General features: G+C 39.8%; 6 protein-coding genes across 13 annotated transcripts; 5 read left to right on the plus strand and 1 right to left on the minus strand.

Moving 5' to 3' along the window:
* The first annotated feature begins 1,871 nt into the window (after positions 1 to 1,871).
* On the plus strand, positions 1,872 to 43,319 carry klhl13 (kelch-like family member 13). 4 transcript variants are annotated; one of them, XM_051937450.1, is made up of 9 exons: positions 1,872 to 2,001; positions 3,589 to 3,660; positions 20,482 to 20,553; positions 25,951 to 26,092; positions 27,663 to 27,795; positions 28,926 to 29,122; positions 29,901 to 30,696; positions 34,890 to 35,003; positions 42,232 to 43,319. In XM_051937450.1, the coding sequence occupies exons 2-9, from the start codon at positions 3,608 to 3,610 to the stop codon at positions 42,717 to 42,719; spliced, it is 1,995 nt and encodes a 664-aa protein (XP_051793410.1). In that variant the 5' UTR covers positions 1,872 to 2,001; positions 3,589 to 3,607; the 3' UTR covers positions 42,720 to 43,319. The 4 variants fall into 4 exon arrangements, with proteins under 4 accessions (XP_051793410.1, XP_022066562.1, XP_022066560.1 ...); XM_022210870.2 differs by lacking the exon at positions 20,482 to 20,553; XM_022210868.2 differs by lacking the exons at positions 1,872 to 2,001; positions 3,589 to 3,660 and adding an exon at positions 9,242 to 9,619.
* A 24,615-nt stretch (positions 43,320 to 67,934) lies between these two features.
* Positions 67,935 to 73,074, plus strand: si:ch1073-224n8.1 (zinc finger protein 16). Its single transcript, XM_022210871.2, has 2 exons — positions 67,935 to 69,315; positions 69,443 to 73,074. Exons 1-2 carry the CDS (start codon positions 68,784 to 68,786, stop codon positions 70,372 to 70,374), a joined length of 1,464 nt encoding a protein of 487 aa, XP_022066563.2. The 5' UTR covers positions 67,935 to 68,783; the 3' UTR covers positions 70,375 to 73,074.
* A 10,948-nt stretch (positions 73,075 to 84,022) lies between these two features.
* On the plus strand, positions 84,023 to 126,086 carry ltbp3 (latent transforming growth factor beta binding protein 3). Its single transcript, XM_051937727.1, has 28 exons — positions 84,023 to 84,636; positions 100,739 to 101,017; positions 101,102 to 101,265; positions 101,354 to 101,459; positions 104,270 to 104,356; positions 104,559 to 104,675; positions 104,813 to 104,968; positions 107,565 to 107,703; positions 107,882 to 107,946; positions 108,218 to 108,295; positions 109,271 to 109,402; positions 111,745 to 111,876; positions 111,960 to 112,088; positions 112,263 to 112,382; positions 114,113 to 114,235; positions 114,382 to 114,504; positions 115,568 to 115,687; positions 116,145 to 116,273; positions 116,575 to 116,745; positions 117,802 to 117,882; positions 118,072 to 118,200; positions 118,293 to 118,430; positions 118,518 to 118,658; positions 122,604 to 122,732; positions 124,284 to 124,445; positions 124,531 to 124,620; positions 124,748 to 124,876; positions 125,036 to 126,086. The coding sequence occupies exons 1-28, from the start codon at positions 84,399 to 84,401 to the stop codon at positions 125,185 to 125,187; spliced, it is 3,759 nt and encodes a 1,252-aa protein (XP_051793687.1). The 5' UTR covers positions 84,023 to 84,398; the 3' UTR covers positions 125,188 to 126,086.
* A 10,528-nt stretch (positions 126,087 to 136,614) lies between these two features.
* LOC110962835 (spectrin beta chain, non-erythrocytic 1) lies at positions 136,615 to 192,680 on the plus strand. The gene is given in 48 exon segments (XM_051937216.1): positions 136,615 to 137,304; positions 150,109 to 150,296; positions 169,550 to 169,701; positions 169,949 to 170,122; positions 170,474 to 170,565; positions 170,749 to 170,829; positions 171,922 to 172,037; positions 172,378 to 172,397; positions 172,399 to 172,493; positions 172,715 to 172,823; positions 172,825 to 172,842; positions 172,844 to 172,909; positions 173,011 to 173,095; positions 173,098 to 173,126; positions 173,366 to 173,411; positions 173,414 to 173,523; positions 173,617 to 173,632; positions 173,635 to 173,745; positions 173,748 to 173,816; positions 173,819 to 173,916; positions 176,258 to 176,409; positions 176,524 to 176,920; positions 177,024 to 177,287; positions 177,372 to 177,583; positions 177,840 to 177,977; positions 178,082 to 178,301; positions 178,425 to 178,961; positions 179,844 to 180,046; positions 180,154 to 180,244; positions 180,356 to 180,502; positions 180,680 to 180,943; positions 181,288 to 181,512; positions 181,627 to 181,716; positions 181,944 to 182,222; positions 182,317 to 182,447; positions 182,571 to 182,775; positions 182,885 to 183,259; positions 183,354 to 183,598; positions 183,698 to 183,836; positions 183,989 to 184,073; positions 184,556 to 184,752; positions 184,898 to 185,025; positions 185,118 to 185,193; positions 186,147 to 186,224; positions 187,339 to 187,517; positions 187,768 to 187,941; positions 188,106 to 188,148; positions 189,050 to 192,680. Coding segments are annotated over 47 exon segments (7,131 nt in total). The 5' UTR covers positions 136,615 to 137,304; positions 150,109 to 150,139; the 3' UTR covers positions 189,263 to 192,680.
* Positions 192,681 to 194,533: 1,853 nt separating this feature from the next.
* Positions 194,534 to 207,852, plus strand: dpf2 (double PHD fingers 2). 4 transcript variants are annotated; one of them, XM_022210873.2, is made up of 12 exons: positions 194,534 to 194,675; positions 196,992 to 197,152; positions 197,643 to 197,750; positions 198,615 to 198,793; positions 198,935 to 199,027; positions 199,111 to 199,189; positions 200,206 to 200,247; positions 202,099 to 202,236; positions 202,641 to 202,772; positions 202,895 to 203,007; positions 203,129 to 203,210; positions 204,905 to 207,852. In XM_022210873.2, exons 1-12 carry the CDS (start codon positions 194,644 to 194,646, stop codon positions 204,985 to 204,987), a joined length of 1,242 nt encoding a protein of 413 aa, XP_022066565.1. In that variant the 5' UTR covers positions 194,534 to 194,643; the 3' UTR covers positions 204,988 to 207,852. The 4 variants fall into 4 exon arrangements, with proteins under 4 accessions (XP_022066565.1, XP_022066567.1, XP_022066569.1 ...); XM_022210875.2 differs by having other exon boundaries at positions 203,135 to 203,210; XM_022210876.2 differs by lacking the exon at positions 194,534 to 194,675 and adding an exon at positions 194,690 to 194,865.
* A 22,474-nt stretch (positions 207,853 to 230,326) lies between these two features.
* LOC110963783 (sodium/potassium/calcium exchanger 3-like) lies at positions 230,327 to 265,430 on the minus strand. Of its 2 annotated transcripts, none has more exons than XM_051937453.1 (17): positions 265,309 to 265,430; positions 254,846 to 254,956; positions 244,043 to 244,119; positions 243,765 to 243,839; positions 243,572 to 243,656; positions 243,129 to 243,232; positions 242,646 to 242,720; positions 242,531 to 242,556; positions 239,742 to 239,795; positions 239,491 to 239,633; positions 239,229 to 239,392; positions 238,918 to 239,155; positions 237,648 to 237,814; positions 236,617 to 236,731; positions 236,389 to 236,501; positions 236,176 to 236,241; positions 230,327 to 234,662 (listed from the first exon to the last, which is right to left on the minus strand). In XM_051937453.1, exons 4-17 carry the CDS (start codon positions 243,828 to 243,830, stop codon positions 234,552 to 234,554), a joined length of 1,527 nt encoding a protein of 508 aa, XP_051793413.1. In that variant the 5' UTR covers positions 243,831 to 243,839; positions 244,043 to 244,119; positions 254,846 to 254,956; positions 265,309 to 265,430; the 3' UTR covers positions 230,327 to 234,551. The 2 variants fall into 2 exon arrangements, with proteins under 2 accessions (XP_051793413.1, XP_022067961.1); XM_022212269.2 differs by lacking the exon at positions 265,309 to 265,430 and adding an exon at positions 264,700 to 265,284.
* Between the last annotated feature and the right edge of the window lie 2,933 nt (positions 265,431 to 268,363).

Below are 268,363 nucleotides of genomic sequence, written 5' to 3' on the forward strand. Positions count from 1 at the left end.
TTCTGAAGAAGAATAACGACACAGAAACCACCCTTCAAGGATTGGTTCCTCCTGTCTGAATTTGTGTTTTTAAGACTGCCATCAGTACACTGGAGTTTCAACGTGGAAAAGCTCAGCCATGGACTGCTTATTTTACTCATGATGTGTCTTCCAGCATATAATAAAAACAACATATGGAAATGCTGACAAGGTTAAAAAGAAAGATTTTCACTATAGAGGGATTGAAATTTGCTTTTATCCATCATTTTATACCTCAGAATCCTGCAGAATACTTCAATGATTAAAAGTGCTCTTTAAAAACATGTGTAATACAAAGCTTTACTCTGCTTCTTTCTACTCATTGTACCTTGTAATTCTAGTGACATTCAAAATGATGAGCAAAATAATTTTTCAAAGCGAGACTAATACACAAAAAACTGAATATGGAATGTGTGGAAATTTGTAAGCTTTAGTGTAAAGTGCATTTAAATGGCAATACACATCCAATGGAGTGCAGCTCATGGAATTAGGATAAGTTGATAAAATATGCACATAAGATAGCAGCTGCAGGTCCCCCTCATTCATGCACACATGACGTAGGCGGGCACAATGAATACAGCCCACAGTTCAGCAAAATTGCCACAGATTTGAAGTCTGGCTCTTTTTTTCTAAATATTCAATCAAAGCACTCTTTGTTCCACATCAAAGCATCAGCTGATTAATAATGGGCTTGCAATTTACTGATGATTGAAGAGCACAAAACAGTGGAGGTGGTAGAGGAGTGATTATTGCGAGTGGTGCAGTGCATTTTAATGAATGCACACATTATTTTTTGAGGGGTTATATTGTAATTGTAGACAATATTTGAACTAATGCTTTCAAGTATGAGTTTAATAATGATTGCAAAATAATTATTGTCCTGCATGGCTGTTGACTAACAGATTGTTCTGCATCATAATATTGCTTTTTGAGAGGTACGGTTTGGTAAGGAACAATTTACAATTTTCATCTTCTTTTTCATAATTTCCATTAAAAGGCAGATGTACAAAAATACTAGTAAAAGCATCTAAAGTCTTCATTGGATACATAATATTAATAACATTATTTATGTGCTTTAAAGCAGTCTTATTTTTTGCAAACTTTTCCAATATGTCCAATGTTGGCTTGCAAGTGTATAATCAATAAAGTATACATATGGATTCATAAACAAACAAATTCATTTTATCACTCTACTTTCAGCTGTGAAAGTTTATTAAAAGTTTTCTTGGGGAAAGCAAGACAAATAAATACAGTGTGTGTGTGTGTGTGTGTGTGTGTGTGTGCTGTGGGGTGTGACATGGGAGATCATAAAATGACCTGCTTAATAATGTACATTGTAATGGTCATGCCAATAAAGAAGTTTTGAACCTAAACTTGAGAGTTTTTATTATTGCAGTGTAGTCTGTTGAAGCTCCAGCCACATCCGCTGCACTGCTGTGGTTACTGTAAAACAGAAAACTTCCATATTTGATAAGAATAGCCTCTCATTACCTAATTTAGAAATTTCCTCTTCAGTCACCCTAACACTTGAACCAAACGCAAATAAACAAAAAAAATCAGACTTCAACATCTATCAAAATTAACACATGGTCTTATGTTTTTGCATCAGTGATGATGTGTGTGTCTTTGTTACAGCAGTTTTTAAAATGAGAGATATGCCCTCTAAATTTATAGTTGTAAGGGACAAATTCCAAATAATAAATGGTTTTAGAGCAAAGCTATGTGAACATTTCAGGCTTCAAGTGCTCCACATGAAGAGGACTCTTCTTAAAACCACTTTATTTAGTAACGGAAGTTTTGAGCCAATGAGAGAAGATTGCCATACTCCTCTACCAATGGGAAGTTAAGATGCTCCCACTCTCCTAGTAAGCGACAAGTACATTGGATGAAAGGAGGCGAGGAAGGCAGCTCCGATGGTGTAAGTGGATTTTAGGGCTTGGAAAGAAAACAAGGACGCTAGTTAACGTTATCTCGGTGTTGAAGGTATGGAATCTGTTATTTAAAAGTTACAGAATATATTTAAGATGAGTACAGTGATTGGAATAATATCTATAACATATCAAGCTCAACAAATACCAGGTTGACAGTTAGTCACAGGCATCTGTTGGTGGTGGCAAATCAACCAACCAACCAGACCAACTAATAACTAAACCAACTAACTCGTGCTAAGAGCCCGGTCGTGTACACCGTCGGTAGTTAAGCTAACGTAGCTAGCAGATGATAGTTTAGAGCAACCAACTTGACTGTCATTTAGTCAACTGTTATGATGTGGGGTTATTTTAAGCTAGCCAATGTTAACGTTAAGGTTAGCTTAGCGAGTTAGCATTAGCCTGCTCCCACTAGAGATGTAACGACTGTGTGGAGTCAACATGGCCAGAAAATTAGCAGCTCCGGTTTGACAGCGTTGCCTCTTGTGAGAAAACACTTGTTTAGTCCGACGAGTGAACGCGAGTGTTTTAGGAGACGATAGCCTGTAGCTTTGGCTAGCAAGTAAGCCAGCTGCCTCGCCGTGGACTTAGTTTCTCCGTGCATTTAACGATATCACAACTTTAGCTTGAATTAAAAGAACTAACCTCACCGACTTGGTGTGTGTCTGAGAGCTCGGCGCGTAGCAGTTTGCAGAGGCAAGCGTTCATCTCCATCGCATTTTTTGTCACTAAAATATGCCACAACAACGGGAAACAAACAGCAACTATTTAGGAAACTTTGCTATATCGAAATCGACGTGTGTATCAGTCCGCAGCTGTTTGAGAGACTCGCGATCAGTGATTGTGCGCCCATTATTTTTAACATAATGTTAACTGAGTTCCAAAATGTAAAGAAACGTGTTCTGTCAAGTAACACACACTGCCGATATTTTTAGCTTCAATTAGCCCAGTTCTGTGTAAAGCAACAAGTTAGAAATATGATGCCACTGTAGCATTTCACCAGGGGATTGGGGTCAAGAAACGCCCATTCACCTTGCTGTCAACTGCTGTAGGACATATTACATCCAGTATGAATATGCATGCACACATATTCGCTTCACTATAATTTACCCAACTCTCATTAGGAAAATCTTGAATCTTTAGCTGTTATTAAAGTGTCAAACACACAGTGGTGTAAACCTGAAATTAATGTTTTATATTTCTTGCCATCTAGTTTATTCAGACAGTATTGAAACACTTTAAAAACATAAATAACGTTAGGGATTTTTATATTGTGTTGAATATCAGTCGCAAAAAAATATACATTTAAAAACTACATTTTTTTTCTTGCTGTGCTTCTTGAACAACAGTCTCTTGTGATCTCTAGTACAAAAATAGTTTTGTTTTCTAGGCATGTTTTGCATGATAGAGTACTATGGGAAAAAATCATGTTTACAACAGCTGAGTTACTATCATCATAAGCCAAGGTTATATCTAAAAGTATGCAGTTTTTAAAACCTAAAAAGTTATTTTAAAAGTGCACATACAGCACTGATGTTACATGTTTTTAGCTGTCTTATTTTCCAGAGTGAGATTGAATGTTTTTTGGCTGTTTGGAGGAAATACTTCAGATGTTGATGCTTTTTTCCCTTTTTTTATTGAGGTGTGGTTTTGGTGAGGGTATGGAGCACCCTGTACACAGAGGGGAGACGATGCCCATCGGACTGCATGACAGGTAATACAGAATGCCTCCTTATTTTGTTAGCCACTCTACATATGTATTTTCATTCACTTTAATTGAATCCACTTCACTTTATGACTTACATAGCTTATTAAACATTCAGGAGCAGTTAATAGACAGTATTATCTGTCCTTTAAACCTTCAAGATTTTCTTTTCACTGCTCTCCATATGAAAAATTGCAAAATTACTTACCTAAACTGTATATGGTGCCTGTTATCAGTCCTAGCTAGGACATGGCCTCCACCTGGAGTCAGAGGTGTTAATCAGGTAATCCCTGATTACTTTGTAAGAAAGAAAAGCAGAGGGGCTATGGTTTACATGGACGAGGATTGAGAACTACTGCTAAGACTCTTACCAAAGTGTCCTTCATTGACCTGAAAGATATTGCAGTGTTTCTGCCATAGTTATTCACCTGTGACAGCCTTCCATGCCCAAATGGCCTTTGCATATTGTTGAGTATTTTATCACTATTTTCCAGCAGTCATTCTGATGCTTAAACCGTTTTGTCACAACTCTTGGTACACAAAGACTGACGTAGTTTTACTCAACTGGATGGTGTTGGTAAACAAGCATATATTTTATATTTATACCCCCTGTTTGTACCACTTAAGAGTCAAATGACTGAACTTGATGTAATGTGACCTAATCTGAGAGCAATGCTTTGCGTAGCTGGGGTGCAATAGGCATTTTGTTCTCGATTTCTGACAGGATATCAGCAAAGTTGGAGAGCAGAATAACTGTTTCAAGATTAATGCCACAGAATTCAGTTCTTTAGTCATCTTTTTTTTTCTTGTTTTTGTCCTCACCTCAGGTTCTTGTCTGATCAGACAACACAATGTCTTTTGACCTGAATATAAAGCAGTTAAACAGATATGTGGAAAAAACGTTGTTTTATTTTTTGCTGATTTGCAGCTATCTTTGGACAATATGCAGCTTATTACTTCCAGTTTGAGAAATAGGCACAGATGGGACAACAGAGGGTACAAAGTTTTTCTTGACTTGACTGCAGAGGAATATTAGTTTCACTGTGAACATTCTGCAGTAAAGCTGAGAGTAACGCAACAGACACACAAATCTGGTTCAATTATACAACCTTAGTTCTCTAATTAGGTGTGTTTATGTGCATGTCTCACATTGGGAACATCTTGTATGTGATCGCAGAGATCTATTAGACACAAACACATAAATGTCAGGATAAGGTATACTTTGGGCTTACACTAAATAATTGTTCATTAAATTAAGATGTGTAAGTTGTTGTCAGGTTCTTTTGACAATAATGGATGACAGATGGTGGAGGATGTAAAAGTCTTGCTCGTATCATGCCAATGTTGCAATCGCATGTGACAACTTTGAAATTCAAATGTCCCAAATTCAATTTATAAAGCAAATACTGGCGAAGTTAAACCGTAGGTCTGAAAAACAAAATATTCAAGGAGCCCGACAGCTACTTTCTCAGCTATTAGATTCATTCATTGTTTGATAAAATAGTGCCCATCACAGCATCCCAAAGCAAAACAAACAGAAAAAGCAAACAATTACATTACAAAGCTGCCACAGGATTTTTTATTTTATTTTATTTTTTTAAGTTTCTATCAAAACAGTTCGAAATTAAGTTTTAGACAATTGAATAATTGACTAATGTTTCAGTTCTGTTAAACAGCAGTGCCTTTTTTTTTTGCCATTTTGCGGTTTGGATTAATAGACTACAGTGTTGCTAAGGAAGTAGGTGACATAGTTACCTTAAAAAAACTTTTCGATAATTACTGAATAAGCAACAGTATAGTTTCTGGGACATTCGTGGGCATGGTTTCTCGACCTCTCAACGTATCACAAAGATCCTAGTTCTATTTTTGCACTTCTCTGTCTGTTCTGAATGTCATATTAAACTGTAGACGATGCAGTGAACCTGAAAATTAATATGTGGCCACGCAATGATCTGCTCAAAAATGTTGTGGACCAGGTCTGGGAAAGATTACCTTGTACTTGTAAACAGAATTGGCACTATGTGGAGGTGGCTGAGACACGATGCCAACTGTATGGGCAGTTGTGAAATACAACTGTAAAGCTCTATAATTAATGTAGGTGGAGGCAGAGTGCAGACTGTCTCTCCACAGAATAAACTATCAATAACAAATACTAGAATAGCCCATTGGCTAGGCTGAACACACAAAAGGAGCATAAAACAACATTCTGCTGGGTTTATTGCTTTTGCATAATTAAATAATTGAGTTGTACACCACAGATATACCTTGTTATTCACGAGGCTAGAGGTCTCTTATTCATCTAAAATAAAAATATCTCCACTGGACAGGTGTGGGATTACTGTCGTGGTACTACTAGTATTATTTGAAACGTTTGTCTTTATGGGGGTTTGTGATTTTGGGAGGAGGGTGATACAGTAGAACTCAGGATAACAGGTGGAGCATTGAGCCTTCAGGCTTTGACAGAAGTGACAGAATGACTGCTGCCCTTGCAGCAGACTCAAGGTCACTCTGCCTGTTACAGTAGAAGCGGAGGGGGAAGGCGTGATGACAGAGTTGTTCTGATGGAAGAAGACAGGAAAAGGGTCATGAGCAAGATGGAGATGATTGTACTTCCCCTAAGGCCTTAAAAGCTGTAAAAACAACTGCTTAAGGTACTGATGTAGCTTAATAAAGGTATCAGCGAGGATAGTGTTTTCATTTTAGGTTTTTCATGACAGCAGAGGGAAAAAAAAATGTTTGGTTTACGTTTGTGCTTACGTAGTCAACGGTGCTGCAGCCATCATAGTTACATTTGGGTTGGGTTTGGGGACTTAGGACATGTGATATGTACAAGTATCCCCTAAATGTCCAGCACTGTGTACACATATGCAGTGTGTTTGACACAAAATAGATTAACTGGACAAATGTGCAGCTTTTCTGAGAAGGACAGTGTTACAAATTCTGTCAGCTGAAGGAACTTTTTTTCTAACTTTGAACACTTCTTTTAATGTCTTTTTATGTAAAAGCCTAGTGGTGCCATCCTGCCCCTCGCATTTGCAACAGTCTGGTTTTGATTTGACCGAGGGGATACATGTAATGATAATAATATTAGTAATATTCAGTGGCGGCTGGTGGTGAAATTTGTTGGGTGGGCTAACAAATGCATAATACTGATTAAATGGTTAACACAGCTGCAAAAGCAGCATCACCTATGATACACACAGTTACATCAATTACAGGTACACTATGCTTTCTTAGTGCTCTACATCAACACTCTCACTCACTCACTCACTCACTCACTCACACACACACACACCACTACAAAACGTGTTCTAACTGCAACAACTGCCCACAGATAGCCTGCTGCAACTGTCTTATTACAACTGTTTGGCGAAATGTCGTGCAAAACACGCATTCAGTACAACAGATGACCTCAGCAAAAACAAAGTGTCACAGTCCTTTAACGGGTCAACATGGGCCTACCTGATTTGAAAAGAAACTCACATCGATGGCCGATGTGATCCCAGTCTCTTAACTTCCAGCTTTTCCTCCAAAGACATTGAGGAAAATGGACATGAAAGCAAATAAACTCCCTCGTTCATGCTAACGCCTGTCATAGCTTAACTTTTTCTCCCTCCTTCCTAACTCTGGTAGAATAGCAGCACCGCTGTGTCAACTCACTGCTATTGGTCAAAAGTCAGTGGCCTGTGGGCTGACTGAAGTTAGCCCACATGATCAGTAAATCACGGGGGCGGGACATGACACCTGTCAATCACTTACAAGAACGAAATGAATGAAAGCGGACTGTATCTGCTGGGGCTGTAAAAAATAAGCCCATTTAGAGATATTCTATGATTTTCTTTTGACTGATTGGTGCTGTTGCTACCTTTGGTTTCACCTAAACTTAAAACAATCTATTGTAAGTTATTTGAAAAATAATTTTCTCATCTTTTTTGTGTTGGCCTGGGAGGGCTTAGCCCTGTTAGCCCATTTAGCCGTCCCTGGTAATATTGTATTTTACTAATAATGGTTAATTAATATAAATGAAGAGGACTTTTACTTTGAGCTACTGCTGCAGTTCTTTCTCAAAGCTTCACTTTCATCTCGGAACCCTTGTAAATTTTAAAGAATTAAATATAACATCAGAAGTTGCTGTTCTTTAGTCTCAGATACAATAATTCAACATGTCTTAGTACTTTTCTGGATATTTTGGGAGGCATTTTGCACTTTTATTTGACTGCTGCTGGGAATATAGGAGAGAGAAGAACGGAGTTGGGAAATGAGATGCAGCGAATGATCCAGCAAGCAGGGAATTAAACTAAGAAGTCGCTGCTCAGGGGATTTTACACTCGTGATATTTGCCTAACCACAAGTCTAACTGATTTATTAGAAGTGAGGCAAGACCATAAAGGCATGGAAACCTCTGTCTCCTATGTTTTGATACTTTGCTTTCCAAAGGACAAAGTGATAGCAAACTTTTCCCACATGTTTTGTGTTCCTGGCAATATTATTTATATTTATCCGTCCTGATCCATATAAACTGCTGTTCGGTGATCCAATCCAGTTACCTTTTAAAAGAAACACTGCAGCGACTACAGAAAAGAGATGATATAAGATGTTACGTGATGCATATATACCTTATTTCTTCTGTTTATTTTCAGCTGCATTTATGATGGGATCTGTGGTGGATGTGTCTGTCTGTACTGTAAATGCTTTTCACTGCTTATGTTAACAATATAGATATACCACACAGGGTTTGAACTCTCAGTGCTTCTATGATGACAGTGCAGGGCATACAACACTCAAGTTCAGGAACACTGTAGCTTCAGTGTGCTCAGAGCATCCAGCCAGCACAATTATCTGATGTGTCATAGCCAAACTCATCATGGCCAAAGCATAGCCATGGTTACGGCCACGATCACAGTGACATCTCTGTTATCCCATGGCTACACTTATAATTACAGCTACAGTCTGACTCCATCAGCCTCAGCAGTGGTCTGAGAGAGAGCTGGGTTAACAAGCTCCTCTAGTTATCTTTCTTGCTGCAGTGGTACAAACTTGTATCCAAGGAGCCACAGCTGCACAACCAGCGGCAGTCTGCTACTTAACACACATTTCTGTGCATCTCAGCCCTTTCTCTATAAATCAGAGTTGGTGTAAAAGCTATTGCAAGGTAGCGCAAAAGTATTGCAAGAGAAAGCAAAACTTCATGTGGGAGAATGTGTAAGTGGTTCAGAAAGACAATCCCCACCATGCCTAATCAGGATCTCAGTCAAAAAAGGGTTTTAATGAGATAACGCTGTGCATTTCTGGGTGACTGAAAGGCTTTTGCTGTGAAGCAAGAGCAGATGGAGCAAATCCAATGCTTAATAAAAGTTGGACAAATTTAGATTTGGACATGTTTTTGCTGGATTATTAATCAATTAGTCATTAATCTGTGACATACTGTTTTAATTGAAGTGAATACACTTGATAATTTTCTTTTATCTTCGCTCCACGTCTTTGTACAGCAAGCTCAGAGCTGTAATCACAGCTCCTCTAACAAGGTGGCACTGTTGCTTAGCTACTGGTCTATTGACGGCTCCTGAAAGGGTGATGGGAAGGCAGGGCTTCTTCCCCCTCCTACCACGAGACAACTGTGAATGCAGCAGGGCAAGTAGTTGTGGTGGATGCAATCTATTGGCTTCTCAGTGCTGCCGCTAAAGTCACAACCCTGACTGTAGCCTGCACTGCCTTTACCAGTGTATTTCTGTAGCTGCCGCTGCCGCTGCTGCTCTCCCTCCCCCTTAAATGGTGTGGGCAGAGTGGGATGGAAGACTGCATTGGGAACCTTTTCATGGAAATGGTCTTTGCTGTTGGTATTGCTGTAGCACCATTCTGGTGACAACAACATGCCGTTGAAATGGAAAAGCGGTTCTCCTGTCAGCTGGAAATTCCCAGTGCCAGTTCTTAAGACATCCAGGTCCTCACCCCTTTCGCCTGCCTACATGTGAGTAAGAGCTACATGGCATTCACAATATTCAGTTGTAGTAATGTATGTGGAGATGAATTTATTTGCTTTTCAGTTTCTGTCATTTTGTTTGATAATTTATTGTTAAACCATAATTTTTTTTTGTTGCAGCCCTAATTAGGCAGAATGCGACTGAGCCTTGTAGTGTGTCAAGAGATTTGCCTTGTCCAGCATGAATTTTATGGTTCGTTGGCAGAACGCCTTGCTCTCGGGCAAAAGGACTTATTTTGCCGCTAGTCTGTACATGGCAAGCACCACATCCCCGACTCTTGCCCTCTCCCTGTGGCTATGTTTATTTGGGAACAGGGACTCAGCAGCTTGGGAGGAGCCTGCCTTTGTCAGGATGTCTGGCGTGCCCTGGTTTAGAAGCTATTGTCATCTGCTACTGTTCAGGAAGGGGGAAGGGTAGAACGGTAGTGCTTCACACAGCCTCTCGCCATCCTCTCTCTTTACCCCTTTTCCACAGCTCTGCCTTAATGGACAAGTGTCTTGTTTGACTTCTGAGTGTTAACATGGCTTTGGCTTACAGAGAGTGAGAACCAAAATTTGGGGTCAGGAAAGAAAAGGCACCCCACAGTTTAAAGGCAGCCTAGGCTAACTGATAGCCTACGGGGTTATTTCACAGGCTAACCGTGCTTACTTGGAGGGTTTTTTTTTTAAAATAAAATTGGATTTATGCTCTCTCCAGTTATCATTTAGCTTTACTAAAGAGATTGTGAGCTTAAATGTAGTAGTTTTCTACAAATGTATATTTTAAATATTACTGCATTACAGTAAGAGGAATTTATACTGAAATGCCATGTTTTGCCGTTTTCCTTTAATGTCCTCTATGACATCTAAAACATGAACTGTAGTTTATACTGTACCACAAACATCTTGCGTATCCTAAACCCTTGGGAAGACTCAATGGGGTCACTTTGCCGGCACTTTACAAAATTCCACTATGAGTCCTTTGCCATTGATACTATTGACTGGGTAGTTATGAATTTTATCTTTATTTTACCAGGGGTAGTTTAACTGCAACATCCTGCCTAACAGACAGTTTTTCACAGTCACATATGTAAGCCCAGTGGCCAATCAATTGTTGGCCACTAAGTATCTTCACTGGAGCAGCTGGATGCGAAAAGGCCGTGCTCAAAGGTACTTCAGTGGCTGTAGCAACTGAGTGTCAAGTGCACTTCCTGACAGTTTTTAAATCAAAAAGACGGCCTTCCAATTGTTCTAATTTTTTGATAACATTGGCATAGAATGTGTAATATGAATTGGTGTTGTAAAGTATTGAAAATATGGTATATTTCATGATTAAGTATAATAAGTTATCGATGAACTAAAATCTCTATGTAAAACTTCATCTTGTCCATGAACATTTAATATATTCCAGACTGCAAATATGTTAACTGTTGGTTTGGGTTATTATTGTGTAATGAAGCTTCTCTAAAATAAAGCACCATACACACATATTTATCTCTTAATAGTTGATTTTAGTTAACTTCTGTACGCTTTGTATATTTTACTTAACTCTCCTCTACCTGCCCAGCAAGTATTTAATGGTCTTTTGTTTTCATAGAAATTGGCATAGTGGTGGTTTATTTCGTAAGTCCTTCAAAGAAAACATACTGTCTCAGTGCATTGAAAGCGACATATGTAATTTATATTGTCAGCATTCTGTGGACACATTGTAATGTTGTTTTCATTGCATGCTATTATACAAATACGGTATTTTCACATTAGCTTGTCAGTATGTCATTGGGGTGACTGTGACAGCTCTTTCAATGAAGTCTCAAGGACAAGAGTACGTCAAGTGTTTTTCAGTGGCTGTGGACGGCGGCTTTGAGTCTTAACAGGAGAGAGCGTGCACACACCAGCAAGTGAAGTACATTCAAGCCTTGAGACTCCACCTTACTCTGCCCAGTGTGGCTCTCCCCCACCACAACACTTACTATTTTGAAACGTGTATATAGTAAACTGTGTTTTTAGGCAGGCTGATATTGGGCCCCCAATTATAGGTTCCTCTGTGGGCAGGGAGAAGTCACTCTTTATAGGTCCTCTGTCTCTTTGGCTTTGGAGACATTTTTAACTTTGCATGCTGGTAAAGTCATTTTCGTATATGTATTCTAAGCGGCCGAATGATGGAGGACACAGGAGAGTGACTTTTTAAGAGTATGTGACGTACAGCATGTATAAGGATTAAAAATTCTCCGTTTTGAAACCACCCTAATCTATAAATGGACTGGTGAACTGCCTGTGGTGCTCATTTCATGCCAGTAAGGAATGGTTAAGGTTCACTGCCACTTTGGCCGTATGGAATAATCTCCAGCACAGAAGTCATCGGGTTTATCTTTCATTTTCAAAAAAGATCCTTGAAATGAACGTCAATCCCTCATAGTGGTTCAGTACTGAGCACCTAATATATGTGACTGCTGTCTTTAGTAATCTCTTCTTGGAGGCGTCCTGGTGAGCCAGCAGCCTAAACAGCGGCCGTGCGTGTTTGGTTCCTGTCAGGGACCTTTAGCACACGTCATCCCCCGTTTCTCTCCCCCCATGTTCCTGTCACTCTTTGTCAACAATCTAATTAAGGTGAAAAGCTGGAAAATCAACCCTTCAAAGAAAATCTAAAAATGAAATTACATCTTGCACATTTTGACCTTTTCTATTTTGTTTGTGTATATTATAGTCTAAAAGTGACTTGCGGTGCTGCCCTGGGTTCTACTGATTTCAGTGTTTTTTTTGTTTGAAAGACAAACTACAAACTGCACTTACCATACTGCCTGTAAAAAGGCTTTTTAAAGGTGAGGTGACTTTACCCAAGGAGAAGTTGTCCTTAGAAATAATTTTTGTTCTAGCAAATATTGGAGCTGTTTTTAAAGGAAGCGTGACCAGATTGAATTCCATACAGACATAACAGGTAAAAAGAAGGCTTTGAAAGTCTGTTTAGCAGATTTTTGTGAATGAAGAGGATTCACATGTCTCATGTAGCTGTCAAATCCTTCTGCTGCTGAAACCCCCCCATGGCACTGCTATGAGAGGATTTTTGCAGTCTAACGTAAATAAGCCCATTAGTTTAAATATGTTTCTTTAGAACATGCTTCCTCTCCAACCAAGAGCAATTTTTACAGTTAATTGATCTATTCAGAAATAATCAGAACATAGCTGATTCGACAGCTGACATCAAACTGAATAAGAGCTGGCTTTTTGCGGCAGAAGATTTTCATTCGCTTTGACTTTGAACATCAGCTTCCACTGACAAAAGGCATTTTTCATGGTTAAAAATACATAAAACAGCAGAATTATTCTCAAGGGTCTCACCAGATATTTCGCACCATGATTTATGTGTTAATTGGACTCCGTCAGGGATGATCTGCCAGCAGAGGAGTTAAAATGCTGCACGTAGCCAGTGTACTGTATGATCATACTCATAAGTACGACTAGAAAAGGAGGTTCACACGTTAATGTATATATAACAGCATGGTGAGATAAATTCAGCATCATTTGTTCCTGCTCCATTGAGTGAAACAGGATGCTCGTCGTCATGTTACATTCATTTAACCTCGGAAAACACATTGAACACCGTGCCTCATTTTCAGTGATGCCAACATGCATACAATAAATATAGAACTACAGTCAAACAACATGACACGTAAATGTTTAAAATGTTCTCTGAATGCCTGACTTGAAAGTCGGTGATCATAGTACTAATTTTTCACAAACCATTTTAGTTGAGCTTGTTTAATTATTTGCTTGAAAAACACAGAATCGTGAATGCCTCCTTCCTGTGAATAACATCTGCTCCTGTTTTCAGATGAGGCCAGTGTTGCGGAATGATTTTGATGTTCATATGTGTCCATCTACCTACACACACACACACACGCACACTGCTGCCTAACGTGCTCTCTGCCGCTGGATAAATTATAAACTTCATAAAATTGTCTTGGAGCTTTTAATTCACCTGCCCTTTAGAATGGACATTTAGTTCCCGCTGACTTGTGGCCATTTTGTACAAAAAGCAACAGCCACCCAGGGATCGTTTATTTTCATCGAAAGGCCAGAGGGGAGGCACAAGCAGTCTGGCTGGCAGAACATCAAGTGAGTTCAGTCAGGTGAAACTGTCAAATCTGTGCTCATCTCACATACGCGCACACACTTGCCTACTCAGAAATGCATTGTGAAGAAGTTGGGTGTAGTTTCACCCAGCAGTTGGCCCAGTCGGTCTAGATCTTGTTTGATTATAATAAAATAAAAAACCCGATGCATAACAGACACCAGATTGAACTCCCTTATCGATGCATCACATCACATTCAATGTACTCATCGGTAAGAAAAAGCTCCTGACAGCAGCTGAAATAAGTCGGAACACCTGTTGAGTCATGAGCACATTTGGCCAAAAACGTGTTATTACAAGTTTAAAGGTTAGAGTGTAAAATAAATCTGAAGCCACTCACCCACAGAGATTTCCAAAATGCATCAGCAGAAAATTCTTAATCTTGACCCTGTCAGTGAGCCAGGTCAGAGCTGCTTGGTGCCAGTTCCATCTTTTTATGCTTTGTTGCTGCGCTATTGTGTCGATGTACGAGGTGTTCTCCATTCATCCCCTCCAAATCTCCTTCACTGGTAGCTACAGTAGTTGCACGCTCAGAGGCTGCAGTTGACTTCGTGTAATGGAAGGTGTGCCACATCAGGAGAGTAAAAGGTATTAAAAATAAAAGTAAACTGCATTATTGTTGTTGACTTTATACGATTGTGCCTGCAATTAATCATGCTTGCCTTTTTAGATGGTGACAAATTGAGCTCCTTTTGTATGCAAAGCCATGCTCCTTCAATCATTTGATTACAGGCAATATTATGCTGACACTTCTCATTCCCTGTTGCTTTGATACATCTCTTGCCTTTTTGTTCAGAGTCTGGCTTAAGTCCTCGGGCACATGACCGCTGCTTAGCCTACATCTGTCCAAAAATTCTACAAACCTGCAGTGGCAACACGGAACAGCCGGTTTTATTCAATGTTTCTAAATCAGAATTAATGCAATCTCTTTTACTCTTTCGACTTCCATATATTGGTCCTGCTGTAGCTGGCTGTTACAGCATCCTTCTTGTTGATTTAGCATTTATTCCATATTGACAGATTGTCTGCTCCACCGGCATGCAAACCTGTTATGTTTCGACTCAGCCGCTTCCTGTGTAGCTTGAAACTGTGTTTTTGAGACTTAATTTTAGCTACCAGTACTTTTTAATGCGAAGGGCTTGACCTTAAAGTGCTCTTTGATTATAAAGTGTAATTACAGGCTCATTTTATTATGCAGAGACAGCTAAGATTATTAGCAGTGATTGGGGCAATTATCTGGAGGTCATGGATAGTTTGTCCCAAACAGAATGAGCCACAAATGCTTACTTGAAACATCATGCATGTAACGGCTAATATTTTCCTTTTGCAGTCATTAGTTTTTCAGTTTCTGTTTAATTAAGACCTGCATGTTCAGTGATATTTAATTTTATAATAAGAAACCCATGTGTGATTGCCAGCATTTAAAAGAACAACTGTTGAGTCTGTGAGCAGTACATTGTAGCGATTTATTCAGTTAGTCAAGCCACAGTGGTAATTAGAGAAGTGCCAGTTTTCACCAGAAATCCGCAAAGAAAATTGATCAGACACATAGGCTACAGACGTTTGAAATAGTCTGTTAAGTACTATAACTGAACAAGGAAGAAATTGGAGCACTCTACTCAATAGATTGTTGCTCATTTTTTTTGAATTTTGGTGCACTACAAATGGCTCTATTCATTATGGCGATGAACACATTCACATTTTATGTTGCACTCTAGACCCAATGTCATGTTTTGGAAGTGTCAAGGTTTGTGTGACAGAATAGAGAGCATGTAACAGAGAAGAAATCCATTCAGCAAGAAACAGCTGTTGTTCTGTGTGGTAGAGGTAGGGCAACAAAAGCTGAACTTAGATCTCTGATATGTTGAGAGAAAGTTTCCTTTTAATTGTTCTTTTTTCATAAATGAGTTGAAGGAAAATGTAGAGGTTGCAGCAGAAAAGAAAGAGAAGCTGGAAAAAATATGTACAGTCTCGATGGTAAACTTTGTATAGAATGCAGTCAAGCCATAGAGGGTTACATTGCCAGGTTAATGCCATAACCTGATAGCTTTGGTATTTGATATGCGTTCATTATGGGAGACTTTGACCAATCACAGGTCTTTTTTTTTTTTTTTTTTTAAACAAAGGGCATTGTTCTAATTGGCTATTCTGCAACTCTAGATGTGCGTGCATGAGATGATGAAGCCTGGTTCAATGTCAAAACATGCTGCAGGCACTCTTGTTGTTCCAGTTTCTATTGCAGCATTGGCAACAACTGCCAACAGTGCAATGCAACCAAAAAAAATGACCAGATATTCATCGAAAAAAGAATCTTATAACAAGTGAACCAAGATATGTGTCAATATTGGTGAAGCATATTCAGCGCTGTAATTAGTAAGAACTGTGTGTTGAGCTTGTCAGTCGTCTTCTGGACTGTTAACTTTTGTATGTCTTGTAGGGACCAGTTAGGTTGTGTTGGTAGATTTACCATGCAAGCTGGTGATGAGCGGCTGCGTAATGTTGCTAATTGTTTAGCGGGCTGCCAACTGTATCCAGAGGCTATGGCTATTTGAATTTCATGTTTATGTCCATGTTTATGATCAACTTTGTGCTGCATCTGTATGAAGTGCAAGAGGAGAATTTGTTTTTTCAAATTCTGGTGGATGTTTGTGTTCTGTTTTTGTTTTTTTATCTTTAACCTTTTCCAGATTTCTGCCTGCCTTATCTTAAAATGACCTCCACAAATAACCTCTGCTGTGTTAGAAATCTCTATGCTGCTGTCACAGTGTTGTTGTTGATACAATACTTTTTTGAAGTCTGCAGTCCTGGTCTGTGGTATTCAAGCATTGCATTTCATTATATTGAATGGTATTTCCAAAATGTCCCATCTTTTATGACTAAAAATCAATTTAGTGCTCCTGAAAGTGGAATGTATTGTGGTGTTGTTGTACTGGATTGAATTACATTATATAGCGCTTGAGCACAACTGCATCATAAGATATGTTTTTTTTCCTCCCAGGACTAGAAGATGGTCATGTAGCTTTATTACATTGCTGTGCTGAGTGAGGAGACTCTCCAGTACAGGTGTCTGTCATTGCTCTGCTTACCCAGACAAATAGGGATTTCCCTCCTGACTCCGCTCACATCATTTCAGATGTCCTTGTATTGTTTCCATCCATACATCTTGTCACCTTTTCTTGTCCATTTCTATTTTTCTGTGAGAGGTTTGGATTGAGCTGCTGGAGTGTATGTTCTGAGCAGCACCGAGACTGTAGGAGTCTTGTGATCCTTTTGTTGGGGTATACACAGACAAGCACACACCAAATGTTGTGGATTCCCAAAGTATTTGGACTTTTTGTCGCATTTTATTGTGCTGTAGATTGAGTTTTAATAGATGAAATTGCTGTTTTGCCTGTCAGTCAACACTTAGTAACCTGTAATGACAAAGTGAAAACGTGCTCCCAGAATCTTTTTCCAAATCTATTAAAAATCAAAAACTAAAGTCTCTCATTTTCAAAAGTATTACGACCCTTAATTCAGTGCTTCTGGAAGTCCCTCTGGCAGCAATTAGAGCTTCTAGTCGGCTTGAGTAAGTCTGTACAAGCTTTGCAAACATGGATTGGTGCAATTTATTACATTTTTCCTGGCAGCTCCTCTCAAGTGCTGTCAGATTGGATGGGAATCATCTCTGGACTGCCATCTTCTAGGCTATCCACAGATGTCCTATGAGGTTTAACGTGGAGGACCGTCAGAGGCTTATCCTAGAGTCACTCCACTGTCGTCTTTACTCTATACTTTATTCCATAATACTGAACAAGGGTCCTTCATCTGTACTCAGGCACTGGTTTCCTTCAAGGACCTCTCTATGTAACTGCGTTCGTCCTTCCCTCAGGGTTGACTTGTTTCCCAGTCCCTGTAGCTAAGAAGCAGCCCCTAACATCATGCTTCACCATAGGGATATTTGTTGTTCTGCCCAGAGAGACCAGAGAGTCTTTCCTTGTGCTGTCAGTCCTTCAAGTGCCATTTGACAAACTCCAAGTGAACTGTCACGTGCCTTTTACTGGAGTGACTTCCATCTAGCCGTTTTGCCTTAAAATCCTGATTGATAAAGAGCTGCTGAGATGGTTGTTCTTCCAGCAGGCATCTGTGCAGAGGCTTCCTAGTCACTGTTAGTGACCATTTGGTGAGATGACTCGAGTCCTGGTGGTTCCAAACTTCTTCCATTTCAGCATTAGTAAGGCCACTCTGTTCTTAGGAGCACTCAAAGCTTCAGAAATCGTTTTATATCCTTGCCCTGATATATGCCTTGTCACAGTTTCATCATGGGGGCTAAAGAGAGAGCACCTTGGACTTCATGCTTTTAGTTTTTGTGCCCTGACATGCTGTGTGATTTGTGGAACCTTTAATATACACAGGCATGTGCCTCTCGACACTACAGTATGTCCAACCAATTCAATTTGCCACAACTGAACTCCAGCCAAATGCTAGACACATTTCAAGGACAATTAAGGGATGTAGCTGGTCACAGTTGGAACGACTACTGACTGTCTTTTTGTAAATGTAAGATTTCAGATTTGATTTTTAATACATGTCCTTAAAAATCTTAATACATGTTTTAAATTTCATTGTGTGTCATTGAATGCAGACTGATGGGGGGGAAATGTCAAAAAAGGGTACTCATTTAAAATTAAAGTGCGTCTGAACACCTTATGAATCCTTAAAATGTTGAGTATGCTCTTTCCTTTCCACTCTGCCAATTCCACTACAGTCTTTTTTCTTTTTTTTTGCTTTCAGGCAATTCCTGTGTTCTTGTTTTAACAGTACTTCACATTAGTCCACTGTAACTGTAAGCATCTAGGAAAATGTAATAAAACATTTGAATGGCTGTGCAATGCATTTTTGACCAACATTTGTCAAAAATGTGCTGCCATCAGTTTTTTGTCAGCACTGCATACATTCTGTTTGGGGTTTCCAGGAGCTTGTGCTTCCTGTCTCCAGTGAGGTCATTTTCAAGCTTGGTGCAGAAATTCACACAATAAAGACTAAGATTCTAAAATTTCATGTAAAAGATGCTTTTATCCAAAGACGTCCATCTGAGAGTCGATACAACACAAGCAAGGATCTAGTCAGGAGAAAACAACCTGGATAAGTGCCAAAAAACAAGTTCATATGTGAGACTTACCTGATGGCACTTTAGTTCAATACGCTTCCAGCTGACCAAGATGATAAAACTTACCGCTGAGGAACCATAGCTCAGTTTCACGGAACTGTAAATGTATCGCTGGAAATGGAGATCCACTCAGAAAACACGAGGCAGATGCAAAACTGAACTGGAAAACAATGTGAACCCACCCCTTAACATCTAAATGCCACTCTGCAAGTTTTAAGGCATTATGGTCCAAAAACTATGGCAGATGTTGAAAACCAAAAATAGATCAGATTAATAAAAGTTTCTATCGATGCACGGTAAAGCATGACGAGACAGTAAAGCCATACTCATTAATCTTTTAAGACCCTTCCACTGTTATCCCAGGCAAAAAAAACCCAAAAAAACAAGTTGACTTGAGCTTCCTGAAGTGTCACTGGTGGAAGAATGTTTTTAAGCTTTCTGCTGACATCTAGGGACTGGATAGACTGCCACCCTTGTTTCTTCATTGCTTCTTTTTCACCCCTTTTAACTTTCTGCTCTGCTTCTAAATATTTATTTTTTCATTTCTTTATTCTGCTTCTGCCTGAAGCATATTTTGGTGAAAACGAGAGTAACATTGCTGGTCGTGACACTGAAATAGAATCTATACCACTGTGTAAAACAAAATCTTTCTGTTCTGCCATAACCATACATACCAAGATGATTCTTCTCTAACTGGATTGGTACTATGAATTAGCCGCATATTAATCATGATTTTTGCCCCACACAAATGAATTAACATCAACTGTGATATTGACATTTAACACATGTTCTCCACTCATAGCAAACTCCTTTCCTACAAAACAGCCCACACAGATATCATCACTTTGTTCCTCCTTGGATAATTATTATATTACATCCTTTTTCACTCTATTCTAAGTCCGGTTTGGTTACACGCCTGTTTGGATTTACCATAGTCGTGCAGCCCTACTCCCAGATTGTAATTATCAAACAGGAAATCTAAAATATAAGGCAGACGATCAAGTATAGGTCTTCTTTTTCTAAATTACCACTTGAGACCCAGCCTGTGGTCTGCCTCTTGTATTGGAACAGTTTAATGAAAAACAGATGAAACAGGAGCTTTCTTTTGATTATTTTAACTTCTCCAAATTTGAGGCCTCTGACATAAAAGCATACCTTCTAGGAGGTATTCTGTATGTGTTATAATGTGTAATTTGATATTAGGGTTTGTATTTTTCCTTCCTCATTTCATATCAAAAGCTTTTGACAATTTACTGCTTAATTTTGTGCTGCAGTGGGACATTTGCATATCATTAAACTCATTATTATGCAAACACAATACCATATATGCCAATGTATCAGGTAACACTGAATCTCAGTTAAAACTAAATTAAAAAGTACATACGAAACACCAAAAAATGCACATGTAATTGGCATTTGTAGTACTATGTGTTTGACAGGTTAATAGTTTGTGAGATGCACAAATGGTTCCAAACTTTTCACTGCTCACATCTGGAACGAGAGATTCAGCCTCTGTACTCTGGTGCCTTCGGGAAGAGCAGAACTTGAATGTGGGATGCTGCAGCTGTTGTCTTCTTTGTCTCGTTCCGGCAGCCACCAACACTCCTTTGTGGTTTGGACAGCCCACTCTCTCCTCGCTGCCTGTCCGACTTACCACCTGACGGGGTAAATGTACCAGTACATTGCCTGTGTTCTGTGTCAGTGTGATTGTGACTACCGTTTCAGCCATCAGCGTTTAGTGGTAATGGTGTTCACAAATTCCTGCTAGACGTGGTCCATTATCATCTCCTTGTAAAACGTACCTTATTAACGATCCCATCCTCTCATCGTCTTTTTTTTAATATAATGGTGCTGTGTTTAAGTGCTGCTCATCAAGATTTGTGTGTAATAAAGCACGTGTGGCCAGATCATACAGCTGTAGTTTTCCTTACCTCTCGTGGTCGTAGAAATCTCCATGTTTTTTGTGCTTACTTTGTCTTTGCTGTTTATGTATTTGGTCTTTCTACCTGTTCCTCAGTTCAGCATGTGAAAGGAATGACAATTAGATGTAGCCTGACGTCCTCTTAATGTTCATCCATCATATAACCCAAATGTCTTTGGCCTAATCATTAAAGTCTCGGAAGAAGACTTTGGTCGACTGTCGGTCGGCAGAAGTCTTCGTGGTTTGTTCAGGTGCATAGATGTGAAGCGATGTGAGGTGACACAAAACGTTTGATCAGTCAGCTCGTGTTGCCCTTTGAGTTCTTCCCAAAGTAAAGTTTGTTTGAGAGGAAAAGAAGCGTTTTCATCCTACCCTTCCTGACCGTGTAGCTCTTGTTTTAGTAAGTATAAAATGTCAAATTGTATAACTTTCTTTCTTGAAATCGGTGACTTTTTAAAAACTAGTTTATGCAGCAAAAGTAGGAGTGACATTTTTATAGTTTGAGTCAAAATACTTTTTCACCTCCAAGTGACTTTCGGTACTAGTGCCTCACATCGTTGCAAATAAAGAATAGAATGCCATTCCAGCGCGGTGCTTTTTTTCCTGTTGAAATTTTGTTTTCTTAGCATGAAGAGCAACTCCCAGCATTCTCAGTTAGTTCGTAAAGTTAACCAATTAATATGCTACAAATACGTCTCCTTAGATAGTTATTAAAGGATGGCTGTTTACAGTTTCATACTAATGTGAACATCAGGGAAATCACCAGTAGGAGTTTTACTTCCCTCCACTGTTCATTAACAAAGCAGACTAAAGAGAGTTTCTGCGGTTATACATACTTAATTTGCTCACAGACCACAGCGGCCTGTATATAAATATGGAAACGCAAAGTAATGTGTTAATTTACATATCTATATGAGTAGGTCTTTTTGAAGTGACCGGGTTATTGCTAATTCTTTTTAGTTGTTGTTCTCAGTCACATGGAGGAATGATGAATATCAGTATTTAGATGTAACATAGCATAAATCCTTTAAATAATGAACCCCACACAGTATGTTGATCCAGTCTTTACTGCATCGTGATTCTGAGCCCTTTTGGCCAAATATCTGTCTAGATGTGCCCTGATGTGTTGACACTAATTTTACTTCATGTCTGCTGAATCCATTTTTAAATTGCATTCCAAGAAAAATGGTCTTGCACACTCTCTTTCTCAGTATGACGGATGTTTAAGACATATGATCCCGACATTTGTCAAAATAATTTTACGAAATGCAGGATTTTGTTTTCTAATCACGTCTGAAAGTAATAAATGCACAGATCAGTGTTCCTAATTACTGCTATATTCGACCTGCATCAAAAGGTTTGATGGGATGTATGTCTGTTATGTAAAGACTGCTCTGCCTACCAATTAAATGTCTAACATTATACAAGATCATTCTTAAAATAGAGCTGCATTGAAAGGTTAGAAGTACGTGTAATGTAGGCAGAGAGGAGTGCTGTATTCCCTGAGTTACTTGTCCATGTTCATGGCATGTTTTGCTGGTCGACATATTTTCCATTTTCAAAATGAGTAAGAACCAAACATTAGTGGCTCACATAAAGTCTGGGCATGTATTTCCTCCTGCCCTTGAAAAGAATATTAAATGTACATGTCCTCACCTTTGTTCTATTTTCATCTCATTGTTATTGGTGGAGAAGAATACAGAGATAGAGCGGTTTTCAGTTCAAGTGAAAAAAAGTTCAGAATATCAGATCGTATGCGTCAGCCTGCCACATTAACAAAGAAGGTAATTTCAGATATAAAGAAGAACGGTGTGGCATTGACAGTAGTCTTCCTGACCTTTAGTGATTCTAGAAACTATATTTGGCACAAAACTGTTAAATAACATCCTTTTAAAGTAGAGGGAGCATTTACTTACAAATGATAAAACCTCTCTGCAAACCACAAGAAGTGTTCAGCCAGACAAGGACTTCGAATTACTTCGTTATATAAATAGTCCACCCAAAAACCATTAGTCTTCTCCATCTGACAAGCGCTGCCTGCTCATGTGCCTGTTTGAAGACACAAATTTGCTGCTATGCTGAACCAGCATCTTTGTAAAGGAATATTTTATCAAAATCAGGCCAATCCTCATCAGAAAATGAACACGTTTTATGCTTCTGATGCCACATTTATTGACTATTGTGTCGTCTCTATATATAGCACTGAAAATAGTTGTAATATCTGAACCTTTTCATTTAACGTGAGGAATGCAGATCTTTTGTTGGACATTCTGTTTGTGCGTCTCTCAATAGAAACAGAGCAGGTGAAGACATTTTTGTTCTTAAATGAATAACACTTGTAACACAAGGCCAGATGTAGTTTTTTCAATCTCACTTTTAAAGGAGGCCTGTCCAATTCAAAGTAATCCGCATGGTTTGCTTATGTTCATGAACTGTAAGACAGTTATGCCGTGTGATGGTAAACGACAAATGCCCAGCTGACTTCGTTGAGCCGTAGATTATTCTAATTTTTTACCCAAATGAGCTTCATTCGCTAATGTCAGTTTTGTCTGCACAAAATGTTCCCATATCCCGAGAGTATTCCCCTTGGGGCTCTGAGTCACACTTGCCATCGTTCCACGTTCATCCTCTGTGGAGCTATAAGGATTTCACACCATGTTACATCACATGTATTCAGGCCGTAATTGTATAAGATTTTTTATCCTTGTGTACATTTTTGGCTCTCCCCATGTGCAGGAATCCCATAAGAAACTACCCAGATAATTAGAAATGTTACAATATCATGTTTCCAAAGCGCAGAGTTTTTCCTTAGTAGAAAGCCGCTAAAGACTTTCCACACAGAGTTCTGTTGCACTGTAGAAAGCCTGGATTATAAATCAGTTACACATTCTGAAAAAAAACTTTAATTTACTTCAATCATCATTAGCAGTGTTTTGTCTCCTAAGTTTGTTTGTTTCTCCCTAAGCTCTGAAAGCTGAGAAATAATGACACTACATATAATGTGGTCTTAGTCACAGCATTTCTGCATTTCCAAAAAACTAACGATATTTTCATTGCTGTCTAGCCCATTTCAGAGTAGTTTATTTTCATCTCATGTCCTCATTTAACTCTGCGAGATGATGCATCACATAGCTGAGCAGTTCATTGAAGGGGAGAGCTTCCACACTCATCAGTATCCTGCTCGAGTCAGAAGACTTAAGTGTCCCTACGTGTATAGAAGCTGCATTATGGTGTGTTTATCAATAAGCCTCCACAATAATTTCACTTTTGATGCGCTACAAGAATATCCTTCAAGCATCAACTTGAAGCCAGCCTTTTCACTTTCACTTTCCTGCTTACTTTTGAAACTACTTTGTGGATACTTTTCTGTGATGTACATTTTATGTCTTCCATCTTTAAGCCTTGCTGGTGGCCCATAGGGGCCACAATGTTCATTATAACCTGCACTACAGAAGTGTAGGATGGAGGAAACAACATGAAAAATGCCGAGCTGGTCATGGATGTGGTGCAAGAGAGAAAGCCATTCTCAAGGGCTTATCCATTTGCAAATGATCCATGCAAATTTTATGGCAACGTCTATTGCATTAAGATGTATCTTTTTGACAGTTTAGCCCGAGGGAGGCACAAATTGAAAGCCGGTGTAGAATGGCAAAAAGTGAAATGGTCCATCATCCAAGGAACATGAATGTGTTCAGTACATCTTTTGCTAGAGAACCGCTCTTTTGATTTTGGATATTTTTGTAAATGTAGTAAGTAAGTATATTTATATAGTGGTTTTGTCCAATATGCATCTTACTTACACACTAAAGGCAGTGAGTTGCCATGTTTAAAGAGCACCCCGTTTCTTTTTCGGTGGAGGTTGCAGCGTTCCTCAGTCAGATTTGCAACATTTATTTATCACTTTCAACAAGGCCCAAGTCTGAACTGCATTCAGTCATATTCATGGATAATCACACGGTATTATGACATACTGACGTAGGATGTTGTCATGCATAGTAGGTGACACAACCTCATGTGTTGTACGTGATTTGATGTACTGTCCAGTCGTGCATATGTGGCAAATACTGCATGCAAACAATATGCATGTCTGGCTGAAGCCATGAAGAATATTGATGTGAAAGTAGCCAATGTCTGAATGACATAATGATGTGACTTTACCAGACTGATGAAGACATCAGTGTTGCATATCTGCCTGAAAGAGGCTTTAGCACACCTTGAGGTGCGTTAGGAAACCACTGTAACACAGTGGAAGTGGCCGATTGTGGCACCAGAGTACATTCTGTCAGTACAATGTACAACAGATTTCATTGCAATCTTTGGCTATGAACAAGTTTCAGGTGGTCACAAATGTCAATGGGAATGCCATCTTCGGAAGACCATGAATACATTTTTATCAGATTTCAAGACAGCCTGGACAATAATTTCACATCTTAGTCTGGGCCAAACTGTAAATGGACAGACTGACTAATCATTCCTGGCTTCTGCTGGACGTGTGGCAGACATGTTTTTTTTTTTTTTAAGTATATACAGTTAAGTTGACTCATAGATGCTCTAAATATGACACCATGCCAAGTCTTTCACAACATGTTTTTGGTTTAGAAATAAGCCAGTTATGTTTAGAATTTGTTTGCACACACGTCTTTGCTGGCACGACATTAGTGATGGTTGTGTAGTGTGACTGAGAGTTAGCCTTGGATGTTTCACAACATTGTTCACTGATGATATGAAGAAAAGAAATTCTTGTATGGTATCCAATACCATAGAGTATTGCTTAGATTTTATTAATCTTTTTTTTAAACAAGCAAGAACAATGTTGTCATGAAATCCATAAGCAGCTAGTCGTCTTTAAAACCAATGAGCCTTAGTCTTACTAGCCTTATTAGAATGGGAGTTATGGAGGTAGGAAGGTAGAAACATACCTCATTCACTTTGCTTTCCACAGTCTTCCTTGTTGCTTTAGCTTCATGGACTTACAACTTTTAGGTGACAGTTTGACTACCAATTAGGCTTCCTCCACCCAATATGTCCTTAAGTTGTGTCACTTTGAAAACTTATCTGTCCTACTTTCCGTAAGCTAAAATTAGACGGAAACATGTGTTTTTCCTACCTTTGAAGTAAAATCTTTCCTTTTTCCCTAATAGATCCCTCGTGGAGGACGACGACGCTCACATGAAAGTTGCTCTGGGCTATGGTGATATGGGCATCTCTGCTCATCTTCAGGCATCAAAGACTGGAAACACTCGATTTTTCACAAGCAACACACACAGCTCAGTGGTTCTTCAGGTGAGAGTTCAGACACACAGCCAAAGTCTTCTTTGAGTGTTTAGTCAAATATTATCATTGCATGATAATATTTACACATTTCCAAAGATTTCTTTAGAAATCCTGTTGGGCTATAGAGATCTAGCCATAATAGTTTGTTTCTTGCAGGCTTCAAAGACAGTGATTCTTGTTTCTTAGTATCTTAGTCAAGCTAATCTATGCCTACTGCCGCACTACACACTAGAATATTTGTCTGCATTGAATTTTATTTTTGTCCTTTTTTTTTTGTAATTAAGAAAACCGTCCACTCCCCCAAATTTTAATTGCATCACAAAGCCCATGGCTTGAAGTACTGGTACAATTTAATATCTTAGGTAATATTTCAGCATTTATTCCAAAGCATTTGGGATTTTGTTCCTGTGTAATTCAATATAAAGAGTCAACACAACCTTATATTATGATAAACTGCTGATCAAAAATGTAGCAAAAGCTTTAAAAGAATGAAATAGGTTTTCATCTGTTCTTCTCAAAAATATCAACTTGCACAGATTTTCTGGCAGAGGGGAAGGGGCATAAATCTTGTGATTGGTGGCTGCTTTAGCATCCCTCCAGTGATTGGTGCAAAGTGAAGATGACCCTAAAGTTGTGGTAGCGGGTGCTGGCACTGAGCTGTTTGCTGCAACAGCAACAACTGCCCTTCCTAACCAGCTCTCATTGAAAATGAATGGCTGTTGGCTGCCTGTGCTGCTCATTAATCTTTCTTTGTCACAGCACTGTAAGAGAATGATAATGATTTTTCTAGCCTATCTGATCTTAGACCCTGATAGTAGAATCTGTTAGTCTCAATTTGGTCGAGGCAACCCACCTAAACCCCACTCACCCACTGATTATTGCAGGAGTTTGAGTGTTAGCATGTTTGGGTAGCTCTACATGTTGAATGTTTTCTGTTTAGTACTAGTGAGGTTAGATGTGACAAGTAGTGAAATCAAGGATGCATAACCAAGTGCAATATCATCATTTCCATGAAGAGACTAAAAATATATATATATATATAATTAATATGTATAGCTGTAGTCTGATGTACTGTTGCTAATGCCTTTTAGCTGCTGCTCCCCACAATGCTGGTATGCCTAAAGACAGACGATCTAGCTGTAGCTCCAAACATATAATACTGAATCAGTTACGTGCAAGAGTGTCAAGAAAACAAGCAGACCATGATCAGACAGACAGCTCACGCAGACCAGAGGGCTGTCACATATCATTTCAGGTCTGTGAGCTCTTGTCTGACAGGCCGTTGCTGACGGTGTTTTGTTTTATCCGTACTGGAACACTGAAGTTCAACTTTGGGATTGGATGGGAAATACAGTTTTGTACCGAGCTCAAATGCACCCGCTAAGACAAATGAGTTTTTGTGTCTGTGACCTTATTAGACAAGAGTTTCAGTAATCACATACTCTCCTTAGTCGGGCCTTGATTGAGCTGAGCTTTTCTTCTGTGGAGTAAAACCGTAGCATGGTGCAGGTCCCCTAAGTAACGCTCCTCTCTCTAATCTGTTCTCCTGTTTATTTATCTTTTTTTTTTTTTTTTTTAGGGATTCGACCAGCTGAGGATAGAGGGTTTGCTATGTGACGTAACACTGGTGGCTGGAGATGGCGATGAAGCTTTCCCTGTACATCGTGCAATGATGGCCTCCTCCTCCGACTATTTCAAAGCCATGTTCACAGGTGGGTCTGCAAAGCCTGACTGTGACCACGCCATCTGTTCATCTGGGGATTAGTCACTGACACTAACGCACTTTTTCTGTGTGATATGTGGTGTTTACTGCTATGAGACATGCATCTGATTACCTTGTATCTTCTTCCTTTACTGTATTTTTTTACTAATGGATATGCATTTCCACACAGCCATGCCGCTGTAGTTTTGCATCCTGATAAATTCCTCAAACTGACCTTGTGCCCACATCCCTGAAGTATTGTGTGTGTGTATTCATGTTACAAAAGCAACTTCGCCAAGTCATTATTATGCATTAATGTTCATGGCCATTTAATGAATATAAATGAATTTAAATGTGACTTACTGGTCTGTTTTATTGCCTTGGCACTGTGTATACAGAGGCAAAGAACCTTGAGTACTTTTAAATATGTGCAGAATACCTAGGGTGTTTTCAGGAATAATATACTCATTCACTATTAGATACAGCAAAGATCCGAGGATGCAAACGGGTAATTAAACCTAAAAGACAATTACGTATCAGCATTTATGTGACCTTTTTTGAAGTAAAGTACAGATACTGTCAGTAAGTGACTGAAGCTTTGATTAGTAAATTAGCATCATATTCATTTCCATTACCTTGTACAAAATGTATAGTAACAGTGAATTTTCAATTTGAAACAACTGACAGGGTTACTTTGGGTCTCGCATTATGACTGTAGAGGAAGTAACTTTGCTACTTTGGCATTTAAATGATACCACTAAGATGAAGAAGGTGCTGCAATGACAACAGAAGGAGGAGTGTGTTTAAGTAGAAGTAAGGAGAAACTGTGCCTAGAGTGAGGGACAGCTCATTAGTGATAAGACGGCTGTGGGAATAAATGCTGAGCAGGTTTCTCCCTTAGACCTTCAGTTCTTTCTCTGAACAGAAGTCCTTTGACACTGAAACATTTCATTGACATTTGCATCAAAATGATGTATAGGCATTTTTATTTTTAGCTTCAGTGATTTTTTTTTCCTCCACTTTTATGCAAGGCCTTTACAAATCTAAATCGCAGACCTGTCAGTCATATGCAGTTGTGTACTAACTGAACCGCGTGTTACCATCAGTTATTTTCTCATCCCCTTCTCTCCCCTGATGCAGGTGGAATGAAAGAACAGGATTTAATGTGCATCAAGCTACACGGAGTAAACCGAATAGGCCTGAAGAAGATCATTGACTTTATCTACACGGCAAAGTTGTCGCTCAACATGGAGAATCTGCAAGACACACTTGAGGCAGCCAGCTTCTTGCAAATTCTTCCTGTGCTGGACTTTTGCAAAGTCTTTCTTATATCTGGGGTAAGGAAGCAGACGCACAAGCCACATCTGCATATTACTGTAAAGTGCACAGCTGCTCTTTAGTCTTCTATGGTTGTTTTTGGTTGATCTTCGAACAGAAGCCGTGTTGAACACATCTATGGTCACTGCATGAAATAGCTGCATACCAGAATGTAAAAACACTTTTCAAAGAAATTCTGTGGTTTAATTTCAGTAATTATTTCCCAAATATTTTGGATTTACACTGCTGTGGAATTCCTTTTTGAGATAGATTATGTTTAAACTGTCTGTTGTTAAATGGTGAGTCAAAAATAAAAAGCATTAATTTCATTTCTAAATAAGTCTTCCATTAACTCTGGGTATGAAGACCTGAATATCTATCAGTGACTGACAGAAAGCTGTATGGAAAAAGTATATAAAATAGGCAGACAACAATGCTTATCAGCTCTGGTGTTTTCAGAAGGTATGTGCTTGTTCTTCCTTTTTAGACAGCAAAAGTGTATTTTATTGAGTAAATTCTGGAGCTTGTATTGATTGGAAAATTAAAAGCCAATGTTATTACATTTCCAGTGATAGAAAATAGAGAAAGGCAGCAAATTCTCCTGTGTACAATTTCATGTTCTGTTATCAGTGCAGACTGTATGTTAATTTGCCTCTGACTGCTACATCCTTCAGTGCTGAAGCAACAGTACTTTGTAAATGGATATCATTCTGCCTGTCATCCAGTCACCCGTGTCTTCTGATATCTCATCGGTCTTACCTGCAGCTTTCCAAGATTTTCACTTGTTTTTCTTTGCAGGTTTCTCTTGACAACTGTGTGGAGGTGGGGCGCATTGCAAACACATACAACCTCACAGAGGTGGACAAATACGTCAACAACTTTATCCTGAAGAACTTCCCCTCATTGCTGGGCACAGGAGAGTTTGTCAAGTTGCCGTTTGAACGTTTGGCTTTTGTACTGTCCAGTAACAGCTTGAAACACTGCACTGAGTTAGACCTGTTCAAGGCTGCTTGCCGCTGGCTCCGCTATGAAGACGGTCGTATGGACTATGCCCCAAAGCTCATGAAGAACATCCGTTTTCCACTCATGAACCCACAGGAGCTCATCAATCATGTGCAGACAGTGGACTTTATGCGCACAGATAACACCTGTGTCAACCTTCTCTTGGAAGCTAGCAACTACCAAATGATGCCCTACATGCAGCCAGTTATGCAGTCAGAACGGACAGCCATCCGCTCAGACAGTGCCCACCTGGTCACTCTGGGTGGTGTTCTGCGCCAGCAGCTAGTTGTAAGTAAGGAGCTGCGTCTCTTTGATGAGAAGGCTCATGAATGGAAGGCGCTGGCACCCATGGATGCACCTCGCTACCAACACGGCATCGCAGTCATTGGCAACTTTCTCTATGTTGTGGGTGGCCAAAGCAACTATGACACCAAAGGCAAGACGGCGGTGGACACCGTGTTCCGGTACGACCCTCGCTACAACAAATGGATCCAGGTGGCATGCCTTAACGAGAAACGTACCTTCTTCCACCTCAGTGCACTCAAGGGACACCTCTACGCTGTCGGTGGAAGGAATGCTGCTGGGGAGCTTGGTGAGTTTGTTTCTCTGCGTTTGTTTTGCGTTTCCTTTTGAACAACAACTGAAGTCTTTAATTAATATTGTATGAGAATTTACACTTAAGCATCAAGGAGCAGTCGGAGAAAGAATGTGCAGTTTAGTAAGGCTGCAAGCATACTGACGCCAGTAATCAAGGGTTGTGCCTACACATTATCATCTGCTGTTTCAACATGTCGCGTGCATAATCTCTGTGTAATTTAATGAAATTCAGAGGGTGGGCACATTAACACAAACATCCTTCCAATTTTATGTAATCCATTATAGAAGCATTTCAGCACATGCAGAATCTATTTCAGTTGTCTCTGTCTCAGAGAAGTCCCATTTGGGGATTTATTTGTTTGTTTTGGGGGTTTATTATATTAAGTGTAGTATAAATATTTTTTCAACCTTAGAGGAGTGCAGTGCGATGCAACAAAGCCACAATCTAAACCCTTTTCCTGTTGGATTGCACTGATGCACTCAGAATAATACAATTAATTAGCAAATAATTCAAACTAAAATCATCCTATCAGTAGTTGTACTGAAACTGAGCTGGAACATGAACAGTACTAAAAGTTGCATGCAGTTTTTCAGTGGAATTTTCAGTAACCGTAAACAGTATGATGTCACCTTGAATTAGTGATCTGATGCTCTTCATAGCTGACACATTACTTTTGAACTTTTAGATTGATTCATAATAAACCCCTCTGGAAGAAGCACTCCTGTGAACACATATTTATACATTTCTATCTATTCATTGTAGTTTGGTTGTTGATGCTGAGTAACCAATCTGGAATCTGTGCACCCATAACTGTAGACCACAGAGAGGTGCCACCCAGTACTTAAATTCAGCTCTGTGACTGCAGCGGACAGAGAGAGGCCACTGTGCGAGCAGTCTTCTCTTCTGGGTTATAATTAGACCAAAGAACACAGCCCTAGTTCACCGCCTGTCTGCACAACTGCCGTTTTCTGCTTTATGTGCCACTGCCTTTTCACTGCATGTGCTTCGGTCCTGATGCTTGTTTTTCTGGATGTGCCCTGCCCTTGTATTATGTTTGTTTACTCTGGGTAGGTCACATGGGTGGGGTTTTATTGTTTTGTCTGAAGTGCTTAGAATTTTAAAGTAAAACTTAACAGCATCAAGATGGGTACAGAGAGAAGGAAGCTTTCAATCTTGACTACATCTCAGGCTTTATTCCCTGGTCGTCTTTGTTTTGTACTGATTTTAACCGTTTGAAATAATACAGTAAAGATGTGTTTTGGAACAAACTGACGTGTTTGAAAGACATTAAGGTTAACTGTGGTTTATCAAAGTGATGTTTTTAGGCTTAGGGGTTAAGTACTGTGTATATATTACCAGTTTGTTTGTCAACTAATTCTATTTTTACCAAATTTAAACCGTCGTATGATCTTTGGACAGTAGCAGCACAGTGTTTAATGTAGCTGGAAAGCTGCACTTAAGAGTGTATACATTTGCTTTAATTGGTCTCTTAGGTATAAAAAGTTCTTACTACCTGCTCTGCAGAAACAAAATGTGCAGATCAGCAAAGATCTTTAGATTTGTGGGGCTTTTTCTTTCTTGCAACCCTTTCCAACAAAGCAATATTTTTAGCTAAAATGAAAAAATAAACTGAATTCAGCGTTGTAGAATGTTTTTCTCCTTTTCTATCCTTTTCATCATCTCAGATTTTTTGGGACCAAACATTATCTTTCAATCCCATTACAAGGTCCAGGCCCCCACTGCTGCTCTGGGTCACAGAAATATGCTACATGGTCTCTATTACTAGATATCACCAGCTGCCGGCTTGACCCTTGGAGTGTTCTATTAATTCCTGATGAACAACCTGCAATGAAAGGAAAATTCATGCTAATTAGAAATGTGACCTTTTCAGCTGATCAGGACAAAATCTGATGGTAATGAAGCTTTTATTCAGTTTAAACTGGTGGAGCTGTAAATGAAATTACTGAGTGCTCGGCCTCTGGTCTCTATAATAAGTAAATCTGTTATTTATTTAATAAGGACATTTTAATGATGATCCATTCCATTTTCAGTCAGATTTTGCTTTGTGTTTTCAGTCTGCTCACTTCATCTGTTTGTCCTCTAATGTGTTTGTGCTGCTTTCAATGAGCAGTTGCAAAATTCTGCCACTTTGATGACAGTTGGCCCAGAGGTGTCTCACACCCTGTTTGTGCTACTGTGCATCCTGCTGCATTTTGGAACAAACACGTTTTTTTTTTCCCATTGTTTTAGTCATCGATTTAATCACAGCCTTTAAAAGTGCACAGTTTAATTATTTAGATTCAGCAGATACCTCTTATTGTCTTTGAGCCCCATTAATCAGGTCACTTCTTCCACTGGCTGCAGAGTGTGAAAACCAGATATTTTGTGCATTATCTCAATTGCTGCTCATGACACGTAACAAAATAAAGTGCCTTTTAATTAATTAGATGTGGGCGATCTTGCCAAAAGATCATATGACAAATTTAGAAACACAATCCAAGATATGAATCACAATTCTCCAAGCAGATTCTGATGAACTCATGTGACTGCATAATTAGTTTAGCATATGGTTGCCTGGATACAAAGTCTGTCGCTTCAACTTTCAAATCGTTGCATCCTGTTTTCACTCTAATTTTTAAAGAGCAACTTGAAGTACTGATTCATATCTCTGCTGCTTGAGATATGAGTTCAGAGTGTTGGTCTCCTCCTAACTGCTCCTCGTCTGCTACCAGTCTTCTGTTAACATATTAAGTTTCACCTTTACGATGCATAATTCATCCAATAAACATGATACGAACTATGTCAGAACCAATCAGAATTTTGCTTAATTCATGTGGAGAAGGGAAATTTGGACAGTGCTTTTGTTATTTATGTTAGTAGCCTGTCCCATCCTATGTTTCCCTGCCTGCAGGCTGACCAGGTTACTGTTGTGTTGATCCTCAATGTCTTGTAGCTGCCTCTCCAGTGAGTCTCTCATCCAACTCCACCATCTTCAACTGCAGCCCATGACGGGAGGCAGCTATCTCGTCATGGGCAGACTTTAGGGCATCTTTGTTCTGCTCTTCAGCCTCAGTGAGCTTCCTGTAGCAGCACATGAACCAGTCCGCTCTAGCTGGAGTGGTCCTTTAGTTCTCAGTCAGTCTGCTGGAGAGCCGTCCACAGCATGACTCACTGTAGAGGCAGCTGAACGACATCAAGAACCGTCACAACAATAACCTGGCAAGTCAGGAGATGGGGAAATATGGGACGGGGCAGACCAGGGCCAGCTGGTTAGCATTAGTTGAATTTCTAAAGTGAAGTATGAACATGTAGCATCTTCAGTGATGCAATCAATACAATCATATACCAAAATAAGATTGTACACACAATATGAGATTGTCAGAGTCTTCCCATACCTTTTCTCCTGTTATGTTTAGATAGCCAGAAGATAACTTATCCTTAACCCACAATCCCTATTTTATAGGCCTACATAGCAGACATATCTCTAAGGTGTTGGGTCTGCACTGGAGAATGGTCTGACTGCACCAGTTATCATCCTGCTATCAGGGGACAAAACAGTCTAATTTGTCTGTATTTCATCAAATCATTAAAAATCGTCATAGGTAGTGCTAAGCCCAGGTTGCAGCAGCGGTGTCCCTTGTCAGACAGCAACATATAGTTACCATAATGGAAGGAGAATGCAGTGTGAAATGCACAAAAACGTCAGGCTCATACCAACCATCTACACCACAACTTATATTTGGTTGTGGTGTATGAAGCTTACACCTTTAAAATGAAGGGCCCTTGATGCATCGCTGCAGCTAGTTGTCGATGTCCAGTCACAACCTTTTTCCACGCACGCAATGAGCCCACAAGCTGGCGGATCCTATTGCCATGTATTTTCTTACCAAGAGCATCACTCATGAACGCCAGTGTCTGCTTTCTCTTGGATTTTGCAACCCCATCCTCGGGCAGCTTACGATAAAGGATCTACCAATCTCCCCATTTCCTGTAAAGTCAGTACATTCAGCGCTGGTAGGGTTGTGGGGATGTGTACGCTGTATTTAAATCCGTGTTTTAGCTCCCACGCTGAGACCCTCCAAGGCCTCATTTGCTGCTGTTTGTCCTCCTTAGTTGTGTCTTGACCTACTTTCTACTAATACAGTCTCTCTCTCTCTCTCTCTTTTTTGTTCATCTTTTCCTTCAAGCTACTGTGGAGTGCTACAACCCAAGGACAAATGAATGGACGTATGTTGCCAAAATGAATGAGCCACATTATGGCCACGCTGGGACGGTGTACGGTGGTTATATGTATATTTCAGGTAAGTGGCGAGAGCTGAAGTTGCTCAAATAAAAAGATATTGAATGTTGTATGAATATGTAACATGTTTAAAAGTTGATTTCTTGCCTTAAAGATGACAATTGGGCTGAATTTTATTCTTAACATGCAATAGAGCACAATAGTAATGCATAGTTTTAATTATTTACATTCTTTAATTTACATTTAGCATTTGATGTACATACAGTACATTCTATTCTAGTTTTTTAAATAATCAATGAGTCAGAATTTCTAACAGTCTGCCAATGCTATTTTTTTTCATTTTTTAAACCCTGCCACATTACATAAAAAGAATAGCTTTCACACTTGCTGGCTTTTTCAAGTCATTCCTCGCACACTTGATTCATCAATGCTGAGCACGATTTAAAAGTCGGTGCGGGTCCAGTGATCAGGACAGACAGTGGACAGTGACAGCCAGGACTTGGTCTCTGCATGTCACCACGGCGCTTGTTCACTTCATACGATTGAAAACAAATCCTGTGGTATGGAGATGAGCCCTAGTTTCTCGGTGTGACTAATCCAGAGCGATGCTACAAAGGAGGGGAAGGTTGGTGGTGGTGATGGAGGGGAATTGGGAAGGATGGAGCAAAGTAAAGGACTGAAGCCTGTGTAGGAGGTGTAACACAGAAGAGACTGTGTTAATCCCTCCTGGCCATGGGCACCATCATCCTCCTTGCAACACAGGAGCACAAACAGTGTTGTTCAAAAAAAAATTTAAAAATGAGATTATGGAAGTTTTCCAGCAGTGCTTTTTTTTTCCCCAGTGTATTTTTTGGAGAAACAGAGGTGTCGCCTGTACTCTGAATATTACTACTGATCGTCAGTTATTTGACTAAGTTACCTCTAAGAACATCCACGGCATCAACAACACCCTCCATATATTGGCACCCCTGGTTAAGATGTGTTCTTTAGCGTCTAATAAATTCTTTTTTTTTTCTAAATAATGTTAGCCTAGCCGCGCTAGACAACCCACGGCAACGAATTTAATTCTCTGCCAGGGTGGGTCTAGTTACCCTCCATAAGGCTCGAGGCTGGATTCTCCTAAAACTGGCCGGACCAATCACCATGAAGTGTAGAGTCAGAAGGCGGGCGTAACGAAGTGACGACAGAGGCACGACGATTCTGACAGAAACAACCGGCGCACAATAAACGGTTATCTTTTGACTCGGCTTTGGCCACGGCCCTTAAAGATTTGAAGCTAAAATTCAACTTGAAAGATAAACAAAGGACGGCACTTAAGTGTTTCATTGAGAAGAAAGACGTATTTGGACTTATGCCGACGGGATATGGCAAATCCTTAATATACCAGTTGGCTCCGCGGCTCCACTGGTTGGGAAGCTAATGGGACTTAGCCACAATCCACCGGTGCTCTCGGAACTACGTCAGCCTATTCGTTGCATTGATTGGTTGTATGCCTACCCAATTGCTGCAGAGGGATTTGATAGACAACCTTTTAGCCCGCCTGCCTCCCTGTCGAGCTTCCCTAGACCCTTGTGCCGTCAGAAACATGGGTATAGCGTGGCTAGGCTAAAATAATGTAGGACCACAATGAAAAAAAGGAAAATCCAACCTTTAATTCAAGTGCGTTTATTCAGTGAGGAAAAAAATCACACATTAAGAAATAATTCTTTCACATCAAATCATGTGTGCCACAATTATTAGCACCCCTGATGTTGTACAACCCCCTTTTGCCAACAAAACAGCACCTAATATACTCCTATAATACATTTTTCTGCAATTTTTAGTGTGAGAGTATGCTTCTGCAATAAAAATTGAATTTATTTTAAGACTTTCAACACATCTTAACCAAGAGTGCCAATAATTATGGAGGGCGCTGTATGTGTCTGCCTAAGACATACACCAGTGTACTCTGTTTTGTAGAAATCCCAGTTCAAATCAGATCAACTTTTGATCAATTTTAGAAATTTAGCTAGTGGAGTTACATGAAGTGAAAATCTGTCACTACGCACCGCCAAAGGAATAAACACCAGCTGTTTGAGTAGTGAAGGAATTACAAGTAACAAAAATAGAAATCTCACCAAAGCGTGTGTCAAAAAGCTGTTCTACAATAGTATATCGGTTTCAGAGATCTCTTGTCTTAGGGAATTTATACACATTGACAACATTAACATCTTTGCTCTAGTCACATATTGTACTTAGAGCACCACCTGGGAGACTCAGGCAAATGGAAATAAAATACAGAAAAGCTCTTTAGCAGAAATATTAAGCTTCTTTGCAGTGTAAGGTGATGACCAGCTTACACACCATTTTATTAGATACACTCCCTGAGTTTGATTAGTGTGCACGCAGGCAGTGAATCTAATTCCATAATCCACAGATCTGCAAACCATTATTATGTTATGTAGCTCTGTACACAGCACATTACTGCACCTACCACATTAGTTCCAGTTGTCTTCAGTGTATTCTTCATAATTTCAGATCATCAGATGTTTTCAGAAATGTTTTTGCAGCTACCACTAAAGGTTTTTCCATTAGATTTTCTTTATTTATTTTTTTTACATACAAATGTAGCATTGCAGGGAGGATAGTGAAGTTGGTAGTGCATATAGCCCCTTTAATTTGATTTCATGTTAATTAAATCTGACATGCTGGAGCGATGCCAGAAACGAAGAACTACCTTCACACATGATTACTATCATTGTTTATATAAACATATTTTAATTAGCTTAAGAGCTGAGGCATATTTTGGACCACACAGACCACAAGCCTAATATTATAGTGGAGCGAAGACGAAAGCCACATTTTCAGTTTTTTAAGCTGAAATGATGAATAACGCAAGAGTCACGGAATGAGCTAATCTGCTGGTAACCAGCTGTGTCAATCCTTTTGCTTCTGGCTGTACTCTGCAGTACATGGTGTTTATTGCTCACTTCTTTTGATATTCTAATGGATTCTTTTTTTATTGGTTTCATGTTTCAGTGATGCACGCAACAGCGGGTCAATAGCCTGATAAATTTTGCCGTTGTAACAGCTAGTTGAGCTGTGACACGATGTCACGCTTGGCACCTGCAGCAGCTAAAAATATGTGTGATGGAAAAATGAACATTTGTGCTACAGGATAAAGCTGGTCAAGCAGTTTTGTGAATACAGCTGGAGGTTGCAACACAAGGGGGAAAAAAAACATGCAGGTCATATGAAACCTTGCTTTTAAGTGCTTTTCATGCAAATGGTACAGGTAAATGAGCAGTTCCCATTTTGCTGCACTAAGGACCCACTACAGCGCCCACAGTCTCTGGGGTTACTGTCTAGCTGTGCAAGGTGACCCATGCTGAAGTGCAATTCTGTGTCTATCTGTCATGGCACATCAGATCACTTTCCCCGGCTGTGCTGCTGTGCTGTCTGAAGGTATTCTGTCAGCTGGATGAACCTGACAAATGCACTCAGCCTACAGACCATCACAGCTCAAGTGGGGTGGCAGAGTTCAGACATGAGTACTAAACCGACGCAGAGCCTCGCTGCCTCTGGTCCACAGTCTTATCCAAGAGGTTAACTCCTTGATTCCACCGGGGGCGACTGCGTTGCGTTCGACCACCAAAGTTTACCGCAGCCCCTCTAAACAATGCTTCCACCAGAAGCGCCGCGGAATGTTTCAGAAATGGTTCTAACGGTAGCCACATCAAACTGCACAGAGCATATCCAGCCAGGCTCAAAGTCACACGCATTTTCGAAATTTCCAAAATAAAGCAGCATTCATGAGCAAATATCACGAGTGCATCAGTGTCATGACCCGCACACAAGGTCAGAAGTCAACTGCTCAGAGGATTTTACCGTGGACCACCATTTTCACCATCATTGACCTTTGTCTGTGGGCACAACAATGTAAGAAATAACAACAATAAACACAATTGAAAGAGACACATGAAGACACTATTTCACTACTTGGCTAAGTAGAATTTATAAAAAAATATCAAGGTAAAATGAGTGAATCAGCAAATTAAAATAATCAGGCAGACAAAACACTATGACTTCTGAAATGGACACCTACACCTGATGGACTGTACCGGTTAGATGTTTGGTACTAGACTGGATCAGATCAGCATTCTGACCAAACCTGACCTAAATTTAACCAGCAACTAGCATCCCACCCACTGCTGCCCTGTTGTTCATTTAATCTATAATCAGCCAGGTTAGGTCCTGTGGTCTTAAAGCTCAAACTGATTTCACTGAGTTCAGTGTTGTATTTTGATTCACCAAGATCATCTGCATGAAGGATTGTGTGCGAACATCAATCAACCACAACATTCAAACCACCCGCTTTATATTATGTAACTGCCCTTCTGACCACCACAGTGACTATTTTTACCCATGTCTTCATTGAGCCATGGATACAGGACCTGTCGGAGTTTCCTCTGGTATCTGACACTAGAACACTGGCAGTATATCCTTTAGGTCCTGTGGGTTCCAGGGTTGGGCCTCCGTTGATTGGGCTTGTTCCAGTGCATGCCGCGGATGCTCATTTTCAGCTTTCAGGGTACCTTGTCTTGGTGGGGAGGCCGCTGGTGTTGGAGTGCTGCTGTTTGGTCTAGAACTTAGATTAGGTCAGGGATATGCATCAAAATGATATCCACATGAAAGTCACGACCCAAGTTATCCCAGCAGAACATTAGATTGTGACGAGATGATGAATGTTATTCACCCGTCAGGGGTTTTCAAGTTATGGCTGATTGGACCACATCTATGATTGTTCTCATTATTTGTGTTTAAAATGATTTGTAGTAATTATATGGCATTTTGCAGTTGAAGAATCGAGTGCACTGCATATTCTCTACTGCAGTTTTTTGTTACCTATCAGCCGTTTCTAGCAGTATATGTCTGTAATAATCAGCTAATACATGGGCTACATTTCAGTCTGGCTGATTTAGTTGAGCTGAGAACTACCTGTCAGCTGTCAATGCGAGGTATTTGTGTGTTTTGGACTTGCTATATCATATAAAATGTGTCTTTCACACTTCCAGACTTATGCAAATCATCCCTCACACGCTTGATTTATCTATGCTGAGCATGCATTTGAGATCTGTGAGAGTTCAGTGCTCAGGGCTGATGGTGGGCACCGAGACTGGGCATCAAAAGAGGCCTGATCTATAATGCCTGCTGGTATCCTCCCTGCTTGATCAGTTTGGAAATGTTGCACAAAGTGACATAATTCCAGCTCTTGCAACTAATGTGGGTGTTGGTTAAGACTGTCTGAAATCACATCTTATTTACGATTAGTGCGCTGCAGTACATCTCCTCTGCCATTTTATTTGAGTGTGTAATTTATGCTCTGTGTGGCATCCCTGAAAATTTTCTGCGTTATGAAAAAGGTCGTTTTTGCTAAGATTCTCAAAATAATGTGTTGAATTTTATACATGTGATTTTATCGCGTGAACTCCACCATAATGGTAGATAAATGTCTGAAATCTGAACTGGCTGCTCACCTCATAGTAAATAGCTGTTTATTATACAGAGAGCAGTGAATGAGTCAGTGAGGAGTGATTTGAATCTTATATTCCTGCAGGAACTGAAGGCCAGACTGAGATATCAGGAGGCTGTAAAATGAACTTGACAGTCTGACTTCAAGAGGATGGTTATCCTCATCTGAGAAATGCAGGTTGCTGAATCTATCTTACATGACTAGGACCCATAAATGGAAACCACTTCATTTTTTAACCTACTGGAAGAAGTGAGAGGAGTGTGAAAACTGGCGCTCAAGTATTTTCAGTTGCTTTCATCATCCATACAGAGCTCCCTGTATGTTAATGTCGATCCATACGTTCCCAGCCAGCCTGAGGTAGAACTGATCAATATGTAGCTGTAGCTTGGTTGTGTCTTTAGCAATGTGCATCCTTGAGGGATTTAACATCAGAGACCAGCATTGATTGCTAGTAGTTATTATTTATACAAGAGCTGAAGTCCTAATGATTACGGGGTATTTTTGGAATCTGCTGATCCCCTCTGTTTAGTGTCACCTCGGTGTCTATTCTCCATCATCTCTGGGTCCCACGTGTGCCGGCACTGATTCAACCAGGTCACTGATTCTACAAGGGGACTCTGCAGTTATTTTATATTCACACGGCTGCACAGGGAAGAGATTTGAGGATGTAAAATATGGGCACATGTGGTGAGCAATACAAACAATAACACCGTCTGTCCCTGTGCTGTCTGCGGAAGGGCAAAGGCTTTTAGCCCGTCGTTCTGAGATGAGATCAATTTGGCAAAAACCCTGTCCTCTCTTATTGTCTCACTAATGGCACTGATTAGACATTGAGATACTGGGATACTGATCAGACATTAGTGTATCAGGGAAAGGCCAAAGCCCTTGAACAGAGTCAAAATAGCAGCAGAGCCCCTTGAGAGGAATTACAAGGACCCCACTTTGACTCCAGCAGCACTGTTCTCTTGTTAGGATTTAAATAGCAGACTTGCTCTGTGGACTACTTGGATAAAGAAAATGGATAACCAGGCTATCTTTGAATTTGATCAGCTAAGGAGGTACAGCATCACAGATCTGAGTCATGGCAGCTGAATAGAAAGCTTAGGCCTCAACAATAAACCAAGCACACGATCACTGGGCAGCAGCAAAAGAGGGATTCTGCCTCTATTCGGCATGCGCTGCAAATCTTCCCTGCATTTGCTCCTAGTCACTCTGCCTGGGGGGGAGGGGTGGACTGGCTTCCACCCAAATGCATGCTGGGATTGTGTTCCTCTTTATTTTAAGCCTTCCCTGTAGACATGTCCTGTTTTTTTTTTTCCTCCCCACTTTGCCTCAGCTTTTTTGTGTCCCGGCGTCTAACAGCCTGTTTGTGCGTACGTGCACGGGCGCTTTGTAATTGTGTTCCGCTTTGTACCGAGTGCTCATCATCAGCATCATTTCACACTGTGGAAAAGAGGCAACAACAACAACGGATATCAGTCTAGATTGTAAAATTAGTGTTCAACTCGTGTATTTGTTGTTGAGTTTCGGAAGCAAGTATCAGGGAGTGTCGAATTTAAAAAATGTGAAGCTCGTGTGTTAATCGGTTCTAAATAACGTGGCTGGAGCAGATGTCGATGTTGTGGCTGGATCTCCACATGGCCTAGATGGAAACGTTATTTGACATGGCTGAATGAGTCACCGATCTGTTTGATTGACACGTCCACAAAGTGTTTTCCTCCCCCAAATGATCGCTGCTGAGGCTAATTTGCGTGCTCTTTTCTTTTTCTTGCTGCAGGGGGAATCACGCACGACACTTTTCAGAAGGAGCTGATGTGTTTTGACCCAGATGCGGATAAATGGACTCAGAAAGCGCCCATGACGACGGTGCGAGGCCTCCACTGCATGTGCACGGTGGGCGACCGTCTCTACGTGATTGGGGGCAATCACTTCAGGGGCACCAGCGACTACGACGACGTGCTCAGCTGCGAATACTACTCCCCCGCCCTCGACCTATGGACACCTATTGCCGCCATGTTGCGAGGTCAGAGCGACGTCGGCGTGGCGGTGTTTGAGAATAAGATCTATGTGGTGGGCGGCTACTCGTGGAACAATCGCTGCATGGTGGAAATAGTACAGAAGTACGACCCCGAGAAAGACGAATGGCACAAAGTTTTTGACTTGCCCGAGTCGCTGGGCGGGATCCGAGCCTGCACACTCACAGTTTTCCCCCCTGAGGATATCTCGGGCTCGCCCTCCAGAGAGTCGCCCCTATCAGCACCTTGATGAGTAAAGGGGGGGAGCCCTGTTTCGCTCACACCCCCGTGACCCCACACCCCCACAACACTCCTCAACAAACACACCTTATAGACATTGTTTGCACTTCCTCCTCGGACAACATCTGTACCGCATCCCTGAGTTACCCCCACGTCCACGTCCCCTAAAGCTGTGCAGAAACCCCTCCCTGAGTGATTTAAACCTACATACCGACACGGTTTGGCAACCTAATTACATGTTAATGTTGCATACTCGGTATATTTTGGCAGGAAATACCTTGACTTGAAAAGTGACTTTGCAAATCAACTTTTCTACCTGATGTCTATAAAGTTTTCTTATGTCTCGTTTCTTTTGGTGTTCTACCTTGAAATGTTGACGACCACACTGACTCTCTCTTCTAGTCTATGCCAGGTTAGATGCAGGTGACCCCAGAGAGCAGCAGCGTAGGGACGGACGAGCTCCACGAACACAGATGGTTTTTAACTCAGGGGTTGGCCCAGGCCCCATCTACGTCTCTTGCAGTTTCAGTTCTTTCCTGCGATTGGTATGAAACTGTTAACAAAATGGTGTTTTCTAAATTTAATAAACATGATTTTGAAAGTAATGAAATGTCGTCATTACTGAGTGCAGCGGATGATCCTGGAAGTTGACTTAGAGCATATCTCATGAAGGTTCTTGTGTGTTTTACAATATTAACTCTCAACTGTAATCAATTTCTGGATGTTTTTTTTGTTGTTGTTGCTTTCAAACATTTTTACTCACTGTGGGCTAATCTTTCTCTCTACCAGAAAGTCCTGCACCTCTATATAAACATCACAACTGTAGAAGAAGAGATGACTCAAACATGTGCTCCAGGAAGTATGACACAGTTATGCCAAGAATCTGGAAAAAAAAAAAGAAAAGAAATCCAGCTGAATTTCTTTGATTTTTATATTTTGCCAAAAGTTGAATTACCCTGTGCACGTGCAATTTCCCAAGTACCCACGGGTGTTACCAGCACTAGAAAAAAAAGATGCCTCAACATACTATAGATATTTTTTACTTACATTTTCAGTTTGTTTCCATTCTCATCTCTCTGCTCTGTGTGAATTGAAAAAAATCCAGAATCTTTGTCACATAATTTGTTCACAGCAGTGTCACTAATAGCTTCACAGTTGTGCCGGGAAGAACTGAATTTATAGTTTTTTACAGAATTTGGTTCAAGCAAACTGTTAATTTTTGTTCAGTTTTAAATGACACTTGTCAAATAAGGTGATTTTAAGTTTAGATTTTGGTTCAGTTCAACAACCATTGGACTGTTAAAAATCTGTTTTCTTCTGTTTTTACAATTTTTAGCTCTGATAAATGGTAAGTTTTACTTCTTTTATTGTAAACATAACATGCTGGCAGGTTTTGAGTTCACAGGCTTCAATTGTATGCATCTTTTGAGAGATTACACAAAGCTGTTTTTGTGTTGTGTGACTGGTAGCAGACTGGTTTGGATTTACCGTCTATACAGTCCTTGAGGTAATTGGATTCCAGTCATTGTTGATTTCAGTGAAGCCTCCAGGCTGGTACAAGCTGCATGGTCACTAATCAACAGTTGGTTTCTTTTATCTCTTTGTTTAGCATATCTGGACATAAAACACACGGTCTCGGATGATCACAGCAGTGTAGAAGTCTAATCCACATTGTGTTTAACGTCAGCCTCATCAGCGGCCAGCGGTTTGGTCCGTGTCCTGATGCACTAAAATGGAAACACTCTGCTGACCAGTGTTAACTGGAAACTGGCAGCTCCACCACTGTCGCCTCTCCTGCTGGCATCCACACAGACGCTAATGTCGCCCACAATCTGCCCACCTGCTCCTGGACGATTAAAGCCTTAATAGCAGCATATGGTGTCCGAGACGTCGGCTTCACGCTGTTACCGGGAACAAAAGGTTTGTGTAATCATCAGGTGAGTTTGGTCCAGAGCTTTAAATCCTCATTATATCCCATTAATGAGAAGCTGCAGTGCTGCTTCTGATTTCAAATTTGAACGCCTGCTCCTATGTTGTTCATAGCAACAAGATCTCGTTTTAATTGCATTCATGGTCTGGACGTTTTGTCTTTGGCTCCTTTTCATTGATTCACTTTAAACTTTTGAAGCTCTTCTGCATCCACGTGATCCTTTCTCTTGGTCTTTCATTAAATTCAGCACGTCACCCAGTGTTTGCTTTACAGGTCAGTCTTGGTCTTGTTTTTATGGTTGCTTTTCCAGCTCTGTCACATTGTCTCCAGAAGTGCTATTTTAATATCTTTTATGTGACATTTCAAAAGCTCCATTTTGCACGACAGCTTGTTGTCAAGTCTTTTTTTTTTTTTTTTTTTTGATGGAACAGTTTGCATCATTCTTCTGATTTTAGAAACGGGCTGTTTGTAATCCTTTAATGGAAAGTCGGTGAATAAACACAAGAGCGGCGATGTGACAAACTCGGCAGACATGAGCGGAGACGGTACAAGGGTTGAAATTTGGTGTCACCGTTGCTTGGACATTTCACTGAAAATAAATCATACAGTCTACCCTCTGTGTCCCCGCAGTCAGAAGACATTAGTGAGAGCTGGAACAGAAGGCGGAGAGATGCTGCAGATAGTAGAAAAACTATAGAGCAGCTGCAGTTGGGCTAATCTGTATTTCTATAGACTGGGTAAAGGCTGATTATTTTGCCCTAACATCTCTTACAGGCTGATAACTAATCCACCAGTAATTTGGTTTGGGATAAGAAAACACATTTGCCTAATATTGTAGATATAACAGTATACCTTCAGATTATGTAAATTGGCCGGCTGTCAGACTATTGGCATTTATCTCTTTGATATGTCGGCATGCATTCGACCATTGGAGGCAGATTTGCAAACTAATGTAGTGTCTGATGAGAATGTAAAATTTTTAAGCCCCGCTCCAAGTATGACTGTGTGCCACTGTTAGCTCCCAGATATGCTAACTGCTACTGGATTCATTGCGATGAAAGTTTGTGTAGACATTCAGGGTCATTCAGAGGGTGAATTTTACCCACAGTTTGAGTTTTTGTGGGCTTTTCTATACACAGTACATTAAAAATACATCATTTTCATTCTTATAAACTACTATACACTGCAGACATGGGAGTACAATGAAATACCTTTATTGTGATGCATTGAGGGTGAAAAAAAGAAAAACTGCAATTAGCTAAAATTGGCCACCGCTCTGGTTTGCTTTAACCAGCCCTTAACCTTTGCTGTGAACGACTTTAATTTGATTTCAGTGGCTAATGTGTTCCAGAGCTGACAGCTGATCGTCCAAACTTAGATGCATCACGTGGAGCTCAGCATGCTCTTTTTCTGTCTTCTCCAAAGAAGTTCTGGAGCTAAAATAAAGATGCTTTTAAAGGCTAATTTGAGAAAGCAAAAACAAAGGAAGTCCTCAAAGCTAAGTAGATAAAATCTTTTCCGAATGTGACACTAATGCCACCCGACAGGCTTTTTCTCCATTACTGTCGGAGCTTGATTGTGTGAGGATGAGAGGTGTCTGATTGCTGATTTTTGAGCCTATACTGTCATACAATCTGAAAAGCGAAGGAAAATTATAGAGTGCATATGTGTGTTTAGATTTTCAGCCCTCCAAGCGTCATCCAAAGTGCTTCAAATAACGAGCTGCCTGATTAAGTATGTTATGCCCTATTAATTTAAAACAGTTCTTTTTTCTTTTGCTTTTTAACCCTCATGTTGTCCTGCGGGTCAAATTGATCCATTTTAAAGTTTTAAAATGTGGAAAATATATATATATATTTTCACAGTGAAAACTTCCACATTTTCAACATTTTGGGGAATTTTTTGAACATTTTTTGATGGGAAAAAAAGAAATATTAAAAAAATGTTTCTTTAAGATTATTTGGTTGAGTTTTTGGTTGAAATCCAGTGAATTTCGCCGGATTTTGGTTTATTTTTTTACCGAATGATCTTAAAGAAAATATTAGGACTTTTACTGTTCTATATGGAATCATTTTAGATATTTTTAGGATTTTTTTTTTGGAAGATTTTTATTCATTTTTTGAAAATATTTACAATTTTTTTATTTTATTTCTTGCTAAATTTGGGGATTTTTTTAAATAATTTAACTCTTAAGGGAAACTTTCAAGGAATTTTCTTCCTGAAGATTTTGCAAATTTTCATAAATTTGGGGATTTTTTTTTTCAGACAAGGAAACAGCATTTTTTGGTGCCGTAAATGAGGACAACAGCAGGGTTAAGGGAAGTTTGGTGACATTCATAATCTCCAGAGGATGAGCTGTTAAGAACTTAAATCCACTCATCAGGTCAAAATTCGTTGTCTAAGCCAGACTTAATTTCGACATTTATATTATTCATATGCAGGCATGACTGCAGTAGTACACCGTGAGTATTCATACACCTTTTTTAGACATGAGATATAAAGCTTTGCTGTTGCAGTCTAGTAAAGGACAGTATTCTGACATACATCACTTTTCCACTTGTCCACCATGGTTTCATTCAGAGAAACCCACCCTGATATTTGTCATTCCTGTGAGATTTGACAGTACATCCAGCGATGTATAACCCAGTCCGATTCTGTTTCCACATCATGGGCAATCAATAGTTTTCAATGAAGTTACTGGGGCTCTTGCTGTTCACATGTGTAAATACAGACAACTCTCTTCCTGATCCTGCTGCTGTTTAATGCTGAAGGTATTTAACAAACTCAGAAGAAAAACTCCGACAAACAGCTGGAAGTGCCAAATTCAACTTCACACACTTGAAGAGAAAAAAACTTTGCTTCCATAAATTATTGGTCAGTACCATTCATCTGGGCTAATCTGAGATTTCCAATGAGATTTCACTGCAGCTATTCTTTTTTTTTTATTATTTCTACGGACATTTCACTTCATAGCCTAATAGATGTGAAATTGTAGAACAAAGTGAATGAGAAAGATGTTTTGGGATTTTGGCAGCAAACCGTGTCTTTTTGTGCTCTCTGTGATGTTTTTTTTAATCAATATTGGTGCTAAAATGGAAGAAAAGCCTCCTAAAATCACTTCACACAACCAGAAGTAATGTGTGTGTGCTTGTCTGTTAATGCGGCCGCGTGCAAATCAGACTTGTTTTGTGTTGAAACAGAAATTAACACCAAGTAAGACTACTGTTGCAAAGAGATTACATTAACGGAAAGGAGTTCATGCCTGAAAGGGGCTATGTACAAGAAGCTTTTTTTAAAATGTAATTCTCAACTGATTAAAAAAATATAACTAGCTCTATGAGTTTGTGCATTGCCCTTGAATGGGTTTCACTATTGCTTATATGGGGTGGCTAGATTGTCATGTGAGGGGACTGTGGCACCCTGGGCCACCCTCAGCTCTGCTCCTGCATACGGTCAACTTATGGCGCTTTTCCACTAGCACCTACTAGGTTTGTGAGGTTCTCCATTAGGACTAGTATGGTACCAAGTACTATTTTAGTACCTACTCGGCCGGGATTCCAAGTGAGCTGAGTTGAGCCAATAATGTGACGTCTACAGAGTGCAGGCCACTGATTGGATGGGGAGTGGGCAAGGAGTGACACGAGAGCGACTTCTTCACGAAAACCAAAGCTGCCATTTATTTAGAAAAAAAAACTGGCAACAGTGACGGTGTGCATTGCTCTTCACAGAACTTGGCAAAATTTGAATATGACCGAGCGGCAGGTATGCCATCACCTTGATGTCCTCCATTGTTGTGTTGCGTTTGTGTCACACACAAATGACGTTGAGGGACTTCCGGGCCACCGTGCTGTGAGGACTCCACCTACGATGAGGTGGTACTCAGTTGTAAAGGAAAACCACCTAATGCGATTTAAGTCGAGTAGGTGCTAGTGGAAACGCGCCTTTAGAATCACCAGTTGACCCAGTATGGATGTCTTTGGACAGTGAAATGAAGCTGGAGCACCTGGAGAAGAGCATTAAAACACTTTCTTGCTGTGTCACAATCTATAGTTACTAATACCCCGATGGAAGATTTTACTCACGTGGCCCATCACTCTGCATCAGTTTGAGTGTTGTTGCAGACAGAGCGCAGTCTGCTGCCCTTCACAACAGCACTCTGCTGTTTCCGGACATAGTTTAAAGCATTAATTGATTTTTAAATGTATTTACGAGAACACATTCACTTTCGTGCCTTTAAGAGAAATCTTAATGCAGAGCACTTTAGGGACAGATTAAGAAATAACTCAGCTAAATCAACCTCAGCGTATCCACAGTCTCTGCTGCGACGCAGCACATGATGTTCCAGATCCACTGAGTAACTCCCGCCACATGCTTGCATTGTTTCCTGGTGTTTATGCAAGCCAGTGTCAATATTACATGACGCAGAGCTTTGTGTATCCTGAAGACTGAGGGCTTGGATATTAATGAACAATGTGTCCTCGATGCTAAAGCAAAGAGAAATGGAGCAAGAAATTACAAGCGCTCACCCCTCCTCCTCCTCCTCCTCCTCCTCCTCCTCCTCCTCCTCTTGCTCTTCCTCCCCTCTGCCTCACTACCTGTGTTTCTCAGAGGATTTCATCACCACTGGAGGCATGTTCATTTGATTCGAGAAGCAGATATAAAAGCGTGGAGCGTGTGGATTACGGCCTGACTCTTGACATATGAACACAGCACACATTTGTGGCTCGGTGTGTCTCCAGACGACTCCTCCTCTCATCTCATCCCAGCCAGAAAATGACCTAGATTCTCCAGGCTGCTGGATGTGTTTACATACACAGAACACTGATGACATTGTCAGTCAGAAAGCATCGCTCTCAGTAGCGAGGAGCTTGGCTGCTTCAACTGTAACTAAAGCTCCAATCCACCTCCCATCATGATGAAATAGTCTGCAGAGCCACAGATCCCTGCCGTCCTCTGACTGCATGCATGATGGTGTTAATGGCTATTGATCCTTCTGGCTGGCAGACAGCCAACACATCCTGATGTTGCTCCTGCTAGATGTATTTATTTTTGCACTGAATCACAAGCCGCCCTCCGATGTTGGACTCCACAAAGTTTTTCAGTCTCGAATAAAGGTTTACATCTCACTCTGCTCCCTCGTCATGAATATTCAGAAAAGGTCAAGTCCTTGCTCGCCTCCTGAGCTCTCGATCCCCCGTGACTGTGTCCTGAATAATCTGTCCCTGATTCATCTCTTGTTCCAGAGCTTGTTCCTGCCCCAGCTGTGTTTTTTTTTAAGTACAGCAGAGGTGGGAGGGGTAGGTCTAATTGCGATTTGTTTTGTCCAACATCTGGCCGTGGATCAGTCCTAGATTTTAGTTTATGCCTCAGTTGTGTCTCATGTCTAAAAGCGTTTTGTGTACAAATTGAACTCGTTCATCCTCGTCCTGTAAAGCACACAAAGCTTCACCTTTTTTCCTCTTATTGAATCCGTAATCCTGCTTCTGGCCTAAATAAAGAATCACACATGCTCTTAGCTTACTTGCACATGCATCTTGTACTTACAAATTCCCAATTCAAACCTGTCAAACTCCTACAGTGATGAAGCAGGATCTGCGTTAAGTTTTACGGACTGATCAGTTTGCACAATTCTCCACTTTTTCCATGCAAATTCCCTCCCACAGCTCAAAGTGGATTGGAGATTTGATAGACAGGAAGCCTGTCCAAGGTGTCTCTTCACCTTCAATCCAATGCATGCTGGGATATGCTCCAATAGCCTCTTGACAATGAAAAGGAAGAAAGGTAAAGAATATAAATCAGAGGGTAAGTACTGGCAGAGCGATGCAGTTTGCACACTGAGGACTTGAAACTGACATTTTCCCTTTAGGCTACAAAGAACATGTTGTTTTCTAAAGTCAGTTTATTTTTTTTTCATGTAGCTTAATATCACAAAATTGCAAATTCACCTCCAGTAAAGTGCTTTAAAAGCCACTGTGAGCCTGCACAGAAGAGAGGGGAAGTGGAACGGTTCAGCGCTCTGGGAAAACCAGCTGACCTGACGGGGTTAAACACAGCTTCAGCTTCACGTCCCTCCAGGGTTCCTGCAGCACTGCAGATTCAGCTGACAGCACCCGAGCTGAAACTCTTCTACAAACTCAGGTAAAACCTATTATCGAGCAAACATTCAAAGTACACATGCTGTGAGCAAAAATATGGAAACACTTCATTTTTTAGTTTCCCAGGATGAGATTATTTAGGGGGGAGAAAAGGGGGAAGCTGCTTCTGTATTTTGTCTTTGTGTTAAGATTTTATAAAACATATGATGAGGCAGTGTGTAAAAGCATAGAGACAGCAGATTTGAAAGGTTCTTATCTAAAATACTATAAATTATTGAGCATTATAATAAATTTACAGGGCATGTCCTCGAATAAAGAGACACCAAATCATACGATTACTGTCATAAAAATGTAATAATATTTGTATCCTGATGATGAAATGTTCCCTGTGTGCCTTTGAAATACGTCTGCAATCGAACACAAGAGCTCCATTTATTTTATTTTTTTCCCTTTTTGTTCGTGTAGCGAGGGATGCTAGAAAAATCAAACGCTTCTATTGTGAGGCTGTAATTCTTCACAGAGACCTGTAATTTGTTCAGCAACATTTTCGGTGATTGCACAAAGAATACCTGCTGTGTCTTTCTATTGGAAAACAAATAGAAGCGTACAAAGAGGGAGGAGGGGGGGACAACAAAAAAACAAACAAAAACCGAGAGATCAGAGAGTAGTGGTGGAAAAATCACTCAGGAGTTATAGAATATATTAAAGTAAATGTCTTCCCATTAAAATCCTGCTCATGTGTTTGGAACAAAATGTACTGTAAGTATTTATCTTTATCAACCTATTTTTTTTTCTTCTTCTGTAAGGGGTCACAGGGCAAAAAGATGAAACCAGCAGCATCCAGTGTGTTGATTTAAGTCGTTTTTTTCCTGCAAAATAATAACTTGCAAAAGAAGTGCTCAGTTTATCTGTGAAATAAATGGAGTTCAGTGAAAAAGAACATCAGTGGGTTGTGAAATGTGTTGGAATATGAGCGCAAAGCAGCTAAAGTGCGTCAAATTTGTTCTTGGCAAACTGGCCTTGGTTCTTAAAAAACAAACTTTTCCAACACTTCCCTCACCTTTGCATCCCGCGTCGCAGAGACTTTCCTCTCAAGCATCCGGATCCATCAGAGGCTGCACGCTGAAGAGGGTTTGTGTTTGTTGCTCAGTGATGAAAAGGAAAATGTCATGATTGTTGGCCTGTGAAGCCGTGTGGAGGGTGAAGGAGCAGGTGAGCGTGTGTGACAGGGCTGATGCCAAAGTGATTGATAACTCTCCTCTCCTCTCTGAGCTGAGTTTCAACCTCCTCAGCTCTGTCCTGTGTGATGCCAGGTTGCCATGGCTACCCCGGCTCTTCATAGAAGAAAATAAGGGGGGGGGTAAAAATATATTAGAGGAGGGAAAAAAAGGAAAGATTTCTCCTCCTTCTCTATGAAACGCTCTCGTGGAGCTATCCTGGGGAGTTGAGAGGGGAGCGCTGACCTGCCTGTCGAGCAGTGAAATATTTTTGGGGGAAGCAGTGACGGAAAGCAGACATTTAGCTTCAAACTCTTCTCCCGAAACTCCCCTGCGATGTGGGAATGTGGCTGAGCTGATTACCACTGGAAACTCATTTTCATCCCTATTAGAACAACTAATTTCCATTTCCTCTGCATTATCTCAGAGTGCATGCCAGAGGTGCCTTTAATTCCAACAGTGCTCTCTGCAATAATGACCTCTAGTGGCTCCTGTGGAAACAAATGCAAGCGACTGAACCTGTTTTCCCAAAGACGGCTGGATGATGAAAGATGTCACACTCGCGTTTTGTCGTCGGCGATGATGCCAAAAGACAAATCTAACATGCTCCATTTACATAAACCCTGATCATCCTGCCGCAGACATCAGACTTACACTTAGAGACAGAAGTTAATCTTTTTATTTACAGAGTTGTGGTGTGAGCCAAGGCAGACAGACACAGGAGTAAACAGGATGAGATGCCTGCAGGGGAGGAGAGGAGGGGGATCGGTTTCTACAACCACCCACCGAGACCCAGAGTTTCCTCTGATGAAGGCCACCTCTTGACCCAGAGTCCCCCTCATAAAAACCGTTTTTAACACTCAACTAAACTGCACCGAGCTCATTTAGCGACGAGCTTTTGATTTGCCTCCTTTTCATGCTTTGTGTGTCTCCAAAATGCTTAAAAGAAGTGGAAACCTTTCTACATTTAAATAAAGCCTGTATGTGCTCTGGCACCGGGTACAGAGAACAGTCTAGTTCCAATAATGGGTGCTGATGGATGTCTGACCTACTTTGAACATTTATGCCCTGTAAAAGCTGACCCCAGCGGGCACAGAAAGCAGCCATTAGTGCCCCTGCTGGTGGATTACCAATAATAAAAAAAAATAGCGTTCATTTTCCCAGCGCCAAATGCAAATTAAATTTTCATGAATAATTAATTGCGTGAAAATGAATGACTGTTTTCAAAGGGTACCAGTATAACGTTATGGAGTGAATATAATATTACAACCTGCGATTACTTTAACAGCAGAAAGGCCTCTTTAAAGTGGCAGTTACATGCTGCTGCCATGAAAATACAATCAGTCAAAAGGTCAAAAACTGAAATAATCAGGTCTTATTCTATGCAACATCATGCACAACAGACGGAGTGGATAAAATGCTGAGAAATTACATGATTTTACAAAAGCTGCTACAAATAAATGGGTCCGATTAGGCTGCTGGTTTCCAGCCTCTTTTATTCGGCACACAGTGAATCCATTATATTAATAAACGCTGGGCTCGAGTTCCTCTTTGTTATTTCAGTGTTCTACATTAGCTGACATGATATTCACACTGACAGACTTCTGCGTAATGGTGAGTGAGGATGATGCAAACAGCTCTGGTGAGGATGGACCACAACATTGAGGCTGCAGGCCGTAAAACCCAAACACCCCACTGAAGGATGCTCCGCAGAGCCGAGGGAAGCCGCACAACCAGGTGATAAATCACCTTTTATTGCCCATTTGATCCATGAAATGCAGATTAGAGCAACCTTAACTATCTAAATGCTTCTCTCACCTGTAATTTCGCAGCACTTCTGACTGGTGCACCTGCAGCGTTGGAGTGCAGGTGCCTCTGAATATAGTTTTTTGCCCCGTGTTGCTTTGAAACCTCGCTCATTAAAGTGCTTCGAATTGGCACTGAGCTTAATATGAGCCAGCTCTGCAGACATGATTATTATTGCGATTACATTAATGTCCGTTTCTGGCTTTAAGTGAAGACACCAGGAGTCTTCTCTGTGGTTTGAATGTGGCCAGCAGAGGGCAATAAGTTGACTTTTCTCAGCCTAAAGGCAGATACAAAAATACAGTTTGTTACCGGTGAAATTGACTACTTCTGAGTTAATAACAGACACATGCTTTAATATATATGACAGCTTTAACTGCAATTTTAAATTAAATAAATACACTAACTGTTGTGCTGATAATGGAAAATGCTGTAATATTTATAATAAGTGGCAAAAACTTTTTTTTATTTGGTATTTTCATGTAAATTTTCAAAATTTTAAAGGTTATAGTAGCCTAGCCGCGCTAGACAACCCACGGCAATGAATTTAATTCTCTGCCAGGGTGGGTCTAGTTACCCTCCATAAGGCTCGAGGCTGGATGCTCCTAAAACTGGCCGGACCAATCACCATGAAGTGTAGAGTCAGAAGGCGGGCGTAACTAAGTGACGACAGAGGCGTGACGATTCTGACAGAAACAACCAGCGCACAATAAACAGTTATCTTTCGACTCGGCTTTGGCCACAGCCCTTAAAGATTTGAAGCTAAAATTCAACTTGAAAGATAAACAAAGGACGGCACTGAAGTGTTTCATTGAGAAGAAAGACGTATTTGGAGTTATGCCGATGGGATATGGCAAATCCTTAATATACCAGTTGGCTCCGTGGCCCCCTGGTTGGAAGCTAATGGGACTTAGCCACAATCCGCCGGTGCTCTCGGAACTACGTCAGCCTATTCGTTGCGGTGATTGGTTGTATACCTACCCAATGCTGCAGAGGGATTTGATAGACAACCTTTTAGCCCGCCTCCCTCCCTGTCGAGCTTCCCTAGACCCTTGTGCGTCAGAAACATGGATCTAGGATGGCTAGGCTAAGGTTATAGCCTTTTTACTGTAAATATGGGATGAAGCATGTTTTTAGCCTAATATAAATACATTTCTTTACCGTAAATGCAGAAAATATTTTACCATAATTTTACAGTAGCATTCTGGCAAACCACAGCTGACAGAACAACAGTTTTTTTTTTACAGTGTAGATCATTAATACTGGCGTTCTATTTTTCTTTTTTTAATTGATATCCTTTCTGTTAATCAAGGTTAATTTATTAATTCTGAACCAAGATATCAGGCTCTTTCTCAGGGTCACAATAAATCTGAAGATTTGTGAGATGATGAATGGAAGAAGACGGAATAAAAAAAAGTCCTGCTTCATGCATTTTCTGAACAATCTATTTGTTTTGCTTTTTTAACCATCATGTTGTTCTACGGGTCAAAATGGTCCGTTTAAAGTTAAAAATGTGGGAAAAAATATGTATTTTCACAGTGAAAGTTCTGATGTCCACATTTTCAACATTTTTGGGAAATCTTTTGAACATTTTTTGGTGGAAAATAAGAATTGTTAAAAATGTTTCTTAAGAACATTCACATAAAAATCAACCAAATCCAGCGAATTTTGCTGGATTTTGGTTGATTTTTTTTGTCAATGTTCTTAAAGAAAATATTAGACGTTTTACTGATATTACATATTGAATCACTTTAGATATTTTTTAAGGTTTTTTTTGAAGATTTTTACTTTTTTTGAAAAGATAAGCTGAAAAGGTGCTTTTTTTTATAAACACATACTTGTTCACTTCATGTACAAATAATGAAATAAATACATGCTGAAGACACTGATAAAAGTCTTGGATTACTTTGAAATGTCACGTCTGCTGCAGGGCCAGAGTGGACATTTTTCATGTTGGAGGAGAGCCTAAATCCTGTGAGTCATCTATCAGGCTTCTGTCCTCTTTAATCATCATTAGCCGTGTTAACTAATGCTCTCCTGCGGGTAAAACTCCCAAAACTTCGGGCAAACACAATTAAACACTGTGTTCACAAACACTTCCCAGAACTGCACAAATAGTGACTGCTGCGTTTGTTAGTCCACAACATTTACAGTAAAACAGACGAGGCAGAATAGAGGACGACTCCAAAGGTATTTCTGTCTATAGAGCTGATTCGACGGCTCTATACGTGACCTCGTCCACCAGAAAAGTAAAAATGAAGTCACACAGAATTGGCTGTATGAGATAGCCATGACTCGCCTCGAATGAAGAAGTATCCTGTCAACGCATTCCCCCCTCACGCTGACCTGGTTTTGCAAAATTCACCTGCGGTTACAACAAAAACATTCCAGCATCAACAGTGTGGGATCCAGCAATTCATCAGGGCTCTTATCTGCTTTGTCTTTGGGCTTCGGGTGCTGAAAAGTGAGAAGCAGTTCAACGGAGCGAAGAACAAACTGGAAATAATGGCACATTCTGAACCTGCATCAGTTTTACTTCCAGATAATCTTCTGCTTTATTCATACCAACATCAAAATATGTGTGGACAGACCTCCCTCTGCCCTGCGAGGTGTTGTGCCAGCTTTAGGAATGAAAAAAGAAAAGTTGGATTTTTCCACTGCTGATCTCAGGAGAGTCATCTGAAGAATGAAATAATGCAGATAAAAATCAGCATCAGCAGATGATGAATCTGTGTCCTGTGTGCCAGATGCCCAGATATGAAGTGCCATCATTCATTTATTTATTCAGTCATTGGGTCACATTTTTTAGATCACCGATAAATTAATCTCCAAACACTTTAAATCAAGTGATATATCTTACAAAGAAAAGCACAAGCACATGGAACCAAACCAGCTGTTGGGGTATAAAGCAGCTGAATTTTACTGCACAACAATGAATAGTGAAAATCAAATAACACTGAATTTCTAGATTGGGCAACCTCGACGTCTTGATTTATTTTTCACAGATTCTAAACACTTGTGTGCTCAATATTTAAAAAAAAAATCTCAAGTTGCTTTTAATTTAAGAAACGCTTCTGCGTCTCATCTATGGAGGACTAAAACATGTTATTTTCACATTTAGGGCTGTATAAGTTGCGAGATGCCCACATATTTCTTCTGCTGGTGCACATCACGTCACTCACAAGTTTTTACATGACACAAAGAAGGGCAACAAGCCGCACAAGGATGGGCGATAGAATCCACAGGACTTCTCCACACCAGGGAGGCTGTGGGTGCAAGTCCTTTGCTTGGTGTCTTTCAGTCGGCCGTGTGCTGGCTGGTTTTGTGGCTCCAAGGCCTTATTTGTTAGGGGTTTGGCGGCAGAACTGTTTGTTAAGCTCAGGAACAGATGACGGTTTGGGTTAAAATATAACCAAGTCATGTTTAAACACTAAGCTCTGGGTGTTTTCTACATTACTAAGCGTGACAAATCCAGCTCTAACTAGGAATGCTCCTGTAAATATGTCACCATTCACAAGTTTTACAACCTTGTTTGTTGAAGATAATACGATTGTGATCAGTTACATTTTTTTTTGTTTGTGAGACTGAAAGTGAAAGTCAAGTAAAAAAATGTAAGGTGCTCAGTTTGATTGGATAAATTCTGACACTAATATGCCATTTTTTTGCCACTAAGGATAAGACACCCACCATGAATGAAATCAACCACCTTTCATCCTATCAGGTGATGTTCTGTCTGTCGTGATCCAAAGCAAACAACAACAGAAAAACTTCACCAATTCTGTCTGACTTTCAATCAATCAATCAATCAGAGTTTATTTGTATAGCACTTTTCATACAAAAAGTAGCACAAAGTGCTTAACAAAGTTAAAAACAAACAATAAAAAACAATAAAAAGACAATGGCCCACATCCTCCCAAACCCTGCCCCACAACATACTTCCTAAGAACACACAGACATACACACACAGACAGTCAGACAGCCACGCACACACACTTTTGTAAAAGAAATAATAGTGTCTATTGGCTGACTTTGTGAGCACAGCAAGCTCCTGACCAGAAAAACCTCAAATATCTTCACGAAATTTCAAAAATTAAGAATTCACACACATAATTCCATCTGGTTTCCGTATTAACTCATTTCAATGCTGCAAATTTAATGGGGTTTAAATGTAATTCTTCATTTGTGGTTAAAGCTTTAGTCGCTTTTGGATTCATATTATTATGGACGTTCTGTACTTCCAGCAGATTATGAGCCTGTTAAAGAGGAATTGACAGCTTTTGCAGAGTCTCCTCGAAATTTTCTTTCCCATCATGTAACTTTTATGTCTTATATTGACGTTAAGGATTTCTAGGCTTTTCATTCTTATCATCAAAGAGCTCAGAAGCTTTTTAACTCTAAGGGCAGCTGCTGATGTGATGCACACACATTCCTCTTTTAGCTGTGTGACTGGACGATGACTGTGCTCATAGGGAGCCTTTTTAACATTTCACAGTTTAGATTTCGACAGCATTCCAACGCATTCAGAGTTTCTACACTAGTTTAAATTAAAAGGGACACCCTGCATATTTTGGAATGACACACACACATTTATATGTGTTGTTCACTGGAAAAATGTCCCTCTCAAAACAAGAAAAAAAACTTATTTCAAGGAACTTTTACCTTGAAATAAGTGAAAAAAAATCTGCCAGTAGAACAAGTGAAAATGCCTTGTAAGATTCCTTGAAATAAAGTATGATATTTAGAATCTTGAGATCTTAAAATTAGCTGGGAAAACTTATTTTAAGCTATATTATACCAGGATTGTCAAGCTTAGGTGTCTTAAAATAAGTCAAATATGCTAAAAAAAGAAGCAGTTTTTCACTCAAAAATAGATTTTCGCTTTCATGTAAACTCCTAATTTGAGATGTATTAACCCTCCTGTTGTCTTCATTTACGGGCAACAAAAATATTGTTTCCTTGTTTGAAAAAAATAAAAAAAAAAATCAGCAAAAAATTAAATTCCCAAATTTCTTGCAAAAACTTCAGGAAGAAAATTTCAGTAATTCTTTAAAGCTTCCCTTAAAATTTTATTTAAATTTGGCAAGAAAATTCTTGTAATATTTTCAAAAAAAAATAAAAATCTTCCAAAAAATTCCTAAATTATCTAAAGCGATTACATATAGAACAGTAAAACTTGTAATATTTCTTTAAGAACATTCAGGAAAAAATAAACCAAACTTCTAAGATTCTCTTAAGAACGTTCCATAAAATCAACCAAAATCCAGTGAAATTCGCTGGATTTGGTTGATTTTTATGTGAATGTTCTTAAGAAACATTTAAACATTTTTTTTCACCAGAAAATGTTCAAAGTTTTCCCAAAAATGTTGAAAATGTGGACATCAGAAGTTACACTGTGAATTTTTTCACCCTACATTGTCAAAATTTAAAACGGGTTAATTTGACCACAGGACAACACGAGGATTAAACTTATTTTGAGTTTTTTTTTAAAACTCAAAACAAGATATTTCAAGATTGTTTTGACTTAACAAGACATTTAAAAATCCCCTCTTGCTGAGATGTCACTTGTTCAGTGATTTATCTTAAATCAAATGGGACGAGACATTCTGACTAAAATAAGGCAAAGAGACTTGGTAAGATTTTGAGGTTTTGCAGTGTTCTGTCTGCTGCTGTACAACCCAGCGTGACTCACTGCTTTGCAACATTCTGCATTTTCTCAACTACAATCATGTTTGATCTGTTAAAACGGACTGCAATTTTTGTTTTTTGCCTTTTATCTATACTGGCTCAATCGGTAAATTTCCCTCCCAGTTTGAAGAGGGACTGTGGCTGTGTCGTAAAAGGCAACATCTTGAGGCCATTTCAGCACTGAAACGAGCAGTGTGTTGTGTCTCCAAATTACAGATGTTAGATGGCTTCCACACGCTCTGTTCGATGTAAGTTGTGCAGCGCAGTTGGAAAAGAAAGACGAGGAGCAGTGGAACAACTCGCTGAGCAGACGGGCAGAAGGAATTATAACATGGCTGCGAGACATGCAGATGGAGGCTTGAACAGATAAATGGGAGGATTAAAATATTGGACTTTCTTCTTCTTTCATCATGGCACAGCCGGAGTCTCACCAGCCAACGTTGCATGACTGAAGCCTCAGCTGGAATGAGAGGAGCCTCACAAAATCCATATCCGCTGAAAGGCTATTGTATGACAGCTGGAAAACAGCACGAACGCTGGTGCTCGCCCAGCGCACTGACACGACTTCCACTGGAAGATGGATGGAAAACACACCCAGAAAGTGCACAAAAGAAACACATGCTGAAGCATGGTGCAGAAAACTCTGCAATATTTAATTCAGTTTAAAAGCCAATTTAAAAACAACTTACACAGTAGCATCAGTCGAACAACGGTGGTTCGGAAACTTGTCAAAGTAGCAAAATCCAAGTCACAAACAAACGCTGTTCATAAATACAGTACGCAATACAGCAAATCCCAAAGAATCATTCACACTTTCAATTAAATACAAACATACAGTATGTTTTGATGTGAACAACTGCCATCAAAAACCTGAATACATTCTATATTTCATGGACTACGCTGGCATTTGAACTTTGTGCTCATCTTCTCACCTCGGTTTTGTGTCTATCAGGAGTTTCTTGTAATTTTGTTGTGTTTACTTCTATTAAAACTTCATGATTTGAAATAAATCTCTAATTTTAGTCTCTATGAGCAGCTGTCCACTATGTTAAGCAGCTGTAAGCAGAGAAAACCAGCTGGGATGTTACCTCAAGCTCTGAAAATGCATTTTTCAGAGTTGTCCATCACACAGCTAATTTCCCGACATGCAAGAATGACCAAACTCACTTTATCTTTCTTGCAACGTTCTTGTTCGTCTTCTGGATAATTTTCAAAAACAGTGCTGGTGAATGCTATAAATAATTTTGTGCTGCAGATTTTCAAATCACGGATGTGGGAACTTCCTTTAACACCAGGGGGGTTTTCAGAATGACCCCCTGGACTTCACAGTTAATATGTATAAAGAGATGATGAACCCTGTTTCCTCCGGTTTTAAGATAACCTCTCGGTGCAGAAAAACCTCACATGCTTTAATGCAGTCACAGTTAATTAACTGCAATAGCGCTAAAGAGTCCACTGGGACGGAGTCTTATCTGGCTGAGCGTCCAGCCTCGCAGTCTTTTCTGCTCACTGTGTCTCGGGCGTGTTGTGCATAGAGATGCTGGCCTCCTGTTTCGCTGCCTCTTGTGCCTCCACAGCAGGACGGCCAGCAAGAGAAGCAGCAGGAAGCCAGAGCTCCTCCGATGAGGCCTGCTTTCAGAGCCAGGCTGTTATCTGCGGGCCTGTACATGCAGGACGTAGGACTGTCTCAGCATTCACTGCAATCACACAAACTTCTACTATGTTGTCGATGTCGCCCAGAGCGCCGCTTCTCTTTTCCTTCCAAACGTCTTCCTGTTTGCCCCCACTGTCACGGCATACCCTGTGACGTATGAGAAAGGTCACACCAGCGAAGAACAACCTCTGTTCCGTTCCAAGACACTGATCTGAGGGTGGGCGCCTCTGGAGGAGCATTATTTAAAGTGAAACCTGGACACAAGCAGCCGGTGGCAGCTGCCATCTCTGGACAGGGGGTCTGGTTCTCAGAGCAGGGTTTGTAGTCGCACCGCTGGAAGCTCCCTCATCTGGACGCCCATGTTGGGTAAAATGGTGGTGACCGTCTCGTCCTGTCATAGTCACTATAATCCTCCAGGAAAGCACGTGGGCTTCGGACGAAACCTCACTTGGTCTGAAAGATCTTGTGGGATGAATCCTGGACTTCGGATGTCGTAGGCAGCGGACAGAATCCTCTGATGAAAACCAGGCACATGAGCACAAAGGGAAAAGGAAGTCCTCATGGCAGCCATCAATCTGGATATCATAAAAAATAAATTTCCATCAGTGGACAAGAATCTTGCACAGAAATGAACAGAATCAGCCCCTTGGGTTTCCAGCTATGTGTGTACTGAGTGAGCCAGTTTCTTTTTGTCTTGTATGAAAGCTCCTCAATGAGGACATTCTGTTATTTCTCCCCTGATTCTCCGTCTTTTAGGGATTATGTGACTGGAGAAAGCAGAGCTGATTCGAATTAAACAAATAATTTAAATGTGGACCTAGTTTCACTTGGAGGTGAAAAACTCTCCTTCAGTCACAGACATAAACTTATTTTAAACAGCCGAACACTCTGGAGTAAACAAAACAAAATGTGGACACTTCAGTAAGCTGAAATGTATCTTTCGATATTGTGTTAGGCAGTGATTTATAGCCTTGTATAAATAACTGCTTAGACTAATCCTCATTTTTTTAAGATTTGGAGGCACTTAACTCCAATTCAGCATTCCAGGCGGTATTGCTCAACAGGTCCAAGAGCTTACACACCCATGAAACAGCACAGTCTTGTCAGCTGGCTCTAGTTACCGGAAAGCTGCATGTGCAATTTCAACAAGAATCCAGAAAAACATACCTAAAATCTGTGGTGAACCCACATGGAGGAATAACAGAGAGCCATTCATAACTTTCCTGAGATAAGATTCCATTTAAATGCATTGGAATCAGAGCAGGAGCTCCTCCTGAATACTAATTCTTTGACTTCTTTGTTTACAGCTATTCACTCGCTTAAAGACTGAAAACTGCAGAATTTTAGAAGATATGAACTTACCTGTTGCTTGCAAAGTTCGTAGTCTTAATCAAAATGTGTCCTTCTTGTCTCTCTCCACTTGCTCCCTCTTGCTGTCTCCTCCTTTATATCACTCCCTTCTGCCCAACAATCACCTCCTTCTTTCTGCCCTCCCACAATCCCCCCTTCTCCCTTCTCCCCGACCCTCCTGCACCAGCTCCACTCCCTCCTTGCTAAACGGTTTAGTGTCTGTGAATGAGTGACGGTGCTATTAGTGGTATTTCTACAGTCTGCTATTAGTTACATCACTGCTATTTGAATCTGATGAAGTGAACCACAATAATTCTTGTTGCATTCTTCTGCAGATTATTCAGAGCGTGTCTGACTTGCTAATAAGCACTTGTTTCCCTTTTAAGGGGTCATGGAAATTAAGTAAATTTGGGAGTTCTCTACATCAGGGCTTTGATTCACCGAAATTTGTCATCCATGACGGTCCCAGACAGCTTCTCCCATTCTCATCTACCGTAACCTCTTACCTAAATACAGTCTATGACTGAAGTCGAAACTCTAAAGCTGTTGTGCAGCTGTTCATCAGAAAGAGAGAAATGGGCCTGGCTAGACTTCTTCCGGTAAACGTTTCAAATGTGTAAAATACAAGCTAAACTAAAATTCACATAAGTAGCAAAAGGACGTGGTGGTAGTTAAATGGAAGCACCACTGATATCACAACAAGAAACTGTTACAGGGAAAGAAGAGAACGGGACGAGATGTTCTGTTGAAGTGACACGTGGAAAAGCAACTTTGTGTGACAGCTGAGGCTTTAAATCCAGCTGTTCACTCACATCTCCGCTCTGCTTTTTAACTTAGCGTGCAGAAAATGGTGACCACAGATAGCTGGTGTTGTCCTGTATCTGAAGAATACTGACAAAGCCAGTTCAGTTATGTAGAAATAAGAGAAATTAAAGTTGAAGTGAGATAAATAAATGTTGAAGTAAAATAGTGTAGGGAAAGGTAGAATAGCAGAACTAGTAATGTTGAAACTGCTAAATAACCATGCAAGATTAAGAAGACAGGGCCCGTATCCTCTTAACGGTGAAACGTGTAAATTAGATGCTGTGTGAAAGCTGTTTTTTAAAGACATAGTGTAGGATGACAGTGCAGGATAACTGGCAAAGTGAAATAAGATAACACAAAAAGAGACGAAGAGATGAAACAAAAGAGAAGATATGGGCCTAAAAGACAGATAACGTTTGAGAAAAGTGACAGAATGAAGGGCTAAAGCAAATAGTGTGCATTGAATATGCATTGTGAAGTAAGTTGTTAAATGACATATTGTTGTTAAAGGAGCTTGGCCAAAGTAAGGTGTTTTGATGAAGCCGGAGAAACTTGTAAATGAGTCGACTTTGAAATATAAGATTAAGCACTACCTCTGACTGAGCAATGACGGCTCTATCTGAACTAACTTCCAGATGAAAAATCAATTTCCATGGCCTTATGGTGTTTTTTTTTACGTGCTTTATGTGACAAGAGTCTCCCAAACACTGGTTCAGAGTTCTAAGGATCAAATCTAAGGAACCAGTCCTCTTGATTATCCCTTCTCAGAATCAGCTTTGTGTTCTAACGTAAACTCCATTCTTTTCAGTTTTATTGTGTTAAGCAGAGTCATAGGTAAGCTTGTGTGCTGAAGCTTTAGCCAGTGGGGATGGTGGATGAGACAGAGGTGGGGACTAAAACAAAAAAACAGTGTAGCGTTATAGTTAAACCAGTCTAATTTTTGCATGATAATAAATACAGGGTTATTCGAATGAATCGATTTCATTACGCTATTTTAAAAAGGAAAAGCAATAGAAGACTCCGCCAAGTCACAATTATTCTACTCACAATCAGCTTTTATTTGATGTTTAGGTAAATAAATGACATCGAATAACAACAGCGATCAACTCAGTGGATCGTGATATGTTGATACGCGTCTGGGAGGAATTCTCTTATGTATTGATGTTGCCCGTGCTGCAGGTGGTGGCCACATTAAACATTGTAAGACAAGGAAATAAGGTCGATTGTGAGTTAGAATACTTGGAACTTGGCCGGAGTTTTCTATTGCTTTTCCTTAAAATATTGCATAATGAAATTGGTTCATTCTTTTTGAATAACCCTGTATTTTATTATCATGCAAAAAATTAAACTGATCGGCCACAACATGAAATCCAACTCCACAATATTATGCAGATCCTCTTTATGCCCAACATGTGATCAGTGAGCTGTAAACATGGGACCTCTGGGGCTGTTCTGATGGTTTCTGGCTCTGAAACATTTGAGATCTCGGTGGGAAGCGGTGAGTTTGGGAGGACTGGTCATCACTTTGGTTCTTGATTGTGTTCCTCAAGTCCTTCCTGAGCAATTTCTGCTGTTTTAAAGGAGCATGAGGCCCTGCTGGGGAAAGAAGGTTGACACTGAAAAAGGCTGTTGCCACGTGGGAGTGTGCTCGGCCTGCAAAAGTGTTGAGGTGGTGGTACGTGTCAGTGTGACATCTACATGAATGCCAGGATCCAGGGTTGAACAGAACATGATGATTACAGTTGTGCACCTCACCTGCCAGTGGCTTTAATCTTGTGCTGATTAATATGCTTCTGATAAATATTAGATCATTTTTTAAGGTTTAATCAATAATGGAAGAGACATTAACGAATTGTTGCAAAAGAATGAAAAATACAGCATGTTGTTCCTTATTACATTAAATGAGCAGGAACCGAATATGTTATCAAAAATAGTAAGGGAATATCTAATTTACCGAATATTTCCTGAAGTAAAATGATCAGATGCTTTTATTTTTTATTCAGTATGCTTGCCAGTTTCTTTCTCTCCCCTGTACATAATCTCTCTGTGGATGACGCGAATGTGTTTGGATGTAAGCACATACAGGAGAGAGTGTGGGTGTCTAACTGCGATGGAGATGCATATATTTGCATCCAGGCGTGTGTGGGGTTAATGCAATGTTATATACTTTCTAATGCAGGTTTGTGTTATGTATTATAGCTGAATCTAATACGTTTAAACAAACGTCTGTTTTTGTCTTATTTCATAATAATCCCGATTCATGTTTCAGCTCTTGCAGGCGGGATTTTATCTATTCACAAAAATGCCCATGAAAGTACCAAAATGCAAAACTTTGTTATTTAGGAGGATCAAACATGGTTTCGTGGGGCAATATGAGCAATTCACAACAGAAGTGAAGTCAGCTGCCTATCGAAGTATTTCTTTGGAAGGTGACACAAATCAAGCAAGATGGTAACGTTAGGTGGGTTGTGAAAATCCACAGCGTACTGTCCCTGGTTGCCACAGACACATCAGTTTTTTCCCCAGCTACTGAGGCTGGCTGGCCTGTTTCCCTCATCAGAAATAACTCCATAAGGAATAAATTACTTTTATTTATGGTATGGAAATAGCCCAGATTAACACTGCAAGGTCTTATTACAGGAGAACCACAGGATTCAGAAGAATCAACATGTTTGACGTGTGCTGTAAGCTATAACCGTACCACTTTACTGGCTGTTGGCTGAATTATTCTGGCCTATTTTTTTCACATGTTTCATGTAAATGATCGTAATGATTTTTTGTTGGCCTACAGAGGAAAACAGCAATCACTTGAGGTGCCAGGGTTGGCTCACTGTCTCCGTGAATGGGCCAAAGACGATCCTTTTAATCTTTAAAAATTCTAATAACTTTAGTAAAAATAACAAAAAAACAACCCGAATTTCTCTTTTGGCTCTTGAACCATCATCCACCATCCATGACCTGGAGAATCTACACAGACGTCTTTAAAACATTAATTTAAAGCATACTTTTAAATGGAAGCAATGGTGAGGCAATTTCAAATGCAACGTAATGAAATCATCAGACAGCCCTCATTAGGTCAGTGACGACTCACCTCATCTTTGTAAACCAACAACAGCAACACACAATAAAACTCTTCTTTGGATAAGCACGCTCAAGTGCTCAGTGTTTTCATGTTTCTTAGGAAAATGATTCATGCAGAGGTTCTTATCTGACCTCAGTGTTTAGGCGTCGACAGAACATCTATAAAGGCTGCAAATAATTAGAAGCAGCACAGGATAAATGAAGAATGAGGCAGTTATTATTACGTAGCTGGGTTAGCTATAACTGAGGGGACATTAATTAGTTTCATGATGGATTGCATTGACACTTGAGCGTCTGCACACTATTCCAAGATCATGAGATGTTTGGCCCAACTTGAGCAACCCACAGAGTTTTGCATTTAATAGTGCAGCCTGCAGCAGATTGAGGATGTGACTTGAAACTGTGGTCTTCTTCACAAAGTCTGCGTGACCAAAGGTGAATGACCTGCAGGCCACTTTACACCGTAAACCTGGAAGCCTTGCTGTAAACTGCTTTTCTCCTCAAATGGCTGCTGCACTGCTGTGATTTTATGGAGCAGTTTTCAACCCTCAGACTTGACCTTCAGGTTCTCAATTTCTTTAGAACCCTTCAGAAACAAACCACCAGGCGAGCTCAAACCTTGTGCTCACATTAAGGTAGATGTGATAGTTTTGGATTAGACGTGAAATAATTTTAGCATACCACAAAACAAAAAATAATCCTGACAAAAGTTTGTAACATTCATTTGACCCATTATGCACATTTTCTTTTAATTTTTAAGGTTTCCTTTTGTTTGAGGCTGTTGAAATGTTTTATACGTTGTCCTTGATGGGTTTTTTGCGGTTTTTATCAATCATTGTTTTTCATTTTTATGGCTCTATTACACGAGTGTATATTTAGTTGTGTTTATTGTGTATTTGTTGTAAAGCACTGTGCAATTTTGGTTTTGATAAATACTCACAAAAAAACTCAAGGAGGTGTAAAAGGAATAAAACAAAAACAAAACAACCCCAAAAAGATACAAAGTGGCCACAAAGAAACAGAATTGCTCAAAAGAGATGCAAAATAACCAATTTCAGACCCAATATCCCAAATAGGACAATCATCAATCATGATAAAGAAAAGCAAGATGTCCACAAGAGACACCAGATTGTTGTTATTGTTGCTGCTGTCAGCCGCAAAAAGATACAAAATGACCACCAAGACACAGAATGACTACAAAGAGAATCATCCACAATAATAGTTATCATTACTGTGTAATTTATATCTCGGTTTTTATCATAATATGTAATATCAATTAACATGAAACCCAGCAATAGCTGTCTGCGTTTATTGTTGAAATAATTAATGATATATTTTATTCCTAATCCATTATAACCTCTTGCAGAACACCTTTGATCCGACTGATAAAAAAGTAATTTAAAACCATTAAAAAGGGGAAAAGAGTAAGAATTATTCTTTTCTTACTCTGAGTGGTAACTGCATATTTTACAGCCTGTATCCAAACGTCCTTTTGCTCTAAAACACTGAATGACTGTTGGTAGGATTCAATGTCAGAAAAACACTGATATATATGATACTAATAATTTAAATTCATTTCTTTATTTCAGCCCATTGTGTCTACCAGAGAACAAATATTAAAATTGTACACAAAGAAAAGAAGAGACTGAGGGTTGTCCCTCTGGCCATCAGACTGTACAACTCATCATGAGTGGTCAGAGGGGGTCTCAGTCACTCCTTGTAGTTTAAGTGCAGCTGCCTTCAAGTCAACACTCAGGGGAAAAACATCCTTTGTAAATGCTGCGTTGCCGACGTCATTGGTGTGCGACAGGCCTCTGCGTATAGTAAAGTGCAGTTCTGCAGTCGGATGCTGGAGATGGTGAGTCGCTGCTGAGGGCCGAGCTATCGAAGTCTTTGAACAATAACTTACTGACTTGATTGCCGCTGTTAAAGTCTTTCAGCTCGTTTTCCCCCCTGAGCGACAGAGTGTGTTAGAAAACGTCTCCGACCGACGGCCATTGTTAGCTTAAAAGATATCGAGCTAATGTTGACGAGCGGGTTCAGGCCCAGCCAGGAGTTCACTACATTGTTTTTGTCTGCGACGCCACTTAGGCAGCTGAAAGAGCAGATGTAATTAGTGACACTCGCTGCTCACACACTACAGCACCAAGACCCTCACATTCAAACCCATTTCTTTAGAATTGTTGGCAGTTTTCCGCAGCACACCAGTCGTCAGCTTAGCGTATAAACGTTAGCTAACTGGTTTACAGCTAGCTAACTGCATTTAAATAATGACTTCCAGGAGGACAGGCTATGCTGGTAGCATGGATTCCTCTCCGTCAAATAGTGGCAGCGGTTCAGTCCACACTGGAAACCGTAAACAAAGTATAATAAACATTCCCGACAGGACCGGTGCAGAGTCCTGTTCGATCGCAAAGCAGACAAGGGAGGATACGGAGCCTCGCAAGGAAGCATGACCGTCACGTCTCTGAAATCACGGCTCGCTCCGACCATCCAGACTGCCATGTCCGCTGCAGTGGACACGCTGCTCGGCGAAGTGGTGCTTGTTCTCAATGAGACCCAGCAGGAGCTTTTGCACAAGGAGCAGGAGAATGAAAGACTCAAAGTGCGTCTGGAGGTGTCAGAGAGGGAGCTGAAGACTCTGCAGGAGTGTCTGTGTAGCGCTCAGAAGCTCATAGATCAGCTGCAGATCTCATACACTGGACCTCAGAGTATCAGCCAGTCAGTTTTTGCCCCTTCACTGTCCTCAATGGCTTCGATGACCTCAGGCTTGGAGCGAGACCACCAGAACGCCAGAAATGTGAACGGAGCAGGTGTAGACTTAGGTCTTGGTGGTTCTGTGGAGGATTCGCTTCACGGGTTTGAACCAAGAGACGACTACAAAATGTGCCAGCTTTCAATCCAGCCAGATGGTTCTGTGACGAACCACGCTATGGACTTTGCATCCAACACGTCTCATATGTGCTCTGATTCCAGCAGACCAGGTAAATATCCATTGTGTGTATAGTCTGTGTTTCTTTTTGTAAAAGCTTACAATTCACTGAATAGATTGACATGCTGTACTGTATGCTTCTATGTTAACTATCTCTTATATGTTTCATTTGTCTTTAGATGACAGGCAGTCTCAAGGACCAGGTGGAGTGTCCAGATTTGAGATCAAAGAGGAGCAGGGACCAGCATCAGGCTCCGGGCAGCAAAACAGGAAGGATTCTGGGTTGCGTAATGACAACAGAGGTGATGATGGAGACCTAGGCTTCAGTCAAGTTGGAGGGGAGGGAGGCTCCCAACGTTCCTTTACTCACCCACTGCGTCATCAAAGACCCAATGCTTTGCAGCAGAGTGGACTCGATGGACAGAAATCGCTGGCAAGGACTCCTGGAGCTGGGAGAGGAGACAGTGTTTCACCAGGCAGAGCAGAGGACTCGGCAGGACCTTCGGCCTCTGACACAGCAGTGGAGCCCTCTGGAGATCGTCCTCACCACTGCTTGGAGTGCGGAAAGACCTTCCGTCTGATCTCCAGCCTGAAGAAGCACATCCGCATCCACACTGGAGAGAAGCCGTACCCGTGCGGAGTCTGTGGCCGTCGCTTCCGCGAGTCCGGTGCGCTTAAAACTCACCTGCGTATACACACAGGCGAGAAGCCGTACTCTTGCTCCGAGTGTGGAAACTGCTTCCGCCACTTGGACGGTTTGCGCAAACACCGGCGCACGCACACTGGAGAGAAACCCTACGTGTGTGCCATCTGTGGGAAGCGACTGAGCCGCCTGCAGCACCTCAAACACCACCAGCTCATCCACACCGGAGAGAGACCGTGCTGCTGCCCCTTCTGCAACCGCAGCTTCAAAGAGCCCGCGGCGCTGCGGAAGCACATCCGTACGCACCGGGAGGAGGGCGGCCACATGGGGATCGGCGCCAGTGATGACACGGACCCAGACGCCATGGATGACATTAATAACCTCCATCCTGCAGCTCCGTCTCCTCAGATGAGGTTCGGGGAGTGGGGGGCTGAGGAGGATGACAGCTCAGTTGTGGACTGCGTGTAGAGGATGATTAAGGAAGTGTTGACTGCTGGTGTTTTTTTTTTACCACAAAACATACTCGGGGTGAAAAACATGGAACCAGGTGTTTGTGTAGTTTGTCAACATGATGGGTGATTGTCCCATGCTGTTAGAATGAAGAACCAGGCTACATATAACACTAGCCATGGAGCTTTAGTTTTTATCTGGCATTGTCATCTTTTACACTCTTAGCTGTAAAAAGACTTTTTTTTTTTTTAAATATCCACTGTACATTCTTCAGCAACGGGTATTTCCTAGCTGAGAAGTTCAAGCAGCAGCAGTAGTGTAGAGTTTCTTCTTGGCATGCTTAGGTGCTGGTTTGCCACCTTTCTGGTAATAATTTAGGAAACTATTGGCGGAAGTAGTTAGAAAATTTCTCGAACATACCGTCAAACATCAGCTGTGTCACAGCTTGTTTACACTTTGATTTTAGTCAGGACAAAACTGTTATGATTTTGGTCGTGAATTTTAAAAAGCTGACAGGGAACAGAAATAGCGGCTCATGCTTCATGTAGGTGACAAATTTTATACAATGTGTAAATGGGTGTATTTGACCAAATCGATGTTGATAAGGTGATCATATTTAGGTATAAACTAGGGATGAATGATATATAATATTTGGTGATATTTTTCAGCTAATTTTGGCTGATAGATGCACATATTTTTTCCAACTAATGTCAGAGAACATCAGCACCCTCCTGTAGGGGAACCTATTATTATGCTTATTATGATAGCCTACTGGCATGTGCAGACATAGAATTTAAATGTTTTTCCCTTTGTTCACCAGACAAAGTAAGAACATTACTTTAGCTTACACATAAAACTTGCCATGCGTTTATTATGTAACCTTTTAAAACAAACTGTACATTTTTAGCTGGACAGATGTGATCTGTCGGTGAGTGTTCACCGTGGGCCTGAGCTGATATTTCATTTTAGAGCCTTTATTGGCTGGTATCATCATGCATCCCTAATGTATGCCGTTGGTGCTCTGACTGACACAAAAATTTCCAACCACATCTGTGAAACTGAACAAGACTATATTGTAGGCATTCTCCTTTTTCTCTCATACATTTTTAGACCTACCCTGGTGAAAATATAGTTTTTCAGCTCATTTACACGCCTGTGCGGTGCATGTAATAAGAAATCAAAGCCATGTGTGAGAATTTCAACCTTAACCCTGCAGTGTACAGATAACAACCTTCAAAACACAGATTCAAACTTCTGATCTTTAGAAGTTTAATCAGTGAGCAGAGAGGGGCTTTAGAAAAATGCATCACTTTCTCTTTACTTTCATGCATCTTTTAAGATGAGGAAACTAAAATGTGTGAGCTCTGGTGATTTCAGAGATGACTTCTGTCTCCTATCATGGCATCAATATTTTAATCTTCCACATCTGCTCACTATGCTTCACTATGTATTCATGCAGACTGAGCATTACAGCGGTCAGTTCGTCTTGGTCTCATCCTGAGCCAGTATGGAGGTGATGCAGCGCTGATAATTAACCGGTTTCTCTCAGTGATCGGGTCCTCTGTGGGTGTGTGCATCACCTTTGAAGCATTTGAAGGATATTTTAAAATCTAATGTGTTATAGTTTTAGTTACATTTACACTGTAGTTTTTTTTTTTTAAATCTCCATGAAGCATGAGCCCGTCCCTTTCTGCTCTGCATTATCTCCTCTTTCCACTCTGCGGAGCCCTCATCAGTCTGTGTGACTGATGACCGTAACGTTATCGAGCTGCAGCTATCTGAGTCGAGGATATCCTGGTGTTAAGATATCAGTACGTGCATTTCTTTGTTTAACCAAAACATGGAGGCTTATTTGAAAACACAGTCAGCTGCCATCATCAGCATGTGCCCAGATCAAGAGCTTAAACAATTGTTTTGTTGTTTCTCCAAGTCTGATTAACATCTCTCTTGGACCATATCTTGGCATTCCGTTTTTTTTCCCCAAGCTGCTACTGTATGTCTAGAAAGCCTTTCCCTTTCTGGACTTGTATTATTGTTACCAGCCAGTTACTAGCATACAGACTCTGGTGCTTGCATGTGCATATCTGTCCCTCCTCTGGCAGCAGTGCCGGGGGATGTTTCTGTATATAAGAATGTAGTTTTAGTTATTTGGCTCAATAAGGGTTGACATTTGTGGAAAAGTTCCTGTGCAACAATGACTTTTTAAAAGAAAAACGTGCTTGGAAAACATCAGTATGCTAACGTACAGTGTAAATATACGTAACGTAATTACAACTCTTGCTGATGCTCTGACGTGCGACGCCGCTGATGCATCAGGTTTAACAGCCGAGCATTACTCCTGAGCTTAGCTGTCTGTGTCATTTGACATGTAATACTACTATAATGGTCTCCATGTAACTATGCTCTGTACATTTATAAGTGTGAGTCATTTTAAAAGACACAAAAGGTGGTAGATATCTGTCGCTGTGCATATCCACGATAATTCATTTCGTCAGGTTAGTCTTTGCCCCGGATAATCATATTTATTGTTTTTTGTACTTCAAACATGGGGGGCCTTTGCATGTGGGTTTAAACAGAAACGGCATTAGTCCTTAAGACGTCAGTGTTTAATGTGGGATGAATTACTTTTTATGCTTCCGTGTTCAAAATATATGCGGCCGCGTCACACTCACCTGTTACCCACTGTAAATGTTACTATATTAAAGGGCCACGTTTATACTTCTTTTCCTTCTGTCTTTATTTGATATAGAAAATTAATCTAAATCTAAGAAGGTTTACTCATTTTTGCTCAGTGTGGGCTCATTTTTCTCTGCAATACAAAGCCCTGCGCCTCTGTGGAAACAGCACAACCATTATTAGAAGTAGAGAGAACTGAAGAATGTTTTCTGTGCAGTTATGAAGATATAAATCATCAAAACTGACACATTTCAGTTCAGTTTCTTTGACTTTCAACATATACAACCTTTTTTTAAATGCCAGATGTTACCAGTGCTGGAAAAGAGAGTGATTCTTCATACTCTAGATATTCACAGTTTACATTTTCAGTTTATTTTAAGGCTTATTTCCTGTGCTATGTGTAAACACAGCCTGCAGTTCAGCTGAAAGGTCCATGAAGTTTCATGACATGACTGCAGTTTGCTGCTGAGTCACTAATGGCTTCATGGTTGCACCACGGACTGCAATTTATTTTGTGTTTTTACAGTAACTGGTTAAAAAAAAAAGTGGAATTTTAAATGATGGTTTAAAAGAATGTGATTTTTGATGAAATATCTAGGGCGGGCCCGAATAGCGGTTTCTGTGCTCCAGATGTTCGGCCCCGATTAATGACGAATATTCGAATATTCGAATCTCAAAATAAATATTCGAATACCACCATCATGACTGAATATTCGGATATTCTGATATTTGGGTCCAGCCCTAGAAATATCCCAATTTTAAGCTTAGATTTGAATCGTTTCCCCAACAACTTGACATGTCACACATGACTAGTTCTATCGGAAAGTTGAAAATCCAGCCATTTGCTCTGTTTTTCTAGTTTCTGGCTCTGATAAATTGTGTAATTTTGGTGATTTTCAACCTTCCTGAAGGGTTGTGAGTTGGCAGTGGAGGTATGTTTGCTTTAAGCTACATGATTAACACTGACTGCATAGACATTTAAACTAAAATAAGCCTGCATTAAAGTACTCTATCAACTTCTGCAGTGTGCTAATTCACTCAAAGCTGAAGCTGTCATCCTGTCTGTTTCGTTTTATTGTGTCATGGCAGGAAAAACCGCATTATCCCTGGAGGAGAGTTTCCACACCGACTGAAACGCTGCCAGACAGATTGTGTAGGTGTTGTGGTCACACCCAAACTCGCATCCTAAATCACAGCTTGCTCTTCTCTCCATGCTGAGTAATGATGATCGCGTTCACGCACACAAACTGCTGTTTAAGGTGGTCTTTGGTATCATTACAGGAGCTTAATGTAACTGAAAAACAGGCAAATGTGTGATGGCATTTCATCCATAATACCACAAACATCTGTGTCATGTGTTGCTTAAAATGCTCTAGTTTCCTTTTAATTGCTAAAAGTATCTAAGCTTTAAAGTTATCTTCTAAGATGCTAAAGGCACTGCAGAATAAAAGACATTCTGCTCATATTCTTTTAAGAAAGATTAGACTGAAATTTCTTAAGAAAAGTAAAATTAAATTTCAACATTATGCCTCAGTTTATCATATACACATTACAACTTCTAGATCACAGTGGATCTACAAAGGCACAAAACATTTAGCCACAGGTGTGTGGAACTGAATGATGTATTTTACTTCATGATAAAAACGACAAAATATTACAAAAATGAGTCAAACGAATCAAAACAAAAAAAGTGACAAAAAAGCGACAAAAAAATGGACAGATGACAAAAATGACACAAAAAATTACATAAACGACACAAGGCAAAAAATGACAAAAGCGAGAAACGAAACGGCAAAAAATAAACACAAGCGAGACAAAAAAACACAAAACGGCATAAAACGATACTCTAAACAATGAATAAAGCTATACACAAAATGACAAAAATACGACAAAAAACAAGCAAGACAAAAAGGCAACACAAAACGACAAACGCATGAGACAAACGACGAAAGTCAGACAAAAAAGAAGACAAAATATTACAAAATGACAAAAACAATGAACAATCTAGTTTTTTTACTTTATGATGAAACAACTTGTCAAGGTCTCAAAATTAGTTGAAATTTATAGTTTTACAAATTTACAAATATGCGGTTAACGTCTTCTCTGTCTCTGCCTTCTGTCTTCTCACTTTACGAAGTTGCGGCCTGCGGGCCAGATTGGACCCTCTGGCCAATTATGCCCACAGGCCGCATGTTTGACACCCCTGTAGTAAAGCATCTCTTCAGTGCTCCAGCAGTGATAACTAGTCATCCCTCCCACAGCATATTTTCACGAAACCATAAAGATGTGTGTAGGATCGTCAAAACAATGTTTGATATGTTGTGTAAACATAATGATCCGTTCACAGCGAGCCAGATACACCTGTAAAGTCACATCTACAGACAGTGGTACCACTGATAGCTATGATTAATACACTGTAGCATGTGTTCCTGTTTTCTCAAGTAATTACTTATGTGACATCCTCATTAAAAATAAATGCTTAATGCAGTGTGTTACCTTAGTGATAAAATGCTCACAATTTGGTCATAAACAGAATTCCCAATTGGGGATCAATAAAGTATTTCTATTCTATTCTAAAGTAATGGACACGGTTGAATTATAACCTGCTCCTGTACTGGATGAAAAGTTCCAAGATCACCAAAGTTATCAGGGTTCTTCCTCAGGAAGATGTGGCCAAGTGTAACAAATTTAATTTCAATCCCACTTTACTTTTTGAGAAATTTTTCTTGAGGTGACGAATGTTCACCTTGTGGTGGCAGTAGAGGATCAGTGAAGTCATGAGGAGTCACCCTTCTGGAGACCATGAATGTACAAAAAATACCGTGAGGTACTCATCTACTATTACCGTACTTTCTTACTATAGAAAGAACTTGACATGCAGATGATCTTTTATCAAATGCAAAATCATCTCAGTATTGATTGTGGGCTTGAGCAAGGAAAGAGAATCCTCAGTGGTCCATCTCATCTTCTGTGCTGTGAGTACGAGCTGCCATTATCGATTTAAAAACTCCTTTTCTCCTGTATCAGTTGGACTATTGAGCCGTATCATGAAAAAAACATATTACAGAGGTTATACTGCAGGATGAAAACCTCAAAGTAATTGGTGCCTGAGGCTGAGCAGTTTTATGCCGGTGTGTAACTCTATCCATCTATCCATCCATCTATCTATCTATCTATCTATCTATCTATCTATCTATCTATCTATCTATCTATCTATCTATCTATCTATCTATCTATCTATCTATCTATCTATCTATCTATCTATCTATCTATCTATCTATCTATCTATCTATCTATCTATCTATCTATCCTTCCATCCTTGTGGAGTTGTCTTTACTGCCAGTCCTCATTTGACCTCTCTGTTGTGCAGAGCCTTTTAATCCAACGTGCCCTTTTCCCCTTTGGATTGCTTTGCTCTGACCGCTGGCCCAGTGGTCCATCAGAGGCTGCCATACATCCATAAAGCTGTAATCACTTCACTTGAATTTGGCTCTCAGCCTCTGCTTTTGGGAAAAGCTGCATAAAAGTCCCCATGGAGTTACATTAGGAGGGTTTTGAGGAATCCAATTGAAGAATATGCTTTTTCCATGGTTTAAGGTTTACTTTTTTTCTAATATTTTTCATTCCCTCTGTACTTGAATTCACTGCTGCGTGTTATTAACTTTGTTTCTTCCTTCCAATCTAGTCTGTGTTTGTCCTCTCTGCTGGTATTTCTGGATGTGTGGTTACTGGCATCACCAACCTGTCCAGCGCTTATTGTTCTCTTGTTTATTGTCTCTGTTTTCCTTTTTTTGTCTCGTTTTTACCCTCACTGCAACTAAAGGAAGTTCTTTCTCTCTGTTGTCACCAGTGTGCCCAATCAAAAGAGTTGGATTTGTAGGGTTTCTTTGTGTAATTTTGTAGGATCTTAGCCCTTTTATTTAAACTAATCAGGTAAATCCTTAACTGTAACGTAGTTTCACTATTGGAAAGCAGTCTGGGTTGCTGCCTGTTGTTGTTGACTTCTATGCTAATGATTCCAAAAATGAAGTAGTTTTTTTTGGAACAGCTTTTTTACCGTTTCTACCAATTTTACAGATTTTCCCTGTTCTAGTGAATTGCAGATAATAACTACTAAAACTGAAGGAAAACTGAATTAATTTACATGTTAAATGTTAAACAAAACAGGCCAAAAATGTACAAAATATTCACATTAAAAACCTGTATTTTTATAAATGGTAATGCGTTCTTCACCCTAAAATTACACTTTTACGAGCTGTATTTGATTTAGCAAAAATATAATTACTTTACAGATATTTTTGACATTTGAAAGAGAAATTATGTTTATTAAGGATTTTAAAAATAATTATCGTAACTATTATTTTACAGATTGCTGCTGTTTTTTTCAAATCTTAGATAAGAACAAGTAAAATCACCAAAAAAAACGGTATTAATTTAAATGTTAACTGTTAAAAAAGATAACCAAAACAGGCCAAAAATGTACAAAATATCCACATTTAAAACCAGTATTTTTACACACGTGGACAAAATTGTTGGTACCCCTCAGTTAAAGAAGGAAAAACCCACAATTCTCACTGAAATCACTTGAAACTCACAAAAGTAACAATAAATAAAAATTTATTGAAAATTAAATAATCAAAAACAGCCATCACTTTTGAATTGTTGATTAACATAATTATTTAAAAAAACAAACTAATGAAACAGGCCTGGACAAAAATGATGGTACCTCTATAAAAGACTGGAAACTATTTGACCAGAGTGACATGATTAACTCAGGTGTGTCATTTAATTGACATCACAGGTGTTTCCAAACTCATAATCAGTCAGTCTGCCTATTTAAAGGGAGACAAGTAGTCACCCTGCTGTTTGGTGAAAAGGTGTGTACCACACTGAACATGGACAACAGAAAGCGAAGGAGAGAATTGTCCCAGGACATCCGAAAAAAAATGATAGACAAACATCTTAAAGGTAAAGGCTATAAGACCATCTCTAAACAGCTTGAAGTTCCTGTGACAACAGTGGCTCATATTATTCAGAAGTTCAAGACCCACGGGACAGTAGCCAACCTCCCTGGACGTGGCCGCAAGAGGAAAATTGATGACAAATTGAAGAGACGGATCGTTGGAATTGTATCCAAAGAGCCCAGAGCAACCTCCAAAGAAATTAAAGGTGAACTCCAAGGCCAAGGTACATCAGTGTCAGATCGCACCATTCGTCGTTGTTTGAGCCAAAGTGGACTTCATGGGAGACGACCAAGGAGGACACCACTGCTGAAAAAAACTCATAAAAAAGCCAGACTGGAATTTGCAAAAATGCATGTTGACAAGCCACAAAGCTTCTGGGAGAATGTCCTTTGGACAGATGAGACCAAACTGGAGCTTTTTGGTAAGGCACATCAACTCTATGTTCATAGACTCAAAAACCAAGCATACGAAGAAAAGAACACTGTCCCTACGGTGAAACATGGAGGAGGCTCAGTAATGTTTTGGGGCTGCTTTGCTGCATCTGGCACAGGGTGTCTTGAAAGTGTGCAAGGTACGATGAAATCTGAAGACTATCAAGGCATTCTGGAGAGAAATGTGCTGCCTCGTGTCAGAAAGCTTGGTCTCAGTCGCAGGTCATGGGTCTTCCAACAGGACAACGATCCAAAACACACAGCCAAAAACACCCAAGAATGGCTGAGAGAAAAGCGTTGGACTATTCTAAAGTGGCCTTCTATGAGCCCAGATCTGAATCCCATTGAACATATGTGGAAGGAGCTGAAACATGCCATTTGGAGAAGACACCCATCAAACCTGAGACAACTGGAGCTGTTTGCTCATGAGGAGTGGGCCAAAATACCTGTTGACAGCTGCAGAACGCTCATTGACAAATACAGAAATCGTTTAATTGCAGTGATTGCCTCAAAAGGTTGTGCAACAAAATATTAAGTTATGGGTACCATCATTTTTGTCCAGCCCTATTTCATTAGTTTGTTTTTTTTAAATAATTATGTTAATCAACAATTCAAAAGTGATGACTGATTTTGATTATTTAATTTTCAATAAATTTTTATTTATTGTTACTTTTGTGAGTTTCAAGTGATTTCAGTGAGAATTGTGGGTTTTTCCTTCTTTAACTGAGGGGTACCAACAATTTTGTCCACGTGTGTATAAATAATTGTTTCTCTTCAACCCAAAATTACATTTTTGTAAGCTGTATTTAATTTTTCAAAATTCTAATTATCTTACAGATATTTTTGACATTTGAAAGAGGCATTATGTTTATTGAGGATTTTAAAATAATTATTTTAACTGTTGTTTTTTGATTGCTACTGTTTTGTAAAATCTTAGATAAGAATGGGTAAAATCACCATAAAACTGTATTAATTTAAATGTTAACTGAAAGAAACAGCAACAAAAAAAAAATATCCCAAACTGTACAGAAGGTCCACATAGAAAAATGTAAATTTTTACAAAAAGTAGTTTGTTCTCTTACAATGTGTGACTCACTGTGAATCACACTGTTTATATTTAAATCAGGTAAAATTTCACAATTTCACTGATAGTTGCTGTTATTTTCATTACATTGTACTTTATTCCACCTGTTATTGACATGATTGTTTTTAACCTTTTTGAAAAAAATTTTTTTTACAGTGCGTTGATAATTTGACTGAATTCATATGTTGATGTTAAACTTAGTCTATGGTTGGCCTTAGTGGGTATAATACTCTCAGGGTCCATTCTGTTGGACTCTAAATACTTTTCTTTTTACTTGAGATCCCTTTAGAACATTTTCTGCAAGTCAAGTACGCTTTTGATTGCAAGAGTTTAACTTGCACATTGTTACTTACTCAAGCAAATGTTCTAACCACCATCTCCAGATAAACAGAGCTGTTTTTATCTTTAGGTTGTGTAATACGGCTGTTTATTTGTCTTTTCTGTTTGTCCTTATTGTCTGGTGCAGTGAGTAACACTGAGGTTTCAGTTTTCAGAAGGGAAGTAATTATATTGTACTAACAATAATAGTCAGGCTTGGTTTTTGCGTGACCTACGATGTATTTACACTCAGTGTGTGTGTGTGTGTGTCTTGGCAGCCGATGATGCAGTGATGGCGAGCAGCAGCAGCAGCAGCAGCACAGAGAAATGTGAGAACAGCCTGTGAACTCTCTGTAGGCCCATGCAGTCATTTCCTCAGCGACTAAAAGTAAACACTCTCACTTTTTGCAAAGGAAGTGACTCAACTCTCTCTTCCTTTCTCTTTGTCTTTTTCACCCCTTTGCCCACGTGACCCGAACGCTGACCGGCTCTCGTGATCCTTCCATCCGTCCACCTTCACTTTTTTAAAAAAAATTCTTACGTGTGATTAATCAGCATGCTGACTTTTTTGCCAGGCGAGACTCACAGCCCGGTGATTCGTTTCAGCTCTGGAGACTGTGTTGTGTCACTTTTACCGTCTGACTTTCGCTATTATTTGGCTGAATGCATCGATGGCAAAGATGGAATTTGCTGTAGTTGTTGGAAAAAACACAGCAGCTGACAATGCAGGCAGAACAGATGCTTGTACTTGTTTGAGGGAATTTAATTTAGTTAACCCTCCTGTCCTCCTGCGAGTCAAATTGATCCATTTTAAAGTTTGAAAATGTGGGGAAAAAATATTTTCACAGTGAAAACTTTCACATTTTCAACATTTTCTGGGAAATTTTTGGTGGGAAAAAAATGTTTCTTTAAGAAAATTCCAGCAAAATTCGCTGGATTTTGGTTAGATTTTTCCCCCAAATGCTCTTAAAGAAAATATTAGAACTTTAACTGATATATATGGAATCACTTTAGATATTTTTAGGATTTTCTGGAGGATTTTTATTCATTTTTTGAAAATATTTACAATTTGAATTAAAAGAATATTTCTTGCCAAATTTGGGGATTTTTTAAAAAAATAAAACTTTTAAGGGAAACTTTTAAGGATTTTTTTTCCTGAAGATTTTGCAAGTTTTTATAAATTTGGGAAATTTTTTGCAGATTTTTTTCCGACAAGGGAACAATATTTTTTGGTGCCATAAATGAAGACAACAGGGGGGTTAAACTTTATGTCATTATATTTTTATTGTAATTACAATGGCACTATGCTGCCATATAGGAGAGTTTGTTTGTAGCCTTTGCTCCATTAAGTTTATCTGACAGTTTAAGTTGTCTACTTCTCCAGACAATAAGAGTTTGCAAACAAAAATACAAAACGCAGAGTTTTTAATAATTCAACATTTCTCTAAAAACTCATCTGTGTATCAAAGTTGCATATTTAGATAATAATCCCTTCCTGTCGTCAAATGATTCAGATGTAGCTCTAGATTGCTGCTTTCTCCAGAATGTGCAGATCTATAGTACCTAAAAAAGTATGCGCTCTTGAAGTGCTTCCCTTTTATTGCCTTTCAACATTGAACAGTGGTTTGTTTTGGCTCTTTAGACACAAATCATGTACATCACTTGTTTTACATTATATATTTCTGATTATTTGGTATTATTTGCTTTTTCTTTGACATGAAAGAGTCTTTCTCACTGTCAAAAAATGCTAAATTAAGCGCTGAAAAGCAATAAAAAGAGAAATCTTTCAAGGTGGATGAAACGTTTTTTCAAGCACTGCATAAAATCTCTCTCTAAACCCACCCATCTCCGCTCGCTGCAGCTTGAACACACCAGCTCACCTACAATGCTGCTCTAATTCTGTAACACTCCTCTGTGCTACACAACGGCAAGCAAAAGTAAATTCACAAAGAGTTATTTATTGCAAAAAAAACCCTATGTATGCATGCTGGACTCATGTCTTTCAAGGCAAAAGCTGAAGTACTGTATATAAAGTGACACTCAGTCTTACAGGGAAGTTTGTCTCTTGTTGGTTCCCAGGAGACCGAATATGAGGTGGGGGTCCGTTTCAACCTTCCCATAACAGAGGCCACAGTTCATATATGAAAGATGCAAGAGAATAACATACCTCATGTGAGCAATAATATACAGTAAAACCAGTCAGATTTTCTGTCGCAGTGACTCTGAGATAATTCAACAAGATTAGTGCTAGAAACTAATTGTAAAGAAGAGTAATGTTGAATGTCCCTTACGTTATGAAACCCTGTAAGTCTGAATCTGTGTTGTTGATTATCATCGGTATTGAGCTGCGTCTCCTATCATATACAGAAACACCATATGGATATGTTAACAAGGTTAAAATACACACAAAACTTTATTGTCATTGAAGGGGTCTTTAACTTTAATTTAATACATTTTGAATGTGCTCATTTTTTTTTTTTTTTTTTTTTTATTCATTCATTTCAGGTGATTTCAATAACAACGCAAAAAAACAAACATTCCAATATGGTAGCTTACATAGAATGCCTGAAAAGGGAGTAGGAGGAAGAAAACTTATTAAATCCTACCCCCTCATTGAACTGTTACAGTTGCGGTTGTTAAATCACAGATATTTATGGTGCGTCGTTGGAGGTGATCACCTGTAGCAATAAAACATGTCATAGGTTTTATTCACACAAAGTGAAATTATGGCTTTTACTGTGGTACTTTTTCATTTAGATTTTACTGGACACAACTTTTATATAAATAAAGATTACATGTTAAAGTGTTCATTTAAATGTAATATTTTTCTCCTGCATTTTTGTGTCTTTTTCTTATAGATAAGGCATTTTAAATTTGCTGCATAGTGGATGGGTGGTCAGCACTGTTGCCTCACAGTTAGATGATCCCTGGTTTGTGTCCCGGCTTGGGCCTGGGATCTTTCTGCATGGAGTTTGCATGTTCTCCCTGTGCATGCGTGGGCTTTCTTCGGGCACTCTGACTTTCTCCCACAGTCCAACAACATGCTGAGGTTAACTGGTGATTCTAAATTGTCCATAGGTGTGAGTGTGATTGTTTGTCTCTATGTGGAGCCCTATGATAGACTGGTGACCTGTCCAGGGTGTCTCCTGCCTTCGCCCTCAGTAGGCTGGCATACACTCAAGCCTCCCTGTGACCCTAATGAGGATTAAGTGGTTTATAGAGAATGGATAGAAATTTTGGTTTGACTCTCCAGGTTGTAAGTTAGTGACTGAAATTTGTGTTTTTGATTTGTGAGATCACAAACTAAGCTCACAATACAACACATTGTGCACAATAAAACAGCTCACACATCTGTAAATTATATTTTGCTTTCTTTATTTGAGCAGGAAAATGTTCAGCTATCACAGGACAAGAAGTGGCCAGCTCGCTTCAGATTCTGCTTCTGCTGACCTCAGACTGACCCTGAAGGACCACACACCCTCCAAACAATACTTCAAGGAATCTGTTCCCATCACCTACACAAATGGGTGGAAGACTAATTTACTAAGTTCGATGAACTCTATAAGTTGCAGACATTATTTTGATCGGCGAGGTTGAGATATTAATGAAATTGACTTGATTTCCTTCACCTCGAGTTTATTTCCAGTCCCGTCCTCTATCTTAACGCGCTTAAAGACAGAAATTAGAAATCCCTTCGATTATGAAGGCAAAGCTAATTCACCTAACTCAGAATAGTTTGTTGGATGAACATTTCTTTAAAAGTTTTCACAACTCAGAAAAATGATGCCAACTTTTTGTTTGTTCGGTGAGTGTGTAATATCTCCACATTTTAAGTGTCTGAAACATTTTATTGATATCTTAGAGTCACTGCAGGTTGAACAGACTAGTTTGCTAAGCAGAGCTATCTACTGCTGGTCTCATTTGCCCCAGGATGAAGAGGTTGTTGGTTTACCAGTATCATTTTGGGAACTAAACAAACACAACTGTGTATGAAGTAATGTATTACCTGTCAGCGTGTTTTATTCAGAGTGACACTCACAGCTGTGCAGCGGTGATTTGCAGAGCAGAGGAGGGGTGTCAGGAGAAAGAACCAACAAGGAAACCACTCTGAGCTTTGCTCCTGCACCGCCTGGCTGGCCTGCAGCCAGCTTTCTCCAGAGAGGGTTGGCTCACCCCTTCTCCTCTCCTCCCTTCTTTCTCTCTCTCCAAACCCACATACGCACTCTGCCCAGCTCTGCAAAGCAACAGGCGAGAAGAAGGAAGAGCCACAAAAGCGAGGGGCAACTTTTTCATTGTTGTTGAAAAGATCTAGAAAACTTTCAAAGATGCCAAACGCCTCGTTTCCGCAGACGGATCACTTGCGAGGAAAGTGATTTTCCTTTTTCCTTGAGGAGAAAACAGGAGGGAGGACGCGCATTTCTTTTTTTCCCCCCTTCTTCTTCTCTCCTCTTTGCCGTATGAGACGTCCAAAATTCCCCGTCGGTGTTCACAGAGCAGGAGCCTCGGAGCTGGGAGCTTTGTGATCTGCATGTCCCCGGGTCTCTGTGGAGGGCAGTGAAGGATGCCAGGATGCCCTCTCTGATCGCCCGTCTGCTTGTCATCTGGCTGAGCGTCCACAGGCTGGTGTGGTGCACGGAGCGCTCCTCCACACGGGAGCGCTTCAAGGTGGTCATCGCGCCGCTCATCTGCAAGCGGATCTGCCTGAAGGGACAGTGTCAGGATACCTGCGAGCAGGGCAACAACACCACGCTGATCGCCGAGAACGGGCAGGCGGGAGACACGCTCACTGGACAGGGCTTCAGGGTCGGTGAGTGACGGAGAGGCTGGAACAATGCGCTTTATTTATGAGGGCATATAAATAGGCCTCTGCGATTAACTAATAGTGCTGCCCTGACCTCCGGGTTTATGGGTTTTTTCCCCTCTGTGGAGCCTCTGGGGAGGTGAGGGAGGCCTGTTGGTTTACTCATAAATGCACCTTTTTGTGGACAATGAAATTGCTATGGAACTCCATAAAAATGCGTAAATACGCACGAAATGATGGGCCTTCTGACCACATTTTAATGTTATAACAAGGCAATGGTGGGAAAAGTTTTATGATTAGTTACTTAGTTAAGTTACAGGGTCCACTTGTGCTGAAATACATAGGAAAACTCCTGATTTGAAAAGCAGTAACAGCAGGCAAAGTATCCAAAGTGAAAGTGGTCATTGTGCAGAATGAGCCTCCTCAGCTTTTAGGGTTAATTTGAAGTTAATCCAAGTTAGACTGTTGTCTCTTACAGATGTAAGCCCATTTAAAATCTTATAATAACTTTTTGTATATATATGTAGCACTTTTTTCCAACAAAGTTTAAAGATGCTACAGAAAGCAGACATTAGAAAACAAAGGATAAAGCTAATCAGAAAACAAATAAATGAATTAACCACAAATCAAAGGAGAAATAATGAACACATTTACCTCTAAAGTGGCAGATAATTGAGTAAATATTAAGATATTAGCTCCATAATGTTGCAGCGAAAAGCTAAAGGTCTTGAAATGTAATCAAAAATCCAATCTTTCACCTTCTGTGTGCCACACAATCAAGTGTATTTGCTTCACTCATACCCGCACGGTTTGATACCTGCAGCTGATACTGTGTGAATCCACGCCATTAAGTCTTGTGTCAACTCTGCTCCGCAAATAAATAGGTGGCTGAGGCGAGGTGAGTTGGGTTTACCCTCCACGGCATCACTGGAAAACTGCTCTGGTGCTGCACTTTAATTAGCAAGGCATGGCTCATTACATAGCATGTAAATGTACTCTTAACATCTATACTTTCACCCTCCTCTGACTTTGACTTCCAGTGTCTGGTTGGCATGAGTGGAGCCTTTTCTGTGCTGTATCAGATCAGCTGTGGTGAGCCACGGAGCCTTGCAGTCTACGTCAGTCTCCGGCCCAGAAACGAATCTGACTGATCCTCCTTACTTTAAATTACTCAGTGTGGAGAATGAGCTACTCAGAAAGGAAAGAATCCAGAAAATATGGTTCAAAACACCATGATACATATGGTCCAAGTTAATTGTAATTGCTGAATGATTGCCAGTCTGTTTGTCTCTGTTTCACCAGCATAATTTCACTTTGACTGATATCAAGTTAATGAAAGTAACAGCCACAGTTAGTATATGTAAGCTGAAATAGAACCAGAATCATTTCCCTTATCCCCCATATCTTTGTAACGTTAAAACCACCACATTCCACTCTATATTCTTAAACTTCATTATCCACCCTGAATGTTTGCACGTTTTTAAATTTGGATTTTAAAGAAGAATAGCAAATGGCTCTTCAGCGATGCCTGTAGGAGGTCAAATCAAAATCAGTATGAATAAGTCAGTCCTGTGTTGCTTCTTCTGACTCAGTTCTGCACAAAGAAGCTGTAGTCTTTCAGTACACATGCAGCCTCTCCAGCTGTTTTCTCTGGTATGCCCATGTGGAGGTAAGCAGGCTGGATTTAATCGAGGCTAAGTGAATCCTCCTCGTAGTGCCGTGACCGGATTGTTCCTCTTTGACACCGCATGGAGTCAGAGACTTGGCTCGAACACCGGTCTTCTCCCCCTTTATTTTCCCCCGGTTTCCTTGTGGTGCGTCACGTTTTGGAGCTTCTGTGTCAAGTAATTCAGGAGAGACATTAAATTCCAGGAATACCTCACGCTGCTTCACATTTGGTCTAGATAACGAATCTGCCATACAGTGACCTGCCTCGCTGGATTTATCTGAAAAGATCCTCGCTGAGTTGTAAGAGTTTTTCGCTGGAGAGGGACAGAGGGGGTTTCGACTTCAGCCTGGAGAGGAGATGTGTGCTGTTCAGTGTGAGCGCTGGAATGTGGTGTGGACAAGTGGAAATTTCTCTCTCCCGTGTTAAAACGGCCGTGGCTATAGCAGCAACAATATGAAGACTTTTCCATATTTGAGTGGTTGTGATGCCAGCGCAGAGAGGCTGAGGCCCAGAGTGAGCAAACCCAACTAAACCTTTCCTCAGGAGCAGTATGGTTCCTGTCAGAGTGTGTAAGCGTAGAAATATCGCTCAGGATGTGTGCTTTAGTACGTACCAGGGTTTTCAAAGACTGAATTGGGTGAATAAACAAGTTGAGGCCCAAGAAGCAGTCAGGTTTTAGTCATGATCTGGTTTCTGGGATTTCTGCCAACAGACGAATGTCATTTAAAGGCCATAACTTTAATAGAGCGAAAAGCTTTTTCAAAATCTTTTTTTTTACCTTCACTGGGCAGGTTGACATGAGAAAGTGACTGAAAACATGAGGATGACATACCCAAGTCTCTGTTTTAAACAGCTGGAGAATGGATCAATGGTGGAGGTTTGTGCTTCCAAGGAGCAACGCTTTGAGTTTTTGCAATGATATTAAACCGAGAAATGCAAGCAAAAATCCCATTAATAGCTTTAACCAGCTAATGTTTGATATTTTTAGGCATGTGAGAGCCGTGGCTCCATGGACGGTAATGTAGATCTGTAGGTTCACATTGATGCATCAATCTCTGACACATCAGTGGACTAAATGGAGATGATGTGCTGGTGATGGCAGACTGACAGTTGAATAAACCATGTGACTAATAAGCTGCTTGTGTTGCTAGAAGAAGCTGTCTCAAGATGAAGTTATATGTTGACTGTGTCCTTTCCATTCCCATTTTGCTTTTTAACTCGTCCCATAATCTTGTTGTTTGGTGAAAAATGTGTAACACCATCATTCTCAAGTCAGCTCCATGTTCCTCCAGTCCAAACAGGTGTCTGAAGACTAAACTACTGAGTGAGATTAGTGTGGTAGCGAGGTATGTTGAGCTTAAAGTCAGTTTTCAGTGTCCCAAATGCTACTGTCTTTAATCAGCTAGATCTCTGTGGTAACTAATGCTGCAGATGCAACCTGGTCTGGGGCAGGTTATGTTGAGAGATTTGGATTATGGTGGCATTATGTTGGTTGAAAAATATGTCTTTCCCTCAGCTGATGCCAGTCCCAATTATAAGTACTCAAGGGGACCAAAAAATTTATTTATAACCCAAGGACCATCCACAAAAGTTTGTTGAAAGGCATTCGTTTATTTATGTTTTGCATATGTTTCGTTAAGAGAAAACTTTTCAGGATTTATCCTCCAGTGTTGTGAAAGGCATCAGATATTGCTGTAGGCGGATTATTGCTCAAGACCACAGTGTGGTGACAACAGATAGAGAGAGGCTGCTGAATCATAGCCAAAGTAGAACTGTTTTAAAATTCATTTATTCTATTATGAAAATAGTTTTTAAAAAAAACAATGCCCATGATTGAAAATATGCTGAATATTTGATCCGATAAATGGGCAGGCCAATAATCGGTGGATCCTGATACAGCACGTCTGTATCAGTTTAAGAGAAAGATTAGATGTTATTAAAAATTTTATCTTGGGGATTTTTATATGCTCTGATATATTCCATTACATTGATACTGCCCAAGTCCATTACTCAGAGATGAAGCCTTCTGATATTCTTGATCCCTTGACTTTTCATCTAATGCTGTACTGCAATGCCTCATGCAAGTATCTGGTAAACAGACATTCATGGTCCCTTCAGAATGAACCTTTTAACTGAAAACTGAGTGTTTGGGTTAAAAACTCCAGTATTGGCCGATATATACATAAAATGTTCAGAGTTATACTGAAAAGCGAAAATAATCGCATCATCGATGGTTCAATTTCCAGCAATGTATTTCGCAAACTAAATGACTTATCTCAGCTGCTCTTTATTCTCTGCTACATGTGCTGCAGACAGTGCTGAGTCTTGTAAACAACGGCGTTGAAGCTGCTCTGCTCCATAGACTATGAGATGGCACCATTTCTAAATTACTCTGCACATTTCGCTGTGGTATGTTCTAAAATACGTTTCACATATTTGTGTGCTAGGTTGATGTTGGCTGAAAACAGCTGCATCAGTAGAGCGATGACCCAAAATTCAACCAATGAACTGAAGGGAACAGTTGAGTCAGGAGGCATCTGATCCTCATATGCATATAATAAATTGATTACACATTGATTAGAGCAGCTTGAAACAATTGCTTTTAGTTTCTGTCAGTTGTTCCAGCAGAGTATTACTCTGGTATGCTGCTTGCTTTTCTTAGTAACTTTTAACTTTACTTTAAGCTTTACTTGCCTCCAGACACTTACTTTTTAAAACCTTTGTTCCTAAACATCAGTCACCTAAATTTATATCAAGTAATAAATATAAATAATTAGTGATCTGAGCAGGGTGTAATTATGCTGCTCCAGACTGGGACAGACAGTAAGAATGATCACAACCCAGATGTTCAGACAGTCTGAATCACCTGCTCTACACGAGAATAAACCACCTGAGCGACAGGCGGTTCCTTTCTACTTTATATGTCTTTGAGAGAGTGCAAACACAAAGATTAGAGAGCATCAGTCATGGTTGAGTAAATAGTAGAATAGCTCCATTTAATCCACTGTATATATAGAAAACATCATGGTAGCATCTACTTTTGTAATAATTTTAGACCTGCGTCACTGCAAGTGCATTTAAAATATGTCAGATATGCTCTCATCATATGTTTCCGGGGAATCCACATGCCATTAAATCGATCTATATTCCCCTGTACACTTCCTAAAAACTGATGAAAGCACAGAAACCTGAAATCCTTCCAGGCGTGTTGGCAGGCAGTGAAAAGTTGACGTTAGCAGCAGCGTATAGCCTTTTCATTGACTCCGCATGGTATCTGTGTAAGTCATCACAGGGCTCTGCAGGGGCGGAGGCACAAACGTTGTTATCGTTTATGTCAGGAATGAAAGAATGAGTGCATATTGTTTTACTTATTGCATTTCTCTTATTGTGTAGCACAGCATTCAGTAGGAGTAGCGAGATGGGAAAAAAGCAAGATTGCCTGTGACAGGGGTTTGAAAGTTGTATTTTTAAATGTCAGAACTGCATGCTGATCTGATTGCACACTCTTTTCCATATCTCTCTTCAACCTGAGGCTGTTTACTGGAAGATCAAAACTATCTTTGTGATGATCTCCATGTGTTTGGCTGACAAAATACCTAACAGCCACCTATTATATACAGTTTTTTTTTTATCTGCTGCGCTTTCTGTAAATGGTTAGAGAGGGTGTTTTTGTACATGCGTGTGCATCTGTCTGAATTTATTTTCAGCAGTCATCAAAGAAATCCCTCCAAAATACAGTGGTTACATAAAAATCTGTACACACGCCTCGGTCGTTGTGATTGAAGTGTGGTTTTTCCAACAAGAATTAGTCCAAGTCTAATTTTTTTTCTTTGCCGTTGCTAGCACAGAGGCATCCCATATATCAGCCTTACTGACAGCAGCTGCTCGGCTCCCAGACAGCCCTCCGAGCCTCCGTCTCTTCTCTGCATCTCAGCAGCATCTCATCATTATCGGGGCTCCAGACGTCCAAGCTGCTCTGGATTCCCGTCTTTTTCTGGAATAAATGAGAGCTCGGGGCCTCGTGTTACGTAGGAGGCCTTATCGTATCCCGGTCTGGACTCGTCTCCCCTAAAATGGGCATGATGACGAGTGGAAATGGCTATTTCAGGATTTCCCATGTGGTTTTGTATTTAGAGTAAAGCGACAGTAGTAGCCTTGTGGTTTGTTTTGGTTTTCCCTTGGCATAGGTCAGAGGTCCATGGGAGCCTGAAAATGAAGACAAGTCAAGTTAAATACAGTAGGCGAGCCCGGTTCTACTTTCTCTCTATTTAGGGAGGGGAGTTTATTTTACCTTTCAAAGCCCTCTGCTCTTCCCCACACACTCCTCTTTCTCTCATGCCAAACTTTGGAGAAGGCGGTCTAACACAGGCTACCAAAAACCTGCAGCACTCCGGATTTTTGCCGCAGGTTGGACTGAACTCAGAGGCGAAGCTGGGCATGGCTCCCGCGCTCACACCCTCTCAAACACAAACACACACAATCATGAGGGAGTCTCATGCACATTCATTTGCAGCTTATTAATCGTGAAAGCTTCTTAAGTTTGGAGAAATGCGCTTCGTGTAGATTTGCGGCCTGAGCAGCAACCTCTCGTCGAGGCTGAGTTTTAATATGGGTGCACATTCTGTCGCCTCGCTCCGTCTATTTATGCTTGTTGGAAAAAATAATACACAGGGTTATTTGGGGTCTTCTGAGCTTATTAACCTCTAGCTACAAGAGGGATCAGGATATGGAACCACATGGGATGGTACTGTGAAAATTTGCAAGAAAATAAACATGCCGTATATGCATAAATAAATCTGAGTCCCTGTGATAAAAGCCTTCCTGTTGTAATATAATCTAGGAACATTTATTTTTGTATAGTGCTGATAATAAGTTGGGTGTCTGTGCTGCAGAGTTTAACAAACTGGACCGAAAACAGTTTCCATTAGTTTTAATTGTGTGCTTCCTGCTCTTAAATCAGTTAGTGATGAGTATATGTCCAATTTTAATCACAAAGTTAGTAGAACAAATAAGCACAAAGAGAATTAGTCAGTTCCTTCCCATTTTATTGCGGCCTCCTACAAAAGAAACGTGGTTGTTGAACGGTTTTCAATCCGCAGTCCTTCCAGTTCTTTCTGTTTTTACTTTTATCACCATTGCACTGCTCATTCAGAGCCAGAATCCACGCCATCATTGCAGGAGTTTCCCATGAAATCACACTCCTCCAGGTTGAAAAGGATCACATTAAACTCAAATTGGAAAACAAAGCAGCAATTAGAGTTGGGTTTTTCAAAGAGGGAACAGTGTGTGTGTTTGCATGTGAGCGTGCTCAGGAGCAATGTACTGAACCCAACTCAAACAAACAACCTTCTTTGCCATCTTTAACACTCTCCTCCCATTTGCGTAGCGGGGGGGGGAGAAGAAACGGAGCAGTTATTTAAAGCCACTCCGAGGAATGCGAGCGCTCGGGACTGCACCCACACCGTGCAGGACCCTGTAGCTGTAGCGATTAGCCAGGGTAAACAGAATAACACGCACTCTGCCAACGCTGCCTCTCTGCCGCCGCCTGAGACTGTGTAGCCTGCAGACATTACCTGCCACGCGCTGCACTGCTGAGGATCCCACAGGGCAGGTATCTGACATAATCTCAGCAGAGCCCTGTCAGCACTGCTCTACCTGCCTGCCCTCCGGTCCCTATAGCTCAGGCTTTTAGATACTCATTATATGACATCATCTGCGGCGGTGCCAAGATCCTGTCTGACTCTCTGGCTCTCTTTCCACAAACATCTCTGCCATCGGGGAGTGACAGGGCAACACTGGATTTGTGCCCACCCAAGAGCTATGTAAACCACATCGCATATTTCCATGACATGGGAAAATCACGTTGTGCAAAGGAGAGTTTGATTTAGATTTAGATAATTGCAACCCATCCCACTCAAATCCCTTCCTGATCTTCGTGATGATGGCCGCTTCAGGAGGGGTTTTTGCTCGTCGTCATCCCCCACTTTCTGTAACGTCGACAAACTGTTGTTTTAGGCCGACTGCGAGAGATAATGAAGGCCTTTGGTGAGAGCGCTCAATCCAGGCAAAGGGCAGCGCTTTTGTTTGGGTAGCTGAAGCAGAGGGCAGAGTTTCTTGGGGGTTGGAGAGTTGTGTAGAGGGGAGGAGGAATGCGTAGTCAGGTTTGTGTTGTGAAAAGGCAGTGATTATGTCATTTACTCCCAACGTCTGGCTCAGCTGCAGCAGTCTGACCCACTTCATACGTCGCTGCGCACTCGGAGCGGTATGCGGTCTCACAGTGCCAGAGGATGGTAGGTGTATTTGGGGACGTGGTTTCCTGCTTTGGAGCTGATGGTGAAGGGAAGCACGTCATGATGGGAGCCAGTCTCCTATTCTCTTCTAAAACAGGGACCTTGGTGGAAACTGTGTTCACCATCTACTGCAGCCAGCGTTGTTTAGTCGTGACTCTGTCGCGTCATGGAAATTAAAAAATACCATGAAGAGGGATACTGTTTAACAGGAGTACTTATAACAATGACTGTGTGCTGCGAGAAGGTCACAGTGCTGAACACACTGAGAGCTGATGTAGCTCTGTGCAGCTTTTAGCTATTTGTAAGTCATTGTTTTGGTTTCTCTGGCAGGGCGTTGACACAAATTGTATCTTACCACTTTCATATGCCACACCAGAACGAGGCAGTATGATATAAAGCTTCAGTGGTTACGTTTTAATGTGGGCATTAACCCTCTGAACCCCAAACAGTTTTTGTTTTTTCTGCTTCACTGTGGACTCATTTTTTTCTTTAGAAGCAACACGACCATGACTAGAAGCAGAGAGAGGTTGAATTTCTTCTATGATTTGAAAAAAAAAGTAGTCAACATGTACAACATTTTTGTGCTCACGGTTGTTGCCAAAACTAGAAAAATGGTGGCTCTATTTCTGTTTTTTTCCTGACTGTTTCCATACTCTCCTGTCCGCTCTGTGTAAACACGGCCTGCAGTTCAAGCCATTTCTGTTAAAAAGTCTCCAAATTTTTATTATGTTACTGTTGGTCTCAGCTGAGTTACTAAAAGCTTCACGGTTGTGTGTCAGAGTGCAGAATTTTTTGTTTTTTTACAAAATCTGAATAGACTACATGCCTAATTTTGGGCAAAATTTAAAATGAGACTTGTAAAGTAACATTATTTTGCTAAAATAAAGCAATTTTACGTTCAATTTTATTCATCCTTTTAGAGATTAGAGATGTTTTTATGTTGCGTGGCTGGTAGCAGCAATTTTTTACAATTTCTGGCTCTGACAAAAGCTGTAATCTTCGCATTTTTAAAGTCTAAAACGTCTTTCAAATCAACATCAAATGAGTTTGGGGTTTCAGAGGGTTAAAAAGCAAATATTATGCTTTTTAAGTTTTTGTTTTTTGGATGTGGTGGTATGGTGGTACAGACTTTCATGTGCATGTAGAAGGTCTGCACGCTTACAAACCTCAAAGTCCACACCAATGAGGCTGCTTTTCTTCAACAGAAAACATTGCCCCTTAATGGCCTAAACCACCTCCTTTGAAGTCCAGGCTTTGCTTCTGTTGCTTATCGATGTCACCATGTAACACATTTGCATAATGCCTGCCTGGCCTAGCAACTAATCTGGTACGTACTCCAAGAATGAGCAGCTACTTTGCAGTTGCCAGAGCTAACACTGCTAGGGCTACATTCCTATGAGGAAAGTGAGGTAATGTAACCAACATTACCTCACTTTCCTCAGGTCAGCTGACAGATCAGAGCTTTTCAGGAGGGGTCCCTTAAAGAAACAGGAACTTAAACGGTATATTATAGTCAGAGGATGAGAAGCAATGTACAGCAGGAGAAAATAATGTGTTTTTTGAATATTAAAGCATGTAAACATATTCTAGTAGACCCCCAAAAAATGAAATTACAAACCTGTTAATATGCTTTATATGGGCTCTTTAATGAACCTCGTGAAGCTTATAGGGGAAACACTGATGAAGATAACTAATCATGTAAGTAAATATATGAAGGTTTACACCAAAAAAAGCTTCTGCATTTAGTTCGATGTGATTTGTGATCATTTCTTCCACTGAAACTGCAGTCTGAGATGTGTTTTAGAAGTCTGCATCAGCAACAATTGGAAAACACGACCAGTGGAAACTCAGCTCGCGATCATATCATAGCGTGTATTACTACATCAACCAGCGAGGTCATGGAAATGATTGCATGTTGACCAAAAACACATTCAGTTTTAAATCTCTGAGTGGGTTGATTCAGACTGAATCACAGTGAAAGTGATTCAGTGGGCATCGTCACTGATTTTGGTGTCTGAATCCTGCAGTCTGGGTAAATTGCTATGCTGCCAGAAGACTGTAGTCACAGAACGGGACAGATCAAGGCATTGTATCATGCGTATGGTTGGAGATTATGTCTGCAGTAGCTTTTATTTCAGCCAGCTGCGGTTTGTAGGACTGTAATTTGTTGTTTTTGTGCTGGGAGGGTGCGGCTGTGGCTGAGAGGACCCTGTGGAGGGAGGGGGGGGCCTGTGATGCGTCATCTCCAGACAGACAGGAGTGAGTGGGTGGGTGGGCGGGTGGGTTGGTGGGTGTTCACAGGGCACTCAAAGGACAAGCTTTCCCTCCTTTCTTTCTTTCTTTCATTCTTTCTTTTTTTTTGTCAGAAGTACGCTTTTTTCCTCCTCACCTTGCAAAACAAGTGAGAGTAATAGTCGAATGTCCCCACAGTTTATTACCTGCTATGTGGTAAAACATGCGTCTGGGTCTGTCTTTATGTGCTTTCAGACATAGATGACTTCCATGTCCTGCTGCTTACACTTGGCTTGCTTACTTAGCAGTTGAGGAATGTACAGTATGTTTTTTTTAAACGGAAAAAAAAAAGTGTCTGGGAATCACAATAATCCCACTGAAAAATCCCATTATTCTTTATTTTCTGTTTTTTTACATCCCTCCTCTGCGCTCCGTGCTGCTTTATTCCCTCATTTTCCCAGATATATGATATAAATGACAGATATATGTTCCCTCTACCCTCTCGTGCTGTGAAGAAATCTGTTTTTCTCCTCTCGCAGTTAATGGTGACATTTCGAAGAAAGAGCTCTCATTTGTATGTCACATGAAATGCCGGCGATAAGAGCTTGAAGACAAACAGACTTCCCTCCTTCTGTTTCTTTATGCCGCTCAGATTGCTCTTGTAGTTGAAGTGAGCGCCGTGTGGGAAAATTACACGTTTCCTGACTCCTGGAACTCGCCTGAAAGCTGATGTTCAATATTAAATTAGGTTTCAAAGACGTGACAGCAAAGGATAAAGTCAGCTTTGAGTGTTTTCTTAGCTTAACTGAAGCCATACTTTAGAGAGACATGGCCGTGTGTTCAATGGCAGCACAGGGTGTTTTCAATGAATTGAACAATGCTGTGCGCAGATCTAAATGCCACACATGCAAAATGGATTGTTCTTCACTTCCCTCTTTGACTGGAGCGTGTGGAAAATAATGTTCACGATAACATGCCAGCTTCCAAATCACAAGCCCCACCCCCTCCTCCATTCAGGCAGCCAGCCCTGTTCATGCCTCACATTCATTTAGACCACTAAATAACTCTTAGGCACCTTTGATTTTTAATAACACACCACCTCTCGTCTCAGGAATGTGTAAGATCTGTAAAGACAAAGGTGTGGTACCAAGCAGAGGGCGGCTGCCACTGGGGCTGACAAAGAGAGTCAATGAGCGATTTTGGATCATAAATTCTACTAATGAACTCCGAGGTGATGATTTAAAAGGGAGAGTCCACTGGGAAGTAAAATCCTCCTTATGATCTCAACTTTTTAAGCTTTTCTGCTCTTTTCAGTAAGTAGTGTGGCGCAGCCCCCTCCTCAACCACAGCGACTCTCCTGGAGACGAAACGCCCACCACTTAATAGCACTCATACGCCCATTTGCACACAGGATCTGCAGAAAGGATTAGCCTGTGCATCGCCAGTGTTCCTCGAGCTCAAATGAAGGAGGCAGATGTGAAATGAGGGAGTCGCTAAAACACACAAATCATTCAGTCTTGCTGGAGCCGTGGAGACAAACAGACATGAGACAGCTAATTTAAACAGAATCCAATAATCAGGATAATAGAGGCATGTTGTAATACCACCTGCTGTTGGGAGATTTGACTTAATGCTAATGAAGCTGGAAACGTATGAGGACGAGTTTACCTGATAATCACCTGTCTGCAGTGATACTGATTGGATTTGCCAGTTAATTTACTTTTTCTGAAGTTAAATGCTTTTTTTTCCTGCCCTAATTATAGTTAAAAAAAATAAAGGGAAATTTAGGTTGGTGGAAATAGTGTTTTTCCACTTACCCGGCCAGACTCTGAGTGGAAAATCACATTAGGCAGTTTCATTCACTGCGTAAATGTACTTTTATATTTGTAAAGTTGGATCTTTTATTTAAATTGCTGCAGAAAGTGTCTCCAGATGCCTTTAAAGCGCTGTTAAAATGTGTTACTATGGAGATATGTAGAAAAGAATATGTAAATGAGATAGAAGAATGTGCAACAGTAACAAAACAAAGTTTAACTCATGTGAAAAGTAAGGAATTTTACCATTTATATTATGAAATTTTGCTTCTTCAACAGCTCTTTAACTGTTTAGCCACTTAAAAAGAGAGATTAGACATTTTAGGATCTAATTCTGTTCATGTTTTTTATACATAATGCTACATAAGTTGCAGACAAGTTTAGTCAGAGCTGCCATCCACTTTGCACAACATCAGAAGTATATTTTTGATCCTGTAAACAGCTGGGAGTCACAAACAAGGGATCAGATTTCCACTGAAGTGGACGATCCCTCATGCCATGGCTATAAAAATGTAATTTATGTATGCTGTGAATGACATACTCTTTTTATTGCTTGTTTCCTGTTTGAGGCAACATGCGAAATGGATAAAACTGTATGTTTTACGAGTCAGTGTCAAACCGACCAGCAGTGGTGGAACGTAACGGAGTATATATACTTGAGGTCTATAGTGAAGTACAAATTTAATAATGTAGATTATCATTTCATGTTACTTTATAATTCCACTCCACTCCATTTCAGAGAAAAATATTGTGCTATTGAGCTCCACCAAACAGTTATTTTCCTTTCTTGACATGGTTTAATTACAATGAATGTCCAAATGATTTGTTATCCCACAAAAATCACATATGAGAGAAAACATCTAAAAGCTGAAAACATATCCTATATTTATTTGTCTTCTTTCTTCCCTCATTAATCATCTTAGGGGTCCTCAGATATATCTGCTCTCTCTGTATATAAATCTGTGTACAAAATTGTTCAAAGTAGCTCCACCTGCAGCAGCTACAACAGTAACATGCTGCTGACGCACTGATGCTTCAGGAGTAATAATCTTTTGATAATAATAAATCAGTCAGGACCAAATCTGAGCTTTTACTTTAATACTTTAACTACATTTGAACTATATTCTGCTGCCAATACTAAGACTACCATTCAAAAGTTTGGGATCGCCCAGACAATTTCACATGAATATGAGTGTGTAAACTCACACTGATTGCACAAGGGTTTTCTAATCATCAATTAACTTTTCAGCACCATTAGCTAACACAATGTAGCATTAGAACACAGGAGTGATGGTTGCTGGAAATGTTCCTCTGTACCTCTATGAAGATATTCTATTAAAATTCAGCCATTTCCAACTAAAAAAGTCATTTACCACATTAACAATGTCTAAACTGTATTTCTGATTAATTTAATGTTATCTTATTTGAACAAAACTGCTTTTCTTTAAAAAATGAGGTGACCCCAAACTTTAAACAGTAGTGTATGTACTTTTAGGGGTTTTCCATGTAGAACTTTTTTTGTAATGCATTTTTTTTTTAAAATACTGTACTAGTGTTTTTACTTAAGGGTTTGAATTATTTTTCCACCACAGCTGACTCATAGAAACAATCAAAGGATATGAACTGAATGTATACCACATCAGCTCTGTCTTGAAGTCTTAAAAATGCATCATTTCTCTGATTAGCAGTGCGTAGTATGTCATCACACTGACCTAATTTCACAACGTCAAACGGTTTCATTCTGAGGACCCCCCAGCTCCGTCCCCACCCTGAAATATGATTTCCCTCCTGTCCTTTGTGTTCATTGTGTAGCTCAGGCTACATCAGAGGCCTCACTCAGACACCTTCCCAGCCAGATGGGGCCTCCGTCCAGACTTAGCCTACAGTATGTCATCTCCCCCGTCTCTGTGGGTTCACATTGTGTAATAACGTTTGGAGGGAGGTTCCTCTGCGCTCTTTCTAAGTCTGCAATCTCAATTTTCAACCCACGCATCTTTCCCAGTTTCCGCTCATTCTAAATCCAGGAATGAGGCAAAATCTGACCCAATGGAAACTGGAGCTCTCATGTCAGAGGAGTCTGTCTTCAGTCTCACTGTCTTTGTCCTGCCATAACCACCAAGCTTCATTGTGCATGCTGTTCCCAGTCCTGGCGCTTAAAGACCACTGTCACATGGTGAAAGGCTGCGTCTGAAGTATCCATCTTGCCTCAGATTTAAAATATTTTACCCGCTACGAGTGCTTCATTGAGGTTCTTTCATTTTTCTGCCAGACTTTCACTATGTGAGGATGTCCCTGCTGTGTTTAAAGTGATCTTGTCCCTTAATCACGCTGTAGCCCAGACTCCCTGGCAGTCCACGTCTAATTACTTCCATGTGCACACACTTGGCTCAGCGGCACAAAGAGGCCTCGGCTCCTCTCCTCTCCTCTCCTCTCCTCTCCTCTCCTCTCCTCTCCTCTCCTCTCCTCTCCTCTCCTCTCCTCTCCTCTCCTAAAGCAAAGTTGATGTCGGATGAATAATGGAAGATAGATGACATCTTGGTGAAGAGGAAGAGGATCATCACAGACTGAACAACAATACAATATTGAACGTATTTAACAAAGAATTTAAGACTCAGTTGACATCAAGAAATGAGAAAAAAGAGGACAACACTGGCAAAGTAAAAGTTTTGGTGTAACTGTAAAAGAAAGGAGGATGTGGAGCAAACCAACTGGATGAAGGAAAACAGTTGTGCTGAGCAATAAAACTAAACCTTGTGAAACATTTGTGGTCTTGTTTGTGTCTTTTTTGGCTGGCTATAGGGATGCAAATACGGTTTGTTTTCATCAACTCATTTCTCAGGTCATTGTTCTCGATATTTTCTTTGGTTTATAAAATTTCTCCTGCCAAAGCTGAACTCTTCAAGTTGCTCGTATTGTTCAGCCAACAGTCAAAAACACATTGTTATTCCATTCACTATCAAAGAGGACAAAAAAACACAAAGTATTCACATGTGAGGATCGGGAAGTAGTAAATTTTTGGCATTTTTGCTTTAAAGAATAGTGGAATGCTTCTGGACGAGAATTTGATGCCAGTCTGGCATTTGTTCCTTAAATATAACAATGATACTGTTCTTATAATCATATACTAATTATCCTGAATCTTTTTTGTTTATTACATCCAAAAAGTAGTTGCTGATCAATTAATTTATCCCCTTTTGATTTTGTTCGATAACTTACGATTGCAGCATTTCAGGTGTTTGACTCTTTTGATAAAATACATTTTTGTGAATAATGTTCTTTTACATAATTACATATAGATTCAGAGTAAGCAGCTGAAGCATGTTTTGGTGTTGACCCTCAGCATATTGGTCAAACTTTTGGATGTTTTCCAGCCATCGTATGTGAAAGAGGAACTGAAATGAGGTGGCCTTCCTGGATGATCTGTAATTATTGCTTTATTAGCTGACAGAGCCAACTACTCATATCATTGTGTGGCTCAATCTCTCTAGATTCCTCTTTTCTTATTTTTCTGCTCTCTATCTCTTTCCTCTGATTGTTCTCCTGTTGGACAGAACACAATGGGAGAGCCAATAAAGCTGCAGTGAATACTATATATGCCATGAACCTCTCTCCACCCGGCAGCTTTCCCACAGATTTCAAGATCTTTCCCATATGCCAGAATGAAGCTGTTACACAGATCAATGACTTTACCTGCTTTCCTGCTAAACCTCCTGGCCAGTGCGGCCTGTCAGTCCGTCAGGCTCATGTGATTTTTACAGAGGTTCAGTTCAAAGTGAATATTTTACGTGGTCCTGGTTATGCCACAAGTTTTTTCTGCCTGCCATATTTATGTTATTTATATAACACTAAATCCTCAGGCCGTTCACGTGATTGAATAAAAGTCAGTCTGTCTCTGAACTCAGTGGAGCTTAAATCATAATATGAATAAATATTAATGGATTCAAAAACATGCTTCCATCTCTTCCTTTGTTTTATTACATTCTTGCAGCAGTGTTGTTAGTAATTTCTACATCTCATCTGATGTGATTCATAGCTGTGAACCTGTGGGAGTTTCTGCACATCTCAACATAACAAATTCCTTCCTGGTCTCTCTCTCTCTGCAGTTGTGTGTCCCCTGACATGTATGAATGGAGGAGTATGCAGCTCCAGGAAGCACTGCCTGTGCCCTCCGGGCTTCACCGGTCGGCTCTGCCAGTTTCCACTCCAGCAGATGCGGCAAGCTCAGGCAGCGCGGGGCAACAAGCAGCCTGTGTACCCTGTACCTTTGAAGCCAGATGACCAGAAACTGGTGGAGCATTCAGGCATTGGGCGGACGCAGATGACGCAAACACACTCAGTTTTCACCCTGCCTTTGTCACCAGTGGGGCACCACTCATCAGAAGGTATCTAGAGTTGGCCTCAGCACTTTCCTGTTTGGTATATGATGTGTTAAATGCGACTGACATCTACGTTTTCCCCGTTTTCAGTGCAGATAAGCCTGCGTGTTCACCACACGCCGGACACCTCTGTCGTCATTCAGCCTCTTGACGCATCAGATGTCAAACCTCCTCTTAAGACGGGGCCTCGTCTGTTCCCGTTGAGACACAAACCAAAGGGGCGCTGCTTCCAGGAGACCACACCCAAACAAGCCGTGAGTTCAGTCATGTGTCGAGGTGATGAATATTGACTCTGAACACATGTTTGGTACTTCCACTTACGTTGTTCCTCTGTGTTTTCAGTGCAACAGCACACCGCTACCTGTTCTGACCAATCAGGAGGATTGCTGTGGCAGCGTGGGGAATTCATGGGGACAGAATAAGTGTTATCAGTGCCCCAAACTACCAAGTAAGTCACATCCAACTTCAAGAAGTGCCTCTAATTTACTATTCTGGCTTTGTAGCTGCCACACAACAATTTGTTCAGCAATATCTCGTGTTTATATTCAGATGTGAACGTGCCAAACGAGATGTTTTCCTCCAATGTTCCTTGGTAAATTTTTATGCAATCACCATCTTGTGTGTTCTCTGAGAATAAATTACTGTTTATTGAGCCAAAAATGTCAAGCATTCCCACCAATTTATACCTTCCACCTTATGAAATTATGGGCCTGGATTAAAACAATCACTTCATACCCCTATAAAAATGTGTGCATGAAAGTTAGTGGTAAGGTGGGGTAGGGAGTGTGTGAAAATGTTTGGAAGGAGAAAACGGAAGAAATTACGGGAATTACACGCAGACAGTGAGACAGAAAAAGAGAATGTGGAAAATAACCCTCTACTTAAGCATGTTCCTATGGGCCTGCCCAGTGCAGGACTGTCATCACACTCCAGGAGATTGAATTTCAAGAAAATCTTGGCTACTCATGTTTTTCCACTCCTCTATTATTCCGTCTCTCAGTTCTGGCTCAGACAATGCGGCCTTTGACAAAACCTGATACTGTTCGTCTGGTTAGTCTTTAGACTGCTGCACTCTTGCCCAGAGTGCTGTCTGCGTTGTTACACCCGTGTCCGTTTTTGAGCTTCTCTTCTTTTCATAAGAAAGGCGAAGGTGAGCTGTGATCCTGCCTCTTCCATTGTGCTTTCATAACTCGCCGTGTTCCCACAGCTCGGTAATATAACTGCCCAACATGTTTTTACTCCCTCATGGAAAGCAGAACAGACCTCTGTGTTAGGAGTTCAAGGCTCATTTAGGGTAAGAATAAGAAGAAGAATGTTGCATTTTACGAGCTCTGACCTCATGAAAGACTTTTCAGTCTGTTCGGTTACAAGCAAACACTTCATCAAAGGCTTCATAAAAAAGGCCATTACAAAAGAAAACATGAAGGAAAGCAAAGAAGAAAATAGGTTTGTTTAATTGTAAAATTGGCAAGGAGTAGTTTGAAATTTGGGGAAATTCACTCTTTTTTTTGTCCGCAGACAAAACACCTGAACAGATTTATCCAACAATCACAAAATCCAACATGTTTACTGGATCCTGACTCATAAATCTTTTTTTTTTCTTTGGCTATAATTAGCCTGTCAGGAGCGTTTCTGTATTACTGTTATTTAGTTTTTTATACAGCAATAGGAAAACTTTTTATAATAATTCAGAAAATTTTGCTTGGATTAATTTAGAAATTATGCCGTCAAATAGTTTTTCCGGAGGAGCAGTTTCAACTCCCTTTGTTTTAGGGCTGTTTGCAGCACATGTAGCAGAGTAGATGGTGGTGTGGAGTCAAACGGTCTCTTCACAGCAGTTAGGATACTAACTAAGTTGGTCAAATACATTTATGTAAAGTTGAAACAATGATCTCATTATTTTCACTTAGATAACGAGCTAATATATGGGCTGTGTGTAATTTTTCACACAGTAAATGAGCATCAGAATCAGCCCCAGAACTTAAGTATAGACCAAATGCTAACATTTACACTCACAAAATGATGAATGTTTTTTTCAGGATTAGACAAGTGAGATATAAAGTGTTAAGTAGAAGTGAAGGGATGCAGAAAGACTCCTTTGCGATGTTTGAGCTAAGCTAAGCTTAGCTAACTGGCTCTGATGGGCATGGCAGTAAAATCAATCTCATCTGACTCCACCAGCAAGAAAATAAACATTTTGTCAAAGTTGGACACAATTGCTTCTACGCTGTAGTAGTATCACTGCCAAAAAACATGCATCCCTGCCTCTTTAGTTTGACTGCCTGTGTTGAAGCTTTATATGCTTTGAGACTGATATTAATACATATATCAAAAGAATAGTTTGTCAGAAGTTTGTGTTTTCTTGCCAAGAATCAGAGTTTATTGTTTGGTACAGCTAAGGAGACAAGATTTTTAAGCACTGGAAGTTATATTTCTCAACTTAGGACAGAGTCAAACAAGTGGTCTTCTGCTGTTTCCAGCCTTAATGTTTTGGAGAGCCGCCGCCTTCCGGCTGTAAAGTCAAACTCAATGCACAGACATGAGAGTCGCATCAGTCTTCTCATGTAACTCTGAGAAAGAAATCAAATAAATCCTTTTCCCAAAATCTCAATATACTCCCCTACTTTAAAACCAGGTGAATTTCCCGCAATAATTGAGCCCCTGCAGGCCTCAGTGTGCTTCAAAGGAAATCAAAGGCAAACACTGTAGTCATGTCAACAAATCAGGAATCACATAAATATTCACACTTTGGGACAGACTTTCCTCGAAGGCTTTGATGGCGTTACAATCGTTTGTGCGTGTAAAGAGTGATGGAAGTGGTTACATGTAGAAAAGAGCTTGAAAGAGAAGTCCATACCTTGTTAACTTCGATACCTCTGAACACATGGCTGCAGAAAGTGGGGGTTGTTGTAGAGTTTCAGAAAGTTACAAATGCTGTAACTGCAGCAGACTGAGCTGGAAAACATGTTGCGGGTGCTTAAAGTTAATGACTAAACACCCTGTAAAAAAGTCTGCCATTAATAAATCTTTAATATTTTCACATATTTTCAAAGTTGGTGTTGGGAATTATTCTCTTTTCGCAGCCTAAATGCTTACAGGTGTTGAAATCCTAGGTTTTATTAGGAGCTCAAACTAATTTAATTCTTGTGTGTTATCAGTTCTGGCTTTTACAGTTTTATTTCGTTTCGTATTATCCACCTGCAGAACTTCTTTCGGCTTTTCTCAGATATTTCTTTGCTGCGTCTTCTGCTCCCTCAGATGCATCAGTCAAACAGACCATTGTGGAAGACTACGGCTCCACCTGTCCACAAGGCTATAAAAGATTCAACAGCACTCACTGTCAAGGTAACGCTGCAGGACGAACCATATAACAAGAGTGAATCAGAGCTAAGAACTCAGTTTGGAAGTTGTTTTTACCGTTTCCAGTTTTATGTACTTAATAAAACTAGAGTCTCCCTGCGGTGAAGCTGCTGTCACTGCATCACTGTATAGACATCCTCAAAATAACGCCTTTGTTTTATTCCACTTTGCCTCCTGACCTTTGAAGACATCAACGAGTGCTCCATACAGGGCGTCTGTCCGAACGGAGACTGCCGGAACACACTGGGAAGCTTCACATGTTCCTGCAAGACTGGTTTTGTCTTGGAGAGGAATCAGTGTGTTGGTGAGTGTGAGGCCTCTGTGGGTTTTGTCTACTGTCTGCTTTTTGCTGCGTTTCCGCTTAAGTTGATGCCTGTTTTTTTCGTTTCAAAATCAGAATTTTCCCATCAGAATGAAACCTAACTTCTCTTCTTCTGTTAGAGTCTCCAGCTGAGCAGGCTCAATGCTTCCGGATAGCGTCCGATGCCAGAGGCTGCGAGCACCCGCTGCAAACCGACATCACCCAGGAGATGTGCTGCTGCACGGTGGGCAAAGCTTGGGGCCCGAACTGTGAAAGATGTCCTCAGGTGGGCACAGGTGAGTGACCTTTCCTGAACAATACTCTAGGTTCAGTTCAACCTATCTATAGTGCATTATGTTCTGTGTTGTAACAGTGACACCTGTATGCACATAAACACATTTTATGAATTAATTGAGAGGTGGTGACAGAAATTTTGCGGTCTGTTTAATAAATGATCACTGTTTTCATTCGGTGTGATGAATTGCAGTCATTATTCCGGGTTGTTGTGCAGCTCAAGTGCACGTTATTGCTCATGTGAAGACTTGCTCGCTCTTCACTTCTGATGACACTTAACTAACCATGAAATATGTTTATAGACTAGCAATACAAATACAAGAATCGTTCAAGCTTTGCATAGCATTGCTCATGTGAGGCTTAGAGAGAAAAATTTTAGTCCCTCCTTCCATTATCTAGACCTCTTTATCCTATAAAGCAGGTGTGTCAAACTCATTTTAGTTCAGGGGCCACATACATCCCAGTTGGATCTCAAGTGAGCTGGGCCAGTAAAATCATAGCATAAAACCAATAAAAAAACCACAACTCCAAATTTTTCCTTGGTTTTAAAGCAAAAAAGTTCATTCCGAAAATATTCCCATTTAAGGAATTATCTTTTTACAAAACGTTATGAACAAACTGAAATTTGTTAAGAAAAATACATTCAGTTTCTTTCACAACATTCTGCCTCAGTTTATTGTTTGCACATTACAACTTACAGATCAGAGTATCTACAAAGGTAAAAAACATTTAGTCACAGGTATCTGGAACTGAATGATACCGTGTTTCACTTTAAAAAGACAAAAAGATGACAAAAACAAGACAAAAATATTACAAAAATGAGACACAAAACCACAAACTCGAGAAACAAAATGACTAAAAAAGACAAAAAAACTTAGAGAAAAAAGTTACAAAGTGACAAAAAAATGGACAATCAAGACAAAAAAGGACAAAAGCATGAAACAAAAGGACAAAAACGAAACAGAAAACAAGGAAGAAAGCAAAACACAAAATGACAAAAATGAGACAAAAAACACAAGCAAGACCAAAAGGAAACACAAAATGACAAAAACGAGAAGCAAAACGACAAAAATGTGAGACTAATGATAAAAGTCAGACAAAAAAAGACAAAAATAAACAACAAAAACAAGACAAAATATTACAAAAATGAGACACAAAATGACTAAAGGGCAATAAGCAATCTAGTATTTTACTTTATGATCAAAACAACTTGTCATGGTCTAGGAATTATTTTAAATTTAATGTTTTACAAATTTGTAATTTGCAGTTAGTGTCTTCAGAAATCAATTCAATAAATCAATCAATCATTCGAGTGAGTTTGAGTCCAGCCTCGGCCCTTTGCTGCCCGCTCTCTTTCTCTCTCCTCTTTGGAGTTTCTCTTGATCTGTGCTGTTTAATTAAAAAAAAATCCTCAAAAATAGTCTTTCCTTAAAAAGAAACCAACTAATCAATAATAGAATAAATTGTTTCCAGCTAGTACAATCTTTAAATGACCATTCAATTCAATTCAATTCAATTTTATTTATATAGCGTCAATTACAGTCAAATCGTCTCAAGACGCTTTACAGAACCCATATGCCTGACCCCCAGAGCAAGCCCAAAGGCGACAGTGGCAAGGAAAACACCCTTTTAACAGGGAAGAAACCTCGAGCAGAACCCGGCTCTATATAGGGGGGACCCATCTGCCTGCTGGCCGGGCGGGTTGAGAAGGACAGAAGAGAGCAAGGGGGAGGGATGGGAGAAGAGGGAGGGGTGGGAAAGCAAGGAAAACACAACACACATTTGGATACATGCATGACAGGATATGTGACACAGACAAAGTATAAGCTAACATTGAAAACTGACTCATAATTTACTCTTATGATGTACGGCTCTGACATAAAACATACTCCATATATAGCTAGCAGTAAAATTCAAACAGTATGTAAGTTAGCATAACAGTATAGTGAAGGCAATGCAGAGTTGACTGGTGGAAAAAGGGAGTTGGAAGCAGAGGGCTGGAGGAAGGTCAGCAGCAGCATCCCACAGTGGACATGATGGAGACTGGACCAGCTGGTGGAACATCGACCGCAGATCTGAAGCATCCAGCTCTGGGACCAGGGACACTCGGAGAAATAGCACAGGGGGAAACAGAGTGAATGTACTGCAATAACGGTATACATATTAAATGTAAAGGTAGATAGAGAAGGGCTCAGTGCGTCAAGAAAAGTCCCCCAGCAGCCTAGGCCTATAGCAGCATGACTAGAGGCAGAACGAAGGGACGTCCAAGAGGGAGTCAGCTGTGCAATGAAGACACAAGCCGAACCCCTGTGGGTCACCCAGTCAGCCCCAACTATAAGATTAAACCATCTGTTTGAATGCAGGAAAAAGATGAGTTCCTTTTTAAGGTTAAGCTTCAATTTGGTTTATAACTTTTAGGATTATCATGCATTTTTATATAATTTATTTCATGTTATATTCCTGGAGGTTATATTTTCTGTTTGAACATCTCAAAAGAGCGATTCTGAAAAATGACTCAAACTGGCTGCTTTTAATTTGCAAAATGTGATATCCTTAATAAAATGTACCAATAATCCTTTTTCTCCATGTGGTATTCAGTGGCCTTCAGTAAGATCTGCCCTGCTGGAAAAGGCTATTATCTGCAAAACAGAAGACAAACTGTGGCCTTGCCTCCCATCATCTTCGCCCGTAAGCCTGAACTGGAAGGTCACTCATCAAATACCCAAACATTTCTGATGTTTCTACTTGTTAGTTTTCTGTGAAGATCGTGTGAGTTCATAGTTTTAATTCCTGTCCATCTCTTTTCCTTTCAGAACCAGACTGGATGGTAAGACCAGATCTCTGTTTCTAATACAGGAATAATAGCAGGTTATTTTTGCTGGTGTGAGTCTGATTTTCTCTTTCGATCAGGAGAGGCCTCCAGCGACGACGACTGCCGTGCAGCAGACTCCGACCAGCACCAGCAGTCCTCGTGTTCCTGGTAAACAAACCTCCAGTGCCCCCAGTCAGACTCATTCATAACCCCAGAGATAAAACAGCAACAATTTATTCACCAGTGCCACTATGTACTCCAGCTGTCACAATAAGGGGAAAGCTTCTTTCTTACCGCTAACTGCAACAACAGCCGATAGAACAGTGTAGAGAAATGTTCCCCATGTGTGGTGATGGCAAAAATATCAGGGCTAAAGTTCAACATGTCATAGTTCCTCCTCAAGTCTGTCCACTTCACTTCTCCTCTGTTGGATTCACAGTTGTTAAACCCACCCCTCCGACAATCGTCCGAATGACCCCGGGCAATGACCCCTTCGAAACACAGACTAAAGTCTTCCGTGAGTTCACACAAAACCTCAAACTGACTTAAAGGATCTACTCTGTATTAACCTCGTAAGGAGTTCCATTTTTAAAAGCTGGTTCATGTTTCATGTACCTCAAAACTGGGCGTTCCTGCTCTCCGCTGTCCCCAGTAAGAGAAGATATGGTGGCGAGCTTTGGGTCCATTTCTCACAAGTGACATGTTGACTTTCTTTGTGCAGTAAATAACATTTATCATAGCATTCAGGGGAGGTATGTTGGACTTTCAACACTATGACAACGTGCGGTGCTGCACATAAAAAGAAACAGAAATTAGTGCGGTTAATTTAACACGAAGTTCTGTCAAGTCTGACGCATGTTTTTTTAATGATTAACTGATGCTTTTGGGTACAGTGCATGTCGTGTTCATTCAGCCATGAAGCATGAACCAGCCTTTAGGCGATGTTCACACTCTTTCTTATTTTATGGAGGCAAAGTGTTGCCATAACTAGAGGCTGTGCTGGTATTTAAAAGCAGGGTTATGTGATACGCAACACTCCATGAAAAGAAAAAAAACATTCCCCCAAAGATATGAGTGATAAGCACCGACTTGAATCAACACACGGTCGTAGGAGTGGTGGAAACGACTATTTTAATGCTTCTGCTGCTTTCTCAGTCCGGCCCTGGTCTGCCATGTGTGCTCATTTGTGATGTATGGAAAGCAACTCTTAAGATTTTGAATTCAATTTCTCCCTCAAAGCAGCTCTCTTCAATCTTTCTGACTGGCGTGTGTCATTGGCTTTGATATGAAAAAGCATTTTAAAAGCTACAATAGTGTGAACATGGCCAAAGACAGAGGGATTTAGGCACGGCATGGGTCTTATCAGCTTTCTATATATATTAAATAATATATATAACTGCAAACATCTATGTATCTGTATATATATTTGTATATATACTGGATATGCATGTATATATATGATGCTGGTGCGCTTTTTGTTTCCTCCTTGAAGCAGAGACAGATGATGAATGTAGGCTAAGCAGAAACATTTGTGGTCATGGAGAGTGTGAGAACAGCCTGAACGGCCACATCTGTCACTGTCACCCTGGCTACCATCTCAACCCGCAGAGGAACATCTGTGAGGGTAAGAGACGATGGTAGAAGCAGCGGGTAGAGGAGGCGCCGCATGAATGTCGACGAGAAATTTCTCATGAGGCTTCTTATGCATGCTGGGGCAAATACATGTCATTCAGGTTCCAGGAATTCAGATTTTCTATTTGTTTCAAGTAAACTTTCCCTCTCACAGTTAGGAACTTAAAAGCTGCTACTTGTTAAATCATTAAAAATTGATCCATCCATTAAGTTCAAGTAGTAGCATTGATCTTGACCACTGAAGCATGACTGCTTGCTTAGAATAATCAGAAAATGAACAGAGAAATAGTAACATTGGCCACTGGATGAAATCACTTTTGGTTGGTTTCTGAATGAAAAGTAGATACATGACAAGAATGATAAATGAAAATATTTACACACGTTTCTGTTTCCTCAGTGTCTGGCTGGCAGCTTTTGATTTTTCTCTGAACCCAAACTGATTATCTTGACTGTACATGCCCATTCACATTATAATATACAAGAATAATTGTGCCGGCTTGGACATTCATTGCAGTATGAATAAAGTATGATTAATTACAGTCACTATTTTAATGAATTTATAGCATGACTTTGTCTGTAGTATTGGTCAAATTCCACTCAAATTAGACGCTACAAAATGCAGCTCAGAAGTACACTTCATTAGACCTTTGCTGCCCTTTAAATGTTGTCTTTTTTTTCTCATTCCACCCTGGCAGGTAGAAATTTTAGATGTCAAACCCCAGCTGGGACAACGTCATCATATTTTAGTCGGACTTTTTAGCAGTACTCCAAGTAAACTGAACCGAATGCGCAAAATTAATGGACTACCCTTTAAAGCAGGGGTCACCAACTATATTTGCCCGAGGGCCAGAATTTTACCGGACAGTCACTTTGGGGGCCGGACCCTCAAACAAAAATTAAATAAAAATCGAATTTTGGCATAACTTTGTTATTTGATGTTTATTTTTTTATATTTTTTCCATTTCATTACAAAACTGAAGGCATTTTTAGCCTTTATGAGTCAGTGCTCCTATTACCTGTACCACAGTCAACCACTAGGAGTGATAGAGATATTTTGCCTCATCTCAAGTCAACTTTATTCACAGAGCACTTGAAAAAGAAACACCGTAGAAGTGACAGGAAAAGGCCTCTTAACACGGGTAAAATGGCACTCTCTAAGGCCACGAAACGAAAAGTTGATGTGGAAAACAGATCCTTTAATAATGACTGGACTGACTGCTTTAATAGTGTGGACCACATGATATTTTCTCTTTGATCCTCACAATTTTGGAATCCAGTCGCGGGCCGGATCGGACGGTTCGGCGGGCCAGATTCGGCCCGCGGGCCGCCAGTTGATGATCACTGCTTTAAAGATTAGGTTTGTTTATGTGTTAAAATGGGAAAGTAGTAAAGGACGTCATGCATGACAAAAGCAAAGAGTCACTGCAATGAGCTACGATTTTTCTCTTCACGGGTTAAAAATGCAGAAGACCAAGACAACAATATACGAACAGTTTATCACTGATTGCATTTATACTTCGGCTGAAGTGAGAACTTCATTTTTAGAGTAAAATTAACTGATTGATTGATGTGTAGTGTTGTTTTTTTAGCTTGTATGCACCGATCAGCCACAACATTATGACCACTGACAGGTGAAGTGAATGACATTGATCATCTTGTTATAATACAACATCCTGCTGGGAAACCATGAGTCCTAATATTCATGTGGATGTTTGACATGCACCACCCACCTACACATTGCAGGTCAAGCAACCCTCCACCCCACCCCCGTGTCAACAGCAGTCCTTCATGCCAGTTGCCACCCTCAACAGCACAATGCACCCCGACACACGGCAAAAACTACTCAGGAGTGGCCCGGGGAACACGACAGAGCTAAAGTGTTTACCCAGGTTCCTCATTCCCCAGATCCAAATCTTATTAAGCATCTATGGGATGTACCAGGATAACCCTGATCTAAGTAGGTTCCACCCTGCAACCCACTGAAACCATCCCAGTGTCACAGGACATGCCCAGAGGTCCTGTGTTCATGCCCCACTGGGTTGGAGGAGAGCAGCATAAAGGGGCCCAGCATAATATTAGACAGGTGGTCATAATGTTATGCCTGATTGATGTATTATCTAATCTGGTAGTGAGTATGAAGTAGTTGATCTGACACATGGCATCACACAGTTATCGCTAATAGATGTCAGGTTATTGTAGGTCATGAAAAACACTTCCTGGAACTGAAGCACATTGTCCTCTGACCTCTACGACTCTCTGCTGTCTGTCAAGTACTCAACTCGGTTTCCTTTCTGTGTACTCATTGCACTCCTTTTTCTCACTCCTGGTGTCTAGATGATGATGAATGTGAGTCAGAGCCGTGCGGCCACGGCAGAGGCCACTGCGTCAACACAGAAGGAGGCTACAAATGCCACTGTCGCCAGGGCTATAAACACATGGTGCAGCACGGGAGGCTTAAGTGCATAGGTGAGTTCGTCTGAGTGATCGTCATGTTACAGTGTTTGTTCTGTAGGTCCCTGCTTTGGCTCAAAACCTCTCCGTCTGTACAGATGTGAACGAGTGCTCTAAGCAGGACATCTGTGGGGTCGAAGGCCACTGTGTGAACCTGCCTGGTTCATACAAATGTGAATGTCACCCCGGGTTTAGGAGCAAGTCGCACCGTCATCCAGCTTGTGAAGGTACCAAGACACTGATTATTATCACAGTATGGATGTTCCACTGATGACATGCTCATGGTGTGTGTGTCACTAAAATGTGTATTCATATGTTTATCTGTGCTCTATGTGTTCCCGCTTGCATGTACAAATCCAAACATTTATCAACTTTGTAAAACTTCTGCTCTTTTTGTCCAGACATAAATGAGTGTTTGAATCCCGACACTTGTCCCAATGAGCAATGTGAGAACACATCGGGCTCCTATGAGTGCGTTCCTTGCTTGCCTGGTCATGAGGCTCGAGCTGGAACCTGCTATGGTGCGTGTAACCCAGCCGAACCGTAAAGCTGTTTCTGCGTGTGTGTAATCGATAAACATAATCTTGCCAGAACTTCAAGAATAAGTAAACTTGATAAGGTTCAGCCATAAGGTGTCAGTACTGAAATGCTGTGAAATATATTAGTATTTGCTAATTTCTCAAAAATACTTCGGAAATTCTGGAATATTTTCCAGCATTGTGAATCTGTACTGTAGGGATAATAAGACTAACCCTTGTCAAAATCAGCTGTTAAAAGCAAATCTATCATATGCAGCTGAACTTAGCAATCTTTTGGTAAATGGACTTGCTCTTATATAGCGCTTTTCTACTCATCAGAGTACTCAAAGCACTTTTACAACAATTGCTCCCATTCACCCAGACACACACTAATGTGCAAGTTGCTAATCAACCTGCAACATCAGTCAGTATACATTCATACACCAGTGGAACAGTCACTGGTAGGCAATTCGGGGTTCAGAATCTTGCCCAAGGAAACTTCGGCATGCAACACATGACTAGGCGAGAGCGGGAATCGAACCGCCGACCCTTCAATCATTGGATGACCCACTCTACTACCTGAGCCACAGGTGGTAGACCATGTCATTGCATTTTGCTGCGACCATGTCATTACATCCAAACTAGACTTTGTTATATTCTTAAACATTCTGAAAAGGTTCTGCAAAGATCTAGTAACTTTCATAGAAAGTTTGTATAGGTGCTGGAATGTTCTTCTTAAAATTCGGATAGCAACCTAAAGAGAGTCTAAAAAAGTTTGGTGATTGCATTGTTAAGTTAGACCATTTTTCAAATCTTGCATTGAGAATGTCTCTCCATTGTTTTCATCTATCATTATGTAACATTGTGAGATACCTCATGGAAGAACATCCTGTACGTTCCCTTAACCCTCGTGCTCCTGCGGGTCAAATTGACCTGTTTCAAAGTTTGAAAATATAGAAAAAATATATTTTTATGTTTACATTTCGACATTTGTGGGAAATTTTTAAAATTTTTTGGTGGAAAAAAAGAAATGTTTTAAGAAAGGATTTTTAAAGAACATTCACAAAAAATCAACCAAAATCCATCAAATTTCGCTGGATTTTGGTTGATTTTTTTTGTGAATGTTGTTAAAGAAAATGTTAGAAGTTTTATTGATATACATGTAATCACTTTAGTTTTTTTTTTTGGAAGATTTTTACTTAGTTTTTGAAAATATTTACAAGAATTTTCTTGTCAAATTTGGGGGATTTTTTTTAAATACAACTTTTAAGAAATTATTAAAATTTTCTTTCTGAAGGTTTTGCAAATTTTCAGAAATTTGGAGAATATTTTTGCTGAATTTTTTGATTATTTTTCAGACAAGGAAGCAATGTTTTTTTGGTGCCGGTAAATGAAGACAACAGGAGGGTTAACAACATCCCTGAAACTTTTCTGGTTCTGTAATCAATGACAGGAACAATGTATAAAGCATGATCGGACCCTGAGACCTCAATAACATGTTGAATGTGTGGCCCTGACAACATCCTCAGCACATCATTGGAATATGGCAGTTGAAACATGTCTTACTAACCTCTCTGGTACATTATTTGAAATGATGAGGATCGTTAAAATACATTTTCAAAGTTAGATTAAAACATTTTCTTTTAAAGCATTGTGAGAATGTTGGACAATTCCTTGCTAGCTGGGATCAAACTAGTTTACCTTCTTTTATTCTTGCCTACGTGTTCCACCAGACATTAATGAATGTCAGAAGCCTGGCATTTGTCCTAACGGCCGCTGCGAGAACCTGCCTGGTACCTACCGCTGCCTGTGCAACGAGGGCTTCCTCCCATTTGCAGACAGCAAAGGTTGCAGTGGTAAGAGATTCTACCTGACCTTTACATGACATTACAGAGAAAAGGCTTGTTATACAGCTGAGCGACTCCTAGTGCTGGTTTCTCATGAAAGAAGGTGTATTTTCTAGATGTTCACTGACTGCTTTTAAAAAAATTCTCCCTAACAGACATAGATGAGTGTGAGGACGTTCGGCTGTGTGCTTATGGACGCTGCATCAATACTGACGGCTCCTTCAAGTGCCATTGCTACCCGGGATACCAACGCACACAGGAGGGTAGCCACTGTGAAGGTATGAACTATCCAAGAAACCATGTATTTAAGTCGTGTTACATGAACCTTTTATCACTTAGTACAGGGGTGTCAAACTCATCTTAGTTCAGGTTCTACATCCAGCCCAATTTGACCTCAAGTGGGCCGAACCAGTAAAATCACAGCATAATAAGCTATAAATAACAATACCTCCAACTTTTTCCTTTATTTAAGTGCAAAAATGTTTACATTTAAGAAATGCACATTACAACTCACAGATCACAGAGTGTCTACAAAGGAACAAAATGTTTAGTCATAGGTATCTAGAACTGAGTGGTATAATATTTTATTTTATGATCAAAACGACAAAAGTCAGACAAAAAAAATGCAAAAAACAACAAAAAAAGACAAAATATTACAAAAACGAGACACAAAATGACAAGAAAAATGAAACAAAACAAAACAAAAAAATGGCAAAAATTTGACAAAAAAATGAGAAAAAAATTACAAAAGTGAGAAACAAAATGACAAAAAATAAACCAACAACAAAAGCGAGACAGAAAACCCCAAAACAACAAATAAAGCAAAACAAAATGACAAAAATAAGACAAAACACAAGAGACAAAAGGAAACACAAAACGACAAAAACAAGAAACAAAACGACAAAAGCATTAGACAGATGACAAAAATCTGACAAAAAAAGACAAGAAAAACAGACAAAATATTACAGAAACGAGGCACAAAATGACAAAGGAACACTGAGCAATCTAGTATTTTTTGTGATCAAAACAACTTTTCATGGTCTAGAAATAATTCTAAATTTATATTTTTGCAAATTTACAATCTGCAGTTAATCTTTTCTATGTAATTTTTGCACTTTGTAAAGGCGTCCTACGGGCCGGATTGGACCCTGTGGCGGCCCAGTTTGAGCCTGCTGGCCGCATGTTTGACACCCCTGACCCAGAACATAATACAGTCACAGGGTTGTCCATCAACATCTGACTGTACAAATAAAGACTGACTGAGTTAAGTCAGACCAGTAAATAAGGTGCAGAGCTTCAGCTTCCCTCCACAGTTCATTGTTTTTACTTCCTTTCCTTTAGATATCAATGAGTGTGAGAGGCCATCAAGCTGTCTGAAAGGCCGTTGTATTAACAGCATGGGTTCATACCACTGTGAGTGCCAGAAGGGGTACACGCCGGCTGGAGGCAGGGGATGCCAAGGTCAGTGTCTTCAGTGCAGCAGATATTTCTGATATTTATTCATTTGATTTTTTTCTTATCAAATCTTCATCTTCTGTCTGTTTTCTTTAATTTCTTATATGAGATGAATCACCATGTTTTGCCTTCTTGCCAAGCTTTTGCAATGAATTTCAAATTATTTCAAGAATTTGACTCAGATGTGACCTCTTTCCTTTAATGTCATCTGTCAACTATAAGGTTTTGTCATTATTCAAATGCGCATTGTTGTATTTTAGTGTTTTGTTATTTATTTCTGCGTGTGACACTGTGTATGGTGCCAGAATTCAATTTAATTACAAGTGGATTTCGGCAGGATTAGAATCAAAGTGTTAAATGTCTGTACAGATGTAACAATAACCAAATGTTGCCTTATTTGCAACTCAGACTGTGTTTGGATTGAAACGAATGCTTACGGCAGGCTCTGTGATTTACCTTTCAGACATAGACGAATGTGCCGCAGACAGAAGTCTCTGCCAGCCCTACGGCTCTTGTGAGAACAGGCCGGGCTCGTATGTGTGCGTCTGCAACCACGGTTATGTCCTCTCAGAGGACAAACACAGCTGCGAGGGTAAGCTGCTCTGATTCCTTTAGTTTACTGTAGAGCCACATTCATCCCAGAGCTTAAAATGCTGAACATTTAATCCCAGTCTGCCCCAAACCACAAACTTTCAGTTCAAATCCGAAGCGAATCTGAAATCCTGAAATCCATCCAATTCTAATCATGAATGACCAAATCCTATATGTGTATGAACCAAGGCACAAACTTTAAAGCACCGAAATTTGAAGAAAATCCATCTTGCTAAGCCCAACAAAATCTGAAGTCCACTGGCTATGCTCACTAAAGTCTGTCATTTCCATATTTCCTGTAGCAGTTCGAGTGCTGACGGATGAGAAGAAGGAGTGCTACCTGAACCTGGATGACACCGTGTTCTGTGACAGCGTCTTGGCAACCAACGTCACCAAGCAGGAGTGCTGCTGCTCCATTGGAGTGGGATGGGGGGATCACTGTGAGATCTACCCCTGCCCTGTCTCCCATTCAGGTACATTTGCATTGTTCTGTGCATACAAATGCAAGTGAACTCTCAACGGTATATTCACGGTATATCTCCAACCTCCTTCAGCCGTACGTGACAAATGGGCCGGGCCAACAATAGTTACTTGCCGTCCCTCGTTGCAAGTGTAAAACCCGTGTTGACTGTGCTTTCCAAGCTTTGCACCAAAGCTGTAGAATGCTCTTCTCCTGCAGCTGAGATCAGTCGACTCCTGTGGAGCTTTTATGAGGCAGCTGAAAACATTTTTATTCCGGCACGCCTTTGATGGCCTGTAACTGCTTTATTGTTTTTGTTGTTTTGATGCACTTTATTTTAGCTGCTGCTCCCCTGTTTTAACAGTTTAATGCCTTTAGCATTATTGTTTTGGTATATTTTCATATAGAAGGCAACACTTGGACTACTGCCTACCTACATTTGCTCCTTAATGACACAGAAAAGTTGTGATTTTCACTCGCTCCGTTCACAAGATCATCTGTTGCTTTCAGTTCCATATTTCCGTACTGAACTGGGTAAACAGATTTTTGTTTATTCTGCACCTTCTTCCTGGAATATGTTACAGAAAGGCTGGAAATTAACTGAATTAATCTCATTGAGTCCCTTTAAATCTAAACTGTGAGTTCTTGAGGCCATTTTCACAACTTACACTTGTTTTTTATAGCTTACTTGTAAATGTAATTATTATAGTATTTTTTTCATATTTTAATTGTTTTAACTGTGTAATTTTATAACTGTGCTTTGTACTTGCTGCTGCCTATCTTGGCCAGGACTCCCTTGAAAAAGAGGTTCTTAATCTGAACAGGATTTCTCCTGGTTAAATAAAGGTTAAATAAAAAAACAGAAATATTGTTTTTATCCTTATTTTGTTGTTGTAAAGCACCTTGTGATTTTATATCTGTGAAAGGTGCTATATGAATAAATTTTACTTACTTACTTAAAAGTGGACTCAGTTATGTCTCACAAATTCCAAATATTATGCCACAATCTGAATCTGTCTGCTGTATCTTAATCTTCTGTTTATTAACCTCCTTCTCTTCTCCAATCCAGCCGAGTTCCACTTCCTTTGTCCAAATGGACAAGGTCTCTACTATGAAGAGGGATTCCAGTACAGCCTGCCAGCCTACCATGGTGCATATTTTCTTTTTGTCATGATATAATCATCTCTGTAGCACTTGAATTAAACTACTTTTGTAGTGACCCTTGTCCAAACACGTTTATCAGAAAAAGCTGTCAGACCATTTTCCATAATTTGCCATTGCAAACACATGAATTGTGAACCTGTGAACACAAAAAATATTTTTCCTTTCTTGTCTGCAGATATTGATGAGTGCTCCTTGTTTGCTGATGAAATCTGTAAGAAGGGTCGCTGTGAGAACACGCTGCCAGGATATGAGTGCTACTGTCAACAGGGCTTCTACTACGACAGCAACCTCCTCGAGTGCATTGGTTAGTGCTTTGATTATCGGCATAAAATGATGCCTAAAGCTTCTCTCAACAGTTCATAGATGACCTGCAACGTGCTGTTGTTTCTCCCTCAGATGTGAACGAATGCCACGATGAATCTCTCTGTACTCATGGTCAGTGCGTCAACACCGAAGGCTCCTTCTACTGCAACTGTAACCGGCCCTGGACCCCAGACTACAACAAGAAGAAGTGTGTGATGGTGACAGTTGCAGGTCAGCAAATTGTCTTCTCCCAGCTTAAACTGCATTTATCTAGCTGTTAGAGGAACCATCTTGAGCATCTGTCTTTGTATTGTACAGATATAAACGAGTGTGAGGATCCAGAAAACTGTAAGAATGGCCTCTGTGTGGACACGCCAGGGTCATACTACTGCATCTGCTCTCCACCCTGGACCCTGGCTACTGACCGGAACAGTTGTGTGACTCCTGAGGAGCAGGCTGGTGAGTGGAGACCCTCTGTAGTATGAGAGTTACAGATAACAGCAAGCCAGTGGTGGGCTATAGCAGTTTAGACCGGGCAAAACGCTTATGAGACACATTATGTGATGCAAAACTGTTTTCTATCCAAAGCCGAAAAAGAAGGTGAAGGAGTTAAATAAACTTTTATGTAGGCGTCAGTGTTTGGAACAACCTTGAAAGCACTCAGCAACCTTTTTTTATATTTATTTATTTATTTATTTTTTACATACAGTGATGATCCAACATGATCCAGTGATTGACGAGAAAAATTAGAAACCAACATTTTGTACATGTGATGGGAAAAAAAAATACACATTGAGGCTATAAGATATATTTTCTTCATGCAGCACAATTCCAATCACCGTTTGCCTTTGTAATGTTATTTGTTGTAATTGCTGCCTAAATTTCAAAATGCATGACTCATAAACAATCCGCCAATATAATCAACAAATATTGCATTCATCATGAGGAAATCCACATTTACATCTACAAACGTCCCTTGGATTTCTGAAAAAGCCACATATCCTCGGATTTTGTGCTGTTTGTTATCTTCAGACATCAAAATTGTATAGCTTTAATAAAACCTGAAGTGAAATGTAACTTTCAATTGGTCTGTATTGAGTCGCACAGTCATGTTTTGTTAAAGACAATATGATCAGAGAATGGGGACATGCAGTCACAGTTACACTGCATCCAATATAAAGAAGGCTGACTGCAGCAGCAGTATTAGTAGAAGCATATTTAGTGAGTGCTGTCACTAGTGTGAAGTGGCAGTGAAGAATGACTTTGGGGTAGTTGTCCTTTGAACATGTTGCCTGAAGTAATTTGCAGGAATTTCTGTGTTTAAATGTGATCCAGCATTCTAAGTGTCCCTGTCACTGCTTATGTTTGTCGTATTTTACGTAACTGAGGTCTGGAAAATGTCTGATTCAGTGACGTTGAAGTGCTGTTGCAAATATGCAGATGTACTTGTCCTTTTAGTTAGTGCATGCCATGGTTAACAGGAGCAATTAGTTGCTGAATGTGGCAGAGTTGGGGCACAGACCCAAGTTTAACAGCGAGGCTCTGTCTTACCAAAGGTAGAACTACTCTGGTTCTTCTTCAGAATCTTGACATTGACCTCTGGTTCTGCATGTTGGTTGTAATAAAGCTAGTGTTAAAGCTGGCTGTGATGGTAAATACAACAGCAAAATGCTAAATGACCTTCATTTTGAGACTCACATATGGTCACAAGCTTGAAGTAGGGTTACAAGCAGTGAAAATGGTATTTCTCCACACTGAAAGGAACTCCATATCAAGCTGCTGCATCTTGGCGTAGAAACAAAACACTCCCATCTCCTGGAGTTTGGGATAATTTCTGACTTCTTAAGAATATGAAGTATGGACGGCTCTGGTCTCCCAGTTATTACTGCAATTATGGCATGAATAAATGGTTGTTAGATACCGATGAGCTTAAAAAAACACATACTTGGGCATATAAGAAACTGATGATTAAAGAAAGCATTTGGTTTATGTCAAATTGTTGTTCACTGTGCACCCAAAGCGCTACAGTATCTCTACTAAGGACAAATCATTTGTCTGAGAAATGTAATTCAATTGAAAACAAAGTAGCAAAACCATCATTTTAAGTCATTCAAATCTACTGTTTCAAGTTCAGTTTTAAGGACTGAATGAATGTGTGTACGGCTTGTCCTGGAATGTCTTGGAAATAGGACAGTAAGATTTATTGAAGAGCTGGAAAACCCAAAAGATTTCTTTTTTGCAAGACTTCTAGACCCTTATTCTCCAGGTTTCAGTCTAGTGACACCGTATTGGGTTCTGTTCAAGCTTAGAAAAACAGACACCCAAAATAAAGTAATAAATAGTAACTTTATCCGTAGAATGCATCCCCACAGCGGTGCACTCTGGCCTACTTAGCAGTTCCTGCTAACCTCTTGGCAGATTGTAGTGCTGCTGGAACCAAGCTCCCTCTTTCAACCTTGCAGATATCTCAGTGTGGTTGCATTTTTACGAGACAACAGCTGCAGTATTGTGCATGACTGAATCTTTTGTTGTCTTAAGCACAATCTTGCATGCAACATTTATGGTAGAAGCTTAAACAGAAGAAAAGAACATTACATAAAAGGGGGTGGACAGAATAACATTGCCTACTGAAGCTGTTTTTGTTTGGACTGTGTCAGAGCTACATTTACTCAATACATCCTGTTACCTAGAGAAGATGGATTAAGTAATGCAGATCCACCTCACACTACAGCTTCAAAGGTTAATACAGAGTAAAACAAACATATTCTTTACACAATTACAGAAACAACTGAACATTGTACAGAACATTTTACGGGGGAGCAGTTACTGTAGGGCAACAGTTGTGAATAAAAGTTTACGTACATTTGTACAGACCATGTATATTATGGCAGTCATGAGTTTCGATGACTCCTACAGCTCTTAATTTTCTTTGATAAAATCATCGAAACATGTTTTTGTGACAAAAAACAATCGTACATTTTGGTTCTTTCATAAACTTATTATAGATCTCCTGGTAATTTGACAAAATCTGCTGGGTCAAAAATGTACATACAGCAACTTCAATTATTGGTTTTGGTGATGCAGAAAGTTGTGTTAGTCTAATTTTCATAGTGGCATGACCTCTTAACTTCTCATGCGTGATTACGATTGACTACAGCTGCTGACTCCTTTGAGCCAACTTATCCAGAAACACTACAATGGAAATAACAGAGGAGCTCAGTGCTGATCTGAAAAAGCAAATCACTGACTTGAACAAGTCAAAAAAATCCATTTCAGAGCAAATAAATATTTCAAAATCATCTGAATGATTTGAAAACAAATGTTTTTAAGTACAAAGTGCATGGTATAATTGTAGCACTGTAGAAACACAAAGTGAAGATGGTGAAGAGTCAACCAGGAATGCCCAAAAAGTTGATCTGCAATGAATTAGAAGCTGCTGGAACACCAGAGCAGTGTCCATGGCCTTTTCATATTGCCATGGACTGAGAGGCTACCGTGCATGAAGGAGGCCCTTCCTCTAGAGGTGGCACTTTATGGCTCAACTGTAGTTTGCTGCTGATCACAGGGGCACAGAAAAGGCCTTCAGGAGGAAAGTCCTGCGGCCAGATGAATCAAAAATTAAGCTATTTGGCCATAATGACCAGAAATATGTTTGGTGGAGAGAAGATGAGGTCCTTATGCTCAAGACCACCAACCAACATCAAGCTCTGTTGCCGTTTTGCCGCCAGTATAACTGGCAGCTTTACACAAAATAAATGAAATAACGAAGAAAGAGAATTTCCTCTACATTCTTCAGGACAACCTAAAACCATGAGGCAGAAGGGTCTTAGATGCAGTTGGGTGTTCCAGCAAGACAATGACCAAAACTTACATCACACATGGTAAAAAAAATTGTCCAGATGTTAAGTTTTAGACTGGTCCCCCCAAAGTCCTGACTTAAACCACATCAAGAACTTCTGGACTATGCTGAAGAAATAAGTCAGTGTAAAAAAGCTAACAAATATCGACTTGAAATTTAGTTCAAAACCAATTCTTTAGAGAGCAGTGGTCACACATACATACAACGAACATACATATACTTGCCAGAACCTTGTGGGCAACTACCGAAAGCACCTAACTGATGTGAAAATGGCCAAAGGACCTTTAGGTAAATATTATAATTGCTGTTTGTATATGTTTTACCAGTGATTCCGTCACAGAAAACTGAGAGCTCTAGGAGACAATTGCAAGTCACGACATCCATGATATACATAGTCTTTACAAGAGTATGTATACTTTTGTACACAACTGTAAATTGTATGAAATTTCATATTTTAGTAGAAGTTTGTTGTTGTGTCCACCACCTACAGACTGGCCCCAAGCAGATGTTCATACTGTAACCAGTGTCTGTGGTGCCCTTTGCAGATGTGAATGAGTGCCAGGACCCCTCGTACTGTAAGAATGGGAGGTGTGAGAACACGCCCGGCTCCTTTCACTGTTTTTGCGACCCTCCCCTCACCTTCAGTGCAGCGCTGAAACAGTGCGTCTATGACGGTGGGTAAAATCAGTGTCAGCTCACCTGAGCCTGGCCTCTTGAAATGAGTTTTGGCTTACCTCGACATCTGCCACTCATGTTCCTCTTTGTAATTCCTCCCAATGTGTGTCCCATCTGGCCAATACTGGCTTTACGATGTACTATTTCCCTTTATACGCCCTTTAACAGAGACAGTTCTCTGTTCTTGGACTGTGTGTAGTTATATTGAATGAATGTACAAAACAGTATCAGAGAATGTTAGAATACATGATCTCTTTAGCAGCTTCACTGCATGGTTTTGTTCAAAGCAATTTGTTTCTTTTGTCTCTACTATTATGGCTGATTTGTTTAGAGAAAAGACTCGGCATCTGAGTACATTTAGTGGAGAATGTTCTGAGCTCACTAGTGATACTTTTGCGTGCAAGATCTATGAGTCACAATATCTGAATGTTTTTGAAGCCAGTGGGAAGCTATTAGCTGGTTTATTATTTGTAGTAAGCACTACAGTGCTTTTTACATCTGACAAAATAAGAGTAAAGAATAGTAGGTGTGAACCTGTCACTGTTAATTGTAATTTGGCTGCCAGCTACACTGTACATATAAATATCTCTTATGGATCTGGTAGCGACTTAAAATGTGATAATGTAAAACAGGTTGTTGTTTGCAGATATGACATATGATATTTTTGGCACTTTTTATGTGGCAACTTTAACATTTGTATCCTCATTCTAATAGTTATGTTTGTAAATAAATACAATCTATTAAAATGCGTTAGTATCTATGTGCCACAGTACTCCATACTGTGTGAACAGTGTAGTTGGTTAAGTTGGGTACTTACAGATACCCTAAATGATATGTTCTCTTTCTTATAAGAGCATGAAAATTCATACATTTTTTACAGTTTGGAAATCTGAACATTTTAAGAAATGGAGACATTGCAACAATGCATCTTGAGGACAGCATTGCGATTTCCTTCTCACAATGTCTCTGGATTCACCATTAAGTACTCAACCTGGACATTTTATGAAGCTGCATTTTGCTGACCATGAAAACAGAGACATACATAGTTTTTCTGTGTTATCAGGTGATATGGTGCAAAATACATGGCAAATACAAATTTCAACACGGCCCCAGACTGTCCATCAAGTTTCATGCATTTATGCAAAAGTTAACAGTTTCAAACTTCACCTGCATTAAGACTACATTTACTACACATCATATCAGACTAAACAAGTGTTATGACCACTCTAAGCTATACAGGTGCCCTCTGTAATATGACATACACTCATTTCTTTACTGAACATATATTAAGGATCAATGTAATCTGATGTAATGACTTTCCTTCAAGCTTCCACTTTTCTTGAGTATTTCCTGTGGCACATACTGAATACATCTGAAATGACAATAGTTCTCCTGCAAAACACTGTTTCACAAAAACTTGATATTATTCTTAGAACTCCGAGCTGTCAGAATGCGTCTTTCTCTCCTTTAACTATGAATTTCAATGCAAACAAAAGCAACTTTACGTACATCTGAGAATATAAAGTTTCATGTCTGTTTTTGATCCTTAGATCGCACTGCAGCCCACAAGGATGTGTGTTTCCTGCAGGTTGACGAGGGATCCATGTGCAGCCAGGCCAGGAACGGCATGGTGGTGACTTACTCAGAGTGCTGCTGTCACTACGGTCGAGGCTGGGGGCCCGAGTGTAACACCTGTCCACCCAGAAACTCAGGTGAGCCGGCTGAAGGTCCCACTGGCCTCTCGTGGTACCACTTTGCCCTTCTTTCGAACTAAAAGCAAGTTTGTTTCTTGCACAGAGATGTTCAGCCGTCTGTGTGAGATGCACCTCGAGACTGAGTCCGATGGGGAGCAGGATTTCTTGGCAGCTTTCGCCAACTATAACCCAGGTTAGACCATCTTTGTTTTCAGCATCCCCGCATGTCAGGCCCATGTATTCGCCTGCAAGTAAGCCTTATTTATTTTCCTCTCCATGTCACATTTTCTGTCTTCTCCTGCCTGTTCGTTCATGTAAAGGTGACAGCTCAGAAGAGGATTCAGACGAGTGCAGCTGTGCAAATGGCCGCTGTGTCCGTTCCTATCTGGGCACCATGTGTGATTGTAACCCAGGCTTTAGGCTAGACCACTCCCGTACCCGCTGTATAGGTCTGTGCTCGCTACATGTAAAAAACACTTATTTTTCATTAAAAACCTGTTGCTTTTTGAGGAATATATATATGCGTAGATGGGAACTTTGTGCCTCTGAGTGATTCGTTTCATTTCTGCTCCCTCTCATTGATATGTGCTCGTGTTTATTTGTTCCAGACATTGACGAGTGCGCAGAACCAGGAGCCCGTGTCAGTCCGTGCAAGAACGCCCGCTGTGTGAACACCGCCGGCTCATACAAGTGCTTCTGCAAACACGGCTTTGTGGCCACACGCAGGCCAAACGTGTGCGCCCGTCGCAGAACTCGGTAACCTCCGTGTGCCACTCTGTTTCTCCCCGTCTACACAGCGCACTTGAACTCCCACCCTGTACATGTTGCACGCACACTTCTATTTCATAGTACAAACATGGGACTGTGTGTACGCAGTGAACCTAAAAAACGTGTTCTCATCAGGAGCCACATCATAGCAACGGCTCATATGAAACATATCACCGTTGGCTCCTCTTTCAAGCACCGTTTCACATTTAAAAAGTACTCAATAAAGACAAGGAATATGGTTGTTTATTTGTTTGTTAAGCATTTTTTGTAATTATTGTTTTTTTTAAAGCTGTTTTTGTAGTTTAATTTTAAAAATGTGCTTTTTTTTAATCTCCCTGTTGCATTGATCTCAATTTGAATCTCAAGCAAACTCTTGTTTTAATAAGGAAATGTGTTTCAAAGATCTCCATGGTATAACAGTTGTCTTCAACCCATTTACAACTTCTATACCACAGGAATGAACTTCTACATGATGTTGTGTTCCCCTGTACATTCCCATTTAATCTGCATTCTTTCATGTCTAATTCTCAATCAACTGAATTGTATTTTCTTTCTAGCCACACTTTGCTGATTTTATTGTACAGTTTGTTCAGCAGAAGGGCCCCTGTCCTACCCCTGTTTATTTGTTGATGTAAAATATGAGAAACCTGACGTTTTTGTATAATTTGACATGTACACCTAAGTGTACTTAAGCAAGATTTTATTTTTAAAAGAAGTTCATGCACTAAGCAATGAAAAATAACGGGAATATTTGCTAAATGTAGCTTTTTTTGTCTGGAAAACCAAGAACATTTAACATCTATTGTCATAATTGCTGCATCAAAGTATTTAGAAAACCAAAGACGCTGTTGTGATGAGAAGAATTTAATTAAAGAAAGAACGTGCCAACCAGTCATGCTTTTGTTTCTCTTGTGTTTTAGGGGCAGTAGGTTTTGTTTACATGTATGAAGACAAGAAGAGAAAATAGTGATGCTCTAAGTTCAGACAGACTCATTCAGACAGTGAGGCTTCTCGGGGTTAAGAAGTTATGCAGGTCTGTGCTGTGGATGATTCAGTGTTGCCTTTCAAACACGCCTAGAAAGCAAATAAACCCAGAACATAGCAAGGCTTCCATACGTCTTCTATTAGGTTTGCTTCTATGTTATTTTACTTTTTACTTCAATATACAAATCTGTGACATTCGTACATTTATTTTTCTTTTTTCCCCACTGATTCTAGCTGGTTAACATGCTGTTTTGTACACATTTGCATTTTTAAAGGTCTTCTTTGGCTGCCTCACACATAGCACTGTATTAATGTTTGAAACCAAATGTTTTGCAGCATCAAGACTCATCTTGTTTTTATTTTCATAAATGGAAAGGTTTCGAGTACTAAAGTGGCAGTAATTTTGTTGCTCCTTCACTGCTGCAAATCATTCCCCGCAGATGTTTGTGCAACCAGATTGTTGTTGTAACCTTTTTTTAAAAGTCACAGATAAAATATGATTCTCTTCTGATTATTTCATAACAGACGAAAACAAGTTCCTGCAAGATATGCAAATATCCAGTGATTGAGTTTCTTATGGAAATAACACAATTACTCATAAGATGTGGTGCAAGAAGGCTGAAGTTCTTGTTATTGGCCCTAAATAGCTCCCAGACCGGGTTCCTGCCAGTGTTTGCTACTCTAATCTTGTATCTTCTGCCATCTGCTAAGAATACCTGAGTTAATTCTGTTCTGCTGCTGCTACAGAAATGCCTCCACATTGAAATCATCCCTTTCTTTAATGACACTTGTAAACTGTCCAGCAGAGAAAGCTAAATGTGTAATGTTTTTCATGGGAAATTAAATCCATTTAATTCTACCTAATTGCAAGTGTAGTCCAGTTCAGCAGGCCATGCAAACATTAAATGTAGCAAAAACTAATTTTAACATGTTGTAGTAGTAGAATAAGCACTTCAAAAATAAATGAATGATTCACTTTATTTTAATTGAGGTTTAATAACCAGTTCTACTCCAATAGCACAATAATCCAAATGAGTGACTGGTTAAAGCTTGACCGGGGAACAGAAATATAGAGCAAAAAAAAAAAAAAAAAGGAATATCAAGGCTGCAGTATATTAAATTTCCTTTCATACTGATCTCATAATGGACTGCATTAAGAGGGGTGAAGGATGGACTGTATCAGAACCTCAGAGAGCTATTTTTGAATGTTTTCTTTGTTCGCAAACAGATATCATTTTCTCTTCATTAGACAAACACAACAGTAACAAAGCATTATAAATACCTCAGTGGGCTTGGTTCAACTTGGAGCAAAATGCTACTGGATAAGAGACGAAGACCACAAAGCACACCGACCTCATCAGAATCTGAAGAACAGCGACATCTTGTGGCCTCTTTCTGTTACAATAATTCCTACAGAGAACACAAGCAGCGCTTTGTGAGAGTTACAGTAAAATGCAGCTTTTGGTTTTTCACACCAGAGTAGCTAGAGCAGAGCTTGATTTGTAGACCAGGTCATCAGAGGTCAGCATGTGCAGGCCACAGGTCAGTGCACAGCTGTGGTGGTTTAGGATTTCTTTTCTGTTTTATTTGAACTATTAAATGTTTGGCTTCATCTCATCTACTGCTGTTTTCTATTTGAAATCAGATGAACTCTTGCATTTAGTTTTATTCAGTTCTGTTTCTTTGTTTTGTTGTTTCTTGTTTTTTTTTGTAGATGCGTCTCATTCTACATGTTCTGACATATGAACCTGACTTCATATAATCAGAAAAATTTGAGTGAAAAAAAAGTAGTGTTATGCTCTCTGCTCCAGTCCCTGTTTCTCTCCTTCCTCCTGCTCTCTCTATCTGTTCTGATCTGTCTCCCTTTGGCTCCCTCTGTCTATCATCTCTCTTCTTCTTGTCTCTCTCGTCCCTGTGTCTAACTCTCTTTACTTCACCTGTCTACACTCAGCTGATCACTGCAGGTGACTCTCATTGCAGTAACCAGCTGACCTGCCCACAATATCATCTGTTCAGTATGTGAACTCTGCTTTTTCACTAGTTCCCTGATTCTGTTGCCCCCCTGGATTCAGATTCTCCCCACCAAGCCTGCCACCTCTGAACTGCTTCAACCCCATGGATTCTGCTTCTTTCTTCCCTCCTGGATTTCAGCTTGGACTCTGTTGTGCTCCTGTGTGTTCATGGATTTTTCCCCTCTCGGTTGTCAGTTTCCCCCATAGTGTGAGTACCCCTCCTGAGCTTAGTTTTGTTAATGCAGTTTAATTTCATAGACTTCCGTTTTTGAATTTGGTGTTGGTTTGTAGAGTTCAGAGTAGTTTGGTTTTGTTCTGTCCCCGCCCAAGCTCAGTTCTCCATTTATGTATTGGTTTAGCTATCTGGACTAATAAAACTCTTTCATTTATTCACTTGTCTGCCAGTTTTCTCTGTGTCTGCGCTTGGGTTCTCCAGCTCCCCTCATAACAATTAGCTTTGACTTAAATTTGGCTGTTTGTTTCTAAACATCAAACAGAAGCAGACTCATGCAGGCCACACTAGGCTTTGCAACAAGTACATAGAGAATACTATTGACATGAAGGCTTGATTTGTGGTTTTTCTATGACATTGTCTGTACTGGTGTTGTTGTTTAGGAATACCAATGTCATGTTGTCTCACTGATTTGTATAGATGCCACTCTGAAAGAGAGAGAGAGCATACTAGTTGGGATCATTTCAGGCTGACTTAAGGCAAACTTATTATATCCTGATGCATTTACTACAAACTGTAAACTAACTGTAAAGTGAACACCTCATGAATATGATCCTATCCTCCAAATATCCTATAGGTCAGTGCTTTATATTTCAATCCCATAGCAGTCATTTTGATGATGTATGAGCTGATGTTGGCTATTAATGTAATGCAACTGTTAATTGATTTTTAAATTTCGAAGCAAAAACTGAGAAAGTAATGCTTATTGGCTACTGCTTTTCAAATGAAGATAAAACTTTAATTTAATACATGTCTGCCTCATAGCCAAATGACTTCACCGTAGGCATCCTTGGTTGGGTTATTAAACTCAGAAAGCACATTTCTTTGAAGTTACTTGACCAAACTCCACAACAGAAAAAAAAAAAAAAAAAAATCTATTCTTGCTCCAGTGCTACTCAGAGCCTTAGTTCCTATACTATATAATGCAGTTAGAATTTACAACAGTTTTGTCTGGCAAATAAGCTCAAAAGTTAGTTTATTCAGTGAATAAAGCTGATGATATATGGGAAATCATCCCACTAAGCCAATTCTAACCCAACCTGTGGAGGCAGAGAAACGGTGAAACAGCACTGTGAGTAAAAAGCATTACAGATGAGGCTGCACTCCTGCTCAGACAGTCCATGAGTCAGAACAGCACTGAGGCATTTATCTGAACCCCCTGAGCTCACAGATTTGTTCATTAATCAGACCTTTTATTTTTACTCGCTTTCTGTGGCCGAAGAAAAAATAGTAATGCTTCTCTTGCTTTTTGTATTGAGTCAACATCACACCTAATTGGACAATTTATTGTGATGTCTTGTTTTGTTATGCCTTCTGGCAGAAAAAAATGTATTACTGGTGGTGAAAAGGATCTCGTAGCCCACTGAACAGCTTGAAATACTGCAGTGAGGATACAGATGAGTGCACAGTGTCTTCCTTGCCAAACCTCAGGGGACAATTCTAGTATTTTTTTAATTTATTTGTTGTTTGAATTCAATGACCTCGAATGAGCAAAATCATTGCAATCATCTACATTTGCATCTTGAATAAAAACATTTACACATCACTGTGCATCTATCATTCATAAAACAGTGAAGCGGGAAAGCCTTAAATTGCTGGTTTTTACAGCCTGTTGGAGCATAACTGAGATCAGAGAAAACGGTGTAAGGGAGGAGCAGCTGATTGCTTGCAGCATTGGTCTGAGTTGTGATTCAAAACCATTTAATACGATGCATTAAATATAAACTTTTCTTCTACACAATACTGTCTGATATACAATCTGTCCCATAGCATATTATTAAGGTTAATGTTCATAGATCAAAATTTAAACATTTAAATCACCAAGAAGCATGATTTTAATGAGATTCTGCTGCTTTAAATCCAATTAATAGTTCTAATATTGTTTATTTTTTCATTTTTGACTTTGCAGATATTATAAAATGGGTCAAAAATAATCCATAAGATCCTCCACTAGAGGGTGGTGCTGATACGTATGAGCAGCACTGAATCTGGTTTCCATGAATTTAACAGGGTTCTCACTCTCCGGATGTCTCCACTATGGTGTCGTCATATCTGATGGCAAAATGGAAAAGATTATGTTGCACATCTGAGGTGTGGGAGTTAAATATAAGGTATAAATGTCAATGTTCATAATCCCACTGCTCCTCCGATACAATAAATTTATTATTCATGTTAATTTGTTCTTGTTTCATAAGCTGTGGAGGAAATACTGTAGATATTGTAGTCATAAATGAAGCCTCAGTTTATGAAGTTCATTGTCAATAAAGACATATTTCTTATCTTTGTTTCTGTCAGTCATGAAAATAAGTCTGAAGGTTTTCTCATTATTTGTGACTTTGGTCTGATATGATAAATGTTGTCATAGCTTCAAGAAAAAGGAAGTTTGAATTGCATGTGTAAATAATGCAGCCGTCCCTGTCTTGTGTCGTGTGTTGGAGATACTGCAGGTGTGTTTTCAATTAGCTGCCACACCTGTTGTCATTTCCCACCTAGAAATCCTCCCGGTTCACATATGAATGAAGCCACAATGTTATCATGTGATTCATAAATATGAACTGCCTGTGAAACAGCTTGTCCTCTGATTTGCACACCAAGAACTGGGTGTCATAACTCACAGAAGCCGTCTTGCTGCCTCTTTGCACAGCCCTATAGATGGTCCTCGTCTTGCGAGCTTCGTTGGTCACGTTGCACCTTTGGGGCTCCACAGCTCCTCACTGTCCTGGTTTCATTCTGTCTAATTATTATATAATTTTAAACTGGAGCAGCAGGGTGACCTCCAGCAACTAGTTTAGGGAGAAAGTGATAGAAGAAAAGGGACGGGAGAGACAGAGGATGAGCAAGAACCAAAGCAGAAATAGCAGAGCTGTCCTTGGGAGATGACTCAAAAAAGAGGTGTTGAGGTTATAAATATCTTTTAGTAGGTCGCACTGACCGGAGTATAACCCGCTGGGTACTGGTGGCCACAGACTGCAGCGACTAAACTTTCTTCTTTCTTGGCCAAATACAACTTTAGTCGGAGGCTAAGGGACAAACATGACATAATGTATCAAGATAATTATGATGCTTGGAGATGACTTGCATATTTCACATCTGCTACTTGGCAAACACAGACAATCTGCTAGTTTTTCCTCCCATTTACAGTGCAGAAACACTGGACGAGGCTCCTCTAATTAATTAGAATGATGAGGTCCGTCTGTCAGTCACTGCAGATTTGTTCAGTCATCAGTATCACTGTAATTGCAGTGGCTGATTTATACAGTGGGGAGAGAAAAGTGGGAAACATTGCGTGTAGAAAGGTATTTTTATGACCTGCCTGGGGAAGCCTGTTTACTCAGTATCTTGTAGATTCTTGGTGACAGAGGGGTTGATTTATATAGTGTATTTCCTATGGGCTTACTGCATAAGCAGGCACAGAACAAAAAGACAGCTGATAAATCATAAAATCCCTCGGAGAAAAATAAAATGGCAAACCAACGTCTGGCTAATTTGTACCCATAAATACGTAAATTAATATTCAGATCCACAAACGCTGAACTGCGTTTTTTTTCTTCGAGACAAATGAAAAGTGATGCTTATGGGCATTAAAAAACATTTATATGCCTGGCCAAATTTGGAAGAAGAATGGCTATCAGAGCATCTGAGCTGTTGCTAATAAGGAGAAAAACAACAGGGCGGCCTCACAGGGAGGAAGGACTTCAGCTCAGATGAAGAAAGATGTGAAGATGAGCTATCTTCTTTAAAACAGGGTTTACATTTCAAGTCATGTAGCCAGTGGTAATTAGTAAATCTTTGATGTAGCTGGAAGAGAAGCTGCACCTTTACCATGTGTTTGTGACTGAAATAAACTTCCTTCCTACGATTTATACCATCTCGAAGCAAAGGGAGTATAATGCTGCACATATCAGCACCAGGATATGTGTTTAGTCGACTGCTTCAGGCCTCAGGGATCTGTTTGACATGTGGTCTCTGGGGTAGACTGTGCCTCTTTTTCCTCCAGCTTTTGTCTGTCCCTGCCTCTGACACTTTATTAAAGGGCAGCACACAGACCCCCTCCATTACCGGGGATTGGAGTCGTATGATTCAGCTTTAAGGTTGGGAATATCAGTCACACACACTTATTGTGCTAAGAAAAAAAAAAGAATAGAGATCATATCCACCCAGCTGTGAAGGCATAGTCACACCGACTTTACCAAACACCCCCCTCCCTCCCTCGCAGCTCCACCCTGGTCATTGCACGCACCAATGGTGACCCCACCCGTCCAGGGTCCCATCTATAGTGAGCAGACAGAGGAGGGTTTATCTCAAACTGCTGCAATCTGCAGAAATCACTGTGCTGGACACACTCTGGCAGCCAGTGGCAGCCTTATATCCTGCGCTCAGCTCTTTCCCTTTGTCACGGTGGATTGTGGATGAGCTCTGTGCTGGGGTCTGGGTCTGCGAGCAGAGGTGGGGACTGCAGCCGGGGGCGTAAACAGGTTCTGTGTGTGTGCTGTCAGTGCTGACACACATGCACGCAGCTCGATTGAGGGATTTTTGAAGACCCGGGGCTTTCTTTTATCCTTGTACAGTACTGTAGAGCATCTGGACAGAGAGTCTGGTCAGATTGAACCTGTATCCTTTAGAAAGTGAAATGTAAGTCCACCTGAATTGGAGTTTTTTTTCACTTCAACAAAGGAGAGGTTGTAACAAGCTGATTTAAGTCAATTCTTGGTCTTTTTAAGAGCATGTAAGCTCAATACATATAAACAAAGTGTACAACAATATGTATTGCTACAACTCACATCCTTCAAAGAATGTGAATATATAGAAAAAACAAAACAATGTGACAGAATAACAAACATCAGATCTAAAAAATTTGGATTACAAGATTGTAACAAGATATATCAAAGTCTTTCTAATAAGATGTGTGGGCACATTGACTAATTGAAATTTACAGCAAACAGCAGCTAAGTCTTTTCTATTAGTCTGTGGATGTTTGTCAGTGTATTAAATGTAAATGTTCTATATGCTATGTCATTTGATGTTCACATCGAAGAAGGAGGACAACAAATTTTAATAAATCATTCGCAGAAAAAGATTAGCAAATGTTTTACACTCTGGGTGTTGACTTGTGTTAATAGGCTGCCCTAAAAAGGCACCAACTTACATAAGGTAACTTCAGTTAGCAAGGGAGAATTTTTATTTTTGTAGGAAGGCACGAGTCAGTAGAAGCATTAAAAGTAGATGCGATCATCAGTTCCTCATAAAATGTCTCTATTTTGGTTATCAATTACTCCGTTTAAGATTATTTTTTTGTAAAATTAGCTCAAATTCTGTGATTTCAGTTTAGAAAAGTTGAATATTTTCTAGTTTCTTTCTACCTGTATCACAGTATACTGAAGATCTTTGGGCTGTGCACAAAATTACACATTTGATGACATTATTTTGAGCTTTGGGAACCACTGATCAACACATTTCATGACATTTTTCAGACCAAAGAACTACTTGGTCAACTAAGGAAATAATCAACAGATTAATGGACTGTAAAAATAATCATTAGTTGCAGCCTTATGGCTCAGACTCTTAGAGTTACACAAATTCATTAAGAGGATGCACATTGCAACCGCAGTGTTGCTTTCCTTAGGGTTGATGGGGGCTTTACGTAATGTTACTACAGCTATGGCAGTGAGGGAGGGATAACATTTAGACCAGTGCTGCTAAACATTACTTGCAATTATAGAAAAAAAGACTGTGAGAAGTAGACCATCATGAGAACAAAATCTAAAGAAAGCTTTGACTAAAACACACTGACAGCCAGAGACATCACATAATCTCATTTGTGCTTGTTATCAAGCTTCAGAAGTACATTTTCTGTCATAAAAACCAGCTGTTATTGCTTAAAATCCCTTCAAGCTTATAAGGCTCTAAATCATAAGCATATGGTTTTTTTTTTAAACTCTAAACAGAAACCAGCATTTCAGTCTGACTGCTTACTGAGCAACCTTAAGCAATCCTCTACTCTACCACTACCAGCTCATTTCTCCAAGAGAATGTATATATCTATGCATAATTTATTTCCCTTTTCTTCCTTTGAAGTGCTAGTAACGCCCACTTTTCCCACAACTTTGCCTGACAGTGTTCTCTTTGAGGCACGACGCCTGCTTTGGGAACGATCGCTCAGTCATCATTCAACCCCCACTGGATTGAGTCAGGTGCAAAGTAGTAAAAATTTCGAGGGAAGACAAATTTACTTTAATATGTTGATGATGCAAATCGGTGCCACAGCTGCAGCTGGAAAGCTTCAAGTGCAATAATACAGCCGCGGCAGAAAATGCAAAATACTGGAACCGCACTAACAACACAGCAGAGTTTTGGCATTACCACTAACTGCTTATAATGAGTAGCATGCTATTTCCCAAACTGCGAGGCCCTCCCTGAGAGACCCGTCATTCCATAAAGTCCTCACCACTACCACTTAACTGGCCCAGCTACACCCATGCTCACAGATACACACCCAGAGCAGACGAGTGCACAAAAAGACTCTAAGCTAATTTAGGTGTCAGAGTTTGGGTGCCTTTCTTAGTTCCTGTCTGCAGAGCACCAACATGAATGAGCCGCTCTCTAGAGAGAACATCTTTTCCAACTCAACTGCTATAAACGTCAAATCACTGCTCGCATCACTATAAATTGGAACAGAGAAAAGCACAGGGGAAGACACTTATCCTGCTCTTGAGGCTCGCCTGCCTGAGGATCTTCCAGTGCTTTATGAATAACCCAGATCTTGATGACTTGCTTTATGTCACACACTGGCCAGGTGTGGCACGGTGTCTCAGGAATTATTTAGTGCAACTGCAGCTCCTCCAAGATAAAGCTATGACAGAAATGGAAGAAAACCTGAAAGATTTTAGTGTCAGAGATGGCTTTTTGATTTGTAAAAATACATTTTGACGTAGCAAAGAGTGGGGATACTTCAGCAGATCACTAACTGTGCAGCTTAATTTAGAGACGGATGACAAAATGAAGGAAAAACCAACATAAAATGTCTTAGAAAGGCGTGGTGCCTTCAGTGTACCTTTATTTTTCATGTTTCTGGAACACAGCAAGAATGGAGCACAGCTCTTCCAAAAGTTATGCCCGCATTTGGTGTTGTAATGGTGGTAGTGAGAGTGCTGCCTAAGAAATAGCTCCAAAATCTATGTGTTGAAATCTGGGTACCACAGCATATAATTCACATCATTTTCATACTCATCAAACCATTCAGTGGCCTTATACTGAAGATGTGGGCTTGTCATCCTGGAGAAGACCACTCCCATCATGACAGACAGCTTTCATAAAAGGGTGAAGATGATCACTCAGGATGATTTTGCATTGACTTGCAGAAACTCTTCCCTATAAGGAGATAAATGGACCCAAACCATGCCAGCACAAAATGCCTCCCATAGTGGAACAGAGCACCAGACATGGCCGTAGGTTTAGTATAAACATTAGAATGAAGGAAGGACACATTAAATGAGGAGTCTGGGGATCCGCCTCCAAGAAAGTCTGATATTTAAACATGTAATTTCTTGCATTCTGGTGAATGTTTTTGCACCAATTTGTGCCTTCTCTGCATGCTTCCACATTGTTGCGTCTATTTTCTTTTTAAATAAGTGATCAACTTTTTTAATGTTTCCATTGGAGAGACAAATGCACGCGCTCTAAATATTGATGCAATCCATCCCCTCACTGTAGGGGCCGAGGGTTAAAGTTTTACTTGTCACCCATCTAGTAGAATATATTGTGGAAATTTGTAAAAACTATGATAAATAAATAGACAGACAGACAGACAGACAGACAGACAGATAGATAGATAGATAGATAGATAGATAGATAGATAGATAGATAGATAGATAGATAGATAGATAGATAGATAGATAGATAGCACTGATTGGCTGGTTCCAAAAAGAAGACGTTACCATATATTGAATACTTCTTAAAGAAACTCACACAAAGGAGGAAATGGTTGGAGCAGCATTGGGCATTCAATGCAAATTTTCCATACTTAAAGAATTTCCCCTACTGAATTAATAACCATGCACGGGCAATAGCCTGATTTTCGAAAACTCACACTAAAAATAAAAACAGAGAAAGAAAGCAGAATGATGTGCGAATGTGAAAGCTTCCAGTTTTAGCACCAGGGACAGCACCAGACACAAGGACGGAGCATCTCCTCCTCTCTCTCAGTGTTGATCTTTGTTGTTGAGAACGGTGAGAATGTGCACGGTGTCTCCCATGTGACTGCGAGGGGTCAGAAAACCCACCTACACATCCACCCACACACACACCCACCTACCCCTCCACCACCATCACCACGCACACCCCTAACCACCAGCACCAACCTCCACGTCCACTCTTTTCTTTCTTCTCCCGGTCGGACGGGAGCGCAGGGAGCGGGGAGTCGGTGTAGCTCGGACGGCCCTTCGGATGCTCGGCCGCGGGGAGGAGGGGGGAGAAGAAGAAGCTGCTGCTGCGGATATCCGTCTCGTACCTGCCTCTAAAACGGGGCTCTGCTCATCGCCTCCGTGTCTCTTTTCCCCCCCTTCTTCTTCCCCGCTGACCGTTTTGTGTGTGAGAGAGAAAAAGAGAGGCTGCTTTTGGTTTCGTAACGCGCTGCACCGGGTAGCAGCGCGGAAAGCGGGGCTTTTTTTCTTTATTTTTCTAACCGAGGATGCGGATTTAACGGACAGACATGATCAGTGTCACCTGGGATTTTTAACCGTTAAAATTCGAATTAGCGAATTAGCCGCGCGCCTCGGTTAGCCAAGGAAGATATATATATATATATTTTTTACATGTCTGCTCCAATATAGTGACACGACAGACGTAATATCGACCAGTTCTTTACCACAAGACAAAATAACGGGTAAGCGTGATTTTTTTTCTTCTTCTTTTTACCCACCACCACCAGCAGCAGCAGCAGCACTAGCAGCAGGCTACCTACTAATAACAAAGCTAATGAGAGAGAGAGAGGAGTCTGGTATTCAGGTGTTAGCTTGCCACTGCTATTAGCTTCCCAAGCCAATACATAACGTTTTTCTATTGTATTTTCTCTAACTCTGACTGACATAAACCCACTTGCTTTTCTCGTATGCTAGCTGCCTGCTTGAGAAATGTGTCACCGCAACGCCTCGGTTATTGGGAACCATTTCTCTATATGTCTGTGTCTTCTTGCCTTTGTTTGAATCGATGTCAAACGCAGCCACATTTTATCTGCGTGTTCTGTACAGCCAGCCGGTGGATCTTTGATTCAGCATCTGCTTCTAAACCGACCCAGCCTTGTTGCTCGTTGCCCCCGGTTATCTTTTTCCCCCTTATCATACTAATATATGCTACACTGCTGGCATCTTGTAAAGCTGCATTTTTCTCTCTCTCTTTCGACATTGTGGGCTGTGTGGTTATGTTATGATACAGATTTCTACTGCGTGCCTGGCCTAGACTGTGACTCATAGCAGAGATGCATCTGGTAAAAGTGTGTTAAAAGGTGGCCTTTGCTGGCAAAAGATCACTGGAAACTAAAACCGGTGGACACGTTGTTTAGAAATGTGTAAGTTTGCTTTTTATGCACGTCAGTCATTCAAAGCAGCACTTCAGATCTAGCAGGAAGCTGACATTTACTGGCTACCACGTGCAGAACCATGTTTCCAAGAAACATCAGCAGCCCATTGATAAAATATTAGAAAAGAAAAACACACAAGCATCTATAATTACTTCTATATCAATGTTCCCCATGAGGTTTTTGTTCATATTTGGATTTTTGCACAGCATGCATGGAGAGAATAGTGGGTATTGCAAGATACAGTGTGTTCTCGGAGTGTCTATTGATTATTACTTTTCAGTGGTAAACGGAAAGCAGAAATCTGAGAAGCGGACTTGAAGGGATGAGATGCTGTAAGGCAAAACTTTACAGTCGAGTGCAATGATGTCACTTAGCTGCTGTTTTGGCCCAGATCAGTTCACAGTCAGTCAGGAAATGGTTCTGTGTTTTTTAAGGACACTCGGGCTTTTTTGTGAAACCAAATCAAAGTCTTTCCAGCTGAGGATGGTCATATGTCAGCAGGTCTTAGTAAACACGACAGTTTTTTTTTTTTAGGCTGGCTTTATATTAAGCGACTGATTTACATTCAGATTTCAATTACCTCCTTCACCCACCTACTACCTCCTCTTCTCTGTGATCAGAAAGCTGGTTTATATAGATGGCAATTTGACAAAACAGTATCAGCTAAATTTATTTTCAACTACAAACACATGGCTAAACAAGCATGGCAGTCAATAACTTATCACAATTAGAGTGTAATCATTGTATGTTTTCTCATGTTTATTGCTCTCCTTTATTTGTTTCTTTATATTCCTAATGACTCCAGTTAAGCAACTCCCCTCTTGGATTATTTTATTTGCTCCGTAGGATTTGCCAAGTGAGTCTTTTAATTTATTTAATCGTTATTCTACTTAGTAAGGGCTCAGCTGATCAGTCACTATACCAGGGGCAGCCCTAACGTTGCGTTGGATATCCTCAGCAGTTCATTATTTTTGATTAGTGGGCTCGGGATACCCCCCGATACACTTCATAAATGATTCACAGCCTCTTGTAGGAAGTCCACAATTTGATATTTAGTCATCACTGCTTGGTCTCTAAACCAACCAGCAACTTTATAGTTTCTGTTATAGTCGGACTTGATGCTTTGCTGGAAATCTCAATTTAATAATTAAGGAACCAAGCATAGTCATAGTAAAATGACTGAGGCAACTCTGAAGTCTCCAAAGTAAACACATGCATATGCCAAGAACAATACTTATATTTTATTTTCAATAGAGAAGTTCAATTGTCCGGTCAGAAGTTTAATTTTGCCATTTCCATGTATGTGATATTAACCACGGCTCTGCATAGAAGGTCAGCATGGTAATATGATTTAATACCAAGCAAATAAGGTGCAAAAGTGATGCTTTGATAATCATGCTAACATATAAAAAGTAAACTGTAGTCTGAGATGGGGTTCATACCAGAAAGCAGAGAGATATGGTGTCAACATTGTGTTATATTTTCTTGAATTTGGCTACTTTGTATGGTTCTGCAGCTGAAATGTTGTACTTTTATAGCATGAAGGCCTGTACGGATAAAAAAAAAGTGACACAAATATCCAGTATGTAATTTATATATATTACCACAAATTAATATGCAGGAACTACTTCAAACATTCAATATTTCTCACACACACTGCTTGTCACATTTATTGTGGAGTAGGTCTCAACTTGTATTTGCTACAGATAGAATCTGCTTTTGAAATAGATAATTGAACCAACTGGCCAGTCATTTTAATTAGTGTAAATCATATGTATGTAATCGTGAATGGTACCACTAGAGGGCGTCATGATGACTTTCCCTTTGTCACTCTTCACCTTGTTGGGATCATTCTTGTGGAGCGTTGCCGGCAGGCAGCATTGGGTACGAGGTCGAAGCAGACCGTGTACATCATATTTAATAATTAAAAACATCCCTTCGAAGCTGAGGCTGACATCTAGCCTCAGAGGCCTGCTGTGATTTGACAAAATGGCAACTGGGGAAATTACAAGGAAAATAATACAATGTAATTGTGCGTCAAACGCTCAGTGTGCTTGGAATAATTTATTGGCCATTGTGTAGTTGACGTGTTTCTTTGTCTCTGTCATTGCTTACCCAGCCTCCCTGTGCAAACATTAGCCAGCATGAGAAGACTTCTTTCAGATGCTGATGGACAAACTGCAATGCACAGTGCACACAAAACTGAAACTTCCTGAAATATCAATTAAATGAAACATGAAAGTGAGCCTTGTTGTTGTTCGTATTGGTTGATATATATGTATTTATATGTGTGTGTGTGTTTAAAATAGTGATTATTCATTGCAGCATTAAAAGGGAAGCAAAGGGTATTGTGTGTTGCTGTGATAAAGATTATCTCTCACTTATTGTATATAATTCGAACACATTGGTTTCTGTTTGGAACATATATCAAATTAAGCTTGATTTAATGTGCTATCATTTTTTCTTTAGAATATATATATAGTCTGCTCGTTTAAAACTGTAGTCTCAAAGAATACTAGGGAGGTCCTACTTTTATTGTGTTCATGGCCACAGATTGAAACAACTGTGGAACCTGTTGGATGGCAAAACAGACGGGTTATGATGATAGATGGATGAGAAATGGCTGTGAATTGGCTCGGTGGCTGGCTAGACGAACAACATTCAACAATAGAATGGGACTGTGAATGTGGGCCCCCCATAGTGCTGATTCTCAAAATCCCTCTCGAACAAGCTTTTTTTCAATTCGTGCCATTCACACTTTCATTTTGCCGGGGTGAACCATGTCACTAACCCAGCATTTGCCTTGTGTGCCTGCTTACTTATATGCAGTGCTTCTTTTGACGTTTCATTTTATTTAGGTTTATATGCAGCAACATCTCAAACTAGTGTCTTGAGTTTAAAATGGGCAGTTATTGTGCTTTTTCCTGCCTTAATTTGTCCAGTGTTTTTTATACAAACGCACTGAAAGCAAAGCTCTGTTGTAGAGACCAAAATTGACATTGAGGATAACCTGAGGTCTTTTTAAAATCTGTTTGTTGGGCAGAGAATGGAGACAAAGCTTTGGAAAAATAAACTACATAAAAAAGATAAATAATGTCCAGTCTTGGTTAATAGGTTTTTACGGGTTCAGGAATGCTTGTCAGGAAAAGGCTAACACTGTTTTAACTTTGTTCTTGAAAATCTGACATTCTGGCGTTAGATTTGAGGTTTTCAGTCACCACAACCTGCCAGTTTATTTTCAGAATTTTACAAAGTAGGTCAACAGCATGATTAGCATTTTCCAGCATCTTTCAGACAAAGCATCTTGCAGATCATGAAAATGATCTCCAACTAGCTGTAACTTATTTTATGAAACGTAAGATTTCTTTTTGTTTCATTTTTCGAACTAGGGAACTATAATGAGAAACTGTGTCGTCTGCATAAAATATGCATTAAGTGTTTAAGTGCCATTAATATACATGTAAAATTATCTTCTATCTATAATTGAACAGTAACCAGTGAGTGCAGCTGATCGAAAGGTATTTGATTGCTTTAATAGCATTTACAGTTCAGAGATAAACGATATTTGGTATTCAGGCCTAGCACATGCTTTAAAGGATGGGTGTTTAAATGGGCTGCACTGACCTCGTTCTCTTTTTTTTCATACTTATTGCAATAAATTACATTCATATTAGCGTTATTTTATGAAAATATTTTGCCTGCATAAAATTAGTTTCCTATTTTTTACTTTGATATCCTTAAAATGACTCTGAGCCTATGAACTTTAAAGTTAGACAGGCAACTGAAAAATTACAAGGGAGCGACACTATGATAACTGTGGAACTGTCAAAGTTGGAATCACAAACACAGCTAAAAGCCCCATCGTTTAAAAAGAGGACAGCCCATTTGTTTTGTCTATGTCAAACAATGTTGAAAATGTAGAGAAAACTCATATAACAGGATGCCATCGCCACGCAACCATCTAAACATACCTGATTTTTCTTTTTTTTTTTGTATTCATGCCACATTATGTACTACTAAAACTATATATCTGGCATGCTGTTCATGGATAGATATCCATTTTAAAGATTAGGCCATTGGAACGACTTTGTTCAGTGACCTTTGTGTGGGAGGACTTTGCATGCAGAGATAGAAATTCTGAGCAACTGCTGCACCTGTGCTTCACAAGGTCGAAAATGTTGCAACACCCCCTCAGAAATCTGAAAGTAAAATATCCCACTGCCAATTCAAGTCGTAGAGTTATGCCAGACAATGCTGGATTGGGCAGCATTTTACTACTTAGATTAAAAAAAACATTTATTTTTAATTATCTGACTCTAAGCATAATAATAATATCATCCCTTTTTGTGTTCATTTCATCAGTCTCTGCCTTTTTAGGGTTAAGTAACACTACCTTTTGCCTGAAGTGAGCACATTTCACCAAAGGTTGCAATTTACTAAATGAAGGCTCAGAAGTCACACGTCATTTCAAAGCATTTCAAACAGCAGCTGTTTGACACCACTACTACAAGGAACACCAACCTGGTGATTTAAATGCTCCCTCAGACTTGAAATGTAGGCTGTTTTCTACTTTGTCAACAAAATGAGCTTATATTGCCAAGTTGGGTTCAGAATCATAAATACTTTATTGATCCCTGAGGGGAAATTGCTTAAGGTTAGTTTAAGAACAAGCAGGACATTGTGTTGGGTTTATAATGTAGCTTTACTTTTAGGTCCATATTCATGTCTTGGTTGAATGGTTTTGTTGGTGTCAGGTGCTTTACATTGTCCATCAATTAAAAAAGCTTCCTGTGTTGTTATAGGTAATTTCAGTGGTATGTATCTGATATAAATAAGATGGCACCATGCATCGTCACACACACAGGAGCAGATGTACAGACATGCTGACTGTGCTTATGTCTGCACTAGCCCTTGTGTATTTAGAAATGACAAGAGCCAGTCCACAGTGGATGAGCCTGATCTCCATGAATATTTAATTCTCTGATGTTTTTAATTTGGATTTCTGACAGCCCTGGAAATTGATGCTTCTACTTTGACTTCCAGCCAGATTTATTTAGAAGCACTGTCTAAGCCCAGGACAGGAACAGCAACCAAACACAATAACTTTGCTCTATATTCATACTGTTATTGAGACGCAATGCTGTGGATGGGCCTTAATTGCCATTGAACGTCAATAGACCTGTAAATCTGTACTATATCTCCAAGTATTTCTAAAATGCATGGTATGTTCTGCTGTAAGACTTGTTAAAGTGATAAACAAGTGCAGCTTGTGCCGCCCACTCACCTGTGATGCGCTGGACTATGACGCTACTGAAGACTATTTAGGGCACGGGGATGCATGATCTGCTCCTGAAATTTCATTCATATTACACAGCAGTCATTTGAGCTGTATGGGGATGATAATGTCATGGGAAATGTGCTTTTCTCATCTTAAATCCTAATGGATTTTGATTTCATTTTAAATGACTATAGGGATGTGCGTGAATTCGTGAACAAAAATATTTTCCAGAAATGTTGTATTCTATTGAACATACTTCAACGTAGTGTTATTTAATTTCCAATTTGACTTCTTGATATAATGCATTTAGCTAAATTTAGGAGCCCTTTTCTGATTTTTGATTTATTTTTTGTAGAAATAATGGATGGATGTATTCAGTGCCGGCTTCAAAAACCAAAGTAACATGTCTCCATCGATGTGCGGAGGGCACGCTGGCCGCTTGAGTGTTTGATGAATGTGATGCTACAGGTCAACAAAGGACCGCTGCTGTCCTATTCAGCAGGGCATTCAGGCCAGGATCAGCAGCCTGTGGAGGGGCCTCTGATGCATATGTGCCTCTGGCTGCCTCATCTCTGCAAACAGGAAAGGCTTGAACGGCTGGCCTCAACTCTCTGCTGACTCCTCCATTGTGTGGGGCCAGTTTGGCGGGGCAGGCTTTGTGTGCTGCATTTTGGGATCTGCCTGCCCACCCTCCAGCCTCATCGGAGTGTCACGGGCAGGTTGACTTAGGCCGCTACAGGAGTGCCACCTGAACTTGAGCTGAAATATGTATATGCGAATCTCATGACTGCTTTATGCTCATAATGCAGCCAGAATCAGACAGTTGTTTTCTTTAATTTTATTAATTCTTCCAATGCATATTGACTGAAGAAGGATATTTTACAGATTGTATTTTAGTATTTTGAATGCTAGTAGTGTACTGTGGCTTTTGGTAGGAATTATATGGCAAGGCTCCTTTTGTTTGGTGTTACAGGGAGTGGTTGTGTGTGTGTGTGGTATGTGTCCACCCTATTCCCCTGGTGCACGGTGGAAGTGTGGCTGGCTAATGTGCACAGGCCTAATTCCCTGCGGGTGACTGATTGTGGGCTCTACTCCTCTTTCCCTCTCTCCCTGATTAACGGGTGCGGTGACAAACAGACCAGCTGGGCGAAGGGAAGCAGCTCTGGGAAGGGAGGAGGGGATGACGGAGAGCGAGAAAGAAAGAGGTGGTGGCGCTGCCTGTCATGCCGCCGGCTCTGCCCTGCTTTCCTACCCGGTGTCATTCTCTTGTGAGCGATAGCCTGATGTGTGTCTGCCCAGTCAGAAGCTGGGCTTTAGCCTGGGGGCATTCCTATCTGCCCTACTTCCAATCTTCCCATTTTCAGAAGCGATATTTTCCTGAGCAGTCATAGTCTTGCGATGCATGTCCTGCTTTTCTATTTTCAGTTTAGAAAACATAGTTTAGCAGGTTAGTTTTCATGTAAGCCACACCTTCACAACAGTACAGAAAAGGTACTCCCTTCACTTTTGTTTCTGTTGACACAACCCTACTATGCTGTTATAGCAGGTAATTATTATTTTTGTCTTGATTGCCCTAGTAATTGTCCAGTCATTTTTCAAAGACATATTGACATATGAAGGATACGTGACAGATTCACACTCTTTCATTACATTAGTGTGTGGCTTTTGTTGTGTATCTGTGGATTAGCTTGGGGGGATTTCCTTTCATGGAACCTCTTTTATGCCCCCTTTTTGTGCCACATCTGTCTACTCATCTGTCTGTGTCTTTTTTTTTCTGATAAGGGCTTTGTTGTTGGATGTTGCCTAGTGCTAGCTTTGGGGATAACTTCTGATGTCTCCTGAAGGTTTGAGCTTCTCTGTGCCTTGTAGCTTTGTACGGAAGTTACAGTTTAGGTTTTCTTGTCTATCTCTGATCCGATTTCTGTCTGGACTATGGGTAGGCAATTGCTCATCACATAGGCTGAAATGATTGTAGGTGTTGGGCCGACCCACTTTGTGTGCTGAATGCTGATAGCGTATGGCTGCATGCTGAGTGGGTGGATTTGTGCGTTGGGCTTTTAGAAGCACGGTGTGTGTACATGTTGGTGGTGGTACTGTGTAATAGGTCAGCTCAGCTTGTGTGTGCGGTTTTTATGCCACACCGTGTTGTGTGCAGGAGGATGAGCGCAGTAGGTTGTATCATAGTAGGTCAGGGGATTGTTTGTCTGATCCATTGAGGAGTGATTAGTTCAGACACTGAGCTTAGCCTCCTCCTACCCACAACAAGAGGAGGATTGCCCCTCGTTTGCCACTGCTAGACTCTTGTGACCTCACTGGTCCTGCCCCCACCCCGGTCCACTCCCACAAACAGATTGCCACAGACTGTATCACTGCAAGGCCCGCTCTGGATGGTGTGTGGCGGCGTGGCTCTTGCTTCCATGCTGTGACGTATGTTCAAATCTTACCACTTAACTCTTTCTCTGCTGCACCACACCACAGTTGGTTGCACGGTGTAGGCCTGCAGATGTTATGGTTTCTTTTCTCTTTTTTTCATATTCCAGATAATTTGGCATGGTTATGAAGAAGGTATCAACTTGAAAGAGTGAAATTTGTGAATCGATGACTGCCCGTGTAATAGTGCTTTGAATATTTGTGTCTTTTCAGCCTAGAAATGGTTCCGCATTTGAGAATAAGCATGCTATTAGACCGCCTCTGCACAGTGAGTGGCTTGAAGGCACTTGCCGAGGCCTGGGGTGCTAGTGAATAGAGGTGACAGGTCGGGGGGCAATGTGGAGGCGTTATTCTGCCTTCTTCTCTAATCCCTGCATTTAGTTTCTATTCCAAGCCACTTCTTAATCTAGCACTAATAGGATTGGCCAAGCTTTTGTTTTTTGTTTGTTTTTTCTTTTGTTTTTTATAGCAAGGATCTGTGCGACCTATTTGACTTGTATGGTTTTGATGTGATGGGTAATGGTGAAGTAGTTGTTGTACTGCACAGCAGAATCACCTGTGTATGATTTCAGCAAAATCAACAAAAGCATCCTGGTGGCTTAATTTAGTTAGATTGCATACACATAAATCAATCATTGTTTTATTTCATCTCCCTCTTTCTTGTTTGTTTACTGGCTTTATCAACAGTAAACTATCCAATAAATGCGGAATTTGCAAAAAAAAAAAAAAAAAACATAAAACAAAACATTATTGCCAAGAAAGTACAATACAAATGCCTGAATGAATAATTTGGCTCAGAGTAAATCGCTTCCGTTCTATACAGCTATGGCTAATAACTTTAAGTGAACGTGGTCCTTCCAGTTTTAAGACAAAAAAGCCTACAAAGTGCTACAAACTGATGTTGAAGTTAAGCTTTCAGCCTTTTTAATACTCTGCTCACCAATGCTATTGCTTGTCTTTTATGCGTTTTTTGCACTTAATGATGGAAGGAGTGTACTATGTATAGACCCAATCATTCTGTACCCAAGAAGTGTACACTATTGATTGGTTCTGGCAGCTGTCTGTTATTGATTTTCAGGTTTGATTTAAGCGATGCATTGACTCGGCATGGCATGACTAGTCCAAGAATGGTCCTAGCATGCGCATTACAGACAGCTTTACATTCAACTAGATAAATCTCTGCCATCAGCTGTTATGCTCGTTAGTCAGACCTGAAGGAAAAAGAACAGAAAAAGAATATATAACCTCATTAATGGGTGTTATGCTACTCCGCTAGCCCACTTAGTTTCCTCTAGAGAATTGTCTTGTTTTTTCCCTGATGTCAAGCCTTTTCCTCTGCTCTTCTCACTGTAGCACAGTATATTCTAACACAGACTAAACAAAACACATCATGTCAGGCATGTTGAGCAAAGTTTATATAATCCCATTTCCAAAATGGCTTGGAATGCTGGGTAAAATACAGATAAAAACAGAATACAGTGATTTGCAAATCATTCACACCTATGGTTTGTTGAAATTTGAGCAAAGACAGCATATCAAATATGTATTTATATTTATAAATGTGCTAATTTTGAGTTTGATGCCAGGAAAACATTTAAAAAAAAATTGAGACAGAAGCTCCAACGACAGAAAAATCTTTGCAATAAAGAAAAAAACACCTAGTGAAAAATCTCACAGCTAATTAGGTTACTTGGCAACAGACCAGTAACATTACTGGGTATAAAATAGCCTCCCAGAGAGGCTGAATCTTCTGGAAGTAACAATGGGGAAGAGTTAACTACATTGTTGAAGACTGCGTGGGAAAATAGTGTAACAATTTAAGAATAATTCTCAATGTAAAACTGCAAAAAAAATTGGAGAGTTTGGGATTTCTACATCTACAATAGACAGTATCATCAAATGATTCAGAGAACACAGCAAAATCCCTGTAGACTAGGAACAAGGCCAAGGCAGGCTGCTTTTGAATGGCCGTGGTCTGTGGGCCCTTAGGCGGCACCGCATTAAAAACAGACGTGACTCTGTAGTGGAAATCGCTGCATGTGCACAGGGACACTTCCAAAAACCATTGTAAGTAGCTACATTTGTACAGTTTGCTGCACATGTGAACAAGATCCAGGAATTCTGCTGCCTTGATGGAGTTCTGACTCATCTAAGATGGACTGTGGCAAAGAAGAAAATTGTCTTTGGAAATCATGGACGCAGCATCTTGTAGGCTGAAGAGCAACCATTTTACTTGTTATCAACACTCATTTGCTTCGTCAGCATCTGTGAGGACATTTGGGTATGTTAGTGCACATGGGATGGATAACTTGCACATCTTTTAAGGCACCATTAATGCTAGCTTTAGCAAGACAATGACAAACTATGTTGTATTACTAAAAACTGGAGGACTGCTGTTTGCATCGTTAAATACATAAACTGCATATTGAACCAAAAGACAGAGTTGGCAGTCTGCTCATGCTTACTATAGAAATACTGCCTGCAACGACCCACCAGTTTTCTACCTCTTTTCCTCACTGTCACCATGCCCTAGCTTACTGTTAAAGCCTGCGACAGCTAGTAGACACAACAAAAGACAAACTAGCAGGTATTAGCAGCAAACTGACTACTGAACATCATCCATTAATCTGTTCAATGCTCTTAAGCACATGACCTCAGTAAGTTAATGGGTCTCTCTGGCAGGGGGCTTAATCTTAATGTAGGTCCCCTATTGTGTCTCAGTGCGTAGTACAATAGCAAAGTCGAGATCTGTCTGGTTACATGCAGTTTGTTGTGTGCATTTTTTTAACACATTCGTGTGGAATTGTCAACAATAGCACACTGTTACTGACAACATGTCATGCTATTGCATATTGTCTATTTGCTCTGTGTGATGTTGAGGATTCATCAGTATCATCAAACTATTAATGTTTGGCAAAAATATGATGTTTTTGATGTATAATACAATGGGGTGTAGAGATTTTTTTGTATTTGCAATTGTTGCCTGTCTGTAATAGCCAGCCCAAGTATGTGTACAAATATTACCATCAGAGTAAAATATTTCTTATGCAGTCATACAAGAATTTGAACCATTTTCCTTTGAATAATTGTTACATGCAATACACTGAATAGAGAAGAACATGCATTTGCTCCTGGCTCAAAATCTGATACTCAACCAGCTGGAGAAATTGAGTGGGACTGACCTGCTTGTGTATGAAGTATTGATTGTTGCCATATTAGGAAGCCTTGTTTTTATTACTGGATGCTGAATCTGTACAAACAGCAGGTTCTTCTGAGCGATGTTGCATGGTGAGCAGGGATGCAAGGACAACAGCTCAATAATTTCGCCTTACCAGTGTTGGGCTGTAAGGCGATATTTTGATGACGTCCTCTTGCTGTTCATACCATGCACTACTTGCATATGCCCAAGGATGCCCATGCATGCCACAAGCTTATCATGTGAGGAAATATTAGTGGCAGCTAGCAAGAACACCATACAAGCGGTCTAGTTCTGTGAATTAGTAGTACAGAATTGGCACCAAAGCATGAGGTGATACTGATGTTTAGGCATATGCTTATACTCTTTCTAATTATTGTAATGCTGTGTTTTTAAAAAAAATGTCTTTCATTTGTGTTAAAGACTTGATTTTTTTTTTCAATTTTTTAGGGATATTTATGAATGTCACTTCCTGTTTTAATATTACATTTCTACTAATTTCAGTCACAAACTTTGTTCAGTGGGATATCTTGTGTAGGCATTAACAGGTATTCTCAGATATTGCTGCAATAATACAATACATACAGATGCTGAGGCACTTGTTTAACCATTTTTTATCTTTATTTGTGTCAGTGCAACCCAGGCCTACTGTGGCATGGGGGTGTGTGTGCTTGTACTGCTGATTCATGTGTGCAGTGGATTTGTTTGCTTGGTTTAGTGTGTGTTGGTATAGCTTAATTGTGCATGCACAGGTTAAGAACTAATTAGTGTAGAGTAGGATTGCTCTGCCATTAACGGTCAGAATAATATTAGATTACAGGAATTCTTTGCTGTACAGGAACATTTCTATTCAATTGTTGGTCGGCTAACTTAACGACTGTATGACAGTTCCTGAACATATCTCAAAGTTTCCATCTATTATAGACGCTGGCCGTTGTACTGTCGTAGCTTACATTTGCATATGCCATTTGAGTATATAAAACTAGAGTGCAGCTGGGAGGCTGTGTGTGAAGAGTGTGGGTGATGTGCATCATTTTGCCCCTGCTGAAATAGGAATAGACTCCGTTTCTAAAATTGAATCCTCCAAACATTAGCTCGGAAACATTTCAAGGGTTAGCTTTGGAAAGCTTCTGGTATTATGCAATGTTCTCTCCCTGCTGTGTACACTGACTTTGGATGCTTTTGTGTTTCTGTGTCAAAACTGTAGGTTGAATGTGCTTTCCTCCTGCCTGGACACCATGAGCACAATCTCGCCAACGGACTTTGACAGCCTGGAGATCCAGCAGCAGTATAATGACATCAACAACCGCTGGGACCTGGCAGCAGAGACTGACTGGGATAATGAGAACAGTTCAGCACGCCTCTTTGAACGCTCACGCATTAAGGCTCTCGCAGGTATGTTACACTTCAGGCTCCATCGGTGTAGATGGTTACGTTCTGTCAGCATTTGGAATACAAATAAAATAGCAAAGAATAATGACTTCACTCAAAAGTGCCACTGAATGATTGGTCTGACAAAACACAAAAGAAAGAAAGCAAAGAAGCTGCAGTCTTCCACAGTAAATGACCTGTAATCTTTTTTAATGTCTCACATTGGTTTCTATCAAAATAATCTTTATAGCTACATGATGGAAGGACATGTTCAGTGACTTTAAAGTTAATTCAGCTGCTGGAAACAGTTTCTCACCTGGAAAAAATTTTCAGAAGTACTGTTACAGCAACTTCATCAATCCATGAAGTCTGTCAGTATTTACTGCCACCTCTAAAATGTATTTATGCACAGAGCAGAGCATCACTGATATACTTTATCACGTGCATGTAGTCAGAGTAATGTTGTTCCTGAACTTTAACAGCATTATCTGCTACAGTGGCTCTTTGCTGACGTTTAGCTGTCATGGACCTCAGGTAGCTAGCCAAACTGTACAGCTACCAGGCACCTTTTTACCACTTACTGATTTATACATGCATACACCTATATACAAACATCCGGTTCTGTCTGAAACATTATTCTTTTGACTCATATAGGTCAAACTTTTAATTCATAGAACTAGAACTATGAAATTATGCTGAGCACAGTTTATTAGCTACACTTGCATGAACATGTTCAATCCAATACAAACCCCACCTTAATATTGTGTGTAAGGTGTTGATTAAGCTCTGCGGTCATTTTTGAGGCTGTGGTTGTGCTGGAGGGGATTATTTGAAAGGTGTTTGTAATACAACTTATTAAATATCGATAGTTGGGTAAGAATATGTGTGTTGGTTTCGCAGCCAAGCAAACTGCAGATTAGAAGAGAAAAGCAGTCTAATTTTCCGGTCATGACTTGATGGAAAAATTGCACTGCTGGCTCCATAAAATCACGCTGAGCAGAATGGTGTGATGGAATTATGTTGTGATCAAATTGTAGTCACAAGACTTAAAAAATATTCTCTTATATGCAAGCAAAATAGACATCAAGCAAAATTCAGTGATGTGGTTGTACTCCATTAAATATTGTTATTATAACATACTGCTTAGTCTTACATTAAACATAATGGTATTACATAGTTTTGGAAGACCTAATTAGAAGTGCTTTTGATTGAAATCTTTGAAATTGTTCATAGAATTTTGTAGATCAGATGCTACAGTGATGTATGTCAGTGCTTTAAAGGTAATCGACAGGATGCAGTGTTTATATACTGATCTCCTCCTTTGTCGAGCTTTTGCTGACAGCCAGTTAGGGACCTCCAGGAATTCTCCTATTACTATTTTTTTTCTGTGACATTTTTAAGACTTTCTTTTTGCCCTCAACGTGTTCGAACATGACAGACTTTGACATCAAAATTCTTGGATGCTTGATAGATTTCTGCATTCTGTCTATTTCTGTGGTGAAGTAGTCAGGAGATGCTGTCCACTGTGACGAGAAAACAGAAACCATGAGTGGCATTAAGGATGAGGAACAATGTGCAACACAACCTGTAAAATGACACTCAAGCAGAACAGTTGGGGTTGTGAACTCTTTAGTCCTAGAGTATACTTCAAGAAATCTTTCAATATTTACCAGAAATAACAGCATCTTATTTTATGGCCAATGTGGCAACAGATTTCAAAATAACATTTTTAAATATGCAACAAGAGTTGAGGAACAGATGACAGCTTAGACAAAATCACACACTAACAGCAATGTGCAAAATTTAATTAGCTTCTGTAGACTGGGGAACAGATTGGATTCTTTTCTGTCCCAAAAGGCACAATTCTCTCTTTATAGGGCAAGACAGAAATACTTTCAAAAGGAGGACAAAGCCAGCCAGCTGTATAGTCAGTTCACCAAAGAGCAACTTTAGCCAGGTTAATCTTTCTCTTCTTTTTTTGCCAGAGCGCTCTGCATTTAAATCCATGTTGTGCCCAGATGGTGGCCTTACTACAACCTTACTGAAGAGACCACATTTTTTTGACACAGTGCTAATATTACTTTGATGACAGCTTCATTTCATAAGTTGCTCGTCTACCCTTGACACTATTGACATCCTTCCAAGGAGTGCAGATGCATGCCTGCCTGGCTTTGTTGGAAAGCTCCAAATACGGTGACCCAGGTTAAAATCTCGATCCACATCCAGTGTGTGTGTGTGCGTGCGCGTGTGTGTGTGTGTGTTTGTTTAACTACACTGTTGAAGGCCTGCTTGCACATTGTACAGATAAAAACTAATGTTGATCGTCAAAACAAGTTGCAGTGTCATAAAGAACCCAGCAGAGGGGAGCAACAGGCAGGCCCCAAGACACACACAGGGACACAGGCAGAAACACACACATTTGGGGCGGAAACCACATACTCTGATGATCTTTCAGCACCGCTGCAGTCAAAGTATTTCTGAAAGATAATCCTCATTTCACTTACAAATTAAGCCCAACTCATTTCCTCATGCCAACAGAAAACACACTTTAGGTGTGGCTGTTTTCTGACTGTGCACACAATGTACTTTAAATAAAGATACAGGAGATTTTTACCGCCATATAATTGTGTTATGTTATACTATGCTGTAATGTATGCCGTAATATCTTTTGCATAAGTGTGACAAGAGTAGATAAGGTGTGTGTACGTGTGTGCACTCTTTTGTGAATGCCAGTGATACCATCTCAGTTTAACAAGTGAGGACTTGATGTGCGCATTCTTCGACGTGCTATAGCAGCTATGTCCCCCCAGGCTTAACTCCTGCCCACCTTTTACAACTTATCCCCAAATGACGAGACCGACTGCATTCTGTACGGTGCTGCTGACTTACGCTTCTCACTTACAGTCTCTCTCAATCAATCTCTCTCTCTCTGCTTTTTTTTTCTGTGTAATTTGATTACCTCATTCTCTACTTCACACCTCTTCTGCATCTTCCAGTGTGTTGGAATCAGTAGTGGGTGCCACTTGTTTCAAAGCAGAGAGCCTCCCCTGAGTTTCGATCATAATAATTTGCATAGATAACCACTTATCTGCTCTCCTATGCTGTGTGGGTAGCAAGGCAAGCTGTGCATATTTGCATTTTTTAAGCAACGCCCCACACTCAACAGTTACATGTATTTACTTGTGAAACCTTCGACAGTTGGAAAGAGCTTTTTTTTTTTTTTTTAAAAAAAGTATCCATGTCTTCTTTTAACAGTTATTGTTTGCAATATATTCACATTATCATAGACAACAGAAGCCATTTAAATCTGGAATAAATTCAGACCATGCAGTCATATTTCATGTATATATAATGAACTAAAAGCTTGAGGACTTGAGCATTTGTGTAATAATAAAATATTATACTAATTTACTCATACATTTGGCCTCGTTTGCAGACACCAGGACTAAGCTGATTGACTGTGGGCCTCTCATGAGAATTGAACCTTACTTGCTCCAGGGGGATTTCCCCTCAGATCAGATATTTGCTGCCAGTGTTTGGATTTTGGTCTAGCCTCCCCTGTGTCCTTAGAAGGGGTTGGGCTCTGAGATGGATAAAATTTATATGCTGAGCAATAGATCTTTGCTTTTTTCCCTCCTTCTGATAGTGCTTACTCCCACAACAGCTTCTATCTTTTCCTCTTTTTTTTTTGTCTGGGTTCATTTACTACACCAGGCCATCATTAATAATCATTAATTGCACTGTGCTCAATACAGGAGTTTCTCCCACATTTCCTTTTGACCGATTTTTGTCTCTGTTTGCTTACATATAAGATTAATAAAGTAGCTGTTCAGTATGTTTACAGAATAATACACCCTATTGATGGATGGCATAGGGAGGAAACATCCTTCACATGATGTGTTAAGAAGGATATGCCAGACATACAGTCTCACTATCACATCTGTGTCTCATGTTAAATAGGATTGCCATGTTTGATGTATCCCCAATGGGATCCTAAATAGATCTCACTGTGGTTTACTAGTTTTGTCACTGCATGTGACCATAGCATAGCATCTGTTCCTCAGAAGGAAGTGTGTCCGCTTTGGATCTCATTAGGCCAGTCCTCCTCCATAAACACCCAGTCGCAGAGAGCCTGGGGCATTTAGTCCTCCAGTGAGACCCATCCAGATGCTGCCAGCTCATCGGGACAAACACAGAAAATAATGAGCCCCCTGACCAGACCAAAAAGCCATCCTCTCAGAAGAAAGGCTACGACCTTAGTCCTTACTGTGTTTGCAGTCTTGTGTAATTCTTGCTCAGGCATTTATTGAATCTGTAACTTTGCCTTATAGTTATATTTTCAGGGTGTTAATTTAGCTGCAAGAAATAATAAATCTTTCATTAAATGTTAGTTACATTTACATTTTTTTTAGACTTTTATTTTAATGCACCGTTTTTGTCTAAAGTAATTTTAGTATGCTTTACATAAATGTGAAATATTACTGATTTCTTATTAGTGTTGGAACATAGCACATAAACGTGCTCGAGAAAAGTATGCACTAAAAGGCTATAATTACTGTTGTGATGAAATGGTGTGCCTTTGTTCATTGATTTAGTAGAAACACTTATTTTGCAACTTCTCAGCACTTTTTCCTCTCGTGTTTGCAAACGGTTTCTTAATCTGAGAGGGAAAATCCCACAATGACATGAACAAGAAGAAATACGGTTTCCTTCACATCATCATTTACACACTCGTTCCTAATCTAGTACGACATAAAACGTGTTAAAACAATATAGTTCTATAATTGTTTTAGACAGATAATGACTCACTTCCGCTCCTGCCTCACCATCTGCTGATAAACACACACACAAGTTGACAATTTAAAATCTTGTTCAGGCAGGAAAGTGCTTGTTGTGTATCTGAGACTTTCTCAACAACTTCCTTCCTGTCTTAACGCCTTACTGTGAGGCAGCCCCCATGTGCAGAAAAGGGGAGATCAAATGCTGTCTTAGAGAGTGATAGAAATAAGAAGAAACCACGCAGGGATAAGACCGTGCAATCTAATGGAGACTTTCGTGATGCACCTTCTTGGCAGGCCACACCCCGGTGCTCCCTGGAATTAAGGTGGAGTTAGATAATCCACCTCAAGCTACACTGAGCAAAAGACTGTAATGGTTTAGTCCACCTCTACACCTCCTCCCTCCTCCTATCCTTCTGCCATGTTCTTCCTTTGTGCTCCTCCCTCAAACACACCTTATGCAAATGACACAATTTTCAGACTGCACAGCAGGCTTTGTTTACACAGCTATCCAACCGTAGCCGGTTAGCTTGCTCTGCTGTGCTCTGCTCCACTCTGCTCCAGCAAATGCCTGTTCACAGTTTGGAGGGAAGGAATACACAGGGTTTCTTCGCCAGAACCACGAGGGAGTACAACCAAAGGTTTTTTTACTTTGCTCAGAGGCCACCGGCGTGGTGAAATAAATGAAACAAGAGAACATTTTGTTCAGCAGTTCTGTTTGAAAGGATTCTTTGAAAAACCCTCCACTCTTGCACTCATTTCTGTGTTTTCATTGGACAAGGTGGGACATACTTTAGATGAAGAGAGGAACAGGCGGCAACATTTTCAAGCTTGTGTTGTGCCTTATTAAGGCACAGCAGGGAATCTAAGAGACAGGGATAAAGCAAGGCATTTTGGATATATAAAACTTTTTCTTTGGAAAACCCTCTAACGGATCCGATACATTTTTTTTAAAGTTGCCCCTGCTGTGCTATGTAGGAAAGCTCTCATTCATTCTGTATCTGAGAGGAATATTTAGCAGAGATTGAGACAAACAACCATGGAGTTTGACCACAGGGACAGAGAGCCCTGCTTGTCCCCAGCAGCATTTGTGAATCAGGTGCAATACTCTAACATCCTGGAAGGACGATTTAAACAGCTACAAGGTAAGAATCATACTGGTCTGTCAGTTTGATTGAAAAGGAATATTTGTTCTAATTATTAATGTGTATTTTATGTTTGCCCACTGGTTTATTTATCTAACCTGTGCAAGTATATTTCAGTAGTTGACGTCACAGGTAGAGTCTCAAGTTCTTTGACGTGTGACTTATGAAAACAGTTGTTAATGTTAAAAAATTACTGACAAGCTGGTTCTAGAGTCAGCTCTGTTGCCTTTTGACACGTCCCGTTGATTCATTCAAACAGGAAATATTAAATAAAATTTGGCTAGTGCTAGTCCTACAGCAGGTGCTTTGTGTTATAAATGAGTCCCCAAATAGTTAAGCATGTGGGAGGTTGTAGAAATTTCTCTCACAGTTATGTACTATTTAAGCACTGTACGTGGATATGAGGATAGCTGTAGTAGACTCACGGTAGGCTTCAGCTGAGATCTAAAGCAGGCAGTCCGGCACCTGATCACTGGGCCACCTGTCCTTTCTTATCTTATTACAATGCACAGCTCTGTCTCTGGCCAAAGCCTGTGAGGTCTGTAAGGTCTAGCAGACAAAAATCACTTAGGTCATTGGTTGTGACACAGGAAATGATGCGGTAACTGGAAAAAATCTTAGGCTAGCACATGTGAGATTTGTTTTAAAAGAAACCGCCAACTCAAAACTTCATTACTTTTCAAATAGCAGTGAACATGACTAATATTACTCTCATCTTTTGTGGTGTGGCTGAATTTGTTTGGCTGTACAGAGGTTTTTGTTTGATCACTATGCATATTGTTTGCAGAATTATTGTCTTATTACGTGGACTGTTCCATTGAGCTTTAAAGCCTAGAGTCATTGGCCACAATGTATTCAGTAAAGTATCTTCAGTCACTGAGTGCATACGTGCAGTAGTGTACGAAACTGACATGTCAGTCAGTAGTGTGTATGAAGATCACAGTCTTTTGCTAGCTTCCGGTCCCTCCCTGGTTACCATCTGGAAATAGAGAGCTGTCTTTGAGTTCGCTTGAGGGGCAGGTCTACTTTCTAAGCATGTTTGACATTCTTGCAGCAGACCGACAATATTTCACATCTCTCATTAAGCAATATTTTGATTGCCACGAGAGTGATCTGCAGAAAGAATCTATACGTCTGTGAAGTTATGTCTGCAGAACAAAAATGTCTTCACCTCAACAGTGTCTGAACTAATGTTCTTAACAGGAGATAAGATCCAAAGAAAAGATATTGGTTTCTTCAAATAATATACAAGATTTACAGCATTGTCAGAGTCAGTCATGCAACATCACACATAAAGAAGCTTAGGGTACATACCTACATGTCTTTCTCAACTCGTCAGGCAAGAAAAACTTTCACGGACTGTATAATTTTAGGAGTCAGAGATCAGTCAGCAAATTAGTACTGATGGCATTTTTTCACACATCCCTATAGCTACAGTATTGTGACATGAGGTAATTTCAGACTGGACTGGGCTAAACTCTTAAGCAAAATTAAAAACAAATATAGGTGTCATGGTTATATTATACCCCTTTGGTACTAGTTGGTAGTAGTCATGTGCATGGATATGTTCTGGATAATGTTTGCTGTAAACATTCGCAAACATGCATATTCCCAGATGCACAAACACATTTTGGCAACACCCACTTGTATTTCCAGTTTGACTGCCCTTGTGGCTCATTCTTTGTGTCACTCCCTCCTTGTGTTAAATCATGATGTCTGCTGGAACGGTGAAGTAGTGTTCAAAACTGCCTTTGTGGTAGTTCCCGCTACAGCGTGTGTCTCTAGGACTACATTTTGACATGATGACACATGCACACAGACAGACAGACTCGTAAGGTGAAAACAGTACCTACCATGCCGTAGCGGCTGGTAATATGTATTCTTAGTGACGAGAAATCTCATCTCGCAGCTTTTCGTGCCGAGTAGCAGTCTAACATTAAAACAGTGAACACACCTAGCATTTTTCCACTGTTAAATGATACCTAACTGATAGATTAAACTGAATGACTAGGTTATTATGGCCAAGGGAGAAGTTCAATATAATACTGGGCCTTAAGAGTTGTGTCAACTGACAGATGGAGGGAGGGTTGCTTTTTTTAAAATAGTCTTTTTTGGCCTACCCTGACACTTTGATGTTTTCTTGTTGCTCAAATCACAATATGCACATGACATTATGTGGTATTACTGTGTCCCTTGTGTGTAAAAGGCAATACAGAAATTCCATGTGAAAGTTCATATTGCCTTATACATCAGTTCCCGATCTTGGTGCCAAGAAAAATATCTTGTAACTTTAGTTCAGAGTTAAGCCAGACTATAGGGTCCTGGTCCAAAGGGTCACTGTCCTAACTGCAAGTTGTCTGCTGTGGACTTTAGCTGGACTGTCACTCTGCAAGCTTTAGCAACATGGCTTTATTCAAACAGACAGTACTTTGACACAACAAGAAAGGTTTGTTTCCCTTCAAGGCATTTAACCACACAAACACACAAAAAAGATGTCCAAAGAAAGTCTGCAGCTTATCAGTTTTTTTTTCTCTGAAGTGGTTGATTTCAAACTGTAGAGTCTAATTTTGTGCTGTCAGTCTACAGCTGCTTTTCTACAGGTAATTTCGTTTAAACAATTTGATCTGTCAAGTCAAATCTCATTAAGAAGTAACCAAGACGAGAGTGTGTTTTTTCGCCCAGTATCGTCCTGACTGTCTTGGTCAGAGGCATTTTTGTTCTTATATTTTATTTAAGGGTTTGAATTGATATGAAAGATATCAATGTTGCATTTTGGTCAAGTTTCAAGTCTAGCAGGACACTTTGAATAGATAGTTGTAATTTAATATTTCTAAAACTCTTAGTGAAAGCAGTGACTCTGGTGGCCTCCAGCTGTAACTCAGAGTCACATTACCTTGGAGAGGGTCACCATACATGCACACACACGCACACAAACACACGCACATAAAATGGCTTTTTTGTTTGTACAGTTTTGCTAATATTGACAGCTTCCTTGTGGGAAGGGTAACAAGAAAGTGCAGTTTTGGAGACTTCAGAGCATTTATTGTCTTATTTACTTTTCACACCCTTTTGTGTCCAGATGTTATTGCTAAGTTGTTGCTTGTTTATGTCTCCTTTCTTGTGAGATTGGCCTTGGCCTGTCCCCTCCTCCTCTATCTTCCCCATTATCAGCCACAGCTGCAGATGGCACAGAGAAATGTGGCTAAAGGAGAAGTTCATTGCTTTCAGAAAAGGGTGAAAGGACAGTAACGCAAGAGAGGCCTCTATCTTACTCACCCTGTCAGTTTGTGTCATTGCAGTAATCCTGTTAAAGTGAGGCAAGTTTCTATACTTGCAACCTCAACTGTTATAGGTCTAAGAATAAGTCATGCCACATGTGGCAAGGCAGCGGTTTTGCCACAGCACTGCATTCAAAGTCATAAGCAAAGGAAAGGAAGTTCCGTTTTTATGAGGAGAAAATGTCACAGCACGTGCATCTGCATGGCACTTTACTCGCTTTGTTTTGCACGTGTGTAAGTGTTACCTTTTGGTTCACAGTTATTCTTGTTCCCACAGAAATATGTAAACTAAGAGTGAATAATTTGAACATTACTGTAGGCTGTAAACAGTACAATATCTTGTACTATCACAAATGCTAACATGGAAATCATAGTGGATGTTTTACAATTTATTTTAAAGTATGAAAAGCATACAATTCAGAAAACCTGCAGAAATTACTTGTGTAAAAAACACTTTTGACCCACAGTGGAAATTTATTAATGAGTGACTGTTTTCTTGGTCAGGTCTAGGCAGCTACCAAGGGAGGGAAAATGATTTAGAGTCTATCCGTGCATTGTACAGTGTTGGTTTCTTGTTTAGTAGCAATAAGTAGCTGCAAGTAACTACTGTGTACATCATGCTTCGGTTTTACCCCTGTGGCTGAAACATTATTTACAAATACTGTTTCTCCTGCAACTTCTCTGAAAGGGTTTGCCCCCATTGTTTGCATTGTTTATGGCACACCACACCATACCATAGTCATAGTTGACTCTAAGCTCAAGCCACCCACTTTTGTCAGGAAAGAATGGTAACCCACAACCACAAAGCTTACAAACTGCATTTGACTGTTTGAGTGTTTTTTCTCTCACTACTGAATGTGACAAGCACTTCATGGTATCCCTTCAATGGTTGCCTCGGATCTATTCTGTAATCTCACACAGACAGCAAAACGGTTCAAGACTGATGACTGTGGATTCTCGAGCCTCAGGGTGCTTCCACATTAGGTGCAGATGATCTGTACCGCGCCCCAGTAAGACTCTCATTGTTGTGTGTTTTGCCCTCTAGACCTTTTTCTTTGAGTAATTTATTGGCAAACCTGCTTTAGAGGTTTGCATTTATGCTCTGTACACTAACAGTAAAGTATTAATTTGTGTTAAAACCTACAGGTATATTGTCGTGTTCACATTCTTAATAGTCGTCGTGTGTCAGATGCTCCCACCTGTGCAGAAAAGAATGGGAGACGTCTTATCATCTTAATATCGTGGATGGATTCAGTCCAAGGTTGTCAGGTTGTATAATAATTCAGAATTATATATAGTATATATAGACCATAGCAGTTAAGTGTCAAACCAAAATGTCCACATATAGATAAATGCAAACATAATGTGTGCATATGCAGATACACATGCTCTTTTATCACACTATTGTTTACTTTTCATTTAAATTAGGTACACCACATTTAATTCATTGTTAGCGCCTTTTCTGCAAACTGTTATTCGAAGCAAATCTTAAACTGAGTTTAAGGCTAAGACTGCTCTGAATTTACAACATTTATACTGTATATACACACATGCACTACCATTCATAAGTTTGTGGTCACTCAGACAATTCATGTTTTCCATGCAAAGTCACACTTTCATCCATGTGCTAACATAATTGCACAAGGGGTTTCTAATCATCAATTAGCCTTTCAACACCATCAGCTAACACAATGTAGCATTAGAACACAGGAGTGATGGTTGCTGGAAATGTTCCTCTGTACCCCTATGGAGATATTCCATTAGAAATCACCCACTTCCAGCTGGAATAATCATTTACCACATTAACAAACTGTATTTCTGATTAATTTAATGTTATCTTCATTGAAAAAAAGCTTTTCTTTCAAATATAAGGACATTTCTAAGTGACCCCAAACTTACCCTTTGGTGATAATCTTGTGTGAAGACTGTCCAAGGTCATTAAAACAGATTGATGGAGGTAGTTTACTCCTTCTTTTGAAGAAGGGCTGGCCAGAGGCACTCGTTACCCAATTTCAAGTTTGATTATGGACAGTCTGCATAGAGTTTATAGAGTCAACAGTATTTTAGCTCAGCTCGGAAGGCAACCAGCGATGGCTGTGGTGGAAGACATGACTGAGACAGAACATGAAACAAGATGAAATTGTTAGCAGCATTCAGTGAGTACTAGCCAGTGCAGAGATCAGAAGTTTTGCTCCAGGTTTCTGCTATCTCCTTTGAAAGCTTTGTACATATTTGGGAATAAATTCTAAAACAATAGCCCAGTGTTTGGCAGTAAATGATAAGGCAAATGAAAACGGGACAAAACCTGCTATTTGCCTGCTGTTGCTATTGTGTGAAGTGCTTGCTATGGTGAGTTATTTATGGACAGTAATTCCTTGTCCGCTGTACAAAAATGATGCCACTGAGAGTCCAAAGTGCAGTGTCATGCAACACAGTGGAGGGATGCAGAATTCATGGAGAAGACGCTGAGCAACGTAAGCAAACCAGCCTTTAATAGATTGAATTTAAAGGAAGTTCCTGTCTGTCCATCTCTATTTACTCCTTATCAATGCTTATCTGTGTCTCTGATGTGCAAACAGTCAAGATTTGATCAGTGACAGGGCACGGTCAGTGGGAAAGGAACAGTGCTGACATCTTGTACTGTGCCACTGTCTGTTGTGTATACAGTAACACTCACCAAACATTTCTGTCAGTGAGATGAGCTTGTGCAGGCAAATGAAGGTTTAAATAATTGCATAGACTAAACACTTGTCAAAGTCTTCATTGATTAGTGGTAATCAATCATTTTTGGAGTTGTTGAGACCAGATCGAGTGATTGACTACCTTTTTTTTTTTCCCAAAGATTTGTTTTTATTCAGTTTGTAGTGCACAGTGATTACATATACAGTGTACACATAGATGAACATAAAAATTTACAAAAAACAAGCAAACAAACAAGGAAACAAAAATCAACCCCATGAACCCCCCACCCCCCCTTTATGGCTCTCATTTTCTTTACATTCACATGTCAAAACAGTATGTAGCTCACACATCTGTCCACCCACCCAGGTTTATGAATCAAGCTATCACATGATTGACTACCTTTACGTTGAGTCCTGGCTTCTGTTCAACTTGAGTCAGGGTCAGATATTTTTAGCACTTTGTAAATTTGTGCAGTAGTAAGCGGTTAGAGGCTGACCACGATGACTGATTGGCAGTGACCATTTGCTGTGCATGCTAGCAGCTAAAAAACAAAGTCACAATGACAAATACTGGCTGTTGTGTTATAAACACAGTCCTTTTTTTTTTACATTAGTTACACAGTGTGTTAGCAGGGGAACTTTCACCCAGACATGATTCTACCTCAGTTACGTTGCTTGCAGATAGTAAATGAAACTCTTTAGGTTTTTTAAGGGCTGTTGCATTATGGTAAGACATTTTTGACAGTACAGGGTTCAAATGTGTTTGCAGATTTAGACTATGTACCCACCAACACTGCATTTTTCGATGCAGCAGACTATACAGGCAGTAAATGAAAAAACCCAAACACATTTGCATGTTATACATATTTGTGAGAGATGTTTTTCCAGTTATTCAGTTTACAAAACCTTGATTTAGCAGTGACCACAAAACTCAGACAAGGCTAGACAAGACTAGACAAGCACATTGTATTCTGGTACATGACATAAGGTAAAACATTACTTTCTTGGATCAGTGTCAAGTGACTAAGTACCCACAAATACCAGCTAAACATTAAATGAATTCAGTGGTACAGCTGATAAAAACTTATTGTTTTTCTTAAATTGCACATGCAGTATGTTGTTCTGAAGCACAGATCTGTGGTTTTCTTTCACAGATGTCTGTGAGCCTTGGCCCACTTAGGCCATGTTCGTGTATCTGTCTCTGTGTTTCCACCAAACATGATCCTTGCCACTGTGAGCCTCACAGACAGGATTAAGTCTGGCGGCATATTTGCTCAGATTACCTTCTGATAATCATCGTTATCAACAGTGCACAAGTTTGTTTGACAGTGAAACAGAAAAGCAGCAGCAAGCTAAACCCCAGTGTCTTCGAATGTAAAGAGGACACTGGCTGAGACAGGCCCTCATTCTACTCCCTCGCTCTGACATATACTTACAGCTTACTGCCAGACACAAACATGTTCAAAGTGGCTGGACATGCCCAAATATGCTTTTGAAATGTTTAGTGATTCTTCTAACCACTAGTTTTGATCTGCCATTAGTAAACATTGGAGAAAAACATGGCATTTAGAATTTTAATCGCTTGTTTTTCTAGCCTGCACAGAACGAGGCTCAGAAGGAGAGATGGAGGTCCAGGATAGTCAGGGGAGTTTTAAAACCGGTTTTAGTAACAGTTTCTGTGAAACTTAAACGCAAATACATTTTACTCTTGTCATAGAGAGATTTTAATGCACATACTGTGAAGTAATTTAGTGGTAAGGAATCCTTTTTAGTATATGTATTTGATTCCATCCATCCATCACCTATACACCGCTGAATCCTCATTAGGGTCACAGGGGGCTGGAGTCTATCCCAGCTGACTTAAGGCGAAGGCACGGGACACCCTAAACAGGTCGCCATTCTAACACAGGGCTACACAGAGAAACAAACAAGCACACTCACATTCTCTCCTACAGGAGTTACCAACTAATCTGCACGTCGGGACTGTTGGAGGAAGCCGGAGAACCCAGAGAAAACCCATGCGTGCTGTTAGGCGAATGTGCTAACCATTAAGCCACTGTGCTGCCCCATGTAGTTAGTTGTAGAAAAAAATATTTTTCGGCACTAGATTGAATCCTCATTAGACATGGGGGATTCTTGCTTGAATTTATAGTATTCAGAGCAGCCGATATGTATCTTGTGTTGGTATAAAATCAGGTCCACATAATGTATTAAAGGTAAATATAATATTATTACTTCTCATGACTCTGGGAGCTGGAACTTTCAATTTACTTTGAACTGTGCATGTGTGAAAAGCCATATTTTATCAACAAAACAAAGTTTATGCAAGACTTAGCAAGGTTAACTATTAATTAGTAGACTTTGCTTCCAAAGCCCAAATTTTCCCACTCTTCTCTCTTGTCTTCGGTTGTGTAATTGTGTAGCAGTGTTGGCAGGCTCTGCAAGTATTTTGCATGACGTGAGACATCTGGCACCAGAGAAGGTATAGTTCAGGTTTCCTTTGTCTTTTCTCACCTTCGTCCTTCAGTGTACACTTGGTTAAAAGTATACAGTACATTACTAAGCATCCTGTTTTGGAGGCCTAGGATTTATACAGGTTAGTAAAACGTAATGCACCTTTTAGATGTGGACGTACAGACATTACAGTTGACATATCCTCTTATGCACAACACAGTCCACAAATGTCACATTGTTACAGAAAACAGCTGCAGCAGGTTTGCCCTTATCTGCCAGAGCCGCAGCTGATGACAAGTTTGTGTTTGCATGTTATAAATGAGCAAACACAGCAGACTGATGTCTGTTTTCGTCTGTCTTGTGTCTTGTTCAGTAGCCTTATTATTAGGAGTGCAGCAACAGCATGGTAGCAGTGTTTGTTCTGTAGGACCCCTGCCCACTGCCCCACTTCCTTCTCCTCAGTGCTGGGTGCTGTCACGACATGACCAAACCTCACAAGGAATGCAAGCTCCTCCGCAGTACTCCACCTGCCACAGCAATTCACCCCTTCTGGCTCATTGAACCACTTAAAACTGATTAATAGTCCTTTGATAATTGAATAATCTGTGAGTTATAGGTAGAAAGACTCTGGGTTAGTCAGTTTGTTTTTGAAAGGTGGAATGGAAATACCTGAAACTCCAACTACAACCTCAAACCACCAGCACATTATTTGTAGTATGTAGAGTACCATTGTAGACTAATCAAGGACATTTGATGGAATAGCTGTTTGATTGCAATGCTGTAATTTTCCATTCTGTCAAAATATTCTTGAGTTTAGGTAAACCAGGAAAAAGCACACATATCCGGGAGACAAGAGAGCTAATAGCTATGATAGCAGCAGCCTTCGAAATGTGCCTGGAGGCAAGACTATAATCAGCTCTGTCACCTGCTTTGAGTTAACATTTCTCTATGTAGCCACACATTATTTTGTCTTTATAAGTTACATTTCTGTCATGAAAACTTAAGATACAGTCAAATGTTTTAAAATTAATAACTGAAATCTCTCACAGACAAAAGTGTTCAAACCCTTAAACCGCTGCTTTGTAGAAGTTCCACTGGCAGCGGTTACAGTTCTAATCTCCCTGAGTAAGTCTCAACAGGCTTTGCAAACCTGTATTTGGGCAGTTGTCCCATTCTTCCTGGCACATCTTGCCAGGTTTCATGATTGAATGGAAGGCCTCTGTGAGCTGCTGTCTTTGGGTCTCTCCACAGATATACAGAGTTTAAGTTTGGCTTTGACTGAGACACTCGTTAACAGTCAGAAGTCTCTCCAGTGTTGTCTGGGCTCTGTTCTTTGGTTCACTGTTGTGCTGACAGGCGAACCGTTGCCCTTGTCTCAGGTCGCTGCACTCAGGAGAAAGTTTTCTTTAAGGACCCTCTGTATCTGGCTGCATTCATTCTCTGTTTAATCCTGTCTCCCATTTGCTGCCACTGAGAAGAAACCCCATAGCATGAGGTTGCCCCTGTGCCTTTTTTAAATTTTGTTTTTTTTTTAAGCCTTTATTATAATTTGGAAATGGAAGGAGACAGGAAATGTGGGGAGAAGAGTGGGGGAAGGACATGCAAACCCATGACCGCTGTGTCAGGGACTATAGCCCATGTTCATGGGTCACCCACTCAACCAGTTGAGTTATCAGGGCGTCATACCTCTCTTAACTATGTCCAGTCCCTTGAGTTTAAGCTCCAATCAGGTTCTAGATGGATCACAAGGATTATTACTGACAGGATGCAGCTGACCATAATTTGCAGTGCCACAACAAAGATTCTGAAGGCTTTTGTGGATGAGAAATTTCAGTTTTTAATTTCAGTAAATTTTTAAATCTGTTCACTTAATTCTGGGTTATTTCGTGCAGAATATTTTAAACAAAATTTAAAACCATGTAAAAGTGAAGGTTAATACTTTCTGCAGTAACTGTGTAACTGTTTTAAATCAGGACATTTGGATACACAAATATATTAGTAGCTGAGGTCAGAAAATGTGTTTATTCTTGTTTGTGTCCTTTTGCACCTATTAACTGTAACGTCTGTGTGTTTGTCTGCATAGTTACCATAGTCAGATGGTAATCTTTGTAAGACCAATTCATCCATTTCATTGTACTGTTTGACACAGCATACTGTAGGTTTATCTGCCATTGAACTCTTTTGTCTTTTAAGCATTTGCCCTCCTCAGTTGTTACCAAACCATCCAGCAGTAAAAGAAAGAGGTAGGACAGGGTGACACATAATCAGTCATGCTTCTTTGCTGTTTTATGTAAGATATAGATCTTATGAGAATTTGTTGTTTGAAAAGTTTCATTGCAACTTGCTGCTGTATTTTACAAAAATGCATGTAAGTGGGTGGTAGGATGAAATGCAGCTGTATGTATGGAAATAGAACTTACAGATCCAGTGAAAGCAACACATTTATACTGTGTTTTCTACAGGTAATGATCTTCCTCTCTTCTCCCACCACTTCCTTGAGTCATTGTGCTGCCGTCAGCTGTGGTGCAGAAAAACTATAGGGATACAAAACAATGAAAAATATTCTACTATTGTGTTTTCTATTGTTAGCTAGTTCGTTTTGGCAGGCTGTGCTCTTAAGAGAAAGGCGAAGGAAGCGTGATCTACAGTCCATTGGTATTTCATCACTAAGCCAGGCTTACAACAACACGTCAGTGATGTTTTTTGGCGGAGTGACTGTCCCTGGGAATTGTGCAATGGCCACACAAGGCTGAAATGTGAATTTTAGTCAGGAAAATGTGAAACTTGCCCTCTGCGTTTATCTGTATTACACTACTCTGATGTTCACTGCATACATATGGATACTTGAGTGTGTCGGTGGAACATGAACAAACAGTATGCTAACCCACTCATTAAAATAACTGGGCTGCTAGAGGTCAAAAACTCCACAGGGCGCTTCCAGCAAATATAAAGTAAAATACAGAGGTCACAGCCGTAGGGGACTGGGTCTCATTTTTTAATCAGATTAAAACCAGCTGTGACAGACTTGCCTTTGTATATTTAAAAAAAAAAAAATTATAAGCACGTTTCTATTTAGAGCAGTTTCTTAAAGCATTACATTACAAGAAACTATTGTATGGTATATTTCAAAAAGGGATTTGTCTTGAGTTTAGATAAAGAAACACATTCAGCTTACAACCCGTCAAACCTTATGTCCTGTGGTGTTACTCCACCCTAGAACACTTGAGTGAGATTTCAAAATCTTTGCTTTTTTTAGCTTGACAGTTGATAGTGGTTGATTACACAACAGGCTGTATTTAAACACCTGACATTGCTCACTGACTTTTGAAGTGGCAAAAATGCAACTAACTAAACCCTTTAATAACTCAGGATTACTATGTTACACTTATATCTTTCTTTTATTATACTTTAATTCATGTTAGTAACTGCTTTGCAGACACACAGTTTTGCAGGCATCTTGATTTTTTTTCTAATTCAACAGAAACTGCCATTAATGTACTACTTTTTTAAATATGACTGTTTCAAGCTTGTTGACCTTCACAGTCTCCCAGTGTTACATGGAATGACTGGATATTTGGACTTGGCCTTGCATTTGAGCAATACAGTCGCTTGAAATTGCAAGTCTTTCCTTCTGCGTAACATTTTTTTGAAAAATTAACACGTCTCTTTTAAAAATGTCAACTCATTAGGTGGAGCAGTAGAGGAGGTACATTCTTTCAAGCCAACCATGAGGTCTTACCTTTTACATTAGCAAAACCAAGACCTTTAGAAAACTTTAAATACTTTTTGGAGCACTACTATTTTGTAAATTATATTTTAGTGGAACTGAATAGGGAGGGGGATCAACATTGGCAAAGAAGCGTTTCTATTCTAATTAGTCAATCTCTTCCAGGTTGATGTACCTGACTCCTTGACTCCTCAAGACTAGTTTCTTTCACAGTAGTTGCATTTCTACCTACATCCAATTTGGTTTTGTGATTAATGTTGTTACACCAAGCTTCTAATGAGCGTACAAAGAAGGTGAGTCCATCATAGGGACATTTGTGTTATGAACACTTTTTAAAAATATCCAGCTTTACTCAACATGTGGCTAATTGTCACTTGGTTTGTTTAACGATGAATGTCAAAATGCAAAGGCTATGCTGTTTTTGTCAAGATTTATTTACCATCATTATACTTTATTTCTTGCTGCTGCAGGTATTCCTTTATTTTGTTGAACTTATTAGTGCAGAACTGCTCTTCTGAAGTATTTCATGTCTGCCTCAGAGCTGTACTTTGTAAACTTGTGTGAGGTGCAGTGCAGTAAGTACACTGCTAGAATAGTGTATTCAAAAGGCAGGGAGACCTTGTGTCCTCAAAAGGAGGTCACCTTGTTAGGTGGTGGAGCAGGATTAGCTTCTTACTCCCCTGGTCCATATGTCTGAGCTGCTGTTACAGCTTAATTTATTGTGATTCTTTTTTTAGTCTTGCTCTTCTAAAGCAACGACTAAAATACTAAATCAGTGTAATTGCTTTTTAGTTCAATTTTGCATTGTCACTTTTCTGTTCTCAACCTGCACCATTAGAATAAGTAGCAGTATACACATGAACAGAGCCATCAGTAAACTTTGGTCTGGAGAGGGAAAACCTCTCACTAAGCTGTCAATGCAGTGATCCTGAGGACTTAATGACATAGCTTATCTGTAAAATGAGCTGCAGAAGGCAAAGGCTTTAGCTGTTATGGTTTACTATCACCTGTCTGCACTAACAAGTGATCAAAGTTACAGACCATGTTGGTATTCATTAGAGCAAACTTGATTCCCTGTAAAAAAAAAAAAAAAAAAAAAAATTCCCCAAAGAGTCATGATATTGAGGCGAGTGGCCATTCAGTCAGCTGAGTCAATTGTAACATTGGTGTAATGTGACTTCACCCTCACCCCTCTTCTTCTTTGCCTTTTACAGATGAGCGTGAAGCAGTACAGAAGAAAACCTTCACCAAATGGGTAAACTCTCACTTAGGCCGAGTGACCTGTCGCATTGGTGACTTGTACACTGACCTGCGGGATGGCCGCATGCTTATCCGCCTGCTGGAAGTGCTCTCAGGAGAACAGCTGGTCAGTAGTACAGAGAAACCACCCCTTTCTGTCCCAACCCTGACCCCTAGCATGACCCCTACTAGGAACCACATGTCAGGAGGAAAGGGAAACCACGCGTTTCATTTCTTGTTTCTTTTAGTGTGATTTACTTCTCCTCCTACATCTCCTTGTTTTTTCTTTTTGAAAGTCTTCTTTACGTACTTTGTGGTTACTGTATTCAACTGTGTCAACCTTGGTGTTTTTCTTTTTCTTCTGCTTCCCATAGCCAAAACCAACAAAGGGCCGTATGCGCATCCACTGCCTGGAGAATGTTGATAAAGCCTTGCAGTTTCTCAAGGAACAAAAAGTCCATCTAGAAAACATGGGCTCACATGACATTGTGGACGGGAATCACCGTCTCACACTGGGTCTCATTTGGACCATCATTCTTCGCTTCCAGGTAACTTATAAAATGTTCGTGATTTTCCCTCTCAGCCTAATTGCCATCTTACTTAACCACTTTCAAAGAGCAAGTTTGGCTTTGGGACATCAGGTCTCTGCATGTAGCCATGCCCATCCTCAGGCAAACACACAAAAAAGAGCTTAATAGAGGTTAATGCTGCTGCAATGTGATTGACAAGGGGATATTTCATGCAATTATTTTATTTAGGAACTTAGGAACTCTCATTACTTGTTTTTTTTTTTTTACCTTTTGGTATTGTCTACATGGGATACCACAACAATAGCATCACAAGGTCTAATAATCTAATCTATATGGACAGTTTTAATTGAATGAATGCTCTGCTGACAGATTCAGGACATCAGTGTGGAGACGGAGGACAACAAAGAGAAAAAATCAGCCAAAGATGCCCTGTTGCTTTGGTGCCAAATGAAAACTGCTGGGTGAGAAGGGGGGCCGTGGAAGAGAGGTGGAGGGAGGGCTTGATGAAACAGGAATTATACTGCTAATATGCTCAGTATATTCCACCGTTTATGTCATTCATGTTTTTGCTGAACTAGCAAATTATTGATGAATCTTTCCTTTGTTGAGCTAATGATTAATGACTCGTAATCTGGCCTCTGCAGATACCCCAATGTCAACATCCACAACTTCACCACCAGCTGGAGAGATGGCCTGGCGTTCAATGCCATCGTGCACAAACACAGGTCATTGACTTCTTCATGTGCTTGATGCTTGTTGCTTTAAACAGTTTCTTTTTCTCCCAAGTGAGGATTTTAGACTTTCTACAAATCAGTTGTCGAGTATTTTCATTTTCTCCTTCTTTGCCTAATGATGAGCACCTGTCGCAGTACCATTACCCTTCTCTGGGGAGCTTTTATCTCCTTTTCTATTTAGGTCTCCTCCTGCTCCTCCCATTCTTCAAGTCTGCAATATGGCTATAAGGATGAAAATAAAATAAGGAGTAAGATGACCCAGATCACAGAAATAATAACCCACTTATTTTCTGTGAAGAGACATGCTTAGTAACTCAGTTGCACACCCTGCTGGTAAAATATTCGTCAGTAGCTTATGTTGACATTAAGCTGTGAGCTGAAGGCCAGAGGTGTAGCCTACAATCCTGACTTTAATAGAACAAGGAACATTGTTTATCACCGTGAATTTATAAAATGAGGTGACACGTGATACATTAATGACATTGCTTTCAGTGGTGTTACTGACCCATGGGAGAGTTCTGTAGACCATGATGCCATTTGCATTATCAGGCAAGCAATTACAGTATGCAAATCAGTTCTTTCTCTTTTCATTGTGTCTACAATGAAATTTATCGCATTTTATCGATTTAAACAAATATTTTGAGTGAAAGGTGTCATGACCATTGTATAGGTCAAAACTTTTATTCTCTTCTCGACAAAAGAATAAGAGAATTATTTTGTGAATACCAATTCCGGCTTATTGGTCAAAAAGATTTAATGCTAAATTGCCTCCCAAACCTATTTTATATGACTCTAATACCCAAGTAAGCTGAAAATATGGTTTGGCCAAAAATAAGAAACTTTTGGCAGGAGCAACTTGCTGAAACTGGGCATAAAAAGCCCATTTGCATGCAGATTAGTTTACCTAATTCTAGTAAAATATTTTGTGCACCCTGGTCTGTAAACACATTGGACTGCAAATCTTTTTTTCTCTGTGCAAGGCAATGCTATATATAGCCTGAATGATATTGCATTTATTTTGCAACCTGCTCTCATTTGCAGTCAGTTTTTATTGAAACCACAATTGTTCTCCATCTTCTGCAGACCTGACCTCATTGAGTTTGACAACCTGAAGAGGTCCAATGCTCACTACAACCTCCAAAACGCTTTCAATGTGGCCGAGAAGGAACTGGGGCTGACCAAGCTGCTGGACCCAGAGGGTAAGTGGGAAAAGCCTCCACCAAAACATGAAGCACTCTTGTAAGTCACATTGATGGCCCGATGCTGTCTACTAAAGCTCTAAGCTGTTGCCCAAAACAGACTGACTAGTGTTAGGCTATAGAGGATTACTGCAATTAACTTATTAGCTTAGACAACACTACATCACATGTCGGCTAGCACTTGAACGCACAGAAAGCATGTCAAAGATTGGAGACGTTTGATGCTCCTCAGGAGAGGTGTTTTTCTGACACTGGTTTAAAGTCAGGCATTACCCACATTTAAAAATAGGTGAAGGAGTTGTGGGTGCTAGATTGATCATGTCTCTTTTCTTACAGATAGTTAATGTTGATCAGCCTGAATGAAAAGTCCAATTCATCACCTTATTTGTGGACCTTCCATATCATACTCTCCAAGATGAAAGCCCTGGCAGGGAGGCGCAAACGAATTGGGGCAAGGTTCGCTGTGCCTGCTTTGTATTTCCATATATATACATTCATGTTGTGGGTAAAAAATGTTAAGTACATACAGTATGGAGTACCAGTTTAATTTGGACACACTTTCTCATTCAATTTGAACAAAAAAGTGTGTCCAAACTTTTGGGACTGGTTACTTGTCCATGGTTAAGTATGTACCAACCCAGTTGGCATGATTTTTGAATTTCTCCTCTTGGCTGCAGGTGCTGGACTATGCCTATTGAGGCTGACCAGCTGATAGAGAAGTATGAGACCCTGGCCTCAGAGCTGCTGCAATGGATCGAGCAGACCATCGTAACGCTCAATGACAGGACAGCTAGCTAACTCGCTGGAGTGCTGTACAGAACCAGCTCCAGGCTTTCAACTCCTACAGGACAGTGGAAAAACCCCCCAAGTGAGTACCCACTGGGTTAATTGAACCCACTCAATGAGTCAATGATTGTTTTTATCCAGAATGTGAAGCTGTACAGTTAACAGCAGTGGTGTCTTGTCTTCACAGATTACAGAGAAGGAAACTTGGAGGGTTCTCCTCTTTACCATCCAAAGCAAGATGAGAGCAAACAATCAGAAAGTCTACATGCCAAGAGAGGAAAACTCATCTCTGACATCAACAAGGTAAATGTTGCCTCTAGAAACACGGAGAAATTATATGGCTGTCCGAAATATGAAAACTGTTTCATAATGTCATACACTGAGTATCTAAAAATAAGTTGCTTGTTATGTGCTTTTGGGGAAATGTTCACTCCCTCAAAGGTTTTGTTAGGGCACAGGAGTATATCTATAACTATCTAGATGTAGAATAATCCAAATTGCTGGAATAAAACAGGCTTCTGTGTTTTCATTTGTTGGTTCAGGCATGGGAACGACTGGAAAAGGCAGAACACGAACGTGAGCTGGCATTGAGAATGAGCTGATCGCCAGGAGAAGCTGGAGATGGCTCGCAGCCCGTTTTGACCGGAAGGCAGCTATGCGGGAGACATGGTTGAGCGAGAACCAGAGGCTGGTGTCTCAGGTAGATAGAAGAAAACTTTATTTATTGAAAACGTACGCATGTGATTTCAGATGCATGATTGTCAGGTTTTAACACAATTTCCTCTGTTATTAGGATAATTTTGGAACAGACTTGGAGCAGTAGAAGCTGCCACCCGAAAACATGAAGCTATTGAGACAGACATTGGGGCATACTGGGAGCGTGTGGCTGCTGTGGAGGCAGTCGCCAAAGAGCTAGAAGCAGAGGTTATCATGATGTGCGCCGTATACTCGCACGACGGGATAATGTGCTTCGACTTTGGGAATACCTAAAAGAGCTCTGGCTGCACGGAGAGAGCGACTGAATGCCCACCGTGACCTACAGAGACTGTTTCAAGAGATGCGTTACATCATGGACTGGATGGCAGATGAGAAGGTAAAACCAACACAAAGAAATACACGCTTACACAACCCACAGTGCCCACATTGTTTTAGGCTGTGCTGAACCATTGCTTTTATTTCACCATTCTGTTGGTTTAGTTTTTTAATTAACTATAAAGACTTTCTTAATCTTCTTAATTAAGATAGCTCTGCTTACATATTTCTGAGGCAGCTTTATTGCAAGCACTTAACTGCAGTAATTAGCTTTTTACAGGCCGAGCCTGATTGTCATTGCTGGCTTTACTGAGGTTGACTGAGGTTGGCGCGGCCATTGGAGTGTGTCTTTCTTGCACAGTTAAATCCGGTCACACCGTTGCTGTGATGTTGATTCATTTTGATTCTATCAGTCTGAAAACGCTGGTATTTTCTGATCACCATGGGCACAGTTATTGTACAGTTTGGCTGCCAGCAAAGGAGGCCAGGTTGCCACTTGCCTGGTTTAAATAGTTTGCAGCCATATTCGTTGTAGTTAATTTACACCACCATAAGTTTCTTAACAGACATCAGACTTCCCTGGGTGGGTGAAGGAAAAGGGAGTAAAATAACATTCAGATTTTCCATTTCACTGGAACGAAAATGTCAATAGAATTCAGATGTAGATTGATGAAATTTTACTTTAAATTTTTTGTTGTTGAATTCTGATCCATATACAAGAAGAATATTTTTTTAATTCGATTTTCTTGCCTAAGCAATTTATGTATACAAAACATAGCTATATCATTGTGCAAAAGACACACAGAGTGCCCTTGCAGCATAGTAAATCATACTTTGACAGCTTTGCACAAAGTTTATTTTATGTAACTACACTCTGACTCCACTGTTACTACACTAACAGCACAAAGTAGTCACTCCTGACAAAAACACACTTTGCAAGTCAGCATGAAGGATCATTTAGGAGAGTGGGGTGTAACAAGATATTACAAAAGCTCAGTGACCTGGGGGTGGGCGGTCGCTACAGCCAACTTCTGCATTTCTGCTTTTTATGGCTGCGGCTATGAGTGATGTCTTGGCGTGTAGTGTGGGTCAGTTTATAGTGATGAGTTTTATCATATTAACATGAGGTTATACTGTACAGGTGAATACACTGTATAGGTTTCGTAAGTAGTAAGCTTAATAATACTATTCCTAATTTCAGAATTAGAAGCATCACAATCAACTTAAATGGCTAAGCACATACACAAGATACAAGGAATTTGGTTTCAGCTGTTAGCAATAAGGAAAGAGAAAAATAACTCGAAAAAATATTTATATAGATATTTACACATCTAGAATAGAATATGTATACACAGTAGGCAAAATGACAATTGCTAGAAGGAGAATGGTGCAAAAAGTAAAGAATATGTTCAAGTATTGTAAGGTGCAGTGTTGTACAGAAAGTTAATAAAAAGTCAGCAGTATTTTAGCTGAGAATGGCTCAGCTGTTAGTAGGGTTATGGCAGTGGGAAGAAGCTGTTCTTGTGTCTCTTTGTGTCTCTGTAGAGCGTTATTTTGATTTGACCTTATGGAAATCTGTCAACTGCTCATCTATTTAATAAGTAGAACATTTTTCTTCTCTCCTTCACCACAGATGAAAATGACATGACTGCAAATATTAATGTGCAGACTTTGCCTTATCAGCCACTCCCTACCTTCAAATAAATATAGGACACTTTGCTGCTTTGAGCGATGACCCATACCAAAGCTGGCATTCAGTGTTTTCTTTACATTTCAGTCTCTTATAATTGAGAAAGACCATAGATTCATGTTTAATCTAATGGGGAAGGGCTGGGTGGAGATATTATCTCTGTGCTTGTTTGTCTGAGTCACGGTTAATCATTTTCTTCCCTACATTGTTAGTGTTAGCCGGAACCAAAGTCAGCAATTGAATCATCTATTACCAAATAACTAGAATTCTTGTAAGCAGTTTATTATCACTTACTATCCAGTATCTGTAGAACAGTGTCCTGTCATTTATTGGCCTTCTGTTCTAATGACTCAAGACTAGAAATATTTATTGATGTCATGTGACTAAAGCTTAAACTTCCCGTTTGTTTTAAATAGATGTGAAGCTATAGCTTATTGAAACTTCTGTTTTCTCTTATTATTTTTAGTTTTTCATCATTTGAAATGTCACTAATTGCAAAGAATAGCTCATATAGTATTTATAGTATAAAAATATATAAGTATCTATCTTTAGGAATGCTGGTCTCTTCACACATCCTCTTTGTTGACCCAGTACCCCGCCTAACTTAGACATTGTTTGTGTTGAGTTAGAGTTCAGAGGGCTATTTTAATAGAGTTTAATAGAATGAAATAAGCAGCTATGGTACTGAACCTTTTTTTTATGTCTGTTTCAGGGCCGTCTGCAGTCTCAGGACAGTGGTAAACATTTGCATGATGTCTTAGACCTGCTCCAAAAACACACTCTGGTAGAGGCTGACATTTCAGCTCAGGCTGAGAGGATCAAGGCAGTGCAGGGAGCTGCAAAGCGCTTCACTTCCTATGACAGGGTAAGACTTCAAACATAGTCTTACAGACTGTCTGTACAGACAATGCAATTTTAGTTTAACCTTTTGTGCATGGATGTCTAAATGCCATGTTTTTTCTGCCTTTTCAAATTGCCAGCCTATAAACCCTGTGAGCCTGGACTAGTTAGTGAGAAGGTCGACTTGCTGGGTCAAGCCTATGAGGAGCTTGGTCAGCTTGCTGGACAACGCAGAGAGTGCCTAGAGGACTCACGCCGTCTGTGGCAGTTCATGTGGGATGTTGGAGAGGAGGCAGCCTGGATCAGAGAGCAGGAGCAGATCCTGGCTAGTGGAGACTGTGGCCGTGACCTCACTTCTGCCCTTCACCTACTCAGTAAACACGAGGCTTTCAGGGATGAGATGGCAGCCCGTTATGGCCCCCTGAATAACAGCATTGCTGCTGGAGAAGCTTTGGTTCAAGAAGGACACTTTGGAGCCCCACAGGTTACTGAGAGGATTCAAGACATCCGTGCACAGTGGACTCATTTGGAGGAGGTGGGTGTTTATCAATACTCTCTGTATCTATATTTGTACAACATGAAGCTGCTTTCTCCAAATTCTGCTTACCTGGTCATAAATTTATGTTCTCCCTCCTCAGACAACAAAGCTCAGAGAGCAGAACCTGAAGGAAGCTGTGGCCCTGAACCAGTTTCAAACAGATGCCAATGACATGGAAGCATGGATTATGGAGACGCTTAGACAGGTGTCCAGTCAAGAGGTGGGCCACGATGAGTTTTCCACCCAGACACTAGCTCGCAAGCAGAGGGAGATAGAGGAGGAGATCCAGAGCCACCACCCTCTCATTGACTCCCTGCAGGAGCAGGCCCAAGCACTCCCACAGGCCTACATAGGCTTCCCTCAAGTACGTATGCTTTGTTTTTCATACTTCTTCAGTGATGACATGTAGTTCGCAGTGCTCAATTATTGTTTTTATTGCCAACTGTAGGTGGAAGGTCGTCTGCCTGCTATTGAGCAGCGCTATGAGGAACTGGAATCTCTGTCAGCAGCTCGGCGTCAGGCTCTGGAAGGTGCTCTGGCCCTCTACCGCATGTTCAGCGAAGCTGGTGCATGCCAGCTCTGGGTGGAGGAAAAAGAGCAGTGGTTGCATGGCATGGAGATCCCTACCAAACTCGAGGACTTAGAAGTTGTACAACAGAGGTAAATCTGTGGGAGAAGGAAGGAAAAAATACAGAAAATCTTATTTAAAAAAATCTGATGATGGCAAAATACTTTTCCTTCAAAACTATTCATGTTGAAAAGAACGGAAAGTAAACTAACTAAAGAGAACTGAAAATCCATTCAAATAATTACATTTGTGTATTGAAATACATGAGCTAGTTCTAATGTCTATTCTAATTTAGATAAGACTTTCAGAATGCATGCATTAATGCTGGTTTATTATTTATGGATGCAGATTTGAGACACTGGAACCTGAGATGAACAACGTAGGTGCTCGTGTCACAGATGTGAACCAGGTGGCAGAGCAGCTGCTCAGCTCTGACAACTGTAACAAAGATCAAATCCACCAGACAAAAGACCAGCTAAATAACAGGTTGGATCAAACGCTCAAGCCATATTAAAACCCACCACTTTACTCAGAAATATATTCGTACTTATGGTTAACATTTTTATTCTTTCATTTGATGTTGTCTCTAGATGGAAGGAGTTTGAACAACTGTCGGGTCAAAAGAAACAAGCTCTAGAGTCTGCCCTCAACATACAGAACTACCATCTTGAATGTAATGAGATCCAGACTTGGATGAAAGAAAAGACCAAAGTGATTGAATCCACTCAGAGCCTGGGCAATGACCTGGCTGGAGTGATGGCACTTCAGCGCAAACTCACTGGCATGGAGAGGGACCTCGAGGCTATCCAGGTATGAAGAGGGAACAGATTGCAGAACATAAAAGCAAGGCAAAGTATTAGGATTATTTTAGGCTTTATGCAGAGGTATTCTGTCATAGTTTCTATGTATGAATCATTTTTCATCTCTTTTCAGGGCAAATTGGATGACCTGAGAAATGAGGCAGAAAAGCTGGCCAAGGAACATCCAGATCAGGCTGGAGAGATTCAAGGACGACTGGCAGAGATTCAAGAGGTGTGGGAGGAGTTGAACGCCACCATGAAGCGACGAGAAGAGTCATTGGGTGAAGCCAGCAAGCTACAGGGTTTCCTTAGGGATCTGGATGACTTCCAGTCCTGGCTCTCACGTACCCAGACAGCAGTGGCCTCAGAGGACATTCCTACTTCTCTGCCTGAGGCTGAGAGTTTGCTAGCCCAGCATGAGAGTATCAAGAATGAGGTGGATAACTATAAGGATGACTACGAGAAGATGCGTGCAGTTGGTGAGGAGGTGACCCAGGGTCAGACAGATGCCCAGCACATGTTTCTGGCCCAGAGGCTCCAGGCATTGGACACTGGTTGGCATGAGTTGCGTCGCATGTGGGAGAACCGCCACAGCCTTTTGGCCCAAGCCTTTGACTTCCAGACCTTCCTGAGAGATGCAAAGCAGGCAGAGGCCTTCCTCAACAGCCAGGTTAGATAAATACACTATGTAAATGTAGCCTGTGCCAAGAAGCAATGGGTTCATTTAAATAACATTTTTTGTGCTCAGTCTACAATCCAACGGATACTGCCAAATTCAAAGCCAAAATAAGTGTGTTCCTGAAGTATATATATATCATTGCATATTGAATGTATGACGGATATGAATGAACATCCACTTCGCTCACATTGCCTCTTCTCAGCGTTGTCTGCAATGACTTGACTCCATTTCTAATTCTTAATATACATAATCTCAACACATTTAAGCAATTTTAAGGGGCCTTCTTAAATTACAATTGTTTTCAAGCATAATTTCTTTCATTACTTAATCAAAATAAGGCTTCCACAATGGCCTCTGTGCATCAAAAGTATGTTGTCTTTACAATCACCAATATCTTTACCCTCATGTTAAATTTCAATCCCTACCCTGTATAGTTTTCATCATGGTAGTGTAGTTGTCTGGATTGTTCACATTTGTATCTAGTTGTGTGTTTTCACTTATCTAGCTCTCAATTTCGAACAAGCTATGTGGAGAGAAACAAGCTTCTTTGTTAATGGACCATAAGATCTCTATGGTATTGACCACTATACGAGGTCAATTTTCAATTCGTAAAATTTAGATAACAGCCGTCATTATTTCAGAGTAGCACAAAAATCACGTCAAGAAGAATTTAAAGTTCATTCACTTCTAAAGATTGGAACAACCTATGAGTCAAAGACAGTTGTTTGCACTTGTTTTTAATGCCTTAATCCCAATAATCATGTACTATATGTGTTTTAAACAGGGTACAACAAAACCAGAAAAACCACTGGAATTAGATAAATGCCCTGCATGTTGGAAAAAATGTTTGCTGTTCCTTCTGTCTCTGTGTAGGAGTACGTGCTGTCCCACACAGAGATGCCCACCAGTCTTCAGGCAGCAGAGGAGGCCATTAAGAAGCATGAGGATTTCCTTACCACCACAGAGGCCAGTGAAGAGAAGATAACTGGTGTGGTGGAGGCTGGAAGGCGCCTCATTAATGACTCTAATGCAAACTCTGATAAGATCCAAGAAAAAGTGGATTCAATCCAAGAAAGGTTAGAGCAAAACTAAAAGAAGGGAGACAACTGATATTAAGGGATCTTTTTTGTTTAAATTAGATGTTTAAAGAGTAGATATTTAGCTCTCTGCTTATTTTCTCTAGGCACCTTAAGAATAAGGAGGCTGCAAATGAACTGTTGGCCAAACTTAAGGATAACCGTGAACTTCAGCACTTCCTCCAAGATGGACAAGAGGTAAAAGTATTTACATGAAATGAAATTGCAACATAATTGTGAATAGAAATGTCTTCAGATTATTAAAAAAAAAAACACACATATTCCATAATGCTGTTCCCTTTTCTCAAGCTCACATTGTGGATCAATGAGAAGATGCTCACAGCTCAGGACATGTCGTATGATGAGGCCAGAAATCTTCACAGCAAGTGGCAGAAACATCAGGCCTTCATGGCAGAGCTGGCTTCAAACAAAGACTGGCTTGACAAGATTGATAAGGTGTGTCCAACTTTCTGAGTAAACATATGAAGAAGACATCTGTTTACATCCACTTTAAGGATAGATAGCTTTTCGTGCATTTTATCCCTTTTGCACTAGGAACAGTCTAACAGCACAGGCATTGCTAAAGCAGCAGATTAGTGAAGTTTAAACTTGTCATTGTGTCTCATCTAACAGGAGGGTCAGGCGTTGGTGGCAGAGAAGCCCGAGCTGAAACCTGTTGTCCAGCAGACCCTGGAGGACCTGCAGCGTCAGTGGGAGGAGCTGGAAGGGACGACTCAAACCAAGGCTCAGTGCTTGTTTGATGCTAACAGAGCAGAGCTGTTTACACAGAGCTGCTCTGCTCTGGATGTCTGGCTGAAAAACCTTGAGGGTCAGCTGCACAGTGATGACTATGGAAAAGATTTGACCAGTGTCAACATCCTCCTCAAGAAACACCAGGTAGATTACACGTTGCAAGTGATGCACAAACTTTCACACCATTGTCAAGAAATATTGTTACATAATGGACCTTTAAATCAACCCATCTATAGTACTAATCCTCACAAATTAAAAACAAAACAAAACACAGGAGTTCTGATCAAAATTAATGTCAGAATATTAACAGGTTTTTAAGGTGTTGAAAAAACCACCTTCATCTTAAAGATGCAGTTCAGAAATGTATGGGAATTATAGAGTTTCTTGTGTAATCAATGTTAAAGATATTTCTGAAGTCCTGAACTTGCTGAGTAAATGTGGTAGAACTAACCAAGTGGTAAACCATCTTGTCTTTCGTCCCTGTGTAGATGTTGGAGCATCAGATGGAGGTCAGAGAGAAGGAGGTGCAGTCTCTGCAGTCTCAGGCTCTGGCTCTGACCCAGGAGGATGCTGGACTGGCTGAGGTAGATGGCCAGCAAAGACGCGTCACTGACAACTTCTCCAATCTCCAGGACCCTCTCAAGCTGAGACGACAGCGACTACTCGCCTCCAAAGAAGCACATCAGTTCAACAGAGATCTGGAAGATGAAATTGTGAGTGAGATTGTCCTTCAGTCACCATAAATACATAAGAGAACAAAATGTGAAGTCCGCAAATGTTTCTTCTGTATCTTCTTTGCCTCATGTTTGCTTCTTCTTTTCTCTTAGCTGTGGGTGAAAGAGAGGATGCCCCTGGCAACCTCTACAGACCATGGAAAAGACCTGCCCACTGTACAGCTGCTAATCAAGAAGAACCAGGTACAGCAATGAAAAAGAAATATGTTTTATTTTTTGTACTTAATTACAAAATTCTGAATTACTAGTAAAACATTTTAATGTTGTGATTTAGATAGGTGACTCACCCTCACTGTCCTCTGTAACTTTTTGAAGTCTCTCACTGGAGATGGACTTAAAACAATGTTGTAGGTAGAAATTTCCAACCCACCATTAAATATATCTAATCAATTTCTCTGGTTGTGAATCAGACACTGCAGAAGGAGATCCAGGGCCATCAGCCTCGCATTGATGATATCCATAGACGAGGCAAGACTCAGAGCCAGGTAGACGGTGAGAGACAGTCTGTTCTAGAGGAGCGTCTTGTTGAGCTGAAGGACCTCTGGGACCAGCTGATTGCAGAGACAGACAAGCGTCATGCCCGTCTAATAGAGGCCAACCGCGCCCAACAGTTCTATGCTGATGCAGCAGAGGCTGAGGCCTGGATGGGAGAACAAGAGCTGCACATGATGTCAGAAGAAAAAGCCAAGGTAAGATGAGAAAACGTAAGACATAGAAGTGCTCTTACTGAAGCTCTTACACAATCTTGTGTCATGAGAAAACACAATACTGTTTGTCTCCCAGGATGAGCAAAGTGCTCTAGTGATGGTCAAGAAGCACCAGAGTCTGGAGCAGGCACTTGAGGATTACGCCCAGACCATTCATCAGCTGGCCAACAGCAGTCGCCTCATGGTCACTAGTGAACACCCAGAGAGGTGAGAGAGCACAAGGAGTTTTGAATGTTGACGTTTTAGCTGGACACATGCCTTTGTATGAATGATGTTGGACAACCATAGCCACTGATGTGTCTCCTCTTATTTTCATGTTCAATTAAACAGTGAAAGAATCACCTTACGACAAGCACAAGTTGACAAGCTGTATGCAGGTCTGAAAGACCTTGCTGAGGAGCGTCGCGGTCGACTTCAGGAGAGGCTGCGGCTGACCCAGCTGAAGCGGGAGGTGGATGACCTGGAACAGTGGATCGCTGAGAGGGAGGTGGTTGCTGGCTCCCATGAACTGGGACAGGACTATGAACATGTCACAGTGAGTTTTTTTTTTTTCTCAGACACATGCTTTGATGACATTGAAGCTCTGGGAAATTTAGTTAAATTAATTATGTTGCTCCCTTTTGCCCTGATTTTTCTTTCTACAGATGCTGAGGGACAAGTTCCGGGAGTTTGCTCGTGACACCAGCATGATTGGCCAGGAGCGTGTCGATGGTGTAAATGGGTTGGCAGATGACCTGATTGAGTCGGGTCATCCCGAGAACGCCAGTGTGGCTGAGTGGAAGGATGGTTTGAATGAGGCCTGGGCTGACCTGCTAGAGCTGATTGACACACGCACACAAATGCTGGCAGCCTCCTATGAGCTGCACCGCTTCCATCAGGATGCCATGGAAGTGCTTGGACGTGTTAAGGAGAAGAGGGAGGCACTGCCTTCAGATCTTGGCCGTGACCTGAATACTGTCCAGCATCTACACAGACAGCACAACACGTTTGAACATGACATCCAGGCCCTCAGTGGACAGGTCAGTTATCTCTTAATAACAAGATCTCATGTTAGACTCCCAGAGTGAAATCTGAATAATGAAACTGAACGTTCTCTCTTCTTTGAACTCCTAGGTGAACCAGGTTCAGGATGATGCCGCACGGCTGCAGAAGGCCTACGCTGGTGAGAAAGCTGATGACATTCACAGGAGTGAACATGCAGTGACTTCTGCCTGGGAGGGTCTGCTCGAGGCTGGTCAGGCCCGCAGGCTCCTCCTGCTGGACACAGTGGAGAAGTTCCGCTTCTTCAACATGGTGCGAGACCTCATGCTCTGGATGGATGGTGTCAATCTGCAGATTGATGCACACGACAGTCCCAGGTAAATGTTGTTTTATGTTCAATTTAACAATGAAAGCTGCTATAATCACTTTTCCTTGTATGTTTGTATGTAAACTCTCTCTTCTCTCTGTTTTTCCAGGGATGTATCTTCTGCAGGGTTGGTCATTGCCAATCATCAAGACATCAAATCAGAAATTGAGACCAGGGCGGACAGCTTTACTGCCTGTACTGAGATGGGAAATACTCTCATCAATAATAATCACTATGCAGCTGATGAGGTATTTTGCTCTGGGTCACAGTTATGTTTATCTTCAGTCAGAACAATACATGTTTACAACAAATAATTTTGAGTAAAAAAAGAATACAACAATGAATGTCCACTTACTTAATGGCTCTGTCATCTCATTACTGAATCTTTCATGATCCACAGGTCCAAGAGAAACTGGCTCAACTCCAGGAAAAGAGAGATAAGATCAACAAAAAGTGGCAAGACAAGATGGACCATTTACAAATTGGTACGCAAGCTTAGCATGTGTTAGTCTGTACAAGGGTACATTCAACTTAATAGTGTGACTGCAAAGGGAACATGAGAGGCATGTTGTTCTGGGCTCACTGAGTAAAGGGTAGAGATAGCAGATAAAATACAAACGAGTGTGTCCAGTTTGAAGGCCGACAATATGGAAAGACACAGTATGGCAGTTCGAGCTCTTTGGAAACAGGATTGTACAGCACAACTCCAGAAAGTTATCATGTAGAAACGGTGTGTGTGTGTGTGTGTGTGTGTGTGTGTGTGTTTTATTTGTTTGTTTTGTTTTTTTGCCAAAGGGCCATTTAGGGTCTGACAGTGAGGTTCTGGATATGTACCTGACTTACTACCAATAGTTTCTGATGCTGTTTATACTGTGTTTGTTACTGTCTCATTATTTATTTCTCACTCTCTCTTTGTATTTGTTTGTTTTTCTCTCCGTCTTCTGGCCTCTGTGTCTCTTCATCTCAGTGCTGGAGGTGTTGCAGTTTGGTCGTGATGCCTACGTGGCAGAGTCATGGCTGGCAGGGCAAGAACCTCTGGTGCGAGCAGCAGAGCTTGGCTCAAATGTGGATGAGGTCGAGAGCCTAATTAAGCGTCATGAGGCTTTTGAGAAACTTGCTGCTGCTTGGGAAGAGCGATTTGTGAGCCTGGAGAAACTCACCACAGTAAGTAGAGAGATTTATTTCGTCCTGGAGTTGCCTGATAGAGACAGGATGTGCAGAATATTTGTCTCATCTGTGATTTAGGCAATGAAGCTTTCACTCATGAAGTATTACGTAGGGATAACGCTGTGGAATTTTCATTTTTTAGCTTGAGGAATACGAGATCCAGAGGAGGCGAGAGGAAGAGGAGAGAGCACGACGACCACCTACACCACCACCAGTGGAAGAAGTGGCACAATCTGAGACAGAAAGTCAAGCACATGATTCTGCTGCCAGGTAAACCAGAAGAGAGTTGGGTAAAGCCAACCCAGGAAAACACTTTTTTGTGTGTGTGTTGTTTTTAATAATTTGTTTCCTCTTATACGTAGAACCAGTCTGGACCAGACCACACTCAATCAGTCAGTGTCAGTGAATGGCGTACACAGTGACAATGACACATCTCAGGTGAGACACGTTTTGTTGATCCAAACGGTATTGGCTCTGTGGTGCAACAGAGTCATTTTACCAGGTTTTCAATGTAATGTCTTTTCTATGTTGTCTTCCCTCATCTTTGATATTACGATAAATTGTAAACAAAAAACAAACAAACAAAAAAACAGAAAATTTGTATTTAATCAAAACAGAATTGAATAAAATATTCATAATTTGTGTAAATGTCACAATGTTAACATGCAGGGTTTACTAATATTACATAACTGACAAACTATCAACAAATAGGAGCGTTTGTTGCAAACCATGAGCTTAAAAAAATGTTCACCTTCTAAAAGAAGTCCAACCCTGTAAGTATGTCATAATCCATAGTGTCAATGTTTCTGACTGTGTGTCCCTGTCTCTGTCTGTTCAACTACAATCCATAGTGTTGTTTTGTAAAAAAAATATAATGACTTAAATTGCTTAATTAAATTTCTTTTTTTAGCCGAAGAGTGGCCATTACTCTTTATTGGTGCAATGTTTATTCAAGAAAAAGAACTTAAAGTTACCAGCAATGCTGTTTATTAGGGCCAAGTCTTGCTGAGGTATTGTTGATGATATTTGACAAAGATGTTTATTAGGAACCACTTTTTGTAGAGGAAAAAAAATCAGAGCCAATTGGGGTTTGGAGGAAAGCCCACACCCCAGGAGCCCTGATTTAGTCAAACAGGGGATCTGTATGGAGGTGGAGAGACCTGGTTAGGGCCCAGTAAGCTTTCTGCATGGTATACGCTTTTAGTGAATCTCCTCACTGGCAGATAAAAAGATGCACCTTGTGACTTCAGGTGTTTCAGTGCCGGTGATGGCAGTCTACTTTGGCTGCCTGCAAAGAAGCAGTAAAGTGTCTGATTCCAGCCATGTACTAACATTCAAGTTTCTGCCTCATACAGCGACTTCTTAACATTATCTTATTGCGTTTTTATCAGCAGTCGTTATCGCTATCGTTGTCAGTGGGAAAGAAATCAGAGCCTAAACGTGTGTGTAAACCAAAGCAGCCGGAGCGTGTGAGTACCAAGCCGTGGTCGGCTTCGTAGCCTCCCCTTGCCCCCTTCACAGCCTCCGCTCAGCTCCTGGTCAACTGCAGTGCCTCTTTTCTTTTATGGAGAAGCCATTGCTCTCTGTCACAGATGCAACCATTGCTTTATTTATTCATGGCCCAGTTTACACTGTCCCATCGCTGTTTAAAGGCATGACGCCGATTCATGAACACATTGTTTTCATGGATCAAATTCTGTTGAAGTCTGCTGCTGTATATGTGCTCACATTGACCAGGACAGGAGTGACTGTAAATGTGGAGCTCAGAGTAAATGTGGTGACAGTTGTAGCTGTTCAGTGTTGATTTATCTGTAGCTTGTTTTAGTCTTTCTTTATATGTGTCAGTTTCTTTAAGTGTGAAAGTCACGACAACTCTTTGTAGAACAGGGTTTATCGAGGACAAACTGACAAACACGAATGTGTCTGCTGTCTACGACTGTTACCGTCGACTACTTTAAATCGTTTTGTTGGTGCATTTTGTGATTTAAGATACATGTACGAAATAAAAGCCAGAATCATTCATGAAAGAGATCTCAAGGTTTACGTCAACTATAACTGAGTGTGTGTCCTTGTTGGTTGTCTGTTTGTGTTACTGTGTAGAATTATCATTTATTCATTCACAGTTACTATAAATTACTGAAATTTGAGTGAGTAGCTTATTAGTTGATTAGCTTAAGAATAATAATATTTTTTGTATTTGTATGTACTGTCATTTTGTATCAGTTTGTTCACAACAGGTCAGATATTAGTTTCTACCAATGCATTTTTATTAGTTTTGCAACTAACCAGTTATATTTAGTTTAGCATGCACATTTTCCATATGTATGATTATTTTAATAGTGTGTCTTACCCAAAGGAGCAGCTGTAATTTGTCTGTGTAATGTCGGTGTACTGTGTGATTATGTGTACCTTCTGTACCCACACGATGCTCTTATCTGAGGTAATCACACAGCGCCGTCAAAGTAAACGTCATCATGGCTTTTCATGTATGGCTGTGAATGGCTGCTTTGCCCCTTGCTGCTTCCATCCAGTCGTGTTTTGTCTTCCTCCTCACCACCGTTTATGTCCTGGTGTGAACTACAGGGCTCGGAGTCTGAGTCAGTCAACGGACCAGGTAGAGACAGCGGGTTGGCTTCTTCTCGCCTCGAACCGTCTGCCACGTTACCAAGCAGAGGCGGAGCTGAGTCTGGGCCAGAGGCCATGGAGGGAATGCTCTGTCGAAAACAGGAGATGGAGTCCCACAGCAAAAAGGCAGCTAGCAGGTGAGTGTTCCTCTGAGTCACTCCTGTCTGTCAGTTGGCTACATGCACTGTTTTAAAGATGAGACAGACAAGATGGATTCCTTTTTTGAAAATCTGTCCACTTTTCAATTGAAAGATTTACAGAACTTTAGAGGGATGGGGTCACATGGAAACTACAGGAAAGAATGATTAGATTAGATTACAGGAAATACATGTTCCTTCAATTCACTGCTGTTTTATATTTTCTGATTCTGTTCATTTCTTTCTATAGGTCCTGGCAGAATGTGTACTGTGTCTTAAGAAAAGGAAGTCTTGGTTTCTATAAAGACAGCAAGAGCGCTAGTAACGGCATTCCATACCACGGAGAGGTTCCAATCAGCCTGGGAGAGGCTGTGTGTGAAGTAGCCCACGACTATAAGAAGAGGAAACATGTGTTTAAGCTCAGGTGAGAAGAGAGACAACAAGAAAACCCCCTGAACTAAGATTGCTTATACAGCTGTCCTCCTGTTGGATTTATTATTTAAAAGATGGTGAAATACCAATTATAGTAAAATAGTGTATTATTTTATCCCTGACTTGTGGTTTACCTCTTCAACCCTGTATCTGCAGGCTAGGGGATGGGAAGGAGTACCTGTTCCAAGCAAAGGATGAGGTGAGATGTACAGAATAAAATTACAGTGGTTTCTCGCCATATCGTGATTCCCTTTTTGTCGTCTCGCTGTATCGCAGATTTTTAAATTGCATTTGGTTTTGTGGATTTTTTGCTACATCTCGTGATTTTGCAGTATAGGTATTTTATTATGCTCATCATTGTGGCGAACTGCCTTGAAGAGTGACGTTGAAGAAACAATTTGTGCCGTTTATGCACTCTGCAACTGACAGATGCTTTTATTTTGACGCACACAGAAAGCAACTTTAGTAAATATGACAGGAAGTCATCAAACACACTTCACACTCACGGTCCTGACAGCATAACACTTAACCAAACTAGCTAGGCTGACTAAACCACAAAAACATAACGAAGCACAAACACTAACAGCACTGTAACACTAACAGAAACCACAACAATAACATGGCGTATTGCAGCACAGCAGTTCAGTAATCGCGACCGACTCTGCGATTGTTACATTATTTTAATTATTTTTGTGGTAAAATAAGCATTTTCTAGCCTAAAAAATTAAAAACAATATAAAAAATAATAATTTAAAGATATTAAAAGAATACTTAAATGAAAATAAAATGCATAGCGTACAGCGCTAGGCTCTTAGCATTCAGCATCTGGCTTTGTGCATTTCACATCGACATCTAATTGCTGTGCATAGTGTTGCTCTGCTGTGGTGTGTGTGTGTGTGGAGAGTTTATAAAGCCTTTAAGCATATAAATAAGATAAATATGGTTGCTACTTCGTGGATTTTTGTCTATCGCGGGGGGTGTGGAACGTAACCCCCAGGGTAGACGAGGGACCACTGTATATCACAAACGAAAATAAATACACATCATGTTTGTTTGCTCTAAATGTGACAGCATAATAACGTGTTTTGTTTGTTTAAAAGGCGGAAATGAGCTCCTGGATCCGCTCCATCCTCGGTTCCATTCCATCAGGGGCAGGGGACTCGCCCGGGGGTCCGCGGGCCCTGAGTCGTGCCATGACGATGCCTCCCATCTCCCCCAGCTCAGCTGATGCTGGAGGCGTCACCATGCGCAACAAAGAGGGGAAAGAGAAGGACCGCGAGAAGAGGTTCAGCTTCTTCGGCAAGAAGAAATAGAACACTTGTAAAATCGTCGGTGGAAAACGCATTTGTCAAAATTTCAACAGACTGAGGCAGACAGAAAGGAAAGTACAAACCAGTCATACAAACACACTGCTGTCAGTGCAGGCCCCTAGGAATTTGACAGCTGCATCACGTGGCTCACAGAAAACGCTTTATTTTATTTTTTTCTATATCTCTGATTCTCTCCCTCGCTGGTTTTATCTGTCATTTAATTTTTCGTTCATCCAATCCATAGTTCACATTTAGCTGCACCAAACAATGAAAGCCGTCATCCAGTTTTAGACCGTTTCAGACCCGCAGAGCTCATTAGCCTGAGTGAGTAACAGGCGTGGTTGGCATATGCAGGAATCCAGGCCCGACTCAGTTCCAGTCCAACAAATTGGATCTTCTTTCACAGGAATCTTTCCTCCTCAGTGAGTCTTGACTAGCTGAGCTCGTCGTGATGCCGCGTCTCTAATAAAACGATGGATGGTGGCTTTCCCCTCTTTCAAACGTTCTCTTTTGGGAAGGATCACATCAGTCTCTTTTTCTGTTCTTGGTATTGATGTTATTAACCTGATTGATATTATTATAATTATTATTGCTATTTATATTTTGCAATTGCTGGTTTGAGAAGACAAATTAATTAATTTGACAGTAGATAACCTTGATTTATGTTGTGGAGAGAAACAAATTTGGTTAAACTAGTGGAGAATGTTGGGCTTGCCCTTGTATGTATTGTTTTTTTTTTTAGGAATGACAGTTTCTGAGGTGTTTTGAGAAGAAAATAAAGCTCCTTAAGTTTTAGCAGTGTGCAGTAAGTGATCACAAGTTTCATTGGGAAAATGATATATATATTTAATAAGTGGTTTTATCTTTTTTTATCTTTAATTTTGCCTGTATTGATTATTTCTTTAGAGTGATCTTTTCTGCTTGATTTTCGACTTTCCTTTTTTTCTGTACAAAGCAGAGAAGATTAGTTTTCTAGTGTGTGTGTGTGTGTGTGCGTGCGTGTGCGTGAGTTGTGGTGCTGTGGATTTTGCATGTTTATGTTATTCCTGATCAAACGTGGCCAGCTGGATGCTGCTTTTTCGGTACTCAAATGCAGACAAAAATCAGACACAAACACACAATAATATTATTGGAATGATTTCATAAAGTTTGCTTTTCTTTTGGTTTTAAGTACGTGTAAGCTGACATTACCAATGACGTTTCTCCAGACGGCTGCCATTTCTCCTTCAGTCTTTCTAACATCTATTTCTGTTCTGCTGGTGTGAAGGCATGGGGGCAGTTTGTAGATTAAAAGCTGAAGCACATTTTTTTTGTGGCAGACCGCAGGGACGCGAGCAAGCCAGATGGACAGCTGACAGATCTGATTACAGGTGAAGTGAGGGGGTGTGGAAGTGAGATTGGATAGACAGTGAAAAACGTGCTTTATGTGCTTTCCGACAGAGAGATATGAGCCTTACTTGAACCCACTTCAGATACACTGAATCCTTTTTTTTCTACAAGCCCACTCTCCATTCAAACAGTCTCCAAGGAAGTGATCTTAATGCAAAGAGAAGAACGTTAAAAATGTGCCCTGTGGCAATGACCTAATGTATGTCAGTGGTTTATATATGCAGGTACAATAGGATTAAACGCAGAGAGGGAAAAGTCCTAAATTCTCTTCTATGAGCTCGGCTCTCTTGCATATGTGGCATGACTTCATGTATACTCGTGTGTGTCCGATCATTGCCATCTATTCTCTGCTGTGTTGATGTACTCTGTAGACATGAGAGCACTTCATATTCAGGATTGAAGAGCAACTAATTTTTGTAATTGGCTGTTAGAATCAAATAAGATAATCGTATGTAAAAATAAGTGTTTGTTAGTTTCCTCAAATACTGTGCCTGTTGAAATATAAAGGACAGCCGCAGTATAATGTGAATGTAGACAGTACACACATAAATATCTTAAACTGGTTGTGATAGTCAAAACTGTTAATTTGCTGTTTATAACAGTAAAAAACAAAAAAGGCAACAGGAAGTTACTGGGTTACAATTCAAGACTTTTATGGGCTACCGTAAAACAAGTTGGCTGCAAGCAATTATTTGCAATTCATGGCATTCTGACAGTAACTCTTTAAGGCTGGTAATTGCCAGGATGTGCATGTCATCCCTTGGAGGAGTGATTAGTTCACAGGAATGTCACACCGAAACTGTTGACACCACAATCAGCTGGAAATTTACACAGGTCGGCCTTACGTTCCACTCCCAAATAAATATGGTCCTGCGAAAGTCAGAGAGGAGAAATATGTCACCATCCACTTTGAGACTACTGAACTGGGTTCAGTTAACAGCACCTGGTCCAAACCTGTCTCTGACCGTGGCACTTTGTATCCCGGGTGTGTGACAGAGCTCGACTAAACTGGGATCTGTGGACCAGGTCAGTAAGGTCACTGCATACATGAGCGAGCCTGCACAGTTTTGAATAAAGGAGTCCTTCTTCCCCCAGTGGATAAGCTGTTTTAGCGACTACTGCTTCTTTTTCTCCGCTCTGTGCGCCTAATGCAGCTGATGTTGGGCGGTTCAAGTTCAAAGGTCACACAGTGTATTTTCTTATCAGCTCATTTGAATGTGAATGATTCAAATTAGTTTGGCCAAATTGGTCATGTGAAGCAAAAATGTTTCTCATACTTGATATACTGTACACAAGCTCGCTCTCTCTCTTTCACACACACTCTCACATTAATACTGTACTGTATATTCAATGCAGAATGACCCCGGCAATCCAGTCTTGTGGGAATGTCCTCAGCTGGCTGTGATTCGATGTTGCATATGGCATCCTTTTAAAATAACATTGTGCTACTGGTGAGCTTTGACCAGAACATGGAAAGTATGTATTATTGATGTCAAAGATATAAGTTTTTGGTTCTAAGAGTACTTGTAACAATGCAGTACTTAATGAAGAAAAAAAAACAACTTTTACTTGTTAAGTATTAGATATGAGTGAACAGACTGGTGACAATTTGAGCTTCCTTTTTTAGATGAAGGCAGGATATTTGCTGTCTAGTGGGAGCTTGTATTTTTTCATCCAGTGGTCTGTCTCGCAGCATTTGATAAGCCTGTCCACCTCCCTTCATTTCTCATTACTTTTGACAAATGTCTGTTCCTTCCTCTGTAATTCAGAGTTGTTAATACCACTACTATTATTAATTGCTATTATTATCATTATTGCTACTGTTGTTACTATTACTACTACTGTTACTAATGCAACTTATTGCAAAAACTATAACTGCTGTTCATTTTCAGGTACGTGTCTGTAATACCAGACCCTTCCACACGATGTCAGTGTGCTGTGGAGCATTTTCATTACAAATCGAAGATAATGTTTGTTGACTTGTGTATCTACATCTAATATTAGGAATAATAAAACATGGTTTAATCAAGAACACGGTGATGTTGGGGGTCTTCTTGTCTCCTTAACCACTACTCTTTATTCTATTAGATACCTCAACTACACTACCAGTCTAAAGTTTGGACGCACTCTCATTAAATGGTTTTTATTTAATTATTTATACATATATATACTGAAGACATCAAAACTGTAAAACAACACGTGTTAATCTTCAGTATTAATCTACAATATCGAAAATAATACAAATGAGAAGGTGTGTCCAAACTTTTGACTGGTAGTGTACCTTAAAGTCCAATTTATTTAACAGTTTTTCAATCCACTTCCATTTAAGTGCCTGAGAGTAATGTCAAAACAAGAACCAACAATTTTCATATTAAAAACTATTAAATTAATTAAGGGTTAGCAGTACAGGCACTAGACAATAAATGTCTACCTTAACGGTGAAATCTGCCTTATAAATCACATGGTAGCTATGATTTTTGATGGTTTTATGTTCAGTGACATAAGGAGTGTCTGAAAGTTTAGATAGATTATGATTTAAGTCAGACACTGCAGAGATCATGAACAGATAAACTAAAACACTCAATAAAATGTCCATATCAAAATAAACAGTGTTATAATTTTATGTAAAGGTGATGGCTGATGAGATTCAATGCCCCATAATTTTACAACCATTTTGACAACACTTTGTAATGTGTGATTATAAAAATAAGTCATTTGATACTATCTTATCTATTGTCTTTTTTATTGCGTTATATTCAAGAAAACCTCCAGAAAAAGATTAACACTGACATATAATGTCATCTCATAGGCCCATCTGTAGTTCAGTATTTAATTATCAGTTTAAATATTGATCCTGTCACAGTTTTGAGGCAAATATCAATATCTGTACAGTTTATTTCATTAACAGCTGCAGCCCAGCTAAGAGTATTTCAAAGATATATTCATCCTGAACCATGAGTTTGTTAAAAGGATTATTTTTTCCAGGTATAATGTGACAGAGAAGGAATAAAAGAGAACAGATCTGATCAGGTAGCACAAACTAAAGTGTTTCAATCATGCGTTGTTAACCTATCAGTCATAGTAATAACTGAAAAGCTGTAACTGATTTGCAGATTATAACATTTTCATTAAAAAGAGTAAAAATCAAGCCATTTTAAAACAGGAGGGGTTTATTTTTATGGTAAAACATAATGAAATCGTTTGCTTGGACACAGATTAGCTTTTAGGAGTTAATCAATGATCAGATGGGGCTTTAAAGGCCTCATTCATTTATTTTCATTGGGGCTTAAAGTTATGCATAAATAAGGGTGCGGCTGCTTTGACTGACATGTGAGTGCAGTCATAAGACAGTTCATGGCCCAGAGACATTCGCATGACCCATCTCAGCTCTGTTCACGCTCCACCTCTTTGCTCATTTTTGGATTAGCTGGGAGCTAAGAGGAGTCAGACACTGTCAAGATGGTGACAGCAGAGAGCTTTAAAACTGCTGTTCAGGAAACTTATGGGTGATGTTACAGAGGGTTTGTTCATCTTGTGTAAAGTCTGTGCTCTAAGGAAAACCAAGTAACCTAAGCATGTCTCATAGGCAAAATGTGGGAGGAATATGATGGATCACCTGGTGAAAACTCATGCAGGTACAGAGAGAACAAGCAACAGTAAAAGAAGATTTCTAATCAGCATTAGTGAAGTCACTTATATGGTTATATTGGTCTTAGTTGATACTCACATCCAGCTAAGATAAGATAAGAAGCAAAGAGATGAGATACTTAATTGTAAAACAAATCTGGTTAAGATATCTTATTAAGTGCCTCTGTAATAAATTCTTAAAATTGTAAAGAGCCTACGGACACCCTGTATGACAATAAAATCTCTAGCAGTAGCACCGTGTCACCAGCAGGGGGCGCCAGGGTCAGTGTTCCTGCTCCCTCTGCCTACAAGTCCTGACAGGGGGCACACATTACCCGTCAACCACTTTCCCCGTGTATTAAAGCAAGATGGCAGCTGTTGTTGAGAATGTTGTCAAACTGTAAGTGCTGGACTTTTCTACATACCTTCCACCTGCGCAGGTGACACACGCCGCGGTCTCATCCTAACAGCTGCGGAGCCTCCCAGCCGCCGGCTCCGTCGCTAGCTAGCTTAGCCGCACTCTGACTGACTTAGTGAGGTTAGCCGACGGTGTGGGACCGTCGTGTCTGTCCACATCCTGGAATGGAAGTGTAAGTTAGCAGACACGCAGCTGGCGTCTCTGAAACATGGAGTGTGTGTAGTAAAACGCGAGTCTGTGTCATTGCGAGTGCGTTTTTGTCGATATTGCGGTTAGTTGTTGTGTCTTTGTAGCCGAACGCCCGTCGCGGTGCTAACGTCAGTGTAGTGGAGCAGCTAGGCGGCTAACGAGCTAAAGAGAGTGGAGTAGTGTCCGACGTTGTTAGCTGGAGGTCTGTGGCGACGACTTTACAATGAATGAAACACTTAAGGACTTTCATCTTGACTCTGCAGTGTTAAAGCTGCCACTGTAGCTACAACATATGAGTCATTTCCAGTAACTCTTGGGAAGTGTAAAGTTTAACGTTTCGGTGAGCTGAACTAGGCTGTGCTCAAACGTGCTTCCATTTCCGTTGTCTTGATTCGTGTCGCTGCTGCAACCTGAAGACACTATTTACGATGATTACAAACAACTAACGAGCCTCATTTAACGCATGACACTATAAAACTTAGCTCACACCCAGCTAAATATTCAATTTACCTCTAAAGCTGTCCCTGTCCGCCATTGATATTTTACTCAAAAATTAAATGCATTCAAAAACATGTAATGTAGGGTATCTTCAAGCCCCTACAATCCCGATAAGAAAGACAACAATGCTTAAACTAACGTAGAACATAATAACCAGGGTGGTGAGGTGAGGAATAATTACGTACATGACAGATTTATGCATTTTCTACCTATCAGTTATTAATATCTGGAATCAGATCAGCTTTATAGGCCAAGTATACGTACAAATACAGTGAACTTGACACGATTTTCTGATTTGCTCTTAAACTACACACTAAAATACATACATCTTAAACAGGGCAACAGGTTAATGAAAGAAAAGGGAGTGTTTAACTACCACGTCCAGCTACAGACAAGTGTTCAAGAGCATAGTGAAAGTGAACAGATTCTGATGATAAATCAAAAAATACAGTTGACGAGAATATTTCGGGTTGTTGACACATTATACACATGAGGGATGTGGATGATAGTGCAGCTGAGAACAGTGTTACTGGGATGAAATATTGACAGATACTAGATAGAAAGGTTATACAGTGGTTCATCATTGACTGATTTAATAGTTCATCAGAGTGAGGGCCTATGAGAAGAAACGTTTTTTTCTGTCTGTTTAGGTGCTGACGTGGTGATTTAGTTCGAGACGGTCATTGTTTGGAATCAATATCGTTCATTCAGGGCCAGTACTGACACTGATTATTAGAAAATTAAATGAAAAATGAAAATCTTGGTGTCAAAATTTCAAATAACATCAACTTAGATGCAAAACTTGATTTGAAAATCTCTTTTTAGACCTTCAAGGAAACCAGAAGATATTCCTATCTTAGAACACAGAATCAGAGAATTTAACTGGGCAAATATTGTTCTTGATTCTTGTAAAACAAAAAGAAAAAAATGATTACTCAAAGTGATTAGCAAAATAGTCTTTGATTAAGTTAATGGCTGACAACTAAACGCTATTCCACAGTATTGTATCCTCACACAAAATATAATAAGATCTTTCATTGACAATGTATGTTTCTGATCTGTCATTTTTGACACAACTACATATTCCTCAACTGCTCCAGTCCAACTTATTGCTGTAGTTGCTCTGGAAAGTGCCCTGGGGCTCCCTGACAGCCTCAATAGTTGCAGTTGCCAGATGATAAGACTATTTGTTTTCATTCCTTTTGGTTTCAAGAGTTTGGAGAAACAGTAAGATTTCTGTCAGGAGCCTGTCTGTCTCATTCTTAGTTCAGTCAACCCTTAGCTTTCCTAAAAGAGAACAAGTACGCCACACTTTTGCAGTATATTTATGCTGAAAACACAGCTCACTTGTGGTGGTGCTGACTACCAAGCTCTTTGTTGTTGATGTACCAACAAAAGAGCATCTGCTGTTGCTCTTTTCCCTAATTATTTAGTCTGAAGCACAACGACATTGTCTAGAGACAATCAACAGGCAGCACAGCAGAGAAATACGAGTAGTTTAAAACTAAACTGAGACCGCGCTGATTTTAGAGTAGCTGCACCTGCTGATTCTTGTCTTTCAGCCATTATAGACCTAATAACCGGCATCTGCCTCTGGTCTTGTTTTGCCAGGCTGGGAGAGCAGTACTACAGAGATGCTATGGAGCAGTGTCACAACTACAATGCCAGGCTGTGCGCTGAGAGGAGCGTTCGAATGCCGTTCCTCGACTCTCAGACCGGCGTGGCTCAGAGCAACTGCTATATTTGGATGGAAAAGAGACACAGAGGACCAGGTGAGAAACAAAACACATTCACTGAAATGCCACTTAGGGCTAAACAATAAGTTTATTCAAATATTTTAAAATGGTGACAGCGATGAGAATCAAATTGTAGAGCTGCTACGTTTAAGTCTTATGAGTCCATAAAACTGCCTCACAATCTTCAAATGAAATGGGGCAAGAGTAACCCAATTTATCTTAATTTTACCCAAAAACAGAGCAGACTTTTGGTGGACAAAATATAATCATTTAGACATACAACATGTATGTTTGAAATTACAAAGAAGGAACAGCCGATGCTGACGATCTTATCTAATCTGCTAGCAGCTAGCTGTGCTCTTCTGAATTTAAATGAGAATTTTAACAAGGCTCAAAAGGCCATCTGTGGAAGCTATAACACAGCGTGTGGGTTTCTTCTACCTGCGTGTCAGAACATCTGACAAGTATCGCTGAATTTTAAATAGACTGAGTGTTATGTGCATGGATGTCTTCTGCTGTCCCTCAGGCGTGGCTCCAGGACAGCTGTACACTTACCCATCCAGGAGGTGGAGGAAGAAGCGGAGGACTCACCCTCCAGAGGACCCCAGGCTTATCTTTCCTCCTGTCAAGTCAGGTACAACAGCTTCAGGCCTCAGTTCACCTCATTCTGCATTTTACCATGTTGGCTGTGCTCTCCGGACTGTGGTTATGAAAGAATAATTGGCAGATACATTGCATTATGTTTGAAGTAATAGTTTATTAATTAATGAGAGATGTTTCTATTTGAATTTATGTGTATATATATATATATATATATATATACAGCAAAGTGGAACCCTGTAGTTTGGATTTGTAAAGCAAACCAACTTTGCAAATAAAACCTTTTTTCTGCTTTGGCTCAGTGAAGTATCAGTGCAACTTTTGAAAAACACTGCAATGAATAGAGCGTTGTTTTAGACCTAATATCATTGTCACAATCCCTTGGGCTAATTTGGCAGTTGTTTGGCAGCAGTAGGTTGTTAATGCAGCTTACGCTGCTCAGAGACCAACAAAGGATTGAAAAGTTAAAACGACAGGTGCATTGGATATTGTTTATGGGTTTGAAAGGTTGTGTAGATGAGGCATTTTCCATTTTGACCTTTCAAGCTGGCGTGAGAATTCACATTTAGAAATGATTCCATTCTTGTTTTTCTGAAACCAGCTGCGATGTTCACCACAGCAGTTATCCATCTGGCTAATAGCATACAGGCTACATGTAGGCTATTTTTAGCGTGCCATACCGCCAAACTGTCATATTTTTGGTTAGAGTATTTTTTTTCTAGGTATTCAGTCATTCATTCTCTTAAGCCCCAAACACATTTCAAACCCACACATTTTCCTCGCTTTACACTATGTGGATGAGTAATTGTATGCATCAGAAATGTAAAACACCCCCAGTGTACTTTCCAGTGGTTTACTTCTGTGATTATATCTTGATATAGCTGCGTTTTATTCACAGAGGTAGATTTAGGACTGAAGAAGGATGCTCTGTTGTCATCGGACGGCAGCAGCCTGGAGGCTCTGCTGAAAGGAGATTCTCTGGACAAACGAACAGCCACAGATCTCAGAGGGTCCGAGGAAGATTCAAACATGAGCGATTACACCGGAAACCTGAACCCTGCGGCCCGGATCAGAAAGGTTCTTGATTTTATTGAGTTTTTGTGTAAAATATGAGGATGCTGTAGGCAGAAAAGTGAAATGAGTCATAAGATATGTCTGGACTTATGTTTCCTTTCTTTCATTTTTAAAAATACTGACTCCTCTCTGCTGTTAACGTAGAGAATCCTCGAGCCAGATGACTTCCTGGACGACCTTGATGATGAAGACTATGAGGAAGACACGCCTAAAAGAAGAGGCAAAGGCAAGGGGAAGGTAATCAACTGCTGTTAATACAATACATCACTCTCAACTGTGATCGTGTTTTCCAGCCTGTCTGACTCTAATAATGTCCACAGGGACGAGGAGTGGGCAGCAGCAGGAAGAAGCTGGACACAGCTGCACTGGAGGACAGAGACAAGCCGTACGCCTGCGATAGTGAGTCCTGATGGGCGAGAGTAGAGCATGTGAACTCCAGTCGAGTACAGACAGATGTTAACAACTGTAATGTTTATAATCTAATCAGTCCTCACTCTATCAGCTCTCTTTCCATCCTCTCCTATTTCCCTTAACCCTCTTGTCGTCCTGCAGGTCAAAATTGACTCCTTTTAAAGTTTGAAAATGTGGAAAAATGTATATATTTTCACAGTGAAACTTCTGATGTCCACATTTTCAACATTTTTGGGAAATCTTTGAACATTTTTGGGTGGAAAAAAAGAAATGTTAAAAATGTTTCTTAAGAACATTCACACAAAAAATCAACCAAAATCCAGCAAATTTCCCTGGATTTTGGTAGATTTTTTTTGTGAATGTACTTAAAGGAAATATTAGAAGCCATACATATATGTATGTAATCACTTTAGATATTTTTAGGATTTTTTTGAAGATTTTTACTCATTTTTTGAAAATATTTACCACAATTTTCTTGTCAAATTTGGGAGATTTTTTAAAAAAATAAAACTTTTAAAGAATTATTGGAATTTTCTTCCTGAAGGTTTTGCAAATTTTCAGAAATTTGGGGAATTTTTTTCCTGAATTTTTTCAGACAAGAAAGCAATATTTTTTGGTGTCCACAAATGAGGACAACAGGAGGGTTAAAGTGCTTTTCTTTTTCCGTCTTCTCTCTTCTCTTTTACTCCTTTAATCTGACATTTTTCTAGCTAGTCTAAGCTCAGCTGTGTTGTTTGCCATTATGATATTATGCTTTTCTTTAACTCGCATTTCAAATCTGTCCACGGGCATGAGGAGATGGGGGATGTTTCTTTCACTTCCTTGTTGTTGTCTATCTGTACTGCTTGACGTATTTTTCCTCGTTTTGAGAAGCGTTTTCACTTTCAGCCGCGGTCCTCTGTAGGTCACTGCAGACCAGCCGAGTGATCTTCTGGTCGGTCTGTGAGTCTGTTTCTCTGAGTCTCTGTCTGTGCTCTCTCTTCTCCTTCTCTTCTCTCTTTCAGACACTATCAAACAAAAGCATATTTCAAAACCTTCTGAAAGAGGTATATTTCTCTTCATTTCTTTTCACTCCAGTCTGCCTTTGTCCTTTGTTTTCACTGCCTGACTTTTTTTTCCCCCTGTGTTACCAAGTAGATGTGCTCTTGGTGTAGCTCTGTCCATATGGCGAATGCTCTTTTCGACACTGTTTACTTAACTAGATTCAGAAAAGGTCAATAGAATGTTATTATACACCTCTATTGAAGTGTAGTCATGAGTCATCTCAGCTTATACAAGAGAAGCTTTTTCTGCACTGAGTTTGGCCCTACTAGAGCCTTTGGACCATTGTGCTGTTTTTCCTCCCCTCTGTGCTTTTTCTTTTGTCTTGCTACTTAATGCGTGCAGTTTGACTGTGTTACAGTTTTGTTCGTTGCCTCTTCACCCCCTCTGCACCCTCTAAAGTTTCATGTTTAAGCGTGCCTCTGCTTGAGCTTCGAGTCGGTTTAATGTCTGCTTGACCTTTTGAGGAGTCTCTTTCAAAACTTTCTGCCACTGCACAAAATCACTGTGCATGTAACTAACCGTGTCTTTGGTTCAAACATTTCCTCAAACAAAAACCGGTCTTTTAGATGGCAGTTAGGCTTTACTGGCTTTTTGAGGAAATGAAAATGAGAGAAAGTATGGAAGTGAAAGAAGAAGTACAATCTTTGAGTGTTATCTTATGACAAACATCACACCCCCTGTGACAGCAACTTCACACAGTGGCTTCTTTGTTCTCCTTACAGTCAGAAAATCCTTCTTATGCAATCCCACTGGCTTCTCTTACAACACACATTAGTGGAGTATGATTCAAATCAGAAACATTAATATTCTAGTCAAGTTTAGGGCTATTCTACAATTGTTGAAGTGTCAATCTAGTAGGAGAAGATTGATACTTAAGGTGAAATGAAACCAAATAATTGCATTTCATAGTTCATTTATATGTAATTCATTCTCTAGTCTCACTGTATGTCCTTCTCAAGCACTGTCTTAAATTGACAGATAAAACCAGTGTTCTAAAGATTGCATATCATATACCAAGCATCTCATCTGCTGACTGCAGATATGTGGCCTCATGAGATGTTCTCTCCATGCTGTGCTTTTCCCAAAAAGGATGTGATGACACTTGTCTTAATATACTGCCTCAGAGCAGAGCACGTTGTTCATATTCCCAAACGGCCTCATCATTCTTCATCTTTCCCTCTAATTTCATGGCCAGTGTACCATGTCATTGTGATGGTTTTGATATTCAACATAAAGCGGGAGACCACAGGAACCTGGTGGGTTCTGAAGTGATTTCCTTTCAGCATCACACCTCATCATTTCACCACATAAAAGCAGCTGAAGTCTGTTCAATCGTCAGATCAGAGCAGATGTTGCACAGATCTAATTTTATGTCTGGTTTGCCTGTGTGGTCTTTCAAAGTCTGTGTTGATGGCTGTTTGGTTTTTGTTGTTGCTGTTTTTTTAACATTCTTACAGTTAAGGAAAACTTGGTTGTTGCTGCCATTAAACATATTACCACATTATTTATTCAAATGTTTTCAACTACAAGGATTGAATTTTTTAGCAGACTACATAAACAGAACTGTCAAGAAGTAGGGCTTTAGTACAGCAAGGCTTTTATAAAAGACAACATATGATAATCTTGACAATAGAAATGTTCCAGTAATAGAAAGGGTTTCTCTTACTCTCAGCAGTACTGGTGGAATCTCTAGCAGAAGTAAAATATCCCATGATAGCACCCTAAAGAACAGTCATCATTTCCATGAGTCACCCCGTTCCTCTTTTACCGCTGCCTGTGTACAACATGAACTTGACTTGTTTGTTCTTTGTTTTCATATTCATCCATGTTGTGTTTGGTGGTTTTGGTGGCAGTCTGTGGGAAGCGCTACAAGAACCGTCCTGGCCTGAGTTACCACTACGCCCACTCCCACCTGGCTGAGGAGGAGGGTGACGAGAAGGAAGACATGGAAATGAACGAGCCTGCCCTGCCACTGCCTGAGGAGCCAAAAAGTGAGTTCCAAGAAAACAAGGTTGAATCAGAGATTTCATCTTTTTTTTCTTTTTTTCTTTTTTTTTTTTTACTTGTCTGCATTTATTCTCATTGTTTAACTTCACAGAAGGGGTGTCAACGTTTTAGGAGATTGATGCATATTTTAGTCTTGCAGCCAAATATTTTAATATTTCGTGCATGTGTGACCATCACCAGCCCTCCCTGATTCTTTATTAGAATTCCCTATTATGAGCCAGGGAGGGCAGTGCTACACCGTGATGACCTTAATGATTTCATCATTATAAAGGGCTATCTATCTAAAATCATTAATCATGTACAGTAACTGTACAAATGAACTCTCATTTGTGGACGCTGGAGTAACTAAACACTGAAACGCTCAAGATATTTTCCTTTTCCTTCTCAGCTCCCAAAAAAGGTCCAGATGGTCTTGCGTTGCCGAATAATTACTGCGATTTCTGCCTGGGAGACTCCAAAACTAATCACAAGACTGGACAGTCAGAAGAGCTGGTGTCCTGCTCCGACTGTGGACGCTCAGGTACGTCCTAGCTGTATGGATGCTGACATACAGTAGCAACAGGAGAAAAGTATGTATGGAGATGTACGAATGGGAATATTTTGGCAAAGTATAAAACGTTTAAACCATCTTCCTTGATGTAGGCCACCCCTCCTGCCTGCAGTTCACTCCTGTAATGATGGCTGCTGTGAAGACGTACCGCTGGCAGTGCATAGAGTGCAAGTGCTGCAACATGTGTGGCACCTCAGAGAATGACGTGAGGAGTTTACCTGCATTCTGATATTATCTACTAAACATGGAGGTTAAGAGTAATGCTGGTTGTTTTTACAGATGACTGTAGTGCCTTGTTTTCTTTCATTTCTTCCCATTTCTTCAAGGATCAGCTTCTGTTTTGTGACGACTGCGATCGAGGCTATCACATGTACTGTCTCAACCCCCCAATGTCTGAACCTCCAGAGGGTGAGTCCAGTATGTTTATAATTTGTAGAAACGATGAATCTGAGAGAGCTTGATTTCATATGTTGGGTAAAGAAGAAGACTACAGACTGATGAAATGAAAGCATCACCCGAAAATGAACACTGACATAAAGAGATAAGTATGACATGTTTTACGTTTAAGTTGAAGTACATCCATCATTTAGTCCAGTGAATATGCACATGTAAAAACATGATCTGCACTGGAGCATCAGTATAAGAGTAGGAACGATAACGTGGTAGTTTCACAACAGGAGTGACATGACGTTCTGTGCAGTTTACTGTCCATAAAGTGGCCACAAATTGTTAGAATATTGGACGTCTGCAAAAGTCCGACCAGAAGAAACGCATCTGAAACCTGCTGAAGTTCACCACATGGAGGATATTGATGACGGGGATGTAGAGCTTTAACTATGTACAGTGGTCCTTTGCCACATCGCAGTTCATTTTTCGCGGTCCCACTGTGTCACAGATTTTTAAACTGCATTTGGTATGGCAGATTTTTTTTTGCTATATCCCAGGATTTTGCATTATATAGTTATTTTTATGTATTTTGTATCCTGGCAAGTTGCACTGAGGAATGACGCTGGAGAAAAAATATCTGCCTTTTATGCACTCTACAGCTGGTGGATGCTTTATGTTCACACACACAGAGAAACAAAGTAAAAATGTGGCAGGAAGTCATCAAACACTCCACTTCACACTCACGGTCCTGACAGCATAACACTTAACCAAAGTAACTAGGCTGACTAAACCACAAAAACACAATAATACATAAACACTAATAGCACTACAACACTAACATAAACCACAATAAAGACATTTAAACACCCGACGCCCCGAGCTCCCATGGTGCATTGCAGCATAACGGTTCATAGCAACCGGCTCTGCAATCGCTACATTGTTTTAATTATTTTTGCAGTAAAATAAGAATTTTAAAGCCTAAAAAATTGAAAAACAATATAAAAACGATATAAAAGATAATAATTAAAACATATTGAAAGGATATTTAATCGAGAAAACATGCATAGCATACAGCGGTGGGGGGGTCTGGAAAGTAACCCCTGCTATGGAGGAGGGACCACTGTAATTTAAAAAGCCAAAAATGTCCCAGATTTTTGAAGTTTTCAAGGCCAAGCAGAGGAGAAAGATTACCTGCACCCTCAGTCTGGCACCCACTGAGCCAAGCTTGTACAACATTTATCAAACCCACCTTGTCTGAAAGTCAGACAACTCAGAAAGTTCTCAACTTGTGCTGCTTAAAACCGCAGAAGTATGAACACTGAATTTAGTAAAGCCTCTCTATTTTTTTTATTTTTTTACAATTTTCTGTAAGTAATCATAATTTAGAAATATAAGCACGTTTCTTCCTAAAATCCAAGATTGTCTAGTGGTGCCTTAACACAGCTATATAAGTAAAGTTGTCAAAAACTTTCAGAATTTTAATTTAGTAGTACTAGAAGTTAGTTTGATTGGAGTTGAGAAATACGATCAGATTTGACAGTTGATGCTTTTCTGTGTACACATTTCACTCTGTGTCAAAAGACTATGAGCGCTTCATCCTAAATGCATTAAAAAACTTCGCTGTACTTCAGGTTTATGAACATCCAGTATAAACCTTTGCTAAAGACACTTTACCAACAGCTTTATATGTGTTTCTCTCTTATTTTGTCTCTCAGGGAGCTGGAGCTGTCATCTATGTCTGGCCCTTTTGAAAGAAAAGGCGTCCATATACCAGAACCAGAACGCCCCACCATCGTGATGGCTGCTCTGCCCTGCATACAGTCATCGCCCAACCGTCCCGCAGCAGTATGGTTTACCCTTAAAGATCGATGTTAAACTCCCCTGACGAGCTGACCTCAGAGGGAGTGTGTTCTGGACAGACAAATTGTGAAAAGGGAAGTACGCTCTACCAGACTGGCCTGCCTCAACCTCCAATATGACTGTTACACAGTTCAAACCTCAGATTCTGTCCCATAGAATTTTCTTTTCACTACCTTGCCACATAGCCAATTTGAGCAGTTTTAATTTTAAACACCATCGACAGCTTAAACAGCCAAAATATCACCTCCCGTTCAGCTTTTTTACACATACAAAGTTGCTAAAACCTTGTCTCTATCTTGCAAAGTACTGATTTTATGACGAGAGCAGAAATGGAGCTCACTGAAATCCAACAGCATGCCAATGCTTGCTCATAGTAAAAATAAGACATTTTATAATATTTATATATTTCTATGGTATATAATAGTGTGAAGTATGTACAAATTGGAAAAGGAGTGGTCGTGTAATGGTCTTTTTTTATTAGTGCCCATCTCATCACTGTGGGAAGAATCCACAGTCACATGTTCTTTTATGGCACTGCTGATATTTGGTAATTCATTTGATAGAGTCAAAGGGATTTGCTGAGACTAAATGATTTTCCTTCTCTTCCACTGCCACTGGCCGCACACCGGCTCACACAAAGACTAACAAAAAAACAGGAACTATGAATAGAAATCCTGACATGCTCGTCAAAGTGGCCTCAAAGTCTGAGGGGTTTCAGGGACGGCAGGTTAGACTTCACTCCAGTTGTTGACTCGCTTGCTGCCTCTTGTTCATCGAGCTGCACGCTGAGTTCAAGGTGTAGACGCTCAAATGTTCTCGTTTCATTCAGGCTTTGGGGGTAGGGCTGGGCGATATGGCCAGAAAATAAAATCTCGTTTTTGTTTTTTTAGTCATCTTGGACGATTTTGATTTTAATCGATTTTTGTTGTTTCTTTGCGGTCTGTTTGCTATGGCTAGTGCTAGCTATACCACACTCCCATAGCTGCGAGCACTCTTCCCATTCTTTAGGATGCCTCTGCCGGAGGTGCTGAAAGAGGTTAGTTGTGCTGCTACTCTTCGTTTTCATAGTACTTTTGCAAACCTTGCACATGACCGTAGTTTGCTCTGTGTCAGTCTTGTCAAAGCCGAACCACTTCCATATAATCGATGTAACATGAGGCCCTTTTCTCGCGACCAACTCTTCATCTGCTGTTCTGTCTGCCGTGGCGGGGGTGTGAGTGTTTTGGCGGAAGGAGATGAGAGGCGGAAGCAAACACCAGTGCACAAGTCGTGAAAGGCAGAAGAAGAATCTGTATTGTTATATATTTAAGCTAGCCTCAATTTTACGATTTGGCAAATTTTCAAATCGTCAGGTTTAAAAATGCGAATTAATCAAATTTATTCGATTTATCGCCCAGCCCTACTTTGGGGCCTTTTTGACTAAACTCTCAGCTCTTCACTCTGGTCCTGAGGACTGCAGCAACACAAAGCAGGCTTGATGTCGACACGCGGACCGGCAAACACAACTGGCCTCTGTTTTATTAATGTGTGCTAATGTTAAGATAATGGTGGTAATTCCAGTCAAATATGAATCCTGTTTGCATTATCAGCCAGGTAAAGGGATAATTACTGTGTTCTAGCAGTTTGCTGATTATGCACCAGTGTCTGTCGATGTTGTGACACCAATAGATGAATTTAATGCAATTGAGGACCATGTAGCCTCACAGATGGTCACTTACTGATGATGTAAAAGCAATATAAGAGCTCCTGTAGGATGCTGTAATGACAGGGATTCATAGCAGAGTAGGGTTGTACTCTGTTCACAGACAACGTGCGATACTGTAAATTTTCTATATCAGAAAATGCTCTAACAAATAGTGGACTGGCAGCAATTCTGAATGGCTCCATACTGTAGAAAAGAGATTTTAATGTGTATATGTATAGTCCTGGGGAGATGGCTCTTTTTGTCACCGCTTTCATAGTTTTTATTATGCAATGGTTTCCTTCTGTGGCAAGGCTGAAGAAAAAGTCTGTCTGAACTGTTGAAGCAGTTACTTTACCTCAAACAGAAACAGTATTTAAAGGGTTGAAACATGCTGTAGATAGATGGGACAAAGGCAGAGGGATGAATCGTAACGACGGCTGCAGTGTCTGCTTCAATATCTGCATATTCTACAGTTAAACAAGTGCATGTTCAGTAATTGTCTGCACTCTCATATGCTACGTAGTTGTCTCAGCGTTAGGTCGGCAAAGGTGTAGGGAAGTGGTGTAATATAAATTAACCATGCTATCATGTCGTTTCAATAGCCAACTAACAATTACTAAAGCATTACACAAGTATAACTTGGTTTATTTTCTCATCACGTTTTAAATTTACCGTTTTATCTAGAGACAGTGGCTTCTAGAATATTTTGCTGGTTGTTTTTGTATTCATCAGCGACGTTTGCGTACCTGAGGTGTGGGACTTAAGTGGAAGTTGCTTCCTAGTAAATCCTGTGATAACCCGAGCTGCTCTCCTCCAAAGCTCACAACAAGAAGCAAAGTCTGTAATGTGATTAAGAGGTGAACACTCAATCTTTGAGGATCCAACTTGGAACTGAACTCACACAAACAAGAAGTTCATCTTCTGCTGTCATATCATTGTTTTTTAAATATCAGATTTCCAGCTTTGGGAGAGAATTGTTCATCACAAATAATATTTAAATCAAGATCATAGGTTTACATAGTAGGTGAATTCTCTTAGGGTGGACTTTCATTTGGATTGTGATGGAATGTTTTATTGTATGAAATTGTCTTCAGGAAAATAAAATACTAGGCACTATAACCTGCTGTTATGTTTTCTTTTTACACTGGATTACATTCAGGGATTAATGGAGACTGAGAGAATGAGCATGATGTGGTTGTATTAGTAGTTCCTTTACACGTCTATTTTATGTCAGACGTGTCTCCATGATTCGCTTTACAATTTACGACGTGATTAGTGAGCAGAAATGTATGATTTGTGTGAAGTTTGGTGGAAATGAAATGTTGATCCTGATACTTAAACATTACATCAAAAAGTGTAGATTTCCAGTTTCTGCACTTATAAGAAGCGTGGGAAGAAGTATTCAGATTCTTTAGTGGTACTGTTACTGAAGTAATGTCAAAGTACTCCATCCATCCGTTTTCTATTCACCACTTAGTCCTCATTGGGTCATGGGAGGTTGGAATCTATCACAGCTGACTTGGGGTGAAGGCAGGGGATACCCTGGACAGGCAAGAGTTGATCCAGATTAATTTTAGTGGGGGGGGGGCACTAAAAAGTCGTAAGAAAAAATGAAAGCTGCAACCGACTTCTCGCTTTTACAAAGTATTTTTCATGGTTTTTTTGGTTCTTTAACCCAATAGGAACGCTGTATATGACCTTTTCATTTTGGACTGTTAATATTCAAATTATGATGGACTTGTTTCCTTGTTTATGTGAATTACAGCATCATCAGCTGCAGCATCTGCCTGTTATGTCAAACTAATAAGCTCAATGACAATCCTGAGGGCAATTAAGTGAGAAATATTGTACAAGAACAGCACTATATACAAACCTGTCAATTTTCACTTCCTAGAATGTTTACTGACAATTATCACACCTAAAATAAGAAATAATATTCTGTACTTTTAGCAACTAGTTCTCAGCTGTAAACCAGAAACATCATAGGGTTCTGTATGCTAATCAGCCTAAATCAAAATGAGTGCTACCCAATACACAGTGAACAACAACAATCTGTACTTTGATCTGTGATAAAATAATCTGAAATGTTCTGTGCAGTAATTTAAATTTTAAAATACAGTAAGTAGCATTCTATACATTCAATAGTAAACCTGAAACAGTAATAAATGGTAACAATACTCCATATTCTTAAGTCATTTAATAGTGCACAGCTCAGCAAACATAGTGTTCTGCATAGAAATCACAAAAAGCTGCTCTCAGTAATCTTTCACAGTGAGCAGATGTTCTTGTGTTTCAGGTCCATGGTCCAGACATGACCATCGAACAGGTCGGGGGGGGTCTGGCACCGTCTACTTCCTAGAGCACCTCCTCTTTTTGCATTCTTCATATGGGATGGAAAGTAACATTGGTTTAGCATGTCGATCAAAGGCCTGTAGGTGTGAAGCAGGAAGCCCTCCACAATGAGGATGTGAGTCTCCTGCTCCTCCTTGTGGTCGGACGTCGTGACGATCTCCGTGTCCAGGGTGTTATTAACACCATGAGACTTCTCAAACTTCACCGGGTTCTCCAGCCATACGAAGATCGTACTCATCATGGTGTCCATGTCCAGAGCAGTGATGACATCGTACTGCTTAAAGCCATCTTCACCAACTTCATTCTGATCTTTGGGCTTGAAGAAGTCATCCTGATGGACCACGCAGCAGTTGGGCAGGTTCTTGATCAGGCGGTTGGTGAGGGTGGTTTTACTGCTGATGCTGATGATGTACTTCATGTTCTCGGATTGGTCAAAGCTCGGAAAAAGGGTCAAAAAGGTCAACAAAAACCGGGTCGGGAGCGATCAGATGTGGAAGAAAGCTGAAAAAGAGACGGTTGCAGCAGGAAACGTCAACTACTCGAGTTCTCCATGGCGCTTGAGTTTAGTGAGTAAGGTAAGAGCAGAAAGGGAGCTGCCACTCGGACGCAGTTCTTCTGCCCAGAGAGGACCTCTTTCTGCTGTCGCTGCAACACATACTGCTCTAGTTGAGGTTTTAGGTGGAATATTCCTTTAACCAGCCCCTCAGGTTTCTTTGAGGATTTCGGATGAAATACTCGGTTAAACCAACATTTTAGGTGCATGTTCAGGGATTTTTGATGGAATGTTCCTTTAAGGTGTGAGGACCTTGTAGGTGGAATACTTCCTGAAACTAACCTTTTAGGTCAACATTCAAAGATTTAAGGTGGAATATTCTTTTAAACCAACCTAAATTTCATGTTTTGATCATTATCAAGTGAGAAACCTCAATCCTTCCTCATAATGACATTTGAGATTTCTGCTGCTGTTATTTGTTTAGTCCAGACTAAATGACAGAAATCCACAACTGTAATTATATTTCAGGACTCGGTTATTAAATGCCAAAACAATCCATGTCACTCTAAAAACTCAGCAGCTTTACAAACTCTAAGATTAAACTCTCCACAAGGATCCAAAATAAGTTGGACTTCTACATGAGAGCTTTAATTATTCTTCATCTACTTCCTGAAAAGTTTGGCCAATAAAAAAGACAAAAACTAATATTTTCAGCTGAACTAAAGACAGACTTTGTGATTTTTCTGCTCACATGTTGTGTTGTTGTAAACTTACTCTTTCAAATAAATAGCCTCCTAACCCCCTGGAAATCAGTGTTTGTCCTGTTTTTGTGTTGCTCCTCGGCGACCCTCGAGAGCTGGGTTGTAATGTTTTTTGAGCAACACACCATACTATGACGTTTGTACAGTGATGGTTCTACTATGGAACCAGCTTGACATGTTCAGGCGTTCTTTGTGTGAAAATTCAGAGATTTCAGGTATCAGAAGGTGGTTTTCTACTTTCTTTGTTTCTGCTTCAACTTTAAATGAAATTTACTTCACTAAGCCAGCCCTCTGGTCTTCCAGTAAGCTGTGTTCCTATTGGCTGTCCAGGTGGCTGCTTGGTGTTATGAGGAACACCTGAGGAGCTCAGTGTCTTCCTGCTTTATGCCTGCAGTCAAACATTTCTTCTGCTTCTCTTCACTGAACTGGGTTGGCTCCGTTGCTTTAGTTTGTTCTTTAGGCGTTGGCTTGCAGCTTCCAGCAGTAAAATTGATTTTAATGTGTTTCTTGGTGAGTTTTAGGGCTTTGTACTGGATAGTTTTCTTGGTAAATGTGGTTCTTTAGCCACAGTTAGCACATGGTGCTAATGTGTGCAGTGATTAGTGGATTTGGTGCAGCTGAGTTGTCTTTATCTTGGCTGTAGTGAGTCTTTAGAGGTTTTTGGTCAGATACATTCTGTATTCTTGTTTGTGAACCAACGTTGGTTGTCCAGAAGGTAAGAGTTCCTGTCCTGATTCTGTGTAAAGAGGTTCTCTGGTAGGCTGCAGGAGACTTTAGCGTTTGGGTTGTGCTCGTTTGGTTTCTGTATGGTTTCATTTGGACGACTATCTTGAGGCCCCTCCATGTGTTTTAGTGAGGTTTTCTGGAACAGTTCTACAAAGCAGCCTGCAGCAGAAGAGACTTTGAGAGTTTTTAGAAAGTTCTGGAGACTAGACTTTGGAGCAGCAGAAACATTTGTCAGCAGTTTGAGCAGGAGAAGCTGAGCTTTAGAGTACAAATGAGAAGGAAACCTTCTTGATCCGTGTGGTGAGGTCCTGTACCAAGAGTTTGAGCAGGTTGTGAAGAGTCTGTAGTTCTTTGGTCTAAAAGCACAAGAGTCGACTCATTAAAGGAGAAAACAGGAGATATTGTTGGTTCTTCTGTCGTTCTGCAGTTTCCTAGACTGAATATCAAGTTTCTATTTAAATGATTTACTGTGTGAGCCCAAGAAGGCTTCAATAAACTCCCTCCATCCCCTGGACACAACATATTTTACCATGTTAATCTTTTTCTTTAAAAAATGTTTTTTGAGTTTTAATCAGTTTTTTCTCTTAGCTTGTTTAGTTTTGTCATCTGTGTGAAAGGTGCTAAACAAAAAATAAAGTTTAATTGATAAACTGAATAACTGACTCATGATTGGTAATAACAAGAATTATTTCATTGTGATTTAAGTTTGTTTTAATATTAAAGTTGGGCTTAAAATCTTGACAGAAAAAAACTGAAGAAATAAACTACATTTAAAAAAGCAAATAAAGGAAAAAATAATGCTGTAAAATGAAAATTGAACAATCAACAAAATTAAATGATATTAAACTGTTTAGCATCTTATCTTCTACTTAATTAGATAATTCAACAGAAGATACAAAACATGAAATATGAAATTAAACAAAAATTTTAAACAAAAATATTAAACATAAAAGATGAAATATTTTAGATAAACATTTAAGAAATACATTAAACAAGAAAAATCAAACATTTTAAAAATACAAACATTTAACTATATTATTAAACCTTGAAAAGAAAAAAATATATAAAACTAAATAATTAGAAAGTTAATCTTAAAGACAATAAAAATTTAAATAGGATTGAACAGAAATACTATAATGCATTTGAAAAGAAAATTAAACATTAAAAGGTGGTAAACATTTAAAAAGAAAAACCTTAAATTTAATTGAAAAATTAAACATTGGGAAAGAAAAGGAATTTTTTTTCAAACAAACCGATAAAACATTTGAAAAAAAACAAACACTAAAAAGACAAAACATTTCAAAATCAAATCAGACATTACAAAAGATTAAAAGGTGAGAAAAGAACAAAACTAAACATTTAAGAAGAATCAAATTAAAGACAAAACATTTGAAAAGACACCAGTTAGACTTTAGAAGATCAAATTAAACGGAAGAGACAATAACGATCAAAAACAGCAAAAACAGATAAAGGTCTTAAAGCGTTTTCTACTTCTGAAATGAAAACATCAGTTGTTCATTTCAACATTTCCTCTTTCTATGTTCTTGGTTTAATTGTGGACAGATTTACTAAGAACTCATTTCAGAAAACTGCTTTCCAGATAAAGTCTACTAGTAGTTGAAGGCATCGATCAAACTAATGTTACTTCTGATCTCCACAAACTTTACTGTTCACTGAAGAGAATCAAGTTTGTTCAGGATTTCTAAAGAACCACAGGTGAAGGTCTGAGAAGAACTCAGATGGATGGTTTAAATGTGAAAGTAAGACTCATGGTCACAAGTTTTAAGGCTTCTGTGAACCACAAAGTTCGAACTAACAGAGAACTGCTGAGAAGCTTTAAAGAGTTCAGTCCTCCGACTGTCTAAAGGTTCAAACTAACAGGGATCTACTCAGGAACGTCTTGAATTTCAGCCCTCAGACTGTTTCAAAGTTCAAACTAACAGAGATCTACCGTGGGACTTAGAAAATTTCAGGGCTCAGACTGTGTGAAGCTCAGGTCCTGAGGACTCGGGAGGTCTGGAGGCTTTGGGAAAGTCTTGGAACTGAGGGTTCAACCATCCAGCACGAAGGTGAAGTCCAACCTCCTGAGAAAAACAGTCAAGTCAAAAAAACCCCTCAAAAATGGCAAAAAATCGATGATAAATGCACACACACAAAAAATAGCATCTGAGTGAGTAGCTCAGGGGGTAAGAAGAGAGCCTACCAAGTGGAAAGTAGTAGGTTCAGGACCCACCACTGATGTTTTTCTTTTTGTCTTTGTCTAAGTTTTTCAAAAAATTTAAGAAAGAGTCAGGTCTTGAACCAGTGACCTGTAGCTCTATAGGCAAACCCTTAACTCACTGAGCTACAGATCAGATTAAAAGAAATAAATTCGCCGTCCCTTTGACATCGTAGTTGTCAAATGATCACATGGGTGGAGTTTGGGTGGAGCCAAGGTGGAGTCTGGGTGGAGTGTAGGAGGGGAGGTGGGTGGCGGCCCTCCCCCCGCTACTCCCCCACCTCCTCCACCACCCACCACACCTTCCCCGCCCGACGAGTTTTTCGAGTCTCCACGAGTTCCTCAAGTCTCGATGGGTTTTCCCGAATTTCTGGAATTTCCACGAGGTTGGAGGCAGAACAAATTGTCATGAAGAGGTTTTGAAGTCGGCGAGGATGGAGTGACTTTTACAGCGACTAGAAGGAAGACGACTAGAAGAGCAGGTCTTTAACCAGCATCCATAAAATCCATGGAGTCTCCAGAGAAATGAAGGGAGGTCAACTTTTATCAACCACCATCCAGATGTTCAACTGATATCTTTACTTGAGATTTTTAGCACCACAAACCTTTAGTATCACACTTTATCATTTATTAGGACTTTAATGAATCCACCAGCAGATTTAGTTTTGTTGACAAACTTTATTCTTGTCGTCGTAGGACTGCAGTATTTAAAACTGTTCCTTCCATTTGACCTCATGTTTATTAGTTTTAGTGGAGAAAAGTTATTTAATTGTTGGTTAGTGTCTTAAAAACCAATAGTAAATTGGATTAGTCAAGAGGTTAAAAAATAAAGGAAAAAATAAAGAGTCTTGACACAATTTGACCTGTAATTGGTGTTATATAAATAAAATTGAATTTAAATTGTATGTATCTTGTAATGTTGGAGTAATTCAGCCATATATGTTGGACAACACATTTTCTTTGTCCATTATTCCATTGTTTTCTCCAGCAATTCATTTTTTGTTTTAGTTTATAAAATGTCAAACCCAAATATATTCAGTCTGTCATAAAAAACAAAAAAATTACATTCATGATGCAAGAAGACAGTTTTCACTTTTTATCTTAGTTCAGTCATAAAGATAGTTGATAATGTGTGACTTGTTGCAGCTTGTGAACCGTAAAGGTTTTAATCTTTGGGGCTGAGTGTCAGAAAACATTTAGAAACCAACATCAACAAAACACTCAACAAAGATTTAAACATCATTAAAGAGAAATCCAACTTTTGCATGACAATGTCTAATTAAAGGACATTTATTTTGAATGTAAATGTGTGATATTCATCCTCTGGAGCTTCTCTTCACATCATCTTCCACCTGGACTGGTTTGGTCTGAAGCATGTGCAACAAACATTTCAAAACCTGCACTTTAACATCAATGAATGACACTGAAGTTTATGAAATCCATCCTCTATACACCGCTTTATCCTCACTAGGGTCGCGGTGGGTGCTGGAGCCTATCCCAGCTGAGTCTGGATGTGCTGCTCTGTCATTAACTCTTAAGTTTAGGGAAAGTTCAAACAAAAGAGGGACAGTTCAGACAAGACTTGAGAATGAGCTTATTTTGAACAAACATCTCAGACTTTCTGAGGCTTCAGCACCTATGGCAAGATATTTAACAACAAGCAACTCAAGAGATCCAGAAGTTGGAGAGAGTTAGCTTTAGCTGAGCCAAAGAGCATGTGGGACGCTAACCTAGCAAACATTTCAGACTTTTCTCTGTGAATTCTGAGAAATCATTTCCTATTTAATGTCAGAGCTACACATCTGAACTCAGTCTCATTAAAACAGACTCTAATTCAGTGCCATCCATCCATATTAAAGTGCAGTTACCCAAAATGTTTGTTGCATGAGCTCCAACAAAACCTGTCCAGGTAGAAGGCAACTTTGATAAACAGGAAGTGGAAGATTCCAAGCAGATTTATAGAAGGGGGAAACTGTACTAAGTTTGGTCGAGTATAGAGGGTGTTTTGTGGGTTTTTAAAGCTCTCCATCCATCCATTCTCTATACACTGCTTTATCCTCACTAGGGTCGTGGGGGGTGCTGGAGCCTATACCAGCTGACTCGGGCGAAGGCAGGGGACACCCTGGATAGGTCGCCAGTCTGTCGCAGAGCTACATATACAGACAAACAATCACACCTACGGGCAATTTAGAGTAACCACTTTTGGACAGTGGGAGGAAGCCGGAGTTTCGGAGAAAACCCACACATGCACAGGGAGAACATGCAAACTCCATGCAGAGAGATCCCAGGCCCACCCTGGGATTTGAACCAGGGATCTTCTTGCTGCAAAGTGAAAGTGCTAACCACTACAGTACTGTGCAGCCCAGTTTTTAAAGCTGATAATGATTATGAGTGAGACATTTGGAGGAGATATTCATTTGCAGCAAATGAAAGTATTTAAAATCTTGGAGCTAACTTAGAAGAACACAAAACAGAAAACTTTTTTGATACATTTTGTTTTGTTTACAGATGTTAAGTTAAAGGACTTTATTCCTGACGTATAACCAATCAAATCACTCCAGAAAACAGAGCGACCACAGGTAGATAAAGGTTCAGAGCCGAAGTGGCAGCATTTATAAACTGATTTATTACCGTAAATCAGTTAAAAAAAAATGCTGATAATCAGTAAATCAGTCAGCCCACAATTACTACAATTCTGCAATGTATGTCTCTTTCCCTTGACTTGTTATTTGTACAATATACGATGTACATAATGGTGTTTTTTTGAACCAAAGGCGATACCATGATATTTTCTCAGAGACATACTATGCTACTCTGTTTGTTCTGGTCCTGGCTGCTGCACTCCTCCTCTGTTGTTTTCTGGATTGTACTCAGCTGCATTCCTTCGTCCACCCGGCCTCCGTTGATTCGTCCCGCCTGCCGTCTCTGGAGCTGAAGCTGGATTGGAACAGACCAAAGTACCGTCCAATCACGATGCCAGCTGCCTCTCAAAGGCTCCTTCATCTGGCGTCACTTCTTCTGAGGGGAAGCTGAGCTTCAGCAGAACTTTGGAGATGTGTTCTAGTGGTTGGTGGATGTGTGGGGAGATAGAGAGGACCTTTGAATTGCTCAGAAAGGAAAACAGGGAACCCACTGGTAGTTTTAGTTTAGGGTGCTACTGTGGTGTGTTTTTGGGTTTTAAGAGGTGAACAGGAAGAGTATTTTTTTCGTATTGATGATCTTACTTTCTTCCTGGTTGAAATGACCATCAATGTCAACATGAAGTTCACTTTTAGTTCTGTTATTTATTTTTATTGTATGAACACCCATTTGCTTTTAACCCCCTCACATGTGTTGTTGTAACTTACTCGTTCGAATAAATACTCTTCAAACCCTCTGGAAACCAGCGTTTGGACTGTTTTTGTGTTGCTTCTCACCTACAGTACTTCAGTCAGCCGGGACATAACATTTTGTGGACCAAAGGCTGTACTCTTGACGTTTTTGGCGGCATGCTATACTATGACGTTTTTAGAGTGACATGCTCTTCTATAACGTTTTTAGAGCGACATGCTAGACTATGACGTTTTTGAGAAGTTTTTGGGCGATATACTAAACTATGACGTTGTTGTGATATTTTGGATGACATACTAAATTATGACGTTTTCATGACATTTTGCACGACATTAACTATGAAGTTCTTGTGACATTTTGGACGACATACTAAACTATGACATTTTTGTGACACTTTTGAATAACATACTAAACTATGACCTTTGTGTGACATTTTGGACAACATACTAAACTATGACGTTTTAGTGACATTTTCGATGACATAATAAACAATGACGTTTAAGTGACATTTTGGATGACATACTAATCTATGACTTTTTTACACATTGTAGACGACATATTAAACTGACGTTTTATTGACATTTTGGACAACATTAAACTGATGTTTTTTCAACATTTTAGACAACATAATAAACTGACGTTTTTGGAACATTTTGTACGACATCCTAAACTATGACATTTTATTGATATTTTGGACGACATACTAAACTATGACGTTTTTTACAAATTTTGGACCACATTTTAAACAATGACATTTTAGTGACATATTGGACGACATACTAAATACTGACGTTTTAGTGACATTTTCGATGACATACTAAATGACAACGTTCTTGTTACATTTCTGGATGACATACTAAATTATGATGTTTTTGTGACATTTCTGGACGACATACTAAACTATGATGTTTTGTGACACTTTTGAATAACACACTAAACTATGACCTTTTTGTGACATTTTGGACGACATACTAAACTATGACGTTTTCATAACATTTTGGACGACATACTAAACTATGACGTTTTAGTGACATTTTGGACCACATTTTGACGTTTTTGTGACATTTTGGACGACATCCTAAACTATGACATTTTATTGATATTTTGGACGACATATTAAACTATGACGTTGTGATATTTTGGACGACATACTAAACTATGACGTTTTTTAAAAATTTTGGACCACATTTTAAACAATTAAACATTTTAAACAATTAAACAATTTTAAACATTTTAGTGACATATTGGACGACATACTAAATGCTGATGTTTTAGTGACATTTTCGATGACATACTAAATGACAACGTTCTTGTTACATTTCTGGACGACATACTAAACTATGATGTTCTTGTGACATTTTGGACGACATACTAAACTATGACGTTTTTGTGACACTTTTGAATAACATACTAAACTATGGCCTTTTTGTGACATTTTGGACGACAGACTAAACAATGACGTTTTAGTGACACTTTTGAATAACATACTAAACTATGGCCTTTTTGTGACATTTTGGACGACACACTAAACTATGACGTTTTTGTGACACTTTTGAATAACATACTAAACTATGGCCTTTTTGTGACATTTTGGACGACACACTAAACTATGACGTTTTTGTGACACTTTTGAATAACATACTAAACTATGACATTTAGTGACATTTTGGATGACATACTAAACAATGACGTTTTAGTGACATTTTGGATGACATACTAAACTATGACGTTTTAGTGACATTTTGGATGACATACTAAACAATGACGTTTTAGTGACATTTTGGATGACATACTAAACTATGACGTTTTAGTGACATTTTGGATGACATACTAAACTATGACGTTTTAGTGACATTTTGGATGACATACTAACCTATGACTTTTTTACACATTGTAGACGACATACTAAACTATGACGTTTTCATAACATTTTGCACGACATTAAACTATGAAGTTCTTGTGACATTTTGGATGACATACTAAACTATGGCGTTTTTGTGACACTTTTGAACATCATACTAAACTATGACGTTTTCGTGACATTTTGGACCACATTTTGACGTTTTTATGACATTTTGGACGACATACTAAACAATGACATTTTCATAACATTTTGGACGACATACTAAACTATGACGTTTTAGTGACATTTTGGACGACATTAAACTCATTTTAAACAATGACATTTTAGTGTCATATTGGATGATATACTAAACTATGACGTTTTGTAACACTTTTGAACGACATACTCAACTACGACGTTTTTGTGACATTTTGGACTATTTGACATTTTTGTGACATTTTGGACCACAGACTGAACTATGATGTTTTGTTTTTTTTTTTTTTTACACATTGTAGAGGACATGACATACAATGAAGTTTTAGTGACATTTTGGATGACATACTAAACAATGACGTTTTTTCAACATTTTAGACAACATAATAAACTGACGTTTTTGGAACATTTTGTACGACATCCTAAACTATGACATTTTATTGATATTTTGGACGACATACTAAACTATGACGTTTTTACAAATTTTGGACCACATTTTAAACAATGACATTTTAGTGACATATTGGACGACATACTAAATACTGACGTTTTAGTGACATTTTCGATGACATACTAAATGACAACGTTCTTGTTACATTTCTGGACGACATACTAAACTATGATGTTTTTGTGACATTTTGGACGACATACTAAACTATGATGTTTTTGTGACACTTTTGAATAACACACTAAACTATGACCTTTTTGTGACATTTTGGACGACATACTAAACTATGACGTTTTCATAACATTTTGGACGACATACTAAACTATGACGTTTTAGTGACATTTTGGACCACATTTTGACGTTTTTGTGACATTTTGGACGACATCCTAAACTATGACATTTTATTGATATTTTGGACGACATATTAAACTATGACGTTGTGATATTTTGGACGACATACTAAACTATGACGTTTTTTAAAAATTTTGGACCACATTTTAAACAATTAAACATTTTAAACAATTAAAAATTTTAAACATTTTAGTGACATATTGGACGACATACTAAATGCTGATGTTTTAGTGACATTTTCGATGACATACTAAATGACAACGTTCTTGTTACATTTCTGGACGACATACTAAACTATGATGTTCTTGTGACATTTTGGACGACATACTAAACTATGACGTTTTTGTGACACTTTTGAATAACATACTAAACTATGGCCTTTTGTGACATTTTGGACGACATACTAAACTATGACGTTTTCATAACATTTTGGACGACATACTAAACTATGACGTTTTAGTGACATTTTGGACCACATTTTGACGTTTTTGTGACATTTTGGACGACATCCTAAACTATGACATTTTATTGATATTTTGGACGACATATTAAACTATGACGTTGTGATATTTTGGACGACATACTAAACTATGACGTTTTTTAAAAATTTTGGACCACATTTTAAACAATTAAACATTTTAAACAATTAAAAAATTTTAAACATTTAGTGACATATTGGACGACATACTAAATGCTGATGTTTTAGTGACATTTTCGATGACATACTAAATGACAACGTTCTTGTTACATTTCTGGACGACATACTAAACTATGATGTTCTTGTGACATTTTGGACGACATACTAAACTATGACGTTTTTGTGACACTTTTGAATAACATACTAAACTATGGCCTTTTTGTGACATTTTGGACGACATACTAAACTATGACGTTTTTGTGACACTTTTGAATAACATACTAAACTATGACGTTTTAGTGACATTTTGGATGACATACTAAACAATGACGTTTAAGTGACATTTTGGATGACATACTAAACTATGACTTTTTTACACATTGTAGACGACATACTAAACTATGACGTTTTCATAACATTTTGCACGACATTAAACTATGAAGTTCTTGTGACATTTTGGATGACATACTAAACTATGGCGTTTTTGTGACATTTTGGACCACATTTTGACGTTTTTAATGACATTTTGGACGACATACTAAACAATGACATTTTCATAACATTTTGGACGACATTAAACTATGAAGTTCTTGTGACATTTTGGATGACATACTAAACTATGGCGTTTTTGTGACACTTTTGAACATCATACTAAACTATGACGTTTTCGTGACATTTTGGACCACATTTTGACGTTTTTATGACATTTTGGACGACATACTAAACAATGACATTTTCATAACATTTTGGACGACATACTAAACTATGACGTTTTAGTGACATTTTGGACGACATTAAACTCATTTTAAACAATGACATTTTAGTGTCATTTTGGATGACATACTAAACAATGACGTTTAAGTGACATTTTGGATGACATACTAATCTATGACTTTTTTACACATTGTAGACGACATACTAAACTATGACGTTTTCATAATATTTTGCACTACATTAAAGTATGAAGTTCTTGTGACATTTTGGATGACATACTAAACTATGGCGTTTTTGTGACACTTTTGAACATCATACTAAACTATGACGTTTTCGTGACATTTTGGACCACATTTTGACGTTTTTATGGCATTTTGGACGACATACTAAACAATGACATTTTCATAACATTTTGGACGACATACTAAACTATGACGTTTTAGTGACATTTTGGACGACATTAAACTCATTTTAAACAATGACATTTTAGTGTCATATTGGATGATGTACTAAACTATGACGTTTTTGTAACACTTTTGAACGACATACTCAACTACGACGTTTTTGTGACATTTTGGACTATTTGACATTTTTGTGACATTTTGGACCACAGACTAAACTATGATGTTTTTTGGTTTTTTTTTTTACACATTGTAAAGGACATGACATACAATGAAGTTTTAGTGACATTTTGGATGACATACTAAACAATGACGTTTTTTCAACATTTTAGACGACATAATAAACTGACGTTTTGTGACATTTTGGACGACATACTAAACTATGACGTTTTTTTCACATTTTGGACGATATATTTTAACTATGACATTTTTGGACCACATACTAAACTATGACATTTTTGTGATATTTTGGATGACATACTAAACTATGACTTTTTTACACATTTTGGACGACATAATAAACGCTAACATTTTCTCAACATTTTAGATGACATACTAAACCATGACATTTTTTCACATTCTGGACAACATACTAAACGATGACATTCTTGTGACATTTTGGACGACATACAAAACTATAACTTTTTTCAACATTTTAGATGACATACTAAATTATGACGTATGGGCGACATTTGGAACACATGCTAAACTGTGACATTTTGGACGACATACTAAACTATGACGTTTTAGTGACATTTTGGACGACATACTAAACTATGACTTTTTTACACATTGTGGACGACAAACTAAACTATGACGTTTTCGTGACATTTTGGACGACATACTAAACTATGACGTTTTAGTGACATTTTGGATGACACACTAAACTATGACTTTTTTTTTACACATTGTAGACGACAAACTAAACTATGACGTTTTCGTGACTATTTGGACGACACACAAAAATATGATTTTTTTTTACACATTGTAGACGACATACTAAACTATGACGTTTTCGTGACATTTTGGACCGCATTTTGACGTTTTAGTGACATTTTGAATAACATACTAAACAATGATGTTTTCTTAACATTTTGGACGACATACTAAACTATGACGTTTTTGTGACATTTTGGACGACATACTAAACTATGACATTTTTGTGACACTTTTGAATAACACACTAAACTATGACCTTTTTGTGACATTTTGGATGACATACTAAACTATGACGTTTTTGTGACATTTTGAATAACATACCAAACAATGACATTTTCATAACATTTTGGACGACATACTAAACTATGACATTTTTGTGACACTTTTGAATAACATACTAAACTATGACCTTTTGTGACATTTTGGACAACATACTAAACTATGACGTTTTAGTGACATTTTCGATGACATAATAAACAATGACGTTTAAGTGACATTTTGGATGACATACTAATCTATGACTTTTTTACACATTGTAGATGACATATTAAACTGACGTTTTATTGACATTTTGGACAACATTAAACTGATGTTTTTTCAACATTTTAGACAACATAATAAACTGACGTTTTTGGAACATTTTGTACGACATCCTAAACTATGACATTTTATTGATATTTTGGACGACATACTAAACTATGACGTTTTTTACAAATTTTGGACCACATTTTAAACAATGACATTTTAGTGACATATTGGACGACATGTTAAATACTGACGTTTTAGTGACATTTCTGATGACATACGAAATGACAACATTCTTGTTACATTTCTGGACGACATACTAAACTATGATGTTTTTGTGACACTTTTGAATAACATACTAAACTATGACCTTTTTGTGACATTTTGGACGACATACTAAACTATGACGTTTTAGTGACATTTTGGATGACATACTAAACTATGGCATTTTTGTGACACTTTTGAATAACATACTAAACTATGACCTTTTTGTGACATTTTGGACGACATACTAAACTATGACGTTTTAGTGACATTTTGGATGACATACTAAACATTGGCCTTTTCATAACATTTTGGACGACATACTAAACTATGACGTTTTCATAACATTTTGAATGACATACTAAAAAAATGACGTTTTAGTGACATTTTCGATGACACACTAAACTATGACGTTTTTGTGACACTTTTGAATAACATACTAAACTATGGCCTTTTTGTGACATTTTGGACGACACACTAAACTATGACGTTTTTGTGACACTTTTGAATAACATACTAAACTATGACGTTTTAGTGACATTTTGGATGACATACTAAACAATGACGTTTTAGTGACATTTTGGATGACATACTAAACTATGACGTTTTAGTGACATTTTGGATGACATACTAACCTATGACTTTTTTACACATTGTAGACGACATACTAAACTATGACGTTTTCATAACATTTTGCACGACATTAAACTATGAAGTTCTTGTGACATTTTGGATGACATACTAAACTATGGCGTTTTTGTGACACTTTTGAACATCATACTAAACTATGACGTTTTCGTGACATTTTGGACCACATTTTGACGTTTTTATGACATTTTGGACGACATACTAAACAATGACATTTTCATAACATTTTGGACGACATACTAAACTATGACGTTTTAGTGACATTTTGGACGACATTAAACTCATTTTAAACAATGACATTTTAGTGTCATATTGGATGATATACTAAACTATGACGTTTTTGTAACACTTTTGAACGACATACTCAACTACGACGTTTTTGTGACATTTTGGACTATTTGACATTTTTGTGACATTTTGGACCACAGACTAAACTATGATGTTTTTTTTTTTTGTTTTTTTACACATTGTAGAGGACATGACATACAATGAAGTTTTAGTGACATTTTGGATGACATACTAAACAATGACGTTTTTTCAACATTTTAGACAACATAATAAACTGACGTTTTTGGAACATTTTGTACGACATCCTAAACTATGACATTTTATTGATATTTTGGACGACATACTAAACTATGACGTTTTTTACAAATTTTGGACCACATTTTAAACAATGACATTTTAGTGACATATTGGACGACATACTAAATACTGACGTTTTAGTGACATTTTCGATGACATACTAAATGACAACGTTCTTGTTACATTTCTGGACGACATACTAAACTATGATGTTTTTGTGACATTTTGGACGACATACTAAACTATGATGTTTTTGTGACACTTTTGAATAACACACTAAACTATGACCTTTTTGTGACATTTTGGACGACATACTAAACTATGACGTTTTCATAACATTTTGGACGACATACTAAACTATGACGTTTTAGTGACATTTTGGACCACATTTTGACGTTTTTGTGACATTTTGGACGACACACAAAAATATGATTTTTTTTTACACATTGTAGACGACATACTAAACTATGACGTTTTCGTGACATTTTGGACCGCATTTTGACGTTTTAGTGACATTTTGAATAACATACTAAACAATGATGTTTTCTTAACATTTTGGACGACATACTAAACTATGACGTTTTTGTGACATTTTGGACGACATACTAAACTATGACATTTTTGTGACACTTTTGAATAACACACTAAACTATGACCTTTTTGTGACATTTTGGATGACATACTAAACTATGACGTTTTTGTGACATTTTGAATAACATACCAAACAATGACATTTTCATAACATTTTGGACGACATACTAAACTATGACATTTTTGTGACACTTTTGAATAACATACTAAACTATGACCTTTTTGTGACATTTTGGACAACATACTAAACTATGACGTTTTAGTGACATTTTCGATGACATAATAAACAATGACGTTTAAGTGACATTTTGGATGACATACTAATCTATGACTTTTTTACACATTGTAGATGACATATTAAACTGACGTTTTATTGACATTTTGGACAACATTAAACTGATGTTTTTTCAACATTTTAGACAACATAATAAACTGACGTTTTTGGAACATTTTGTACGACATCCTAAACTATGACATTTTATTGATATTTTGGACGACATACTAAACTATGACGTTTTTTACAAATTTTGGACCACATTTTAAACAATGACATTTTAGTGACATATTGGACGACATGTTAAATACTGACGTTTTAGTGACATTTCTGATGACATACGAAATGACAACATTCTTGTTACATTTCTGGACGACATACTAAACTATGATGTTTTTGTGACACTTTTGAATAACATACTAAACTATGACCTTTTTGTGACATTTTGGACGACATACTAAACTATGACGTTTTAGTGACATTTTGGATGACATACTAAACTATGGCATTTTTGTGACACTTTTGAATAACATACTAAACTATGACCTTTTTGTGACATTTTGGACGACATACTAAACTATGACGTTTTAGTGACATTTTGGATGACATACTAAACATTGGCCTTTTCATAACATTTTGGACGACATACTAAACTATGACGTTTTCATAACATTTTGAATGACATACTAAAAAAATGACGTTTTAGTGACATTTTCGATGACATAATAAACAATGACGTTTAAGTGACATTTTGGATGACATACTAAACTATGATGTTTTTGTGACATTTTGGATGACATACTAAACTATGATGTTTTTGTGACATTTTGGACGACATACTAAACTATGGTAGCCTAGCCGCGCTAGACAACCCACGGCAACGAATTTAATTCTCTGCCAGGGTGGGTCTAGTTACCCTCCATAAGGCTTGAGGCTGGATTCTCCTAAAACTGGCCGGACCAATCACCATGAAGTGTAGAGTCAGAAGGCGGGCGTGACGACAGAGGCGTGACGATTCTGACAGAAACAACCAGCGCACAATAAACAGTTATCTTTCGACTTGGCTTTGGCCACAGCCCTTAAAGATTTGAAGCTAAAATTCAACTTGAAAGATAAACAAAGGACGGCACTTAAGTGTTTCATTGAGAAGAAAGACGTATTTGGACTTATGCTGACGGGATATGGCAAATCCTTAATATACCAGTTGGCTCCGCGGCTCCGCTGGTTGGGAAGCTAATGGGACTTAGCCACAATCCGCCGGTCCTCTTGGAACTACGTCAGCCTATTCGTTGCGTTGATTGGTTGTATACCTACCCAATTGCTGCAGAGGGATTTGATAGACAACCTTTTAGCCCGCCTCCCTCCCTGTCGAGCTTCCCTAGACCCTTGTGCCGTCAGAAACATGGGTGTAGCATGGCTAGACTAAAACTATGGCATTTTTGTGACACTTTTGAATAACATACTAAACTATGACCTTTTTGTGACATTTTGGACGACATACTAAACTATGACATTTTAGTGACATTTTGGATGACATACTAAACATTGACCTTTTCATAACATTTTGGACGACATACTAAACTATGACGTTTTAGTGACATTTTCGATGACATAATAAACAATGACGTTTTAGTGACATTTTGGATGACATTAAACTATGACTTTTTTTACACATTGTAGACGACATAACTAAACTATGACGTTTTTGTGACATTTTGCACGACATTAAACTATGAAGTTCTTGTGACATTTTGGACGACATACTAAACTATGATTTTTTAAATACATTTTGGACCACATTTTAAACAATGACATATTAGTGACATATTGGATGACATACTAAATACTATGACGTTTTTGCGACATTTTGGACGACATACTTAACTACGACGTTTTATTAACATTTTGGATGCCATTAAACTCATTTTAAACAATGACATTTTAGTGTCATATTGGATGACATACTAAACTATGACGTTTTTGTGACACTTTTGGACGACATACTCAACTATGGCATTTTTGTGACACTTTTGAATAACATACTAAACTATGACGTTTTCATAACATTTTGGACGACATACTAAACTATGACGTTTTCATAACATTTGGACGACATACTAAACTATGGCATTTTTGTGACATTTTAGACGACATACTAAACTATGACGTTTTAGTGACATTTTCGATGACATAATAAACAATGACGTTTAAGTGACATTTTGGATGACATACTAAACTATGACTTTTTACACATTGTAGATGACATACTAAACTATGACGTTTTCATGACATTTTGCACGACACTAAACTATGAAGTTCTTGTGACATTTTGGACGACATACTAAACTATGACATTTTTGTGACACTTTTGAATAACATACTAAACTATGACCTTTTTGTGACATTTTGGACAACATACTAAACTATGACGTTTTAGTGACATTTTCGATGACATACTAAACTATGACGTTTAAGTGACATTTTGGATGACATACTAATCTATGACTTTTTTACACATTGTAGACGACATATTAAACTGACGTTTTATTGACATTTTGGACGACATTAAACTAATGTTTTTTCAACATTTTAGACAACATAATAAACTGACGTTTTTGGAACATTTTGTACGACATCCTCAACTATGACATTTTATTGATATTTTGGACGACATATTAAACTATGACGTTGTGATATTTTGGACGACATACTAAACTATGACGTTTTTTACAAATTTTGGACCACATTTTAAACAATGACATTTTAGTGACATATTGGACGACATACTAAATACTGACGTTTTAGTGACATTTTCGATGACATACTAAATGACAACATTCTTGTTACATTTCTGGACGACATGCTAAACTATGATGTTTTTGTGACATTTTGGACGACATACTAAACTATGACGTTTTAGTGACACTTTTGAATAACATACTAAACTAGAAAGGCACTCGGAGAGCGCATACCTCCGCCATCCCGTTTGTCTGTCTGTCCGTCTGTCCAACACGGTCTCACAGGGATTCGTGAAACTGTCACGTCAGTTTTTGTTTCGGTTTCGTGCGCACCAACATGATGTCGTCATGTTTTTCGTGCAGCTCACCACGAGCGAAACCCACTGTGGTAATCACATCTGAAAGTGGTTTATACCGGCGGATTCATGACGATTTAAGCTGTCCATCGGCGTTTGCGGCCGCCGCTGCGGCCGCTGCTGTGGTCAGATGTCTGGAGTAATAACCTCCAAAATCTAATCGATTCTTACTCATGCTCTTCCGGACATCGTGTAAAAATTTGGTGAAAATCCGTCCATGACTTTTTGAGTTATGCTGTTAACAGACAAACAGACAGACAGACACACACACACACACAGACGGACAGACAGACAAACAAACTCCGGTGACTACATAACCTCCTGGCGGAGGTAACTATGACCTTTTTGTGACATTTTGGACGACATACTAAACTATGACGTTTTAGTGACACTTTTGAATAACATACTAAACTATGACCTTTTTGTGACATTTTGGACGACATACTAAACTATGACATTTTAGTGACATTTTCGACGACATACTAAACTATGACGTTTTAGTGACATTTTCGATGACATACTAAACTAACTTTTTTACACATTGTAGACGACATACTAAACTATGACGTTTTCATAACATTTTGCACGACATTAAACTATGAAGTTCTTGTGACATTTTGGACGACATAATAAACTGACGTTTTTGTGACATTTTGGACGACATACTAAACTATGACGTTTTTTTCACATTTTGGACGATATATTTTAACTATGACATTTTTGGACCACATACTAAACTATGACATTTTTGTGATATTTTGGATGACATACTAAACTATGATGTTTTCGTGCCATTTTGGATGATATACTAAACTATGACATGTTTATGACATCTTTGGACGACAAACTAAATCATGATGTTTTTGTGATATTTTGAAGGACATACTTTTTTATACATTTGGGACAACACACTAGATTATGACGTTTTTTTCACCATTTTTGGACGACATGCTGAAGTATGATGTTTTCGTGATATTTTGGACCACATACTAACCTGTGACGTTTTAATGACATTTTGGACAACATACTAAACTATGACTTTTTTTTATTTTTCATTTTCACATTTCAGACGACATGTCGCTCTAAAAATATTTCAGTTTTTCTTTTTCAATAAATTTGCAAAAATTTCAACATTTCTGTTTTTTTCTGTCAAGATGGGGTGCTGAGTGTACATTAATGAGAAATAAAATGAACTTTTTTGATTTTGGCAAATGGCTGCAATGACACAGAGAGTGAAAAATTTCAAGGGGTCTGAATACTTTCCGTACCCACTGTATTAATGTCATCCTTAGATTATTATTATTAATGAAGCAAGAGTGTGTCAGCAGCATGTTACTGTTATAGCTGCTGCAGGTTCCTTTTTATATCTGGGAACCACTTTATATACAGGTACAGAAGATTAATGGGAGAGGAAATACAGACACAAAGTTCTGTTGTGTTAATCTTTTTTTTAAAACATTTTTTAGGCTTTTCCTCCAGCCTTTGATTTTGTATTTGATATTGGGTCACTTGAACATGTATTGGAATAAAAATGAGACATGTAGAGGTGAAGATCACAACTGAGACACCAGAATCCAAAATCGTTGGAAACAACTGGCCTAATATGCAACAGTGTGTTGTGTTTTAAAAGCTTGTTGTATTATCCACTGTGCAAAAACATCTTAAAAGTAACTGCGGTGACTCAACTGGTTGAGCAGGCGACCCATGGATAGGGGCTGTGGTCTCTGACGCAGTGGTCATGGGTTCAAGTCCGACCCATGACCATTTACTGCATCTCTCTCTCTCTCTCTCTCCTATGCACTATAATTAAACAAAGGCAAAAGACCAAAAAAAGTAACTACAGTTGTCAAATTCACTGGAGTAGAAGTACAAAGTAGCAAAAAATGGAAAAACCTCAGTGGAAGTGCCTTAAAATTATACTTATGTAATTGTACTTAATTGCTTTGCAGTAATAATAAATTTGGAGTAGAAAACCAATAGAGAAGATTTGTGAATAACTGAGAAAACTGTACACATGAGCTTCATTAAAAGGGGCTTTTACAAAAAAATAAAAATCCCCTAATGTTTTTTTTCTGGCTTACTCCATTAGATGGCGACCTCACACTAAACATCCTCTTTCTAATCACTCAGCTGCACCTCCTTCCATTGACTGCTCCCTACAGAGAAGAACAGGGCAAAGAGATCCATTGTTATTGCACTTTTTTTGTTTATTGCACTCAAGATACAAGAACAGTCGTCTATGATCCATTACAATCTCTAAAGCAGTAAATTTTAAATCTAAAATATCTTCTACCTCCAACATTACAGCAGAATAAACAGAACATCGTTTGAGTGCTGTGAAGCCGCAACAAGTACAGGAGTTCGGCTGTTCGGATGGAGATGATGTTTGGTATCAGGAGTGAACAGCAGGGACTCACAGCAGCTGAGTGAAGTACCACATCAAACACTGCTGTGAGTCCCCTGCTGGCAAAACACAATGAACTGATGGTTGAGGTTGTTGAGGGAGTAAAACAACGATGGAGATCATGTGGATAGGAAAAGACACTTTCTGCCCCAGGCAATGAAACAAAAAAAACAAAACAAAAAAAAAACATTAAAAATAAGAAATAATGATTCTGTTTCTTGCTTTCAAATTTGTAATTATATTTTCAATTATAAATCTCAAAACGTAGCTGCACTTCATGCTTAGAAAAGGATACCTTCTGCACTATTATATCTGGGATGTCGACATTTACTTCATAATTACGTTTTTGTTCGTTTTAACAGTGCATCCATCACCTTAAATCCAATTAAAATGCACTGATTTCACAGGTAATAGCAGGGTATCTGTGGTTTAACTACAATTTTCAACTGCAGCAAAAAGCAAAAGCATGAGTAATACTTACTGTCATTACATAAATAAGTGCAATTTCACTTTCATTTTAATGGAAAACACCACTTTGTCTGCATCAAGAAGACAGCACAATCACATATGTAAATATTCTAACCAAACTTTGAAAACATTTTTTTTTAAATTACTTCAAACCTATAATTGGGCTTTATTGTGTCAGTGAATCAACACTGAAACAAAAAAAATCTTAATGTTCTGATTCTACAGCCTTCATAGTCCACCGAACACATTGACAAAATATGCATTCATTCTGTTACAATAATTCACAAATAGGCTTACGTTATGTTTTTTTTAAATATCAAAAAAACACCACAAAACTAGTCTCTGTCAGGCATTCATTATTGTAAAACTATGTCAATTATTTAACATTTACAAACAGTAGAAAGTATTGTCAAGTAGACAATGATAATAATTGTACAGCCATTTGAGAGAAAAAAAAATCACCTTGATCTCTTTGGTGGAACATTTAATCTGGAATTCACAGATTTGTGGACAGAAAAACTGAAAACCCTATTATGTCCAGATTGTTGCTCATCTTTTCCTACGTTGGAATAGAGGAGCAGCAGATTTGTATTAACCCTCGTTGTCCTCATTTACGGGCACCAAAAAATATTGTTTCCTTGTCAGAAAAAAAATCCAAAATTTCAGCAAAAAATTTCCCCAAATTTCTGAAAATTTGGAAAACCTTCAGGAAGAAAATTCCAATAATTCCTGAGAAATTTCCCCTAAAAGTTTTATTTTTAAAAAATTTGCAAGAAAATTTTCAAAAAATGAGCAAACATGTTCCAAAAAAATCCTAAAAATATCTAAAGTCATTACATATATATCAGTAAAACTTCTATTTTCTTTAAGAACATTCGCATAAAATTTTTTATCTGAATGTGCTTAAGAAATATTTTTAATATTTGTTTCCACCAAAAAATGTTCAAAGATTTCCCAAAAATGTTGAAAATGTGGACATCAGAAGTTTTACTGGGAATTTTTTTTCCCACATTTTTAAAGTTTAGAACGGGTCAATTTTGACCCGCAGGACGACACGAGGGTTAATAAGAAATCTGCAGCATTATTTGCTGTAATGCACACACACACACACACACACACACACACACACACACACACACACACGCTGTAAATGTGTGTGTTTATTGTTGTGTTTGCTAAATGGAAAAATGTTCCACCAAAGTGAAACAATCTCAGAAAATGTACAAAAATAACAATACAAACATCGATTGTCGTACCTAAACGTGAAGTATTACAACTAACCTGCACTTAAAGTCATCAAAATCCGTGACACTCATAGAAGCACATAATATATTAGATTTCATAGTAATAAGACTTCTAAAAATACTATAATACTAGGTTAATCTCTTTACGTACATTGAGCTGTACCAATACTTGCTTATAAGTAGTAGTGAGGCAAAGTTGTCAAAATATCGTTACGATGTGCATTTTCATATCGGCTCTACTCTTAAAGTCTTCTGACACGTGCATGGTGTCTGTCGCTGCAGGACTAAAGCACCTCCCTGTCTGGTCGGAGGTTTCTTTGCTGTAATTCAGTATCGCCTGCTACATTTAAATGCATGTAAAAATGTTCACATGAAAGCTAAAAGTCAGCTAAGATGTACATTCAGAGCATTGAAGGCTTGGTAGTTTGTTTTAACCTTGAAAAATAGACCCAAGTATGACATAGCAGTATAAATTGTTACGTTAGCTTCTAGTCACATGTCCTGGTCCTCGACTTATTTTGAAGATGACTGTTTCCTGTGCTGTAAACCCAGTAGGGCTAAATGTAGAATTCGCCGTTTTACACATCACTTCCCTACTGTAAATCACAACAGTGCATATTCTGCTCAAACTGTTGCTGAACTCCAAGAGGAATTATCTGAGGGGACAATATGCAGATTCAGCCCCAAATACAGACTAATAAAGCTACTCTATAAGAAATTACTTGTGCTTGTTGTGACATTGAAGAAGCGAACCAGAGTTATTACAATTAAAGTCAGTGTAAAGTGAAATTCGGAGATTTTTGTTCCAAACAGGAAATAAAGACTAAAAACGTGAAAAGACTGAACTATGCGGAGTTACCCTGTTAGACTGTTTATCTTTTTGTGTTCAGGATTTTTTAGGTGACAAGAAATCATTGTTCGATGACACACTGACCCCTCCTCCTAACACGACATTATAAAAGCTGGAGTGCATCAGCATCAGTGGTTCTCCTGCTGGATTACGAGTGTCTATACCTACTACAGCCTACAGTTTGCCAGCTAGCTGCCTTCGTCCAACCAATGCATCATGTCTAGATGACAGAATTTGCAGAACAGCTCAGGCTGCTCGTTTGAATTTCCTACAAATGATGAGATGAACTGATTTAGTACAGAGCCAAACTGATGAGGAGCATCACCTGTCTTACAATGGGTGGTTTAAAAAACTTTCATCAGAGACAACTGAGATTCATGGATAGTCTACTGTCATTCTTAACTCATTCCACATCTGCAAAGCGACAGCATCTGTATCTACAGAGCAAGTTCACAATTCACATGTGATTCTTTTTGGTTTGTTTAAAACAAACTCAGGTCTGTTTTCAGGGTTGGTTTGGTCCATTTTTGTTTCAATGTTTCAGAGAATGTTGCTTATTTTTCCACATTTATAGATTCTAATTGTATATACTTCTATATACTTTTTCATCATTTAAATTTGGGTGGGTGGTTACATTTCTCTGCAATGTGACAAACTGAGAAAACATTTTTTTTACTCCTTTACAGGGACTTCAATCTGTGTAACTGCAGCAGAATTCAGAGCATGAACATTAAAAATACAAATAAATAGCAAAATAAATAAAACGAGTGTGACTTTAAACCTCTACTGACTTATTGCTTTAATGAAAAAGGGGTAGTACAGCATTTATTAAAGGAAATGTTGTTAAACATTTCAAGATTTGTCTGTTAGCTAATTGCTAATTTAGTAAGTAGGAACCACCTTCTCTTAGAAATATAGATTTTGGAAAAGAAGATGCCAGAAGAAGAGCCGTCTATTCAAAACATAAAATAGACAATAAATGTATTGCAAAAGTTATTATGGAGTGAAAATTTCAGCTCAGTTATGGTATATATTTATCAAAATATAATCCATTACATAGTGACCAAGAACAGTTTTGTTTTCTAAATCACATTTTTGTTGGTGCCACTCCCTTTTTAACGTCAAAGACCCAGTGAAATTTTTTGCTCAGTCCGCCTATTTGTTACCTAAAGACAGCTGTCAAACACTGCACTGTACGAAAAGGACACAAAATTGTGCTAAAAGATGTGGTGTGTGTGTGTGTCTGTGTGTGTGCTTGTGTAGTTGCATGTGTACAGTATCACTGTAGCGAGTCCTATAGAGGTGCACAGAAAGTTTCACAATTAGCACAACAACGCTGTCATTCTTCTTTTTTTTTTTTTTTTGGTTTCAGGAAAGAGGATGTGTGGTAGAAAGGTAGGTACTCAGCATGTTGTCTGACAGGGTTAAACTTCGACCTTAAGGCCTCACATTTGCCCGAAGAGGATGGAGCAGAGCAGGAAGATGGCATAGAGAAACATCAGACCCAGACCCAGCCGGCGGTTCAGCCTCCAGTGGTTCAGATGAACGCTCATCACCTGCAGGTAAAGATGGATCAGTGCAGAGAGAGCAGTCAGGATGAGGTTCTTCTGGAAGACCAATTTGCTTAGTTTTTAACCAAGTTTTCTTTCTACAGTGGGCAATATGTGACATCAGGATGTTAATTCTACATAAAACATAACTGTTTTAGGTGAATCGCAGAGTTGACAGATATCCGATAGTGGATATTAATAATTTAAGAAGTGAAAAAACAACAACAACATACTATATAGGATGTATTTTCACATGCATAATATGGGTATGTCTCCTTTAAACCTGCATGTATTTACTTTTTTGGCCACTATGGGGCAGTGCTACAACCTGTGAACACAACAAAGTTAAGAAGATAATTTTTACGCTTTTTCCTCTCTACCAACTCCTGAGGGAAAAATCTGGTTATTAGCAACTAGGTGGCCAGCCATGTTTGCTAACTTTGTCTGTTTGTCATTTGGTGTTCAGCAGGTAAAAAACAGCTGGTTTCACAGAGCTTTAACTGATCTTCTTCTGCAAAGTCGTCAACGACTGAAGCTGACTTGAACCGTCATATGAGCAACATCTTTCATGTTACAGTCATTTATTTATTACAGTGTTAATATAACAATTTTGTTTAGAGCAGTTTTAGGTTTGTTTTTCAAACATTTACTAAGAGGGATATTTTGCATGTGACAAACTTACAAGAGCGCTCTACGGGACTAGTTATATAATAACTGCACATTTCTGGATAACCTCACACACATCTTTGGCATTTCTGGACTGAAATTTGCACTGAAACAGTACACAGATCTGCCACAACATTAAAACAACTGACAGGTGTAGTAAAGAACATTGATCATATTTAAACAGTGCAATGTTCTGCTTGGAACTTCGCGTTCAGGCATTCAAGTGGATGTTACTTTGATGGGTGTTGCACGTTTAAAGACTGCTACAGAGCAAGTGCAGCCCACCCGTGACAACAACACTCCCTGACAGTAACCCCAGTATGACAGCGTGCACCGCCACACCTCAAAAATTGCTCAGGAACAGCTCCAGAAACACAGCAAACAGTCAAAGATGTTGGCTCGATCTCTCAACTCCCCAGATCTCGATCCAACTGAGCATCTGTGGGATGTGCCAGAACAAGCCTGATCCACAGAGGTCTCACTCAGGAACCCACGGGAGCTAAAGGCTCAGCTGCCAACATCCCAGTACCAGACACCACAGGACACCCAGTGGTCCTGTTTTCATGGCTGAAATCATCAGAGCTCTTTTGCCAGCACGAGACGGACCAGCACAATATGAAGTTTTAACATTGTGGCTGTATGGTGCATATGCTGAGGTTAATAAGCTAATGAAAGTCCAATCAAATAATCTGTAAAAACTGGCGAACAATACGGACAGTGTCAATTTATCAGTCAAGCTAAAACAAAAAACACACACATGGCGAAAAGCTAATACTGTTAACTATAAGACTGATTTTCCATACGGACCATGTTAAAACAGTTGTGTAACATTCGGTATTTTGTGTTTACTCACCGTCAGAAAAACGGATGCCAGCAGCAGGATGACAGAATATACAAGTCCTTTATTATTAATGGAAATCTGCAGGAGGAAAAAAATATATATATTTATGACCAACCCAAGACGTTATTTTAACATCACACACACAGATAAACATCAGTAACTCAGGAAACGTGTGAACAGAAGGAAGAAAAGAGATGTGTTTGTGGAGATAAAGTGTTTGCATACTGATGATCCATGGTCCACTATAAGGGTACGTAAAGCCCAGGGGAACCCCAAACCCAGCAGGATGTCAAAGATATTGCTGCCTATGGAGTTAGACACTGCCATGTCCCCCATGCCTGAAAAGAGATGGGAAAAGTGGCAGAGAAACACTGAACTGAAGCACTTGCACCGCAAAGAGAGAAGAGGCAAAAGGTTTAGAGATCAGGATAACAAACTGGACAGTCTTCTTACCTTGACGAGCCACAATCAGACTCGCCATGCAGTCGGGTACGCTGGTTCCTGCTGCAAGGAAGGTTATACCCATGATGTAATCCGGGATGTCAAGGGTGTAGCTGATGATAGTGACCTGGTAGGAACATTAGCACACACCAGAATCAAGAATTCAGCTGTAAACAGTCGCATGAGTGAAGTTGTATGGCTGTATAGTGAGAACAGTAATCTTCTACAACATGATTTAGAATATGCACAAGGGGATCATTTCTAAGGGAGTACATTCTTATCATCAGTTATTCTGTCATGTAAAATCTTTGAACTGGGTTCTGTTTTGTGTCATACATCAAGGCATACCAGCATGTAGGTTTAAAGTACATCTGAAGTTGTAAACAAAAGTGTACATAAACTTGTAAGACCTTAAAAATCATGACAGTTTTAATCTTCCAATGGCTCCTACAGATCTTAATTTTCTATGAAGGGGTTACTGAAACACGTGTCTTTATCACAAAAAAATCATGCATTTTGGGTCTTTCATGGCAAGTTTTTGCTTGCATCTCTGACAAATTCTCTTGACAGTATTGGTGCAGTTCAGCTAAATTTGTTAGCTTTCAGACTTAGCACAGCTCACAGGTATTTGATGTGGTTTAAGTCAGGACTTTGGCAAGTCTGGTCTAAATCCTTGATTCTAGCCTGATTTAACCAGGGTTAAGCACCTCACTTCTTCTTTCATCCAAACACATTCTGGTCATTGTGGCCAAACAGTTGAGTTTGACTAAATATCTGTTTGGAGGAGAGAAGGTGAGGTGTTTAACCCTGAGAATACTATAACTTCTGTCAAACATGGTGGTGGTATTATGATGTTCTGGGCTTGTTTTGTTGCCTGGTAGCTTTACACAGCACAAAAGGAAAAATAAGGATGTAGGAATACCATGGCGTCTTTACAAGTGTATAAACTTTGGTGCACAACTGTATGCCTAGTCAGAAACAATACTAGTAGATTAAACCTGTACTGCTGTGGTGGACCCACAGCCACCTGTCTGCCTTCTTACCATCCACACCATGAGGTAGGAGAAGACAGCGATCCATAATGTGGAGGCCACGAAGGTGACCATGAACCAGCGGTGCCAGCGTGGCAGAATACAGTTAGGCACAGTGCAGTAGAGCAGGAGGCCCAGAGGCCACGTGATCACCCACTTTACCCGTGCACAGCAGCCGCCTGTAACAAGCAGTAAGTCAGACAGGAGAACACAGGGTGGCTTTTAATTAATGAAGAAATTTTTTCAGTCAAGGAAGACTAATAACAACATTAAAATTTTTCAGGCAAAGTTTCCAGAAGCTTAAAACTGACATAAATACTGAGGTCCACTGTCAAACTTTTGATTAATGGGTCAGTGGGGCTCAGTCAGCTAATACAGTTTCAAAGGTAACTTGGTCGTAACTTGTCTAAGAGACTGACATACTCTCTTGTGTGAGTGATCGTCCGACTGTATGACATAGTTAGGCACCATCTATCCATCATGTAAAATTGCATCAATTAAAGCAATTATCAGCCCAGCAGAGATGGATATAATTGATGACTGGTTTAGCCCTCTGCACTCTAAGCAGCTTCTGGGTGTTATTTTACATTTTTTTGCTGCAATCACATCTATACTCACTGGAGGCTTATTCTTTACTACAATGTAAAATCCTGCACCTCTATGGAAACAAGACGGTCATGGCTAGAAGTGTTTTTTTGTGCAGTATGACAAATATACTACCATATTTAAGAAGAAAGAAAACATGAAAATTGTTTGTTTTGGATTTTTGAAATTAACTGAAAAAAAATTTGTACAACATTTGTCCAAGTGCCCACAGGTGTCACCAATACTAGAAAAATGGTGACTTTACATACTATAGTGATTCACTACTTTAATTTTGAATTTGTTTCTGTATTTGTGTCTTATCTACTGTGTAAACACATCCTGTAATTCAGCCAAAAGGTCCCTGAATTTCTGCCACAAGACTGTTGGTTGTGACTGAATTAAGACCTACAAAAATTGTGATTTTAATACAATACCATGATTTAAAACCTAGATTTGGATAATTTTGTAGACTGAACAATCTGTCACAGATGGATAGCTCAAGGACCATCAGAAACTTTAAAATCTGAAGCTTCTTTCTAATTTTACAGTTTGTGGTTCTGATGAATGGTGCCATTTTGGTGAGTTTTTTTTATTTTTTAGATAACATGCCTTTTGAAACACATGGGTGGATTTTTGGGTTTAGATTGTTAAATCTTACTCATAATTACTCATAAAGTTTGTGCAACATTAATCTCACCTGGTATGCGCACTGGACTGAAAATCCCATCTTCGTCATCCTCTTCCTCCTCTGGCTGGCACACATCAGTGCCTGGTTTGTCTCCTGACTCCAAGTCTCCTATGCCAGGTCTCCCACCTCCATTCTCCAGACTGCAGGAGCCCGTCCTCTTCACACTATTGCTGGTTGATGCGCCCCTTGATGCAGGACCGGCCTCGACATCCCGCTGGTTCTTTGAACTACGGATCAGTCTCTGCCTCTGTGGGGAAGACCTGTAGATGTAGAGTTTGATGTGTTTTTGTATGATGTGTAATAATATATGCATCAAATACCTCACTGATAACCATGCGTCCTGCCATAGAGAGTCTGGTGCGAGGCGAGAAGTGGGGGGTGATCATAATACGCAGGCCAGCCTCTGAGAAGGACAGTTTGTGGGGGTTGTGGATGAGAAGCTCATCTACCATGACCACTGGAGGGTCCGGACCGTGGCCTTGGCCTGTGAACAGCATGTTTGCAATTAAACAGGACAAATTGCAAATTTACACTAAAGCTCCACAGACATGTTAATCAGCTTGATCAGCAACGCTGCAGAACCTTTGTTGAGAAGCACCATAGAGGTATTGCAGCCCGAGGCATCCTCTCCCATCTTGTCATCACCGTGATCCTCTGATCGGAGGCAGCGTGGCCCAACGTTCCTGAACTTATGCATCACAAACACCATAATCTGGGAGTTGAACCTGAAGCAGAACACATACTGCTGTCTTATATCTGCAATAAACAGGGTCTCCCCTGGATTCACACATGTGAAGGAATGATGACTGATCAGGAGATTTGGTTGAACTTACTTCATGATTAAAATGTAGATTCCATACATGGTCATGAGGAGCAATGACTCCCACCTGCACAGCAAACAACGCATCTATATTAGTCAGACACACTGCAAAGGTACAAAACTGAATTTCCTTTCAAAAGACGTCAATGGCATGTAATTCTGGTATGATTTAAATCAATATAAATGTGGATGCTGACCTAAATATTACTCATTTTTAATATGTATGATCTGAATTACATAGCATACTGTGTTTTCCAGGCTCATTAGTGCTGCACATTGTATTTTTCTGGTGTCCAAGTAAGATCGAGTTCTGCCAACTGTCATCTCTTGGGTAACAGGATTATGTTCCTTTGTGAGCCAACTGATTCATCATTAAACAGCCACCATCAGATATGACTTTAGTAGTGCAATAGCATTTTATTTTTCAAAAACACCGACACACCAAGACATTTCCTGGACAACGTGATCACATGATTGTCAGCTGCTCTTAGCAGGCCTTTGGCTTAACTAATGTCTCTCGGGCTCAGCTACTTTTACTGCCATGCTGCTTTATGAAATTTCTAGTCCAAAACAACTTGGTCCTAAAGTTAGGACTGACCCCATTAATTCCAGGAGTTCCTTCGATTGTAAAAACTTTAGAGCTTCATTCAGCTTTAGGATGTTTTGTGTATGCGGCCCCTAGTAAACAAAGACAACTGTGCATCAATGCCTTAACTTAATCAGCTTCCCAAACAAACAGTCAAACTGATCTTGTGTAAACAGCTGTACCACTAAGAAGAACAGACACTTGATGACCACTGCACCACCTGACAGACTTACGTTTCACATATTCTGAGACTGATTTGGCAAAGTCAGCTGAAACACAAATCTGTCAACTTGTTTTCAGGAGAAGAGTGGTGAGGTGAAATACAGCAAGACAGCTCTGGCTTGGCACACTGTGGTTCAATAAACACTGCATATATCACTGAAGAATCTTTTGCAACAACGGGCATTAATTCCTTGGACAAATCTACTTTCATTGAAACCTCTAACACAGACAACAATGGAAAGACTTTTTTTCTTTTTTTACGAAAGGCCTCAGGTTGACAGAACAGAAAATATACAGGACAAGAAGCTTAAAAGGCATCCAGAGCACTGAATGAAACTGCTGAGAAGGAACAGCTATACAGAAGAAATCAATCTATCAACTACTTTCATATCAATTGAAGTGAACAATCAGAGCTGGCTCCTGCCTGGGAGCCAGAGCTGTGTTTTTTTGTTTTTTTTTAATCTCTCTCCATTTTTTTCTGTTCAAGCTGCACGTAATTGGCTGTGTGTCTGCACACACAGAGAGAGAGAGCGAGAGAGAGCGAGAGAGAGCGAGAGCGAGAGCGAGAGCGAGAGAGAGAGAGAGAGAAAACATGCTGGAAAAGGTGAGAAAATGAGTGACTGCAGAGAAGTCAGTAAAATTTGGATGATTTCAATTACATTAATAACACAAAGGCAGAGTGTAGAGTAGGCAATGTTAAAATTTCATATCTAGCAGACTCTATAAATAACTTGCACAGGCACATTACAAATACCCATCAGTGCAGTTGGAAGAAAAAAGACAAACAAGTGAACCTGCTACAACTAAAAGTGCATGTTTGTTTACTGCAACTGTTGCTGCTGCTGCAATGTCGAGAGAACATCCAGCAACCACCATAACCACCTCGACCTACAACCCAGAGTCTATGAGACACTTTGTGCAAAAGGCTACGGTTGATTATGAGTGACTCTCTAAACTTCTCTGTGTTGTTTCACTGTGAATAGTAAAAAGTTTATAAATATTATACAATCAGAGACTGGACCGTTTTGTCTAACTGAGACAGGCATTTGTTTTTGTACTAAAAACTTTATTTTTTGTAGCACTCTGTGCCATGTTGAGTATAGTAAGCCATATAAATAATAAACATTTGATCAAATGTATGTTTTGTACATTAGTGATTCATTTTATACCTAATTTTACATTATTTTTGGTAATAAATTAATTTAAGCAACAGCTCTTTCAAAAGAGACATAATTCTCATCACGACCGCAAAGCACTGATATGATGACGTGTGAAGTGGCAGCAAATAATGACACACAGTTCCACACAAATAAAACAAATCAATATTAATTTCACAGCAGATTTTAAACTGAACTTGTTCCTCATCACATCTGCTGACTCTGAAATGAGCCACGGCTGGCTGGAAATACATATTCAGATGTTTTGTTATTTGTCAAGGATAAATCAGGAACCTAATCGATTTAACAAGTGGCACAATCCCTGATTGTGGAGCTTCTCGACACTATCATAATCATGATTGTAATAACAGTCATTTGTGGAAGAGGTTGTGACACTAATCAGAGCTAGAGAGAGACATGAGGTGAGCTGGTAGAAAATGTGATTACATGATGAGTACAACTTGCTCTTTTAAGGTTTGAAACAATAGTGAAACTATGAATTTATTGTTTAATGTGCAAAAAAGTCTATTGTTATGATGCTGTCAATCATTCTCATCACTGTGCCAATAATGTCAAGTGAGTCAATATTAACAGCAGTGTTTGCTCTTCTTCCATCAAACCAAACCTTGTAATCTAACATTTAGTCAAATTTTAGGCAGAAAGTTTGAAGCTGAAACCAAAAGACTAATCTAAACCAATGTAGATGGATTGTGTATTTTAAAATGTGTGTGTAGTGTAAAATGTTGTCTCATGTGCCAACCAAAGACTAGAGCAATTCTTAACCAACCTTTTTCAAAGCATTAAGACACATATGCAGTTCAAAGTAGGGGGACTCACCAGACAACTGTGGCATCATAAATAACCTAAAGAGGAATAAAAAATAGATTCTATAAAATGCAGCGAAGAAGAATGAAAAACAGTCAGAGTTATGCTGCAAAAATGCACATCTTACCAGGATGAGAGTCAGTACAGACAGAATGTAGTAGGAGGAATCTCTAAAAAGAGACCACCATGTCAGAACCACCGTCTGTGGAGAAAAGTTATAAATGTTAGAGAGTTAAATCATTAAATAACAAGTGTATGCAAACAGTAAGCATCCCATCCTTCACAGCACCATCTGCATACAGAAACAGGTGGAGAGAGCTTTCAAATAGAGAGGCAGTCTCTTTAATGTCTTCTATTAATAAACACATACTGTGGTATTCTTTCAGTAGAAGATTTATACGTGAGTAAAACCACAGGCAAAGCAACACTTAACCAGATTTCCAATTTAAGAACCAGATAAATAATCTGTCTCAAGTCTAAAAAAGATCTCTCTCTTAAATTAAACACTGAATGTGAAGCAGGAAGGGACACATGAACTGGTTGAGGAGACATAACACACGTGATAACGGCATGCAAGGATTTTGCTAAAAGTGTCAAAGATTTGTGGCACCTGGCCTGCAAAGATTCCACTCAGTCCGATGATGACCAGGATGTTGAAGACAGCTGAGCCCACTATCGTGCCAACTCCAACGTCTCCTTTCGTGATGAAGACACCTGATGGTGGAAAACGTTTGCATGACTTCAGACTGAATAAAATCTCTGCAGTCATGTTAGATGCCTTATGTGTTTGGAGGGGATTATTAATACTTTTAATGGCTCTTAAACCCCAATAAAAACCAGTTCCTGTCCTCATAAATTGAAAAGACATCCATTTATTAAAAAAAAACAAAAAACATTGTGGTTTTAAACAGAACTCTGCTGACATCTCCTGGATAATTCTGGAACCTGCAGAGACCAGACACTTATTTTTTGTTAAAACGCTGAGAATAAATGAAAATTAATTCTAAAGACCGACACTGCTGATTGTTGGTCTAAATTGGCTGAAGTACTAACCGATGAGAGAAGTGAATAGCTCTGGAGCAGAGCTTCCTGCTGCCATAAATGTCGCTCCAGCCACATCTTCACTGAGCTGAAGATTCTGTAGGATTTAAAAAAAAATGGCAGAAGACAATAAAAATAATCAAACAATGAATTGTTAAAGTAAGAAATTTATATTTGAATGCTGGCTGCGGCTGGTTTTCCTCACCTCAGATATTTTCTCAAGAGAAGGGACAAAGTAGTCGTCACAGACGATGGCCAGGGCGTAGAACATGTAAATGGCCTATAAAGTACAGCAGAGCACAGATAAGAGAGCTGACGGACACATACAATGTCTTTTTTATAACCTGAACCAGTTATGTAGGTTTTAGCTTGCAGTTTGTGCTGGTTTATGCCATAATGATGTCAGATGTCAGCAGGATGAGTCAAGGATATAAATAGATAGAAAAAAATATGCAGATTTCAGGCAATATTAAAAACACTCACACAGAGTGCATGCAGACACACAGCCCCATGCTTCCTCTGCTCCTTGGTGAAAATGTCCTCTGGAAACTCATGGATGGCTGCAGGGGGGATAAAATTATGAAGCACATTTTTCCCAACTAGAATCTTTTACATTTCTTTAAAATGCCTATGACAACCTGCAAACATAGAGAAAAAAAACCTAAGTGTAGTTTTGGCATCTTCCACTACACGCAGTAATTTCAAATGACCTCCAAGATAAAAACAACAGTATATATTTTTTGTATTATCACCATGTGTGACTAATTTAATTTCTTCCAGACATGGTGCAACCCACAGCACCACCATGTAGACTCAACGTTGGTCTTGCGGAAGTGAGGTGGAAATGAAACTGGCAGCTGCTTCCTGTCCTCCCTCGAGTGTGAAAGCAAGAAAAAACTGCTAATGACAGCTTAGCTCGCTTGTGTTCCCTTGACATTGCAAAAGAGGGCCTCGAGAGTGTGGTACAGCTCCAATTTACAACTCTGAGCTGAGCTGGATGAATTTATACTAGTGGGGAGTACAGTGCTATAAATAGCTCCTGTGCCATGTGAGGCAACAGTGGGTCGACAAGCACACAATAAGAGTGTGGCCGTCACGATGCGTGCTGCACACTGCACCTCAGCTGCATGGAAACTGAACAACAGACTGCGTGGATTAAGACAGGGTGCCTTGTGATCAGGGATATGAGATTTTATCTCTGACACTACAGTGACAGAAATTGAGAGGAGGAAGCCATATGGTCATAAGGAGTGGGCAGCAATTTCGTCATGTTCAGTTCCAAAACACTAATGTTTGTGCAGTAATGTTTACACATTTTGCTATTGTGCCACAAGCTGTTCTCTGTGCGTCATTTTAAAGAGCTGGGGTTGAAATGAGTTTCCGAAGGTTTGCTGCATCTCAGACTGAGGAAAAAGCCTATTTTCTTTGTGTGCCAGCTGTTATTGCAGGCCAGGGTTCATCCAATAAATCATCAAGGCTTAGCATGTAAACTTTCTGTCATCTTATCGCACGAAAGAAGCCTAAATGTGAAACTGCACTGTATGCATCTTCTCAAGCGGCCTGTCAAGCTGATCAGCTGTTGGACATCTGTGCTCTCTCTCTCTCTCTCTCTCTCTGTGGCTTTATTTCTTTCACCTTCTTTGCTCTCTGCGTCCTGTCGAAGAGCTCTGGAAGACTTCCAGTCTCCTTTCTGCCCTAAAACAAACTCTCAGGTTATGCCATCGGTGGAAACGCAGGGCTACAACATGTAGCTCAGATGGACACTTTGAGGGGTTGCTGTGGTGAAGGTAGTTGCTATGGCGACCCTCTCCCTGGGGGCAGCCTTTTTTTTTTTTTTTTTTTGATGGGTGGCAGTAGGAAGCCAAAGGCAAGGCAATTGCATGAGCAGTGAGAAAGGGGGAGGTGAATATGTGTTTCCCATGGTTAGGATTTCTGAAAAATGAAAAAAAGAGAAGTGACAGCAGCTCTGGACCATGATGTCTAAAAATATTTATTTTTCCTTACAAACCCTCAGGAGAGGACCGAGAGTGAGGGAGGGGGAAGAACGCCACAGAGATACATGGAGACAGAAACTGGTTTCCTGAAGGTTGCTGAACAAGATTGTGCTCTGCCAAGACTCTGAGGCTGCAGTTTCACAATTCAAGGCCACAAACTGAAACACTATGGATGAAGATGATCTGGAATCTGCAATTCTCCAAGTCAGGGATCTAATCCAGATGTGTCAACAGCTCGATAAAGTTTACTAATCAGCAGAGAGCATTTGGGCTGTGGTGCTGATGTGTACTTACTCTGAAAATACATTACTTTTCTCAGTGTTTGGTGACTCTTTGGTGTCAGAATCACAAGATACTCCCACAATTCGTTCTTCTGAATGAATCGCTGATTCTCTTTGGCCTGTTTAGCTCCAGGTGATCGCTCTGGGATGGTGTTAATGCTGGTTCAGAGGTTCCTCCTTTAGGAACCAGTTTGATTTTCCATGGCCTGCAGAGCCACGTAATTACATCACTGCATACGTCTCCCGGCAACACCGGCGCCAAGCACAACAACAACAATGGTGGACCACATCGTCTCTTTACAATAGTTGCTCCTGGCTAACCGAAGCTCTGGATTTACTTCTTCTTCACTTGATTAGGCAGCGTAGATGCTACACTACTGTTAAATAGTCAAATATTGCATTCTCCGTCTTTACCCTAAACACTTTTCCTTGACCTCCAAGTAAAAGGCCAAAAGACAACATAGCCAGTGAGCTAAGATAATCGAACTCTAATGACAGTAAGTCAGGTTACCATGCAGCATTGTTGCAATGGTTTGCCGTGAAAAGCAGCATTGAAGCCCTTTTCCTTAACATTGAGGAAAACCTGACTAGCTCTTATCATAGCGGCCACTTTAGACACTTCCAGGTCACTTCACTCAGTTGTGAACCTTCCCAAGTAAAGGAAGGAAAAAAAGACCATTCAACCATAATTTAGTTTTTCTTAAAGAGAAATGGCAGCTAAAGAGCTCAGCTGGTTTTCTTGGTACACAATAATCATGTTGCCAGCCTCTGACACATGAGGTTCTGCATTCTGCAAAGTGTTGTGTCTGTTGTCAAGTGATTTTTGGTGGCTGACAGCTGGTTCTTCGGATATAAAAATGAGAAGAAGTAGTCCGAGATGAAACACCGCCTCTGAACTAGCCCTTGAATGGCCTTGGTGGAAAGCAGTGAATCTTAAATTACTTTCACATATATTTGCTTCAATCCTACACAAATTGAAGTACTTCTAAAGAGACTAACAGTTAACTAGGCCAGATCTCTTCACTGAGTAATTCAAGGTCAAACAACTTTTTGGGAAAAATCTGACATTATACAAAATTAGGTTTTATGTGTTCAAGCAGCTTAAGGTTTAACTTTAGGATTTGATCACTACAACATTGATGACAGTTAAACTAAAATTCACTTACAAACCAAACTTAGACATCTGACCAATACAAGGCCATCATTTGGGATTTGGGGGAATTTGGGGTATGTACACTACCCGTCAAAAGTTTTAGAACGCCCCAACTTTTCCAGTTCTTTCTTGAAATTCAAGTAGTTCAAGTCTAATAAATAGCTTGAAATGGTACAAAGGTAAATGGTGAACTGCCAGAGGTAAAAAAAGAAAAAAAAAAAGGTATGGTTACTTAAAACTGAAAAATAATGTACCATTCTGCAGCAATGGAGGTTGATCAAGCCTTGAAAGTTGGTGCTACCAAATCCTAGAGGTGGCCCAACTTTTCTTGATTACTTACAACCCCCCGTGTCTGCAAAAAAGTAGTGCTGGAACACGATGTGGCACCATACCCTCCAGAGCACTATTTGAACAATACTGTACTACAAAAGGTAGTGTGTTGCCACGAAAATGGTGAGGAAAAGGAAGAGACACAGACCATCATATTACTTCAAACTGTAGGTCTTTCTTACAGAGAAATTGCAAAGAAAGTCAAGGTGTCAGTGACAATAGTTTTCTTCACCACAAAAGGCACTCAGAAACTGGCAGAAACTGTGACAGGAAGAGATCTGCAAAAAACCCAAAGCCACAACAGAATCAGAAGACAAGTTTCTGAGAGTCAGCAGCTTGCATGAGTTTCAACTGTGAAGAGAGGACTTCAAGTTGCAGGTTTGACAGGCCAAGTTGCACCAAGAAAGCCATTGTTAGGGAGGCTTTTCTCCCTCCTCTCCTGCCTGCCCGCTCCTCCTCGCCCCTCTCCCTCTCCTGGGGGGGGCCAGTGGCCCTCTGCGGCCGGGGGTCTGGCGTGGGGGCTGGCTGGTCTCTCTGGAGGGGTGGCTCTGGCTCATCTGGGCACAGGCCGTGATCCTGGCCTGCGTGCCGCCACAGGTGTCCAGTTTCTGCTGGCTGGGGGCCTCCGTCCGGGCCTGGTGCTGTCCTGGGGTGTGGTGGGGTGGGTGGGGTCTTGGGGGCGCTGCAGGCTGGGCGCCCTGCCTCCTTGGCATGCCGGCTCCTGGGTGGGCGTGGCGGCTTGTGGCCCTCGCTTCCTTGTGGCACGGCCTGGTCCATGTTGGGGCTATGGTACCTGCCAGGGCGCTGCTCTGATCTGCAGCTTCCAGGGGTTGTTGTGCTGGCTGGGCCAGTTGGTTCGTGTGGGCCCTCCGTGGTCCCTTGCCTCTTGGCTCTGGGGGACCTCTGCATCAGTACCGGTGGTCTTGCTACCCGTCTCCCTCACTGCTCTGTCCTCTTGGGCCGGATGCACACCAGACTACCTCTCATTGTGCATTTTACATTTTTTCACACCTCACTGTAAATAGCAACCTTTAGGCACATATAGGGACACAACAGTTAGGGCCCTGAGGGCAGGTAGGGGTGGGAACAATGGGCACTGTGGTGGGACGGGTGGCAGGGCTATACCGCCCTGTCTCCCCCTCATCACCCTCTTGCCTGCCTCCCCTGCTCTCCAATCTTTTTTTAATGCACCACACACACTCACCTTGGGTGTAGGTCTGGGTTGGCTGACGCCCCGCCAGCCTCCCCACTTTTAATGCAACACATGACACTCAGGGTTACACTATCACGGTGCTGAGATAATGTTTCCCGTCAGGGATCGGGAAACATATTAATAGGGGAGTAATGGGTGGGTTTCACAGTTATGGCCTCGCTGGTGGGATCTTGCCCCCTTAAGGCTATGGGGCGGCAGGGTGTACCATCATCCGTGTCACTGTGGCTGAGGGTCCCTGGGGTCGGGGGGTCATGGCCTGTGGGGGTTCTCCAGTGTGTTCGACTGGTCCCGGCTGGTGCGGTGGCTCCTGGTGGGCTGCGGGGTCTCGATTGGCTGCCTGGTGGGTGCTGTGGCGCTGGCTGGTGGTGTGTGGTGGCTCTGTCCTGGTGGGTGGGTGGGGTCGGTTCGCGTCGCACGATGTGGGGGCCTTGGGTGTGCCGTGCTCGCCCGGGGGCTGGTGTGGGGGGGTATGCGGGGTGCCTCCCCGTTGGCGTCTCCGGGCCCCACCGCTCTGTCCATTTTTGCCCTCTGGACTTGCACTGGGACCCAGCTCCGGTTCCCTCTGGCCGGCCTCCGGTGGCGACCTGCCCAGTGATAGGCTGGTTGCGTTCCCTTCGGTGGGGTGCTCTGCCCCTGTGTCTGGCTTCCTGGCTGCTTGGGGCCATCGGCCCCCTTGGGGGTGGGGTGTGGACGGGTGGGGTGGTGGGGTGCGGGGTTTTGGTGGGGGCTGGGGCGGGTGGGGTTGGGGTTTATGCCCCGGGCTGCCTGGGTCGATTCTGGCGTGCTGGGGGTGTCGGTAGCTGCTCCCTCGTCTTCGGGGTCTATGTGGTACACGGTGGCCCCGGTTGCTCTCTGGGGGTGCCGCCCCGTGGCTCCTGCGGCCTGGGGCGGGGCACCCTGTCAGCTTGGCCCTGCATTGCTGCGATGGCTGTTCTGGGCTTCGGGGTCTTTCACACTTGCATGTTTGTTCAGGTCCCACCAGCTCCTGTCGAGTTCCCCTGTTGAGCAGTGATGAGACCCGACAGAATGTGCTAAGACTCTCTCCAGAGTCTAATCTCACACTAAACCCACTCTCCTTTTCTCAAGTATCTTTGTCTGGCCTATTCCACTCTATACTGACATGACACCCACAACTACGGTGTTCAGTACTGCCTGGATATTTATTCATTTTTTGTTTGTTTGTTTGGTTTTCTGTTTTTTGTGTATGTGTTTGTTTGTTTGTCTTATTGATGGGTAATTAATAGTCGGGAATGACACAGCACCTGATATTCTTCAGATGCAATAGCACCGCTTGCTAATCCCCGTCCCTGTCCGTCCTTTTTCGTCCTGTCCACCCTTTGTTTCCCTTCATGTCACCACTGAGGTGTAGCACTGCCCTCCCTGGTTCTTAACAGGGAATTGTAATAAAGAGTGTCAGCTTAGCTTTCAGGGAGGACTGGTGATGGTCACATGCATGCACTAAATAATAAAATATTTGGCTGCAAGACTAAAATATGCATTAATCTCATAAAGTGTTGACACCCCTTCCGTGGAGTTAAACAATGAGAATAAATGCAGACAAAAAAGAAAAAAAAAAAACAAAGAAAGTCAAGGTGTCAGTGACAATAGTTTTCTTCACCACAAAAGGCACTCAGAAACTGGCAGAAACTGTAACAGGAAGAGGTCTGCAAAAAACCCAAAGCCACAACAGAATCAGAAGACAAGTTTCTGAGAGTCAGCAGCTTGCATGAGTTTCAACTGTGAAGAGAGGACTTCAAGTTGCAGGTTTGACAGGCCAAGTTGCACCAAGAAAGCCATTGTTAGGGAGGCTTTTCTGGGCCATGAAATGTCACCAATGAACTACTGAAAACTGAAAGAGGGTATTATGGGCTGATAAAGCAACTAATCAATTTAGAAACCATTTTGGTTCCTAAATTGATTTTATTTGTATATTTGTTCTATGTTTTCATTTCAGAGTACAATGAGACATGAACATGCATAATTTCCAATTTAAAAAAAACAAAAGGAAAAATTTGGGTGTTCTAAGACTTTTGACCAGTAGTGTATATTAGTAGTAAATTGTTACATTTGAAATTGTTCAGTTCATTCGTAAAACCTTCTGAAAATTAGAGAATATTTTAAAATCTGTATAAATATCAATACATTTGTCATTAGCTTGTTCTTTTTTTTCCTCATAGGTCACAAATGTATTTGGCATTTTGGAATACATGACATTTTTAAAAATATATACACTGTTTCATAGCAACTAGAGTAGACCAAAGCGATGTAAATGGTATAAGGCAGACAACAGAACAATATGTGGGGGGAAAGCAATACATAAAACAGAATAAAGTTGTAATATTAATTTGTTAAAAAAAAATGAAAGAAAAAAGAAATCTAAAACACCTAGAAAACAAACAATATTTCTAAGACTTTCAATGGGAGAAACTGTAACTGCAACATAAGCAATTTCCCCTCGAGGATCAATAAAGTATTTCTGATTCTGAAAATAAATATAAAATACTAGTAGAACTAAGAGCATGTATGACTTAACATTTTGCCTAAAAATGTCAATGGAGGAGGAACATTTGACTGAGAAAGGAAGGCTATTCCAAAGCTTTGGAGGTGACGCAGACTGTGTAAACGTTATTTAACAGATGTGGTAGAATGATGCTGACCTTTAAGTGAGAATTATTAGTCGTTTGCCTTCTTTGTTGAATTGTCAGGGAGTGATAAATAATGAAAAGACTGCGATAAATTATACCCGTTTGATTCGATAGGACCTTTGCTGCAAGTCATTCCTCTGCTCTTTTCCCCTACATTTCCTGTCTATCTCTGCTCCTTCCTAATAAAGGCAAAATGCCAAAAGACAGTCAGGGATGAAAAAAGGACACGAAACAACAATTTTATATATTAACTCTAAAGCACTCTAAAAACTACAATGCACTTCCAAAAATTGTCAAAAGGAAAAACAGAAATTCACCTTAATGTGTCTGCTTTTACCTTCACATAAAATATAAAACGACTTGAGTGAGTCCACTAGCCATTATAAAACAATGTCTTACTTCAAACTGCAGGGCAGCATCAACCAGTTTATTTTAGTGCAATTCAGATCTCAGTCTGTTGTGTCTAATCTGCACAGATAAGAGCTTCTTTCTTAAATATTTATTTTATGTGACTCCTGTGGAACAGATTAGAACCTTAATAAGGTCAATGTCAAGCAAATTCTTTACATAGCATTAGAAGTGAAATCTCCACCCTGAGTCTGGTGCTGATGTGAAGAGCTCAATGCTCTATGAGTCAGAAGTTGCTGCAGGAGGCTTCAGTGAAGCTGAATGAGGGGCGGTGCAGGCTAATGTTATTGATCTAAAAACCTGCAGGGTGTCCTGGAGTCAAGCTATGGTATCGACTGGCCCACCGAGCAAAGCCGCATCGTGAACCAACCAAACTAGTGTTGGTGTATCACCGCGCACACACAGACCTCTGCAACACATCTGCATTTTTCATGAGGAATCAAAAAATAAATATTTTATCCAGGTGTGTAATGTAAATTCAATTATGCATTTGTTCTTTGATTCGCTTTCCTTTGAGGTCTTTTGAATGCAACGCTGATGAAACGACAGCCGGGCTTCAAACCACACCAACAACCTTGTCCATCAATAAAAACACTAAACATCATGTTACACTGTTGTGGTACAAGCAATTGTAAAAAATGCTCATGTGTAGCTTTCCCTGATCATACAGCACCATCCACAATTAGCTCAATGAGCAAGGAAAAAACATAAATTCAAAGGCAACAGCAAAACATCTTCTAATTAATGACAATCATTTTGACTTTTCGGAGGTCTATGATGAACCTTAACCTCTCACCTCCTCTCCTTAAATGACATTGTTTGGGAACAGAAAGTAAAAGGGACAGAACATGATCCAACTATATCAGCTTCAAATATTCCAAAAACAGTTCTTCTAATAGTGGTGGCATCAACAGCAGCTTATGCGACTATCTTGATCAAAGACCATTAGAAGACAATGTGTATCCGATTATCTGCCAGCGTTTTTCTCCACACTTTACCAATAAAAATCCCAAAAGCATAGTTGTGGAAAACTGCTATTTTCAGCTGGCTGTCGCTTGCCAAAACAAACAATATAACAAACCTCGACAACAACGCACAGTGCATGCCATTTTCTTCATTTGCATTGTTTGGATTCTTTGAACCCAGCCCCCATCCCCATAACCGCCCAGTTATTTTTAGCTCCTCTCTTTGCACTTTTAATGCTTGAAAGACAGAATTGTCTGGGTTTCAAAATTTAGCATTCAGTTGCCTAGCAACGATGGTCTCCGAGGCTTGTCAGCTGAAGCCGGATCACACCGTCTCCATCTTGTTAAGCAGTGGAGGGATGAAAAGAGAGAAAGAGAGCCTGGGGCTGGACGTTACTGTGCAATCCCCAAGATAATATCCCCCGAGGTCCAGAGCAGGCTTTTTAATCACACTACAGATTACGCAATCACTGTCAGACGGCCTGCTGAGGAAGAGGGCGGCAACCTGAGGCTGGAGCCACGCTCGCCGCTAGATCTTATACTACCTGTCCAGCCTATTTTTCACCTCTTTGTCTCCAGTGTATTACTACAGCGAAGCATCTGCCTGCAGTATGCTTGTGCCTTTGTAAGAGATAATGAGCCGGACCTGTTTGCAACCAGGAACTCAGTAAAGGTTAAGTTTGTTATCAGGTAGCAAAACACAAATGGCTGCATGGAGCAAATGGAGCACTGGTGGAGAGATGAACAGAGTCTCATTATCTTGTGGCTCAAATGCAGGGAAGAAACACCTTTTAATGTTACATCAAAGAAGAGCATGTGACAGCCTGGAAAAATTTAATTTACTTTAAGTGCAAATCAATTTCATCAGAGGAGTCAATATTTGTGCGCCTCTTAAGTGTAAGCTTTTCTAAAACAAACTCAAGACGTTATCTGTACATGACTGAACTATGGCAGCTGATTATTTAAGCACACTGCTTAGACAAAAGTTAAAACTGAAATCTGTGGTAGTACATTAGAGAGTTGACACTGTGTGTATACTGGCTTGATAAAATATTTTCCTCTGACACTTTGATAAAATGATCTTTTTCAAATACTGTGACAAATATGTTTAAAGGACTTTGTGCTTCCTTTTGCAGAGGATGTCATGCAAGAATGTAACTCAAACCTATTTTTAAAATGCTTGAACACATTGAATGTATGTTTTTTTTAGGTTGCACATCCTGAGTAGGCGGTTGTATTTCGGAGCAGTGTGATCAGAGCAGGCTATTTGCATGGTATATTATTAGCATAACTTGATGTGCATAAATTTCTGCAAGAATAAGGCTGAGATTTTACGCTCGGGCTCCAACAATAACCGTTTGCATACAATACAGCATTGTGACTGACAGCCTGATACGACAACAGCCATAGAGTGAATGCAAATGATACGACGATGCTGAATTGTATTCTGTCAGTAAGGCAACAGATTTTTCATTGTGCAGCTGTGTTATTTTATCTACTCTGTGCTATTCTCCCCGTGCAACAATAAAAGAGATTTCCTCTCTGATCTGAATTTTTAATAATAAAACTGTCAGCTGTGATGAATGCAGCTCATGTCTGGCAGCCAGCTAATCAGCCTGGGAACCAGAGAAACAGAGGTCTGATTATGGCTTCATGTCTCAGCAGTAATTTCATGAAGAGCTGTTTGAATCCGTCCAAACTGTTGAGAGCGCACTCAGAAGAAAAGGAGAGCAACTGGGCATCTGTTGGAAACCGACTACCTCAGAAAACCTAATCGCACTTTCTGACAGCTTCCTCTTTGTGTCCTTCGTCTGTCTCCTACGGTATTTCAGAGCACAAGCTTGACACACTCCTGACAACAAACACAAAGCCTAGTCTACATGACCTTTCAGTTCACCTGCAGGGGAGAGACTACGGTTCACCTCTTTACGTACCTGCATACAGCACATGCAAGTATTTCTAAACCGTATCCGACTCCTTTATAAAAATCCCAAATGTTACACTGCACATCATATAGATTTTATGGTACTTTGGTAGTGTGTAATTCCAAATAATGTAAATAGAACAAAAAACAGAAATTCCTGTTTGGTTACCTTTATATTCTCAATAAATTAAAAATATCACAGTTCACATCAAACATGTAATAAGCTATAACATACCATTTTATTGAAGATACTATCCATGCCACCCTCCCCTACACTGAATGAAACAGGATTGCTGCAGACAGTCTGGGAGAGTTTGCTGCTGTGTCCTGGAGGAACAGATGGTATCTATCCAGGTAAAGAACAGTGACTCACCTGCTCGAGGCTCACCCAGGCTCTGGTTGTCTGATTTCTCCTGCAATAACCTGCGAGTCCATTGCAGCGTCCCGAAGTTCACGCCTGGCCGAAACCCAGAGGACTCCGTCTCTGTTACAAAACAACACAAGTCGTTTTAGTGTAAAACCAGCCAGATACACAGACTTCAGAGTCCAGCTGCAGAAGGTAACCTGGACACTTTGATTTAGGGTGGAGATCGAAAATTATTATTATTGGGCGTATGTGGAATATTTTTTGATGTAGTCAATAAAAAAAAATTATCAGCCGATATTCAAACAACAGTGTCTAACAAATGGTGATTCAAACCTCTCAGTTGTGAGAAATCCCCAATTTTCTTGTTATTTTATGAAAGCAAACTGAAAGTTCCATTACTGACCATTAATTCATGACCAACTTATTGTATCTGTAAATATGTGCTGACAGTTTTCCTTTAAAGAGAATATTACGATCAAAACTCAAAAATAGTCATCACAGTTTGTGCAGCAGACCAGCTCTGACTACAACACTAAGCACTGTCTGCAGCACATGTAGCAGAGTACACACCACAGATGATGGTGCGGAGTCAAGCAGTGTCTTCTCAGTAGCTAACAGCTAGTTTGTGAAAAATATACAATGATATAATTTTCCCTTTAAATATAATAGCATGTGTAGGTACATAAAGAATATTGGACATAATAATAATTATAATGGGCCATAATGAAAATAATTAACTGAACTCAAATTAAAAGCACATTATAGTTTCCTAGCGATCAAGATGACGCTATCAAATTGCTTTTTTTGGGCTAACAAACATTGTGAAACTCTCACAAATTTCATTCACTGACGATAAAACCCAGACAAAAGAAGCAGCTGTTTATGAAGTTTGGAAGCACAAACCAGTAATTTCATTGGGATGTTTATTTGATAAATGGCTTAAAAGACAAACCAAACTTTTTTTGATTATCTTCAGATCCTCTTCCTATTACAACCAAGTAAACTGTATATTTATATGCTGAGGTTTGAATTTTAAAATCAGCGCTTGTCCTCAGAAAATAGCCAAAGTATTGTTCCTTCTCTTGACTAGACTGTAGTTTAATGTTTCTTCTTGTGGGAAATGGCAGCATGTTCAGTGATCCTCTGAGTAATCAGCACTGAAATCTTTATAGAGTCTATTTCCGCTCTGTCTTTCACTCTTAAATAGATAATCTCTGTGTGAGTTTCACTTTTTAGAGCTTTAGTAGGGCGACAGCTGAGGAACTCCCATCAGATTGAACTGTCTCATCATCTCCGCTATGGGAAAATAAAATACAGATATCCTTCACCGCCACCCACAGAGATCTTTCCACCAAGGGCCAAGAAGATAGTGAGTCAGTTATTACACCTCTCTGCTACACACTGTTCTTTTATCATGAGGCTGCTTGGTGTCTGTGTCTGATGCGTTTTGTGATTGCCGAGCACTGTAGTGTCCCTTTGTACCTTACAGCTCAATGAGCCCATTTCACGAGGGCAGCGATCGTGGCTGAGAAGAGAAGTGAAGGCTTTCATGTTGAGGCATCAAGAGGAGCTCGACCCGTATGAAATTCAAATAGGTTTCTGCAGCAGATGGCTCTGCACCATTTTCACACTTCAAACTGAGAGAAGTCTCCAGCAGCTAAACCAACATCTTGTCTCGTTAGAAAATGGAGAAATAAAAAAAAATCTGACATTTATATGATTTTTTTTTTAACCTACTTTCAGGTTCAATTAAGTCAAGACATTTTGAATACAGCATGGAGGAGAAACAACATGTAGAACATTGACTGGTGCAGAGAGGACACACACATATATACGGCTAAAATAACATAAAAAATAAGAGCACACAATTAGAGCACATATTAAGACTCAGAAAACTCAGGTACTTTGGTCATCTCATAAGAAAAAACAACATATCAAGAATATTATTAGAGGGACAAATAGATGGAAGAAGGCAAAGAGGACGACCAAGAGCAATGTGGACAGACAATATAAAGGAGTGGACAGAAATGCAGTACAGTGAGGCAGTAAGAACAGGCAAAGATAGAAGTACATGGAGAACTACCATATCCTCCAACACTGCAAAGGACGGAACATGAAGAAGAAGAATGGCTAAAATAAACATTACCTCCTGGTTCTGGTTTGGCATATATTTTAGTTGATTGTAAATTGATCAACTTTGAGATTAACTATTTAAGCCCCTCTAGTCACTGGGTAATTGCAGTCAGAATTTATTAATCCAAGAAAATTGTCAAATAATTTTCTTTCTGGAAAAATTTCCATAGTTGCAACTCCATTACTGAGAAAGCAAAAGCTTCCAGCAGGAATCCAATCCAGCAAATACAAAACATTCTTTAAAAAACACCTGATTTACATACAACTTTGGGCTTATATAAATCAATCAATCACAGCACACCTAATTAAATTATACCCTGGCAAACCATTCTTTTAATTTATCACATTTGTGAATTAAAACTTCACTGAATTCTTCTGTCATACTGAACTGTAAAGATACAGGCAGGTGTATCTTCTACCCTGTTTACACTTGGTTTTAAAATCTGTTTATGTGAATGCCGGTCTCTAAGGAGCCCCAGTGAACACTTGTGTTCAGATTTCATACTTAAAGTTCTTCACTAAAAGGTCAAAGTGGCTCAGTCTGTCGCCAGATTAGTTTTGCACAGGCTAGCTATAAAAACCAAAAACATTTTTGACAGACTATTCTAACTGTTGAGCTTGACAGGACAGAGTCATTTATGACTTGCAAAAGCACACAGAGCAACAAACATCATGTCCTGCATTGATGGCATATGTTGCTGTTGCACTGTTACCAGGTAGACATCAGGAAATATACACTCCCCTCCAAAAGTATTGGAACAGTGAGGCCGATTCCTTTATTTTTTGCTGCAGACTAAAAACATTTGTTTTTGATATCAAACGATGAATATCAGACAAGAGATTAACATTTCAGATTTTATTTCCAGGTATTTACAGCTGGACCTGACACACCACTTAGAAGACAGCACCTTTGGATTTCATGTGACTAACAGCAGTGGAACATGTGACTGACAGGTGTGTTTTGTTGCCCTGGTGTGTCCTATTGCATTGATTATTCAAACAGTAAGTAGTGCTCAATGTCTACGCTCAGTTTCAGATTTGGGGTCTGCGTGTTCAGACTGCATCTAAAATTAGAAGTGTAACCGACATGAAAACCAGAGAGGCCATAAAATACAGAGATGAGCGTCAAAATTTCCGAGACAAAGTTTGACGAAGAGACTAAGATGAGCCTTTACCAAGTGATAGAAAGGCTAAAGTTTGGACAAAGAAAGAATCTACTCATGATGCCAAACATACAAACTCATCTGTGAAACACAGTGGAGGTAATGTCATGGCTTGGGCTTGCATGGCTTCTTCTGGGACGGGCTCATTAATCTTCACTGATGATGGAACATGATGGCAGCAGCAAAATGAACTCCGAAGTCTACAGAAACTTTTTGTCTGTCAATTTAAAGAAACCAAACTGACTTGGAGATCCTCCATCGTGCAGCAAGATAATGACCCAAAACACACTGCCAAAACAACAAAGAGCCATGAGGGGCAAGAAGTGGAAGGTTTTAGACCGGCCAAGTCAATCTCTAGACTTAAAACCTATAGAGCTGCATTTTACCTGATGAAGAGGAGACTGAAGGGAGTAACCCCCCAAAATGAACAACAATTGAAAGAGGCTGCAGTGAAAGCCTGGAAAAGCATCACAAAGGAAAAAGTTTGGTGATGTCAATGGGTCACAGGCTCGATGCAGTTATTGCAACTAAATATTAACTCTTATTGACTTTAATCTATTTTAAGTCTATTTGTTCCAATACTTTTGCTCGCCTAAAAATTTGGAGTTCTGTATGAGATGGAGATGTAAATACTTGGAAATAAAAGCTGAAATGTAAATCTTTCCAATACTTTTTGAGGGGAGTGTATTACACTACAAAAGATATATGGTCAAAGCATCCCAGACCCCCTCAAGAAGGAGTTTGTGTGAATCGAACGCTGTGTTTTGGTGGTCGTTTACATTTACATGCAGTAACATCCATTTGTGATGCAATGCAAATGCATTTTAAAACAAAGTGTAAACTTGGATCGTGAGTTTGACAGTTCTGGTGTAACTAACACTAAACAGGGTTTCCCTTGGAAGACTGTTCAGCTGAGCCCAATCTTGGTGCCTCTCACCTTGACATCAGTTAGTAGATGACATCCTGTGTATATATAGCATTTGCTGTGCCAAATAGACATATTTTCCGATGTTTAATTACATTAAAACTAAAAACAGAAGGAGACTATGTCTAAAGTTACAAATAGTTGTTTGAAAACCACACATAAAAATCACAATGCTTTCACTTTCCAAGTGTTCAGCAACACTGTCTTCATTCTGACCATGACTTTTGCCCTGTAAGTGACTCGTAACATTGGTGATCCATGGTGCTGAAGCTACATTTACAGTCACAGTGATGTTAAGTCTAGATAAGAGTCTCTGCTAGAGGCCCTAAAATGTAAATGTAAACACCGGAAAGAGGTGACAGAGTGATCAGTGGCAGATGAAACATGAAATGTGGTGTTTGTATGGAAATACCTTAATCCTGCTGCTGCATGCCTCATCATAAACACACAGGCAGAATGCTGAAAGGTAAGTGTAAATACCATCAAGTGCATTTCATAATCACCTCATAACTCGGTAGCAAAACAGTGCAGACTGAGAAGAATCTTAAAGGCTAAGAGAATGGTAGTCTGACTTCTTGTAGGTTTTAACGCTTCAAATATGTAAAAAAAAAATAAAAATCTCAATTTATCTTGCTGCAATTTATTAAATAGCGGCTTTTGATTTCTACAGGACCTGAAGGAAGAAACGGTCACTTAAGACATGAGAGACAAACCAGCTCCTTCTCTTAGCCGAAGCAAGACATTTGATCCCATCAATCACACATCGACTGGACAGACCGGCTTCCTCAGCTCTAACTCCAAACAGGTTCACTGCCTCAACAAGACAAGACTGCAGTCTGTGGTAGTAAACGTCTCTCACTGTGACATCCTCAATAGTGGCAATGCAGGTAGGTACGACTACAGTCGAGGTCAAAAGTTTACATACACTTGTAAAGAACATGTCATGGCTCTTGATTTTTCAGTTATTTCTACAACTCTGATTTTTCTCTGATAGAGTGATTGGAACAGATACTTCTTTGTCACATTCATGAAGTTTGGTTCTTTTATGACTTTATTATGGGTTAACAGAAAAAGTGACCAAATCTGCTGGGTCAAAAATATACATACAGCAATGCTAATATTTGGTTACACATCCCTTGGCCATTTTCACTTTAATTAGAAGCTTTTGGTAGCCATCCACAAACTTCTGGCAAGCTTCTGGTTGAATCTTTGACTGCTCCTCTTGACAGAATCTTCGGGCTGATCATTTTAGGTTATCTTGAAGAATTTGAAGGTAATCCTCCTTCTTCATTATCCCCATTTACGCTCTGTAAAGCACCAGTTCCATGGGCAGCAAAACAACTCCACAGCATAATACTACCACCACCGTGCTTGACGGTAGGCATGGTGTTCTTGGGATCAAAGGCCTCACCTTTTCTCCTCTAAACATATTGCTCGGCATGTTGGCCAAACAGCTTGATTTTTGTTTCGTCTGACCACAATACTTTCCTCCAGAAGGTCTTATCTTTGTCCATGTGATCAGCAGCAAACTTCAGTTGAGCCTTAAGGTGTCGCTTTTGGAGCAAGGACTTCCTTCTTGCACGGCAGCCTCTCAGTCCATGGCAATGCAAAACACGCTTGACCATGGACACTGACACCTGTGTTCCAGCAGCTTCTAATTCTTGGCAGATCTGCTTTTTGGTGGTTCTCGGTTGACTCTCCTGACCAATTTTCTCTCAGCAGCAGCTGATAGCTTGCATTTTCTTCCTGATCGTGAAAGTGACAAAACAGTGCCATGCACTTTATACTTACCAACAATTGTTTGCACTGTTGCTCTTGGGACCTGCAGCTGCTTTGAAAAGGCTCCAAGTGACTTTCCTGACTTGTTCAAGTCAATGATTCGCTTTTCAGATCTGTGCTGAGCTCCTTTGACTTTCCCGTTGTAGCGTTTGTGGACATTTGCATCCACTGAGCCCTATTTAAATGGCCTCAGAGAAGTAAGCAGCTGTAGTCGCTCATAATCACTCACAAAAGGTTAAGAGGCAATGCTATGAAGCTCATTTCATTGACACAACTTTCTAAGTCACCAAAATTGCTAATTCATGTTGCTGTATGTATATTTTTGACCCAGCAGATTTGGTCACTTTTTCTGTTAACCCATAATAAAGTCATAAAAGAACCAAACTTCATGAATGTTTTTTGTGACAAAGAAGTATCTGTTCCAATCACTCTATCAGAGAATAATCTGAGTTGTAGAAGTTACTAGAAACTCAAGAGAGCCACGACATTATGTTCTTTACAAGTGTATGTAAACTTTTGACCTCGACTGTACATCTGAAATCTGAGTCTGCAGGTATGACTTTATAAGAAACCATATTTGTATTTCAGGCCAACATTTTCAGCTCCATTTCCATATAGATAACACTGCAGCCCTGCAGGTCTCCACTCTGACATTTACACTCAAGTGTCATGTTACAATTTACAGCGAGCTGATGGACATTTGATTTGACCTTAAATGGGATTTAAACACAGTTATAAATATAGTGTTAATAAAAACATCAGAGAGCAAACAGCAAAACACAATCACCATTTCATTATGAACAAAACTAGACAGCATGTTTTGACCAAAAAAGAGAAAACACAATTCAACTGCGGCAATTCCTCTTTTTTGAGAAGCGCTTCTGTGACTTTATCTTCTGATACTAAAATCACAGATAAACTGCTGTGTATTTTCTCTACTTAAAGCCACTGTGTACAACTATCATGTGCCTGCAGCATTCTTTCAATTCTTCTGATGACATGTGAAGTTCTTCTTTGTTAAAAAATGAGCCTAATTGGTGCAATTACATTTGCTTCCAGACCATTAATTTCCTTGTGTGGATCCCCAAAGTCATAAACTCCACAAACAGTTAGTTTTAAGTGCCTGTAATCATAATTTTTATATTAGGAATGGATCACATGGCTTCACAGCTAAAGAGGTCACGATAATCAATACTTCAGAGCCAAGTCAACATGAAAATTCTAAAAAGAAAACCGTACTTGTTTCCTTTGTAGATGTTTTACATACAGGAGATACTGGATGACAACAGCATCACATGGAAATAGCAAATGTGGGTGCAGCGACAAGTCTGCAGTGAATTGTGTGGAAAAAGTGCAGATATTTTCAATCAGATGATCAGCGACAAGTTAGAGACAACCAAAAGCAAGTTAGCAAACTGTGCCAAAGAGCGTTTGGAGCAAAAACACCACAAACTTAAATAAGCGCCTCAAAGACGAGCATCCAGGGGTGTACACAAACATGACTACAACTCTTTGATAATGTGTTGGTTATATTAATTCTGAAATGCAAGGTCTGTATTGTGCTGCAAACTGGGGCAGAAAATAAATCTGTTATGTAGGTTTATTATCTGCTGAAGCTACTAAAATCAATTTGCATGTTACTAGAATTGTAATGTTCAGTGGTAAACCTAACTGTTGTGCTTTCTGACACGATATTGGTAAGGATATTATTACGTGTTTGAATTTATTGCTGCTGCATTTTTACGTGTTTTGAAAGGAATTCATCACTTGCTTGCACAGATGAGGCCTGCCATCTCAGAGATAAAAAGCTGCTCATTGGGGCTTCATGTGAGTTGACTAATTTTGATGTTGCCGTCTGGAGGGTGTTTCTCACACTTTCATCAATTCAAAGTTTGCTTCAGCATTTTCTTCTTGGCAAATTCATATGAACTATGTGGTGTCCAACTGGTCAGCAGTTTGTACTGGATTGTAATTTATTTTTCTAATATCCAATCCAATGTTTTATGGCTTTTTAGTTGCTAGTATCAGACTGATACTGTTAGTCAGCATTGGACCGGCACGTCCATAAATGGTTAGAAAGGCTGCGGTATTCAGGATGCGACAGTATGTGTAATATTTTCCAAGTATTGTGAGAGTAACCTGCCTGTCATCATTACAAACAGCAGACCACATGCTTTGCCTGCTGCTTTTGTGCGTTTTTTTAAGTTGAGCAGCCTTGGTCTCGGTTCAGAAAACCTCTCCTGGTTGATGGCACACTCATAATTTAAAGGTGAAGTATAAATATTAATGACACGGCTCATTCACCGGGACACTCTTCCACAAAAAGCACGGCACGAAATACCAGGATGAAACCCAAATGTAAATCAAGCACTCGTGATGGAACAAAAAGGTTCACCTATTTGGGCCCGTGTCCTGCACTCGAGGGGGGCTGTCGTTGGTGATGAGTGTGTGTGACTACATCTGCAAAGGTGAAGAGAGGATAATGAGCTGAAGGAGGAGGGTGGGACGGGGTGGGGATGATGCCTTTAGGTGTGCTGCTGCTAGATGAGACATTAAAGCATCTAATTCACTTATTTCTGGCCAATAATGAATGAGGAAGGTGCATAACGTCGCAGCATTTATGCATTTTAGGAAGACGCAAACTCGGGGAAGGTGTGCGTGCACTTGAATTACAACTGAATCCAATTATTTATGGGACATTTACTTCACTACATGTCCTTTTATAGATGTATTGTACTCATGGTATCAAGTCAATTTTACCCTGAAGGCTGCAGGAGAATCAGTCCATGGGGAAATCAGGATTATGTCAGCGTGATATGTCGTGTACGAGTGCATTACATTGTGTGTGATGGAATGAAATCAAACACAAGCAATTTTTTTATTTATCTGCAATTCAAAGCTATTTATTTTGCTGAGTGAAAACTGCACTCCGAGATGAAGTGACAGCCTGGGAAAAGGCCCGAATTAAAAAAGGGACAGGCAGTCTATTTAGGGGGGAAAAGCAAATACGTGCACAAAAATGCAACCTTAGCATGCCAAGTCATACACAGCTTTTCTTGTGAGATGAACATGTAATATCCAGCGAACGCCCAACCTATAACTGAACTTATCCCAGATGATTGGATTTACACACGGCACAATTTGTGACTGCTTTATGTAATCAACAAACTGTCACCTTCCTACAGTGTGAAGCTGTCATCCTCTGGAGGGCTAAAGCTGGGAGTCATGTTAGGAAACGCTGAACTGAGATTTAAAATGTGTCATGCAGCGACGTTAGGTTTGCTTTAAAAATGGAACTAAAATTACAGCGTGCACCTGCAGACTACTCGGAGCATTTAATATTGTCTTCACACATCTGGATGCTGAATGTAGCACGAGTCTAGTGTATTACAGGAGCACTTCTAGAACAGGTAGAGATTAATATGATTCATATTAAAGGAGAAATGTGGGTTTTTGCTCCAACTGAAGTACTGCACGTTCAGAAAACATGGATTATGCAGGATTTTCTGCTTGTTTAATGAAGGTGGCTCTTTTTTGAGAGCAAATATTGGTTTGTATGGATGCGATTGTGTATTTTTTCTCAGTTACACACTATAGTTCTCTTTATTTATTCACTAATAATAAATGATACCAACAAGATAAATGTTAGGATGAGGATATTTGGCTCCTCACAGCATTTTTTCCTCATTCTGCAGAGCAAAAAAGGCATTAATATAAAATCTGACAGTTACCAACACTGTTCACGAGAAAGTGTCTGGTGTTTTAGGTTATTTTTAACTTATTTTTTTTCCAAGTGCATCTGTGCAGGATTGCAATTACTGCGGCGCCCTCAGCCTGTTCGGTCTATATTAAGGTCTCACCTGGTGCCTGGATGACCTGCGCGAGCCAAATGACGGCGACCAGCCCGACTCCACAGCAGCAGAACCGCTGGAAGGGCCGCCGGTGCCTCGCCGCTGCCGCTGCTCTCATTCCTCAGCCGGCCGCATATCCACCAAATAACATCTGTTGCTTCTCTTCCTGACACTTGTTTCACACTTTCCCCAACCGACGTCCAGCAGCAGCGGGAGCGAAGCGACTTCTCAGACAAGTTGTGTCAAAAAAAATCCCCGCAGTGACAAACCCGGTTTTCCCTTTTTTCCCTCTCAGACTCCTACCGCAGAGCTGCTCAACTCCTCCGGGTCGCACATAGCGAGCAGCGGCGTCCGAAAGCTCTCTGCGCTCATGTGTGCAGGCTGAAAGGTCGACAGCAGATCCCACAGTGAGGTGCAGCAACAGGAGGCGACATGCTCTGAACCCTGTGTTCCTTCACTTTGACTGTCAGCTAGCTGCGCTTTCACGCACCGGCCACCAGGCGTCGACAAACACGGGACGCGTTTTTCAGAGGAAATGGCCTGAAATGTGGCGACGTTTTGAGAGATTCTGAGATGCTAGCAGTGTTAAAACAAAATGGAGATATAAAAAAGCAGTACCTGTTCAGGAAGTGGCCCTTCAACTGGTCCTTTAAAAAGTCACAAGACTGCATTTACTTTCCCATGTCTCACTGCTCTGCCTCCCCTAGTCAGCTCCTGATTGGCTGAACACACTTGGTTCAGCTGGTCCCGATAATTAAGCCCGAGCGGAGCGGGGGATGATGGGAAATATGCAAAATGGCTGCCACTAAATGCTACATTATTTTTAATAAATAAATAAATATATAAAAAAAATATAATCAAGTTCAGGGAAGTTCAAAGTGGGACTCCAAAATGTTTTTTTTACAGAAATTATTATGTAATGTAATAAATAAAAATAAATGACATAATTTGCAAATTGCAAGATACCAAATTAAAAATGAGTGTCAAAACTGAAGCTGAAGACTTGGAAATATCCTGAACTGAGCCTCTAATATAACAAATATAACAAAACTGTATATGCAGCATGCAAATAACTTGCCAGTAAAAACAAAGTTGAAAGGCGCTTTAAAATGAAACATATGTAAAATTTGATGAATAATGCAAACTTGTATTATAAGTTTTTTGCATGCAATTAAATTTAGAATTTTGGCCATGACTGGCACCACGAAGTAACCCAATAAGGCTAAATATTACAGTCAAGCTGCCAAAGCTGTGACTTTGCCTCAGCAATCTACATACCAGGGAAGAAACCCTCCAAAACTATACAAACACCACTCTACCTGACTAGAACACATACTGAGACCCTCCAGTGGTATCAGTCATGAAGATGGAATAACTAAGCTAGATGGTATAATATTGGTCAGATAGTCTCAAATAAAGAAAAATATCTATTTTTTCTTCAACTGCTGACCATTTCTTGACCATTAAGGTGGGATAGCAGTGTGAAAGTTTATTCCACCTGCATATAGTTTGCAATTTGCAAGAGCAAGAGTCAAAAATATGTCAAAATTGAAATTACAAACTGCGTTACAATACAACAAATGTCAAATTAGATACATAATGCAAGCTAATTCAAAAATAAGATTGCAAACATGCAATATAAACAAGATAAAGTCAGCAGGTTCCTACATAGCTGCACCAAAGTGCCCCCCAGCAAAAAGGACTATTTAGGAGCTTTATTGTCATTACAATGCAGTGCAGGACATGAATAAAGTGAGATTTTAAAATTTGACTATGATTAGCAAAATAAAAGTAACCCGACAAAACTAAACATTATACATACTAAGGCTGGGACCCTACAGTGTTATCAGTGATGGAGAACAACTTAATCAGTGTGATAATAAAGCTAGTCACTCCAGTATCATAATGGACAAATGGTATTTTTCTTAACATCTAATTTGTATACTAAGCATTCATTTTAGCCAATTAAGCAACAAAAGTTTTAAGGTGACAATTCTTGATATTGAGTTAATTATTGCTTTAAAGGACAATGATCAGAGAGCATGACAAGTACATAAACACTCCTCAAAATGTCTTAAAATGCAGCTTTAATTAAATGACCTGTTGGTTGGCTGGATGCTGGAATGTCAGTTCATAGCCACTTTAATGTTCACAACTTTACCGTTTGTGATTCAAGAAACCATTTCAGAGTAGTACAACAAACAATCTGCTATGTTATACTCTGGATGAACATGTGCAACAACCTGATCCTGTCCAGCAAAATGTCACCTTCATCAAGTCCTTCAGGAAGAGCAGGACAACAAGTTCATAAACCAGTATCAACAACCTTGTTAACTCTGTGTGACTCGTCACTGAGTTGTGATTCTGGTCTTCGACCTCACTCTCCATCTGCTCACTGAACATGAAATACATATTCTCCTATGTTCTAAATATTAAATGCTGTATTTGTATTTTTGTACAGTATCTGCCAAATGCTCAATTCCCCATAATGCAACATAAGAGTCTTTTCGGTAAAGCCTTGAAGTCTGGTAAATGTTTATCCTTTTCCACACACACGGTTTGTAAAAAATAAAATAAAATTCAGTTAAAAGGTCTCCAAGCCTAACTGAGTTAACCCTAATGACATCAGTCACTAGGGTTATTTTTTCTGATTTTACTTAAATCACCCAGAGACACAGAAAAGAATATAGTATTAATGTGGGAATTGCTCTCTGAAGCACTGAATCACTCGGGTCTAATCCCTCAGTGCATTCCAGTATCCATACTACCACTATACAGTACACCAGAGAAATATTTATTATTTCCCAAAGCTTTGTATGTCAGATGAAGTATGCCAAAAATAACACAGTGTCCTACTACATCTGGTCAGAGTTTGCAGTATGTCAGCCAGCATGCTATTCTGGCCAGTCTGAACCAAAGTCCTCTGCACAGATACGTCACATACATCACAGTATCTCATGTGAGTATAAAAAAGAATGCACAGTCAGATGACAGTGCATTTCGCACTACAGACTGCAACAGATATAGGCACTGAAAGTAAAGTATGTGATTTTCACTGAAGCCTCACAGTCTTAATGTTTAATGTGTTAAACTGACGTATGCAGCTGTAGTGCATGAATGTGTGAGTTCGTGAGAGTTTGAGGGGAGGAATGGGACACTAATGTTACAGCACATGTTGCTGGGAAACAACACAATTAAAAGAAAAAAGAAAGAAAGTCACCCCTCCAGTGTGTATTTGACAGTTGCTGCTGTTCCTGGCCCATTAGAGGCATTACAGCGTTTACGCACTTTACAAAAAAGGTCAGGCAAGCAATGAACATCTGTAAGTCCTGTGCAGATGTTTGACTGAAAATACAAATAACTCCACAAACGTGCAATAAATAACCACAACAGCGAGCAGCCAGATGCTGTCACTTCCAGATAAACTTCCTCGTGGATTTCTTCCCTGCACTGTCCATGCTTGGTTTGTGTACATTTTGTAGGGGGCAGGACAACTATGTTTATACGTCTCCAATTTTGCTATGAACTGAGTGAGTCCATCAGAAAAGTCTGAAGGTATGCAGACTCTCAGAAAGGGTGCATTGTAGCATCAAAAAGTTTGCATCAGAGCCAACATGCATTTGTCATTTTGACAGTAGGACAGCCCTGAGCCATCACCCTCTTAGCGGGAACA

The sequence above is a fragment of the Acanthochromis polyacanthus genome, chromosome 17 (genome assembly GCF_021347895.1).
Source record: "Acanthochromis polyacanthus isolate Apoly-LR-REF ecotype Palm Island chromosome 17, KAUST_Apoly_ChrSc, whole genome shotgun sequence".
Lineage (NCBI taxonomy): Eukaryota > Metazoa > Chordata > Actinopteri > Pomacentridae > Acanthochromis > Acanthochromis polyacanthus.

What these genes read in the sequence shown, in the direction of transcription:
- klhl13 (XM_022210868.2), top strand. Translation starts at nt 9,522, where the DNA reads ATGCCGTTGAAATGGAAAAGCGGTTCTCCTGTCAGCTGGAAATTCCCA. An exon ending in CCGACTTACCACCTGACGGG is followed by an intron (nt 20,554 to 25,950) that starts GTAAATGTACCA and finishes TTTCCCTAATAG; the next exon opens with ATCCCTCGTGGAGGACGACG. An exon ending in ACAGCTCAGTGGTTCTTCAG is followed by an intron (nt 26,093 to 27,662) that starts GTGAGAGTTCAG and finishes TTTTTTTTTTAG; the next exon opens with GGATTCGACCAGCTGAGGAT.
- si:ch1073-224n8.1 (XM_022210871.2), top strand. Translation starts at nt 68,784, where the DNA reads ATGACCGTCACGTCTCTGAAATCACGGCTCGCTCCGACCATCCAGACT. An exon ending in CTCTGATTCCAGCAGACCAG is followed by an intron (nt 69,316 to 69,442) that starts GTAAATATCCAT and finishes ATTTGTCTTTAG; the next exon opens with ATGACAGGCAGTCTCAAGGA.
- ltbp3 (XM_051937727.1), top strand. Translation starts at nt 84,399, where the DNA reads ATGCCCTCTCTGATCGCCCGTCTGCTTGTCATCTGGCTGAGCGTCCAC. An exon ending in CGGGAGGCTTAAGTGCATAG is followed by an intron (nt 111,877 to 111,959) that starts GTGAGTTCGTCT and finishes CCGTCTGTACAG; the next exon opens with ATGTGAACGAGTGCTCTAAG. An exon ending in TTTCGCCAACTATAACCCAG is followed by an intron (nt 124,621 to 124,747) that starts GTTAGACCATCT and finishes GTTCATGTAAAG; the next exon opens with GTGACAGCTCAGAAGAGGAT.
- dpf2 (XM_022210873.2), top strand. Translation starts at nt 194,644, where the DNA reads ATGGCAGCTGTTGTTGAGAATGTTGTCAAACT. An exon ending in GTTGAGAATGTTGTCAAACT is followed by an intron (nt 194,676 to 196,991) that starts GTAAGTGCTGGA and finishes TTGTTTTGCCAG; the next exon opens with GCTGGGAGAGCAGTACTACA. An exon ending in GTGGCACCTCAGAGAATGAC is followed by an intron (nt 203,008 to 203,128) that starts GTGAGGAGTTTA and finishes CATTTCTTCAAG; the next exon opens with GATCAGCTTCTGTTTTGTGA.
- LOC110963783 (XM_022212269.2), bottom strand. Translation starts at nt 264,808, where the DNA reads ATGAGAGCAGCGGCAGCGGCGAGGCACCGGCGGCCCTTCCAGCGGTTC. An exon ending in CAGTCCAGTGCGCATACCAG is followed by an intron (nt 237,815 to 238,917) that starts GTGAGATTAATG and finishes TGCTTGTTACAG; the next exon opens with GCGGCTGCTGTGCACGGGTA. An exon ending in TAGTGGACCATGGATCATCA is followed by an intron (nt 236,242 to 236,388) that starts GTATGCAAACAC and finishes TTCCTCCTGCAG; the next exon opens with ATTTCCATTAATAATAAAGG.